Source organism: Thamnophis elegans, chromosome Z, assembly GCF_009769535.1.
Source record: "Thamnophis elegans isolate rThaEle1 chromosome Z, rThaEle1.pri, whole genome shotgun sequence".
In the NCBI taxonomy this organism is placed as follows: Eukaryota; Metazoa; Chordata; class Lepidosauria; order Squamata; family Colubridae; genus Thamnophis; species Thamnophis elegans.
In genome coordinates this window covers 15,868,047-16,156,404 of record NC_045558.1, presented here as the reverse complement: position 1 = coordinate 16,156,404, position 288,358 = coordinate 15,868,047, and the positions used below count along the sequence as shown (strand labels likewise).

At 42.9% G+C, this 288,358-nt stretch overlaps 2 protein-coding genes across 4 annotated transcripts; one reads left to right on the top strand and one right to left on the bottom strand.

The window, feature by feature from the left end:
* The first annotated feature begins 94,426 nt into the window (after positions 1 to 94,426).
* On the top strand, positions 94,427 to 153,888 carry PITRM1 (pitrilysin metallopeptidase 1). Its single transcript, XM_032237077.1, has 27 exons — positions 94,427 to 94,555; positions 95,687 to 95,804; positions 97,097 to 97,203; positions 98,662 to 98,813; positions 101,526 to 101,640; positions 101,734 to 101,830; positions 110,425 to 110,585; positions 112,845 to 112,971; positions 117,153 to 117,241; positions 119,205 to 119,333; positions 120,071 to 120,184; positions 122,098 to 122,194; positions 123,374 to 123,508; positions 124,470 to 124,608; positions 126,022 to 126,138; positions 127,343 to 127,475; positions 129,047 to 129,167; positions 130,945 to 131,021; positions 131,776 to 131,941; positions 133,464 to 133,564; positions 135,873 to 135,993; positions 142,395 to 142,460; positions 145,826 to 145,938; positions 148,447 to 148,572; positions 149,529 to 149,674; positions 151,110 to 151,212; positions 153,532 to 153,888. Exons 1-27 carry the CDS (start codon positions 94,518 to 94,520, stop codon positions 153,623 to 153,625), a joined length of 3,102 nt encoding a protein of 1,033 aa, XP_032092968.1. The 5' UTR covers positions 94,427 to 94,517; the 3' UTR covers positions 153,626 to 153,888.
* Positions 153,889 to 163,755: 9,867 nt separating this feature from the next.
* On the bottom strand, positions 163,756 to 251,405 carry PFKP (phosphofructokinase, platelet). 3 transcript variants are annotated; one of them, XM_032237745.1, is made up of 23 exons: positions 251,002 to 251,402; positions 234,943 to 235,016; positions 220,751 to 220,828; positions 217,267 to 217,456; positions 212,920 to 213,085; positions 210,765 to 210,809; positions 210,566 to 210,674; positions 208,244 to 208,339; positions 204,810 to 204,902; positions 202,801 to 202,926; positions 201,560 to 201,624; positions 200,436 to 200,505; positions 194,375 to 194,521; positions 191,049 to 191,119; positions 190,457 to 190,544; positions 188,995 to 189,147; positions 180,358 to 180,522; positions 177,980 to 178,041; positions 171,174 to 171,285; positions 169,526 to 169,625; positions 166,907 to 166,912; positions 166,484 to 166,589; positions 163,756 to 164,303 (listed from the first exon to the last, which is right to left on the bottom strand). In XM_032237745.1, exons 1-23 carry the CDS (start codon positions 251,081 to 251,083, stop codon positions 164,165 to 164,167), a joined length of 2,343 nt encoding a protein of 780 aa, XP_032093636.1. In that variant the 5' UTR covers positions 251,084 to 251,402; the 3' UTR covers positions 163,756 to 164,164. The 3 variants fall into 3 exon arrangements, with proteins under 3 accessions (XP_032093636.1, XP_032093637.1, XP_032093638.1); XM_032237746.1 differs by lacking the exon at positions 251,002 to 251,402 and adding an exon at positions 250,946 to 250,988; XM_032237747.1 differs by lacking the exons at positions 163,756 to 164,303; positions 171,174 to 171,285 and having other exon boundaries at positions 166,504 to 166,589; positions 251,002 to 251,405.
* Between the last annotated feature and the right edge of the window lie 36,953 nt (positions 251,406 to 288,358).

Here is a 288,358-nt window from a genome sequence, read left to right as displayed (position 1 = left end):
CAGGAGGACTCCCAAGTTGCGGGCCCTTTCTGAGGGGTGTAAGTTTTGTCCCCCCAGCCTGAGTGATGGTATGTTGGTCAAATTTTTGGGAGGAAAACACAACAGCCACTCGGTCTTGTCTGGGTTGAGTATCAGCTTGTTTGCTCTCATCCAGTCTTTAACGGCCTCAAGACCCCGGTTCATCACGTCCACCGCTTCATTGAGTTGGCACGGGGCGGACAGATACAACTGTGTATCGTCCGCATATTGGTGGTATTTTATCCCGTGCCTCCGAATGATCTCGCCCAGCGGTTTCATGTAAATGTTAAATAGTAGGGGGGATAGGACCGAGCCCTGCGGCACCCCATAAGTTAGGGGCCTCAGGGACGATCTCTGCCCTCCCACCAACACCAACTGCGACCTGTCCGAGAGATAGGAGGAGAACCACTGCAAAACAGTGCCGCCCACCCCTATCTCCCGCAGTCGTTGCAGAAGGATACCATGGTCGATGGTATCGAAAGCCGCTGAGAGGTCCAGGAGAACTAGGATGGAAGCATGGCCTCCATCCCTAGCTCTCCAGAGATCATCGGTCAATGCGACCAAAGCGGTTTCTGTGCTGTAACCGGGTCTGAAGCCAGACTGGAAGGGGTCAAGATAGTTAGCTTCCTCCAAGGTACGCTGAAGCTGGAGAGCCACCACCTTCTCAACAACCTTCCCCACAAAGGGGAGGTTGGAGACTGGACGATAGTTATTAAGGACAGCTGGATCCAAGGACGGTTTCTTCAGGAGGGGTCTTACCACCGCTGTCTTAAGCGCGGTGGGGAAGTACCCCTCCCGAAGAGAGGCGGTAACAACCGCCTGGATCCAGCCTCGTGTCACCTCACTGCTGTTGGCAACCAGCCAGGAGGGACACGGGCCCAGTATGCAGGTGGAGGCACTCACAGCTCGCATAGCCTTGTCCACATCCCCAGAGGCAACTTCCTGAAACTCAACCCAGAGATGGTTTGCCAAGTCTTCCCCTTGTGTCTCGGCTGGATCTACTGGGGTGGAGTCCAGGTCCGCTCGAAACCGGGCAACTTTGTTCGCCGAGAACTGGACATACTCCTCAGCCTTACCCTGTAAGGGGTCCCCCGTCTCCCTCCTATTTAGGAGGGAGCGGGTTATCCTAAACAGGGCGGCTGGGCGGGACTCGGCGGACGCTACCAAGGAGGCAATATATGTTCTTTTTGCTGTTCTTAGAGTCCGAATATACTCCTTGGTGCATGCTGTTAAAAGTGCCCGCTTCGACTCGGACCTATCGGACCTCCACGAGTGCTCTAGGCGTCTCCTCCGGCGCTTTACCTCCCGGAGCTCCTCAGTGAACCAAGGAGGCCTCCGGGGGCTGCTGACCCGGAGGGGCCGTAGCGGTGCAATCCGGTCTAGAGACCCCGAAGCTGCCGAGTGCCAGGCAGCGACGAGGGTCTCCGCCGAACTGTGGGCGAGGGTATCAGGAATAACCCCAAGCTCCATCTGGAACCTAACAGGATCCATCAGTCGCTTGGGGCGGAACCAGCTGGTCGGTTCCTCCTCCCTACGGTGGGGGTTTGGCCTCCGGAAGTCTAGCCTCAGTAGGTAATGGTCTGACCACGACAGGGGTATGATCTCATTACCCCTCAGACCAAGATCGTAACTCCACTGCTCCGAGAGGAATACGAGGTCGAGCGTGTGACCCGCTGAGTAAGTTGGGCCTCGGATTACCTGAGTCAAGCCCATGGCTGTCATGGAAGCCATGAACTCCTGCGCTCCATCAGAGTGTTCACCGAGCGAAGGCAAGTTGAAGTCCCCCAGAACTATAAGTCTAGGGAACTCAACTGCTAGCTCGGCTACTGACTCGAGGAGCGAGGGGAGGGCTGCTGCAATGCAGTTGGGAGGCAGGTACGTAAGCAGCAGACCCACTTGACCCTTGAGGTCCAGCTTCACCAGCAGGGACTCACACCCGACAAGCTCCGGAGCAGGGATCCTACGAGGTACTAAAGACTCCCGGACTACAATAGCCACCCCGCCACCCCTTCCCTGGGCTCTCGGCTGATGTAGCACCTGAAATCCGGCTGGGCACATCTCAACGAGGATTGGCCCCTCCCTTAAGACATAAAAGAGGAGCAAATGCACGTGAGCCTTTGCAGAAAGCAATTAGTTCATCTAGTTCGGTTCAAGCTCTGAGAAGTCCTCTTTGACTCTGTGCTACGTTTGGCCTTGAAATTGGCAATTAGGTCTCTGGCAGCATTTCAAGGGAGATAAAGGTGGGTTCTTGTCAACATTACTCTGAGAGACTGCAGCAACTCACTAGACATCTGTCAGACTCTTTAAAAGACTTGTGAATCATTATGGGCTGTGAATAACCATAATTCACAGCCATTTAAATAAAAAAGGATTTTGGGGACTAAGATTGTGATTTATGCTTTCTCGGGAAGCCTAGGTCAGAACAGTTCCTTATAAAATATTCTCCTGATTTCAAGCATTCGGGGTGGGATGGGATGTAATGATCATAATGACAGCATCATGTCAATGACAAGTTATATCCTTTGTGATTAATGCAACGTATGTAATCCATGGCCTTGCTCAAGGACATCATCATTACCATGATATTGTGGCTCATGTCAGATACCTCTGCATTGGCTTGCTTTGAGAATTCTTCCTTACCAGTCTATACCAAAAGTATATTTATCTTGCCCCTGACACTTTTCACTTGAACTACTACAAAACATTATTTTGAACATGAACATTTGAAAATGATCTATAAAGTGCATTTGGTGCAAAATACAACTGTTGTGGTGCTCATCTCCATAAGCATATTAAAACTATGCTGTGGCCATTTTGTTGGTTCCCAACAGAATTCCAAGTTCAACTGAAAGTGATGGTTTTAATTTATAAAACCTGTTATGGCGAAGCATCTTTATACTTGAAGGAATACATTCTCCCACCAGAATGGACCTATCTGATAGGATCATCCTGTAGTGATAGATAGATAGATAGATAGATAGATAGATAGATAGATAGATGGATGGATGGATGGATGGATGGATGGATGGATGGATGGATGGATGGATGGATGGATGGACGGACCGACCGACCGACTAACCAACCAATCAGCTGATTGACACATACATTCATTCATTCATACATACATACATACATACATACATACATACATACATACATACATACATACATTTTTTTGAAGGCTGGGGACTTAAAGTGACATTTTTCCATTGTGGTACCTGTTTTCTCCAGACCAGTATTTCACAACCTTTTGGCAACTTTGAGAAAAGAAGATTTCCATTCTGAGAATTCTCCAACAAGCACTATCTACAATTTTATTTATATTTCTTTGCTGGTCTATTTTAAATTGATTTAAATTACTTCACTGTATCCTATATTATTATTATTACTATGATGGTTTCATTGTTGAGGTTATTCATCATCAGCATCGTTGGCTCCTTTTGCGCATAGGACAACAAGCTTCTTCTGATTTATCCTATCTATGGCAGTATCTTTGACATCTTTCCTTTGATGCTCACCATCCATAAGTCATCTTTTAACATCTGACACAAGTTCTGAGTGATCTACCTCTGCTTTCCTTCTGGCAGCTCCCATTGTGCAGCATTTTTCAGGTATCAATGTACTGGCAAGTGAAGAATATGGCCAGATATGTTATGGCCACAATATAGCAAAATGTATATTGGATTTAAATAATAATAATTTACAATCAGCATTATACAAGCCTTAATATAGTTTATTCGATTTAGTGGATTTTTGTGTCTTTTAATATATATATATATTTTGCTTAACGTATTGTATGAATCCAGATAATTAAAATTTATTCTGCATGGTTATTATCATGGTTAAACAAACTTGCTTAGCCTGCTGGGTGAAATAAGCATGGAAAAGGTCAACCAATCAATACCCTTTATAGAATTTTGTACAGTTTCATGGTAAGAATGGCAAAGTGCAAAGAGAAGCGAAAGAAAAAATACTAAACCATTTTTACACATCAAGATAAAACTAGCAAAATGCAATGTAAGTGCAGATACTAGAATATTAAATATCCTAATAAAAATCTAACACACTTAAAAGCAACATGATTTAAGTAATCTATAAATAAAATACTAGGATACCAAAAGCTTAGGCTACTAACATTCTAAATTACTAAATTAATAATCTACTAAATATTAAAACACTTAAATGTTAAAATACTATCCTATTTGTCAATTGATCAACCTGTCAACTTTGTTGCAATCACAGACCAATATTGGAGATTTAAATTTTCATGAGATCAATATAAAATCCAATATAAGAAAAGGCCACTAATTTCTATCTCCCTTGACTTTGTGTTCCACCTTGTAGCAACACTGTATCTGGCATGCTCTCAGACAAATTGACTGATCAATCGATCAATTGATTGATAGATAGAATAGGGCTCCTATCTTCTTAGTGGCAATTAAAGAGACAGGAAGCTTTTATGTTTTCTATGGCCACCATATCTACAGTGCATACTCAGTGATTCTTGGCTAGGATTGTTCTTTTTAGTCCTTCAAATCCCTAGTTTAAAATCTAAGTTTTCGATGATGATGATGATGATGATGATGATGATGATGATGATGATGATGATGAAGAAGAAGAAGAAGTAACAGTGATACCCATTGCCATTAGGGCACTTGGTACTATGTCCAAGAATTTTACAAAACACATAAAGAAATTGCACCACAGGAACCGGAAAAAACTGCACTACTCGGAACATCTTATATTTTTTAAGAAGGTACTTGTTTGATACCTAGGATGCTGGCAGCAAACTGTATCAACCATTAGCACCAGTCAATGGTATTTGTGGTGCATTTTTGAATGTTCAGTTGGCTGAGTTTCATGTTTAATGAATAAAGAAATAATAATAAGAAAACAACAACAACAACAATAATAATAATAAAGAAAGAAATAATTAAATTAAAGAATAATTATAGAATAGAATATTCTATAATTATATATAGAATAATTAAAGAAATATATAATATAATATATAGTATTATATATGTGTGTGTGTATGTGTGTGTGTGTGTGTGTGTGTGTATATATATATATATATATATATATATATATATATATATATATATATATATATATATATATATATATATATATATATATAAAAAATATAATATATAATATAATATATATTCTATATAATAGATAGAATAATTAAAGAAAGAAAGAGAGTCACTAATCCTGGCTGCGCAAGAACAAGCTATCCACACAAATGCCATTAAGGCCAAAATCGAAAAATCCTCTGATGATGCCAAATGCAGACTTTGCAAAGAAGCTGATGAAACTGTTGATCACATACTCAGCTGCTGTAAAAAAAATCACGCAGACTAATTATAAATTGCGACACAATTCAGTAGCGCAAATGATCCATTGGAATTTGTGCAAAAATTATAATATTAAAACAGCAACAAACTGGTGGGAACATCAGCCTGAAAAAGTCACCGAAAATCAGATGGTCAAGATTTTGTGGGATTTCCGTACACAAACGACAAAATACTGGCGCATAATACACCAGACATCACACTGGTTGAGAAAAATAAGGTCACAATCATAGACATCGCAATACCAGGTGATAACAGGGTCGCTGAGAAGGAACATGAAAAAAATCGCAAAATACCAGGACTTAAAAATCGAAATTCAATGTCTATGACACAAACCAGCAGTGGTAATTCCAGTGGTAATTGGCACACTGGGTGTTATTCCAAAAGCACTGGAATTAAATTTAGAACAGTTAAAAATTGACAAAATCACCATCAGTCAAATGCAAAAAGCCGCACTGCTTGGATCTGCACGCATATTATGAAAATACGTTACGACGTCCTAGGCCCCTGGGTGGGGCCCGACTAGTAACCAATGCCAAATCCGGCAAAACAACTGGCCACTGTGATACAATTGTATAATAATAATAAATAATAATATAAATATTCTGTGCACTTTTGTACAGAGAGTGGGAAAAGGCAACAAGATCCAGGAATGTCAGCCTTGCAAGGTATTCCAGACAGGAAGCACATCCTGAAGCACTGGGTCTAACCTTATTGTAAATTTAGATTAACAGGACATTGCAATTCTCAAAGTGAATCTTTCCCGGCACTTTACAGTCCAGACAACTAGGGAGAGTTTCTACTGAGACATCTGCTATATCCATATTTCTTCTGGAGGCTGAACTGCCTCTTATTTGATCATTTGCCTAGTTTGTAGCTTTTCTGCCTGCCTCTCAAAATCTTTCCCACCAACCAGTACAGAAAGGAAAAGTTAAGAAATGATTTCATTAGAAATATAAATTTAAAAACAACAACATCTTGTTCTACGATATGAACTTTTGGTGATGTGAACTGAGCCTTGATGGCACAGTGGTTAGTATGCAGTACTGCAGGCTACCTCTGCTGACTGTCAGGTGGCTGCAGTTCAGCAGTTCGATTCTCACTAGGCTCAAGGTTGTCTCAGCCTTCCCTCCTTCTGAGGTCAGTAAAATGAGGACCAAGATTCTTGGGGGAAATGAGCCCTTAAACCACTTAGAGAGGTCTGCAAAGCACTGTGAAATGGAATGGAATGGAATGGAATGGAATGGAATGGAATAGAATAGAATAGAATAGAATAGAATAGAATAGAATAGAATAGAATAGAATAGAATAGAATAGAAAGAATTCTTTATTGGCCAAGTATGATCGGACACACAAGGAATGTGTCTTTGGTGCATATGCTCTCAGTGTACATAAAAAAACAAGATACATTTGTCAAGAATCATAAGGTACAGCACTTAATGATAGTCATAGGGTACAAATAAGCAATCAGAAAACAATCTATCAGTATAAATTGTGAGGATATAAGCAACAAAGTTACAGTCTTGCAGTCATAAGTGGGAGGAGATGGGTGATAGGAATGATGAGAAGACTAATAGTAATAGCAATGCAGCCTTAGTGAATGGTTTGAAAGTGGTGAGGGAATTATTTGTTTAGCAGAGTGATGGCATTCGGGAGAAACTGTTCTTGTGTCTAGTTGTCTTGGTGTGCAGTGCTCTAATAATGTCATTTTGAGGGTAGGAGTTGAAAAAATTTATGTCCAGGATGTGAAAATATCTGTAGATATTTTCACGACCCTCTTTTTGACTCGTGTACTATACAGGTCCTCAATGGCAGGCAGGTTGGTAGCAATTTTGGGGGGGGGGAGTTCTAATTATCTGTTGAAGTCTGTGTCTGTCTTGTTAGGTTGCAGAGCCAAACCACCCAGATATGGAGGTGCAGATGATAGATTCAATAATTCCTCTGTAGAACAGAATCAGCAGCTCTTTGGGCTGTTTGAGTTTCGTGAGTTGACGCAGAAAGAACATTCTTTATTGTTCTGTTCTTTATGACATTTTGATGTTAGGTGTCCATTTCAGGTCTTGAGATCTGATAGAACCTAGAAATATATAAGTCTAAGTGCTACTGCTATTTCTCACTTAACTCCTAATCAATTCAAATAAGAAATACTGCTTCATCTTTTATAAGCGCACGCGCGCGCGCGCACACACACACACACACACACACTGAGGGAGGGAGGGAGGGAGGGAGAGAGAAATAGGCTATTTAACCAAAGTGGCAAGTATGCTGTGGATTACAGTGTTTTTGTTGCTCAAGTGGGTGAACAAATGTAATATTTGAAAGAAAATATTTGTATACCCTGTAGAGGTTATCCAGAACTTCAAGGTCCTTTTCTGATTATTTACTTACACAGAAAAAGCTCCTTCTTTCACTACTGACATAATAATGTTTCAAAACTCTGAAACACTTTGGAGCTGTTTATGTAGACAACCAATTGCCCAGAATGATATAAGAACTCCTGCCTTGGATATGAGGTTGGACTTAAAGATCACCCTATAATTCTATGATTCTATATTAAGGTGACCAGACGTCCCGCTTTTGGCGGGACACCCCCGCTTTTTGATGCATTTTCCCGCGTCCCGCCCGCTTTTTAAAAAGGCACGCTTTTTTGGGCGCTTGCAGCTCCCGCCCATCAGCTGCTGGGCTGGCTCATCGTTCTGTTCTATGCTACCACCTACAAATTTAAGCCAGTCCAGCCTGCCGCTCACTGATTTGATTGGCTGGACTTCAGCCAATCAGTGAGCTGGCCAACCAGCTCACTGATTGGCTGGACTCCTTAGCTGAGGACGCATGCGCAAGTCTCCATTTTATTTCGTCTTTGTTTTGGGCAGCTGCGCTTACTCACTGGTGGTGAGTAAATCATGTTTTGTATTAAATTTGGTACCGTGGGAATCGGGAGGCGCTGGGCTGGGGGAAGGAGACAGCCCCATTGCGGAGTTCGCAGCCAGCCCCTGTGCTGAGCTGGAACGGGCGGCAAAACCTCTGGAACCACGTGGAAGTTCTCGGGCGGCTGCTCCCAGCTCTCCTGCCCCGGAGGGAGCAGCCACCGCCGGCGGCGGAGGAGGAAGCAACCCGGCGTTGCTGCTCGCCGCGCGCTCCCTCGCTCGCGGCCAGGCTTTGGTGCTGCCTTTCCCGCTCTGTGCGTGCTGCCCAGACCAGACCTCTCTTCCTTCCGTGGAGTCCGTTCGTGAATCAATGGGATTCGCCGCGGAAGGAAGAGAGGTCGTGGCAGCGGCAGACGCCAGCAGAGAACGTCCCCTCGCTTCTGGGCCTCCCCGCTGCTGTCCCGATCTCTCTTCCTTCCGTGGAGTCCGTTCGTGAATCCATGGGATTCGCCGCGGAAGGAAGAGATGTCGGGGGAGCGGCACCGCCAGCAGAGAATGTCCTCTGGCTTCTGGGCCTCCCCGCTGCTGTCCCGATCTCTCTTCCTTCCGTGGAGTCCGTTCGTGAATCCATGGGATTCGCCGCGGAAGGAAGAGATATCGGGGGAGCGGCGCCGCCAGCAGAGAACGCCCTCTGGCTTCTGGGCCTCCCCGCTGCTGTCCCGATCTCTCTTCCTTCCGTGGAGTCCGTTCGTGAATCCATGGGATTCGCCGCAGAAGGAAGAGATATCGGGGGAGCGGCGGACGCCAGCAGAGAACGTCCTCTGGCTTCTGGGGCTCCCCGCTGCTGTCTGTGGATCAATGGGATTCTGTTAAGGTTACAATTGGATGTGTTGGACGAATCTTAAAAGATGAAACTTTTATTAAAACGTTTGACTTAACTAATAAATAAACTAATCCAACCTAAATGTAGAGGAGGAGAAGAAGGGGGGGGGATTTAAAAAGAGCAGAGGAAAAAGAAAAGAAAGCATGAAGAAAACATAAAGAAAGGGATGGGAGGGAGGGAAGGAAGGAAGGCAGTTTATGTTGAAACAGAAAATATTATATAAGGAAGAAAATGGAAATAACAGGAAGGAAGGAAGGAAGGAAGGAAGGAAGGAAGGAAGGAAGGAAGGAAGGAAGGAAGGAAGGAATTGCACTTAATATTGAAGGAAAAGAGAATGAAGGAAAAAGTATTGGAAGGATTGAAAGAAGGAAGGAGGAACAAAGAATTACACTTAATATTGAAATGGAAAAGAAAATATAATGAATGAAAGAAGAAGTATAGGAAGGAAGGAAGGAAAAAAGGAAGACAATGTTGAAATGGAAAAGAATATAAGGAAGAAAATGGAAAAAATTATAGGAAGAAAGGAAGAAATGTACTTAATATTGAAACAGACAAGGGAATGAAGGAAAAAAATATTGGAAGGATTGAAAGAACAAGGTTTTCCTTGTATGGGATTGATAGTGTCATTCTTAAATTTATTCCCCAAAATTTTTCCCATTTGTCTAGTTCAATGTTATAGCCAAAGTTCTGTGCCCATTTTATCATTGGTTCTTTTACAGTTTCCAATTTCCTCTTCCATTTGATACTTCAAGAGGAATTTGTATATTTTCCCTATCATCTTTCTGTCCAGACTTTGAATAATTTTATTCAATTTGTGTGGTTCTGTTTCAATACCGTATATTTTAGTGTCTTTATTGTATTTAGTTTTAATTTGGAGGTAGGTTAGCCAGTCACCTTTCATATTCTGATCTGCCAATTCTTCAATTGTTTTTAAATTTCCCTGTCTGTCAATTAGATCTCTGTATCTTAGAATTTTGTTCCAATCTGTAAAATTTGGGTGTGTCGTTCTTTCTGTTGGTGATAACCAATTTGGGGTTTTCACATAGTGGATTTTTTTTATTTTGACCCATTGTTGCAGTAAAGTTCTAATTAAATGATTTTGAAAGTATTTGTGCGTTTTATGTTTGTCATTCATTCCATAAGAAATTATGCCAGGCTGCCTGCAGGTCATGGCCTTCTAAGATCAGAATTCTTTTATTCTTTAACTCAATCCAATCCTTCATCATTGTCATTGTTACTGCAGTTGCGTATATATAGGCTCCCTGTGTGCTTCCATCCATCCCTACGAAGATCTGCTGACTCTGCCTGCCTGCTGGTAAGTGAGCTGGGTTTTTTCTTTTATTTTTTTAATGTATTTTAAAATAATATTTTATTTATTGTGCATATGATTTTTAAAAATAGTGTTATTCTGTGTTGATTCTTTTTTTAAATTGTCTTAAACTATTTGAAAAAAGATTCTATCCAAAATAAATTGAAACAAGCCTTTTTTAAAATTTCTATGCACAATACTTTGAAATGGACTCAGGAGTCATGATTGACACTGAGTGAATTTGCACTTTTAATAATCAGGAAGATACAATGGCATTGAAAAAAGTGACTGATGACCATTTTTCACACTTAGCGACCGTTGCGACCATTTTTCACACTTAGCAACCGTTGCAGCATCCTCATGGTCACGTGATCAAAATTTTGTTTGGCAACAGATTCGTATTTATGCTGGTTTCAGTGTCCTGGGGTGACCTTTTGACAAAAAAAAAAATTTTTAATCAAGCCCCCCCCCCCCCCCGGTCAAGGGCGTCCCTCTTTTCCAATCTGAAAATCTGGTCACCTTATTCTATATGGATCTATCATATTGTTGTTCCTAACAGTGAGAAATCAGGTTGTTGCTGTTTTTCATATGTGGCTCTAGGACATGGGTGTTGAACCATCGCTTGCCAGAAGCGGGGGGAACATGGGGGGGTCATGCATGCACATGCTCACACCCATAATTCTATGTGCCCTCCCCCGTGCATGCATGTGACCCCTGTACATGCATGTTAGATCCCCTGCACATGCACACATGACCCCCCCCCCTCGCTCTTTGCCTGCTTTTAGTGCATGATTTTTCATCCTCCCCAGGCTCCAGAGGCTCTTATAAAGCCTCTGTTGCCTGAGGAGTGGGAAAATGGCCTCCCCCGCGCCCCCCGAGGTCTTCCAGAGGCTGGAAACCGCCCATTTTCTGACTTCCGGTTTGCATGTTGGGCCGTTTTTCTCCCTCCGGAGGCTTCAGGAAAGCCTCCTGAAGCCTCTGGAGGGTGAACAACAGCCCGACGCACAAACTGGAAGTTTGAGAATGAACTTCCAGGTTGCCTGTTAGGCCATTTTTCTCAGAGGGAGAAAAAATGGCTGAAAATCAATGCCAAAATCAGCTGGACAGTGCGCGCATGCACGCTGGAGCTCACAAGGCAACGCCTCACATGCCCTCAGAAATGACTCCGTATGCCACCTGTGGCACAAGTGCCATAGATTCGCCATCATGGGTCCAGGAAGGATTGAAAAATTTTCATTGGCCTGTAGTTTTTATTAACACAGAAAGGAAAAAAAAATATTTTAGATGTGAAAAGTTCTCCTGCACTGAACATATTTAATTATGATCTGTTACACAGTCATTCAGATGTTCAGATTGGATTTGGCATTTTTGTCTGCCTATCAAGTCTTTTGTGAGGACCTGTAATAGGCAGATCTGGATGTTTGATGGTATTACAAATATGCCGGCAAGTTCTTCCAAGTAAAGCTGCCTTTTGCAATTGACTAATAGTCAATGTATCAGTGGATTTCAAGTGGTGTTCCAATTGTTTTGGGATTGCACCCAAGTAGCCTATTATTATTTGTACTACCTTTGCTTTCTCTTTTTTCTGGAGTTTGGTCAAGTGACACTTTCAGCCCAAGAAAGATTGTTTGGTACACACCTACCTTAGAAGGATTGAACCAGTCAACAGCCTTTTGTCAAGACTGAGCTTCAGGCTTTGTATCCTTCTCCAGGTTATATTTGAGCTGAACGCTTGGTTACTAAAACACATGCAGATCATTATCCTGAGAACATCTTCTCCTACCTTACAATAATATAACATCCTCATCATGCTGCGGCTTTGCTGCCAGCTGGAATTATTACAGCTATAGACTCAAGGACGAGGTTTGCAGTTCCAATTGGGAAATGGATGGACCAAAAGATTAAGCACTATGATTCAAATCCAAACTTCGTCTTAAGTTGCACATAATGCATTTGCATACCAAAACTTGGCTCAGTTTAAGATGCATAATTAAGTGGGGATGAAAGATAAATACACACTTCTTTTCACTAAGTGTTACCTTAAATAGGAGGGTTTGATGGGTGGTTATAAATTAATCAAAAGTTATATGGGTTCTAGTTATAGGATCTTCCTCCTTACATCTAACCATATTCATGTACAGAGCTGAGCCAATAATAAGATGTGAATGATAATGTCAACAAGCACACACCACAGTTTATGGCCGTGTCTCATACATTATGTCACAAGGACATAATTGAGATAAAATACTCCAGCAACATTTTTCTGCTGTTATCCCATAATCTTGCCTTTCATTCAGCCATGAGACAGGCTTAGGCAGCTCATAACATTCCCAATGTTACAGTAGTGTTTTCCCCACTAAGGCAACAGTGTCCAAAAAGAACAGCAAGGTGTGCAAACTCTATTAAGCTTTGGGTTGGAAGCAAACTCAGTTGACTCAATGTTGGTGGGATCAGAATGAAATGTATCAGCCACTTCATGCTGGCAAAGGCCTGCCCCTTCCCTAGTCAACATCATATATTTCCAGTGGTGGTATGCTGTTGGTCTAACAACTAGTTCAATGAATGCACGCTTTGCACGCATGTGTGGTTTGTGCACATGCGCAGCGCTGAAAATGGAGCATTTAGAACCGAGATGGTAAACATATGGCAGACATGCCACAGATGGCATGTGGAGCTATTTCTTAGGACATGCAAGGCATTGCCTGTCAGCTCCTGCACGCATGCATGCGCTGGCCAGGTGATTTCGCCCTTCATTTTCGGCCCTTTTTCACCCTCCGGAGGCTTCCCCGAAAAACAACCCAAAGCACAAACTGGAAGTCTGTTCCTGAACTTTTAGGTTGCCCATAGGGCCATTTTTCTCCCTCCTGGGGCTTCCCTGGAGCCTCCGGGGGGGGGGGGAATGGTCTTAAGGGCAGTCCAAAAGTCAGAAAATGGGTTGTTTCTGGCCTCCATAGGGCCTGCGGTGGGATGGGGGAGGCCGTTTGCACCCTACCCATGTTCCTAGAAAGCCACTGGAGCCTGGGGAGGGTGAAAAATGAGAATCTGGAAATTATTATTCTGTGTCTATCTAAATATAGGGAAAGGAAGCGGGGAAGGATTCTATGGAAAAATGCTCTTTGTGACTGATCTCCCTTTGTGACTCCAACACATGTTTTATTTGTTTATTTATTCGGTTTAGCTCAGTGATGAAATTCAATCTTTTTTTTACTACTGGTTCTATGGACGTGGCTTTGTGGGTATGGTGTGGCTTGGTGCATGTGGCTTGGTGGCCGTGTCACGGGAAGGATACCGCAAAATATCCATTCCCACCACACTCTGGGGCCAGCCAGAAATGGCAGTTGCTGGTTCGCCAAACTACTCAAAATTTCTACTATTGGTTCTTCAAACTACTCAAAATTTCTGCTATTGGTTCTCTGAACTACTGAAAATTTCCACCACCGATTCTCCGAACTACTCAAAATTTCCGCTACTGGTTCTCCGAACTACTCAAAATTTCCGCTACTGGTTCTCTGAACTACTCAAAATTTCCGTTACTGGTTCTCCGAACTACTCAAAATTTCTGCTACTGGTTCTCTGAACTACTCAAAATTTCCGTTACAGGTTCTCTGAACTACTCAAAATTTCCGCTACTGGTTCTCTGAACTACTCAAAATTTCTGCTACTGGTTCTCCGAACTACTCAAAATTTCCGCTACTGGTTCTCTGAACTACTCAAAATTTCCGTTACTGGTTCTCTGAACTACTCAAAATTTCTGCTACCAGTTCTCCAGAACCTGTCACAACCTGCTGGATTTCACCCTTGGTTTAGCTTCTAAAAGATCTGTGGTAAGAGGAAAAATCCAGAAGGAACCTGGGTATTATCAAGAGAGTTTTGCAGCCAGACGCTCCATTCTTGCTGCAGAATTGTCATTTGCAGACGCTTTTCCAGCTGGCTGATGATGCATAGGAGGGACAGCCAACTCAGAATCAACCCCACTTTGCTTATCGCTCTCACTGCACATGCAAAACCAAGACAGCATTTTGGTAGTGAATCAGAGCAGAAGCAATAGAGGTAGGAGAAGAACTGATAAGAAGGGCAGTAAATTTCATGTCTGTATAATGTTCTACCCACTCAAAAATGGGCGGATATTCTAAATCAATCACATGGAAAGGCTCATCATCTCTCTGTATAAACTGACATGACTTTGGTAAATCTGTGAATACAATGCTTGATGCTCATGTTAGCTGCGATAAAGACAAGAAGATACTTCCCTGATATTTCTCCATACTTTTCTTCCGAAGTTGCCATCAGGTAGTAAAATTCAGATGATTCACTACTTTTCAGCAGAGTCTAACTGCCTAATCTCACCAAGGGCAGGCTTAGCAGAAATAAAAGTTTCATTGCTCAAATCAGATGGGAAATGTCATTCTTCTGTCTTTAGATATATATATATAAAGACAGAAGAATGTTGATTGAACTGGGCATCATAAAAGTACCATAATATAAACCAACTAGAAAAGTAGGTCTTGCTAAATACACTCTCAGAGAATTTTGGGGTACAACAAACAAGGGATCAGACATTTTGTGAAAGACAAAATAGATCCCTAAACTTTCATTCATGCACACCAAGAGATAAGAACAGTTTTTTTCCTGAACTCTGCTAAACAAATAATTCCCTCACCACTGTCAAACTATTCACTAAGGCTGCATTACTATCAGTCTTCTCGTCGTTCCTATCACCCACTTATGACTGCAGGACTGTAACTTTGTTGCTGTATCCTTACAATTTATATTGCTATTGATTGTTTCCTGATTACTTATTTGTACCCTATGACTATCATTAAGTGTTGTACCTTATGATTCTTGACGAATGTATCTTGTATTTTTATGTACAGTGATAGCATATAAATCAAAGACAAATTCCTTGCATGTCCAATCACACTTGGCCAATAAAGATTTCTGTTCTGTTCTGTTCTAAAAACTGCTCACTGAATCTTACTCCAACACTAGTATCTATGGAGATTCTCATTCATGGTTGTCACAAAAGTGCTTTTTCCCAATTGACTTTCAGTTCGGTTCTGAACTGAAGAAGCTTCTTGGATGGGAAGTGAAATGTTTTCAAAGAAAAAACTCCAAAAAGTCCAGTTGCCTTTTGGAAAAGAACCTTTGGTCCAACACTCGTAAGGATAAAAAAAAAATCTCCACTCAGCAGAGAAGAGCAAGAGAGCCCACAGAAAGCTTATGCAAATAGTGCTATAGCGTAATTGTTGACACTTTTTAATTCTCATCATCTTTGCTTGATTGCATCAGAAGTGGATCAAGCATCAAAGAATTAAATTCTGTTACCTAAATGTGTATTAATTCATGGCTACAGATTAACAGGGGTCATTCTGTGTTTCCCAAAGCACAAGAAGGTCAAAAACTCCTTTGAAACGTTTTCCATTCATAAACCTAAGCCTCATTTAAATTCCTCTTAATGATTCTCACCCCAATCTGTTAAAGTGTCAGAGCAGAAGGGCGAACAGTATGACCACACCAAAAGTTCTTTTTAACTTCAAATCTTTTGCTCTGGGCTATGCTTAGACAAAAAGACTACATGAATTTCAAGCCACACTATCGGTCATTATGAATCATATCCTGCTTGCAAGCTGCGTTCTCCACTCAAAAGTAGAAAGCAAAAGGACCACAATGCTTCATAAATGACATTAACTACAGACTTGCAATAAAGATATAGAAACATCAGAGGTAGAGAATTAAGAATATATCTAAAACCAGTTGAACCATAATTCTTGCATTTAAGGTTCATTTTTAAAAGCAGAAGGCAGTGCAAACTAGTCCAAATGTCATCTTCGGAATTAAAGGGGCAATAAATGACACCATGTAGAACTTTTGGGGATGTCCATGGTCAGAATTGCACAAGATACTCCTAGTAAAGTCCTTCTCCTTTATTTGGCATAGAGATTCAGATTTGCATATTTACATAGCTTATGCAAGGTCGGAATGCCTTCCCATCAGCTATATGGGAAAACAGAAACCAAAATACTATTAGTACCAGGTACTAATTATGACCTTTAAAGCGCTCCACGGCTTAGGCCCAGATACCTGCGAGACTACCTACTGCCACCAGTAGTCTCCCATCATCCAGTGCGATCTCACAGAGTTGGCTTCCTCAGGGTGCCATCGGCCAGACAGTATAGGCTAGCGACCCCCATAGGGAGAGACTTCTCTGTGGGAGTTCTCTATGGCCTTCCCTCTGGAATGAGCTGCCCCCGGAGCTTCATATAATCCCCGACCTCCGGTCCTTCTGACGCGCCCTAAAAAGTTGGCTTTTCCAGCAAGCCAGCCTGGCCTGAACAAAACAAAATAAATTATTGATCATTGTTAATTTTAATTGGTTTTTTTAAAAAAATGTCATTGTTATTTCTAATTGGGTTTGTTTGGAATATTCTACTTAATTCTTTTTAACTTTTGTGATATGTTTTTTTTTAATGTTGTATGCCACGCTGAGTCCTTGGGAGAAGGGCGGCATATAAATCTAATAAACCAAACCAAACCAAAATGCACTCAAATTGAGAAACTGTAACTCTTCAGAAGTTACTGGTGAGATCATCAATGGACCACAGATTCCCCAACACTGATCTGATTTCCAGTCACTACAAATTGCATAGTTAATGGTGCAAAGTGTTGGGGGAGAGAATTAGGTTACAGAGGACCACATTTTCCCATTATCCTGTAATCCTCAGGGTTAAGTGTAATCAGCCTGCAATTCTATTAACATATTCTTGAGGAACAGGTGTCATTGAGCAAAGTACTTACTTATTTTACTTAGAATAAATTGAAAATTGAATCGCAATTCTCCCCTGTCTGCTACTCTCCAGGTCCTTCGGTCCTTCTGACGCATCCTAAAAAGTTGGCTTTTCCAGCAAGCCAGCCTGGCCTGAACAAAACAAAATAAATTATCGATCATTGTTAATTTGGTGTATTTGGACTACATATTGGCCGTAAATTCCAATTGTAGTCCTAATGCAACTTAAAGGGACCAAACTAGGCATGTACTGTCTGGGTTCAGTTCAGTGGTAGGTTTCAAAAATTGTTGGAACCTACTCTGTGGGTGTGGCCTCCTTTGTGGGAGTGGCTTGCCAACCATGTGCCTGAATGGGAGTGGCTTGCCGCCCATGTGACCAGATATGAAATTATGAATTAGTACTTAGGTCGGTCCAAGTAGCTATTCAGAAACTCTGGCATTGAAGCATGCAAGTCTTAAAGCTGTCAAGTTACAAGATCCTTGCCAGTGCTGGGTTTCAAAAAATTTTGGAACTTCTTCTGTAGGTGTGGCCTGCTTTCCCGGTCCACTGGTGGAACCCCTTCTAACCGGTTTGGTAGATTTGACGAACTGATTCTACCGAATAGGTGCGAACTTGTAGGAACCCACCTCTGGTTCATTTCCAAGTGAGGGAAAAGACAATGGAAACATGGAGGCTGCTTGGAAAGATGGTTTAATGGTGGACAGGACCACATGATTTGAGTTCCTAGACAGAAAAGGGGAATCACATGCTTTCAGATGTTGGGTGAAGAAGAAAAGAGATTGAGATACTGAAAGTCCCTGGTTTTATGCCCTCTCTGGCCTTGGAACCCGAGCTTGTATTATGATTGGTTGTCAGACTCCCATAGGGCCAGGCAGGGGCAACTTTGTAGGCTGTCTTGAGTCCAAATTTGGTTGAACATTGCTTCTTCCCAGGTCCCCTGTGGTGAGATGGGTAAAGGGCTAATAATATCATGTCTTAATCCCATCACCCTGGAGCTGAGGAGGGAGAGATCTTTGTTATGTAGAATAGACTGGCTTAGGCATTTTAATTGCCCATTGAAAAAGGTGGGGGCAATTAAGAGTAAGTCTGTTTCCCGCCTGAAAGCATGTTTCTCCATTTCTTATCCAGGAAAATATAATATTCTGCCTTTTCAATATTTCCAAGGATATTTCATTTTTCTAGGAGAGGGGTGGATATTAAGTTTTTACAGTAGAAAACTGGATTCAGTTTTGCTTTATTAAAGGAAGGACTAAGAAGATTTAATCTGAGGAACATAGAAATCTATGTTGTGAGAATTGATTCTGTTCCAAAATTTTCTATATGTAAACAGAGGCATCAAGATCACGTGAAGTATTAGTACTACTTTATAAAACCCTAGTAAGACCAGTGGTGGGTTTTAATTTTTTTTTAACCTCTTCTGTAGGTGTGGCCTGCTTTGTGGGAGTAGCTTTCCAGTCATGTGACTGAGTGGGAGTGGCTTGCTGGCCATGTGACCAAGTGGGAGTGGCTTGGCAGTCATGTGACTGGGTGGGAGTGGCTTGGCAGTCATGTGACCAGATGGGAGTGGGCAAGATGATGTCACTGAATTCTTTGCCCCAATAGATGATCTACAAAAAGAAGATATAAAAAAGGAAAATTATTATTTTGTGCACTTACTACTTAAATAAGATTAAAATAAGTACACAAAACAATAAAAGAGCTACTTCAGAAGGTGTTTGCTGGAATTATGTTTGCACAACAGTGGAAAAAACAAAGATATGAAAATGAATAAATATTAGAATGTGCAGGAATGAATAAATTGACAATTAAAATCAAGAAGGCTTCGAATACTTTTTCACATGGGATTTGTTTTATCAATTGCTAACTAAGAGAAACAGGAATTAGAAATCTAAAAGTATGAAAGAAAACACCAATTATGTAAGGAAAGGTCACTAAAATGTATCAGGAAATATTATTACTACTTAATCATTATTAATGTTTATATAACTGTGGGACATTACACACCCACACACACAAACTATGACAGTGCCAGGAAAACACCAAAAAATAACAATTTCCCCCCAAAAGACTGCAGATGAAACCAGTTTTTTTCCCTAACCCTAAGGACAGGAAAGACAAAGTCACTGGAATAAAAACCATCAAGGCATTGTGGGAAATTATAAAGGACAGTGCTAGGAAGCTCACAGAACCAGCAACCACCTCACAATTACCTAAACAACCAGGTATCACACAGAAACACACAAAAACTGGCAAAGCTGCCTTGCACCAACCTGGCCTGCCCATAGAAAAGCAGCCACCTTGAGACACATAAACCATGCACCAACCTGTACACTTAAAAGCAACATATTGCATCACAAATAAAACATTTGCAAAAAGAAATAATATTTCTTGTAATAAACATTATATAAACATTTTTTATTAATTAATTATTAATAAAAAACTCCGCCGTTGCCGGTCCCAAGCCCGGATGAGAAAGGAGGAGGGTTGGGGTCAGGTTGGCATCTGGTCCCGTAAAAAAAAACCCCACCAACCTATACAATATGGTGAAAAAAACAAATAAGAATTCCATACCGCATCGGTCGTCGCGCGGGTTAACAAGGGCCAAGGCGGATGTTGGGTTCCCTGGACATCCGTCGACAAGTGGGCTACAAGTGGACCAGCCAACAAAACGACAAAAATATAGTGCAGATGAAAACCGTGCCATAATGGCCTGTTACTACAACTCAGAGCCAGAAAAAAGAGGCTATTTAAAGCAAATGTATGAATTATGGAAAGAACAATATCCAGATTCAAATGTTAGTGAACAACGACTAGCAGATCAAAGGCGTTTTATTATACGGAATAAAGTGTTTAGTGAAGTTGAACATGAGGAAATTCAGGCAAATTGCAAAACCCAAAAAACAATATCACAAGCGGAAATAACTGATATTCAAGACACAACTAAAGACATTATAGTAGAACTCCCAGAAGAAGCTCTCGGGGAGGAAATAACACCACCACCACTAGAACCAGTTATCACTGAACCAACTGATGAACTAAATCAAAAACAAAAAGAATTGAAGGATAAAATCATGGAGCATTTTCTGCTTAATGAGGAAAGGCAATGTTTACAATCACTAAAAACTGTGCCTAAGAAAATTTTGGCCCCTATCATGAAAATGGTTAATGCAGTGTTTTCAACAATTGAATCGGGATCCATCTTGGAAACAAACCAGTTAATGTACAGCGCAGCTGTAATAGTCACTAATGAACTAGGCATTAAAATCAAAGTACTTAGTCACACAACAGAAAAAGCATCAAAGCCAAAGTGGAAAATCCGATTAGAACAAAAAGTCAAAAAATTAAGGGCAGATAACAGCAACAGCTAGAAAAATTGAAAGATATGAGGCACGAATTATCCAATATAAACAAAATCAGCAATTTCGATCAGACCAACGGCGTTTTTATCAAAGTCTTAATGTGAATGGTGACACCAAAAGTGAAAAACCAGAAAAACAGGCCACAGTTGAATTCTGGAAAAAATTGTGGGAAAATACAAAGGACTACAACAAGGAAGCAAAGTGGATACATGACTTTGAGAAAAGCATTGGCAACAAACAAATGCAAGTATTAGAAATAACAACTGAGATGGTCAAAAATTGAGTTAAAAAGGTAAAGAATTGGACATCAATCAATTACATGGTTTCTGGCTCAAATATCTGACCAGTTTACATGCAATATTGGCCAGGCAACTAAATGAAATTTTACAAAAGGGCCAAATTGATGAATGGTTGACAACTGGAAAAACATACTTGATTCAGAAAGATGCAACTAAAGGAACAACACCTGAAAACTACAGACCAATAACATGCTTGCCAACAACCTTCAAATTACTGACAGGCATTATTGCAGATAATATGATGGATTATTTGGAAACAAACAACATCTTGCCAATAGAGCAAAAAGGCAACAAAAGAAGGAGCAGGGGCACAAAAGATCAGCTTCTAATTGATAAAATGATATTAGAAAATTGTAAGAACAGAAAAACGAACTTGAATATGGTCTGGATTGATTACAAAAAGGCATTTGACTCACTGCCACATAGTTGGATCATAAAATGCTTAGAAACAACTGGCATTAGCAAAAATATTACATCCTTTACTGAAAAGGCGATGAAACAATGGAGAACTGAGTTGGCAGTAGGGAATGAGATCTACAGAATGGTTAATATCAAGCGAGGAATTTTCCAGGGTGATTCACTTACACCTCTTCTCTTCATCATCGCAATGATCCCACTATCAGTAATCTTTAAAAAATGAAATTAGGCTACCAAACAGCCAAAGAAGCTGAAAAAATTTCGCATTTACTATGTATGGATGATTTGAAACTCTATGGAAAGTCAGAAATAGAAATCCAATCATTGACAAACACAGTCCGAGTATTCAGCACCGATATTTCAATGCAGTGTGGCATGGAAAAATGTGCCACTGTATCCATAAAAAGGGGCAAAATCACTGCATGTGAGGGAATTGAAATGCCCAATGGCCAATTAATTAAATGCAAAGAATATGAAGCCTACAAATACTTAGGCATTCTGCAGTTGGATAACATCAAGCATGGAGAAGTAAAAACTGTTGTCAGGCGAGAGTACACCAACAGAGTTAGGAAAATTTTGAAATCTAAGTTGAATGGTGGAAATACAATCAAGGCCATAAATACCTGGGCAATACCAGTTATAAGATACACAGCTGGTATTGTTAACTGGACACAAGCTGATTTGGACCTTTTGGACTGAAAAACCAGGAAACTAATGACAATGCACTACAGTTTACATCCACGTGGTGATACTGATAGATTGTACCTGCCACGAAAATCAGGTGGCGGAGGATTATTACCAGTGAAGCAAACAATTGAAGAAAAAAAACATGCACTGGCTGATTATTTAAAAGAAAGTCAAGAACATCTATTAATCGAAGTAAAGAACAAAAATTTACTGAAGGCCCTACAGACGAAACAAGAATACAGAAAAGATGTGATGAAATCAAGAATGAAGAGTTGGCAGAACAAAGCACTGCATGGCCAATTTCTGGAAAAAATAAAAGATAAAGTGGACAGTGAACAAACCTGATTATGGTTAACAACAGGTACATTAAAGAAAGAAACAGAGTCACTAATCCTGGCTGTGCAAGAACAAGCTATTCCCACAAATGCCATTAAGGCCAAAATCGAAAAATCCTCTGATGATGCCAAATGCAGACTTTGCAAAGAAGCTGATGAAACTGTTGATCACATATTCAGCTGCTGTAAAAAAAATCGCACAGACTGATTATAAATTGCGGCACAATTCAGTAGCACAAATGATCCATTGGAATTTGTGCAAAAATTATAATATTAAAACAGCAACAAACTGGTGGGAACATCAGCCTGAAAAAGTCACCGAAAATCAGATGGTCAAGATCTTGTGGGATTTCCGTATACAAACGGACAAAATACTTGTGCATAATACACCAGACATCACACTGGTTGAGAAAAACAAGGTTACAATCATAGGTATTGCAATACCAGGTGATAGCAGGGTTGCCGAGAAGGAACATGAAAAAATCGCAAAATACCAGGAATTAAAAATCGAAATTCAACGACTATGGCACAAACCAGCAGTGGTAATTCCAGTGGTAATTGGCACACTGGGTGCTATTCCAAAAGCACTGGAATTACATTTAAAACAGTTAAAAATTGACAAAATCACCATCAGTCAAATGCAAAAAGCCGCACTGCTTGGATCTGCACGCATATTACGAAAATACGTTACGACGTCCTAGGCCCCTGGGTGGGGCCCAACTAGTAACCAATGCCAAATCCGGCGAAACAACTGGCCGCTGTGATACAATTGTATAATAATAAATGAATTTCAGCTCCAAATATTCCCTTCCATCATCCAGCCAATCCAAACCACAGTCACCTTTGGTTCCAAACTTTCCACCCCGATCTGTGTTGAGAAGCATTTCTTGTTTGTTTATTAGACTTATCAACTCTCCAAGACACACATTCTATATTGTTCCTTTCGCAGTGCATCACTGGCATGACAGCATATTAAAATAATTAATAAAAAATGACTGGTGAAACCCATTCACCATATTCACATACTCTCTGGCAAGGATGAAGCTGTCACTAACAACTAAGTCAATATAGCAAACCTTTCTTGTCAAGAATTTGCTGCTAAGGGCAGGGAGACAATTGGGAGGCCCAGAATTTCATTAACAAGCTTAAAGCAGAGTGAAGCCTCATTTTTTTAATTCTCCATATGTCCCAGGTCAACATCCATCTTGGTTTACTTGCAAGCTAAAACATATTGAAATTTCACCGGCAAAAAAAAAAAATAATCCTTCACCAGTAACACACTGCATTTAAACCTGAATCTGGAAATGTTGGCAATGTAATAATAATAATAATGTATTCGGAGTGTTTTTCCTTTCTCTGGTTTTATTTGGCACTCTTATTCCCCAGGTGCTATTTCTTTAGCATTTTTTTCTTCTTAAAAAACAAAACCAACAGCCCAGTTCTGACGGCTTCCTTTCTTGAATAAGAAACATGCTCAGTCCTATCCAGTCAGAATCCTGTTTGAACATCTCAAGTTTCAGATTTCGGTAACTAAAATCTTTCAGTCAGAATTACCAATGCAATTATTTCATTGTTAGGGCAAAAGAGGACAAGCGATGCCAAAAGAGAGGAAAAGATGGTTATGCAAAACATTATATTCTACACACACACACAAAAACCCCATAGTATTAACAGTAGAGACCTTCAAATTTCTAGGTTCTATCATATCTCAAGACCTAAATAAAAAAAATGGACACCTAACATCAAAAACTTCATTAAAAAGCACAACAAAGAATGTTCCTTCTGTGCCAACTCTGAAAGCTCAAACTGCCCAAAGAGATGCTGATTCTGTTCTACAGAGGAATTATTGAGTTTGGCTCTGCAACCCAACAATACAGAGACAGACTTCAGAGGATAATCAAAACTGCAGAAGAAACAATTACTGCCAACCTGCCTTCCATTGAGGACCTGTATACAGCACAAGTCAAAAAGAGAGCTGTGAAACTATCTACAAACCAGAGGTGGGTTCCTACCAGTTCGCACCAGTTCGGTAGAACCGGTTCGTCAAATCTACCTAACCGGTTAGAAGAGGTTCCACCAGTGGACCCGGAAAGCAGGCCACACCTACAGAAGAGGTTCCAAAAATTTTTGAAACCACCACTGCTACAAACCCCTCACATCCTGGACATAAATTGTTTCAACTCCTACTCTCAAAACAACGCTATAGAGCTCCGCACACCAGAACAATTAGACACAAGGACAGTTTCCCCTGAATGCCATCACTCTGCTAAACAAATGATTCCCTCAACACTGTCAAACTATTTACTACGTCTGCATTACTATTAATCTTCTCATCATTCCTATCACCCATCTCCTCCCACTTATAACTGTATGACTGTAACTGTGTTGCTTGCATCCTTACAATTTATATTGATTGTTTCCTAGTATGATTTCATTGCTACCCTGTTACTATCATTAAGTGATGGTTCGTAATGAATGTATTTTTTTTCTTTTATGTACAGTGAGAGCATATGCACCAAAGACAAATTCCTTGTGTGTCCAATCACACTTGGCCAATAAAGAATTCTATTCTATTCTATTCTATTTAAAAAATAAAAAGCAAGCAAAATCATGGAAAAATGGCAGATGTTCCAAATGAATTCAAACTAAGTGCATAATTTGTGCAGAGAGAGGGAGAGGGAGAGAGAGAGAGAGAGAGAGAGAGAGAGAGAGAGGGAGAGAGAGAGAGAGAGAGAGAGAGATGGAGGAATTTGAATTATCATCACCCAAATTTTATTATATCCCAGCCCACAAAGTTTTCCTTGACAGCTCAGAACAAAGGGCAGTCTTTTCTAAAATATATTTCAGTATTTATCTAATACTTTCAAGTAGCCTGAATAAAACACCTGCCATATATTGCTAGATGACATCTGCTTTTATTATTTTTAAAGGAATTATAATGCATGTCCTATTATTAAATTTGTTGCCCAGCTATATGTATTTTGAATAAATTGGCTCACCAGCTGGCACACTCTGCCCACTATATTTCTTGGAAACAGATTAATCTGAAATAGCGGTAGGTGAGTAGGATGGGTAGTTTTCACTGATAAAGAAGACTATTTGTAGCTCAAGGTTGAAAAGAGGGGTCCTTGGTGCTCTCTGAGCTTGGCTGTTTTCTTGCAGATGTTTCATTACTCAACCTGGGATATTTATTATTTAAATAATAACTGGCTTGCAAATGGCAAATAATCACTAGATGGCAGCAAAACAGATACACAAAATTCTAATGATCTGCTGCCATCTAGTATTATCCAGCATACTGCGGCCCAGTGATTTATTTATTTATTTATTTATTTATTTATTTATTTATTTATTTATTTATTTATTTATTTATGTTAAATAAATTTAATACATTTTATTACTTATCTACCAGAGTAAACCAAACAAAAGCACAAATTTTGTGCAAAAACTTAAAAAAACAGTTTAAAAAGAAAAGTTGAAGTTCTAATAAAATTCACACTCATTAGTAAATTGTTCCTTGCCAACTCCATTAATCTACTTCCCAGAGTTTGGAGGAAAAGGCAGTGTCCTGTCTTGAAGGCCAACAGTGTCACCACTGCCTTGAAGGTCAATAGTAGTTCCAATGATTTAATTATCTCCCAGTAATTCGTAGTTTTTCCCAGCCTGCCATTAAGTTTTTAATAAATCTAGTTTGCATGTCTTCATAGGATTTGTGTAGTTACTATTCTGATGTACACTGATTAAAATTAATACTGATTTATTGGATGAAGAATCTAAGCAATCCAGATCCTTTAATTTTGTACTTCAATATATATATATATTTATCAGCACAAATATGTGTGTATATATATATATACACACATACACACACACATACATACATACATACATACATACATATATGCATACATACATATATACATACATACATACAGTCAATATTCCATTTCATTCCCACTATACACATATACACAAAAATGTTATTTATTTATTATTAAATTTCTATAGCTTTCTTAATCAATGACTGTGGGAGCCTTACAATTAAAAAATGGAATATAACTACATCAATATCTACATAATCTATCTGTCTGTCTGCCTGCTTGCCTATCTGTCTGCTTGCTTGCCTATCTATCTATCTATCTATCTATCTATCTATCTATCTATCTATCCATCCATCCATCCATCCATCCATTTGTCTGTCTGCCTACCTGCCTACCTACCACCTACCTACCTACCTACCTACCTATCTATCTATCTATCTATCTATCTATCTATCTATCTCAGAAATGTAAAGGTTTCTGCTATCCAGTTGTGACTGAGCAGAGGGGGCAGTGCTTATCTTCAAATCTCAACCAAGAGAACCTACATTCCCTAAGAGATGTTTCCATCATCATGTGACCAGCATGAAAATATGCAATTCAGTAACTTTCCCATCAAAGTGGTACCTATTTATCTCCTCACATTTACATGATTTCAAAGTGCTGGCTTGGCAGGAGCTTGGATGAATAACAGGAACTGACTCTGTCATGTGGCTCTTGGATCTTGAATCTGAGCAGTTAGCTTTCTATCTGACAACTCCAGGGTTCTAACTGCTGAGCCATTTATGCTGCCCTATAAAAACCTTAAAAAGATCCAAATTAAATACACACAGGAGTAATGTCCCATTAGCAACATAGCCAGAAAATTGGGTCCTTGACTCATTCCGCATCCCAGGCTCAGAAACATAGCAAAGTTTTTAATATATCATGAAAGGCTATTGCAGCTGATTTCCAAAGGGAGGATGTTCTATAGATCAGGGACCACTGCAGAGAAAGCTCACTGACATTCTTTGGTTGAAAGGATCTGCAGCATGTCCATTCTGCTCAATCTGTCTGGGCAGGTACAGACTTTTGGAAAAAGACAATCTCATTAAGGCAAACTTTACTGCAGTGAAACTTGTTGCTATAAAGTGTTAATACCACTTTATAATGCCTTGGTAAAGCCACACTTGGAATACTGCATTCAGTTTTGGTCACCACGATATAAAAAAGAGGTTAAGACTCTAGAAAGAGTGCAGAGAAGAGCAACAAAGATGATTAGGGGATTGGAGACTAAAACATATGAAGAACAGTTGCAGGAACTGGGTATGTCTAGTTTAATGAAAAGAAGGACTAGGGGAGACATGATAGCAGTGCTGCAATATCTCAGCGGTTGCCACAAAGAAGAGGGAGTCAAACTATTCTCCAAAGCACCTGAGGGCAGAACAAGAAGCAATGGGTGGAATTAATCAAGGAGAGAAGCAACTTAGAACTAAGGAGAAATTTCCTGACAGTTAGAACAATTAATCAGTGTGACAACTTGCCTCCAGAAGTTGTGAATGCTCCAACACTGGAAGTTTTTAAGAAGATGTTTGATAACCATTTGTCTGAAAGGGTATTTGGGTTTCCTGCCTAAGCAGGGGGTTGGACTAGAAGATCTCCAAGGTTCCTTCCAACTATGTTATTCTATTCTATTCTATTCCATTCTGAAATTTGAGTGTTGGAATAAATTGCAGTTCTTGGTTTATATGAATGGATACAAACAGGGTAGATGAATACAATAAGGGTGCTAGAAATGGGTGAACATGATTATAGTATATGGGAAGAAGTTTCATATAGCTTGATACATAGAGATGGGCAGGCACTACCTCTTGGTTGATGCAATGCAGAATATTTTCATTATCAGAAGAAAAGATAATAGGTTGAGAGATGGAGGTCACTAGGTAACCATTTTTAAAGCTTACTGTTCCCAACAGTTATGAAGACAAGCTATCTGGACGTAAAAATGTGCGTGTTTGAGTATAAGCTGACTTCTCCTCACTACAGGACACTCCCATGTAGCATGCTTGGCAACATTTTTATTGCATACTTAGTGGTTTGATTTGACTTATATGGCTAGATAATTCCAAGAATAGCCCTGGGTGACTTAAAATTTAAAGAAACATGAAAACAAGGAAGTAAGGTTGAACACAGTACAAAATAACATTCCATGTAACCTAAGAACTAAGGAGAAACTTCCTAACAGTGCGGGCAAGTAACCAATTCAATAGCTTGTCTTCAGACGTTGTGGATGCTCCATCACTGGAGGTTTTCAAAAAGAGACTGGACAATTATTTATCTGAAATGACAATCATTTATCTGAAATGGTATAGGGCCATGATGGCAAACCTATGGCATGCATGCCACACGTGGCATGCACAGCCATATTTGTTGGCATGGCAGCCCTCAACTCCGATGCACATGCGGGCGCCAACTAGCTGATTTTTCAGCCTTCTGGAGGGTCAGGGAAGGCCATTTTCACCCTCCCCAGACTTCAGGAAAACCTCTGGAGCCTGTGGAAGGTGAAAAACAGGCCTAACGTGTCAACCAGAAGTTCCAAACTTCTGGTTGGCCCATTGGGCCTGTTTTTCACCCTCCCCAGGCTCCAGACGTTTTCCTGAAGCCTGGGGAGGGTGAAAAATGGGCCCAATGTCCCAAACTGGAGGTTTGGAAATGATCCATTTCCACCTTTCAGAGGGCCTTCGGGGGGCTGGGGGAGGCCATTTTTGCCCTTCCTATGCTACAGGGAAGCCTCTGGAGCACGGGGAGGGCAAAACCTCCCCACCGTGCAAGGGTGTGTCGCATGCGCTTGTGCAGGTGGGAAGGGCGCACAAGCACACATTTTGACACCCCTTTAGAAAAAGGTTAGCCATCACTGGTAATAGAGTCTTCTGTTCAAGCAGAGGGTTGGATTAGAAGACCTCGGAGGTCCCTTCCAACTCTATTATTCTGTGTTAAAGTAATGTAGTGTATTTAAAACTCCTTGGAACATAAAACAACAATAGGATAATGAAATCTAAACTTTTCCCAGGTGGCCAAGACAGGAAACCACAAGGACATCTGGAACTCTATTGTTGTAGAATTTAGTATCAGAATCTGGGAAGCTCTGTTCCATCTTAAATCATACAAAACCAAAGCGAGGCTATATTTTTGTCTTCTTCTCACACTTCTATTTTTCCCAGCACTGAATTTTCATTTGTAGTCTCTTATCTACCAAAGGTTCTTCCATTCTTTTCTCAATATTATGACTGCCTTTTCCCACAAAGAGTAACATCATAACAACAAGAAGAATAGAGATAATTAAGACCAATGAATGCTAACCCATTCAAGGTCTTACCTTTTAGATGTGGCCATCTCGCTATCTTGACCCAGTGCTTAGAGGAACAGAGAGTTCACGAATAAATAAGGCAAATAGAGATAGTATTCTAGCACCCAACAGAAGAACAAAAGAATTGGGGGTGTCAAAACGTGATAACTTTTTTTGTCTCTAAAGGAGAAGGTAAACCTGTCCTGGCAAGTGACATTGTTTTGCTCAAAGGCCCTCTCTGGTGGAGCTCATAAAATGTCAAAAATAGTTGTAAAGAGATGGTTCCATAAATGACCTTATCTGTGCCATGGAAGACTTTATAGGTGATACACTACAAGCTAATGGATGATTAGGGAACCCAAACATGTAAAGAATGGTAGCAGGAACTGGGTATGTCTAGTTTGATGAAAAGAAGGACTAGGGGAGACATGATAGCAGTGTTTCAATATCTCAGGTGCTGTCACAAAGAAGAGGAAGTCAGGCTATTCTCCAAAGCACCTGAGGGACAGAGAAGAAGCAATGAATGGAAACTAATCAAGGAGAGAAACAATTTAGAACTAAGGAGAAATTTCCTGATAGTTAGAACAATTAATCAGTGAAACAACTTGCCTCCAGAAGTTGTAAATGATCCAACACTGAAAGCTTTTAAGAAGATGTTGAATAGCCAGTTGTCCGAAGTGATGTAGGGTATCATGCCTAAGCAGGGGGTTGGACTAGAAGACTTCCAAGGTCCCTTCCAGCTCTGTTATTCTCATTCTGATTAGGAGCTGAAGTCCTGCCCTAGACATGAAAGACAACTGGGGGGCCTTGGGTCAGTCTCTCTCTCTCTTAGCCCAACTTATCACACAAGGTAGTTGTTGTGGGAAAAAATGGGAGGAGGAAGGTGTGTTGGATGTGTTTGTGCTTCCTTGAGTTATTTGTAAAAATAATAAAAGTGGAATATAAATAAATAAAACCTCACCTTCATACACAAAGTCAGCTAGGGAATCTTGAGCCAGGGAAGACAATCCACTTTTAAAAATGTGCCAAGAAAACTGCAGAGACTGTCAAGGCAAGAGTCAGCACTGACTTGAAAGTGTACATACAAAACAGTTCTCAAAGATCTAAACCCATTATTTTGTCTCTGAATCCTACTTCTTTCTTCCATCAAACACATGGCTGGAAAACCTACACCACCACAAATTAGCCTTATGATTTAGAGGCAACTCAAAAAGGAGGTTAACGGTAGCAGGTAACTGGCAAGCTACAGGTTCCTCACCCCTTAACGGACTGTGATGTATGAAGTCCTTTGTGATTCTAGCTTCATCTAGTAGGGCAGAATATTTCAGAGTGCTTTGAGTAGCACGTATCTCACCTAGTGGAAAAGAAAAGTAAGAACCATACTGAAGCCCAGAGCTCCTTTCCTAAACTGCCTGGTGCAATTGCTGTTTGTTTGGAAGATGCTCTCCATCACTACCATTCCGCTTGCTGCATTGTTGAATTGTGGCCAAGATAATGCCTGTCTGGATTTGCTGTAAGATTGCTGAGACTGATCAGACGTTACCTGCTACAATGTCCTTCACTTTGCAGAACTGGCTTTGGTTTTATTTTTTATTTTATTTTAAAGAAAGTTCTTAAGGGAGGAAGTTGGCTGTCTAGCATTCTGTTATTGTAAATCAGCTGAGAATTATGGAAGCAGGAGCATATTTTTCTTGTATCTTCTTTCTTTCCTCTTTTCTCTTTCTTTTCCATTGTATCAATTAACAGCTGCAGTTCTAGAATTTGGAAATGCTATGATTTAAAAGGGAAAATGTGGGTTTGGGGGGAAATTGGAAGTAAGTGAGATTGCAATGATCTGTGCTTTAGAAAGGCATCTTTTGTTGCTCATTATCTCTTCTCTCTCTCTCTCTCTCTCTCTCTCTCTCTCTCTCTCTCTCTCTGTCTCTCTCTCTCTGTCTCTCTCTGTCTCTCTCCTCTGTCTTTGGAATGCTAACGCCTTCAAGGTGTAAATAGCTCTTGCAAGGGAAATAGGCTGAAGAATAACCTGGCGAAGAAAACACCCATCTCTTCCTAATAAGCTCCATCTGAGATTCTACCCTAGTTGGGTTTCACCAGTAAATTAGGCACTCACTGAGACCTTGATGCTCCAAGTAACACTGAGGGCAAGCTAATGTGATATAATGCAGTTGCCATGGAAATAGAGTTCACCAGCAGCATCCCAACAGCGGAGCATCAATCTGGCATCCTGCTTAGATGCAACTTAATCCATCTCCCTAATTGTACTATGGCTAGGATTTGCAAGGAGGCGTTGCCATCTTTTGTGAACTGCAAATGAGATGACCTTGCTGGAAATACAGCCAGACACACCACTTAAACTTTGCAGGACTTATGGGGCAGGGAGTCTGAAATCACATTTGCAAGTTGCCTCTTCTTTGGAATGGTCCTGGTAATGCTAATAGGAAAATGGATGGAATTTGGCATCAGCTCCACACTGCAAGTGAGGGCTTTTGCAAGGGAAAACTCTTCCAAGTCCTTGAAGATGCTGATTGGTTGGGAGTGCAGCTGCAGCTTGGCTAAAACCAGCTCAGGGCTAAAGAGGCCATAAATGCACAAATATATAAATACCTTGATGCTATGCTGGTCTTACGTTTGCAAAACTTCTTTTTCTTTCTTTCTTTTTTTTTTAAAAAGGCCAGAAGGAATAAGATTGAATGTCTAACATTCTCTTTTTGGAAATTAACTGAGGGATATTGGAGAAAGGAATATTTTCCTTGGATTGATTCCATCTCTCCCTCTCTCTCTCACTCTCTCTCTCTCTCTCTCTCTCTCTCTCTCCCTCCCTTCCTTCCTTCCCCCTTCTCTACTCTTTCCCCTCTCCTCTCTGTCTCTCTCCCTTTCTCTTCCTTTCCCCTTCTCTCTTTTCCCTCTCTCCTCTCTGTCTCTCCATCTCTCCCTCTCTCTTTCCCTCTCTCTCCCCTCTCTTTCCCTCTCCCTTTCTTTCCCTTCCTCCTTCTCTCTCTTCTCCCTCTCCTCTCCATCTCTCCTCTCTCCCTCTCTATCTCTCCCCTCCCTCCCCTTCTCCGTCCCTTCTTCTCTCCCTCTCCCCCTGTCTCTCCCCTATTTCTCCCCACCCCATCACCACCCTGCATGGTTCACAACTCACCCAGGCATCCCCATTCCCAGTCAACTTCTTCTGGCTGCAGATAATATTGAATGACTTGGTCCCTCATCCATCAGGCATATTTTTTGCCTACCTGACCACCACGAAAGAAGGTGAGATGGTTGTCACTTTCTTTCCCATTTTTACCATTTTTATTTCCCACTTTGTTCAGATGAAAATTTGATGGTGGCTCAATTTGATCAGATTCTGATTAAACATCACACATTTCTTCCAATTATTACTGTCGTCTTCCCCCATGACACAAAGCTGCAGTGCTACAGAGATGAAAAGACTAGAAAAATAAGAAAACTCTAGGATTTTTACCTCAATAAGGAATGCTGGAAAAGCGAGTTAATCCTTTGGTAGGTCAGCAAGACCGTGTCTTTTGAGACTAAATTAACTCAGTTAGGATTCATTGGATAAGTGTCATCTCAAATTTGGAATTTGCATGACCCCTAAGCCTGGTTAGATATATCGACGGCATTTTGCATAACTATGATATGTAAGAAAAACTAAATAAACGATGAGTGGATGACTTATAAAATGCCGCACCATAGGGTGGGCAGGAACTTTTGAAGTCTTGGAGAACTACTATTAGGGCTTTTGTTTGAGCTACTATCATATCTGGTGTTACAAGACCACCACTTGATGATATCAAAGGCTATGCTTTCTGCCTTTTTTTGCTTCCATCTAAAGTTGAGCCTCGATTTCTGCAGTCCAGAATTGCTCCTGACTCTCTCACTCTGGAAATTCATTTGTGTGTGCCCCCCTCCTGTATTTTATCTACTAATATGGAAGGCGACTCCTGCAAGTCCCTTGGACTGCAAGGCAATCCAAACAGTCAGTCCTAAAGGAGATCAACTCTGACTGCTCTTTAGAAGGCCAGATCCTGAAGATGAAACTCAAATACTTTAGCCACCTAATGAGAAGGAAGGACTCATTGGAGAAGAGCCTCATGCTGGGAAAGATTGAGGGCAAAAGAAGAAAAGGATGACAGAGAATGAGGTGGCTGGATGGAGTCATCAAAGCAGTAGGTATGAGCTTTAGGTAGAGGACAGGAAGGCCTGGAGGAACATTGTCCATGGGTTGTGATGAGTCAGACATGACTTCGCAACTAACAACAACAACATGGAAGACAATAGGCCAGCATCGGTAGAATTAGAATTTTTTTTAAAAAAAAAAAATTAGGGATGTATTTTAAATTCTTGATTTTATTGTTTTGAATGTCTAATATTAATCTGGCTGAACATTTGAAATTCTGATCCATGCTTTGAAGTGGGAGTGTGGGCTTCAAGAGAAAGTTATGGGAAATTGCCCTATTGCATCTTCAAAAGCCCTTGGAATATAGTGTTACAGCAACTGCACAGAGCAAGAAACAGAAAACACAGAAAACTGTCTTGCGTTATTTATACTGAACATGTCTTCTCTTTCCTTCTTTCTTTCTGTTCATCCTTCTCTTCACTGGATTTATTCAGGGATTGTGTCAGTGTATATGTTGCCTAGGCAAATTATTATTGTTGTTCTTGTCTTTGGAAATTCTCAGGCATTCCAGGTCATAATTGTTTCATAAGACAACTGCACTGTTGTTTTTTTCCTTGAGGAAGAAGTTTCATTCCCCACCCAAGAAGCTTCATTGGGTCTGGCAGAATGTCTACAGAGATTCTCAGTCATCCGGGTCATGGTTATCCAAAAGATGCTTTTTTCAAGAGGCCATTGGACTTTCTGGTTTTTCTTTTGAAGACATTTTGCTTCTCATCCAAGAAGTTTCTTCAGCTCTTGGATGGTGAGGAATGGTAGGATTTATAGTCCTTGTAGACAGCTGGTCATTTGCATTGTTTGAGAGAGTCCTTGAGGTCACCTGGAGGTTTATCTGTGTCCTCGGGGGTCATACGAATAATGCAAATGGATGTGAAGTCGTCTGCAGGATGTTTTTCTCTTGCCCTGTTCCTGTGCCTGGACACAGGCACAGGTTGCTGGGTTTGAGCGTGTTGTCTGCATCTCAAACTGAAGCACAATGTTTCCTGTAGTCTGCAATTTTTTTTGGAGGGGGGAAATCTCTTCATACTACCACACCATTTGGAGGGTGTTCATCCCAAAGTGTGTAGCTAAATATCTGTGGAGATTCTCACTCATCCATATCATGCTTGTCCCTGTCAGTGTATTGTGAGTTCCTGACTAGAAGAGACATGGCAATTGGGTCAGCCAATGTGGGCTGTTTGGAAACTGAGACAGTATTTGCTGTGTGAGCAATAAGGAGACAGCAAGGAGCCTGGGCGTGGCTTAGCTTAGCTTCTGTATTAAAGCTCTGTGCTGAGCTCTAAACTAGTCTGCTGCTCCGAACCGAAATGGAAACTCTTCTCTCCTCTGCTTGTGTTTGCTTGTATTTGCTACCACATTAGGAAACCTGCTTTTGGTATTGTATATTTACTTCATGTGTTATATTATATGTAAAGAGAAGTTAATGAATCCTGCTGAATCAGTTACCTGTTTCTAGATGTGATTGCTGCAACAAATTATAACAGTCCCAAAGGTGTTGAATAGTGGAGGTGAGGGAAGAATTAATTCAAGTTAGTTTAGAACTGCTCTTTCTGTCACCCCCACCATTCTGCCAGAACTGATGAAGCTTCTTGGATGGGAAGCAAAATGTCTTCTTTTTCCTCAGTCCAGCTAGTTGCCTTTTGAAAAAAAAAAAAGAAAAAAAAAAACCACTTTTGAGACGTATTGTTTTTTTTTAATGAGTTTAGTTCTGAGTGGAAAAGACCAATGTTAGCAAATAAATAAATCACCAGGACCTAACAACTTAGTGTGTAATTAACTCCTGTATCTTTCAGGAACATTTCACAGATGTTTTTTTTTTAATAGCCTGCACAAAGAGTTTCTGGGTTTTCTTGTTCCTCCAAGAGCCTGAACTTTTAATAAACAGCAAGATGAGGAGATATTATCAAAAAATCAAGATGAGGGTGGCAACAGTGCAATAAAAACCTTCTCCCTTTATTATGTGTGGCAGATGTGCCACTAATAAAAAAAGGTCATATTTCTAAATTACAACTGTGGCCACTTTCTTAATATTTTTTAACCCTCCACAGACCTACCTCAAGTACGATATGCCTAATGGTGAATTAATCTATTTTCTGGCTTTGTATTCATATACTGAATTATACAGAACTAATAGATTGAGCCCACTTACGATGTTAAACTGAAGGGGAGGGAGGGAAGGAACCTTAACCAAATTGAACGCTACCAAATTTAGCATGTGGTGGCTCACCAGATCTAGCAACGTGTGTTCTGTGGCTCCAGCCACAGACAAGATAGATAGATAGATAAGAAAGCAGCTCCCGGAATCCTTGACTAAGTCCTTAAGCCTTTTAGCAGTTCCTTTTCATTACAAATGCAGTGAAGCGGTACAGATTGTTGTAGACATCTTCCTTTAAAAACCCCTGCGAAACAAGACAGGTCAGGCCTAATGAATACAAGCAGTCAAGTCAATTCCATCCTTCCTTTTAAGTGGGATCTTGAAACAGTAAAATGGAAGTTCATCATTTCACAAGGCAGGCGGGGGTGTGTCTTTTTTTTTATTTTAAAGAAACACTTTCCCTTTAAGTCGCAGAGAGACGATGCATGGGTTGAGAAGTTGGGATTAGAACCAATGAAGTCCATTTTCACAATGGAAGATGCTGGGGTGCCTTCGCCACCCACTTTCTCTCTCTCTCTACGTGAGCCTGAAATCCTGGAGAAAAAGGTAGGATAATAACCAAAGGTAGGATATATAATCAAAGCTCATTCTTCTTGGATAAGTCTTCTACTCACCACTCCTTCCTTTTTTGAGTAAAAGTGGCTCCACCATGTGCACTCTCAAACAATATAATTCTGTGATGGTGAACCTATGGCATACCTGCCACACGGAGCCATATCTCTCAGCACATGAGCCATCGCCTCCAGCGCTAGTTTATGAACTTCCAGTTGGCCTCTTTGGCCTATTTTTCATTCTCCCCAGGCTCTGGAGGCTTTCCTGGAGCCTGGGGAGAGCGAAAACGGCCTTCCACAACTCCCTGGAGAAAATACCAAGCTCAGCTTGGAGGCGAGCAGGGCAGTGAGCATGGGGGGAGGGAGTGTGTGTGGGGTTTGCACGCATGCAGAAGTGGGGGCGCTCTTCGCATATGGGTACCAGCACACATGTGCTATCCCACATGCACGATCACAATTTTGGCACCCCCAACAACAAAAAGGTCATCCATCATTGATATAACTTGTTCTACCATATCAGGACATTGTATTTTGGGATTTGGCCCCCATTTTCCAATATGCTGGGATATTGTTATTGCAAAGAGTCTCATGGGGTCATCTAGTCTTTCCCTGCTCAAGCTAAGACATCTAAATCCTCACCAGTGGAAATGCATTCTATTGCTCAATTTTATTGATTGTCTAGATGTTTCTACTGATGCTCAACTCAAGCGTATCTCTCTTGCAACATAAATCCATTGGGTCCAATTTTTGTCTCCTGGATCTTTGAGAATCTTTAATTGCACAGTCTTAGCCTTCTTTGTATAGCAGCAGCCTTTTTCTTCTCCGTGCAAAACATAGAGCCTTATTTTAAATTTTTAAGGCTTTCCTGAAAGGGCCTTTTTTATTATACCCGGTCCTCTTTGTGCCCCTTATCTGAACCTGTTTCACTTGTGCTGGATCAACAATTACTGTGTTCTCATAACTTGCAAAGTAGATAAATAAAGCATGTTATGGCTTAATGCAGCAATCTAGTTCACACCAATATGCTGAATTACAAATTCCCCAACCCCATTTTAGCCTTGTCTTGTACACTCTTTAAACTGAATAAATCTGGCCAGGTGTAATTCTGCCTATCCACTGCAGCAGAAAAAATGTAGGAGTTTTGCAGCACCTTAAATAAAACTAGATTTATTGTAGCCTCAGCTTTCGTGAATTGTAATAAAGTTCCTCAAATGCACAGCATGTTCATACCAAGTTACAATTACAATTGGAACAGAGTTTGTCAACGCTAAGGTCGGAAGGAAACAGAGCATTGAAAGAACATGCACGAAAATTAGATTACTAAGAGCAACCATTCACAAAATAGTAGTGGAATAAATAACAAGACAAACATCTCGGCATATAAAGCTAATTCTCAAATCATAGACTATTTTCCATGCAGCCTTCCCCTATCAGATAGGCAATGTAATTTATATGTGTGTTTTAAAATTTAGTATCCGTTTATTTTAAAATGTTATTTTCTCTGAAGGGTTATAGCATCCCCTTTAAAAAAAAAAGATCAAGAAAAACATTATTATTGTCTTATAGGATACAACAGATTCTGAAGAATATGCTGACATCTAGTGGCTGTAGCAAGTATGAAGGATATAATATATCTTGCTGTGATCTTTTAATTAAGAGACACAAGAATTACATATTTCATGACATTACAGCCAGTTTGGAAGATGTTGATGCTTGAATGAAAATTCAAACAATGCCTAGCTCTTGTAAACAGATATAGGAAATATCTCACAAAAGGGAAGTTTTCTTATTTAACTAAATATTACTGGGAAGAGTCCATAAAGCTCATTATTGAACACACAGAAGATTCCAGTAAGGCCATTTCAATCACCAAAAGTTCTCTTTGGACCAAGACATTGAATGGACTCGCCTGGCTTTCTTCACCAGGAGTTGCCTTCTAGATGCCCACTCTTGTGTACAATCTCTGCCAATGGCTGAGACCAGTGAAAGCTACTGTTAAAACTGACTGCTGCAAAGATTTTGCACATCTCCCCTGTCACTGACCAATGTGACTAGATGCATCTCACTATCTGCTCCAGTGTCCCTTATACATATCTGTACAGAGAGAGAGAGAGAGGAAAAAAACCCGTCAACAAGTTATTGAGCTTTATTTTTGATAAAGCAAAAGTGTTGAATTGTGGTGTCCTTGCTTGCACACACTGAGCTTGTTTGTCTGCTTTTGTCTGCTTTTCTTACCCAAACTGGATAACAATAATGTTGGGTAACAAAACATCCACAAGCAAATAACCAAGTTCAGAGAACCCATAAGGACTCCACAAAAGTGTTTTGTTGTTACTTTGTTCCTGCAGTACAGATAGTTCTCAGGCACAGTTGAGCCCAGAATTTATGCTGCTAAGTGAGACGTTTGTTAAGTGAGTTTTATCCCATTTTGCTACCTTTGTTCCCACACTTATTAAGTGAAGCACTACAGTTGGTTAAGTTAGAAGGCTTTTAAGTGGATCTAGCTTCCCCATTGAATTTGCTTGTCAGAAGATTGCAATAGGCCAGGGATGGCAAACCTTTTCAGCACCGAGTGCCGAAAAGGTTGTGCGGAAACGTCGCATGCGCACTCATTGGTGTGCTCCAGAAAAGCCGAACTTCCGGGTTCTGGCCCACATATGCACCTGACAATCAGCTGGCCAGTGTGCATGCACAGGCCAGTTTTCAGCACTGTCACGCCTGCAAAGGACAGCTTATCATTGCACGCACATGCGCACCAAAACAAGCAAGGCCACACATGCCGGGCAACATGGCTTTGTGTGCCACTTTGGACATGCATGCCATAGGTTTGCCATCACAGCAAAAGGGAAATTACATGAGCCCAGGACACAGCAGTGGTTGTAAGTATGAACCATCTGGCAAACATCTGAATTTTGAATGATTCTGGGAATGCTACAAAAGTCATAAGTGTGAAAAATGGTCTTCTTTCAGTGCCATTGTAATTTTGAACAGTCGCTAAATGAACTGCTGTAAGTCGAGGACTACCTCTATGTAAAAGTAGTCCTCGATTTACAGCCATGATTGAGCCCAAAATTTCTGCTGTTAAATGAGACAATTCGTGAGTTTTGCCCCATTTTACGACTTTTCTTGCCACAGCTGTTAAGTGAATCACTACAGTTGTTAAGTTAGTAACAAGGTTGCTGAATGACCCTGGCTTCCTCATTGAGTTTGCCTGTTAGAAGATTGCAGAAGGACATCAGATGACCTCTAAGATATGCTGCAGCTGTCATCAATACAAATCAGTTGCTAAGAGTCTAAATTTGGATCACATGACCATGGGGATGCCACAAGCATGAAAAACAGCCATAACTCACTTCTTCCGGTATTTTGTAACTTTGAACAGTCACTAAATGAACTGTTGTAAGTCAAGGATTCCCTGTAGTTTATTCTGCTATGGGCAGTCTTAAAGCTAGAAACCAATTATCTGAAGATTCTCTATATAAAGGTGTTATCTAAAAGGTTATCTAAAATATCTAAAAGGTGTTAGAGTATTCATGACTGGGAGAGACATGGTAACAAGATCAGCCAATGAGTAACTAAGCAATTAAGTCAGGAGCTGAAACACATCTGTGCTGAGAATCGAAAGTGAAACCTAAGACTCTGCTCTGAACTCTGAGATGAAACTATTCTGTCCTTCTTGTGTTCTGCTTGCAACTTCTACCACATTGAAAGAATCTATCAGTATTGTTCATTTATTCATCTGTTATTATGTATATAAAGAAGTTAATGAATCCAGCTAAATCAGTTATGTGTCCGTGCTTTCTGGATTTGATTTTTTTGCAATGAACTCTGATAAAAGACATATCCTGTTATGGTAAATATTCATAAATGCTGAGCCATAAATTTAAAGGCCAGCTGATTTGTGTGCATATGTTAAAAGGTGCCCAGGTTGAGGAAAGCTGGATTTTCACCATGTTGAACCTTCTCCAGCACCATAATTCAAAGGCCTCAATTCTTTGGCGCTCAGCCTTTCTTATGGTCCAACCTTCACAGCCATACATTGCAACTGGGAAAACCATAGCCTTAACAATACGCACTTTTGTTGGCAAAGTGATGTCTCTGCTTTTTAATATGCTGTCTAGATTTGTCATAGCTTTCCTCCCCAGGAGCAAGCGTCTTTTAATTTCTTTCCTGCAGTCTCCATCTGCGGTGATTTGTAATATGCCTCCTCTTAAAATCCAGTAAATAGGTGGTGGAGCATCTACTTGAGAGTTTTCCAAATGTTATCTTGTTCCTCTGGACCTTGACATTGATGATGTTATACATTCAGTCATGTCCAACTCTTATATGGTCTCTCCACATCTTCCGATCTTGTACTATTTCCTTGACTTGTTCTACGATCTGACTGGTGTCAACTCTAATGGGCTGGAGCCCATTGGAATATCTGGATGTTCAAAAGGTCCTTTTTTCAGGAGGCAACTGGACTTTCTTGTTTTTCTTTGAAGCTGTTTCATTCCTCATCCAAGAAGCTTCTTCAGCTCTGACAGGATGGTGGGGAATGGGAGGATTTATCTTCCTTGGAGAGAGGTGGCCCTTTTAAAAGGTTTGGATGAGAAGCAAAATGTCTTCAAAGAAAAACAAAAATGTCCAGTTGCCTCCTGAAAAAGCACATTTGGGACAGTTCTAGATGACTGAGAATCTCCACTGACTTCCAGTATCTTGGCCTTTAAAACATGCTTCCCACTTTTTCCTTCCTAGATAACTATTTAGATAGTAATGCATATCTCAAACATTTTCTTTACTCTGTATAGCAGAGGTGTCAAACTCGTATCGTCACAGTGGTGTCACGTGACATATCAGGACTCCCCCCCCCTTTGCTAAACTGGGCACAGGCAAGGCCAGCACATGACACATCCGGCCCGCAGGCCACGGGTTTAACATCTCTGCCCTACATGGATGTATAATGACTTTCTATGCTAGTCCAGAGACTTAAGATTTCCTGTTCATTTCCCATTCATATACTAACTATGTCTGGCACTGCTTACTTGTTGGATAAAGGCTAGGGCAACCAATGACTGTCCTAGGGATCCAGTTGAAGAAAGCTGGCTGGGTATATTATAACTCTTTTTATAGGCTGTAAAAGTTTTTGCAAAGAATGTTAGGCAGAAGAATGACTACCAAAATCTCCAGCTTTTTTTTTTCTTAACAAGCGATTGACACCTTGTCTTTTCCAAAGCATGTTGGGCACCAGTCCAAGAGCAATTGCTAGTGTGGCATCTGCACATTGTGGCTCAGAGGTTTCAAAAATGCAGTGCATTGTTCTGTACGCTGACTCTGCATGAGTGCCACTGCTTTTCATACGACAGAAGCAGCCTGTGGCAAATCATCACATCATGCCCTGCTTAATTTCATTTCATGTTTGATTACACTGGCTTTTACTAAATTACATTTAGCAATACCTGATTTATCACAATCCATTGAGATGCAAGTTCCAGCTCCTTGCAATTTTAAGTAGTACTGGTCTTTATCTTCTTACAGATGGCAGCCCTGTGTCAGATCTAAGATAACTCAGTGGATTTGACTTCATTAACTCTGCTTTAATAAATCCTTACCAACCAACAGGCATATGCCATATTCCAGATTGGATCTTCTGCAGCCAACAATCACCGATGTATTGAAACCACTGGAGAAAGGTTGGATTACATCTATTATTATGCAATATCAATGATATGCTGGTTAGAAATGTCATCATTTCATCTCAGAGCTGAGTAAACCCAAAAATCAAAGAGGATTTTACCTTGCTTAGCAACTTTTCGTTTAAATTATCAGGCAAAAATACCTATTAGTTTAAATTTTTTAAGAGATCGATATACAACTTTATTCAATTGTTGAGGGAAAATGTACTTTACACATAGATGACCTTTGTGTGTGTGTGTGCTCAGAATGAGCTTATTAGCAATTGTAGACTAGGATACCATTTTCAACAATTGATTGTAGCTTTCTGGTTACAGAGATCTCTGTATTTTATATGGAACCTATCCTTCTGTAGAATCTGTTGTGCTCCACATTTCTACCAATCTTCAGAAAGCAAGTAGCATCACGCAATAACATCCTATTAAGCTCTTAAACCAAAGATCTAACTTACTTGCTTTTGCTATTCCACGAAGCAAATCAACAAATTCAGCCCAACTGACTATTTAACAAACTAGAACCATGTGGCAAATTTATAATAACCTATATGAGGGACGGAGTGGCTCGGTGGCTAAGAAGGTGAGCTTGTCGATCAGAAAGGTCAGAAGTTTGGCGGTTCGAATCCCTCACGCCGTGTAATGGAGTGAGCTCCCATTACTTGTCCGAGCTTCTGCCAACCCAGCAGTTCGAAAGCATGTAAAAATGCAAGCAGAATAGAATAGAATTCTTTATTGGCCAAGTGTAATTGGACACACGAGGAATTTGTCTTTGGAGCATATGCTCTCAAAGAAATAGGGACCACCTTTGGTGGGAAGGTAACAGCATTCCGTGCGCCTTCATGTTTAGGCCATATGACCACGGAGACGTCTTCGGACAGCGCTGGCTCTTCAGCTTTGAAATGGAAATGAGCACAGCCCCCTAGAGTTGGGAACGACTAGCACGTATGTGTGAGGGGAACTTTTACCTTTACCGTATATATTTCTTCTATATGGTGCTTTTATAGCCTTGTAAGCTGCCTTGAGTCACCACGTGTGAGAAGGGAACCATATAAATGTTCTAAATAAGTAAACAAATACCTATCACTGAATACAAATTAAAACCACAAAAACATGGTTTAATATAGCCCACCTTCACAACAATGGATTCAGAGTCTATTCCAGTGTCTCCAGTCAGCTTAGTCTCATAAAAACTATTTACAATAATGAAAGTTCCAACTTAAATATAACTTTTATGCAAGGTGTAAAGTTTTTCTCAACTGAATGCATCTGACATTCCAGAAGTGTGCAACTTCACTATTAGCTATTCTTTCTAGTGCAGTATCTGTATACACAAGACATTGTGCTTTCCTGAGTTATTTGTTTTAAGGAACTGCTGACCAAGCAGCAAAGAAACTGCTGAATCTTGATTGATTCTCCTAGCCAGATTGTTCACTGGATGATTGTTAACAAGGAAGGAGATGGGGGTGGGGGGGAGTTCCCTTGCACAAATAGTTAGAATCACCCAAGCTTTAGTTGACTAATGCTTTGTGCTTTTGTCCTTTCTCCTGCCTTATTTTTCAACCCTTTCCTGTAGCTTGCCTCTCATCATGATTTGTCTTCAGGATCTTCAGCAGAAAAAATCAGTTGGCTTAGGCAGACAATGTTAGAACATGAGATGGTTCTGCTTCATGAAAGGGATCCAGAGTGTGTCTTTCTGTCTTGTTCGTTCGTTCGTTCGTTCATTCATTCACTCACTCACTCACTCACTCACTGCCAACCTTTATCATTTTTAAAAATAACTCAAGGTGGTGAACAAATCTAATACTCTTTCCTCCTATTTCCACCTCTACCACAACTCTATGAGATGGGTTCGGCTGAAAGAAAATCACCAGTCAGTCACCCAGCTGGTTTATGGCAGTGGTTTATGGCAACCCCACAAATCATCTGGTTTGAACCACATAGACCTTTACAGGTGACAATCTGCACCTTGAATTCTACTTGGAAGGTCTTATTTCAGCTCTCCTATCTGGAATCAGTTCTCACAATTGGCTGGCATTATGTTCTAACTTAATTTGCTGCCTATTTGTAAGAGGCCAGGGATTGATTTAGCCTTCTGCTATGCTGTAATTTAATTGTTATTGTAGTTGTTTTAATTGTTGTGATGGCTGCTATCTTTGCTGAATGACTGGTAACTATCCAGAGTCATTGCAATGAATTGGGAAGACATATAAAGGGTATAAAAAATACATACTTAGAAGATGGCAAACAGCCAGCCTGACACCAATCAGTTCAATACCAAAAAAGAGACAGATAGAAACCATCATGTCAGCCAAATAGCAATAGCAATAGCAGTAGACTTATATACCGCTTCATAGGGCTTTCAGCCCTCTCTAAGCGGTTTACAGAGAGTCAGCATATTGCCCCCAACAATCTGGGTCCTCATTTTACCCACCTCGGAAGGATGGAAGGCTGAGTCAACCCTGAGCCGGTGGGATTTGAACCGCTGAACTGCTGATCTAGCAGTAGCCTGCAGTGCTGCATTTAACCACTGTGCCACTGAATTTAAGCAAAAAATGGTAACTGTTAGAATATTCGTACAACCTTCTTTTGGCATTGCACATATCATATAGCCTACTTTGATCTCCTCAACTAGCTAAATATACTCAGGTGTGACAGAGGATGCTTTACCATTAAGAATGAACAAACAACAAAAGATCAAGTCTTTGTCACTCCTGACATCTGGCTCCATAGACATCTGTCCATGGTTAACAAAAGGATGCATCATAATTTGGAAGAGGTAAATAAATTAATAATAATAATAATAATAATAATAATAATAATAATAATAATAATAATATAATATTATATCCTATCATGATAGCCCCTATCATGAAAATGGTTAATGCAGTGTTTTCAACAATTGAACCGGGATCCATCTTGGAAACAAACCAGTTAATGTACAGCGCAGCTGTAATAGTCACTAATGAACTAGGCATTAAAATTAAAATACCTAGTCACACAACAGAAAAAGCACCAAAGCCAAAGTGGAAAATCCGTTTAGAACAAAAAATCAAAAAATTAAGGGCAGATGCTAGTAACTTAAAGAACATGCATGAGCAACGACTTAAAAACAACAAAATCATAGATCGGCTAATCAGGAGATATAGATTGGATACAAGAAACATCAATGAAGCTGTAGAGATTGTAAAACAGCAGATAACAGCAACAGCTAGAAAAATTGAAAGATATGAGGCACGAATCATCCAATATAAACAAAATCAGCAATTTCGATCAGACCAACGGCGTTTTTATCAAAGTCTTAATGTGAATGGTGACACCAAAAGTGAAAAACCAGAAAAGCAGGTCACAGTTGAATTCTGGAAAGAATTGTGGGAAAATGCAAAGGACTACAACAAGGAAGCAAAGTGGATACATGACTTTGAGAAAAGCATTGGCAACAAACAAATGCAAGTATTAGAAATAACAACTGAGATGATCAAAAATCGAGTTAAAAAGGTAAAGAATTGGACATCACCTGGAAAGGACCAATTACATGGTTTCTGGCTCAAATATCTGACCAGTTTACATGCAATATTGGCCAGGCAACTGAATGAAATTTTACAAAAGGGCCAAATTGATGAATGGTTGACAACTGGAAAAACATACTTGATTCAGAAAGATCCAACTAAAGGAACAACACCTGAAAACTACAGACCAATAACATGCTTGCCAACAACCTTCAAATTACTCACAGGCATTATTGCAGATAACATGATGGATTATTTGGAAACAAACAACATCTTGCCAGTAGAGCAAAAAGGCAACAAAAGAAGGAGCAGGGGCACAAAAGATCAGCTTCTAATTGATAAAATGATATTAGAAAATTGTAAGAACAGAAAAAAGAACTTGAATATGGTCTGGATTGATTACAAAAAGGCATTTGACTCACTGCCACATAGTTGGATCATAAAATGCTTAGAAACAACTGGCATTAGCAAAAATATTACATCCTTTACTGAAAAGGCAATGAAACGATGGAGAACTGAGTTGGCAGTAGGGAATGAGAGCTACGGAATGGTTAATATCAAGCGAGGAATTTTCCAGGGTGATTCACTTTCACCTCTTCTCTTCATCATCGCAATGATCCCACTATCAGTAATCTTTAAAAAAATGAAATTAGGCTACCAAACAGCCAAAAAAGCTGAAAAAATTTCGCATTTACTATATATGGATGATTTGAAACTCTATGGAAAGTCAGAAATAGAAATCCAATCATTGACAAATACAGTCCGAGTATTCAGCACCGATATTTCAATGCAGTTTGGCATGGAAAAATGCGCCACTGTATCCATAAAAAGGGGCAAAATCACTGCATCTGAAGGAGTTGAAATGCCCAATGGCCAACTAATTAAATGCAAAGAAAATGAAGCCTACAAATACTTAGGCATTCTGCAGTTGGATAACATCAAGCATGGAGAAGTAAAAACTATTGTCAGACGAGAGTACACCAACAGAGTTAGGAAAATTTTGAAATCTAAATTGAATGGTGGAAATACAATCAAAGCCATAAATACCTGGGCAATACCAGTTATAAGATACACAGCTGGCATAGTTAACTGGACACAAGCTGATTTGGACCTTTTGGACCGAAAAACCAGGAAACTAATGACAATGCACTACAGTTTACATCCACGTGGTGATACTGATAGACTATATCTGCCCTGAAAATCAGGTGGCAGAGGATTATTACAAGTGAAGCAAACAGTTGAAGAAGAAAAACATGCACTGGCTGATTATTTAAAAGAAAGTCAAGAACATCTATTAATCGAAGTAAAGAACAAAAATCTACTGAAGGCCCAACAGACAAAACAAGAATACAGAAAAGATGTGATAAAATCAAGAATGGAGAGTTGGCAGAACAAAGCACTGCATGGTCAATTTCTGGAAAAAATAAAAGATAAAGTGGACAGTGAACAAACTTGGTTATGGTTAAAAACAGGTACATTAAAGAAAGAAACAGAGTCACTAATCCTGGCTGCGCAAGAACAAGCTATCCGCACAAATGCCATTAAGGCCAAAATCGAAAAATCCTCTGATGATGCCAAATGCAGACTTTGCAAAGAAGCTGACAAAACTGTTGATCACATACTCAGCTGCTGTAAAAAAATCGCGCAGACTGATTATAAATTGCGGCACAATTCAGTAGCACAAATGATCCATTGGAATTTGTGCAAAAATTATAATATTAAAACAGCAACAAACTGGTGGGAACATCAGCCTGAAAAAGTCACAGAAAATCAGACGGTCAAGATTTTGTGGGATTTCCGTATACAAACCGACAAAATACTGGCGCATAATACACCAGACATCACACTGGTTGAGAAAAATAAGGTCACAATCATAGACATTGCAATACCAGGTGATAGCAGGGTCGCCGAGAAGGAACATGAAAAAATCGCAAGATACCAGGACTTAAAAATCGAAATTCAACGACTATGGCACAAACCAGCAGTGGTAATTCCAGTGGTAATTGGCACACTGGGTGCTATTCCAAAAGCACTGGAATTACATTTAAAACAGTTAAAAATTGACAAAATCACCATCAGTCAAATGCAAAAAGCCGCACTGCTTGGATCTGCACGCATATTACGAAAATACGTTACGACGTCCTAGGCCCCTGGGTGGGGCCCAACTAGTAACCAATGCCAAATCCGGCGAAACAACTGGCCGCTGTGATACAATTGTATAATAATAATAATTTTTGCAGTCTGCAGGCCTCCCAAACCCTCTGCAAGCCTCATTTTTTGCCAACCCCGCCCCCCAAAAAACAGCATGTAAAGCTTTGGGAGGTTTGTAGAGTGCTCCTGGGGGGTTCACCGACAAATGCACGCTCGACAAAAGCGCATGACAAAACCACGGTGAGAAGATAGCGGTTTAAATCATGCCCACAGAAGTGTGCCAATAAATGCACGCCGACGAAAGCGCGCTATCAACAAACCACGCGAAAACAAGGTAATAACCCTAACCCTAACCCTTAGGGTTATTACCTTGTTTTTGCGTGGTTTGTTGATAGCGCGCTTTTGTCGGTGTGCATTTATCGGTGCGCTTCTGTGGGCGTGATTTAGACTTCGCTCTTTTCTCACCGCGGTTTTGTTGGCACGCTTTTGTCAGGCGCGCATTTGACGGGTCACACTCCTGGGAGTGGGGGTGGGGCAAAAACAAGCCAAAAAATGCCTGTTTTCACAAAAATTGGCCAGTTTTTTCAAAAAAGAAGGGAGAGTATACAGAGGCTTTGGGAGGCTTGTAGAGTGCTCCTGGGGGCAGGGAGAGGGGGGGAATGAACAAAAACAGCCAGTTTTTTGCCTGTTTTTCTCCAGCCCCCAGGAGCATTTTGCAAGCCTCCCAAATGCTCTACACATCCATTTTGCAAAGAGGGCAGGTTTTGATACGCCAGAAATGCTGTATTCAGTGTATAAGACGCACCTAGATTTTCACCCTCTTTTTGGGGAAGGGGGAAAGGTGCATCTTATACTCTGAAAAAATATGGTACATGAGACCTCATAGGATATGTGGATCTTAAAATATTGGTGGGTATGTTCTACAAGATCCCACCAGATTTTAATATTCACTTGACAAGAAGACTTCTACACTAGTAATCTATTAAGACATATAGGATGATTGAGGTTCAGGTAAGCCCCAGGTCTTCAATAGGCTCTGCTCATTATAAGAGTATGCCGTAATCATACTATTGTGTAATTAAGTGAACATGATAGTTGTAAAGTGAACACTATAATTGTTAAGTGAAATCCGTGTTTGCTATGGTAGGGTTTTGCTGAAAACTGGAAACAAGCACTGATTTTTTGGTAAAAACAGTCATAAAATGTAGTCATAAGGTGGGAAATCTACAAACTGACGTACATGTGGCTATGATGCGGAACACCTAAGTGATGTCATGTGACAACAAGGAAGGGAAATAGTCAAAACTTCAGATCCAGGTTGTAAGTCCCTTTTGAGGGTCAATGGTAACTTTGAACAGGAGCTAAACAATCAATTGTAAGTCGAGAAATATCTGTAGATTGCCTTCGATTCTTTGCTGGTATGGAGTAATATGCACAACATTACTAGCTACATCCTAGTTTTCAAAACTGTTGAATAAGGATATTGAACTTAAAAAAAGAATTGATGATTAAATAAAACTTCAGAATCATTCTTTGCCAGGAGTAGCAATGCTTTTATTGATGTTGTTAGTTGCAAAGTCATGTCCTACCCACCACGACCACATGGACAACTTCCTCCGGCCCTTCCTGTTCTCTATCATCCTCCGGAGTCATTTAAGTTCATGCCTACTGCTTTGGTGACTCCATCCAGCCACCTCGTTCTCTGTCATCCCGTACTTCTTTTGCCCTCAATCGTTCCCAGAATTAGGCTCTTCTCCAGTGAGTCCTTCCTTCTCATTAGGTGGCCAAAGTATTTGAGTTTCATTTTCAGGATCTGACTTCCTTCTAAAGAGCAGTCAGGGTTGATCGCCTTGCAGTCCAAGGGACTCACATGCTTTAATAACTTATTTTAATCAGCGGGTTACATTGGACTGTTTATGAACTTTGATTAGATGTCTTCCTTATAATTAAGGTTTCTTTTTGAATTATATTTTTTTCTGGGATTGGATTTCTCTCCAAGAAATGTGCTGGGAAACAGGATATTCATAGCATCCAAAGAATTATGACAGCTCTGGAGACACTTTAGGAGTCCCGAGGTGAACTCACAGATGATGTCAAGGTTTATCCATTCTGGCAGAAGCTTATCCAGAGGAAACATTTCCTTTTTACTGACCAATCAAAAAGGAGGGAAAGACAGCTTCAAACTATAAGAATAAGAAACACACAAAGTTTCCAACATGAATCAGAATAGATTGCGCCAGCTGGATATGTTTTGTGGGAAGGGGGAAATGATTTAATTCAACTGTGATAGATGCAGATACTTCATGTACCTGAAGAGGTATCACAAAGAAAGAAAATTAAAATCTGACCTAACACAAAATAATATCCTTAAGATACAGGAAGTTGAATTCCAATAGAATATTAGGGAAAATTCCTATTGTGTGAAGAATCCAGCAACTGACCAGTGATAAGCTGTCAATCAAGTAGAGGTTGAACAGATATTGAATGTCAACATTTTCATTTAGATTCCTGATTTTTACAGGAGACGGTCTTGTTAGAACTCATAATTTGGTACTTTGCTTTACAACTAGTCATTTACTATTATGTTATTTTTTAATGAATTTAAGTGGCTTGTGAGTTCTAATGGGCTTCAAGGAAAATATCAGAAAGGACATTTAACTCTTCAGACATTAATGTGTGGAAGGAATGAGTGTGCTCACTTCTGTGAACCGGTAGTGAAGGTAAGTTGATTTCACCCTGGTTCAAAGGACATTACTTTGTTACCTGATTTTCTTTCCATCTACTCCTCTAGTGAAGCCATTGTTCTTTCATACTTCAACCACTTTTCAACCATTGAAAGGGGCTATGAAACTGGGCATTGCTACCTGTTCTGACCTCCCTCCGTACGGTGAGTCATGTCGACACAAGGTTACTGTTAGCCAATTTATTCACAGTAATTACTCACAGACAAAACTTTGGCAGCAACCCAGACTCCCACAGATAAGAAATACACACAAGAGCTTCTCCAGCTTTAGTAAAACGGTTGTGTCCTGTAAAAGGTCTCCTCCCAAAGTCTCTTCTTATATACTCTCTTGGGAGGAGCCTAATCACAACCACCTGGGCCCAATTATCTTCTGTAATTGCTGCCGGCACTTATCTGCCCGTCTCTGCCTGGCGTCCGGGACCAACTCCCTTAGCTCCTTCCTACTGCTCCAGGGCCTGACGTCAGGGACAAACTCCCTTTGGCTTTCACCGTTGCTCCATGCCTCAGGCACCTCCTGGTGGCCAACCAGCCTCTCTGGTCCCTGCTCAGAGTCTGAACCCTACCCAGGGTCTGAACCCTACCGAATCACTATCCACATCGTCCAGAACCGACTCATAGAATCCCTCGCTATCGGAGTCTGTTGGCAGCTCCTGCTGGACCACAACAGCTACCCTAACAGAAGTTCCCAAATATTCTTCCTGGTAGTTTCAGTTTCAGTCTCTAGAGGACTTTCCCAGACATTGAGAAAATTACAGCGGTGCTTAATATTCCAGAGAAATGAGAAGGAGGTGATAAGTGTCTGAGAAGGGAAAGGCAATTGGGAAGGGAAGGGACAGCAGTAACAGAAGCTGCAAAAACAAAAAATATCATATGGATTAGAAAGACACTGCAGAACAACCCACAGTTCTAGTACAATGCAGTATAAGTAAAAATAATTGTGTTTTCTTTTACAAAACACAAATAGATCTTTGTTTTTCTCCTGCCAGCCCATGTGCTTGTCATACTATATTACAAATAACAAGGCCACAAATCTAACTTGGAAAATGCTATAATGTGATTCTGGATTTTGGTTGCAAGACAAAGTACAGAGTGAGTATGAGATGCTTACAAATGATAGGACCTTCCGTCTAATCACAAGTGACTCTGTCTCTCTGTGGGTGCTGTATAAACAGCAAACTGCAGGCAGGTTATCAGAGCTGCCTATTTTAATAGTGTGTTTTTGGCCATTCCGCCACCCCCCCTCCCCATAACAGATGGAAGCAAAGCCGAGAGGGGTGACGATACTCCTATAAACGCTAATCTCAGATTCAGTTACAATCTTGCAGTACGCCATGTGTCAGAAAAATTTACTAAACCTCTCAAGACTCTTGTTTCCTGGAGTAACACACATACTTACACAGCCTAGCTTTTAAGAAAGATGTCAGACTTCTGTGGTTCTTCACTCTAATGAAATGTGATGAACTGTGTCCTTGACCAGTGATGGGGCAACATCCTAGGTATTTGTTTATTCATTCAGTTTGTATAGCTGCCCATCCTATCAAATCACTCTGAGTAGTAAACATTTGTAAAATCATTGAAAAGCAACGTTTAGACACCCAGAGAAGTTCAAGAATATAGTATAATCCATGGATGTTAATAAAACCAGAAGAAGGAATGCTTCAGACACTCAGGGCTCCAAACCTAGGAACATATTGATTTATTTAAAACATTTATGTAGCCACCCATGAGGGGTCCTTGGCTCTTTAAACAAAATATATTTCAGTTGTTTCTGTTTCCAAAGACTTCCAAAACAGAGCTGTTGGTTGTCTACCTGCAGGTACAATAAAGGCACCACAAAGTAAGTCTTAATATAGGTTTTTACCTATGCTCAATCAGCCTCACTCTTTGTTTTCCTCCAGAGATGCTCTATACGCTCTTTATATAGCTGATGACCTGGCATTGCCTGGGTATTTATAGACATCGAAGCATTTGTCTGACAGTGAGGCATTGAGAGGGGTTTTTCTTCCTCCTACTTCCATGCCCATTATCCCTGCCCTCTTCCTTCCCCCCTCCCATGTGCTCCTCTTTCTCACCCTGTCTACGATCCTGGCACTTCATAGGCCTACTGTGTGAGGGAGGCTTAGGCCTGAAAGGCCCACTGTGTGAGGGAGCATGGTCAACCAAAGGTCTTTGTACTGCCTTAATCAGGCTCCCTTCCGCCTCCCATGACATTACAAACAATTGCTACTCTAGGATGCCACACTTGCTCTCCTTAAAGGTCCAGGCTTTCCAGAGTTTTGCTGGAACACACACACACACACACACACACACACACCAGGGGTGTCTTAGCCCCACAGTGTTTGTCTCCGGAGGGTAAGTTATCTGTGTACCAAGTTTGATCGAAATTGCTTAAGGCATTCCAGAGTTATGCTGGAACAAACATACATACATATACATACAAAATATAGAAGATAACCAGATCTTTAGACCTTACAAAGGGCCAAAAGTGTAGGACTATCCTAATCTCCAGAGGAAGGTGGTCACTATAGCCAAGAAGCCGGACTCTGCCAGCTTAAATTCCCTGGTCAATGGGACTTGGAGTACACCCATCCTTTCAGACCAGATGAGATTGGTAGAAGCAACTGGGAAAAATGGTCCCTGAAAGTATACATGGCCCGGGTCCTAAAGGGCTTTAAAGGTAACAATCAGCTCCTTGAATATACCTTAGAAGCACACTGGCAACCACTGCAGATCACACAGAAGTTTTGTAACATGTATCAAACAACTGACACCATTTACTACCCATTCAGCTGCACGATCTGTAGCTTTGAAAGCTCTTCAAGGACAGTCTCATATATATCACATTGTAGTAATCTAAAAGCTTTCCAAACTAAACACAACATGCTTCAAGTGTTTCTGCTTCCAAATACTTTTTTTTGCACTTTTACAGAGGAAAACTATGGACTATACCTTAATAAATAACTATTTAGAAAAATCTGTGAAAGGTAGCCCAAAATTCACAAATATGTACACTCACAACTTGTTGGAAATATTTTAGCCTATTCTTGATAATTAAAATTTCTTCCTTTTGTTTCTTACATATAGAAACCAATGAAATACAAGAGATAAGTTACTTTGGCCCAAAGGTCTCCTAACATCCATTTTGTCTGAATTTGTACATTTGTAAACTGTAATTTGTGGTGGCTCAGTAGCTAAGACGCTGAGCTTGTCGATCAGAAAGTTTGGCAGTTCGGGGGTTTGAATCCCTAGCGCCGCGTAACAGAGTGAGCTCCCATTATTGTCCCAGCTTCTGCCAATCTAGCAGTTCGAAAACATGTAAAAATGCAAGTAGAGAAATAGGGACCACCTTGGTGGGAAGGTAATAGCGTTCCATGCACCTTTGGCATTTAGTCATGCTGGCCACATGACCATGGAGACATCTTTGGATAACACTGGCTCTTCAGCTTTGAATCGGAAATGAGCACTATTGCCTAGAATCTGGAACAACTTAAACATATGGGAAAGTTTAGCTTTACCTAACTGCAAATTTATATAATCTCACAGTTCCTCTGATGTCTTTTTATAAAACACCAAGGCAAAGTTCCACTCTGTTGCAGGAAATACTTAAATGGCCTCATGTTTGTTGTAGCAGCAGACTAAAAACCAGGAAACTGTAGTTAGCCCAACTCACCTTACAAAGTAGTTGTTTGGTGACCAGACGTCCTGCATCTGGCGGGACAGGCATGACTTTTAATCATTTTTCCCACGTCCCGCCCACTTTATTTTGGGGCTCGCTGGCTCCCCTGCCCATCAGCTGCCGCTAGCTTGCTCGTTAGTTCCCCCATCTATTTCTAAATATCTAAGCCAGCCCAGCCTGCCGCTCACTGATTGGCCTGGACTCCAGCCAATCAGTGAGCTGGCTGGGATGGAAAACGCGGCGTGCTTAAAGTTTTCCATCCCAGCCAGCTCACTGATTGGCTGGAGTCCGCTTAGCACGCCGCATGAGTTGCAGGAGTCTCCATTTCATTTAGCCTTTGTGGTCGTTTGCTTTGTTTTGCTGCTTCACTGGTGAGTAAACCGGGAATTAGTAACCTGCGCGGGGTTAGTGAAACAGCTGCCGCCGCCCTCCTCCCCTTCCCTGTGTGCGAGAAAGGCGCCCGCTTGCCAAGTGCTGCCGCGCTGGTTCCTTCGCGCCCCTCCCACCCCTCTGCCTCCTCAGACCTCCACGCAAGAGCGGCGGAGCGAACGAGCGGCCACAGCCGTCATTTTAAAGGAGGCTCCGCTCGCTGCTCATCCCGCTCCGAGCTGGGAAAGGGGTGCTTTGGTAGGGCTTCCGCAGTGCCCCCAAGGACTGTCACGCGAGGTCGTTGGCGGCGGCGGCCGCTGCTGCCGCTGCTGAGAGCCTTTAGTAACCTGCGCGGGGTTAGTGAAACAGCCACCGCCGCCCTCCCCCCCTTCCCTGTGTGCGAGAAAGGCGCCTGCTCGCCAGCCCGCGCCAGCCCGCTCAGCCTTGGGCTCCGGGGGCAGCACCTTCCCAGCTCCGCCGCTGCCGCGCTGCTTCCTTCGCACCCTGCGGAGTTTTCCCTGTGTCTGCCAGGTCGCGCCCGTCCTGTGTGCGAGAAACTCCGCAGGGCTCAAAGGAAGGCACTGGGGAGGTGCTGCCCCCGGAGCCCAAGGGGGGGCAGGCGGACTGGCGAGCGGGCGCCTTTCCCTGTGTCTCCCAGGTTGCGCCCGTCCTGTGTGTGAGAAAGGCGCCCACTCGCCAGCCCGCGCCAGCCCGCTCACCCTTGGGCTCCGGGGGCAGCACCTTCCCAGCTCCGCCGCTGCCACGCTGCTTCCTTCGTGCCCTGCGGAGTTTTCCCTGTGTCTGCCAGGTCGTGCCCGTCCTGTGTGCGAGAAACTCCGCAGGGCGCGAAGGAAGGCACTGGGGAGGTGCTGCCCCCGGAGCCCAAGGGTGGGCAGGTGGACTGGCGAGCGGGCGCCTTTCCCTGTGTCTCCCAGGTTGCGCCCGTCCTGTGTGCGAGAAAGGCGCCCACTCACCAGCCCGCACCAGCCCGCTCACCCTTGGGCTCCGGGGGCAGCACCTTCCCAGCTCCACCGCTGCCACACTGCTTCCTTCATGCCCTGCGGAGTTTTCCCTGTGTCTGCCAGGTCGCGCCCATCCTGTATGCGAGAAACTCTGCAGGGTGCGAAGGAAGGTGCTGCTCTTCTCCGCCCTCCGCGTGGTGTTGGGCCTTTTTTTCGCCGTCAGCGGGAGATCGCCGGAGATGCCCACTGGCAGATGGTGAGCGGGGCGCCTCTGAGGTGGGAGGGGAAACTAATCCGAGCGCAGAAGTAGGGAAGGGAGGGAGCGCAGCGCTAATGGAGGATGCTCTTTCTCCGTCGCGATCTCCTCTTTTTATCTGTGACCACGAGCCGTTTCTTGTATGCTGCAAGGAGAGGCAGAAGCCAAGAAGAGCCGGGCCTGCCTTCTCGCTACCCTCACTCCGCCCCGGTCACTGGGGATGGGGACAGCTCTCTGCTAGACTCGCTGCCAAACTGGACGGGGAAAGGAGAAAGCTGTTTCCACCAGCCGAAGTCAGAACCATGCTGTGACCAAAGTTTGGAGAAAAATGGTTTTGTGTGTGTGTGTGTGTTTGTGTCTGTGTGTGTGTGTTTGATTGAGCGAGGGATCCGGTAAGGGAACTGCGCCTATTTAGAAAAGGTAAATTATTGCAAACATGATCAGTCGAAGATAAGTATGGGGACAGGTTGGGTGGTAGAGAGAAAGTGATAAAAGAGTGGGAGAGAGGAAGAAAAAAGAGGGGAGAGAGACAGAAAGAGACAGAGAAGGAGAGAGAAAGTGACAGAAGAGTGGGAAAGAAGGAGATAGAAAGAAAGAGAAAGAGAAAGAGGGTAAGAGAGAGAGAGAGAGAAAGAGACAAAGAGGAGAGAGAAGGGAGAAGGAGAGAGAAAGTGATAGAAGAATGGAAAAGGAGGAGAAAGAGAAGAGAGACAAAGAGAAAGGAGAAAGAGAAGAGAGACAAAGAGAAAGAGGATGAGAGAGACAGAGAGAGAAGAGAGGAAGAGGAAAGAGTAGGAGAGAACATCTCATTTCAACCCTAAGGTGCAAATATTCTCTTCGATTGGTAATTTTATTTGCCCATTTACTATCCAATACTTTCATTTCTCAAGGTCATGAAGAATTCCCTTCTTTTTATTGAATTTATCACAATACCTTGAGAACAACTTTTTCAGCATAGCTTTACAGCTATTTAAAATATATAGTAATTTAGGTCAGGTTTTCAGAACATTAGTCTATTTATAAGTCAATGGTTGCAACCATTTTTCACACTTAGTGACCGTTGCAGCATCCTCATGGTCACGTGATCACAATTTTGTTTGGCAACAGATTCGTATTTATGCTGGTTTCAGTGTCCTGGGGTGACCTTTTGACAAAATATAAAAATTTTAATCAACCCCCCCCCCCCCCGGGTCAATGGTGTCCCTCTTTACCAATCTGAAAATCTGGTCACCTTAGGTAAATAGGAGGAAGAATAATTATGCATGCTCACTATCTTGAGTTACTTATAAAATCATAAAGGCTGGGTATTTTAAAAAATCTAAAAAAAAACCACTAGAAGTCATTGTACATATAATACTTGATGGGTTTGCTCAGCTATCAGCCAGTTAAACATTTTGTAGGCCTTATCTGAAAAAGACAGATGAGGTGACTTTTTCCAAGCTTTCTAAATAGAAGAACAAAACCTTAGCAGAGGATTTGAGCCAGAATCAGTAATCAGTCTAGACTCAATAATACAGTAGCCCATGACAACACCACAACTGGTGAGTCAAAAGCAGAGAGGCAGTAAAATGCTTGATTATAAGGGTGAATGCCTCCGAAATAGAAACATATTCAAGAGTAATTCAGTACATCTGAATGACCTTGTAGACAGGTTAAACTTGATGAATACCAGCTGAGTAAGGACAAGTTGCTAGGCCTGTAATCTAAAGTTTTCTGTTGAAGAAACACTAGCTCATTGTTGGATATGACAACACCTATTGGTCATGCTTACAAAATTCAGCACCCTCGAACCTTGATTTTAAGGCACACCTCCTTAGCATATTGACTCATATTGCTGTTAAGCCTCTATTTGTTGTTCTCTTGCTATCATCTGATAGAGCCTCAATTAGGATTTGGGCTAACTTGACACCTGATATGACAACTCTGTCTCTCAGACTACTGATAGTCTTTGACATCTGACCATAGTGAACCTTCCCCATAAGGGTTGTAGGGTATTGTGGTCATAAATCAGGTTGATCGTGTTAAAAAAATGCTGCAATCATTAAGTGAACCCATTTTTTTTCTTTTTTTCCCCCTTTTTTGTTATGGTGTGGTTTTGCCAAAACATGGAAGTCACATCAGGATTTTGGAAAAGCTGCCATAAAAATCGTAAAACATGGTCATATGATGAATTGCCAAGCTCCCAAAATTTAATAATGTGATTGTGGAAGACATCAACCCCATTCATAAACTCCCTGGTTCTCCAGATAGTTTGTAAGCTGAGTTGGCAGCTAAATTGCCAAGCTCCCAAAATTTAATCATGTGATTTTGGAAGACGTCGACCCCAGTCATAAACTCCCTGGTTCTCCAGATAGTTTGTAAGTTGAGAACTATCTAAATTTTGGGCTCTGTCTTTCTCTACATGGACCAGGGCATAGTATATTTCTGATTACCCAACTGTTGCTAATCTCAAGACAATGCTCAGGTCATCTATAAATTTTAGAAGGTCTTAAAGAATGCTCTGAGGTTGTCCAAGGTAGAATAAGGTGGAATAAATAGGCTTTGAACAGCATTCATTCCTCAGAATACTCTGATTTTGATCAAGGCAGGGTGACAGCTATTAAAGTTCTGAGTCTACATTTGTATCTCAGACCTTGAACTGGTTGTTCCTATTGAAGCCGCTATAGGATGTCCTTGAGACTCAGAGGTAAAAGTCCACAGCCAATGCATAAACATGTCAAAAGGAAGCTACATTAAACCTATTTTATTGCATTGGCACTCAAAGCAGTAACTCGGGAACTGGTGCTAAGGCCGAATGTAGTTTCAGGGTAGACAAATGTACATAAATATACAGCTTTCTTTTCTTTTTCTTTTTCTTTTCCATGGCCATTTGCCATTGACTTCATGTCATCTTGACTCTGGCTGGCCTCCTCTTGGTGCAGTGTCTCCAAAATTGGTTGACATCATTCTTTCTAAGACAGCTTTTATTACTACTGTCTGGACTAGATGGGGGTGAGAGCAGTATGGTGCAATTTCAGCTTGGATATAAAATGGAATTGTGTGTGTGTGTGTGTGTGTTAAAACAACAACAAAAATATTATTAGCTACAGAAGCAAGAAGAATTAAAGTTATCAGCCCTAATCTGTTACCCTGAAAATTCAAAGGATTTATCATTAAAGTTTGCAATAGTTGTTTCATTGGGATAGATTACCACATTGGAATGAATTTCTGCCCCTCCCTTTACAGTATTTCTAAGGTGGAAAGATTTTAAAATCTTGCATCACATCCCATTCTGTCCTTTGAGCCGTCTTGCTGAACTTGTTGCACCGTTTTAGCCATTGGGGTATGAATAAGTAAAAATCCAGCATGGAATGTGAAAATCAAGAAAGATACCTCTGCCTTCCTCTTCCCTTCCATTATATTTCACTTTATAGCAATAGCAATAGCAACTTTACCCTTCTGCTTGTGCTGACTCAATAACTGTAGCAAATCATCATGGGTCATTTTAGAGCGAGTTGAATAATAACGTCATTGTGATTTTTAGGCATTCATTTAATTATTTTAATTTAGTGATCCTCTTTAGGAGTCCCAACATTTTTCGAAAGGCTGTAGAATACATTGCAATAAGGATTTGGCAGTCAATGTTAAAGTAAGTTTATAGAACTTATTTCTAAAATAGTCAACTTCATGCCCTCAAGTTGTGTTGACTGGCTACCATTATCCCTATTCTCATCCAATTTGTTCCATTGGATTGGAATGGCTTAGGACAATAACCTCCCCTCCCCTTAAATTGTAAGCAAAAGAAACAAATAATTCCCTCACCACTGTCAAACTATTCACTAAGGCTGCATTACTATTACTATTAGTCTTCTCATCATTCCTATCACCCATCTCTTCCCACTTATGATTGCATGAATATAACTTTGTTGCTTGTATCCTTATGATTTATATTGATATTGTTTCCTGATTGCTTATTTGTACCCTATGACTATCATTAATTGTTGTACCTTATGATTCTTGACAAAGTATCTTGTCTTTTGATGTACACTGAGAGCATCTGCACCAAAGACAAATTCCTTGTGTGTCCAATCACACTTGACCAATAAAGAATTCTATTCTAAAGAAAATAAAAAGGGTAGCCTTGACACTTTGAGAAAGTTCCTCCAAAAAAAACCTTATTGACATGTATACTGTAATTAAGTAAGAATATCTAACACTTCTAAGAGTTTTGGGTTCTCCATCCTGGAGATTTCCTAGAATAAACTGGACAACCATTTGCCTCGATGATATAAGGATTCCTGTCTTGAGCAATGGTTTGAACTAGAAGACCCTCCAATGTCCCTTCCAGCCAAAAGATACTGTGAATTTACCATGGAAAGTAAAGATTGCTGTGTGTATATATAATGGTAGAATCCCACTGAACGATCTTAAATGATCTTTCTTGTGATATAAATCAATATTGTAAGTATCATTTGCATATTATACACAATGAATCAAAGACAAAAGCAATGTTATCTTCCTAGTGTGACCTCTTTCAGACCTGCTGTTATCGCAACTCACAGAATTCCCTACAAAATATACTGCAAGGAAGTCTGGGAATTGTTTTCCCAACCTACAGAGAAAGTGGAATGAAGACCAACTTAATGCATAGCCAAAAAAATTAGATCTAATTCAGAGACTTTCTGGGATTCCTATAGCTGAATAAGAGGCTTGTTTACTCAGAAATTAGTACCTCCCTCAATTAGGGGGGGGGGGAGGTTATGGGAATATGGGCCTCCATTCCCACCCAAATAGTATACAATAAGTCCTAACCTCAGATGTTTCTGAAATATTGAGTCAGAAGTTGATTTCTAAGTCCTTCAAAACACCCTGACAACAGATGTTCTACATCTTACCTTTAAAGAACTTTTTAGAAAATGTCTTCACAGTGTGTTGGTAAGCTTTGTAATTAGCCCTTCATCAACCAAAGTCAGCATCTTTCCTTAAAAGTACTTCTTTTGCATGACATGTGTTGTTTTCATGTTTCTTAGTTGTGTCTTTGGTGAGGCTGACCAACCCTCTCTTACCAAGGCAATAACCATGTGTTCGGAATAAACAATAACAAAGCATCCTTAGTTGTGGCTTTGATTGCTATTTGGTTGTTTCCTTCTAGATGAAAACTATATTTTGGAGGGTAGGAACATTTTGGAAGATATCCTAAATACAGTGGGATTCAAAGCAGGGGGGCAGTGCGTGAAAGCATTTTGCATTGCAACAAAGGCTCAACAAACATATCCACAACAGATACAAAAAAGAGGTGGAGCTTTGATCAGACAGTCACAATTGCTTTTTTTTTTGACCCACACACAGGGGTGGGATTGAAAAATGTTAGCAACCAGTTCTCTGCCCATTTGCTGGGTGGGCATGGCCATGGTGGGTGTGGCCTACTCGGCCTCCTGCACCACAGCAGGGGGAACTTTCCCCAAGCCTCCAGGAGGGTGAAAATGGCCTTCCCCGGGCTCCGAAGGGCCTCCAGAGGCTGAAAATGGGCCCGTTTCTGGATTTCTGGGAGGCCCATTTTTCACCCTCCCAGGGCCTCCGCGTGGGCCCTGCAGTTACCTGGCATGATGAATGGGCCATGTGGAGACTCCTAGGAGGGGTGGGTTGGTGGCACCACCCGGTCCTTGCAACAACTGGGTTCAGCAAACCGAATACAAAATTAACATCTGGTTCACCTGAAACTGTGTGAGCCATCTGAATCCCATCCCTGCCCACATGTAAGCATCATGTGCTTACATGTGGGCAGTAATCAAGGAGAGAAGCAACTTAGAACTGAGGAGAAATTTCCTGACAGTTAGAACAATTAATCAGTGGAACAACTTGCCTCCAGGAGTTGTGAATGCCCAATACTGGAAGTCTTTAAGAATATGTCGGATGGCCATCTGTCCGAAACGGTATAGGGTTTCCTGCCTAGGCAGGGGGTTGGACTAGAAGACCTCCAAGGTCCCTTCCAACTCTGCTATTGTATTGTATGTATGCCCTTGATATAATCCCAGACCAACTTCTGTCAGTGGAGGTTCCTTGTAACTTAATACATCAGTTTGCATTTACAAAATTGCTGACAATTCTAATAAATAGTTGATGCTATTTAAAAAGTAATTTATCTACACCAGGATTCCCAAACACTTCAGCTCATTGTTCCTTCATTCATATTATACACTGACTCCCCCAAACATTTATTATAGAAAAATAATAAATATTTTAACCAATAGTATTACAAGTAATTACAACAATAACCATGGATACAACTCAAAGTTGCTTTCACTGACATGTATTGCCCTGGTTAATGGGATCTCACCATTAGCCACTTCACTCATGAGACTAGGGACTGATAGAGACCTGAAAAGATAAGTTGATCCCAACTGAACTGCCATCATTTATCAATCACCTTCAGACATATACTAACATCTCTTTTGACCTCCAGCAATTCATTGAACCATTGGATACTCCTATTGAACCTGGTGAGGGAGGTTGATAATGATTACTTTGTGGGATCCCAGTCTACACCAAAGGAATGGTGCGGTGGCCTAGAGGTGGAACTCTCACCTCGCAATCAGGAGGCTGTGAGTTCAATCCTAGGTAGAGGAAGATATTTATCTCTCTGGACACAGTGATAATATATCTGCTGAACAAAACTCCACACTATTGACAGGAAGGGCATCTGGCCATTAAAACACTCTGCTAGCTCCATTCAGTTGCCATCTCCACCCCGCAAGGGATTATGTGGTTGTTAAAAGATGACGATGATGATGATGATGATGATGATCCCAGTCTACACCAAAGGTATTCACATAAGTTACCTTTATGGAATGATTTTACCAACAAAAACCATATATCTAATGTTGCTAGCTCAATATTTTGTTTCATTGGAAAATTGCAATACAGGGCTAATTTCTGCAAAACTGAAGGTCCTTTCTGGTTCTTTAAAGCCTCCCCTAATCACAACCAAATCATAGCAGATAAAATCCCATCGGAAGGAGAGATAATAAAGAAAATGTTAAATTGCGCAGAAATGAATAAGTTAACACTGAGAATAAAAGATAAGGAGGAATTGATATACTTCAAGACTTGGGGGCGATTTTATGAATGGTTAGAAAAAGAATATGAATAAAAGAACACAGGTTAAGTTATTCAGATGACATACTGTTAAAGAATGGAGAGGAAAGAAGGATAAAATAAAACAGTATTAATATACAAATATATGTTTAAAATATTTTATATGTGGAATCATTATAATGTAAAATAAGAGGAGGAAGAGGGAATTTAAGAGTGTTATGTAAATATAGAACGGGGTTTGCTCAAATACTACCCTGAAAATACATCAGGAAAAACACAACAATGGAAGGAGGAAATGAGAGAGAAGGAGAGGGAAGAGGAGAGGAGAAAAGAGGAAAGGAGAGGGAAAGAAGAAAGGGTAAAGGAGAGGAAGGTAGGGAGGGTTAGTAGGAGAGAGGGGAGGAAGGAGAGGAAAAGGAGAGGAAGAGGGGAAAGGAAGGTAAAGAAGAAAAGAGAAAGGAGAGGAGGAAAGAAAAAAGTAGAGAAGAAGGGAGGGTAGGAAAAAGAGAGAGGGAAGAAGTAGGATTGTTGTAATATAAGATGAATGTACGGGATGGCAGGAAAGCAATGTTGAAAATACTATTATATCCTTAGGGGAAGAAGAATGGAATCATAAATGTTAAAGGACAATATACAACACTAATAATATCTATGAGTAATGTATATTTGTGAAATGTATGTATGTATGAGTAAGAAAAATAAAAAAAATCTTTTCAAAAAAAGATCACTACTAAATCAAGCTGAACATTTTGACCCCGTCCAAGCTGTGATCCTGAACTATAAAATGTTGCCTTCCTTTCTTAATGTGAATTAAGATCCCAATGAAAGTTCATCATGGTTGTTCAATATTTTTTGCTCAGAAGCTGAAATACACCAAGTGAATTAGAGGAAGAGTGGGAAGCAGAAGAGAGAAGAAAGATAGGAAGAGAGGGATAGGAGAGAGAGGGGAAGGGGGAAGATGAGGTGTATAAGGAGAAGTGGTAAGGGGAGAGAGTAGGAGAAAGGAAGGGGAAGTAGAGTAGAAAATGATGGAGGGAAGACAGGATGTAGAAAGGGGGAGGAGAGGGGGGGAGAAAGTGTCGGATAAGGTATAAATATGGTGTATGAAGAGCAGAAGAGCCAATAACTGGGCTTTTCTTTTTTTCTTCTTTGGTAGTTGATGGTAAGTTGAATTGATGTAAGTACTTAATAATACAACTTGATATTGACTATGTAATAGTATACATGTGATTATATGCTATGAAAATGGAAAATAAAAACTTTTTTTTTATGGTTGTTCAATATTTTACATGCAAGGTACCAGAGCTTTAAAAAGTTAAAGCTTTCTCCTGCCTAGTCAAATCTGACTGCGGCGTGGTGCTCATTTCTGTTTCCTGGTCAAGGGAGCCAGCATTGCCTGAAGGTGCTTCCATGGTAATGTAGCCACTATGGCTATATGTCAAGATGCAAAGAATGCTGTTACCTTCCTATTAAAGTGATACCTATTAATCTATTTGCATTTGCATGCTTTCAAACTGCTAGGTTGGCAGGAGCTGAGGCGAGGACAGGAACTCACACCATCACATGATGCCTGGGTCTTGAATTGCCAACCTTCCACTCAACCAGGAAGGCCCAGTCCAGAATCTTAACATCTTAAGTCACTGTTCACAAAAAGAAAAGCAAGTTAGATCTTGATAGCTGGTGAGAAAACTATGAAAAGCAGTGATGTAAGTTAGTGCCTGGAAGAACAGTAAATCATTTCCATACTGTCGCCAAAAGGGGAAAAAAACTATACGGGTGTGTCCATCTAGAGCAGCAGTTCAAATTACAGGCAGTTTTTATTTTTATTATGCGATGAAATAATTGTTGCTGAGCAGCACATGGAAAGAAAAGCAACGAAAAGTGGTGAGGTGGAACATAAGCTCTTCAATGACTAGACCAGTAAAGGCCCACCAGGAGTTCATAGGCCCATGAAGCACACACAAAGAAAGGGGTGGGGTCAACCTATTCTCCAAAGCACCCAAAGACAGAACAAGAAGCAACAGATGGAAACAAATCAAGGAGAGAGAACCAACCTAGAACTAAGGGGGGAAAATTATGACCGTAAGAACAACTTGCCTCCAGAAGTTGTGGATGTTCCAATGCTGGAAGTTTTTTAAAGACAATCACTTGTCTGAAATCTATATGGTTTTCTGCTTGAGCAGGGGTTGGACTAGAAGACTTCCAAGATCCCTTCCAACTCTAAAACAAATAGCGTATAATAGAATTACAGAGTTAGAAGGGACCTTGGAGGGTTTTCTAGTCCAACCTCCTGCTCAAGCAGAAAGCCCTACATCATTTCAGACAAATGGTTATCCAGTGTTGGAGCATTCACAACTTCTGGAGGCAAGTTGTTCGACTGTTATTCTTCTATTAAGTCTGACAGTAAGGTAAAGGTAAAGGTTCCCCTCATTTCAAAGCTGAAGAACCAGCACTGTCCAAAGATGTCTCCGTGGTCATGTGGCCGGCATAACTAAGGTGACCAGACCATTTTTCACACTTAGCGACCATTTTCACACTTAGCAACCGTTGCAGCATCCTCATGGTCACACGATCAAAATTTTGATGTTTGGCAACAGATTCGTATTTATGATGGTTTCAGTGTCCTGGGGTCATATAATCACCTTTTGGCAAAGTCAAATGGGGAAACCAGATTCACTTATGTTACTAACTTACCAGCTGCAGTTATTCACTTAAGAACTGTGGCAAGAAAGGTGGTATAATGGGCTTAGTGACCAAAGTTACAATGGCATTGAAAAAAGTGACTGATGACCATTTTTCACACTTAGCGACCATTTTCACACCTAGCGACCGTTGCGGCATGGTCACGTGATCAAAATTTTGATGTTTGGCAACAGTTACAATTTATATTTGTAAATTGTAGTTATGTTGAAATAAAAAAAAAAATTACAATACTATTTTTGCGTTGTGTGAAAATTTTTGTTGCTCCGTATAAAATTTTTAATCAAGCCCCCCCACACCCCCCCCGGTCAAAGGTGTCCCTCTTTACCAATCTGAAAATCTGGTCACCTTAGGCATAACTGAATGGCAAAGGTGCACGGAATGCTGTACCTTCCCACGAAAGGTGGTCCCTATTTTTCTACTTGCATTTTTTACATGCTTTCGAATTGCTAGGTTGACAGAAGCTGGGACAAGTAACAGGACTCACTCTGTTATGTGATGCTAGGGATTCGAACCGCTGAACTGACAACCTTTCTGATCGACAAGCTCAGCCTCTTAGCCACTGAGCCACCACTTCCCTTAACAGTCTGACAGTAGATAGGAATATTGCAGAGATTCAATTTTCTGCCAATTTTCCAAAACAAAGACGAAGGGGTGGGGGGACATATTTCTAAGCCTTCAAATTGTGTTTCTTTTTATGAATGAAACCCTTCCCCAAATCATCTGGCCCCACTCATTTGGCAAGACTGAATTTCATCTTTGTCCTGGAGAAGTGATTTTTCTTTTAAGAAAAAAACTAATATCGCCCCCTAACTGCCCTCTGACTCAGAGAAGGCTGGATGTGACTGAGCTTTGACAGGCAGGTTGGGTGAAATCATCTTCACCATGGTGTGGTTTCACAATCAACAGTTCATCTAAACTTGGAACAGTTTCTTGAAGCCTGACAGAACCCTGGGGCATAAGACTGGCCTCCTGACAACCCCAGAAGCTCTTTTTTCTCAGTCCATGCCTTGCCAAAAACCTCCTTGCAATTCCTTAAATGTTTTGTTCTCCTTCAAAAGAGATTTCCGATGGATTCTCAAAGGAGATGGTGTATTTTTTTAAAAATTTTCCTTGGAAGTACTTCTGAGTTGAGGATAGATGGTCCTCGACTTGCAACTACAACTGAACCCAAAATTTCCACTGCTAAGTTGTTGCATGAAGTTTGTCCCATTTTACAATCTTTCTTGCCTCCGTTTTTAAGTAAACCGCTGCCATTGTTATGTTAGCAACATGGTCTTTAAGTCAATCTGGCTTCCCCATTGATTTTAAATAAATGAATGAATGAATGAATGAATGAATGAACAAAACAAAGCCATAAACACATAAAAAGAGAACATATAAATGAGGACAGTAGGACAGGGACAGTAGGCACCAGCGGTGGGTTGCAGGCAGTACGCCCTGCTACGGGCATACCAGAGCCTGCCCAGAGCACCGGATACCGTTCCAGTATGGTGCTCCAGAGGGCCCACCCACCCACCTACATGAGCTCTTTACCAGTCTTTTAAGTCTTTGGTGCTTCCGCACATTAGTACGGCATGTAAAGCGCCTGCGTGACGCTCCACTGAGCAGCTGGAATGTCACGGAGTCTCGCGGAAGTGTTAAGATGCAAGCGTGGGCTGCGCCTGTGTGCACACACGCTGCATACATCCATGTTGATGCCGTCATGCCCGTTCCATACTGGTTGGAACAGGATCTGGAACCCACCACTGGTAGGCATGCTGGTGCGGTGATGCATGCCCCCTTAGGGACCTCTTAAGAAAAGCTAAGGTCCATGGTGGACAGCTTAAGGTAAAAAGGTGTGGGGGATAGAGGAACTAACAACAGGATCAGGTAGAGTGTGCCCCCAGATTTACTATTGCTGAAATCGTTTTTCCTGCAATCAAGATTAGAATAGAATACATTTGGTTTGTGTATATTGATAGTCCTTGTGTTATTGCAGTTGAAGTAAAAGTAGTCATTAACAGGTTGGACATTATGGAAGATTATCTTGTGCACTAAGCTCAGGTCGGTTTAGTGAACTACGTAGACAGCGTAGTTCAAGGTTATCCAGGCCTAACATTTCAAACCTGGTGGTATGTGGAATTTTATTACAAGCAGAGGAGTTGAGTACTCTTCTTGTAAAATACCTGTGGACCAGGGGTGGGTTTCTCACCCCGTTCCAACCGGATCGGTTGGAACGAGGCCGGCGGCGTCCTCACGCACGCACACGGCGCGCGCATGCGTACTAGCATCGGCGCGATGCTCCAGCTGCTCCTGGAGGATCGCGCAGGCGTTCTGCGCATGCGTGGAAAGCGCAAAATTCGAAAAAACCGGGTAAGGAGTGGGCGCGGGTGTGTGGGCGTGCGCGGGCGTGGGAGGGGCTTCGCCGTTCCCGGAAGTTACTTACTTCTGGGTTTGGCGACCAACCGGATCGCAGGGACCGGTGCGAACCGGTCGAAACCCACCCCTGCTGTGGACCCTCTCTAATGTTTTAATATCTGAAAACCAGTGTAGGTTCCAGGCTGTTAGCAGTATTCAATGATAGGTCTGGCAAAGGTTTTGTATGCCCTAGTTAGCAGAATAGCATTACCAGAGAGAAAACTATATAAAATAAGATTGACAACTCTCACCTTTTGCTTGTCACAAAGTCACAAAAGAGGATCATATGCCTTAGGACCCAGCAGCGGTAGTAAATATGAATCAGTTGACAAGCACCTGAAATACAATGCCAGCCACCAAGTGCCCAAATTCTGACCATATGACCATGGGGATACAGCGATGGTTGTAGGTGTGAAAAAAAGATCATAAATTAATTTTTTTCAGTGCTGTTGTTAACATCCAAAGATCACTATATGACTGGCTGTAAGTCAAGGATTATCTGTATTGTGAGAATAGAATAGAATAGAATAGAATAGAATAGAATAGAATAGAATAGGATAGGATAGGATAGGATGGGATGGGATGCAATATAATTCTTTATTGGCCAAATGTGATTGGACACACAAGGAATTTGTCCTTAGTGCATATCATTCCTATGGTGGGGAAGATGTTTTATCTTATGCATCTCTCCATCAGTAAAGCCACCCTACTGCCCAATGCTTTGAGACCTGAAGAAGATCCATGGGGCTAGTGGTGATATTCTAGCCGTTTCGGACTTGTTCAGGTGAACCAGTAGTGGGGAACTGCTCCTGGGCCTGCCCACCTGCCCTGGTATTATGCTGTCCATTTATCCATATTTTCTAAGCCATGTGCATGCATGCAAGCCATGCATGAGAGCAAAGCACATACACAGAAGGCTGCATGCATGCATGGAAGGCGTGCGAGTGAGTGAGCATACACTCACATTTTCGGTGTGCTGCAAACCGGTGGTAGAATTATGTGAAACTCACCTCTTTATGGGGCATCCCTTATAGTTGGAACTGAACTGAAGGGTGAGAACCCAGGATGTTTATAAATAATGGAAGAAAAAATTAGATACCTTGGTTGCTTTTTTATACGAGAATATACATTCTACTTTCTATCTTGAGTAATCTCACTTACCATATTTTTCAGAGTATAAGACACACCTTTTTCCCCCTAAAAGAAAGTGGAAATGTTGGTGCATCTTATGCATTGAATACAGCCATTTTTGGCCTCCTGAAGCCCTGTCCCAACATCCATTTTTTTGTGAAAAAGGGGCAAAAAATGGAGGCATTTTTCCCTTTCCCCAGGAAGGCAAAAATGGGCAGTTTTTTGCAAAAGTGGAGACATTTTTTGCTTCCCCCAGTCCCCAGCAACACGCTCAGGGTTTCATCAGGGCAGAGGGAAGGTAAAAATGCCTCCGTTTTTACAAAAAATGATTCGTTTTCTGCCCATTTTTCACAAAAACGGGGGAGTTTTTTTCCTTCCCCCAGCCCTGCTGAAGCCTGCAGAGTGGGAGCCAGGGAGGACAAAAACTTTTTTCTTACTTACCTCTTCAAAATCTTGGTGCATCTTATACACCGGTGCATTTTATAGTCCAAAAGATATGGTAGTCTTCCGGATGTTTATGAGTGGGTGATAAGGCAGCAGCTATGCCAAATGCTCCTACCTTAAAATTGCACACACTCATTCACCTGTGTTCTAAGCAATGTGTCTATCAAAGAAGTCTGTAAGTATCCCACAACCCTAACCCTAACCCCAACCCTTGCAGAAAAGTTCTTAACTCAAGCTGAAAACTCAGTTGTAGCCCGGCTGTCCATCAAGTGGTGAATGGATGTCTATAGCGCTTTATTGGAAAGGCAGCGAAGAACTTAAAATTAGCACCTGGACCATTGAAAGAGGCTTCCTCTCTTATCTGTCCCTCCACCACTGATCTTTTCCCCTCACTGCTGTGCATATTCAAAAGAGAAAGCGCATGCATGGTAGTTGCCTAGCAACTGATTGATTTCCCATTTGAGGAGACTGATGATTCTTCCTGGGGTCACAAATATAAGCCCTCGGTCCTTATGAGGTGATGGACATTTTGGGAAAGCAACCATATATTTTTAAAAAACCCTCAATAGGTCAGGGCTCGCCTATCTGTGAGGGTTTGGAGGAAAGTCTGAGTGGCAAGAGAGGAAGAGACCTGCATTTTTCCTCCTCTGTTCATCTGATCGTCCCAAAAATCGTCTTCTCTTGTAAAAGCAGTTGCATTGCACAATTGTAACCGTGAAGAGCATCGGGCTCTGTCCTGAGTTTCATTGCCTTTTGATGGTTGCTGTGGGCCTGTGCTCACAGCTTCTCATAATGCACCATTTTTACGATTTGAAGGCAATAATGTGTTGGCCTTTATGGTTGCCTCTTTTACCATAGCAGAGCTGTCCCCAGAGCAGGGGGGGAGGAAGCGGGGCGGGGGAGGGCTGATTCATGATGCTAAGTAACCTTGCCTATTATAAATGACTGCCATCGTGTCTGTAATAGCTCGAAAGTTGTCGCCCAAGGCAGTGAGGGGGGGGGGGTTGAGATCGGCTTTAAGGGATACTGAAGAAGGAGAAGTGGGTGGATGGGAAGAAACAGCAGGGAAACTGTTAGTCCTTCAGAGCGCTGTGTATTTGGCACTGTCGCTTCTCCAGGGGCAAAATTGCCAGCATGGGTTCAAAAGCAACGAGAACAGTTAAAAATATTCGCATCCATGTGCTACGTTTAGGATTGGGCTGGCAACGGTCCACATTTGCATCCTGCAGTCACAGGTCTACAGAGGTCATTGGCCATCATTAAAAAAAAAAATCAATATGATGTCCCACGAAAATAAAGGGAAGGAGATCTAATTTAAATACCAAAACAATTAGCAGTTAAGTAGACCTAAATTGGAGAACCCCTTTGAGATTGGGACCCTTTTGCCAGCCCCACATCCACTTGCAATGCTGAATTATAAAGGTACGAGAGGTTCTAGACCAATCCGCTCTTCAAGCAGGAGACCCTATATCAGAGATGGCGAACCTTTTGTGGCTCGCATGCCAAAAGCATGGGGGCCGTGTGCGGGCATGCCACACCCATAATGCTATGCGCACGACCCTAGAATGCATGCATGCACAACCCCATTTTTGTCATGTTTTTTTTTTGCCCTCCCCGGGCTCCAAAGGCTTTATAGGAGTCCAGAGAGGGCGAAAACAGCCTCTCCCGCCTCCCCGGAGACCCTCTGGAGGCTTCAGGAACTTCCCTGAAGCCTCTGGAGTGTGAAAAACTGGCCCTACAGGCACACTGGAAGTTCAGGAACATACTTTCAGTTTGCTCGTAGGGCCGATTTTAGCCCTCCGGAGCCTTCAGGAGGCTTCTCTGAAGGCTCTGGAGGGCAAAAAACAACCCTATGTGCAAATTGGAAGTCACTTCTGGGTTGCTCTTAGGGCCGGTTTTAGCTTCCAGAACATTCAGGAGCCTTCAGGCAGATTCCCTGAAGGCTCAGGAGTGCAAAAAAAAAGATGCATGCATACTGGCCAGCTGAAAGACAACACCTCGCGTGCCCTGACAAATGGCTCCGGGTGCAACTTGTGGCACGCCTGCCATTGATTCATCATCATGGCCCTATACCATTTCAGACAAATGGCTGTCTACTCTCTTCTTTAAAACCTCCAGTGAGGGGACACCCAGACCTTCTGGAGGCAAGTTGTTCCACTGGTTAGTTGCCCTTACTGTTAACAAATTTCTCCTTCATTCTAAGTTGCCTCTCTCCTTGATTAGTTTCTTGATTAGTTTCTGCATCTTGTCCTGCCTTCAGGTGCTTTCTAGAATAGGTTGACCACCCCTTCTTTGTGGCAACCTTTCAAATATTTGCTGTCGTTATTTGCGAAGTTGTGTCTGACTCATCACAACCATGGATAATATTCCTCCAGGCCTTCCTGCCGTCTACCATCCCCCAGAGTCCATTTAAGCTCACAGCGACCGTTCCATCCAGCCACCTCATTCTCTGTCACCCCTTTTTCTTTTGCCCTCAATCTTTCCCAGTGTCAGGCTCTCCTCCATTGAGTCCTTCCTTCTCATTAGGTAGCCAAAGTACTTGAGTTTCATCTTCAGGATTTGGCCTTCTAAAGAGCAGTCAGAACCCCCTAGGGCTGACTGGTTTGATCACCTCGCAGTCCAAGGGACTCGCAGGAGTCTTCTCCAGCACCATAGTTCAAAGGCCTCAATTCTTTGGCGTTCAGCCTTTCTTATAGTCCAACTTTCACAGCCATCCATTGCAACTGGGAAAATCATAGCCTTGACTATACACACTTTTGTTGGCAGGGTGATGTCTCTGCTTTCTGGTATGCTGTCTAGATTTGACATAGCTTTCCTCCCCAGGAGCAAGTGTCTTTTAATTTCTTGACTGCAATCCCCATCTACGGTGATCTTGGAGCCCAGGAAAATAAAATCTGTCACTACCTCCATTTTTTCCCCATCTATTTGACAGGAATTGAGAGGGCCAGATGTCATGATCTTAGTTTTCTTAATGTTGAGTTTCGGAACACTGCTATTGTTCAAACCTTATCCTTCGTTTGGTCTCTGTATGAAGTCAGCTTCTGCTCTGGCTCTTGTATTCATTTGTATCAGGAAGAAAGTAAGACATGGCTAGCCAGCAAAACAGATGAGCTGAGGGATAAAATAAATTCATAATGATCACTTGAGGGTAAGGCAGGAAAGTGATGGAACTGGAGAAGAGTCAAAAGTTGGATTAATTCTGATAACCTTCCCTCTCACTGTCATTATTCTTTTAGGGGCTCAATTGGAAGGCAGTCAGGAAACCATTCTGGACATAGCCCGTTCTTTAGGACCAAGCACAGAGGAAAAACTATTTTAATCAATTTTGTTGCACTGCCAGATTTTGCAAGGAAAATGGCAATGACACAATGATAGCTCTCGAAAGATGGGGCTTGGATGGTGACTACCGTATTTTTTGGAGTATAAGATGCACCTTCCCCCCCCCCCCCCCCCCCCCCCCCGCCAACACCTAAAAAACAGTGGAAATGTTGATACGTCTTAAACACAGAATACGGTCATTTTTTACCTCCCGAACCCCTGCCCCTGCATCCCATTTTTGTGAAAAATGGGGGCAGTTTTGCTGTCCCCTGCTGAAGCCTGCGAGAGTGCTCCTGGGAGCCGGGGAGGAAAAAAAAACTTTTTTTCTTACTTACCTCTTCGAAATCTGGTACTTAAAAAGAAAAACCCCAAACTGAGATATAAAATAGATATCGGAGTGATCCTCAACTTACAAACATACAAATGACCATTCAAAGTTACCACAGCACTGAAATCAAGTGGTGTAAAACTGGTCCTTGCACTTACAACCATCACAACATATCCACAATCACTTGATTAAAATTTGGGTGATTGGCAACCAGTATATATATAGCAATAGCACTTAGGCTTATATACCGCTTCACGGTGCTTCACAGCCCTCTCTAAGCAGTTTGCAGAGTCAGTGTATTGCCCTCCACAATCTGAGTCCTCATTTTACCCACCTCGGAAGGATGGAAGGCTGAGTCAACTTTGACCCTGGTGGGATTCGATCTGCCAAACAGCTGGCAGCCAGTGAACAGCAGAAGTAGCCTGCAGTACTGCACAATAACCACTGCACCAGGTAGTCCTCGACTTAGGACTACAATTGAGTTCAAAGTTTCTGCTGTTGAGACATTTGTTAATTTCTGCTTGTTAAGTGAGTTTATCTCCATTTTACTACCTTTCTTGCCAGTTGTTAAGGGAATCACTGCAGCTGATAAGTTAGTCACTTGATTATTCAGTGAACCTGGCTTCCCCATTGACTTTGCTTGACAGAAGGTCGCAAAAGGGGCATGACCTTGGGACACAGAAATGGTCATAAGTATGAACCAGTTGCCAAGCATCTGAATTTTGATCACATGACCATGGGGATGCTGCAAAGGTCATGACTGTGAAAAACGGTCACACAATCACACAGAATGCCCCAACACTGGGAGTCTTTAAGAAGTTGCTGGATAGCCATTTGTCTGGAACGGTATAGGGTTTTCTGCCTAGGCAGGGGGTTGGACTAGAAGACCTCCAAGGTCCCTTCCAACTCTGCTATTGTATTATTGTATTTTTCAGTGTCTTTGTGACTTTGAATGATCACTAAGTGAACTCTTTTAAGTTGAGGACTACCTGTTGGGTTGTAGCATTCCAGGACCATTTGCAATTTTCTCAACCAGCTTCCAACGACTAAAGTCAATGAGTGGAGGGAGCTGGATTCACTTAACAACCACATGATTCATTTAACAACTGCAGTGATCTTCTTACCAACCACATGTGGCAAAAAAAAAGATCATAAAATCAGGAACAACTCATTTCACAACTGCCTTGCTTAACACTCTTGCACTCTATACTCTGGTTTCTCTTCAGATCGTGTAAACCTTTCTCCTTGCTTACCAACAGCAGTTCTGATCCCAGTTGTGGTCGTAAATTAAGGACTGCATGTACTTTAAGCCTATTTTGTCTACAAGCCACAGGAATTCTACTGTTAGTCTTTGAAGGTTTTATATTCAGGCGGACACTAAAAAATGACCAAATGATCTCTGTCCTGAAACCACTCCATTCATGTTTAACAGACATAATGATTTTAGCAATATAAAGCAAAACAAAGCAAGAGTTTTATGGAAATACTTACGTTCCAGTAAAAATTTACTCTGTTTTCCAGTAATCAAAATTCCTAGTGAAAAGCATTAGAGTCTTGGATACCAATATCTTGCTGTTCTTACATGCTGGGTTCTTAAACTTCTACTTACATATTTCCTGTCATCTCTGTGAATGTGCTGCTACCTGCTGGTGATAAGACAATAGTGATCAAACCAACTTTCATACGAGTTTAATGTGAACCTAATTTTTGTTTTAAGCTTCCAACAGATTATTATCTGGTCTTTTATTTCATTTTTTAATGTGGTTTCAAAGTGATAGCTACACATCCCACCGTAGTACAGCTTTCTTGTGCTGTAACACATTACATTATTGTTATGGTTCACCGCACAGTCAGTCAAATGTTTGGAGTGGATCAGGGGTGGGTTTCAACCGGTTCTTGGCGGTCCCTGCAAACCGGTTGGTCGGCGAACCGGGAAGTAAGTAACTTCTGGGAACGGCGAAGGACGCACCCGCCCGCCTGCACTCCTTACCCGGTTTTGATGAGTTCTGCGCTTCCATGCATGCGCAGGATGCATACAGCACCTGCGCAATCCTCCAGGAGCAGCTGGAGCATTGCACAGACGCTAGTACGCATGCGTGTACCACGCGCGTGCACGAGGACACCGCCGGCCCCGTTCCAACCGAACCGGTTGGAACGGGGTGAGAAACCCACCCCTGGAGTGGATTCAGCATTTTATTTCACCTATCGGATCCTTTCCAAGGACTGGGATAGGTAGATGTTGAGGTTTGGTGGTGTTAAAGGTGTTTTTGTAGAATATAAGCAGTTCAAAGTAAAAGCTTTTGCAATTGACTGGAGGTGATTTTTGTCAATGCAATGGTGTTTAAGTAGCGCTACAGTTGTTTTGGGATTATACCCAAGACATCTATTATTATTGGTACCACCTTTGCTTTCTTTTGCCACTGTTATTCTATTTCTATTATCAGGTCTTTGCATTTTATTATCTTCTCCAGTTCTTCATCTTCTATTCTGCTGTCTCCAGGTACTGCCACATTCAATATCCAGACTTTTCTGTGGTGCTTATTGGTGCTTATTAAATCTGGGATATTATGTGTTTGAATTCTAAAATCCAAGAACATTTCAGCTTCTTCCATTTTCAATGACTTTCTCCATTTAAAGGTCCCGCCAGTTCTTGCTTACAGCCAAATGGAGTTTTTCTTGCAGATCTCCCAATGAACATTGTTGCTACTTTGTCACGCCGCTGCTTGTAGTCAGCCTGTGCAAATCTTCTTGCAGCAGCTCACAAGACAGTCCACTGTTTCTTCAGCTTCTACGCAGAGACAACACTTTCTGTCTTGTTGTTATCTTGTCAATTCTGGCTTTGTATGCACTTGTTCTTAAGAATTGATCTTCCGCAATAGCCCCTCTGCCTCTTTCCTCAAGTTTCCTTCTCTTAGCCATTGCCAGGTCTTGTTATTATCTGCCTTGCTTGCTATTTTTTTTATACACACTGCAAATACTGGCCATGACTTGCCATGTTTCCTTTCTGTTCCCCATTTGATCTTTCTTATAGGCTAGTTTCTTTCCAGTTCTCAGTAAACCTTTCTGGCATACTAGCTTCAGTGTACTTATGGAAAGACATCTATATAGCTTTTAGATGGAGGTTTCAATCTGTTGTCCACTTTGTCATTCTATGAATTGGAAAACACATCTCCAACCATATTCTAGTTCTGGAGATGTTATGCCCAAGCTTTCAAATTGTTATTTTTCCTTCTAGCCCAAGATTATTATAAATTAAGGAAAAAGAAAGAATGTAGTATAAGTTATACTGCAAGGATCTGAATTCACAGCCTGCATTTCAGAGCAATTATTTGATCCCACCCATTTTTTTTAAAATGTCCTTTGAATGTTTATGGTTAATAGCAATAGCAATAGCAATAGCAGTTAGACTTATATACCGCTTCATAGGGCTTTCAGCCCTCTCTAAGCGGTTTACAGAGTCAGCATATTGCCCCCACAGTCTGGGTCCTCATTTTATCCACCTCGGAAGGATGGAAGGCTGAGTCAACCTTGAGCCGGTGAGATTTGAACCGTTGAACTGCAGATAGCAGTCAGCTGAAGTGGCCTGCAGTACTGCACTCTAACCACTGCGCCACCTCGGCTCCTTAAATGCTTGCTGAAAAATATTTCAAATTGTTGATGAAAATTCTTTTAATGCGGTTTGAAAGTGGTTGGTGTGCATTTCTCAAAATGCAGTTTCATATTGATTTTCTCAATACAGAAGATTTTTAAAAAAAATAAAAAACATGAACTTGATAAGGTAAAGGTTTCCCTCGCATACATGTGCTAGTCTCTAGGAGGTGGTGCTCATCTCCGTTTCAAAGCTGAAGACCCAGTGCTGTCCAAAGATATCTCCATGGTCATGTGGCCAGCATGACTAAATGCCAAAGGCCCATGGAACGCTGTTACCTTCCCACCAAAGGTGGTCCCTATTTTTCTACTTTTCATTTTTTACATGCTTTCGAACTGCTAGGTTGGCAGAAGCTGGGACAAGTAATGGGAGCTAACTCTGTTATGCAGCGCTAGGGATTCAAACCACCGAACTGCCAACCTTTCTGAAAGACAAGCTCAGCGTCTTAGCCACTGGGCCACCACGTCCCTCACGAACTTGATAGATCATAATAAAATTCATCTGTTTCCAATAATGACCAGCCAGAAGTAACAGAAATATGCAGAGGAACTATTCTTCATTTTTCTCCATTTGTCACTTGCTATTTAATATTCAGATGTCCCCAAAGGACCTGAAATTAAATGTTATAACACAAAGTGCTTCAACAGAAAATGCTTCAAAGTTTTCAATGGAAGCAGTATGCTCCATCCTGTATTTGAGCAGATTGCCCCGATAGACCGGTCTCATCGGTAAAATAATCTCCCCGCTGGTACAGTCAACAAAGTGAGGAGAGCCTGTGGCCTAGAGGTTAATACATCTGCCTAATATGCAAGCAGCCCAGGTTTGAATCCCAGAAGGATATGGCCAGCTGATGAGACCTAAACAGCTTGAAACAGCTATACTAGTATCCCTTTATTTCTTTGTTGGTAAATTTAAATTTAACACAAAGTGCTTCAGTTCAGGCTGCTAGTCGTGCCTTCTTGACGTTCTACTCCATTTCAAATCATCTCATTCGCTTCAACATTCTATGCTTGCTGATCATCCTCAGTTCTTCTACAGCTATTTTTGGGATCCATCAAGGTTATTTTTTCCGTGGTAGTTGAGTTAGTGATAGCAATAGCACTTATGTATCGCCCTCCGTAGTGCTTTACAGCCCTCTTTGAGTGGTTTACAGAATCAGATATTATCCCCCAACAGTCTGGGTCCTAATTTTACTGTTCTCTAAAGGATGGAAGGCTGAGTCAACCTTGAGCCAGTGAAGATCAAACCCCTGGCTGTGGGCAGTTAGTCTGCAATTCTTCATTCTAATCACTGTACTTCCAGAGCTCCTCCTAAAGCTGGAGATTTAACACAACCTCCAAAAGTTGTGCAGATTACGGGATGCTGTTACCTTCCTACCAAAGGTGGTCCTATTTTTCTACTTGCATTTTTACATGCTTTTGAACTGCTAGGTTGGCAGAAGCTGGGACAAGTAATGGGAGCTCACTCTGTTATGCAGCACTAGGGATTCAAACCGCTGAACTGCTGACCTTTCTGATTGACAAGCTCAGCATCTTAGCTATTGAGTCACCACATCCCTAATTATAGTCTATAAATATTTAAAAGACTGTCTGGGGAGACTCTCAATGACCCAAGTCATGGTTGTCCCAAAGGTGCTTTTTCAAGAGGCAATTGGTCTTTCTGGTTTTTTCTTTGAAGAAGTTTCACTTCTCAGCCGAGAAGCTGCTTCTTCAGTTGAAGCACAACAATATCTAAAGACTTTTATGTTCAAGAGGAGAAGGGATCTGATCTTGGTTGAAACTGAGAAAAAAAATTAAGAGCAACTGGTTGAAATTAAGCAACCACAACAACAAACAAAGGAGGGAGAAAGGAGAGAGAAAGGAGAAAGGGAAAAGGAGAGGAAGTGTTGGAAGAAATCTCCTTATGGGTTCAGTTCCAAGTGGGGAAAAAAGACACTGGAAAAATTGAGGCTGCTTGGAAAGATGGTTCAATGGTGGAGAGGACCACATGGCTTGAGGTCCTGGGGAAAAAGGTGATCACATGCTTCCAGATGTTGGGTGAAGAAAAAAAGAGACTGAAATGCTGAAAGTCCCTAGTTTTATACTCTCTGTTCAGCCCTACCTCTCTGTTTCCTGTTCCTGTGTAAGAAATGTATTCTGATTGAGTGTCAGACTCCCATGGGGCCATGCAGGAGCAACTCTCTAGGTTGTGTTTTGAGTCCCAAGTTTGGTTGAGTTCCCAGATGCCATGGGGTGAGTAGAAAACTAATCCTATCTTTGTTATGCAGAGTAAACTAGCTCGGGGCCCCTAATGGCCCATTGAGAAAGATGAGGGCTATTAAAAGTGAATCTGTTTCCTGCTTAAAAACATGTCTCTCCATTCCTTATCCAGAGAAATATAATATTCTGCCTTTTCAATATTTTCTAGGATATTTCTTTCTTCTAGGAGAGGTAGTAAGAGTAGGAGAGAGGGTAGGAAGAGGAAGAAGAGAGGAGGAGTGGGGGAGAGGGAGGGGGAGAAGAAAAGAGAAAGGAGAGGAGGAAAGGAGGAGGTTGGGAAGTAGGATTGTTGTAAAATAAGATGGAGGTACAGGGTGGCAGGAAAGCGATCCCGATTATACTTTGAAATGTTTAAATGAATTATGATAAATGTTAAAAGATAGCACATAAATATTAATAGCATTTATGAGAATGTATATTTGTGAATGTACCATATTTTTTGCAGTATAAGACGCACCGGTATAAAACGCATCAAGATTTTGAAGAGGCAATTTTTTTAAAAAAATCATTCTGCAGACCTCCCAAAAACAGCCCATTTTTCGCAAAAACGAGCCCGGTTTATGTCAAAAAAGGGGGCATACATAGCGTTAGGAGGCTTATAGTGTGCTCCTGGGGGCTGAGAGCCCCCAAAACTAGGAACGGCTAGTTTTTCGCACATTTTTGTCCCCCCCCCAGCCCCCAGGAGCACTCCAGAAGCCTCTTAAAGGCTATGCACGGCAATTTTTGCAAAGGGAACAGGGTTTTTGGGGCCCCAAAATGCTGTATTCGGGGGTATATAATGCACCCAGATTTTCACCCTCTTTTTTTGAGGGAAAAGGGTGCATCTTATACTCCGAAAAATACAGTATATATGAGAAAAAACCATGCCTTTTTAAAAACAACAACAATAAACTCCCCAACTTCTGCTTGATTCTTAGATGGGATTTCCTGGCAGAAGAGCTGTTAAGGAAAGGAACAATTTGCTCAAAACAGAGGTGACACCTTCCTGTTTCAATTTTTCAATAGGAGTTGGATCTACAGGGCATTGGTGCCCAAGAAGGGGCCTTTCCATCTCCCCCCAGTCTTTGGAGCTATGAAAACAAATGTCAGTGAGCATAAACAAGAATAGATCAGGGGTTTGATTCATCATTAGGCAGCTTCAGATGTCTCTTTGCCTACTGTGTTCAAGAACCTTGTGATTGCATGGATTGTTGCCTCCTTCAAAAGTGAATAGTGAATGCCTTTGCAAGAAGCCAAGAGAAAAAGTTGGCCATGTACTTGGCCCAAAGAGGTTAGTAATAATTAACCTTCTTTCATTCATGCAAAGCTGTGTCGAGTGAGGCTAATGGGCTGGACACAATACTGCATAGTGTGTAAGAAGTCTCCAATCTCACATTTGCACTTTACTTTGAAGTATTGCCTTTTTTTTTTTTTACACTACTGTTTTGTTGCTCTCTACTGCCACCTAGTGTGGTTGTATCATCTGAACAGGCTTCAAATGTTCAGCTAAATTTTCCTTTCCAGATTTCTGTTAAAAGAGAGGATACCTAGAAGAAAAACGCATGAGAAGGAATTAAATTTGTCCAAGAGTCTTTATAAAGAATGGGTTTTTTGAAAGGCCATCAACTAACTACGATTATTATTGTAATAGTATTGGTAGTCCTTGACTTACAACTGCAGTTGGGACTTTTGCTTCAAAACGTTTAAGTGTTGATTTCATTATTAGTGTTTCTGGGGAACAATCTGATTTTACTTCATCCAACATGCAACTATTGGTTCTTTTTCCTATCCAACAGACTATCCAAACTTTTCCCCAGCAACATAAATCAAAAGCATCCATTTTTCTTTATTCAGATTTTCTGATGGTTTAGATTTCACAAGGTTTTTTTTTGCAGCTGGGAAAACCACAGTCTTGACATGTTTGCTGTTTTTGTAGTCGCTAAATTGTGTCTTACTTTTCACAATCCCATGGACCATAGTGTGCCTGTCCTTCATTGTCTCCCAGAGTTTGCCAAACTTCAGGTTCAGTTTGTCAGTAACATTGCCTAACCATCTCATCCTTTGCCAACATCTTCTTCCTTTGCCTTCAAACTTTCCCAACATCAGGATCTTTTCCAATGATCTCTTCTCATTTGGTATTGTAGGAAGTTAGCATCCACCCACCCCCTCCTAGAAGAATGAAATATTCTGGGAAATATTAAAAAGGCAGAATATGGAACGATCTTCCCGTGGAGATCCGGACCCTTACTACCCTTCCGGCCTTCCACAAAGCGACCAAGACCTGGCTGTTCCAGCAGGCCTGGGGCTGTTGATTTTTCCAGCCCCATCCTAAGCTATGAATGTTGTGGAATTTTAATGGTTTTTTTTTTAAGTTTTTGTATGTTCTCCCCTTCCTTTTTATCTGTAAGCCGCCCTGAGTCTCTCGAGAATGGGCGGCATATAAACCCTATAAATAAATAAAATAAATAAATAAATATTATATTTCCCTGGATGAAAAAAGGAGAAACATTTTTTTTTAAAAAAAAAAGACAAAGCAGCTTCCTGCAGCTCCAGGGTATTGGATTACAACATGGTCCTCCGGACATGATAGGATTAGCCCTCTACCCATCTTACCACATGGCTCCTAGGAAGTTTACATCACCCAGCAAGGCTCAACCAAGCCTGGGACTCAGGACAACCTAGAGTTGCCCCTACAATGCTGAATACAAGCTCAAATTCAAAAAGCCCAGAGGGTATAAAGCTCAGGCACTCTCAGTATCTCTTCCCTTTTGTTTTCCTCCACCCAACATCTTCATGTGATCCTGTCCACCATTAAAACCATGTTTCCAAACAGCCACCATGTTTCCAGTGTCTTTTTCCCCACTCGGAACTGAACCCAGGACATTTCTTCCAAAGGGGTTGAGCTTCAGCTTCAATATCTGTCCTTCCAAAGAACAATCAGAATTGATTTCCTTTGAGATCGACCAATTTCATCTACTTGCAGTTCAAGGAACTCTCAAGAATCTTTTCCAACACCACAATTCAAAAGCGTCAATTCTTCAGCACTCAACCTCCCTTATGGTCCAGCTCTCACAGTCATACATTACTACTGGGAAAAACCAAAACTTTTTAATATGCTGACTTTGCCTGCACATGGTCACATAAGATGATTCCAAGACTCGGGAACACTGCAGCCATCATAAATATGAGCCGGTTGTCAAGCGTTTGAATTTTGATCAAGTGATCATGGCGAAGCTACAATGGTTGTAAGTATGACAACCGGTCTTAAATCACTTTTTTTTTTTTTTGCAACAACCTCAGATATGCAGATGATACCACTCCAATGGCAGAAAGTGAAGAGGAAATAAAGAGCCTCTTGATACGGGTGAAGAAGGAGAATGCAAAAGTTGGCTTGAAACTCAACTAAGAAAACTAAGATAGCAATAGCAGTTAGACTTATATACCGCTTCATAGGGCTTTCAGCCCTCTCTAAGCGGTTTACAGAATCAGCATATTGCCCCCAACAACAATCCGGGTCCTCATTTTACCCACCTCGGAAGGATGGAAGGCTGAGTCAACCCTGAGCCGGTGAGATTTGAACAGCCGAACTGCAGAACTGCAGTCAGCTGAAGTAGCCTGCAGTGCTGCATTTAACCACTGTGCCACCTCGGTGCCCTCATGGCATCTGGTCCTTTCAATTCCTGTAAATAGATGGGGAAGAAATGGAGGTAGTGACAGATTTGACTGCAGCCAATAAATTAAAAGGTGCTTGGTCCTGGGGAGAAACACTATGACAAATCTAGACAGCATACTAAAGAGCAGAGACATTGCCCTGCCAACAAAAGTGTGTGTAGTCAAGGCTATGGTTTTCCCAGTTGCAATGTATGGCTGTGAAGGTTGGACCATAAGAAAGGTTGAGCACCAAAGAATTGAGGCCTTTGAACTCTGGTGCTGGAGAAGACTCCTGCGAATCCCTTGGACTGCAGGGTAATCCAACCGGTCAATCCTAGAGGAGATCAATCCTGACTGCTCTTTAGAAGGCCAGATCCTGAAGAAGAAACTCAAATATTTTGTCCACCTAATGAGAAGGAAGGACTCACTGGAGAAAAGCCTCACTCTGGGAAAGATTGAGGGCAAAAGAAGAAGGGGATGACAGAGAATGGGGTGGCTGGATGGAGTCACTGAAGCAGTAGGCTTGAGCTTGATTGGATTCTGGGGGGGTGATAGAGGACAGGAAGGCTTGGAGGAACATTGTCCATGGGATCGTGATGGGTCAGACATGACTTCGCAGCTAACAAGAACAAAATTTCAAATGGTCACTAAATGAATGGTTGTAAGTTGAGGACTCCCTATATACGTTTTCTAAATAAATGAAGGATCATGTGGCTCATTAACATTCTTAGCAGAGTCAACCAGAAGCAGGTCAGAATGATTCTAATAAATAGCCATCAAAACCTGTGTAAATATTAAACAATATAGAGCAACAACGTTTTAAAATTACATAAAGACAATGGAGTATAGCATTATAGCATCCAACAATAAGTAAAAAGCAACCTACAAGACATAACATCAACACAAAACTCAATAGCTAATGAAAAAGTGATTCAACCTAGAGCTATGCAGAAATTTCCTGGCAGGGAGAAAAATTAATCAGAAAAAAATGATTGGCTTGTCTCCAGATGTTGTTGGTGTTCCAACACTGGAGGTTTTAAGAAAAGTTTGGACAATTTCTTGTGTCTCCTGTTCAAGCAAGATGATGGATTAGAAGACCTCCAAAGTCCCTTCCAGGTCTGTTATTCTATATTCTGTAAATGAGGGATTGCCAAGGATTTTTTTTTTTACAATTCTCTGAAATTCTCTGAGTTTTTGGGTCAGCCAAGAAAGAGTAAAACAAACATTTCTTCGGTTTCACCAAAGTTTTGTCTGTCTTATCTCAAAGGTCCTGATTTCCAAATGCTTTAAAAAAACACAAGGCAGTAAGGCAAATTGAACAAACTCTTGCAATCAATAGGGCATGTTGAATTCAGTGTAACTAAAGCAAAGCTTAGGGAAATCCCATGTAACTAACATGATTTCTGGAGTCAGTCTTTTTTTACTCAAACAAGATTAACTGGGCTCATAATGTCATGATGTTTTGCCTTCCGGGACGTGAGAAGGTAGAATTTTTAGGAGGGCAGTTCCTCTGAGAAATCAAACACTTTGGCTTGCTACCTAGATATATTTGCCACTAATCAAAATAGCTTCCTAATTCTCATAGTATTTGCTAATTGTTTGTTCAGAAGGGAATTGCCCTACAGATTCTCTGTTTGAAGTAAAGGCACTTTGAGTTGATGGGACTTAAGTTTCCCAGAAAATATTCGAAAATATCAGACAGGTCTTATCTGATATAAAGAAATAATTCCAATCAATCAACCCCTGAAACCACTTTTCTACAAAAAAGTGTGTCTCTGTATGTATACACATATTGTATGTTTCTATCAGTGGTGGGGGTGGGTTGCAGCGATATGCCCCAGTACGGGCATGCCAGTGCCTGCCCAGAGCACCGGGTACTTCGGAGGGCCCACCCGTCCCTGTTCCTTACCCGTCTTTATACTCTTTGGCGCATGGGCACTGCACGTACATTCCGCTGAGCAGCTGGAGCATCGCGGAGGCGTTGCTGGAGGGTAAAATGCATGCACGCACTGCACACTTTCATGTGGACAACACTGGGCCCAGTTGCAACCGTACCAGTTGCAATGGGATCCGGAACTCACCACTGGTATGTATATATGCAGGTACATTACTAACACACATTAATAAGGGCCTCTAGAGAAAACTCGGAGTTGATTTGCTTGATGATCTACTGCAGAGGTGTCAAACTTGATTTCATTGAGGGCAACATCAGAATTCTGTTTGACTGGATGGCTGGGGTGGGTGTGGCCAGGATGGGTGTGGTCAGCTTGACGTCACTTGTGTTGGGGGCACCTGTGGCAGTCCGAGTGCTCTGCCAGTGAAAACACGTTCCTAAGTTCCCTTTTTGGCTGTGACAGCCTCCTACAGCCCTCCGACAGTAAAAACAGAGTTCAGGACGGAAGAGTGTGGCCCTTGTGGGCTCTGTTTTCAGCTGCAACAGCCGAAAATGGAGTCCTATTTTTGCTGGCAGAGGCACCACAGGCTGGTCCTTCACAGTGTCTAGTGTCTTCACTTGGTTGCCTAGATACAGGTAGTGTTAGATACCAGAATCAGTTACAATGGTTTACACCAAGGTCCTCTGTTCCGGCGGGAACAGAGATTCGACCTGATTGGTCGAAGGATCTGACAGCTCCCTATAAAAGGGCAGCTGTCAGACTGAACCTTCGCTGGATTCTACATAGTTGCTACTGCATTAATAAAGAGCTGTTGCTGCCTAAGCCTGAGTGTGCCTTTCCTTTACCTGATCTGACAGGCAGTCCTCAGCTTACGACCACAATGATGCCCAAAATTTCAGTTGTTAAGCAGGAACAGTTGTTAAATGAATTTTGCCCCATTTTTACACCTTTTTTTGTCATAGTTGTTAAATTCACTTATTAGATTCACTTAACACTGAACTTGATGTTAGTAACTGCAGTGCATAGTAGCAAAGATGTCAAGTGGGTGTTGTCAGCAGCGGCGGCGGCGGGATGCCCGGCTTGGGATCTCTGTGGCTGCTGCCCCCCGCACCGTGGTGTTATCTTGATTGCTCCCCCCTCCTCCTTGCTTATGGACATGATAAACTGGATCAGAGGGGAGTGGCTGAGGCAGCTGGCATGGATATTGATGCCAATAGAAGATGACTTTGGTAGTTGGCATGGGTGCAGTTGGAGTGAGGGGGGTCCTTCATTCTGGTCCCTCCGGTATCACCACTGTTGCCTAGGCCACCGTACTATGTCATTTGGTCATTTGGCCCCTACTCTTGTGACAATATGGACTGGGTTAACGGAGTGCGGCCCTGGCAATGGATATGAGTGCAGCTGACATGGACGGAGCCTAGCTGCTGGAGTTGTTGAAGTTGGAGTAGCCGCTTCTGCCACTGCTGTTCTCATTGCTGCAATTACTGGCCGCTTTACCACCTTGCAATTCTTCATCTACTGCATTTTTGACATCTGGCTGTTACTCTTACATATTGTCCTTAACACCGACCATTATTATGATGGACATAAGCTTCCCGCTACCCCACTTGAACAATGTTTGCTGCCCCCCCTTCTCCCGGACATGTCATCTCCTTGTTCCATCTCCCGTGATGTCATCCCATTTGGTTGATGCCACACTCTCCTCTATGTTATACTGTGACAGAACTTTATTCCCTTCGGGAACTCCCCCTTTCCCAGGGATGGCCTTCCTGTCTATCAAGACGCTTCCTTAATGATGAATCTTGGGATCCGAGAGGTGGCATGCAAAGAAGAGACTTCTTAGGGGTTTTTTACAGGGGTTTTTAAATCAAATTTTAAGGGGGGCAGGGGTGTGTGATTCAGATGGCTCGGACAGGTTTAGGATGGGGAAATCTGCCAGGGCATAGGCCAGAGCTAACTAATGGGAGTGCTGGGAAGAGTTGGGATTCTGGGGGAGACATTAAGCCATTCCATTGGGGGGTTCACCTTCTCTACTGTTTGTGGGAGAGGCAGATATGGTGGGGGCCGAGGGCCAAATTATGTTTGAGGGATGTAGGTTCGCTGTTTAAGAGCAATCGCATGTTCCGACCCTCATCACCCTTCTCACACCCCTGGGTGCTCGGGATTTACAGGACCCTGGTCTCCGGCTGGTGTCGCTTAACGCCAGGTCTGTGGTACATAAGGCTCCCCTTATTTATGACCTCATACAAGAGGGTAGAGCGGACCTGGTGTGCATTACAGAGACCTGGTTGGGCCATGAGGGGGGTGTTCCCCTTAGTGAGTTATGTCCACCAGGCTTCCGGGTGTTTCATCAGCCGAGAGCCCAGGGCAGGGGCGAGGGGGTGGCGATGGTTCTTAAAGTCTTAAACCTCAGGAGGTCACTGTGCCTCCGATAGGTGGGTGTGAGTCCCTTTTTGTGAAATGGGGCTTTAGAGTTCAGGTGGGCCTTTTTGTTACATACCTGTCTCCCTGCTACGTTTCATCGGCCCTGCCGGAGCTGCTAAATGTGTTAATCGAATTTTTTTTAAAAAAATGTTATTATTAATCCCAATTGGGTTTGTTTTGGATATTCTATTTAATTTTTTTAAACTTTTGTAATATGTGTTTTTTTTAATGTTGTACGCCACCCTGAGTCCTTGGGAGAAGGGCGGCATATAAATCCAATAAACCAAACCAAACCAAACCAAACCAAACCAAGTGAATTTGACTTCCCCCTTGACTTTGCTTGTCCCAAGTTTGCAAAAGCAGATGATCAAATGACTTTAGGACAGGACAACAGACATAAATACATGCCAGTTGCCCAGTGTCTGAATTCTGATCACATGACTATAGGGATGTTACAATGGTCATTAAGTGTGGGAAACGACCATTACTCATTGTTTTCATTGTCATTGTAACTTCAAATGCTTACTGAACAAATGGTTGTAAGTCAAAGGCCATCTGTATTTGCAGGAGTTTCCTCCCACACTAAAGTTCAAAAGAAATACTAAACCCATTTTAAAAATGTGTACATTTGTCCCGGACATTAATGAAACATCTTCTACTGGGATTTTGACACCTAAATAACTATAGTTTGTTATCAAACTTATAAAAATCCTATACTTAGGCTTATAATTGCATAAAGCAAAATTTTATGTCAGTGTGCCTCAGGGGTGGATTCCTGCCAGTTCTAACCTCTACTATAGAAGAGGTTCCACAAATCTACAGTGCCGTTTAGAACCGGTTCCAGCTCCCTTCCCCCACCCGTCCGCAAATCACCAAGATGACGAGCGAGAGGAGGAATTCTGGGAGTTGAAGTCCACAAGTCTTAAAGCTGTCAAGTTTGAACACCTCTGGGTTTTTTCTAAAGGGTTAGGGGTGCAAGGGTCTTGTAAATTGACAGCTTTAAGACTTGCATGCTTCAAATGCCAGAGTTTCTGAGCCAACATTTTGGTTGCTAAGCAAGAGCGTTGTTAAGTGAGTTTCACCACATTTTACAAGTTGGCCATGCCCACACAGTCACATGGCTGGCAAGCCACTCCCACCCGGTCACATGGCCGGCAATCCACTCACACTCGGTCACATGGCTGGCAAGCCACTCCCACAAAGCAGGCCACACCTACAGAAGAGGTTTTTTTAAAAATTGAAACCCATCACTGGTGTGCCTATTCCAACCAAATTATACAGTGTCCTATGCAGAATTTGTAGCTGGAAAATAAATATTATTAATATTATTCCTGTGCATGCTTCCCTATAAAGTTACAGGGACTATGGTTGTTTGCAGACATAAGTAAATCACAGTATTTGAATACAGATAACTAACCTCACAATGCACTAACCTCAGAATCGATACAAAGGCTACAAATGGCATAAAGAGCCATGCTGCCGAGCATAAAAGATACATGCTCGGTGTTACAAGACAAGAAAGATTTTCACATGGGTTAGAGAACAAACAAAAATATATGATATCATCAAGAGAGGGAAAGAATTGCAATGGAAATGGGCTGGTCACAGAGAAAGGAGAACTGATGGCAGGTGGACCAAGGAAGTCATAAAATGGATCCCACTTGATGAAAAGCATGAAATAAACCTAAAACAAGACGGATCTACAATATCAGTAATTATTGTGGGCCCCATTGGCAAAAGAAAGATCAGGACCTTATTAGTTGGAAACATACGGAAGAGGTTTCCAGGCTGCAATGGATAGACAATTTGCTAGAACCGTGATCACGAGCCTATGGCACATGTGCTACAGTGGCACCAGAACCCTCTCTGCGGGCACGCGAGCTGTCGTCCCAGCTCAGCTCCACCACACATGCATGTTCACCTCCTGACAGCCAGCTGACTTTCAGGTCCCTGTCGCACAAGCACGGGGATGGGGTGCATGCGTGAGACACGCTCAAAGGCATAGGGGGCTGGCCTATGTGCTGTTGTGCACATACACACATACTTTCATTACAAGATTGTTGGAAGAAATGTCCCTCTGGGTTCAGTTCCAAGTGGGGAAAAAGACACTGGAAACATGGAGGCTGCTTGGAAAGATGGTTTAATGGTGGACAGGACCACATGGCTTGAGCTCCTGAACAGAAAAGTGGGGTCACATGCTTCAAGACGTTGGATGAAGAAAAAGAGAGCGAAATAATGAAAGTTCCTGGCTTCATGTCATTCTCTGGCCTTTGGTCTTGAGCTTGTATTCTGATTGGTTGTTGGGCCAAGGCAAGTTGGACTGAAGGCAAGTTGTATAAAATTGAGAAAACAATGACATCTTTAAGATGGCATTTAATGTTTTGATTTTATTTTTTTTGGTAAAAATTGAGGTAAAAGCTGCCAATACAAAGGAATCTATCTATCTATCTATCTATCTATCTATCTATCTATCTATCTATCTATCTATCTATCTATCTATCTATCTATCTATCTACCTACCTACCTACCTACCTACCTACCTACCTACCTACCTACCTACCTACCTACCTACCTATCTACATACACACACACACACACGCACACATACATACACATATATATATATATAATTTATATACACACACACACACAAACATACGTGTGTGTGTGTGTGTGTGTGTGTGTGTGTGTGTGTGTGTAATTTATAGAACAGAATAGGCAGGATAACATGTATTCCAAGAAAGCAAATTATGCATTTTCTAAAAGATATGCATTTTAAATTTTATCATTTTCTATATGGGAAGAATACCTTTCACTACAAATTTTCCAGATAAAATGAGCAAAACAAATTTCAGAGATATGCTTCATTTGGAACTTTTTTCCCAAACATTTTTTTTACTAAACTATTAAGTAATATAAAATACAAAATATAAATGTAAATGGAAGGACATTAAGGAAGGAACGGAAAGAGGAAAAGGAAGTGGAGAAGTGTAAGAAAAAGAAAAGAGAAAGAAGTGTTGACTTCCAACTCTCTCTCTTGCAGTAAAATAAAAGTTCCAAGTCACATTTTTTTTGTTTTTCCATAATAATAATATAAACAAGCCATTTCTATAAAGATCTATCAATCTAATCTATAAAAACCAAGCATGAAATTCAGAAGCAGTTTCCTTGTGAAATTTATTTATTAATTTATTTATTTATTCATTCATTATTATTATTATTATTTTAACTTGAACATATCATCTTCCATTAAACAGTGTGCTCTCTGCATACAAATGTCTCTATGATATTTCAATCAAAATTTACAGTATTCATTACATTGATAAAGATTCCCTAATTTTACAATAATTAATAATCAGCATTATAGCTCTATGCATTTCTCCCTCTTAACATATCTTCAAATGACAATACAATATTATATTGGATATAATAATCTTAACAATCGTATTATTAATAATAAGCATATTGTTTACATCTCTATCTTAACATATATTCTTTATTTCACTTGATCTCCATTTGTTTCTCACTCCTGTTTTTATTCTCCAACCATCCATAAAATAGCTCCCATGTCATATAATATTGAGTTTGTTCTTTCTCCTTTATAGCAAGTGTTAATCTGTTCGTTTCTGCACATTCTAATATTTTCCTAATCACATTCTCATCCAGAAACAAAAGTATATTCTTTTCTATTATTAGAATAGTCAGCTTTGCCATTTCAGCCAACTCCATCAACTTCTGCAACCACACTTCTTCTTCTTAAAGTCATCATACCTCTCTTCCTTTTCTTCCCCCCCTATCCCCCAACCTGAATTCCTTATGATTACAAAATGCTTATGCCGCCCCACTTTTCACTAGAATGATATGCTTTTAAATAAGGATAGGCAAAAAAGGCAGGACTCACTGCTGGTGTATAAAGATAAGAAAAGAAGTAGATACTTCCAATCACAAGTTCCTTAAAGCCATCTGTACTTAAAAGGGACCTTAAAATGTTCTTTCTATACTTCTACTAACTCCAATATAGGCATATCAAAACAGTAGAAATGGTGGTGGATTTTAGAAGAAAACCTCCCATACTACCACCTCATGCAATACTAGACAACATAATATCAGAAGTAGAGACCTTCAAGTCTCTAGGTTCTATCATGTCTCAAGACTTAAAATGGACTCCTAACATCAAAAATGTCATCAAAAAAGCAAAACAAAGAACGTTCTTTCTGCACCAACTCAGGAAGCTCAACCTGCGGAAAGAGCTGCTGATACAGTTCTACAGAGGAATTATTGAGCCTGTCATCTGCACCTCCACAATTGTTTGGTTTGGCTCAGGGGTGGGTTTCTCGCCCCGTTCCAACCGGTTCGGTTGGAACGGGGCCGGCGGCGTCCTCGTGCATGCGCGCAGTGCACGCATGCGTACTAGCCCCTGTGCGATGCTCCAGCTGCTCCTGGAGGATCGCGCAGGCACTGTATGCATTCTGCGCATGTGTGGAAGCGCAGAACTCGTCAAAACCGGGTAAGAAACGCGGGTGGGCGGGTGGATCCTTCAGCGTTCCCGGAAGTTACTTACTTCCGGGTTCGCCGACCAACCGGTTCGCGGGGACCACCGCGAAGTGCCTGAAACCCACCCCTGGTTTGGCTGTGCAACCAAACAAGACAGACACAAACTTCAACGTATAATTAGAACTGCAGAAAAAACAATTATTACCAACCTGCCTTTCATTGAGGACCTGTATACTGTAGGAGTCAGAGGGCTGGGAAAATATCTACAAACACATCCTAGACATACATTGTTTCAATTTCTACCCTCAAAACGACACTATAGGGCACTACATACCAGAACAACTAGACACAAGGACAGTTTTTCCCCAAATGCCATCACTCTGTTCAACAACTAATTCCCACAACACTGTCAAATAATTTACTTAGATTATTACTATTATTCTACTCTTCCTTCCTAGTTATCTATCTCTCCCCACTTATGACTATAATCATCTTGCTTGTATCTTTCAATTTATATTGTTTTTGTTTCCTAATATGATTTGATAGCTTATTAGTAACCTTGACTATCACTAAGTGTTGTATTTTTTTTTATTCTTGATGAATGTATTGTTATTCTCCTTATATACACTGAGAGGATATGTACCAAAGACAAATTCCTTGGCCAATAAAGACTTCTATATGCACACAGACAAGCAATGTGTTTGGTTGAAGTGGCCACATTACCATCCTTCAGTTTGAAACACCTTGTTGCTTTCAAAACTTCAGAACAACAACAAAAAAGTACCGATAATCCTTGATTTATAACAGTTCATTTAGTGACCATTCTAAGTTATGATGCCACTGAAAAAAATGACTCCAGTTTTTCACACTTAAGGCCATTGCAACATTCCCACAGTCACGAGATCAAAATTTGGATGATTGTCAACTGGTCCATATTTATGGATGCCTGCAGTGTCCTGGGATCACACAATCCCCTTTTGTGACCTTCTAACAAACCGAGTCAATGGGAAAGCCAGATTCACAATAACAACTGCAGTGATTCACTTAACATATTACTTATTTAACAACTGCAGTGATTCGCTTAACAACTGTGGCAAGAAAGGCTGTAAAAATATTCACTTAACAAATGTCTCGCTGAGGAGCAGAAATTTTGGGCTTGACTGTGGTCGTAATTCAAGGATTATTTCTATTAAGATGAAAGTCCCAAAGGTACTTTTTCAGGAGGTAACTGGATTTCCTTGTTTTTTCTTCTGAAGACATTTTGCTTCTCATTCAAGAAGTTTCTTCACCTCTGACAGGGTTAAGTGGGGAAAGATTTATATTCCTTGCAGACAGCTGGTCATTTGCATCCTTTTAGAGGGTCGCTGAAGCACCTGGTGGTTTATCTCTGTCCTCAGGGTGTGGAATTCTCAAGATGACTGGAAATCTCTACAGAATTTTAGCTATACAATTTGGGACGAACACCCTTTGAATGGTGCGGAAGTAGGAATGGATTTCCAGAAGAGAGAAAAAAAAATCAGTACAGAAACCAGGAACACCACTCAAGTGACCCTAAGGACACACATCCAAATGCTTCAATGACCCTCTAAAGATAAATGTTCCCCTCGCATGTATGTGCTAGTTATTCCTGGTTCTAGGGGGCAGTGCTCATCTCCGTTTCAAAGCCAAAGAGCCAGCGCTGTCTGAAGACATCTCCGTGGTCATGTGGCCGGCATGACTAAACACCGAAGGCGCACGGAATGCTGTTACCTCCCCACCAAAGGTGGTTCCTATTTTTCTACCTGCATTTTTTTTTACGTGCTTTCAAACTGCTAGGTTGGCAGAAGCTACAGGAACTCACCCCATTATACGACACTAGGGATTTAAACCACGGAACCTTTCTGATGCACAAGGGTTGTTGATCAGGGATGTGGTGGCTCAGTGTCTAAGACGCTGAGCTACCACGTTTCTGATCAATGACCCTCTAAAACAGTGGTTGGTTGCAGGCGGTATGTCCCGGTATGGGCGTACCGGTGCCTGCTGGGAGCACCAAGTACTGTTCTGGTATAGTGCTCCAGAGGGCCCACCCGCCCTGTATTTCATCTCTTCAGTGCTTCCTTCACGGAGCGTACGGTGCCTACGGAGCCAAGGTGGCGCAGTGGTTAAATGCAGCACTGCAGGCTACTGCTAGATCAGCAGGTCAGCGGTTCAAATCTCACCGGCTCAGGGTTGACTCAGCCTTCCATCCTTCCAAGGTGGGTAAAATGAGGACCCAGATTGTTGGGGGCAATATGCTGACTCTCTGTAAACCGCTTAGAGAGGCCTGAAAGGCCTATGAAGCGGTATATAAGTCTACTGCTATTGCTATTGCTACGTGATCCTCTGACGAGCAGCTGGAGCAACGCAGAGGCGTCGCGGAGCATCACAGGAGTATGTGCATGCTGCTTGTGTTTATGTGGTGGCCGCCAGGCCCCGTGCACCGTACTGGTTGCAACGGGAATGGGAACCCACCACTGCTCTAAAAGGATGCAAATGACAAGGAATATAAATCCTTCCATTCCCCACCAGCCAGTCAGAGCTGAAGAAGCTTCTTGAGTGAGAAGCGAAAGGTCTTCAAAAGGAAAAACAAGAAAGTCCAACTGCCTTCTGGGGGGTGGGGGGGAACACCTTTGGGGCAGCCGTGACCTGGGATGACTGAGAACGTCTGCAGACATTAAGGCGAAAGCCAGAAGTGCTCCTGAAAATGCAAACGTGAGCGCCCTTGTCTTTTTGCAAGCAAAGCTCAAGGATGCGAGCTTGCACGCTGCAAAAACATTTGCTCCCAACTTGATACTTAGCCCGCGGAAGGCAAGGACGGACGATGCCACCGGCGCTGTTTCAAACACCGGTTTGCAAAGGCTCGTTTTTTGAGAGGGGGGGGGAGGCGGGAAAGACGGAAAGGGGCGGAGCTGCGCGAGCGCGGAACTTTCCGCAACCGCGCTGGAGTAAGCGAGAAGAGGCCCGCGCATGCGCACTCCGGAGGAGGGGGGGGTTCTGTCCAGGGCAAGAGAAGCAAGCAGCAACATCAGCAGCAGAAGCGCCGCAGAAACAGCGTGGCTTTGCTTTCCGCCAGGAAGGTCGCCATGTGGTCCTTGTGGCTGGCTCGGAGGGGCCTCCCCCGGTGAGGACAGGAGTAGGAGGAGGGGGCTGCTGGGCGGGAGGGCGAAGCCTGGCTTCTCCGTGGGAAATCACTTTGCCCATGCTCAGGGGCTCTTCTTCCTTCTTTCCTTCGCACCCGTTTTGCTGCTACCCAGTTGGAAATACCCTCGGTTTGGAAACGCCCGATCGGTCCTGAAAAGGCTGGTGCTTCGCTGTTAAGGAGGGTGCGGGAAGGAAAAGAGGGCTCTGAGCATGTGCAAAGTGCTTTCTTGTGCCTGCCAGATCAACTCTACGATGCGCACATGCTGCTTAGCCCCGGTGGGTGTGGACAAGAGCCTCTCCAATGAATTGTTCCCGTGGGTATGTGTTTAAAGAGCCCGAATCGTAGAAAGAAACTAAAGGGAACTTAAGTTGGAGAACCAAGTTTATAGGCGCTACTTTGTATCTTTCGGCTAACATTGTTTTTAGGCCTTGAAGCATTGGCCATTCAGACGAACTAGCAGGGTGGGATAGCAGGTCAAATATTTATCCCGCACCAAGTCAAATAATAGCCGCCTTGCATGCCTCATTTATCTCTTAAGAAACCTGGATCGGACTTTGGCTGCAGTTTTCCTTATTTTCGGGTTTTTTTTTTTGAGGGGCTACTGGTGATCTCTTAAAATAATGATTTGTAACAAAAATGTTCAGGAGGGACATGGAAATATACAAAACTAGAAGAACGCTCTTATGGATTATGGCAAGGCAGTGTTTCCCTTCTTTTCTTTCTTGGGGAAGGATGAAATGACTTGCTTTCATTTTCTTTGATTTGTTTTGAATTGGCTTTAACATTCCAATGTTTACCTTGCAGCCACCCCCAGGATTATTATAATCAAGGGGCCAAACAGCTTTTGAAAATAGATCCTGCTGTGGTCCAACTCCAGCTCTGTTCTCTTTACAAAGCAAGATACTGCCCTTATTTACAGTATATCTCGTACAACTTCACTTCCAAAATAATATTTCCCAAACATGGCGACTTTAAGACTCATAAAGACTTCAATTCCCAGAATTCTCCAGCCAGGGTTAGGGTCTTATATGTCTTGAAATTGTCAGGGTTGAGAAATACTGTCCTTAAAAACTGGTCTCTGGTTATTCCTTTTTATTTTGTTTTTTAAAGCTTACATAGTTCCGGATTGTTTGGGCCAAGACTGTGGCGATGGACGAGCAGTTCTGCAAATGAAAGGGCAGTGAAATTCAAAAGTGGGGATAAAATCTATGGATTCACTGTAAACCAGGTAAAAGGTTTTGTTTCCAAGTCACCTTCTTTCAGCTTGAATTCAGGATTATGGCTAATTTAGGCTTTTCAGAGCGTATTTCAGTGGAAGTTGGCTAGTTCAGAAGTTAATGGTTTCAGCCTTCCTGTAAGGTTCTCTTCATTTAGAATATACCCAATTAAAGTTGGCTAAAGTCTGTTGGATGGGGGTTGCGACACAAACTGCACATTGAAAAGGAGGCCTTGCACATCTCTGGATTTGCATTGTGGTGCAAAAAAATAGAAGATTAATGGGGTGAGCTAGGAGCCAAGGACAAGGACTAACTGCATGAAAATCCACCAACTTCTCATACTTTTGCAGAAATATAATTTAAGAGAATTTCCATATAAACTGCCTTGAACTCTGAGTCAAATCTAGGAAACTAACAAATACAGGCAGTCATTGTTTAACAACGGCCCACTTGAGAGATGTTCCCACTTATGAATGAACTCTGAGACCAATCCTCCTATTGACTACCTTTGCAGGTCTATAAAGTGACAAGATGATATGCACAATTGTGTTTTTTCTCAGCAACTGCTTTACTTAGTGAAATCTTCAGAATCATAAATTCTACAAACTTGAAATTTGGCACATATGCTCCTCTTGGCTTCTAGGTGCTCACTAAGAAAGGATTTTTTGAAATGACCATCAGATCATTAGTATTTCTTATATAGTAATTAACACGCTCTAATGCTAAAAAGTTCTACTCCCCCTTCCCACCTCTTTTCCAACTGCCAATTGCCTCACATTCTGTTATCTCAGTTCAAACTGGCAGATTTTCCACTCCCCAGCGATCTAGGGCTCCTTATAGTACTAAACATCAGTACCTCACCAAAATATCTACACCTTCCACCTATGGAACTGTTTCCGGGCTCAAGATGGCGGGAGCAATATTCCCTTATGTGTTTCAATTACCGACCACCACTGAGCCAATGGGTTAAACTGGAGTGAACTGGATTTCTCCTGCATTGCCCCATCCCATAGTTTTGTCACAAAGCATGGATATCCAGCTAGTGTAAGGTGGAATATTCCTGAGAAAGTTTAGGAAGCTTGTGAAAAATGGTTGGGAGAACCACCGTCCTGACGTGCTACATACGTTCCAATTTGGGGTACATGGCTGATTTGGAGGTGGTCGGGCAAGCATGACTCCTAGCTGAGCCTTCTGGACAACGTAGTTGGGCATGGTTTGCGAGCTTGAATTTGCAGAAGTGCAGTTAGCTTAATTTGTATTAATTTGTAGAGATGCCTGTATTTTTTATTTTTTTTTAATTCAGGTGACGGTAGTTCCTGAATTTTCCTTGACGGCTGTTAAACTCAACCATGACAAGACTGGAGCCCAGTATTTGCATGTGGCGCGAGAAGACTCCAACAATTTGTTCAGGTCAAGAATGCTGAATAATGGAATTTTTTGTGGATCCTCTGGTCTTCAAAGCGTTTGAAGCCATGCATCATATCAGCCCTTAAAATGTCTGGTATTTTTGTTATTCGCCTTTGGTTCAGAAGTATTAAGTTACAGTACCAAAGCTTTGAAGTCACTGGGGCCTGAGAGTTGTTTTCTATCAGAAATCATGAGTTCAGACTTCCATTCAGTTGGGAAGCTGACTTTAATAGTCCTGGGCATGTTGCTTCTCCAGAGTGTCGATTGAGAGAGATAGGTGAACTTTTCCTTCTGCCTCTGACAGCATGTATAAGTAGCCCTTGATTTACTATTACAATTGAATTGATGTTGCTAAGGGAGAAATTTGTTAAGTGAGTTTTCCCCCATTTTACGACTTTTGCTGCCGCTGCCTCCTCCTCCTCTTCCCCCACCTCTTCCCCCTCCTCTTCCCCCCTCCTCCTCCTCCTCCTCGTCGTCTTCTTCTTCTTCTTCTTCTTCTTCTTCTTCTTCTTCTTCTTCTTCCTTCTATATATGTAAAAATGACTGTGTGTATGTATGTGTTCCAGCATAACTCTGGAATGCCTTGAGCAATTTCAACCAAATTTGGTACTCAGATAACTTACTCTCTGGAAAAAAATACTGTGGGGCAAGACACCCCTAACATCCCTCAGGGTGTGTATTCTGTTAAGATGCAGCCTGTTGTGTCCTAAAATGGCTACGTCTGTAAAATGGCTTCTACTGTACAGCGCAGTGGAATTGCCACGGTAACAGCTTCACAGTACTCCACAAGGGAACTCCTTCTGGTAAGGGGGAAAATCCAACATTAGAAATTATGTTTGGTCTGGACATTTCCCCTCTATAAATAAATACCCGGACAACGCCTGGTTATCAGCTATCAGATTATTTTGTTAAAAAATTAGTGCAGTTGTTAAATCAGTGACATGGTTATTAAGTGAATCTGGCTTGTTCGGAAGGTCCCAAAAGATGATCACAGGACGTGTGGGACACTGCCACCCTCATAAATATGAACCAGTTGTTAAGTATCCAAATGTAAACCATGTTACCATGGAGATGCTTCAATGGTCATAAGTGTGAAAAATGTTCATAATTGGTGCCGTTGTAACTTCGATCGGTCACTAAATGAACTGCTGTAAGGCAAGGACTACCTGTATTATGCTGTTTGCTTATTTTATTAAATTTATATGCTGCTCATCTCACAATGGAGTGACTCTGAGTGGCGTAGAACACTAAACACGAGAAGGAAAACATGATAATGGTAAAAAGAAAAGTTGAGCAAAGCTAAAAAATAGATACCTGGGCAGGAGAAGGCATTGTAGGAGTATTATACTATTGTGTTTTGTTAGTGTTTTGCTATGTTCTTGTTAGTTTCCTTGGGGGAAAAAATGGTGTCTATCTGAAAAAAAACATTAAAACACAAATGTTTCCCTGTCTGTTTTATAGTGTACAGTTCCGGACCACTCCCATGGACAGTACGGGAGTGCCCCACATCCTTGAACATACTGTATTGTGTGGGTCAGAGAGGTATCCTGTCAGGGATCCCTTCTTTAAAATGCTGAATCGGTCGCTCTCTACCTTCATGAATGCATTTACAGGTGAGGAAATGGAAACCGACAGCCTTGTGAATTTCCTGGTGTGTATGCGGTGGCTTATTTGTGCAACAAAATCTGCAGCGTTAATTGCTTTCTTTCTGAGGTGAATTCTGAATCTTGACGATTGGAAATATCAGCATTGCGTAGAGTATGGTGGAGAGAAGGAGGGTAAACAGTGCTGATGTCAACTTGCAGAATAACAGGTGCATTGGAAGGGACTTAGAGTTCTTCTAATCTAGCTCCCAGCTTGAGCAGAAGACCCTATACCATTTCAGATAAATAGCCATCCAATCTCTTCTTGACAACCTCCCGATAAATTTGAACTTTTGACAGCCAGTTCAGCCATTCAGTTCTAGGCAAAAATGTCACCACCTGAATCAAAACAATGATTGCAACTGAGCCCACAATTAGAATAGAACAGAGCAGAGCAGAACAACAACAAGAGTTGGAAGGGACTTTAGAGGTCTTCTAGTCCAACCCCCTGCTTAGGCAGGAAACAGTACACCACTTCAGACAAATGGATATCCAACATCTTCTTAAAAACATCCAGTGTTGGAGCACCCATAACTTCTGGAGGCAAGCTGTTCCACTGATTAGTTGTTCTCATGTAAGGAAATTTCTCCTTAGCTCTAGGTTGTTTCCTTGATTAGTTTCCATCCATTGCTTCTAGTCCTGTTTTCAGATGCTTCGGAGAATAGCCCAATCCCCTCTTCTCTGTGACAGCCTCTCAAATATTGGAAGACTGCTATCATGTCACCCTTAGTCCTTCCCTTTATTAGACACGGCATAACCAATTCTTGACCAGCAATCCTTGAGTGGAAAACTTCTTAGGAGGAAATGAAGTGCTTTAGTGTATCATTTTTCTATCCCCTTTTCTAATTTTCTAATGGCATTTTATGACATAGTGAGCTGGGATCTCAGTTTTATATCCTTTGTCCTACCATCAAGGTTGAATTTGATCCCCGGTAGCCCAAAGCATCATGGGTACAGCTGAGGAATGCTGGAATATCATACTATCCCCTTCCTGCAGTTTTTATGTCTTCTTTTTCTGGCATTTTGTGCAGGTAGTCCTCGACTTGTGACCATAATTGAGCCCAAAACTTATGTTGCTAAGTGAGAAATTGGGTTTTGCCCCATTTTACCACTTTTGTTGCCACAGTTGTTAAATGAATCACTGCAATTGTTACGTTAATAACTGGGTTGTTAAGTGGCTTCCTAATTTATTTATTTGTTTGCTTGTTTTGTTCATTTGTCAAACGTATAAGATAACAAGTATAGGTACGAACATAAAACACAAACAAAGGAAGTAAATACAGATAAATGTGGACAGTAGGACAGGGACGGTAGGCACCCTGGTGCGCTTATGCATGACCCCTTTACGGACCACTTAGAAATGGGGTGAGGTCCACGGTAGACAGCTTGAGGTTGAAGGTGTAGAAGTTTGAGGATATAACAACGGAGTCAGGTAGAGCATTCCAAGCATTGACCATTCTGTTGCTGAAGTCGTATTTTCTTCAATCGAGTTTGGAGCAGTTTGCCTTGAATTTGTATCGATTGTTTGCCCGTGTATTATTGTGGTTGAAGCCGAAGTAGTCATTGACAGGTAGGATGTAGTAGCAGACAATTTTGTGTACTATGCTCAAAAGTCAATGACTGCATGTCAGAACGTCGCAAAAGGTGACCACATGATTCAGAGACAATGTAACTCTCATAAATGTGAACTGGTTGCCAAGCATTCAAATTTTGATCACATGACCATGGGGATGCTGCAGCAACGGTCGTAAGTGTGAAATATTGTCATAAGTCACTTTTTTTTCTCTGCTGTGGTAACTTTGGCAACTAAATGCACTGTTGTAAACCGAGGACTACCTGTACTTGAAGTCTTCTTAAACTTTCCATATAATTGGGTCCCTAAGAAATGGCGTATGTGATAAAAACATTAGAAATAACACAAATAACATTGGAATTAATGAACAGTGAATTAGAAAAGAGACATAGAAGATTTTTTTATACATGATTATTGTTGAAAGACAATTATATGCACAAAGTTGTTATCAACATATATTTAATCTTATAATTTTAATTGTTATTTATTCATAAATATAAATATCTTGTATATTTAATTTTTATATTTATTTATTTTTATCGTGCAAGCCACCCAGAGTCCACTTGGGTAATGAAATGCACAGCATATTAATTTATTAATTAAGGAAAAAAACATGGAGGATAGGTGGGTGAAGATGATGATGTAGGAGACATGGCAAAATTAACTTGTTTGATTAAAGTAAGATCAATAACTACATTTATCAGTGACTAAGAACCAAAAAAACCCTGAAAATTCTTATGGATTTTTTGCTGAAAAAAGAGAAATATGAGCTTGTGATTTATGGGTTTGAGTGTTAGAAAAGTAGTTTAAAGAAAATTATGATGTAACTGTAGAGGGAGAGAGTACAATATAAACATATTTATAATTGCTGTCAAAAATATCAGGAGCCACTGCTTTACAATCTTTTTCTTTCTTTATTTTTCTACTTTCTTTTCTAATATTTGTAGCATCTTTAGTTAAAAATGTCTTCAATAAAAAAATAACACGATAGACGCCTCGGTTTGAAAATGAAATGAAGATTGCAAAGCATTCATCACCCTAAATGAACTGTAAAACTCATGGATTTAATTTTGAACCGTTTCATTTTTAACTTTTGTCATCTTTTGCAGCTAGTGATTACACGCTCTACCCATTTTCTACCCAAAATCCCAAGGACTTCCAGAATCTTCTCTCCGTCTACCTGGATGCTGTGTTTTTCCCTTCTTTGAGGCTTCTGGATTTCTGGTAAGATTTTGTAATCCAGTTGATGGACAGAACCATGATGTATCATCCAGAAGAATTCTTAACTCACGTTTTATGTATTTTAAATTTCTTTAGGCAGGAAGGCTGGAGGTTGGAACACGAGAGCCCATCCGATCCTCAGTCACCATTAACCTTCAAAGGAGTCGTGTTCAATGAAATGAAGGGAGCTTTTGTAAGCCCTGTTTTATTGTTATTGTTTTGGCTTAGTTGAGAATTCCTGGGGAGCTGCTGTGTGTTTGAATGGTGTTTGAGAGGTGACAAACTAAGTTCAGGTGAGGGGTTGATAAGACAATATTTTTGAGGAATTTGTATTGACCTAGGCTTTCCCAGCAACACGAAGCTGAGCTCATCCCGATAAACCCCTGAATTACAGTGAATTCCTCTCCAGCAAAGTCCTGGCCCACATTCTTTCAAGATAGTTCACAATTACCAACCTTTATCAAGCATGGGGAGTGGCCAGGCCGATATCTTTCAGGCGCCACAATACTTGTCAAGAATGCAGGAATAAACTAATTGTCTCCTGCAAACTCCACACCCTTCCGCTCCCCTTTTATTCCCTATGGGAGGGGCCATTCACCATCCACCTGTGGCCTTACTCCTAAGTCGGCCCTTGTTCCTTAGCTGTTCCTTTGTCTGGCGACTATGTGCATGTGCACACTGGGAACAGGCTCCAGCTGTTCTTCTGCCCCATTGATGTCTGACTCCGAAGGTAGCTGATAAGTGTCAGGTGGCTCTGGTCCTATTTCTGCCTCCGACACAGAGCCCTCATCAGAGCCTTCCCCAGACTCCAGGACTGGCCCATGTTCTTCCCCAACCTTCTCACTCTCCCAATCTGCTCCAGCTCTGCTGGCTGCTAGCGGGCTACAACAGAATTATTATGAGACTTACAACTCACTGAGATGGTAAAGGTTGCAGGATTCAAAAAATCTTGCACTGGTTAACATTTATTTTATAAATGGCTTGGTTGGGTGAATTCGTTTTCATCCAGCAATGTGGTTCTTAAGACTCGCTCTTTATTTGGGGGGGTTCAGACTTAGTACCAAACCATGGCTTGTTTTAACTATGGTTTGTCCAACAGGTTTATACATGATTCTGAGTCCAAATCAAATACAGGTAGTCATCAACTTAATGATTTCGACTGAGCCCAAAATTTATGTTGCTAAGTAGCAATAGCAATAGCAGTTAGACTTATATACTGCTTCATAGGGCTTTCAGCCCTCTCTAAGCGGTTTACAGAGTCAGCATATCGCCCCCAACAGTCTGGGTCCTCATTTTACCCACCTCGGAAGGATGGAAGGCTGAGTCAACCCTGAGCCGGTGAGATTTGAACTGCTGAACTGCAGACTAGCAGTCAGCTGAAGTGGCTTGCAGTACTGCATTCTAACCACTGCGCCACCTCGGCTCTTGCCAGGTGGCGCAGTGACCAAGTGAGATGGTCAAGTGAATTTTGTGCCATTTTAGGACCTTTTTTGCCACAGTGGTTGAGCGAATCACTGCGGTTGTTAAATTAATAAGTGAATCTGGTTTCCCCATTGACTTTGCTTGTCAGATGGATGCAAAAGGTAATCACATGACCCAGGGCATTGCAACTAACACAAAGATGAGCCAGTTGCCAGCTGTCCACAAATTCTGGTCATGTGACCATGGGGATGTTGCAATGCAATGATTGCAATTGTGAAAACTTGTCATAAGCAACTTTTTCCGATGCCAGTGTAACTACAGAATGTTATTGTGACTTAGCACTCTGCACAAATTCATCTATTAGTACCAACTGTTGTAGGGGAATCAGGCTGCTGTCACTTCATCTGTAGGTCATGATTAGAATTGTGGCATTTGTGAACTCGGCTCCAATATTTTGGATGGCAAGCATAATTTACTTGGCCATTCGGTGGTAGTTGACTTTCCTAGTTTAGCTTCTCTTGCTTTCAAATAAGGAGCTTGGGCTATATCAAGGATCTACAGACAAATAATGCTTTGCCACATATTATGCCACAGTTGCAATTTGTAAGCCAAATGGAAACCACAATTTCAGACTGGTGCATTCACACATAACACTAAAGCAGAAATGGGCATGCTTTTTCTATGATTTAATATTTCTGAACTAATCCTCAGAAAACAGGTTTTCAGGCGCATTTCAAAGAACGACATTCTGGTTCTGGTGTGTGTGTGAGAATAAAAGCTATTGTTGGCATTATGCCAACCCATAATTGACTTTTCCAAAACTGATTTGGCTTAGTCGAACTATTGTGTGAATTGGCCTTTACCTTTCCACCTTAAAATTCCTATCCCATAATAATTGTATTGCAGTTGTCATGTTAACAAAGGCAAAGACATCAATTCTACAAATGCTACCTAACTTCTAGGTCAGAATTGGGGAAATGGTAGATCTCTCAATAACACAGTTTGCCAGTGCTGGTGGATGTTAGTACATTGCAGTAGAATAAAATCTTGCATAATACAGATAGTCCTTGATTTACACCCAACATTTCCGTTGCTATGCAAAATAGCAGCTAAGTGAATTTTGTCCCATTCTCCTGTGTGCTGCTTCGGGAATCCAATCATGGGTTAACTTAGCCTTCTAGCCTTGAGACTGAGTATGTAAATTTCAAAGTCACGCCTCCTCTGACTGGACTTCCGTTTCCTTTCAGTTCTATTACTCAGTCCAAAGCCTACGAGACCTATTTTCAATTCTCTCTTGACTAATTGATAATTTCTCAGGGTTAATGCTGGATTTACTTGGTTTTTTCACTGTGGATTTCTTGCTGGATTGGAGGTAAGGCGGCAGTTTTTCTGCCAGCCGATTCCTCCCTCGCTATTTCCCTTGTAGGGATATCGGATTACTACAGCTGGAGCGTGGGGCGATCTTGCCGTTTGCAAACGGCTTCTCCGCCTGTCCTCCCTTTAAGTTCAGCGCGCAAGGAAGCTGAGTCTCCCAGCGCTGCTTTCCATGCCGGATAGCACCCGCCTGCGGGCGCGGTCAGATCCGAAGCCGTGGCTTGTCGGAGCTGTTCTCCTCCTCCCCGCCTCCCTCCTTTGTGCTCTCGCTGGAGCGGCTGCCGGAGGATTACATGGATCGGCTGTTTGGGATTTTCCCCTGCTGTTTCTTTGAATTTCGCGCCTTTGATGCCGGTTGCCTTATTTGGAAGCGTTTTCACGCATGCGTGATAATGCCTGGGGATGAGAAGGCAGAATTTGTTCGCGCGCTTGAGTTTGCGCACTGCTTACGCCCCTCCCTTTTCCCTCACTCGAGGTTGCTGACTCAGGAAGGAGGTCGCTTCTCTTTGTCTCTGCTTCCACGTGGCGTTCTTGGCGAGTGCTTTTCAATTGCATTCCTTTGTTTCGCTGATTGGGCTCTTTCAAATTCATACCATGGCTGATCAATCGGTAGTGCAAGGTACTGTCGGGCCAGTTTCTGAGCCCCGCTCCCCTGGCGAGGGGGGGGCTAGCCCTGGGCCTAGTAGGGCCGCGACCAGGGCCTCTAGTAGCAGGCCTCGAGCCTCATCTACTGTTCGGGATAAGTCGCACAAACGCAAAGACAAAGCCAAGGTTCCCCCCAAGGCATCTGGGGCTCCCATTTGTTCCCCTCCGGTTCTGATTCAGCAACCTGTGTCTCCGGTGCGGGTCGTTGAGCAGGGTTGGTCCCCTGATATTCAGCTTCCCCAGGGCCCTATTCCTGAGGTAGGGGTTTTCGGGCCTCGATCCCCCCCAATTATTTCGGAGGCTAGTGGAGCTTCTCTTCGTTCACCTCCACGCGCTGGGCCTTCTGCCACGTTCACCCCCACAGCTGCAGGCCTCAGGCCTCTGGAGGGCCAGGATTTGGGCCTTCCTGCTGATTTTTACAGCATGATCTCAGAGGCTATTTCCAGAGGGGTGGATGCGGAATTAGCGCGTAGATCCCAGGCCTCCAGGCCTACTCTGGCCTACTCAGGCCTGGCTCCTCAAGCAGTGCAAGGGGATTCTTCCATCCTGCAAACGGATCCTCCTTCCCCTTTACACTTTGTGTTTAGCACACAATCTCCCTTAGTGGAGGAAGGTGAAATCCAGGATAGGGAATTCTCTGGTGATGAGGGCCTCCCTATGGATCAGCCTACTGCCCCTGGGCTCTTCAGGCACACTCTTTTCAAGTCTCTGCTGTATAAGGCCAAGACTACCGCCCACATGGGGGAGGCAATTTCTGCAGAAAGTGCTGCTGTGGGCCTGGATGCCACCGAGCGGCTCTTTGCTGAGCAGGTGGCTCTGCAGGATTTTATTCCATCCCCCAAGCTTTTTCTTGATTTAATCCAGAAGCAGTGGGATGAGCCGACCGCAGTTAAGCCCCCTGGGTCTGGTGATAGGAAGCTATTCACATCTTCTCCAGAGTTGGAGGCTCTCCTCCAGTTTCCCACGGTGGATGCTCCCATTGCTGCTTTTGCTTCACCGGCGTTAATTCCTTCTGAAATTTCAGAAGGATTGAAGGCCGAGGACCGCAAGGCCGAATCGGTCATTCGCAAAACTCATCAGGCAGCAGCGTGGGCCTTGCGCTCAGCTACTGCAGCTTCCTTTTTTAATAGGACTTCCTTAGTTTGGCTGAGACAACTACAGGAAAGGCTGGACCTGGAGGAACTGCGCCTTCATCAGGATGTCACCAAGCTGATTGCGGCCCTAGAGTATTCTGCAGATGCCACCCTTAGCGCGGCAAAATTTGCATCCCGAGCCATGGTTTCCAATGTGGCTTCTCGCCGCTTGCTCTGGCTCCGCCACTGGCAAGCTGATGTCAAATCTAAGTGGCGCCTAGCGTCCACGCCCTTTAAGGGCGGGGCTTTGTTTGGTTCAGTGCTGGATCCCATTCTCATTGAGACTCGGGACAAACGCAAGGTGCTTCCCTCCACGAGCGCCCGTGTGACCAGAAGGCCACAGCCTTATAGTAGACGGCAGCCCTTTCGGTCTGGGGACTCGGGGTTTACTTCCGCCCCCTATGTCCCCAGCTACACCAGGGGGTTCTCCCAGGCACAGGATCGTGGCCAGGACCGAGCTGGGGCCAGAGACAGGGGGCGCCAGCAGGGTCAGGTGCCGAGTAGACGGTCTTTCCGAGGAGCGGGCAACCGATCCTTTCGTAGATACCGCTGACTCACAGGAGGTAGGGCCCATAGGAGGACGTCTCTTGGCCTTCGCCCACCAATGGGCGGAGCTCACGTCAGACGCCTGGGCCCTTCAAGTGGTGAGTTTGGGTCTCACGCTAGAATTTCTATCCATCCCCCCGAGAAGGTTCATCAGGTGCCCTGTGCCCAGGTGCCCGTCAAAGCGGCGCCTTATGGACACCGAGATATTCCATCTTCTCACCATCAGGGCCATAGAACAAGTTCCCAAAGGGCAGGAAGGCCTAGGGTTTTATTCCATCTTGTTCCTAGTACCAAAGAACTCCAGGGGATGGAGGGCAATCCTAGATTTGAAACAGCTCAATCAGCATATCAAATACCAAAAATTCAAAATGCAATCTCTAAAGAGCATATTGGCTTCCATCCGCCAAGGCGACATGATGACTTCCATAGACATCAAAGAAACGTACCTCCATGTGCCCATTCATCCGGCACATCGGAAGTTCCTGCGGTTTCACTTCAACGGCCGCCATTATCAATACCGGGCCTTGCCATTCGGCCTCTCCTCGGCCCCGCGCACGTTCACCAAACTTCTGGCAGTATTGGCAGCCTCCCTTCGCTCAATTCCAATACGCATCAATTGTTATTTAGACGACGTGTTGGTGCTGTCGTCCTCTCGAGATCAGGCCCTCCGAGACCTACAGGTCACGATGGACTCATTGCGAAACCATGGATTTGTCCTCAACCTGCCCAAGAGCCATCTGCGTCCAACCACGTCCCTCCTCCATCTGGGAACCACCATCAACTCGATGTCGTGCGAGGTTTTCCTGTCCCCGGAAAGGAGGCAGAGCATATACCACCTGGCGCATCATGTGCTATCTCAACGGCGAGTACCGCTGCTGTCGCTGTCCAAACTGCTAGGGAAGATGATCTCCTGCTTCGGCGTGGTGCCCTGGGCCAGGTTCCATGCGCGTCCTCTCCAGTGGTTTCTACTGCCCTTCCAGAGAGCGCATACCAGTCTTTCCCACATCAAGGTGCAGCTCCCGGGCAAGGCCAGGCGGTCCCTGCGTTGGTGGATGTCGTCCAGGCTCCTCCGGGGATGCCCATTCAAGGAGCCGGACCGCGTTCAAGTTACAACGGACGCCAGTTTATTTGGATGGGGGGCCCATGCCCTGGACAGGGTGGCCCAAGGTCGCTGGTCAGATCAGGAGCTGGCGAACAGCATAAACTGGCTGGAGTTGCGGGCCATCCGTCTAGCTCTCCTGGAGTTTCGGGACATTGTATCTCATTGCCATGTGTTAATTTTGACCGACAATGTGGCCTCCAAGGCCCACATCAACTGCCAAGGGGGAACACAGTCCAGAGCTCTGATGCTGGAAGCGGAAAGGTTGTTCCATTGGGCGGAGCCCAGACTCTCATCGATTCGGGCGGAGCACATCTCGGGCAAAGCCAACACTCAGGCGGACTGGCTGAGCAGAGCGACTGTGGATCAGGGGGAGTGGCAGCTCCACCCCATTCTCTTCCAGGAACTCTCACGCCGCTTCGGCCTACCCGAGGTGGATCTGTTTGCTCACCCGCACAACGCGCAACTTCCCCGGTTTTACTCCCGATACCAGACTCCGGGGGCGGAGGGAGTAGACGCTCTACGCAGTCGTTGGCCGGCCGGCCTTCTTTATGCCTTTCCTCCTCTCACGATCCTTCCGTCGGTCGTTCAGAAGATCTTGGCAGAACAGGCGGAAGTACTGCTGGTCGCTCCGATGTGGCCCAGTCGTCCCTGGTACGCGGACCTCGTCCATCTGTCCGTTTCGCGTCCTTGGAGGATTCCGGACGACCAGATTCAGCTCAACCAAGGAGCTCTCCGGCACCCGGGCCCTCAGCTGTTGCAGTTAGCCGTGTGGCACGTGAGCGGGAGATGCTAGCGGCCCTTCACTATTCGGACGAAGTCATTTCTACAATTCAAGTCGCCCGTCGACTACCCATATTTACGAGGCTACCTGGCAGGCCTTCTGTCGGTGGTGCCGGCGCACCGGGGTCGATCCCATCAAGGCCTCGGTGCCACAAGTTCTGGATTTCTTGCAGTCCGGCCTCAACAAGGGGTTGGCGCCAAACACGCTTCGCCGTCAGGTCACAGCCTTGTCGACGGTGGTCGGGGGTGGCCAAGGCCGCTCCTTATCTCAGCACTCGCGAGTTCGAACCTTCCTTAAGGGTGCTTCCAACTTACGACTGCCGACGGTACACCGTTATCCCACGTGGGATTTGACCTTGGTTCTCAGGGCCCTGACAGCTGCCCCCTTTGAGCCTATCCATTCCATCAGCCTCCGTTTATTGACACTCAAGACAGCCTTCCTGGTGGCCATAACATCGGCCAGGAGGGTGTCGGAGCTAGCAGCCCTTTCTGTTCGTGCGGATCTTTGCATCTTCCACCCGAACAAGGTAGTGCTTCGTTTGGATCCGACCTTTCTTCCAAAGATAAGCTCATTGTTTCACAGGACTCAAGAACTTGTCCTGCCGGACTTTTGTCCTCACCCGTCTCATCCGCAGGAACGCCAGTGGCACCATCTGGATGTTCGCAGAGCTCTTCGTCGCTATGTGAAGCGCACTGCGTCGTTCCGAAGATCGGAAGCTCTGTTCGTTTCCTTCCAGCCGTCTTCAATGGGACAGAAGGTGTCCTCCCACACCATCGGCCGATGGTTGAAAGCTTGCATTGCATTGGCGTATGACACCCACTCCACACCGGTTCCAAGGCGAATCACTCCTCATTCCACCAGGAGTGCGGCCACCACAGCGGCCTGGGCGACGCAAGCGTCTGTAGAAGAGATTTGCAGGGCGGCCACCTGGGCGTCCCCCTCACCTTTTATTCGCCACTACAAGATTGATGTCTTTGCCTCGGCTGAGGCATCCTTTGGGCGGAGAGTGTTGCAAAGGGTCCTTCCGTCTGCGGAGGAGCCTGACCAGCCTAGCTCCCGCCCTGGGACTTAATTGCTTTGGCATATCCCATGATTGGATTCCCGAAGCAGCACACAGGAGAATGACCGTTGTCTTACCTGAACGGTCCTTCTATGGGTGCTGCGTAGGGAATCCAAACCCGCCCGCAGTTTCGGCTGGTCAGGGCTCCGTTTTGATCGTGACTCTGTGACTTCTGGTTGCTGACTGGACTTGACTATGTAGTACCGGATGACTTGCGGCTTGATTGATGTTTGACATAATGCTCCTTCGGTGGACTTCGTAAAGAACTGAAAGGAAACGGAAGTCCAGTCAGAGGAGGCGTGACTTTGAAATTTACATACTCAGTCTCAAGGCTAGAAGGCTAAGTTAACCCATGATTGGATTCCCTACGCAGCACCCATAGAAGGACCGTTCAGGTAAGACAACGGTCATTTTACAACCTTTCTTGTCACAATTGTTAAGTGAATCTTTGCAGTTGTTAAGTTAGTAGCACCGTTCCCAAGTGGCTGAATTTTGATAATGTGCAGTGGTCATAAGCATGAAAAAGGGCCATGTAACTTTTTTCAGTGCCGTCGTAACTTCAAACTATCACTAAGCACATTGTTGTAAGTCAAGGACCACCTGTGACCTTTGCAGCCCTACAGATAATCAGGCACCAATCCTCAGAGGTGTTCTGATATAAGATAGAGTTTGACCATAGATGATCTGTTCATTTATTCTTGTTCAATAAAATATTTATTTTAAGGCAGATAATGAGAGAGTTTTCTCTCAGCACCTTCAAAACAAGATTCTTCCTGATCACACATATGCTGTTGTGTCTGGTGGTGATCCATTGAAGATCCCTGATCTCTCCTGGGAACAACTGAAGCACTTCCATGCTACTCATTATCATCCCAGCAATGCAAGGTATCAGAAAGAAAGAGGAAAGGAAGGGAAAATTGGAAGATTAATAATAATTAATTGCTTGGCCACTCAGCTAATGACGGAACTCAAGATAGCAAATATAGCTTTGATTTTTGTATTCTGTTATCCAAATAATATTTTGGATATGCTGGTTTGCCAGATCCTTTTTCTCTAAATTAAGCTAGGTCTCTTATTAATCATAGCTACCACATTTTTCGGAGTATAAGACGCTCCAAAGTATAAGACACCTAGCTTTTGGGAAGGAAAACAATGGGGGGGGGGATCTGCTTCTGCCTCCCAGCAATTTGCCTCCTTGCAACAAACAGCAAACAGTACAGACAATATACACTGCTTATAGTGTTACATTTCAGACTAGTACAGATGCTGTTAAAATTGATGCGCTTTCTGAAAGTATAGTTATTCTCTGCTATTTAAAAGAAGATACAAGAGCACTGGGCCTCTTCAGATCAAGCATTTTTTTTTTTTAAAAAAAAAGCTTCTTCATTTTGTTAAGCTGTCTAGAACTACAATAAAGCAGTCTTTAAAAAATAAGTCTAATAATTTGAACATTCTATAGGCATTTATAGTTACTGACTTACCTTCTTGCAGCAAACAGCCTGATTAGCACAAGAAAAAAAAATCTGCTTCTGCCTCCCAGTAGTTTGCCTCATGGAGCAAACAGCAAGTTTCACTTTCAGTTTAAGAGAACCTCCCGATCATCAGCTGTTTCAGGCTGCAGGGATTGCTATAGACTATTGCAGCCTCCGCAAGTCCCATTTTCCCTATTTGCTGGAAGGAGGTAAATTGCTGGGAGGCAGAGGCCAAAGGGTAGAGGACGGTGAGTGAGTGGGGCTACATTCAGTGTATAAGACGCACCAAAATTTTCACCCTCTTTTAGTGTGTGTGTGTGGGGGGGGGGGGAATGTGTGTCTTATACTCCAAAAAATACGATAAATCTCTTTGGAACCAACAATGTAGGTCTAGGGTATTAAGAAAAGATGAAGATTGTTTAAAAATTCTGGCCTGGAAGTTAATAAAACTCTTGTTTAGGGAAACTGATTAATTGAAACTGTTTAATTGCAAGGATGTGCATCACATGAGTGGACTATTTGAAGAAATGCCAGTACAGACACAATAAATGGCTTTCTTTAAAAATTTTAGCAATTAATTCTGCTTTCTGCCCTGAGACAAAGGGCCACCAAAGCTGAATTGAGTCTTCTTACTGTCTCAGGGTAGCTCAGAGCATCTTGACTTGCTTCTAATATGTCCATTTCTGCTTTTTATTATTTCATGTTTTCTTCTTTTAACTAGGTTGTGATTATGATTATGTTTATAGTCTCTTTGCAAGCTATCCAGAGCCATTAAGTGAGAGGGAAATATATGCTTATTTCTTTTCCACATGAATAAATAATGAACATATTGATTTGTATATGCAAAGGATGTTCAGGAATGTCTCATCTCTATCCCTTTTACATGTACCTGCAAGGAAAAAAAGGTGCTCTTAAATAGAGGTCATAGCAGAACTGGAAATTTTTGATTGGTGGACCTTAGCTCTCTCATCCCTTCAGCAAGACCTGAAGGCCAAGGTTTTCAGTAGTTCATGTAGAACACTGTTTTAAGATGTGTGAACTTCTAATCCCAGAATTCCTTGCCCCAGCATGCTAGCATGGGAATCTTGGGAACAGAAGTCCACATATCTTAAAGTTGCCAAAGTTGAAAAACACTGCTTTAGGGCAATATTTAACATGATAGTGTAGAATAAGCTATAAGGGACGCGGTGGCTCAGTGGCTAAGATGCTGAGCTTTTCGATCAGAAAAGTTGGTGGTTCAAATCCCTAGCGCCGCATAACGGAGTGAGCTCCCGTTATTTGTCCCAGCTTCTGCCAACCTAGTAGTTTGAAAGCACGTAAAAATGCAAGTAGAAAAATAGGAACCACCTTTGGTGGGAAGATAACAGCGTTCCATGCGCCTTCGGTGTTTAGTCATGCCAGCCACATTACCACAGAGAATGTTTTCGGACAGCTCCGGCTCTTCGGCTTTGAAACGGAGATGAGCACTGCCCTCTAGAGTCAGGAATGACTAGCACATACGGGGGAGGGGAATAGTTACCTTATAGAATAAGCTATCAACTTGGAACACACCTTACCCTGTGTGATAACTGTTTTCTCCTATGTATATAAATAGGAAATTTAGGGTCCCCATCCCTGTTCTCCCCCTGCCCCCCGGGCCTCTAATAATAAATACTTTTATCTTCCACTGTAGATTCTTCACTTACGGGGACTTTCCACTGGAACAACATTTGAAACAAATCCATGAGGAAGCTCTGTGTAAATTCCAGAAAATTGAACCAAACACTACTGTCCCATCCCAGCAAATCTGGGACAAGCCTGTGAGTTTTGATTTCTTTGTGGTATTTGAATGCCCTAGGGATTTCTACTAAATCTGTTGCTTGGGGAAGAGCTGGCTTCATCAGTGGTAGAACCTGTCCAGATGCAAATGTCTTAAGGCAATAATTTCATCCTTTGGGTGTAGGCAGTATTCTTAAGTTCCATATCTGTATGTTCAGTTGAGAAAGGTGAAATAGCAAGAGTTGGAAAAGATGCTTCCTAAAACCATGAGGAGATGCTGCCCAGTCAAAGGAGTTAATAGAGGAATGTGATCTCCTTATCACCTATTTTTTTAAAAAAGTTTATTTTTATTTTCATACAAGTAATCACAATTATACCATTCAGTGGTGGGGTTGCAGGCGGTATGTCCCGGTACAGGCATACCAGAACCTGCCCTGAGCATTGGGTACCATTCTGGTATGGTGCTCCGAAGGGCCCGCCCGCCCGCCCGCCCGAGCTTCTTACCATGTTTTAAAGCTTTGGACACTTCCGCACATGTGCATGGCACGTACAGTACCTGTGTGACGCTCCACCGAGCAGCTGGAGCATCGCAAGGCTTGTGGAAGCGTCATTTGCAGCTACAACGCATGTGCGCACCGCACACATGTTCATGTGGGTGATGCTGGGGCCGTTCCAACCATACCAGTTGAAACGGAATCCGGAACCCACGAGTGATACTATTACATCTTAATCAACACTATTTTGTATTATCCAATATTATGTCAGTTCTTCTTACCATCAACCCACACTACCGTGTTTTCCCGAAAATAAGACAGGGACTTATTTTCTTTTTACCCACAAAATATGGCTTGGGCCTTATGAGCGGAGGGTTTATTGTTTTGGGGTTGCCGGGCGGCTGCTCTCTTGCGAGTGGGCTCCCAAAGAGCCGGGCACAGCCTCATGGGTAAATGGCTGTGTTGCGCTGTCGCACCAGCGCAACAAAACAGCTATAAAGTAGCCACGCTCACAAGCAGCCACCCGGCAAACCCGCTTTCCAGCCGAGCACTACACCATTCACTGACCTGGGAGTATCGCCAAGCTGCATGAGTGCCTGTTCGCCACTGCCCAGTTCCCACAGCTGGGCGCCTTCGAAATACCAGTGAATGACTGCAGAGGGGGTTTGCGCGAGTGGCTGTTCCGCTCTCCGCTCTCTGCTCTGCTGGCAGCTGGCCCACAACCATAGAGCATACGCCCAGAGCAGCCACTGCCGGAAGACTCGGTTTGGAAGCCACCGAAAAAGCCATGTTGGGATGGCGGCAGCAGAAGTGCTCTGGCTCTGTGGGGAGAGCTAAGCCAGGGCATCGTGAGACTGGGAGGAGTGAGAGCGGAACAGCCGCTCACGCAATCCCCCTTTCTAGCCATGCAGAGCGCCTTTCACTGGCATTTTGAATGCACCAAGCTGCGGGAGCTGGGCACCGGCGAACAGGAGCTCACACAACTTGGCGATAACCCTAGGCCAATGAATGCTGCTGTGCCCGGCTGGAAAGGGAGTTTACTGGGTGGCTGCTCGTAAGCGTGTCCACTTCATGGCTGTTGTGTTGCACTGCTGCGACAGCGCAACACAGCCATTCGCCCATGAGGCTGTGCCTGGCTCTTTGGAAGGCCACTCGCAAGAGAGCAGCCACCTAGCAACCCCCCTCTTCAGCTGGGCATAGTGTTGCTCACCAACCTAGCGTTTTCCTGAAAGCGCCACACAATGTGATCACCTTTGCCTCCTCCCCCCAGTTCCCACAGCTTGGCACCTTCGGGATACTGGTAGGTTGGTGAGCGGCACTTTGCTTGGCCGCAGGTGGGGGATTGTCCAGTGGGCTTATTTGCGGGCGAGGGCTTATATTTTTGCTCACCAGAAAAATGTGGCATGGCCTTATTATCAGGACATGTTGTATTTTCGGGGAAACACGGTATCATTTGCTCTCCTTTCCATAATCATATTGTGCCCTATCTACCACCATCTTGCCTCCTCTCCCTCTTTCCTCCCTACCTCCTTTCTTCCCTCTACCACCCCTCTCTTCTCTATTTCCCCTTCCTCTCTCCTTCTCCTCTTTCCTCTCCTTCTCTCTCTCCTCTTTCCTCTCTTTCTCTCCTACTCTTTTCCTCCCTTCTCTTCCCTCTCTCCTAGCCCCTCTCTTCCTCCTTTCCTCTCTCTTTCTCTCTTCCACTCTCTCCACTTTGCTTCAATGGTGTATTTCAGCACCTGAGCAAAATCTATTTAATATTGATGGCATCAATAATTCCATTCCGATAAACATCTGTCATATTAATAATTTTAATATACATCCGCCTTTTACGGGTATACATATATAACAATTCCATTCTTCTTATCACCTGTTTGTAGATCTCAGAACTGTTAGGTGTTTCCACCATCATTTTGGGAAGAGGGTGGTAGAAAAAGAAAAAAGACTACAACATGAACCTTGCTTTACGTATTCCAGTGAACCTCTCCATGTATACTCTGTGGTGGAGGAAAGAGTGGGCTTCTACATTTCTCTAGCTCCAGTTTTAGGAGAAGACATTGCTTCGTCTTACTTGCTGGGGCCTAGCTTCTCATTCATCATAATATTAAATGGAGAACTTTACTGATAAAGAATGTTAGAACTTGGGTACCATTACAGAGAACCCCACCCTTCTGGGCTTGTCTATCTTAACCTACAGGAAATATATGTCAGTTGCAGTTCAGGGATGAAAAAAGACTTGACTACTTGGACTTAGAGGTTGGAAGAGGCCTGGAAATTTTCTGTAGCAATGCAGGAATCCTCGTTTCATTCTGGACAAATGTCAATCCAGTCTTTTTTTGAAAACCTCAAACGATGGAACTCCCATAATTTCACAAGCCAAGATGTTCCATTGTTTTAATAGTCTTAACAATCAAGAAATTCTTCCTTAGTTCAAGTGTGGATATCTCAGTGCAAAGCTTCTGTTAATGTGAATAAATTTTCCGTATTTTTTGAAGTATAAGACGCCCCCCCCTTTCAAAAGTGGGTGGAAAAGTCTGTGTGTCTTATACAGCGAATATTGTCGTGGGGGAGGAGGGTTGGTGCGGCATTAATCAGGGGTTCTAGAATGGGCCGCAGTGGTGAATGGACTGTGGCACCGAATGGGCCACACTGCTGGTGGCCAACAGGCCGCAGTGAAGCAGCGGAGGAGGCAAATGGGATGTGCCAAACAGGCTGTTGTGATGGTGGCGAATGGGCCGCAGCGGCAAACAGGCCATGGCGAATGGGCCAGATGAGTACTGGATGGATGCTAGGAGGCAGAGATAGATTTTTTTTCTTGTTTTCCCATGGTAGGTGCGTCTTATAGTCCAGGGTGTCTTATAGTCTAAGAAATACAGTACTTTTTCTTCCATCTTGTTTTCACTTAGTCTTCTCTTTAAACTCCTTCAAGCACTCTTCATAGGATTCAGCTTCTAAGTCCCTTACTCTTTTTGTTGCTTTTCTGCTGGACTTTTTCCAGTTCCTCAGCATTATCTAGCTTAAGGCTAGCTTACTACCAAAGGCTAGTACCAGACAGGATCATTCCCATACTTTGTGCCTTTTGGCCAGGAGCATACAGCTAGCCCTCTAATTACAACCACAATGAAACCTGCCTATTAGGTTATAAGTCATAGCAGACATAAAATAGATTTGCCGCGGTTTTACTTTTTTTTTTTTTTGCTGTGACTATAAGCTAATGTGGGAGTCATAATTGTGAACTTTACCATTATTAAGTCAACTCGTTGTTTGTTATGGCACAGTTTCCCAGAAAACGGGAAGTACCGTATTTTTCAGACTATAAGACGCACCGGTGTATAAGACGCTTCAAGATTTCAAAGAGGTAAGTCAGGAAAAAAAGTGTTTATCCTCCCTGCCTCCCAGGTCCACTATGCAGGCTTCAGCAGAGGCCGTTTTTCCCTTCCCCCAGCCTTGCTTAAGCCTGCAGAGTACTTCTGGGGGGTTGGGGAAGGCAAAAATTCCCCCGTTTTTCACAAAAATGGGATGCAGGAGCAGGGCTTCGGGAGGCCAAAAATAGCTGTATTTGGTGTATAAGATGCACCAACATTTCCACACTCTTTTAGGCGGCCGGGGGGGGTGCGTCTTATACTCCGAAAAATACGGTAAGTGCCGGATTTTGGCAAAATGATCGTAAAATACTTGGGATAAAGACAATGTCCTCTTTGCTAGTCATTTGTTTGTTTGTTTTGCAGAGGGAACATTCTGTGACATGTGCTGCAGATTCCTTGGCTACTGACTCAAAGAAGCAGACGATGGTCAGCGTCAGCTACCTCCTAGCAGAGTACGTAACTGGGAATAGTAGACTTATTTATCTAAACAGAATCATATTCCTCTATGCAGCTGAGGATTCCATTCAATGTTTTCTGTTATGAAAAAAACTTGGGAAATAATGGTGATAGTTGTTAGGGGTTATCTTCTGGCCTTCAACTGCGTATCGTAACTTTAACCTAACTGAGCCGTGGTGGTGCAGTGGTTAAAATGCAATACTGCAGGCTACTTACGCTGACTGCCAGCAGTTCGATCCTTACCAGCTCAAGGTTGACTCAGCCTTCCAGCCATCCAAGGTCGGTAAAATGAGGACCTAGATTGTTGGGGGGGCGGGGTCAATAGGCTGACTCTGTAAACCACTTACAGGAGTCTGAAAAGCACTGTAAAGTGGTATATAAGTCTTAAGTGGTATTGCTGTTACTATTAATTCAGCCTAAAGTTCTACAGTTGTTCAACAATATAATTGTGCACCATCTCCCAGTCCCTTGTGCTGAGACAACCGTTTCTGCCATGTGCTGAGTTTCGTATGCACCTTATCCATTTGAGTGTTTAGATCTTCTCAAAATGAGCACATTGGATGGGTCAATTCGGCCTTGTCTAGCACCTGAAGGCCGGATAAGGAATAATGGATGGAAACTGATCGAGGAGAGATTCAACCTAGAAATAAGGAGGAACTTTATAACAGTGAGAACAATCGACTGATGGAACAGCTTACCTTCAGAGGCTGTGGCTTCTGAAGTTGTGAATAGCCACTTGTCAGAAATGGTTTAGGTAGGGTCTGTTGCTTGAGCAAGAGGTTGGACTAGATCAGTGATGGTTAACCTTTTCGGCACTGAGTGCCAAAACAGGAGCACCCACTGGAGCACTGAAACCCAGAAGAAAGCAGCTGGCTGGTGTGCAAGCGCGCGGTGGCCAGCTGCACTTCTGGATTCCATTGTATGCTGGGCAGCTGGACCGGTGCGCATGCACGCCTGGCCAGCTGCTGTCTTCTGCTAGCCAGCTGGTCTTTGCACATGTGCACAACAGAACCTAGAAGAGAGCAGCTGGTTGTGTCACATGCATGCCATCACCAGCTGCACCCTTGGGTTCCATCTCGCGCATGCGCGAAGACCAGTTGGCTGGTGTTCATGCATGCAACAGAACCTGGAAGAGAACAGCTGGCCCTGCATGTATGCATACCTGATGTGCAGCTGATGAAGTGCAGCTGATGACCGCGTGCATGCCCTCAGAGGGCTCTGCGTGCCATCTCTGGCATGCATGCCATAGGTTCATCGTCACGGAACTAGATAACCTACAAGGTCCCTTCCAACTCTGTTATTATGTACAATCTAGAAAAGGTCCTGTAAATACCCAGGTGCCAAGCCATGTAGGGCTTTACAGACTAAAATCAGCACCTTGAATTTGACCTAGGAATCCAATGCACTAGGTTCAGTAAAATTGTAACACTATTAAATGTGCTTTCTGTCGTTAACTAAGCCATTCCATTTCAAATTTTGGGAAGAACGTGAAATATATTTGTTCTTCAGGAAGATTGTCTGGCGCTTTTCTAAAACTTCTGTAACAAGAAATGATAGCACTGCTACCTGTACAGGTAGTCTTTGATATATGACCACAATAGAGACAAAATTTTTCATTGCTAAGCAAGGCAATTGTTAAATGAGCTTTGTCCCATTTTATTGCTTGTTAAGCGAATCACTGCAGTTAAGTGAAATATGCAGTAATTAAGGAATTACTGATTTTGCTCGTTGGGATCCAGCTGGGAAGATTACAAATGGTGATTATATGACCTTAGGACAGTGCAATGGTCATAAATACATGCCAGTTGCCAAGTGCCTAATTTTGATCACGTGACATGTAGAAATCAGCCATAAGCTATTTTTTGGCAACTTTGAATGGTCATCGAACAAATGGTTGTAAGTCGAGAACTACCTCTATTGAGTACACAGTGTTCACTTTTTTTTTTCTTTTATGTTTAGTATTACAGATAATTTTGAAACCTTCATGTTGAACTTTCTGTCTTCTCTATTGGTTGGTGGCCCAAATTCTCCATTTTATAAAGCTTTGATCGAAACCGGTCTCGGAACAGATTTTTCACCAGATGTTGGGTAAGTACATTGTTCTTTCTACGCGTCTTAATGATGTAACTGAAATTTTAGTTTGATTTCTTAAATGGGGTGTTTAGAAAAGGAGCCTAACCAAGCTTTGGGGATGTGAAATGCACATGGAATTTTGAATGGGAGTTTAGAAGGATGGCAGTAGTGTGTAGTGCTTTACGGCCCTCTCTGAGTGATTTACAAATGTCAGCATATTGCCTCCAACAATCTGGGTCCTCATTTTATCGACCATAGAAAGATAGAATACTGAGTCAGCCTTGAGCTCATCAGGATCAAACTGCTGGCAGTGGGCAGAGTTAGCCTGCAATACCACATTCTAACCACTGCGCCCCCACAGAATAAGAACATAGATGAACGTAATCTTGTATATAAAATTTCTCTTAAAACTTCATACATCCACACACCCACATTGAATTGGTAGCTGAAAGGAATGTGTTTACTGAAATATGGTTTAATTTTGATTTAAGTTTGTTCCCAGAAAGCTAGTTTCTTTTCTTCCCAATACATATCTGCTGACTGGTCCATATTTGTTTTTTAGCTTGTTGTATACATCTTAGAAGCTTGGCCGTTACATATGGTTTAGTTTACATGACACTAAACCATATTCCCATATTTGTGTCAAACCACAGATAGGTTTATTGCAAAATGTGAAATGGGTTTCTTTTGTCAAAATCCCAATGTTTAAATTCTAATAAGTAAAGATTTTTGTATTATCTCTCTGTTTCTAGGATTAACTCCTCTACACGAGAAGCTTATTTCACTGTAGGCCTTCAAGGGATTTCTGAAGAAAGCATACACACCATAAAGCAAATTATTGCTAAAACTATTGATGAAGTTATTGAGTAAGGACAAGCTTTTATTAACAGAATTTTTTGTACTATATTGGTTTTTTTTATTTTGTAAAAAAAATATTAGCTGCTTACTTTAAAGTTGCAACAGTAGTGGTAAGAGTTCATAATTTCTCTGTTGGTAAAAAGAACCTCTAAATTATACTGCTTTTCCCAACTGGTTTAAAAGATTTGAGATGGTTTTGCTATTTACAAATCTCCTTATAAAAAAGGGCAAAAAGAATATGTAAACTTTGAGTATCCCTTTGATGTACGGTTAATACCTGAAAGCTAAAGAATGGTTCCTGAAAGGAAGAAAAAGAATAAAAACTGAGCTGAAGAAATGCAGATCTTTATGGCTAAAATGTCATAACAGGGAGTTCTCAACTTATGATGGCAGTTGAGACCAAAATATCTATTGCTAACTAAGACAGTTAAGTGCATTCTGTCCCGTTTGATGAGCTTTTTGCCATGGTTAAGTTGGTAACATGACTTGACTTTTTGGATGTTGGTAACATCCTCTACTATCCTCTGGAGTCCATTCAAGCTCACACCGACTGCTTCAGTGACCCCATCCAGTCACCTCATTCTGTTATCCTCTTCTTTTGCCCTCAATCTTTCCCAGCATTAGGCTCTTCTCCAGTAAATCCTTCCTTCTCATTAGGTTGCCAAAGTATTTGAGTTTCATCTTCAGGATCTGGCCTTCTAAAGAGCAGTCAGGGTTTGATTGCCTTGCAGTCCAAGGGACTCACATGAGTCTTCTCCAGCACCATAGTTCAAAGGCTTCAATTCTTTGGCGCTCAGCCTTTCTTATGATCCAACTTTCACAGCCATCCATTACAACTGGGAAAACCATAGCCTTGACTATATGTCATTACTGGTAGTTCTCACTTAACAACCACTCAATTAGCAACTGTGTTGAACAGGCTGGGTTTGATTTAAATCAAGTTGATTTAAACCATAATTTTTAAAGTGCAACTGTCATCTCTGTCTCTTTGCAGCTCCTCGGATCCGCCGTTGACTCACTAACAGTCCCAAAGTTGCAGCATATAGACTCATGCTACATAACTTAGCTCCGTTTCATCCTGAATAAACTAAATTAATAATTTATCTTCAATAGATTGATTTTTACTCCAAAAACATTTTATTAAAATAAATTTGATAAAAATATAAAAAATCTCTCTTAAATTAAAAAAAAATGATTTTTTTTTTAAATTCTTCAATCATCGATTTTTATCCATCCTGGTGTTGAATGAGTGGGACTTACGATCTGTTCTCAAAAGTTCTGGCCATCACAACATCTTTGTCGTAATGTGAACCCAAGTCAATGGGGAAACCTCAGGAGGTTTGAGGTTGAAGTCATGTGACATCTCGCTTAAGGGCTGCATGGAATTTGCTTAACCTCAACTGAAATTGTAGGAACTGCTGTCCTAAGTTGGTGTGGTCATGTGATTTTTATTACCACATTGCTTAGCAATGGATCTACTGGTCAGTTACATTCATAAGATTACCTGTAATTAATTCCTTTGTTTTAAAAACAAAATCGGATCCATCCCCACATGTCGTCCACATATTTCAGTAATAATTGAATAGACCAGTGATGGTTAACCTTTTTGGTACCAAATAGGTTAACTGTCACTGTCCTATAGTGGCTGTCCAGTTTCTTCTTAAAAATCTTAAGTGATGGTCCACTCACAATTTCTCAAGGCAACCTGTTCAGAAGAGAGCAGCTGGCTGACGCCCATGCACACAATGGAATCTGGAAGAGCAGCTGGCAATGGTGTGCCTGTCCACAGCTGCATGCCACCTCTGGCAGGTTCACCATCACGGGAATAGACTGTGCCACATGAATAAATTTCATTCAGAAAATTGAGAATTTCATCCTTGTGATTCTGGAACAAAATTAAATGTCTTCTTTTCAACCTCAGGAATGGATTTGAGAAAGAAAAGATTGATGCTTTACTCCACAAAATTGAGATCCAGATGAAGCATCAGTCAACCCGTTTTGGACTTGCCTTGGCTTCAGTAAGTGATGCTCCTCCTATAAAACCAGCCATAACATCTGCAATCTAGCCTTTTAAACATTGTTTGTATGGGATAGTGCCCACTGCACAATTTTTAAGCATTTGCAAAAGGATTTTAGGATGCGAGTCTAGAGTGTAAATAGTAAAGATGCATCACAGAATCTCTTGTAAGAGATTCAAGATACATTGGAGCCCATGACCTTGAAGTTCTTCTTTGAGGAACTGCAGAAATCCTACTAATAACTTAAGGCTTGAATATGAAGGAGACGCTTCTGAACAAAGTGGAATGGTCCAGTCAAGAAGGAAAAAAAACATTGCTTGATTCCAGCCAATAATAATTATTTCTCCTGGAGCATCTCTAAGTCAAAATTGATTATGGACTCAAGAACTGCACCAGTCCTTGAGATTATGTATTTCTAAAATGGGTTAGGGCAGAGTCTCTTGGTGGATTGGGATGAATTTGAAAAGGGAGAAATGGATGCCTTAGATGTTGGCAAATTGTTTTTGCTCCTTGATTGTCCCACAATTTCACACACTCTGCAGGAGGAATGGCAAGAGAGTCCCTCCATTATGTATCACCTTTCCCATGTGAAGCAGCTTTATATTTTAAAAAAGTGTCCAGTCCTTTTCAGAAGTATCATCAATCTGTAGTCTATCTGCTAAAAACCTGAGTTTCCCTTCGCATTGAAAATAATTGGATGGTCTAGGATGGAAAGACCCAGGGCCTAAGGCTGGGTCCTGCAGTCACACGGCCACAATTTATGACATTGTTGCCAAAACCTCATTGGCTACCGCCTTCCATGACAATTGTTTCACCTCTTGGTTTGGCTGAGCCTTCGTACAAAACTGAACTATCCAGTCAGAGGAGGCGTGGTCAACAATTATGTAGCGCAGTCTCTAGGCTAATGGACAAAGTTAACCCATGCTTGGATTCCCCTCGCAGCGCACATAGAAGGACCGTTCAGTAAGTCAATGGTCGTTTTCTCTGGCAGAGGCACCACAGATGGATATTGCGCTGTTTCCAGGGAAGTCCCATGGGCCAGATCTAAGCACCCTGCAGCCTGCATCCGGCTCATGGGCTTTGAGTTTTACACCCTACTCTAGAGCAACAGTAGTCTTAATGTTCTTCATGTGAAATATTTGCATTCTTTTTTCTAACTTTCCCTTTTTTTCCTTTAAGAATATTGCCTCCTGCTGGAACCACGAAGGGGATCCTGTTGATCTTTTGAAAATAGCAGGAAAAGTAACTCAGCTCAGGCATTGCCTTAAGGAGGACCCCCAGTTCCTGCAGAGAAAAGTAAAACAATACTTCAAGGTATTAAAGTCAGTTGAACCTATTCAAGACCGGTTTTAATACTGTTTCTAAGAGTGAGTAGCCAGGCAATAGGAGGAGCCCAACACTAGCAATAAGTCATGCGAGCTTTCAGCAGATACAGAATGATCTTTGTGCAATGCAAAGCATTGGGGTTTTGCATTGCATAGAGATCATTCTGTATCTTCTGAAAGCTTCCATGACTTCTTGCTAATATTGGGCTATTCTATGCTTTGGTGATATTTGGTGCATCTTCTGATTTTCTTCTCTTTAGTAGAGTTTTCTTCCCTTTAGTAGAGCTACAAAGAGAAGTCCTTAATGTTTTCATATGCCATATATAAGTCTTCAATTTATTGTCATTTGCTTAGCGACTGTTTAAGATTCCAGTGAATCTCCTAAAAGATATTTACAACCCTGGTCCAAAATGTTGATTCTCCGAGTCAGGTGACCCCTATTTATGGCCATTTGCAGAGTCCTGCAGTCACACGGCCACAGTTTATGACATTGTTGCCAAAACCTAGAATGTCCTTCTAGTTTTCGGCAGAGATGCCTTATGGCAAATAATAGATCCACTTAGTGATCATGGCATTCAATTAACAATGATGGACCACCACGAAAAGGTCTTAAAATTGGGTCAATCACATGGTGACATACTTTACAATGAACATGACTTGCAACCTAATTGTGTAGACCAAGGGTGTCAAACTGGCAGCCCATGGACCGCATGCATCATGCGCAGGTGGCACCCCCCCTCCCAACTCCACGTATGGGAAAAACATTGCAAAACATCACGTGATGGCAGCATGACGCGGTGAGTTTGACATCTGTGGTGTGGACTCTATTATGGTAGTAAGTCAAGGACTACCTGAAATTAATAAGTCAATTGATGTCAGTTGTTGATCAGCGTCAGGAACAAAGAGAAATCGTTTTAACACTGATTAGAATTATTCTTTCTTGGCCAAAGGACAACACACACAGATTGACACTCTCTATGAGTCCAGATGCGGCTTTCCATGACAAGCAAGCAGCAATGGAAGCAGACAAATTGAAAGAGAAGGTTGAGGCCCTTTCAGAAGAAGAGAAGAAACAAATCTATGAGAAAGGTGGGTGTCTTCTGAATCATTAAAATGCCCTGTTTGTTTGATTAATACTTGCTTTGCAAGTAGGAAGTGCTCTTCAGTCTCTCTTCTAAGCCTTTTTAAAAAAACTTTTACTGTTTTCCATTCCATTCTCTGGATTCAACACTTGACCTCTTGGTCACTTCACCTAATCTTTAAATGCCTGGTCAGAGAACATAATCATGTTTTTCTTACTCAGCATGATCAAGGACCCACAGAGGGAGGGGGGAGACAATTGAAACTGGACTCCCCAGTCTTGATCTCTTACACCCCTGGCTACTCCATATACCATATTTTTCAAAGTAGAAGACACGCTTTCCTCCCCCCCCCCCAAAAAAAAAAAGTTGGTGAAAATTTTGATGCATCATGTACAGCAAATGTTGCAGCAAGGGGATAGGGAGTTGGTGCGGCGGTGATAAACTGTTCTAGAATTGGCCACCATGGCGGTGGTGGCGGTGGCGAACTGGCCATGCTGGTGGTGAACGGGCCACGGCTCACACTGAATGGACCACGCCAGTGGAAAACAGCAGCAGCAAACGAGTCCTGCCAAAGGGGCGGCAGCGAATAGGCCGTGCCGAATGGGCCATGCCAGTAGTGAAAGGGCCGTGCCAAATGGGTGATGCCAGTGGTGAACAGACAATGCCAAAGGGGCAGCGGCGTCAGTGAATGGGCCAGATGAATACTGGTTGGATGCTGGAAAGCAAAGGCAGATTTTTTTTCTTGTTTTCCTCCCCCCAAAAAGTAGGTGTGTGTTATAGTCCGGAGTGTCTTATTCACCGAAAAATAAGGTATTTATTTTCCCAGTGAGCACAAAAAGTGACAGTAAAATTAAATAGACCTAATTTTTTCAGATGAGTTCCATGTCTGATGAATTATATCTGCAGGGGCTTTTCCCCAACCTGCATCTCCCAGAATGCATTTCTAACAAGCTTCCTGGGAATTCTGGGATTTGCAGAATAATCCAGTTGTTTCTCTGGATAAATCCTTTTGAGCATTCCCGACCCTCAAAACTCTAACCCATTAGCTCTTGATTTTGAAGCAGGTTAAAAGCACCATCATGAAAGAGGCAAAAAGTAACCTTTAAAATTGTTTTACTATTAAAAAGCCATCAGAATTTTAGAAGCCAGCAGGTGCTTGTGTCATGCTGCAAGCCTATGTGTTATTTTCCCTCTCCTCTCCTTTGGGTACTTAGCTGATTCTTGAACACCCCGCAGCTATTATTTTTCACTTTGTCTTTGAAATAATCAGTAGCCTTTTTAAAGACTTGAAATTGGGTCCCTAGGGGACATTATTAGATCCTTGTGCTACAAAGCTTCCTTCCTTCCTTCCTTGTGGGGGAGTTTGAGTAACTTGGATTTGTTAAGAGTTTCTAAATTGATGTTCCCTTTGATCTGCCAGGTTTGGAATTGCTTGATCTGCAAAGCAAGCCTCAAGATACTTCCTGTCTTCCTGCTCTAAAAGTTTCAGATATTGAGCCAAGGATTCCGTTTACTGAACTGGAGATGGCACATGCAGGTGAGGGGAACTGAAGGATGGAGGGTGAGGGATGCAAATAAAATAAATCAAATTCTCTTAAGTACAAAATAGAGAGTCTGAACTTTACAAGCCTCCTGGGTAGACTTCACTGCCACCAATCCCCAGCCCACAATTTTTACATGTGATAGTGCCGTAATGTCAAACCTAGGAGAAGTGTTCCTGAAGTGGCACACAGAGCTTGTTACCTGCATTCACAACTCACTTGCATTCAGCCTGGGCCAATCCTCTCAGGCCCTCATCTCTACTGGGCATACCTGTGTTCCTTACCTGAGACTCTTTTAATAACCCATGAATCTTAGAGTCACAACAGCAGCTGCTGTCACTGAGGGATACAGTAACATGATTTTGCACTTTTAGGTCTGCGTGTTGCACCTTATGCCTGTATCACTGTTCTGACCGAGGCTTCTCTCAGTCAGCACGAAGCAAATTCCTTGTCCCGACAAAATACCCTTTTATTAATTCAGTGTGAATGGTCCTCATTCACATCCAGCAAAGTCTTTCAAGGGAGGATTTAAAGTCACAGACCTTATATGGGTTGGAGTGCTAAAAGGCCAATAACTTGGCAAGAAGTCTCAGGGAGTCACAAACCAATTAAGTGAACTAATTGTCTGCTGCAAACCCCAATCCCCTTTCTCTCCTTTTAAGTCCTCTGGGAGTAGCCATTCATCATCCGCCTGTGGCCTTACTCCCTGTTCTTTAGCTGTTCCCTTTGTCTGCCAACTCTGCGCATGCGCACACTGGGAACAGACTCCAGCTGCTCGTCTGCCTCACCGATGTCTGACTCTGAAGGCAGCTGATAACTGGCATATGGCCCTGGCCCCCTCTCTGCCTCCAACACAAAGCCCTCATCAGAGCCTTCCCCAGACTCCAGGACTGGCCCATGGTCCTCCCCAACCTCCTCACTGTCATAATCTGCTGCCAGTTCCTCTGGCTGCTGGCGGGCCACAACAATTGCTTACCAAGGGCAATCCTGGCCATCATAACCAGGGATTACCTGTACTGGTAGGTTCCATTGCTTTGTGCACCTGTGGTCCTTTCCCTATTGTTGGATGATAGATATGAGGGACAGGAAAAAGAGCAGATCAGTGAGTTTTGGCAAAGCAGCTTAATGTGGACTTAAGTTGAATTGTCTTAGTGTTTCCGACATCATTTGGTAAAGTGATCTCTTCTTGTTTTTCTGTAGCTGAGGATGTTCCTGTCCAGTACTGTGCTCAACCCACAAATGGCATAGTTTATTTCAGAGCCATTTCCAGCCTGAACACACTCCCAGAAGAGCTTCGGCCTTATGTTCCACTTTTTTGTGGTGTCATCACCAAGTAAGAACAAGCTTTTTAAGCAGTCTTTGTCTCTATCTGAGAATTTTCCTGGTCTTCCACCCAAATCATATTCTCCACCAACTTATTTCGTGCCAGAATTGTTATGAGTGGCTTGGTTTGGGAGCCGAGTTGGATTAAGGTCAATTATGGCCACAACTTTGTTCAGAGGGATATTATCAAGATCATGTGACATGTTCGTACCACTTTATAAACCACTTTATAAAGCAGGCTACTTCAGCTGACTGCTATCTGTACTTCAGCAGTTCAGATCTCACCAGGCTCAAGGTTGACTCAGCCTTCCATCCTTCCGAGGTAGGTAAAATGAGGACCCAGATTGTTGGGGGCAGTAGGCTGACTCTGTAATCCGCTTGGAGAGGGCTGTAAAAGCACTATGAAGCGGTATATAACTCTAAATGCTATCGCTATTATAAAGCATTGGTAAGACATCAAAGATGCTGAGACCCTAGAAAAAATTGCATAGAAGAGCAACAAAGATGATTAAAGCATATGATGAATGATTGAGGGGAACTAGGTGTATCAACAAGAAGCGGGGATCAATATATTCTCCAAATTATCTGAAAGCAGCACAAGAAGTAACATATCAAAGCTTATCAAAGAGAGATCCAACCTGGAACTTAGGACAAATTTCCTGACAGTGATAACTATTAACAATTAGTACAATAACTTTCCTCCAGAAGATGTGAGTGTTCCACCACTGCAGGTTTTTGAGAAGAGATTGAACAGTCATTTGTCTGGAGTAGTATAAGGGTTTTCTGCTCAAGGGGAGCTGGACTAGAAGACCTCTGAAGTTCCTTTCAACTCTTATTCTGTATTCTTTAGTACTGCCACATCTGTACCTGTGCACTATAATTGACTTGGCTCGGTCACACTTCACATAAGGAAGCCATAGTGCTCCAAGCATCATCAGTCAAAATCTCTGTGTAACTACGGATTGCTTCCCTTAGCAAAAGCACAAGGCAAGTGGGTGAAGAGGCAGTTGAGATGCCAAGTTCCAGGAAAAACTGGGATTATTCAAGGCCCAAGAATGGCTCCCTTCTTGCAATTAGAATTTGCTGCTACAAATATTAGTCTGGGTAGGAACACAGTGGCTAAGATGCTGAACTTGTCGATTAGAAAGGACAGTAGTTTGGCAGTTTGAATCCCTAGCGCCATGTAATTGAGTGAGCTCCCATTACTTGTCCCAGCTTCTGCCAACCTAGCAATTCGGAAGCATGTAAAAATGCAAGTAGAAAAATAATGACCATCTTTGGTGGGAAAGTAGCAGTGTTCCATGCACCTTTGGCATTTAGTCATGCCGGCCACATGACCACAGAGACGTCTTTGGACAGCGCTGTCTCTTCGGCTTTGAAACGGAGATGAGCATCGCCCCCTAGAGTCGGGAACGACTAGCATATATGTACGAGGGGAACCTTTACCTTTACTTTAAACATTGGGTATAATTATAGAGTTTACCTAGGATGAAAGCCCAAGCATCTAGAGTGAATAATTTGTAGACCCACACAATCTGTATTAGAACCCAGTTTGTTCTTTTCTCCCTATTTTTCCATAAGGATGGGGTGTGGAGCACTCAACTACCGAGAACAGGCTTTGGAAATAGATCTGAAAACAGGTGGCCTTTCTGTTAGTCCACATATCAGTGTAGATGACTCCCATCTGGACATGTATGAACAGGTGAGTCCATTCCCAGTTAAGGTCTGGTCAGTTGCACATGGATAACCACCTAAATTTTGCTGAGACAGAATTGCCAATTAGGAAACCTCAAGATTAAACTCTTACCCTAATTCAATAAGTGGCATCCTTCTCTTATCTAACTAGTTCTTAATTCTTTCACTTGCTTTTTTTTCTCTTTGTTTTCCTAATTCCCTCACTATTTGCAATATGAGGATAATAAGTCGGGTCTACCAGTCAGCAATGTTGTAACAATTGTTTTGCAAATAATATGGGACTAGTGCATTTGGAATAGAAAGTGCAATATCCATGGGGTGTGTTTAAGTTCTTAAGGCTCAGATGCTCTTCCATGCAAAAAACCAAGTCACTCTTCCATCGAAATTCAAGATGTAAAAGAAAATTCAACATTCATCTGGACAATTGGTTCTATTGCCAGTTCACTCTTACAATTAGGAAAGCAAGTAATGTGTGAAATTGCTTGATGATTATAATAGTGATAGAAGAAAATATTTGTAGCTGGGGTAGAAAACAAGGGGTCCTTGCTGCTGTCTGAGCTTGATTGCTTTCTTGCAGATGTTTTATTACCTAAACTAGGTGCACCAATGATGTTGCCTTCTTTGGCTAGTGAAATGTCTGCAAGAAAACAACCAATCTCAGAGAGCATCAAGGATTCCTCATTGATTATACCTTTCTTAAAGCTCATTGATTATACTTTTCTTAAAGCTGCTTTGTGATTTGTAAAGAATGTGATGCACTTGTTTTCCAAAATGCAACCTCTACACTCCAACAGCAAAATGTCAGAAGGACAGCTTAGCCCAGCATGTTCATTTTTCTGTTTTTTCCTAAACAGGGGAAGCAATAACAAGCAGGTAAACTTGGGTCAAAATTGCTTCTCTTCCTCTCCGACTTCTTTTGACTTCTTATGAATCCGATGTCACGCTTGGAGGACATCTTTGTATTGGGCCTCAAGCCTGCCACATACTAAACATTTTCTACTGTGGGAAATTGGAAGGGGTGGTGGTGGTGGTATGGAGCATGGGAGATATGTAGCCATAATAACATTCCTTCTCAGAGTTTCAAGGTCATTTTGTCCCTGCACCTGGACTGACGTGGATGGGAGGAATCTTCCTTCGTGACAGTGGCTGATTGGGCCATGTGATGATGGACATGTGGGTACTGGGGCAGGGTCTTGAACTTCCTTTTGGATGGGGAAAACCTGGAAGCTTTCAGATTCAGGTTTTCCCAGATGTGCCAAAATGGCTTCTTTAATGAATTTGAATTTTGAGGAACCTCTAGCCTCGGATTCTTATTTGATGGAGGATGCTATTTGGAGCCCTGACCTCCGACATGTTTCAAAGTGTGTGCAGTTCAGGGCTTTGGAAGATTGGATTACTGTTTCAGGAGAGGAAGTGACTTACACATGTTGGACAAACTGTTTGTCAGGTTCATTGAGATCTTAAGTTGAATTCCTATTGAAATAATGATCATTAGGATTTGTGAATAGAACTGGGGAAGGCAGGGTTTGGACTTGGTGTAAACAGACTCTTCCAGTTTTGAATGTGGAATAACTTAGAGTAAGCCATTAGTGGGTAGGAGATTTACATCTACAATTTTTTTTTTGTGCTTTAGTAAATTGGATTTCAGTTTTGGATTGTAATTTCACAACTACTATTTGCATTTTTTTAAAATGCAAGAATCCCATGTTTGCCTTCTTAAATAATTTCCCTGGGTATATTTGCTTTATTTTTTCATTTATTCCTAAAATGTATTTCTTCTTTAGGGTGTGATCTTTTCTTCATTGTGCCTGGATAGAAACCTGCCTGACATGATGCATCTCTGGACTGAAATATTCAACAAGTAAGGTCCATTTTAGTGAACAACGTTGTTGTTGTTAGTTGTATGTCTGACCCATCACAATCCCATGGACAACGTTCATCCAGGCCTTCCTGTCCTCTACCATCTTCTGGAGTCTATTTAAAGTCACATCGACTGCTTTGGCGACTCCTTCCAGCCACCTCATTCTCCGTCGTCCCTTTCTTCTTTTGCCCTCAATCTTTCCCAGCATTGGACTCTTCTCCAGTGAGTCCTTCCTTCTCATTAGGTGGCCAAAGTATTTGAGTTTCATCTTTAGGATCTGGCCTTCTAAAGAGCAGTAAAGGTTGATCTCCTCTAGGACTGACCAGGAACAATATTTTTAAGTAATTAAAGTTGTATATTTCCTTGTTTGTGTATTCAAATTTATTATCTGCCCAGCTTCAATGGATAGCTACAGTAGTAATACAAAACACCTTAGTAAATAACTTCATATTGGTGGATACATATTAGTTGATTGATTGAGCAATGCTCCTTTTGGCAGGTGTTTTAATTAAGAGGAAGAGAAGGCCAATAATTGTCTTGGGTGGAGGATTGCTGGTGCTTTGAACCCCTATAAAGAGAGTAAAGATGGAATGAATGGAATTAGATCTCCACTCATATGGTCCCAAACATAATGGCTATTAGTGAGAGAGTTACTGTTAGTAAACCTTTGATGAAACTTGCCAGTTTAGTCTTGCATCTTATTTGTAACAGAACTCCCTTTTGTCCTTTCTCCATTCTTTTTTTTTTTTTGCAGCCCTCATTTTGAAGATGAAGAGCATTTCAAAGTCTTGGTTAAAATGACGGCTCAAGAGCTTTCAAACGGCATCCCTGACTCTGGACATAATTATGCCTTAATTAGAGCAAGCAAGACTCTGAACCTTGCAGGAGAATTGCAAGAAATGTTTTATGGCATGGAGCAGGTGAAATGAGAGGAAAAGGGTTTGATACATCTGGCATTAGAAAATGGGAAGATGCCCTTATGTGTGGCCCAGGTCTGCCCATTAAGTTTGTTCCCAGTGTCTGGTTTGTTTCTTTTCCCACTAGCCGATAACCCGGTGTTGCCCGGGTATTTATTTATAGGGGGAAATGTCCAGACGTAATGCCTAATGTTGGATTTTCCCCTTTACCAGAGGGAGCCCCCTTGTGGAGTACTGTGAAGCTTGCAAGAGCAATTTCTCCCTGAGCCCTGATTTCGGCAACAATTAAATTAGTTGAAAATGTTTTCCCTGTGACCCAAGAAGTAATTTCTAATGTTGGGTTTTCCCCTTTACCAGAGAAAGCCCCCTTGTGGAGTACTGTGAAGCCGATACCACGGCAACTTCACTGCACTGAACAGTAGAAGCCATTTAAGGCAGTACAGTAGAACCCATTTTAAGGCACAACACGCTGTATCTTAACCGAACAGGATGTTAGGGTTGTCTTACCCCCACAGTATTTGTTTCCAGAGAGTAAGTCATCTGTGTACCAAGTTTGGTTGAAATTGCTTGAGAGTTATGCTGGAATACACACACACGCACACAAACATCCATTTTTAAATATATAGATTGAATTGGAGATGCTCAAGACTGAATGGACATTCTGCATATGAAGAGGGTCTTCTGTCTTAGTCGAAGCATCATCAAAGACTCCAGGTGTCCTCATGGAGGACCAGTCTCCTTTACAGTATAATTTTTCTTTCTAGTAAGGGATGAATTGCTGATCTTTTCAGGGGAAACCCAGAATCTCAGCTGCTAGCTAGTCAGTCCAGTGTAGGCACATAATTAGTGATTAAGGCCCTCAAAGCATTTAAGTACTCATTATAAACAATCTTCCTGTGATATTTTTAGTTGCATTAATGAAACATAGGGATTAATCCAGGGGTGAAAGCTACTGGTTTGGACTGGTTCATCTGAACCGGTAGTAAAAAATGCTACTGGTTCAGGCGAAGCAGTATTTCTGACGATCAGCTGTGATGCACGATTTATATTAGCTGGAATCGTTGGATTTTCTGCTTTCTAGCTAATTTAAATTACGTGGCACAGAGGATTTCCCCCTCCCTCTCGCTGTTCTACTTACCTTTGCAGAGTTGGAAGCCTTCAAAATGTTCTTTTTTTAGTGCTGCGTGGGTGCACCTCAGGCATGTATGCTCGGTAGCAGACTCACCGAACCAGTAGCAGACTTCAGAGGATTTCACCGCTGCCTTAACCTACAATCATTCAGTCAAAGTTACAATGGCACTGAAAAAAGCAACTTGAAACTAGTTCTTAAATTTAACAATTGTTACATCCCCACAGAATTCAGTTACTTGGCAATCAATGTGTATTTATGATGCTTTCAGCATCCTGGAGATCCAGTGATTACCATTTTTTTCCAATCTCAGTTGGCTTCCAAAATGCAAAGTCAGTGGAGAAGCTTATCTATGCTTTTGTTCTTAATTCTCTTTTCCATCCTTTTTCTATTCAGGTGAAACTGATGAAGCGAATTGCAGAAATGGCAGACATTAAGTCTGTGCTCCGAAAATTGCCACGCATCAAGAAATACCTTTTAAATAGTGACAACCTGCGGTGAGTTGGGATTCATCCTTGTAATCCTTGCAGGTACCACTGAATATGCCATGATGTCAAAGTTCAGCCAATCATGATTTCTAACTGAATCCTAAAAACTTCAGTTTTAAAAGAACTATAATAAAATTTACCCTCTGGTTAGGTTAATATAGCACAAATTTGGAGTCATCCATCATCGTTGGAGTCCGTCCCTAGATGATGACCTGGTTCCTAGCCTCACAAGTTTGAAAAACTGCTAATTGATTGTAGACCTCAATTGTATAGTTGCTTTGTGCCCAGATATTTCCATTGGTGAAAATCTAATATCTAAATAACATTATGAGCAGCTGTGGCACAGTGGTTAGAGTGCAGTGCTACAGGCTACTCCTGCTAACTGCAATTTGGCAGTTCAAGTCTCACTGGCTCAAGGTTGACTCAGCCTCTTCCATCCTATTGAAGTGGGTAAAATGAGGACCAGATTGTTGGGGGCAATAGGCTGACTCTGTAAACCACTTAGAGAGGGCTGTAAAACACTGCAAAGTGGTATATAAGTGCTATTGCTATTGGTTGACTAAAGCAAGGAAGTTCTGAAGAAGTTTCTTGAATTGTTATGTGTAGGACTTCAAACTGAAGAGAAAATAAATGTTGTGGCCTGCCAGTGGCCAGCAGAGCTGGGAGCAGATTTGGACAGTGAGGAGGTTGAGGAGGATCATGGACCAGTCCTGGAGTCTGGGGAAAGGCTCTGTGTTGGAGGCAGAGAGGGTCCCAGGGCCATATGCCAGTAATGCCATCGGAATCAGACATCAGTGAGGCAGACGAACAGCTGGAGCCTGTTCCCAGTGTGCACATGGACAGAGTTGCCCATGCGCACGAAGGGAACAGCTAAAGAACAGGGGTCGACCTGGGAGAAAAGCCACAAATGGCTGATGAATGGCTCCTCCCAGAGGAAATAAAAGAGGAGTGAAAGGGGAGCGGCATTTTCAGAAGACAATTAGTTCATTTAATTGGTTTTGAGACTCCTTGCCACGTTTTGCAGATATTGGACTGTCAGCTCCAAACCAGATAAGCTCTGTGACTATAAATCCTTCCTTGAAAGATTTTGCTGGCTGTGAATGAGCAGAATTCACAGTAAATTAATATAAGGGGTTTTTCTCGGGACAAGGAGTTTGTGTCATGCCTTGGTTAGAACAATAAGTTCAGATTCCATTTTAAGATTATTGCCTTGAGAATGCAAATGCCAGGAGTCTACATTTCTAGGAAGACCTTTCTAACTAAATTTGAATTTCATGACTTCTAATTCTGCCAGCTTTCTCAAAAAAAATAATCATTTAGGAGATGAAATTTTAGGACTTGAGTACCATCAACAACAGCATTAGCCTGCCTGCCATTCAGTCCACTGGCATCTGTTGTTTCCTGGAAGCAGTATTTTTGTGAGATTGTTGGCTTTGAATATGTTGGTCTGTATACTCAATATTTTTTTTAAGTTTGACCTTGAAACTGACAAACAATCCAAACATTTGCTTCTCCTTTGGAGCTTAAAGATAACAGAAGTCTCATTCACTCAATCATCCTTGTTCTCTGCAGCTTTCAAGCTGGGAAGAAAATTGGTTTCTCGTTATATTCATTAGAGGCCATGTTGTACTCACTATAGCCGCTGTGCAATAAGGAATAGTTTAAGCTTCCTCAAGTTTTGAAACATCCATCATTCTTACTAAGAATCCATAATTTAATTTGGACAAAGGGATTGGGAGAAGCATAGATGGCCTCCATAAGGTGACCATGCTCTCTGCCTCCTGCCCCTCAAAAATAATAAGACCTCCCTGAAAATAAGGCTAAGTGCTTATCTCAGAGGACAAAAGAAAAGACCCTGTCTTGGTTTCAGGGAAACACAGCAGACATTAAAATACAAACTAATAAAGAAAAAAGATGAGGGGAATAACAGGACAAGTTAAAAAGTGGGAGGGAATACATCAGATATCAAACAAAAATGATCTCCAACTTTTTTTAGTACAGAAATATTAGGATATGATAGTTTTAAGATTAAATGATTAATCAATATTAAAATACTCTTAAAATACTAATAATACATTAGTATATTAATACTAATAAATATTAGATAATGGCGTTAAATAATGCTGTTATTATTGTTAATAGATTAAATTCTAGTAACATTCTAAAAGACCAATATTCATAATGCATTTCTCTTCATTTTTAATCTAACACATAATGAATTGTCAAATATGAATAATTGTTTATTTGAATATTTCTCTAATCAAATCAGATGGCTGAATTTCTTTGGGTGAAAATAACACACATTCCTCCCACGCAGATGTGCAGTGAATGCTACACCTCAGCAGATGCCAGTTGTCACAAAAGCTGTGGAAAATTTTGTCCTGGGAATTGCCAGAAGTAAAAAGGAACGGAAGCCTGTCCGTCCTCACATAATTGAGGTAATGGAGGAAACTAAATTAAAATAAAAAGGTAAAGATTTTCCTGTACGCTGCGAGGAGAATCCAAACATGGGTTAAATTCTGTCTGACTGCCCTGGACTGAATTGAAAGATCTTTAACCACGCCTCCTCTTCCATCTACTCAGATTTTTCAATTCAGTTCTAGCCCAATGGACATGTTTTCAGTGGTTCCAGAATATCAACAGAAATTTAACCTTAACTTGGACTTTCCACCCAAATTCTTCTTCATTCTGCAAAGAAATAAGGTCTGCCTTTCAGTTTTGTGTTTGAGTCTATTGCTGCTATTTGTTGCCGCGCTTGTCCCGGGCTTCTCTGAGCGCACGTTGTCCCTTTAAATTGCTGGGCGATGCGAGCCAGCTTGCCGCGATCAGAGGTCAGTGGCGTGAGGGCCCAGCCATTTGCGATATACCTGAGCGTTTGGCGCGACGGTCAGTGGTGCTAGGACCCAGCCATTCGCGCCATCGCTTTGCAAATTTGAATTTTGCCGCCGTTTTTCCAGCAGTTAGTCATCACGGTGGCCATTTTGGTTAAGGGACAAACTTTAAGTGACCATTTTGTTTGCAGTTTTGCCGCGTTAGTGAGTCAGCATTGGAGAGTGGTGGCAGTGCGACTTGTTCTGTCTGGCAATCAGGCGGTCAGTCACTTCCCCCCTCCCACTGATTGTTAATCATTAACAGTGAGGTGTTGGTCCTTGCCTTAGGCCTCCCTCCCTCCAGCTGTTAACCCTGCAGGTGCTGAGAGATTGGATCTCGCCCCAGAGGTTTCCTCGTGGCAGCACCAGCTTTATTACTCATTTCAGCCATCAATCTTCACGACTCTGAATCAGCAGCTGCAGCTACCCTCACATCCCCAACTGTGTTCCAGATGGTGAGTGGTGACCAGACAACTTTTCTTCACAACATAATGGCAGACAACGCTAATCAAGGCAACCAGGGCCTTCTAGCATCAGGAGCCTTACCAGACAGGCAGAGCAAAGCAGCCTCAGAGGCCCTCAGCAGACACAGCCAGGCTGGGGGAAAGAAAGGAACAAAGCACCAAGACCAAGTTGCCCCCAGGCGCCAAAAAGCACCAGAGAAACAACCTGAACAAGCCCAGCAACAACCGGTGGCTAGTTTTCCAATTCCTGCAGTGGGATTACCAGAGGCCCCAGCTCCTACTAATCAGGACACACCACGGTTGGATAGTGAGGACGAGGGCCAGGAATTTTCATCAGATGACTACTCTGAGTCACTTAACTCCCCTAGACCATCCATGGGTGAGAATGCTGACTTGTTTCAGTGCTCCTTGGAAGGAGAGGATTCTCCTCCAGTTTTATCACTGGCTCAACATCCTCTGCCCCACCGGGCCACTAAGCATAGGCAGCCTGTAGAAGATCAAGGGCCAGCCCTCTCCTCGGAAATGCAGGAGGTTATCACCAAGGACATATCCCAGGGTATTGCAGAGGGTCTCAAGCAATGTGCCAAGCGACGTTGCAGGGTCAGGTCTTCTTCCTCTAAGGCCGTTCCTTCAGATGCTCCCCAGAGATCCGTCTCTCTCCATTTCTCGCTGGACAGCGAGAATTCAGCTGTGGATGAGAAAATCTTTCCAGAACAGGAGTTCTCCGGGGACAAGGAAGCTGTCATGCATAAACCAGCCTTCACTGGTTTGTTTAAACATGCTTTGTTCAAGACAATCTTGAAGAAGGCCAAAGCAGCCACCTGTAAGGGAGTAACTGCCACGGACCTGGCGAGAGTAGACCCATCACACCCTAGCGAAGGACTCTTTGAGGAACTGGTTGTTCCCCAGGAGATTGTGCCAGTTCCTAAATTATTTCTGAACGTAGTGCAGTGCCAGTGAACCCAGTGGGTTCAACCGGACACTCTAGCCACGCCTGGTAGCAGTGATAAAAAGCTCTATATGATGGATGCCTTCCTGGAGGATTCATTAAAATTGCCTCAGGTGGATCCTCCGGTACAAGCCCTTACATCCTCCTCAGTCTTGCCTCCTGACCTATTAAAGGGCTTGAAAGTGGAGGATAAGAGATCTGAAAAGGCTTGTCACAAGACCCATCAGCCGGCTGCCTAAGCCATCAAGACAGCCACTTCAGTGTCCTTTATGTCCAGGGCCTCTCTCCTTTTGCTCAGACAAGCTCTGCTAAGCTTCTAGCAGGGGATACCAAATTGAGGCTGCTTTGCTAGCCTGTCTGGTGTCTGAAAACACCAGGTGAGGGTTTTTTTTCCAATCCCTTTTCAGACCCTTTTCAGTCTGGTTTCAGGCCTGGATACTGCACCGAAACCGCCTTGGTTGCACTGACCGATGATCTCTGGCGGGCCAGGGATAGAGGACATTCCTCTATCCTAGTGCTCCTTGACCTCTCAGCGGCCTTCGATACCATCGACCATGGTATCCTGCGACGGTTGGAAGAGGTGGGAGTGGGAGGCACTGTTTTACAGTGGTTCTCCTCTTACCTATCCGACAGGTCGCAGTCGGTATTGGTTGGAGGGCAAAGGTCGATCCCTAGGCCCCTTAAATATGGGGTGCTGCACGGCTCGGTCTTGTCCCCCCTCCTATTCAATATCTACATGAGATCATTCATCGGCACAGGATTAAATACCATCAATATGCGGATGATACACAGCTGTATCTCTCCACCCTGTGTCAGCTTAACGTAGCGGTGGAAGTGATGTGCCAGTGCCTGGAAGCTGTCAGGGTCTGGATGGGAGTGAACAAACTTGCACTCAATCCTGACAAGACCGAGTGGCTGTGGATGTTGCCCCCCAAGGACAGCCCAGATAGTCCATCCCTAAGCCTGGGGGGTGAAAATTTACACCCCTCAGAGAGGGTCCGCAACTTGGAGGTCCTGCTGGATCCGCAGCTGATGTTAGAACATCACTTGTCGGCTGTGACCAGGGGGGCCTTTGCCCAGGTTCGCCTGGTGCACCAGTTGCGGCCCTATTTGGATGGGGAGGCACTTCAAACAGTCACTCATGCCCTCGTCACCTCAAGGCTTGACTACTGTAATACGCTCTACATGGGGCTGCCCCTGAAAAGTGTTTGGAGACTACAACTAGTCCAAAATGCAGCCGTGCGAGCGATACTGGGTGTACCAAAATACACCCGCATTACACCTATCCTCCGCGAGCTGCACTGGCTCTCTATCGGTCTCCGAGCGCGATTCAGGGTGCTGGTTATTGCCCTACATGGCCTGGGACCCGGATATATGCGAGACCGTCTTCTGCCACATACCTCCCAAAGGCTGATAAGATCGCACAGGGTGGGCCTTCTCCAGGTGCCGTCAGCCAGACATTGTCGGCTGGCGGCTCCCAGGGGAGGGCCTTCTCTGTAGCCACTCTGACCCTATGAAATGAACTACCCCCAGAGATCCGGACCCTACCCATTCTCATGGCCTTCCGAAAGGCTATCAAAACCTGGCTATTCCGGCAGGCCTGGGGCGGTTGACCTCATGACTGAGGTCCAGCCCCGACTAGATTGGGTTCATGATGTGGTTTTTTTAATCTGTTTTCCTCCGGTTTTTTTTTAATTCTTTACTTTTCTAAAATTTATTTTCTGTAAAGCCGCCCAGAGTCCTTCAGGCTTGGGCGGCCCATAAATTTATTAAATCAAATCAAATCAATGTCTGAAATGAATAATTAAGCCAGGGCTGCCACAAGGAAACCTCTCGGGCGATATTCCAACCTCCCAGCGCCTGCAGGGTAAACAGCTGGAGAGAGGGAGGCCTAAGACAAGGACCAACACATCGCTGTTAGTGATCAATTAACAATCAGTGGAGGGGAGCGACTGACTGCCGGATTGCCGGACAGAACAATCCGCACTGCCACCACTCTCCAATGCTGACTCACTAATGAAAGGGAAAAACACGGCAAAACTGCAAACAAAATGGTCGCTGGAAGTTTTTCCCTTAACCAAAACGGCCACCGTGATGACTAACTGCTTGAAAAATGGTGCCAAAATTCAAATCTGCAAAGCCATGCCGTGAACAGTTGGGTCCTCGCACCATTGACCGTCGCACCAAACACTCAAGTATATCGCAAGTGGCTGGGCCCTCACGCTGCTGACCGCTGCGCGAAGATAAAGAGCGATTGCGGGGGCTCCCAAGCCGGCTCGCATCACCCAGCAATTTAAAGGGACAGCACGCACCCGGAGAAGTCTGGGACAAGCTCCGGCAGCAAATAGCAGCAATAGACTCAAATACAAGAACTGAAAGGAGACCTTATTTCTTTGCAGAATGAAGAAGAATTTGGTTGGAAAGTCCAAGTTAAGGTTAAATTTCTGTTGATATTCTGGAACCACTGAAAACGTGTCCATTGGGCTAGAACTGAATTGAAAAATCTGAGGAGCCGGAAGAGGAGACGTGGCTAAAGATCTTTCAATTCAGTCCAGGGCAATCAGACAGAATTTAACCCATGCTTTGATTCTCCTCGCAGCGTACAAAAAAGGACCCTTCAGGTAAGCCAGTGGTCATTCCCCTCGGACATATGTGCTAGTCGTTCCCGACGCTAGGGGGTGGTGCTCATCTATGTTTCAAAGCCGAAGATCCACACAAAGAATTTGTCTTTGAATGAATTAGAAGATACAAGAACATGCTTCTCATTTCCTTTCCCTACATCAGCCTACTCCAGTTTAACACCTGTGGCCTGTTGCTTAAGAGTCTAGGACAATTCATCATGGCCAACTCACCTTGACTGTTTTGCCATGGCCATCTTGCCGTTGTCAACTCATCACAGCCACTCTGTTACGCAAGAACTCCACTCGGGATAAGTCAATGCAATAAACATTATCTACCACTGTTGTTGTTTTTTTTACATTATTTCCATTCACAAACATGGAAATTATGTTAAAGAAACAGTGGTTGATAACATTTTGTTGAATTGTTTCCCATAGAATTTTCCATGGTGAATTGTTCTGTGCCAAGTTGATTACAGTGAGCTGTCCTGTAATGAGTTGACTACATTGAAATCTCTATGCCAAATTGAATATGACGAGATGGCCATGGTGAAATCACTGTGTTGAGTTGGCCATGGCGAATTGTACCATTCCACTGCTTGGGAATACGTCCAGATAGTCCTTGACTTATGACAACAACTGAGCCCAAAATTTCTATTGCGAAGCAATTGTTGGGTAAGTTTTGCCTTATTTTTACATTTTTTTTGCCACAATTGTTAAGGAATCACTGCTGTTTTCATGTAGTCATTAAGCAAATCTGGGTTCCCTCATTCACTTTGCTGGTTGGAAGCCAGTTGAGAAGGATACAAATAATGCTCAGATGACCCAGGACACTACAACTGCTATAAATACATTTGCAGTTGCCAAATACATGGATTTTGATCATGTGACCATGGGGATGCTGCAAAAGTCATGAGTGTGAAAACCATAAGTCACTTTTTGTAGTGCCCATTGTAACTTCGGTCATTAAACGAATGCTAATCAAGGATTACCTGTACAAATTCCTGTACCTGTACCTCTCATGGAGAGTCTTTATCTTTAATACCAGCTATTAAGGATCTCCAGATCTTGGAAGACTAATCAAGGTTGCACCTGGTTAGTATTTTAGTTTGAAGTCACTAGGCCAGGGGTCAGCAACCCATGGCTCTGGAGCAGTGGTGGGTTGCAGACGGTACGTCCCGGTACGGGCGTACTGGTGTCTGCCTGGAGCACCGAGTACTGTTCCGGTACAGTGCTTTGGAGGGCCCGCCTGCCCGCACAAGCTCCTTACCTGTCTTTAAAGTCTTTGGTGCTTCAGCGCAGGTGCAAAGTGTGTACAGCGCCTGCATGACGCTCCGCCGAGCAGCTGGAGTGTCGCAGAGGCGTCTCTGGAAAGTAAGACGCATCCGCACGCTGCATGCGTTCATGTGGAGGACGCCAGGCTGGAACCCACCACTGCTCTGGAGCTGCATGTGGCTCTTTCATCCCTCTGCTGTGGATCCCTGTTGCCAGTCGGCTCCACAATAGATAGAGCTTTTGGTTAGGACAGGTAGAGGACCAAGGACAGTGGGCTAGAAGGAGACACTATGGTGGGGGAACCAGACTTGCAGTTGGCAGAGGAAAAAGAACCGTGCGCTAGGAGGAGACTCTATTATGGGAGAATCGAACACCCAGTTAGCTCCAGAATTGAATGGGGGCTTTTGGTTAGGACCTTTGTGACTCTTTGAGTGTTTAAGGTTGCTGACCCCTACACCAGACAGTCTCACAGCTGTAAGTTAGGCTGGGAAGTTAAAAAGCCAAACAATAACCAGAATAACTGTGGTAATTCAGTTCTCTACTGGCTTTGTGATGTGTTGATGTAAGAAACTGAGCTTTGATTGCTAGATAATATGCTTTCCTACAGATCTCAGTAAGACTGCATTATAACTGTACCTTTTCAACCGAATCTTGTATTTCTAGAAACCTTCAGATTCCAAGACGGCTAGCAGTGAGGCCGGTTCCCAGATCACAAGGAAGCTAATTACGGTGAGCCCGTTTTCTGTGACCTAAGTTATAATTACCGGATTCTTTTGGGGAAATAAGTAAGGCTTTGAAGAGAGAATATGAAGCTGGTCTTGCAACAATATCTTGATCAGTAGTTTCTAAAACAATTTCTTTTATTATATTTCTTTTTTATTTTATTTTTTATTTTTAATTTTCAAAACAAACACAACATATAAAAAATTTCCTTCTTTACATACTGTAGAAAGTGTATCAGTTGGTTACAAAAGACTTTCGTGCATCTCTTCCACAGTCATCAAGCATAATTCATATTAACTCAAGTATTTTAACTCAGATATTTATACATGTTACCGTCATCATACCTCCATTTTCATTTGACTATAATTGTTTAAATGTCCATCATAAAATATACCAAGATTTAATACATAACCACATACTGGCATTTCATTTACTATTTCTAAAATCCTCCAATAATACTGAATCCTCATGTCCTGTTCTAGCTAAGCATCCATAATATTTAATAACAAAGTTTTCTAATCCTCCTTTCCAAATCACTGTTTACAATTTACATCCAGTTTCCTTTTTTTGTACACACACACACACACACACTCATATGTTGTTATCATTATCCCTCCTTTATTTGACTATATCCTGTATTGTAACATTTCCCCCCTAATAATCAAGACTTAACTGAATCTAACTTGGTTCTTTTTTATTAGCCTTTATATATAATCCAAAAGGCTTTCTAATTTTCCTTTCATGGGTACCATTCAATATTCATATCCAATTATTACTTATCATAACACTACATATTGTATTCATTATTATCATTATCAATTATTTATTTAACTATCTATTGTCACTAAATTCCACTAGGTTTAACTAGTTTTAAATTATACACTTCCATCTATCAACCTGTATCTTTCCAGTAGCAAAACAGTCTCATGTCTTCTGCCATTTGTGGTGTCAGTCCTCTAATCATCTCCTTAATCAAATTTGTATGGACTCCTCTTAGCAACTCCTTGCTTATAAAATATCTCATGTAATTTTGATGCCCTTCTTCTGTTTCTTTAATAAGCTTATCTTTAATTGTCAGTAGTGTTATCAATGATATTGCTAATAAAATTTCTCTTAAATCCATAAATTCTTTTGTTTTTTCTTCTTCTGTGTCTTGTCATCTGGGGTAGAGTTCCCCTCCATTTAATTCCTCTTTCAGTATTCCAATCACCATAAATATCAGCACATTTAATTTCTTTATGGTCATTGTCCTCTTCAGTTTTTAGGATTCTAACCTCCACTTTTTCCACTTGTTAAACTTCTCCAACTTCTTCATCATATTTTACTGTTAGATGCTCTAAGTCTTCCAACTTCTCCGTCCTCTCAAATGTGTTTGATAATTTCTGAATTTCTAAGAATATCTTTTGCAGGCTTAAAGTTTCTTTCTGCTGTTGAAATTGTGCTATTATCTCCAGCTAACAAACACTGCTGCTCTAGCTTGGAAGGTTTTTACAAGATTAAGCATCGATTCACAATAAAGTTTTATTTTCACTTTTCTCTGGTTGAAGATATACTTCAAAGAGACATCTGTATGCTTTTCTTTTTATAACTCTCTATAAACAAGCAGTGAGATCTTGGAGTGCCAAGCCAGAATAAGGTGAGAAAAATAAGAGTCATTTGTTTCCAATACACAAACCTTCCAGCCTCCAAGTAGCAGTGTTATTGTTGCAATTTTCTTTGTTTCTTTTTGTATCTTTTTTGTATTTCAAGTTTTAAAAAGGTCTGATTCTTGAATGAGTTAGAAAAACACCCACGGTAATGAAAGAGGAGAATTTTAGTCCCTAGGTTACCAAGAATAATAAAAGAAAAAAAAATAGAAGAAGAAAACTTAATCCATTCATTTTAAAAGGCTTGCATAAATTCCATCCATGAACATAGTATTTAAAAAGTAAGATAACCCACTGTCCAAAACCATTCCAAACTTAATTCCGTCGCTTATTTCTTCTGTTTTCCAATTTAAATTAATATTAAGTTTTTTATAGGCAATCTCTTTTAAAACGGTAAAAATTCCTCACCAGCTGGGAACACTTTCTCTTTCCATATCCTTCCATTTTGGAGCCGCCCCAACTTCATCAGCCTTGGCTAGATTTTTTGTCGCCGGCTTGAAGAACTTCTCTTGCATCAATCAGGGACTTTGCAATGTCCCTGAGATCAGTAAGATATATTCTTCCTGTTCACCATATCTGTGGGACGGTTTAGGTCCGATTGGACCACCCAGTGACAAAAGGATTGGCTGTGGTCTCGGAGTATTGAGACTGCACGTCCGTATCGTCGTGACGTTGGCGCCTCCTCCTTTTATTATATTTCTGTATTTCTTTCTTATCCTGTAGAGGGCCTTCAAAGTGATATGCATAACAATTTAAGGGCTCACAAGTCTGATGGATGGTATAGAAATTGGATAAATTTTAAAATATTTATATGTTTATAAATGCGGGCAGGAAAAGGTAAAGGTATCTATTTAGAAGTGTCTGCTGTGCTTACCATCAGCATGGGCAAAATCAATATACGTATTCAAGAACAAAGCAAGGAAAAAGCTTCTAAAATTACTGCAAATCTAACAGTGTACAACTATCATATTTTTCGGACTGCAAGACGCTCCGGACTATAAAATCCATCTAACTTTTTTGGGGAGGAAAAGAAGAACAAAATATCTGCCTTGGCCTCCCACTATTCATCTGGCCCGTTCATCGCACCCTGTTCACTGCCCATTCACCGCGGCCCGTTCGCCACCACCCATTCGTTGCCACCGCAGCCTGGTCACTACCACTGCGGCCTGCTTGACATGGCCCATTCGCCGCGGCCCGTTTGCCACAGCCTGTTCGCTGCCGCAGCCCATTTAGCATGGCCCATTTGCCACCGCCGATCCCTGCTGCCTGGAACTGGCCAAAAATGTGACATGTGGAGGCCAAAAGCACGTGGTGCGGAGGCCAAAATTGCGACAAGCAGAAGCCAAAAAACGGCCAAAGGGTGGGGGCCGGCAAGTGGGCAGTGCTTCAGCAACATTCAGTGTATAAGACGCACCACAATTTTCACCCACTTTTTTTGAGGGGGAATGCGCCTTATACTACAAAAAGTATGATAATAATATTCATTAGGATCTGCTTGATAACTCCTCAGTTTTTAAGGTGACTACACGAATTTTAAAGTCCAGGCTCAAGACAGCTACTGAAAGAAAGATTTTTTTTTTTTTTTTAAAATTACAACTAAATTCTTTCTCTCAAGGGGAGGTGAGAGATTTTAGCCAAGAAGAGTCAGATTCTGGCAAGGACCCCTGATCCTAATTTCTTTTGTTCTTTGTTCTTTTGTTTCTCCTCTTCCTACTTCTCTTTTAGGATCCCACTTTTCAACCGTGTCAGATGAAGACCCATTTTTTGCTTCCCTTCCCTGTAAATTATGTGGGTGCTTGTGTTCGCACTGTGCCTTTCACGGCCCCAGACTATGCGAGGTAGGCAGAGAGATGTGCTATCCAGTCATACATGTGCAAATTAAGTTCATGTTGGAATGTAAAACATCACTTTTTGTGACTCTGGTGAGAATATAAATATAGATTTAAATGACGATGCTCTCTTGATTTATACTGCACAGTTGCAGACTCTGGACTCTTTTGAGATGCAAAGAGCATCATTATGTAGCAGATATATGCATCGATTTAAAGCCAGTTTGGTTCCAAACTACTTAAGGGTATAAACTGAATTCACGCAGAGTAAAATTTTACATGAGGCATCATGGAGATCCTTATCTATTGATTTCAGCATTCCATTTCCTGGTTATCACGTAGAGAGATTTGGGGGCATAATTTGTCTCTTGAGCTAAGACATAACAGAAATTCCTTGAATTTAGTTTATTGTGTGAAGTCAATTTTGTTAGAAAATCATGAGAGGGATCTTGGAGGCCTGGTGTACAATCACTTAAATATGAGCCAGCAGGGTGCAGCAGCTGCCATTAAATCCAACACGGTTCTAGGCTGCATAAACAGAGGGATAGAATCAAGATAACGTTAAATGTTAATACCACTTTATAATGCCTTGGTAAGGCCACCCTTGGAATACTGCATTCAGTTTTGGTCTCCATGATGTAAAAAAGATGTGGAGATTCTAGAAAGAGTGCAGAGAAGAGCAACAAAGATGATTAGGGGACTGGAGACTAAAACATATGAAGAACAGTTGCAGGAACTGGGTATGTCCAGTTTAATGAAACAAAGGACCAGGGGAGATGTGACAGTGGTGTTCCAATATCTTACTTGTATGTTGCTTATTCCAAAGTAATTAGAAACTTTCAACAAAGAATTACCCAAAATTGAAGGAAGGAAACGAGCCATTGCATGGCCTCCTACTCTTGATGGAACAACCAACCTTAACTCAAGGGAGCAGACTGGATCTTCATGAGGAGATATTCCATAATATAAGAGCGGTAGCTGAAAATATCTCCCAAGGCCTTGTCAGATAGCATTTTTGTATTGATGAGATCAGGAGATTGTTGGCCCTGCTTGATCTCATTGGGTAGATAACCCAATAAGGGGAAAGATGGCATCATGGATAACCTGGTCCAAGCTACGTAAGGCCCCGATTGTGACCACCAGCACTCTGAATCACACCCAAAAGCCAAGCAGCAACCAATGCAGTGCCCAAAGCTTTGGGGTCATATATTATAGCAGGATATACCCATCAAGAGTCTGGGTCAGTGGTTTCCGTTTATTTTTAGCCCTTAAACTTGTACAGATATCCTTGAATTATAACTGTTTAGTTTAAAATTACAACAGCACTGAAAAAAGTGACATGGCCATTTTTCACACTTAGAAATGTTGCAGCATCCCCCTGGCCCCCCAAAATCAGACATTTGGCAATTGACTCATATTTATGATGATTGCAATGTCCCGAGCTTGTATGATCATCTTTTGCAACCTTCTGGCAAGCAAAGGCAATGGGGAAGCCACTCATGTAATAACAACTGCAGTGATTCATTTAACAACGGTGGCAGGAAAGGTTGTAAAATGGGGCAAAACTCAACAACTGTCTCATTTAGAAACAGAAATTTTGGACTCAATTGTGGTTGTAATTCAAGGACTAAAAATTCTTTCACTAAGGATTGGAAAAAAAACCCTCACCTGGTGTTTTCAGACACCAGATATCAATCCAAAATTCCTAATAGCTGAAAACCAGGAAGCAATTTTCAGAAAGTGATCAGAAAAGGAATCGTGTAAACAATTTTTTTGGTTTGAGCCAAGTAGCTTTCCCTCCTCTCCCAGAGCTCTACAGCTGCTGGGGACTTGCACTTTTCTTGTGAGGAGAAAATATCTGGAGTCTGTGTGGTCAATCTCAAGTCCTCCACTTTTCCGAAGAGGAACTATAAAGAGCTGGTCAACTTGCCAAGTTTTCATTCTGCTATAGCAGTGATGGCTAATCTTTTTGTCCACACGTGCTGAAAATGCATGCACAAGTGCCTATATACTCATGCACTCAAAATGCAATGCACGCGCAACCCCCACACACTCTCTCACCTGTACATGCATACATGACCTCCCATGCTCCCCCCGTATGTCTGCACGACCCCCCTGTACCTTGTTTTGGATCTAGTAGGTCTCCATGCAGCCTCCTGGGAGCAAAAACAGGTTGCAGGGGGGGATGCACAGCACCTCTCACTGCTCCACGCACATGTGTGCATGACCTTCCCATGTATGCAACATGCATCTCCCGCGTGACCCCATGCATGCGCGGCAGACCTGAAAATCAGCTGGCCAGCGGGAGGCATGCGCGCATGTGTGGTGGAGCCAAGCTGGGACGACGGCTCAGGTGCCCGCAGAGAGGGCTCTGCGTGCTACAGGTTCGCCATCACGGTGCTACAGTTATTGGCTCTGCTTTTCTCTTCGCCTACCATTTTTCCCCCAGAGGTCAATTGAGGCTGAACTTTTGACAAAGATTTATCTGATGTTCCCTCCTAATATCTCTCCTTTCAGCCTTCGACTCCTGGCCCGTTTAATGACGGCAAAATTCCTGCATACGGAAATCAGGGAGAAAGGAGGTGCTTACGGCGGTGGTGCTCATATCTCTCAGAACGGGATATTCAATTTCTACTCCTATAGGTAACCCCCTGAGCTGGGTTGGGGTGGTGGAAGGGTTTAGAATGGCATGGGCCCATATTTCTTTCCCCAACTTTCTAGGTTTATTGTGGTGGTTCTTCTCAGGTGATCAAAGAAAAGGGCTCAGAAATGGAAAAGCTGACGAAGAAATTTTAAAAAACAACAACAAGGATATCCCAAAAATGCTTTTTTTCAGGAGGCATCCAAGAAGCTTCTTCAGTTCTGACAGGATAGTGGGGGAATTGGAGGGTTTATACTTCTTGCAGACAGCTGGTCATTTGCATCCTTTTAGAGGGTCATTGAATCACTTGGAGGTTTATCTCTGTCTTCAGGATCACCTGAGTGGTGCTCTTGGGTATTGCAATTTTTTTCTCTGGAAATCCATTCCTACTCCCCATCATCCATTCTCCACTATCCTGTCAGAGCTAAAGAAGCTTTTTGGATAAGAAGTGAAACGTCTTCAAAGAAAAAAAAGTCCAGTTGCCTCCTGAAAAAAGCACCTTTGGGACAACCATGACTTGGATGACAGAATTTCTGCAGACCTTTAGCAAAAACAAGGATAGTTTATGGTTGCTTTCACATTGTAGATGTTCCCTTTCCCATCCCACAACTCACTGTTTTCAACTGCTGAAAGTAGTTTAATTCAATAATTGGCTCCCAGATTAAATAAATCTGGAAGAAACCCTCATCTAGACACGTACAATAAAAGTTCCCAGCATACTGTATTCATTCAATGCATGTGCGGAATCAATAAACCAAGGGCGACTCCTCCTATTGGTCACACAACCGCATAAATGCAGATAATGAATAATTGTTTCGCTAAGGCCATGCAGAAAATGTATCCATTGTGTGAGCAAGGTAGTTAAATTTATGATGGTGTTTTGGGTTGATCCAACACAAGTAAAAGAAGAAGTGTTATTTGATTGTAAACTTAAACTACAATGACTTTGATGTTACAGGGATCCAAACTCCATGAATACTATGGCAGCTTTTGAAAAGGCTGCAGAATGGGCCAAGACAGGGTCGTTTACTCAGCAAGACATTGATGAAGCCAAACTTGCTGTGTTTGCATCAGTAGATTCTCCAATTGCCCCGTCTGACAAAGGTAGGTAAACTTGTCTTGTTGGTCTGAGCTCATGAATTCAAGTAGCTTCCCCTGAAATTTAGCTGCCAAGTTTTTGCATTGGAAGCGTTTTGATGGTTGGCTCAGCCATAGTTTCCCTACTTAGCTTCTGAAGAACTATTTCCTTAAAGGTTGCACTATGTGGTAGAGACTAGAGAGAAACATTCACCTTTGTGGAAGTGCTCTGTTGGATCAGACCCCTGATCCATCTAGCCCAACAGTCTCTCCTTGTAGTGGCCAACCATCGCACAAGGAAGCCCATTAGTCTTCCAGCAGATGACATTCAGATATGGTCATGCTGGTAATAGCCTTGATCCCCATAACTTCCTTGTGTTAGTGAAGGTTCCATGAATTAGTTCAATCCTTTTTTAAACCAAGATGGAAGCCAGAACTACACGGGAAAGTAGCAAATTTCAATACATGTTGTGTAAAAAAATCATTTTGTCCTGATTCTTCCAGGATTCAGCTTCATTGAGTAAACTCTTATGCTAGTATTTTGGGAAGGTGAAATAGATTCTGCTCATCCATCTTGTCCCCATCATTTATAATTTTTACAGCTTATTCATGCCCTCTTTCAAATGCTTCATTTTTAGGCAAAAGAGCTCCAAATTTTCAGCCTTTCTTCAGCCCCTTCATTATCCAGCCCCTTCATTATCTTAGTCACTCTACTCTACATCTTCTTTTCAAATGCAATTCACCCCACAGACACAACCAATATGTCCTCATCTTCATTGAACTGTTTGCCATTACACCAAGATTGCTTATCATTCATTGCTAACTCTGATTCCATTAGTTTGTATAAGTAATTAGGATTTTTGGCACCACATTAGGACACCGAGATGAAGTGCAGATAAGTAACATAATTCTCATAAAGTAAGAATCTGGCAGCTTCAGGGTTTAGCATGCTAATCTATTTATTAAGCTTCTTCCAAGCATGACAAAATGCTTGGTAGCTTTGAAACTAAAATGAACTTCAATTAAGCAGAGATTGAGTGCAACCATTTAAAAACCCATAGAAGCTCTAAATAACTTTATATGGTTGATAGTAAATAAACCAGAATTCTGAAAATTGTGCTATTACTTTGCAAGTGAACACACTTATCTCTATTATGTTTTTCAGAAGAGAAATCCATTTATTGTTTCAGTTAAGGCAAACAATCGTTCTCTGCGTTGACATATTGAGCTGTTTGTTTGATAGAATGCAAATGCATCAGTAATGGGAGAAATTACTTAGAACTGATTTGCATAATGTTTGGATATGCATATTGTTCCAGACAAATAAATTAAAGAGGAATGCATGTTAACAAATGGATCCATTTAGTTTATGAACTGAGGAATCTGAGTGTAAGATTACCATCTGGTGCTGCTATACTTAAGACCGATATGAATTATTAGCATTTGTGATTTCTGCTTTTAGGGATGAATAATTTCATATATGGAATCTCTGATGAGATGAAGCAGAGGCACAGGGAGCATCTTTTTGCTGTCTCCAGGGAAAGCCTGATAGATGCAGCTAACAAGTGAGTTTGAGTTCCTGTTGAGAAGTGCTGGGATTTTGAAATCCGTGCCAGATGCAATGATGGGAGACCGAGGCATCTGCTATATGGCCCACTTAATTTGGCATCTATTTTGGTGGGCCCATGAACATTTCTCTCCCCCTCTGAATTTGAAAACTGATTTAATGACCTGGGTACTTGAGAGACTGCCTGCTGCCAATTACCTCCCATAGACCCGTTAGATCGCACAGGGTCGGCCTCCTCCGGGTTCCGTCTACCAGCCAATGCCATCTGGCTACCACCCGGGGGAGGACCTTCTCTGTAGCAGCTCCGGCCCTTTGGAATGAACTCCCCGCGGAGATTCGGACCCTCACCTCTCTCCAGGCCTTCCGGAAAGCCGTCAAAACCTGGCTGTGCCAGTAGGCCTGGGGTTGATGAGTTCCCCTCCCCTCTCGACTTGTATGGCTGTATGACTCTTGTGTATTTTAATTACGTGTATTGTGTTTGTATCCCCTTTTCCCCTTTTGAGTTGTTCGCCGCCCTGAGTCCCTCCCGGAGAAGGGCGGCATACAAATAAACTTAATCTTAATTCAGGCCCACATCAGATTTCAGCCTTGGTGGTTGCGTTTTGCCAAGTGTCAGGGCAGTGAGAAAATGGACACTCCAATGAATAAAGAGATTTTAAGTTTTGTCATTAGCTCAAGCAAACGGAGTTAAAAGCATAACATAAAAAGCATCCATAACTAGCAAGATGGTACCCAAGCTGCCAGGAGCTCCTTAATAGCAAAGAATGTATGGCGATTCTCAATCGTCCCAAGTCAAGATTATCCAAAAGGTGAGTAAACACTAATTAGAGAAGTGTTTAGTCAACTCCCAGAATAATTCAGCCAGCATGCCCTGCACTCTCTGGCTGAGGTATTCTGGGAGTTGAAGTCCACACGTCTTAAAATGGCTAGGGTTGGGGAACACTGCCTAAGAAGCAGGGAAAATTGAGTTGTGTGTTAAACAGTCTGATCAGGGAGCAGCAGCAAGAGCTGTGGAGTAGAACTATCTGAGGTTTCAAGTCAGTTAGGATGGAGATATGAATGATATGGCCAAGGTGCTTTTTGTTAATTTGTTCTCTATACATGTCAATACATCCAAAAGAGCATCATTTAAACTTGTGCGTTTGAACTGTCATAATCCCCTATTAAGAACTATATATAATGTATCTTTCGGAGTGTAAAACTCACCGGAGTATAAGATGCAACTTAGTTTTTGGAGAGGAAAAAAAGAGAAAAAAAATCTGCCTCTGCCTATCAGCATCCATGGTATTCAGCTGGCTAGCTTCCTGACTTGGACCACATGGTCACAAGGTCAGCCAATGAATAGGCATAGCAACTAAGTCAGCGGGTTATTTAGACTCTGAAACAGTATTTGCTGTTTGAGCAACAAGGAGAGAGGAAGGAGCCTGGGTTAGCTGAGAACTGAAAGTGAAACTCCTTGTGTTTTGCTTGTATTTACTGCTACCTTGGAAAACCTGCTTTTGGTATTATATTGTATATTATTATTATTATGAATCCTACTGAATCAGTTACTTGTATGTGCTTTCTGAATGTGATTGCTGCTGCAAACTCTGACCAGCCAGGTCAGCTTCAGCACTTATTGCACCCTGATTCAGCACAGCTGATTGGCGGGTGGATCAATTGCTGGAATACCCCCAATCAGCTCTTCCAGGCTGCAGGGATTTCCACAGACCCATCGCTGCCTCCATGCCTTGCATTTTTGGCCTCTGGTGGGTGTGGGTGGGGCTACATTTGGAGTATCAGATGCACCCAAATTTTCACCCCTCTTTTTGAGGGGAAAATGGCCCGTCTTATACTCCGAAAAATACAATATATTTAATAAGTTTGGATAATTTATAGGAGAGTTCAAAACAGTGGTGAAATTCAATTTTTTTTCTACCAGTTCTGTGGACGTGGCTTGGTGGGCATGGTGTGGCTTGGTGGGCATGGCAGGGGAAGGATACTGCAAAATATCCATTCCCACCCCACTCGGGGGTCAACCAGAGGTGGCATTTGCTGGACTACTCAAAATGTCTACTACAGGTTCCCCAAACTACTCAACATTTCTGCTACCGGTTCTCCAGAACCTGTCAGAACCTGCTGGATTTCACTCTTGGTTCAAAAGTTCAGTGATGGCCTCCCTTTTTAAAAATTTTTGCCTGTCAAAGGAGAGGAAATTTCCTCCTACATGTCATGAAGATTGTTCTGTTCCACCATGATCAGATGAGACATGACTCCCAAAAGAAGACTAGTCTTCAAGGATTACCAGTTGAAATAACAGATGTCTTTCTGCTTTCAGGTTCCTCATTGCTGGGAAGAGCACAAGAGGATTGGCTATTCTTGGGCCAGAGAACGTAGAAACAGCCAAGGATCCGTCCTGGATTATACGATAAAACAGCAAGGCCATAGAAGCCATCTAAAGCAAGCCATAGAAGGAAATTCAACAGGGGAAACTCATGCCATAGTTATCAAAGTAGATTTTGTGAAAAAGGATTTTAAAAGAATTATTAAGGCAAAACATTACTCGCATCATGTCGTCCCAAAAGAGCCTGATACTGCATTGGTGGTTTATTTTGAAAAAGTAAGTGGATTTGAAGTCTGTCACAAGTCCACATTCCCTTGGCCCCAACAATCTTTGTCTTAACTGCAGCAATTATGAAACAAATATATACTATACAAAGCTAAGGTTACCCCTATGTTCTTATATGGAGCAGAAGCGAGCGAGGTTCGAACAACTCAACACAATGGTCAGATATGGGAGATTCTATTCTATACCCTACAATGAACGTCTCTGCATTTGTGGAGTGGCAGAAGTAGAAGACCTGGCTCACATCCTCTTTGATCATGGCCTGTATAAGGGGATGAGAGACAGGTGCCTCGGTTTATAAAGCAAATGAAGGACCCATTGGGATCCCCATGTCAAAACAACTTACTTTATGTGTGGCCAGAATCTGAAAATAATATTTAACGCAGCACACAGTACTTAAGCAAAATGGTTCAGTTGAGTTCTCTATACATGGGACTGATTGGGGTAGATTACAGGGGTGGCACTGAAATATAATTTTATCATATTTTATCTATATCTTAAATTATTGTGTCTTACTCCAATTTCATTTTAGACTCTATTTTATTCCAGTTTCATTTTAAAATTGTATTTTATTGCAGTTTCATTTTAAATTGCATTTTATCCCAATTTCATTTTAAATTGTATTTTATCCCAATTTCATTTTAAATTGTATTTTATCCCAATATCATTTTAAATTGCTTTTATCAAATTTTAGTAATTTGTTTCTGGAATTCTGCACTTTGATACGGCCCAAGGGCCAATCAATAAAGATTGAATTGAATGAAACAAATACGAGTCAAGCCATTCCTGGCTGTGAATGTCAGATGGTCTTAATTTCAGTCGGAGCTCTCCAAAAATGCTGCAGTAGTATTCATCTATATAGAAAATTATAGAAATTTTTTCAGTCTATTTTCTTTAGAAAATAATAATATATTCTTGAAAATGATACATAATTGATTTTAACTTTGTTTCCTGTTTCAATTTTGGGCAAATTAGTGCCTTATGTTAAGGATATCCTGCCTTATTGAGGCTGTTATCCTCTATTAAATTAAATCTATTAAAGTTAAATCCTCTATGATTTAAAGGCTCAGTGGCTAAGATGCTGAGCTTGCCAACCAGAAAGGTCAGAAGTTTGGCGGTTCGAATTCCTAGTGCCGTATAATGGAGTGAGCTCCCAGCTTATCTGTCCCAGCTTCTGCCAACCTAGCAGTTCAAAAGCACTTAAAAGTGGAAGTAGAAAAATACAGACCATCAAGGTAACAGCGTTCCATGTCAGCCACATGACCACGGAGACGTCTTCAGACAGTGCTGCCTCTTTGGCTTTGAAACGGAGATGGGCACCGCCCCCTAGAGGAACCTAGCACATATGTGCAAGGAGAACCTTTACCTTTTATAGAGGATTTTAAATAGCTCTCACTTTAGAGAAGAGAGGACTCAGAATTGGGGTTCTCCCGCTGATGGCGCAGGAGGGTCCAGAAGTGGGAGTTCAATCCTTATTTGCCCAAGAGACTGAGTCAGAATTGAAGCCACGCCTCAAGCTTCCCCTGCTGACTTCCAATTCCGACTCAGTCTTGCCCAAGAAGAGATGCATTTTTTCATTGCTGTGAGTTAGTATTTTAGTTTTAGTGTTATTTTCCTTTAAGTTACCTTTTTTCTGTTGCTTTGACTGATGGATGGTGGGGGACTTGGCTCACAAGTTCTTTTTCACCATATTCGGCTTGTGTCTGAGACAATTAGAGCCGGGGCCTATTGGAGGCTTTTACCGGAGGTTTCTTACTAAGGTGCTGCTGGCTGCACCACCTATCGGGGCTTTGCTGCTGTGTCCTCTTACATTTTCCCATTGTGGTTGCCTATTTGTGAGCTCCCTCAGAGGCTCTGACTTGCCGCTGGCTCTCAGAGGCAATAGCGGGCTGCCAGCAATGCGACAGGCGAGGGGGAGTGCGGTCAGAGCACTGGTACATCTGCAGGGCTTGTGGCGAAGCTGCACGGCCGATCCAGAGCTCTTGGGGCCGTTTTCTCCTCTCCGGGAACACCAGACTTGGTTGCATGGCTTTCCACATGAGTATAGAACCTCATGGTGGTGGCCATTTTGGGGAGGACCTCATGGTGGTGGCCACGAGGCAGTGGCCATTTTGGGAAGTCCTCTACTGAGTCACAAGGGCGGTGGCCATTTTGTTTGCACCTTTTTCAGCCACGAGGCTAATTGCGATTACTGGTATCTGTCGAGAAGGTTGCAGATTGAGCAGCAGTTGCAGGGCCTGATTCTAGTGTGTTTGTTTTTTCCACATTTATGATGTCCGATTCCCCTGGGGAATGCCCCTGTGGAGTGATGCAGAAGGAAAAGGAACATGCTGCTCCTTCCAAAAGCTCCAGAAAGAGGAAGGTCTTCTCATCAGATCCTCCAACCCTGACAAAGCAATCTACCTCCAAGCAGGGAGGTAAAGGGGCTGGGGAGAAGCCCCCTTACCTTCTGGAAGTTCCCCCCCTTCTAAGGGTGGCACCACTCTCTCTCTCTCCTCCCCCCCCCCCCCTCGAAGCTCTCTGGGTCCCCAAGGGTCAGCTCTATTTCACCATCCCTTTTAGAGGTGGAGGGCATGGATGATGAGTGTCAACCATTTGCTTGATTTATTTATTTATTTATTTATTACATTTATATGCTGCCCTTTTCCCCGAAGGGGACTCAGGGCGGCTCACAATTCAATCAGGGAAGGAGGTACAGACAGGGGGATAAAAAAGACAAGACATAACAATACAAAATTTTAAAACACACAACAACCATACCATTCGAGAAGGGGGGCAAAAACTCTTTAGCCCCAGGCCCGTCAGAACAGCCAGGTTTTAAGGGCTTTGCGGAAGGCCTGGAGGGTGGTGAGGGTGTGAATCTCCACGGGGAGCTCGTTCCAGAGGGTCGGAGCAGCCACAGAGAAGGCACTCCTCCGGGTAGTCGCCAGTCGGCATTGGCCGGCGGATGGAATTCGGAGGAGGCCGAATCTGTGGGATCTGATCGGTCTATTGGAGGTAATTGGCAGCAGGCGGTCTCTCAAGTACCCAGGTCCAATACCATGAAGGGCTTTATAAGTGACGACTAGCGCCTTGAAGCGTATCCGAAGACCAATAGGCAGCCAGTGCAGCTCGCGGAGGATAGGTGTTACGTGGGTGAACCGAGGTGCACCCACAATCGCTCGCGCGGCTACATTCTGGACAAGCTGAAGTCTCCGAATGCTCTTCAAGGGCTGCCCCATGTAGAGCACGTTGCAGTAGTCCAGTCTAGAGGTCACAAGGGCACGAGTGATTGTTGTGAGGGCCTCCCGGTTCAGGTAGGGACGCAACTGATGCACCAGGCGAACTTGGGCAAATGCCCCCCTGGTCACAGCCGACAAGTGGTGTTCGAAAGTCAGCTGTGGGTCCAGGAGGACTCCCAAATTGCGAACCCTGTCTGAGGAGCGTACTGTTTGACCCCCCCAGCCTGAGAGATGGAAAACTTGGCCAATTAGTGGGAAGGAAACACACCAGCCACTCGGTCTTATCCGGATTGAGTGCAAGCTTGTTATCCCCCATCCAGACCCTAACAGCCTCAAGGCACTGGCACATCACGTCAACCGCTTCACTGAGTTGGCACGGGGCGGACAGATACAACTGTGTATCGTCCGCATACTGAAGGTATTTTATCCCGTGCCGTCGAATGATCTCACCCAGCGGCTTCATGTAAATATTAAACAGGAGGGGGGACAGGACCGAACCCTGCGGCACCCCATAATTCAGGGGCCTAGGGGTCGATCTCTGCCCTCCGACCAACACCGACTGCGACCTGTCCGAGAGGTAAGAGGAGAACCACCGTAGGACAGTGCCTCCCACCCCCACCTCCCGCAGTCGTCGCAGAAGGATACCATAGTCGATGGTATCGAAGGCCGCTGAGAGGTCAAGGAGCACTAGGACGGAGGCATGACCTCCATCCCTGGCTCTCCAGAGATCATCGGTCAGCGGGACTAAAGCGGTTTCCGTGCTTGCTTGGATGCTGCTCCCAGATCGGATCACAGGCATAAGTTGGCGCCCAGGCCTGGGCCTAGTAATACTGTGGGTGAATTTAATGACCTACCTAATAATATCCAATCTCTTATTCATTGAGCCATTGCGCATGGCATAGCCCTTCAGGGTCGTTCCTCTGTCCAGGCAGACGTGGAGCTGGTGGGGGCCAAGCACAGACACATACAGGATCCGGTTGCTCGCTCGGACAGAGTGCAGAGAGAGGTATCCCCCTCCTTGAGGAGTGAGGTTTTGATCCAGGAAGATGAGGAAAAAAAGACTGAACTCTCTGATGACGAAGGTTTGGCACCTGATGTCCCAGCTTTTGCCGGTTTGTTTCCTCCTAGTTTGTTTTGTTCCTTGCTATTCAAGAACAGAGGTACTGCAGCTGTCGAGACTGAGGCTGACAAACAGAAGGAGAAAGAGAAGGGTGCAGAGGCCGATGCTTCAACCTCAAAGATGGCGCTCAAGAAGAAATGTTTCTTTGTGGAGCCCGCAGCTCAGAAGGAGGAAATTCCTGTGCCAAAGCTATTTCTGGACCAGGTACCTTCCCCACCCCGGGTGAGAATGACAGGCATTTCTATAATATGGAGCCTGATTTTTCTCAAGCATTGCAGGTGATGGAGGTAGATGCCCCTGTGGCTGCCTTGGCATCCCCTATGCCTTTGGTGGCGAGTGATGTGGCGGACAACTTGAAGGCTGAGGATAAGAGGACTGAATTGCCGTTATGTAAGACTTTCCTAGCTGCAACTTGGGCGATAAAGGCTGTCTCTTTGGCTTCTTTCTTCAACCGAGCCACACTGATGTGGCTTGAACAGATACAAGAGCGTGTGCCAACACACGACATACGATTTCTCCAGGACATTGGCAAGGTCATGGTTGCGATCCAGTTTTCGGCTGATGCGACCTTGAACAACACTAAGTTTGCTTGCAGGGCCTTTCCTCCTCTGTTTCAGCTAGGTGGATGGTGTGGCTCCAGAATTGGCAGATGGATGCCAAGGCAAAGTGGAAGCTGGCGGCGGGCCCATATGCTGGGAAGAAGCTGTTTGGCAAGTCTTGGACCATATTCTTATTGAAGATAAGAACAAACGTAAGGTTTTGCCTGCCACAACTAAGAGCAGGAACACAAGTATAAATCTTACACACGTAGGCCACCTTACAGGTGTTCTGACACTGATTATCATTACCAGACTATGAATTTTCAGCCACGTCAGGATAAGGGACAGGATAGGTCTTCCTACAGGGATAGGTCCCATTTTCAGTCCCAGGGTAAACGGCTCTTTTGCCAGGGGGAGGGGGAGGGGGGCAGGCTCCCGCAGAAAGAAATGAATGGACTTTGGGGGCTCCCATAGGTGGCAGGTTGGTGTTGTTTGCCGACCGTTGGGAAAGTATTACATCGGACTTATGGGTCGAGAATACAGTGATTTTCCCGAATTCTTTTCGAACTTTCACGTCCTCCAAAAGTGAAGGCTGCTTATGCGCCAGGCCATCAACCATTTGGTGGAGATCCAGGCGGTTGAATTGATTCCAAGGGAGGACTGGGGCAAGGGGTTCTATTCGAACCTTTTTGTGGTTCCAAAGTCATCTGGGGGGGATGGAGGGTGATTCTTGACCTTAAAAGACTGAACTGTTTCCTAATTTACAAATAGTTTAAGATGGCTTCCCTTCAATCCATCCTGGAGGGTGTCCGGGAAGGCGATTATTTGATGTCTATTGATGTAATGGAAGCCTACCTTTACATATTAATTTTTTCCCAAACACACAAAGTTCCTTCGGTTTTCCTATCCTAGTACCCATTACCAGTACAGGGATCTTCCTTTTGGGCTGTCTTCAGCTCCCAGGACCTTTATGAAGGTCCTGGCGGCTCTGGCTGCTCATCTAAGAACAGTTCCCATCAGGCTTCATTGTTATTTAGATGACATCCTCCTCCAGGCGGAGTCCCAGAATGGTCCTTTCAGGATCTGGGCCTGACGGTGGAAACCCTGCAGAGGCATGGGTTTTCCGTGAATTTCCAGAAAAGCCATATGCGGCCTTCTACCAGGCTGTTGCATTTGGAGGCGGTCATTGATTCCACAGCTGGCATGGTTTTCCTCTCCCAGGATTGCAAGGCTAGTCTAGTCAAACTGATTCAGCAGGTACAAAAAGAGGCAGGTGCCTATCGTCACCTTGTCCCAGCTGTTAGGGAAGATAATATCTTGTATTGATCTAGTCCCCTGGGGAGGCTCCATGCTAGGCCCCTCCAATGGTTCCTCCTCCTATACCAAAGGAGTAAACGCAGCGCCTCCCCTTTTTGGGTTCAAGTACCCTCTCAGTTGCAGCTTTCCTTAAAATGGTGGGTTTCTTCTGTCCTGACTAGGGGTGTGTGTTCAGGGAGCCGGAAAGGCTCACACTGACCACAGATGCAAGCCTTTATGGTTGGGGGGCATTGCTGGGTGCACAATTGACACAGGGCTGCTGGTCCCCTTCAGACCTTACTCATAACATAAATTGGCTGGAGTTGTGGGCGGCTCATCTGGTCCTCTGATGCTTTCAGGCTCTTGTAGAGCATCCTGCTATTGACAGGCAACGTAGCTGCAAAGGCACATGTAAACAGGCAGGGAGGCATGCATTCCAGGGCCCTCTGGGCAGAGTCTCAACATCTCGGATTGTGGGCAGAGAGACACCTGCTGTCCATTCAAGGTGTAACACATCTCTGGGGAAGCAAATCACCAAGCAGATTGGCTGAGCAAGGCCATGGTGGATCAGACGGAGTGGCAGCTGGACCTGGAGCTGTTTGAGGAGATCTGCCGGATGTTCGGACGGCCAGAGGTAGACCTCTTCGTATCTCCAGAAAACGCCCAACTCCCCAGGTTTTTTATGAGGTTCCCAACTTGGGGAGTGGAGGGGAGCAGTGCCCTGCGCAGCAAGTGGCCCCAGGAGTTGCTTTATGCTTTCCTCCCACTCCCATTGATTCTGGGGTGCTGGGGAAAATTGTGGCAGAAGGAACGGAGGTAATCATGGTCGCCCCATATTGGCCACGCAGACCGTGGTTCACGAACCTCGTAGGTTTAGCCATTGCCAAACTCTGGATGATCCCGCAAGAATAGATCTCCCTTCGCCAGGGTTCATCTGGAGCTGCAGCAGCTCTGGTTGACTGCCTGGTATTTAAAAGGGAGATCCTGAAGGAGGCGAAGTTCTCCTCACTGGTGATTCAAACCATCATAGCCTCTAGACGCCCTTCCACGACCAGAATTTACAACACCACGTGGTCTACCTTTTGTGGTTCGTTCCGTTCGGCACGGGTGGATCCCAAGCGCCCATCTCTGTATGTTATCCTGGAATTTCTCCAGGATGGGCTGGAGAGGGGCCTGGTGCTGGACGGTCGGGAGGATCTGAGCTGCCATCCTGTGGTGAAGAGGTTTTTGAAGAGGGTGGTAAATCTTCGTCCCCAGGTAGTTCACAGGTTCCCGTCGTGGGAGTTAGTTCTCCCGGATTTTTGTCCCAATCCCACACATAAAAAGGAGAAAACTTGGCACAACTTGGATGTACGGAGGGCTCTCCGGATTTATATTAAGATGACAGAGCCTTCCAGGAAGACTGAGGCCTTGTTTGTCTCGTTCCAGCCGTCAGCAGTAGAATCTAGGGTGTCCCCTTCTACCAGTGCAAGGCCATAATGGGCTTGCATTGCCCGGGCATATGAGGCCCAGGGTAAGCCGGTGCCTCAAGGGATAACAGCCCATTCCACTAGGAGCGCGGCCACCACGGCTGCATGGAACACTCAGGCTCCGATTGGGGATATTGTAGGGCAGTGACGTGGGCTTCCCCATCACTATTTGTCAAGCACTATCGGCTCGATGCATTTGCGTCTGCCGAAGTGTCGTTCGATCATAGGGTGCTTCAGGAGGTTCTACGCTCTGGCACCACGGACCAATGAGTTCTCGCCCTAGGGACTATCTCTTTGGTATGTCCCACTTCTGGACCCTCCTGTGCCATCAGCTGGAGAAGGAACATTGGTCCTACCTGAACGTTCTTCCCAGCGTGGTGCATGACGGTCCAGATTCCCCTCCCCCTTGTTTGATGTGTTAAGTCCATGTCCACAAGGCTATTAATGCTGTGGGCAGGGCCTGTTCTTGTATTTCCCTAGTTGGAGCTGCGTCTCGTCAGAATTGGAAGTCAGCAGAGGAAGCTGGGGGCGTGGTTTCAATTCTGACTCAGTCTCTTGCGCAAATAAGGATTGAACTCCCACTTCTGGACCGTCCTGTGCCACACTTAGATAGAACGTTCAGGTAGCACCAACATTCCTTTTCTGTATCCCAGTGAACATGATGTGATTTATTCAGCTTATCTCTTGTGTGAGCAATCAGTGTGGCAGGAGTGAGCATTGAGCATTCTAATTGTGGCGATACTGCTCATTCTACTACTTGAGTGCTGTAGAACCCTGCAAAGAATGACGCCTGAAGAGCTAGGAGTCACTATTAGTTAAAACTTCCCTCATGCTTGGATTTCAAAGCAAGTCTAATTGTAGTAAAATAATGTAAACTGCCAATAGTGACAATGGTTCGTGGCAGTGCTTTTCCACCTTGGCAGCTTTACAACTCCCAGAATTCCTCTGTTTCATCAGAATTAGGATTTGGGGAATTGAAGTCCATGTATCTCAAAGTTGTCAAGGTGAGAAATGCCCGTTTTTGGTACGTAGTATGGAAGAAGCCTAAGGTTTACCTCAAAGCCTCCAGCAGAAATGAGCAGCAAGAGGATTTGGCCCATCTCCAAAAATCTCTTTCGGCTCTAAAATCTGAGGCAGCAGAACTCATGAAGGAACCTTGCCAATTTGGAGGAAAGGTAGTCCACATTCAGTGACCATTCAAGGTTACAGTATTGAAGGAGGGGATTTTAGCCATCACAGTAGTTCCAGCCATCACAGTGATTTAGGAGTTTGGTAATTGGCTTGCAGCCACCGTTCCATAGCATCTTCGCTGCCAGTGTATGGCCGTGTAACTTAGCAACAAGCCTACCAGTTCCAATTGTCACCATTAAGCAAGGATTATTTGTATTGCTTCCTGAAGCAATTATGTAGCAGTGCCTCAAGCATCAAGACACTCTGATAGTCTACAGGTCTCTAAAGTTAATTGTTTACTAACAAGGTGGCTTTTAAACATTCATTTTTACTAGAGCTGCCTTAGTCCTCGGCCTGAAAATGATTGCAATAGGTAAGTGGAAGAACAACTTGCCTTGTGCATAAACTCCATCCCTGTTGTGGGCCACCAGCGGCCAACGGAGCTGGCAGCAGATTCGGACAGTGAGGAGGTTGGGGAGGAACATGGGCCAGTCCTGAAGGCTCTGTTGAGGGCTCTGTGTCAGAGGCAGAGAGGAGGCCAGAGCCATATGTCAGTTACCAGCTGCCTTCAGAGTCAGACATCAGTGAGGCTGACAAACAGCTGTTCCTAGTGTGCTCATGCACAGACTTGCAGACAAAGGGAATGGAGGTTGACTAGGGAGGACGGCCACAGGTGGACGATGAATGGCCCTCCCAGAGGAAATAAGAGCAAAAGGGGAGTGGAGTTTGCAGGAGACAATTAATTCACTTAATTGGTTTGAGATTCTCCAAGACTCCTAGCCAGGTTTTGCAGATATATGGGCCTGGTAGCTCTCCAAGCCAGATAAGGTCTGTGACTGTAAATCCCCCCTTGAAAGACTTTGCTGGATGTGAATGAGAAGATTTCACAGTAAATTAATAAAATGGGTTTTTGTTGGCACAAGGAATTCGCTTCATGCTCTCCAGAAGCCTCGGCCAGAACAATTCCAAAATGACTTTACTAAACACCTACATAAGAGCCTCCAAGCAACAATGGCTTTGAATGACCTGGACATTTTGTCCTATGAAGAGTCAATTCAACTCGAAAACAAAGGTAGAAAAAGATTGGGTGTAAACCGCAGGAGAACAAAGGACACCAAACCTTAAGATAATGCAGTATTTATTCTGGCTAGATCACATATATGTCTCTCAGTATTTATTACACAAAACTATGCTTCTGAGTGTAAACACTATCTGGTAAAAGTGCAAAAGACAAACAGCATCACACTGAGTGCATAGAACAGGTTTTGGACAGATTCATAAGGAGCACATTGGTAACTGGGTTTTGTTTTTTTTTTTTTGTTAAGTTGGGAGTTGGAGTGTCCCACTCTGTAGATGAAGCCTAAAAATAACCAGGAACAGATAATAATGTGAACGTTTTTGCTTCCCACATAAAGTGCTGGTACAATAACTTACATGTTACAAAAAGAAGCTGTAACACATACTCTAAAGCACTGTTGATGCACAATGGAGACAAGAGTCCCACTTAGGGGACATCCTGGCATTGGACGCTCAGGCTTCAGGTGCATTTGGTCTCACCACATGCTCTAGCTGGCCTGAATCAGAAATATCGTAGCTGGCCTTGTATTTGGCCAGGATCTTCATCAGGGCACGCATTTTTAGCCACCACTGTTCCTTAGGAATCCGGTGCCTGTAGATCAAAAGAGAGAAATTGTCGTTAAAAGTTTCTACTAGGACCATCTATGAGCAACTGAGGTTCCTGCACAAGCTGGAACCAAGAAATTTCATTTATTCATTTGACTTTCATGGTGGCGCTTCTTACATACCACAATCCAAAATAGGCTTGAAACAAAGCCAATTAAAAATAATAAGAACCATTGTGCCATCCCATTCACAATGAGCAGGGCATGTGGCAATGTCCAGCTAGTGAGATGGTTTCTTAAGCAGCGGATGGTTTGCAGAGTAGCAGAGCTGAAGCAGACCTTAAAGGTCTGCTAGTCCAACTCCCTGTTCAAGTAGGAGACCCTATAGCAGTGATGACTAAGCTTTTTGTTGTCACGTGCGAAAGCACGCGCAAGAGAGAGTGCCCACACCCATAATACAATCGCGCCTGCCCCGCAATGAGTGCATTATGGATGTGGGCACTTTATCTTGTGCATGCATTTGTGTCCCTGTGCTTGCCCACCCCTCCGCGTATGCATTCCCCTCACCCATTTTTGTCTTCCAGGTTGGTGCATGAGGACTTCCAGGCCCAAAATGGGGCATGGGGGATACACACACACACACATGGGCCCCATTTTGGCTTCTAGGTTATTGCAGGAGACATTCCAGGACCAAAACGGGGCACAGAGATGCCACACGAGGCCCCAAAATGCAATGCGAGCACCCCGTGGATGCCCCTCCATGCGTATGGGCACATGTCCACCGCATGCACGGCAGAGACCCAAAGACACATGCACAGTGGAGCTGGGCTGGGGAGACGGCTTACATGCCCGCAGAGAGGGCTCTGCGTGCCACTTGTGGCATGCGTGCCATAGCTTCACCATCACCACACACCCACAACCAGGGGTGGGTTTTCTGCTGGCATTGCTGCCGGCTCGCTTTGTGTGTGCTTTGTCTGTGTTTCGCACGTGCTCCACTTCTTTCTGCTTCCCCAGGGGTTATCATTTCAAAATCCCATTCAACCATTTGTTAGGATGGGTCAGTGTAAAAACCACCGTGACAAATGAATGGCTCCCTTCTGTGCTTTCTGAGATTGGAATTAGGCTCCTTCAGTAGACGGCAATTCCGTTTCTTGCATTCCAACAGCACTGGCGAATGAGAAGTGCAGCCTCTAAGAAGCATGAATTAACAAGGATGTTGCGTGGACAACTTGGGCTGGTAGCATAAGTGACACACTTTGCCTATGCAAAGTTGATGCTGCTGAAAAACATCCCCAAATTCAATCTAGAAGCCATTTGTGCTATGGGGAAATCAGCTCCAGCTAAATCTCAGCTCTTCTGCCATGGGTACTTCATCTCGAAATCTGAACTGGTTTTATAACACAAGGCACGTGCAGCAGCCTCTGAAGCCAACTGAGGAATGCTGCTGAGTACCAGGTGGTCCTCAAGTTACAACCACAATGGAGCCCGAAATTTAATGTTGCTAAGTGAAACAATTGTTAAGTGAATTTGTCCCATTTTTTACTTTTCTTGCCTCATTTGTTAAGTGAATCACTGGAGGTGTTAAATTAGTTACACGGTTGTTAAGTGAATCTGGTTTCCTTATTGTCAGAAGGTCGCAAAAGGGGATAACATTGCAACCATCATAACTGTGAATCAGTTGTCAAGCATCTGAATGCAAATCAGGTGACCATGGGGATAGCAATAGCAGTTAGACTTATATACCGCTTCATAGGGCTTTCAGCCCTCTCTAAGCGGTTTACAGAGTCAGCATATTGCCCCCAACAACAATCCTCATTTTACCCACCTCGGAAGGATGGAAGGCTGAGTCAACCCTGAGCCGGTGAGATTTGAACAGCCGAACTGCAGAACTGCAGTCAGCTGAAGTAGCCTGCAGTGTTGCATTTAACCACTGCGCCACCTCGGCTCTAATGCTGCAAACAGATTTTGCAAACAGATTTTGAAAAATGGTCATAAGTCGCTTTTTTTTCAGTGCCATTGTAACTTTGAATGGTCATTAAGTGAATTTTGTAACTCAAGGATGACCTGCATATGCTGCTTTATCTTCTTTTCCATCTCTATGATCTTTCTTACCTAAGATCTGCAGACACATAACACTTCAATCTTGCTAACTGGGAATTAAAGAGCCTGATGGGGGCATCAGATGTGGATTGGCTGTTCTACAATTATAAAAAGATGTTAGACCTACACAAAGTCAGTTTCATCTTGTAGCGTGACCACAGGCTGGAAGTCCAGGTTTCTCTTACGCATTCCTAGAAGGCACACAGTTTCCGGAATATTGGTAAACACCTTTCCTATAAAGGGGGGAAAATAGTTTTAACCACAGGAAGTGTGTCAAAATAGTACACATTAACTTCAAAAGACTACATAGGAAGGGGGGAAGTGTTAGAGGGGCCCTCACGGTGTGTTTAATCTGGGTTAGTTATTAAAACAATACAACAAGGAGAATGTAAATGGGAATTATGAAAACTTGGAAATTAGGATGAGGATGGTAATAATTAATAACGAATGAATGTTCAAAATTAGTATTTAAAAAAACCAAGAACTTTTTCAGCACTACGGTCTGCTTTTTTTCATTGCTAATAAAATTGAAAATACATAAAAATGTTACCTTCTTCTGTGTTCCATGAAGCCATTGGAAGCAGGGAGAAAAAGAAAGAATATTTGTGACTAAAAAATGTGGTTGCCTGTTATTTATAAGACATATCGCGGAACGTAAAACCTAGGAAGAAGGAGAGTCCTGGGCAAGGAGCATCTTGGTACCACAGATAGGAGGACTTTGGAAGGATAGTAATTTTCATTCCACTCTTAAAGCTGGAGCAGACTTCTCCAGCATTGCACGTGAGAGAACGTAAACATCTGTCATGAGGGGATGGTTGCATAAGTTGGTTGTTGCTGTTGTTTTTTTATACATAAGCTCATTTTAAAGTTTTGGTTAGGGGGCGCAGCAAACCACAGAACAGGAACTCAGATCAGCCAAAAAGCACACAGGATGTGAACTACCACAAAACGCACCAGGTTGGGATCTGTCAGGAGTTTTTATGTTATCTTCTCTGCAGTCCTCTGCAGCCTCCAATTACTCATTAACCCTTTTGCAGCATATACATTGATAGATATTGTCAGTTATATGCAACTCTAAATGGGACTTAACTCAGGGTTGTTGAGGGAGGGAGAGGAGGGGGACTTTATATGCCACTTTGAGCTCCTGAATGGAAGGCAGGACATAAATCCAACAAACAAATGTGCAATTTTATAGAATTCCATAACATTTTATAAGAGTAAAAGCTCCAGTTACATAAAAGGGCATTCTATGGACTAATATTTTTCAAACTTGACAACTTGAAGATATATGTAAAACAATGCTGAGACTCCAGGAAAAGTGGAGAGAAGAGCACCAAAGTTGATTAGAGGACTGGAGGCTAAAACATATAAAGCATGGTTGTTGGAATTGGGTATGTCTAGTTTAATGAGAAAAAAAAAGAACTGGGGGGAGATGGGAGGTGATGGCAGTCTTCCAATATCTCAGGGGTTGCCACAAAGAAGAGGGAGTCAAGCTATTCTCCAAATCACCTGAGGGCAGGACAAGAAGCTAATGGAAACTAATCAAGGAGAGAAACAACCTATAACTAAGGAGAAATTTTGGACAGTTAGAATAATCAAACAATGAAACAGCTTCACTCCAGAAGTTGTGAGAAGTCCATCATTGGAGGTTTTTAAGAAGAGATTGGACAACCATTTATTTGAAATGGTACAGGGTTTCCTTCCTGGGCAGGGGGTTGGACTAGAAGACCTCCAAGGTCCTTCCAACTCTGTTATTATGTTAAGCATGCTACTGGAAGTTGAAGTCACACATCTTAAAGTTGCCAAGCTTGAAAAACACTGCTCTAGATAACACAAGTAATTCAGATCTGGCTGTTCCAGAAGCCTCTGATGTACACGAAGATTCTTCCTACGGTGGACTTCTTTTTTTTTTTTTTTTATGGCCAGTCTTCATATTATTACTCCTCCGTTGCACCTCAATAGTTCCTTTTTAAATTTTAAACTTTATTAGAGTGCAAATCTCTCAACTGAAGTAATATCCTATAAGTCAGTAAGGAAATAATTCTTTGGTACAGGCACAGCAGTTTTCCATATCTGCTGGCTAACCAGTTCCACCCCTCCAATCATCATAGTTGTTGACCACATCAGTGATTATAGTGGTGAGATTCAATTTTTTTTACTACTGATTCTGTGGGCGTGGCTTGGTGGATGTGACCTGATGGGCGTGGCAGGGGAAGTATACTGTAAAATCTCCATTTCCTCCCAATCAGCTGGGACTTAGAAGGCTGAGAATAGATGGGGGCGGAACCAGTCAGAGGCGGTATTTACCGGTTCTCTGAACCATTCAAAATGTCCGCTACTGGTTCTCCAGAATTGGTCAGAATCTGCTGAATACCACCTCTGGTTGCAAAGGTTGATCCAGATTATCAGCTACAAAAACCAGCATTGTTGCAAGCAACAGCAACCTTGAATTCAGCTATACAAAATAGACAGCCTGTTTGGTGAATGTTAACTGGAGATCAATCAAGCCAAAGTTGAAGACAATCCTCCTCTTATTCCTACCTCTCCACTGCCCAGGATTCTTGCCAGGATGGCTGACTTGGATTTCCTGAGCTAGTGAAAGGTTAGCTAACTGAATCCGATACCACTCAAACATAATTTAACTCATTTGTGGCTGCTTTAAAGAAGCATATGTTGATGTTTTAGACCTTGTACATGCAAGCAACTACTCTTTATGTACCCTGAAGATTAAATTATCCCTCACAACTATTCTCAACAGCACTGTAAAGCAATAACAATAGCACTTAGACCGCTTTATAGTGCTTTTACAATCCTCTCTAAGTGGTTTACAGAGTCAACATATTGCCCCCAACAATCTGGCTCCTCATTTTATCAACCTCGGAAGGATGAAAGTCTGAATCAACCTTGAGCCAGTGAGATTTGAACTGCTGAACTGCAGCTAGCAGTCAGCTGAAGTAGCCTGCAGTACTGCACTCTAACCACTGTGCCACCTTGGCTTTCTAAAGAAACCCCTGTTATCAATGAAATGGGTGGAATATAAATTTAATAATAAAATAATTTTAAAAGTCCATTTAATTTCTAACCATAGTCCCCCTGCTTCCAAGGTCTAGTGAGAATTTACTGCTGGTTCACTAAACCATGCCATGAAAGGCATCTAACATTTCCTTACCTCTTCGGTAGCTTGCTTTCAGTTGCTTCGAGATCCACAGCATAGCTTTTGCTGATATTTTTGTCCCAAAGTTTCTATCAAAGGGAGAAGGAGCGCCACCCTGTGAAAATCAACACAATTTAACAATGAAGTTGTATTTCAGATTTTTTTTGAAGGGTGGGGTAGGAAAATGAGGAGGAAGAGGTGTTTATGAGTTAGAAAAATGCACAACTGTAGGAAAAGAACCACATTTGCCTAAGTGTACCTGGTAGCACACTTGTAAGTTTGAGCAGTTGCTAAACAAATGGCTATAACTAAGGACTCCCTGTAATTTAAAAAAAAATGATTTGTTTGTAAATAAAGTGATTTAATATGTGAAGGTGCTACGAGACTCTTTCTGATTTTATACTTGCACAAGATTCATTGTCTCACATTTAGGCACAGAACAAGGCATAGCCCAATGCAGGGGTGAAATCCAGCAGATTCTGACAGGTTCCGGAGAACCAGTAGCTGAAATTTTGAGTAGTTTGGAGAAGCAGAGCAAATACCACCTCTGGCTGGCCCCACAGTGGGGTGGGAATGAGGAGATTGCAATATCCTTCCCCTGCCATGTCTATAGAACCAGTAGTAAAAAAAATTAATAATTTCACCACTGGCCCAGTGCATTTGTATTTTCCACCAGAGGATGATGCATTTGCGTTCTTCATTCCTCATTCCAACTTGGTGCGCATCCCCAGTCATCCTAGAAACTTCAACTCTTGCAATTCCCAGCAGCACTGGCTGTTGATAACTTTGGAGATCAGTAAGCAATAGCAATAGCAATTAGGCTACCGAACGCTTCATAGAACTTTACTGCCCTCTGCAAGCAGTTTACAGAGTCAGGATATTGCCCCCAACAATCTGAGTCCTCATTTTACTGATCTCGAAAGTCATATGAGTCAACCTTGAGCCCCCCAGGATGGAACTGCAGGCTGTGGGCTGTGTTAGCCTGCAATACTGCATTCTAACCATTGGGCCACCATGGCTCTCTCGAAGAAATAAATTATCGGGCTCCACTAGTGTTTTAACTTTTAATGTCTTTTCCAGAGTTTGTTAGCCACCTTGAGTATCAGTGCTAGAATTGAAAGGACATAATTAAATTAGTCAATCAACATATACAGCCTAGAGAAATATGTTACTTCAGTGAGAATCACGGTCAGATCATCACTGTGGCTACAGTATATGAGTCATAGAATATTTACCATGCATACAGTGATAACTTTAATTTCTTCTGATTTATTTTCTTAATAAATATTGGCATCTGGTCTCTTAAGAGTTACATCTTTTGGGTTGCCTATGTCAGCTAGGACCTGAATAAAGTCACAGAAGCTTAGTAGAATGCCTTCTGTTCAATGATGAAATCCTTACATCTACTTAACAACTGTACTCAAAAAAAAAGGACTGAAATTACTGGATATTAAACTTCTCTCATGCTAAATTAAGCAGCAGCAGCAACTAACAGCGATCTACTCTGCAGACTGGAAATGGACACTCTGCTTGCTGTTAAGAGTTAGAGAAAGCGTAGCTGCTTTTGTACATGGCTCCAACCTACAAGGGCCATTTGTATTGCTATTATTGGTTTAAAAGAAGCATTCCCACAAACCCCCTCTGGAGTACTTAACTTGCTCACCTGCTGCATATGACCCAGCACATTCTTTCGACAATCAAAGACCCCTTTGCCTTCTTCCGAATAGAGCTGATAAATGAAGTCAGTTGTGTAGTTCTCGCTACTATTTTCATTCCTGTATAATCCCCAAAAAGCATGGCTTATTTATTTGACACAGTTTTTTTTCCTATACTACTGTATATCTGCACAAGTGAAATGGGGTTCCTGGTTTGCCTCTGTAATGGTAGGAGAGAAAGACCTTGGAGAGACAGGACAACCAGAAAGAGACTCAGAAAGGACCTCCAATTATAAAGCAGATGGTGGGAGATTTGTGTTTTCAAACTTGCAAAATCCAGTTAATGTAATGTAATAAAGCTGCCAGCCTTATTATTTAAGTATAGTTAGCTCATCTAGTCTTATTGCCTGCCTCATCTACCTGTGAAGGCTGACATCAATCTTGCAAGTATGAAATTATAATTCCCCCATTCCCCATTACGGCTTAAGAAGCTTGGGAAGGTTCCCTCTGAAACTCTTTCTCCATCCATTATTCAACTGAGGGATATGCCCTCTCTGATTTGACCATCCTTTAGGTAGCAATTTTCGTCTCGTTTCTTAAGGTCTTTCTTACATGCCATTACTGTTTCCCATTCAAACTGCCTAACTTGAAAGAGAAAAAAAAAAGCAGAGCAAATATCAGTTTACAAGGTAATCGCTCTTCAGAATAAATAATTGATTCGGGTGTATTCTTCACTCTTGCTGAAGACATTATCAACTTCTACATCTACATCCTCTCTTCAAGAGATAAGTTTATCTCTTTGCGTATGAGAAGACTGGCCACAAGATGAGCATGAGTCAAAGTAGAAAAAAACAACAACTAGGTATCAGAATGTGACCAATCTGGGCTATTGCCAAGGGAGCACAGGGGCAACCCTTGTGATTGAAAGAAGTCAACCTGCCCACCGTACAGTCTTGTTTTCTTTTTACACTGTGTACCATGCATCATTGAACAACATCTAAAATAGTGTTTCTCAACCTTTAGCAGCCTTACGATGAGTGGTCTTCAACTCCCAAAATTCAATTTGAAGTCCACATCTTCTGGGAGTTGAAGTCCACACATCTTAAAGCCGAGGGTGAGAAAAACTTGTTCTGAAATAAAAGGAAACAAGAAAAGAGAGAGAGAGAGAGATCTCACCTCCACCGGTTATAAATGGCAATACTTCAGCTACAATTTTCTGATGTTAAGGAAAGTAATTGGGATTAAGAGCAAGTTCTGTCTTCCCTGATGTGGAATTACTTAATGATCCAGTCAGATATTGTCTCCTCTGCCAGCCAGGAACCGTTGAAGCATCAATTATATGTAGAGCTAGCTAATAACTCTAGATCACGAGTATGCAACTTTTCCAGAGCAAAAGGTGGGCTTTGTTTCTGATTTATTGTGGACTGTACTTCAAAAATAATGGGTTGGGCTAACAGAAAAACTCAACCTGCATACAGGTAATTTTCGACTTACGACCACAATTGAACTACATTGCTAAGCAAGATTGTGGTTAAGGGAGTTGTTAATGGGGAGTTTGCCCCATTTTACAATCTTTCTTTGTCACAGTTGTTAAGAGAATCCCTGCAATTGTTAAGTTGGAAACATGGTTGTTAAGTGAACCTGGCTTCCCCATTGACTTAGCTTGCCAAATACACATGAGCCTGGGACACTGCAAACATCATAAACTCATGCCATTGCCAAGCATTTAAATTCGGATAACACGGGGATGTTGCCATGCTCATAAATATGAAAACGGTCAACAGTCACTTTTTTGCAGCACCATTGTAACTTCAACAAACGGTCATTAAATGAATGGTTGTAAGTCAAGGATTACCTGTAGTTTCATTGACAATTTTATTAAACTAAAATTGAATATTGGGTTTGTGCAAAAAAATAAATAAATAAATTAGCCTGAAATGTTATTCTGAGTGCAGTTCAACCTAACCTGTGAAACGATTTAAATTTTGCTTTTGAGCAGGTACTTTCCCCCCAAAGAATCTGAGGGTGCAAACCAGTGGTGGGATTCAAATAATTGAACAACTGGTTCTCTGCCCTCATGACCAGCTGGGTAGGCATGGCTCGGTGGTCATGTGACCAAGTGGGTGTGGCAAACTCAACATCACTCACATCGATGGGTGCTTTGCTTTAGCTGTTACAATGTAATAGGGGTTAAGTGGGGAGGCAGTTTCTGTAAGCAGGACAGTAAAGATTAGGCTAGAAACAACACCAGAATGTTTCCTTCCTGCCTTCCTTACAGGATTCGCCCAGTCAAGTGGGAAAAAACCAAAAGGAGATTTCTTTCAACAATCAGTTCTCTGAACTGCTTAAAAAGTTAACAACCGGTTCTCCCAAATAGGTTTAGATTTAGATTTAGATTTTATTAACATTTGTAGGCCGCCCTTTTCCCTGAGGGGACTCAGGGCGGCTCACATAAAATCAGGGAGGGGGAACACAAACAATGACATAGACACATATAATAAAAGTAATAAGCAACATACATTCATCATTCGGGAGGGGCGGCTATCCTTATCCCCAGGCCTGACGGGCTAGCCAGTTCTTAAGGGCTGTGCAGAAGGCCTGGACGGTGGAGAGGGTACGAATCTCCACGGGGAGCTCGTTCCAAAGGGTCGGGGCTACTACTGAGAAGGCCCTCCTCCTTGTAGTTGCCAGCCGGCACTGGCTGGCTGATGGAATACGGAGGAGGCCCAATCTATGAGATCGAATTGGTCGCAGGGAGGTAATAGTTTGTAGTTTATTGGGATTTATATGCCGCCCTTTTCCCTGAGGGGACTCAGGGCGGCTTACAACCACAGGGGGGGGGGGAGGGGGGTGCAAGGTCAAAAGCAAAACAATATGTGAACAAAGAAAAAATAGTAAAACACAACTTTCATTCAACAATCAAACACTCGGGCGGGCGAATTGGAAGCCTATCCCCAGGCCTGCTGGGAGAGCCAGATCTTGAGGGCTGCGCGGAAGGTCTGGATAGTGGTGAGGGTACGGATCTCCATGGGGAGCTCGTTCCACAGGGTCGGAGCAGCAACAGAAAAGGCTCTCCTCCGTGTGGTCGCCAGTCGGCATTGACTGGCAGATGGGATTCGGAGGAGGCCCAGTCTGTGCGATCTAATTGGTCGATTTAGGGAAGTAATCGGCAGAAGGCGGTCTCTCAAGTACCCAGATCCACTACCATGCAGGGCTTTATGGGTGACTAATAGCACCTTGAAGCGCATCCGGAGATCGACAGGTAGCCAGCGCAGCTCGCGGAGGATAGGTGTTATGTGGGTGAACCGAGGTGCACCCACAATCGCTCGCGCGGCCGCGTTCTGTACTAGCTGAAGTCGCCGGATGCTCTTCAAGGGCAGCCCCATGTAGAGCACATTGCAGTATTCCAGCCTAGAGGTCACAAGGGCCCGAGTGACTGTTGTGAGAGCCTCCCAATTCAGGTAGGGTCGCAACTGGCGCACCAGGCAAACCTGGGCGAATGCCCCCCTGGTCACAGCCGTCAGGTGGTGGTCAAACGATAGCTGTGGATCCAGGAGGACTCCCAAGTTGCGAACCCTCTCTGAGGGGTATAGAATTTGACCCCCCAGCCTGAGTGATGGAATATTGATCGAATCTTTGGGAGGGAAGCACAACAGCCACTCGGTCTTTTCTGGGTTGAGCACAAGCTTGTTTACCCTCATCCAGTCCATAACGGCCTCAAGGCCTCGGTTCATCACGTCTGCCGCTTCATTGAGTTGGCACGGGGCGGACAGATACAACTGGGTATCGTCCGCATATTGATGGTATCTGATCCCGTGCCTGCGGATGATCTCTCCCAGCGGTTTCATGTAGATGTTGAATAGTAGGGGGGATAAGACCGAGCCCTGAGGCACCCCATATGTTAGGGGCCTAGGGGACGATCTCTGCCCCCCCACTAACATCGACTGCGACCTGTCCGAGAGGTAGGAGGAGAACCACCGCAACACGGTGCCTCCCACTCCCACCTCCCGCAGTCGTCGCAGAAGGATACCATGGTCGATGGTATCGAAAGCCGCTGAGAGGTCAAGGAGGACCAGGATGGAGGAATGTCCTCCATCTCTGGCTCTCCAGAGATCATCGGTCAATGCGACCAAAGCGGTTTCTGTGCTGTAACCAGGTCTGAAGCCTGACTGGAAGGGGTCGAGATAGTTTGCTTCCTCCAAGGACCGTTGTAGCTGGAAGGCCACCACCTTCTCAACAACCTTCCCAAGGAAGGGAAGGTTGGAGACTGGGCGATAGTTATTAAGAACAGCTGGATCCAGAGATGGCTTCTTTAGGAGGGGTCTCACCACCGCCGCTTTCAGTGCGGCGGGGAAGTTCCCCTCCCGAAGAGAGGCGGTAACAACCGCCTGGATCCAGCCTCGTGTCACCTCACTGCTGTTAGTAACCAGCCATGAGGGACACGGGTCCAGTACGCAGGTGGAGGCACTTACAGCCCTCATGGCCTTGTCCACATCCCCGGGGGTAACATCCTGAAACTCAACCCAGAGATGTTCTACTTGATCCTCCTGTGCCTCGGCTGGAACTGCGGGGATGGAGTCCAAGTCCGACCGAAACCGAGCAATTTTGTCCGCTAAGAATTGGGCATAGTCCTCAGCTCTGCCCTGCAAGGGTTCCCCCGCTTCCCTTTTATTCAATAGGGAGCGGGTTATCTTAAACAGGGCGGCTGGGCGAGACTCAGCGGACGCAACCAAGGTGGCTATGTGAGATCTTTTCGCTGCCCTAAGTGCCCTGGTGTATTCCTTGGTGCAGGTGGTTACCATTGCTCGGTTCGATTTGGACTTATCGGACCTCCATCGGTGCTCTAGGCATCTCCTCTGGCGCTTCATCTCCCGGAGTTCCTCGGTGAACCAAGGAGGTCTCCGGGATCCACCGCCTCGGAGGGGCCGTAGTGGCGCAATCCGGTCGAGGGCCTCCGATGCTGCCGAGTGCCAAGCAGCAACCAGAGTCTCTACCGGACTGTGGGCGAAAGTATCAGGAATGACCCCAAGCTCCGTCTGGAACCTTAACGGTTCCATAAGTCGCCTGGGGCGGAACCACCTGGTCGGTTCCTCCTCCCTACAGTGGGGGTTTGGTCTCCGGAAGTCGAGCCTCAGTAGGCAGTGGTCTGACCACGACAGGGGTATGATGTCGTTACCCCTCAGACCAAGATCACAAATCCACTGCTCCGAGAGGAATACGAGGTCGAGCATGTGACCCGCCGAATGGGTTGGGCCCCGAATTACTTGGGTCAAGCCCATGGCTGTCATGGAAGCCATGAACTCCTGCGCCCCATCAGAGTTTTCACCGAGCGACGGCAAATTAAAGTCCCCCAGGACCATCAACCTAGGGAACTCAATTGCCAGCTCGGCTACCGACTCGAGGAGCGAGGGGAGGGCTGCTGCAACGCTGTTGGGAGGCAGGTACATTAACAGCAGACCCACTTGACCCTTGAGGTCCAACTTTATCAGCAGAGACTCACACCCGACAAGTTCCGGAGCAGGGACCCTACGAGGAACTAACGACTCCCGGATAACAATGGCCACACCCCCACCCCTTCCCTGGGCTCTCGGCTGGTGTAGCACCTGAAATCCTTCTGGGCACAGCTCTACAAGGGGGACTCCTCCCTCTGGGCCCAGCCAGGTTTCAGTAATACATGCCAGGTCTGCCCTCTCGTCTAAAATTAAGTCCCGGACGAGAGGAGCTTTGTGTACAACAGACCTGGCATTTAGCGACAACAGCCTGAGACCAGGGTCCTGATTACTTGTGCCATCTGGTCTCGGAGTGGGACTCATAGGGCCGGAAGGAGGGATCTCTGTAATGTAGCGAACCCTCCTTCTCCGGTAATGGCCTGCCCTAAAGTCCCCGCCGTATCTGCCCCTCCCTGTTACGACCGTAATACCCCGACCCTCTCCCGTGTCTCTGGTCCCCTCAACCACCCCCATGGCCCCCGCATCTCCCGGCACACATACTCATGCACTCCCCCAAACAGTCCCCACGTAAGAGTTAAAAACACAAAAATTTACAACAATATGATAATAAAAAGTGGGACATTCATTCATCTCATACGTATCTCATGCATATCCCATACAAAGAGAGAAGAGAAAGATGAAAGAAAAGAAAGAAACTAAAAATAGTTGCGCAGTTGATTAAAATTTAAGGTGCGAGTTCAGATGGCAAAATTGGCTCTTAATGTTTGGAGTTAAAGTGGCTAGGGACCAGTTATAGTTCAGATGGAATATACGGGGGAGTGTCTTGTTGCCCCTCTCTTCTTTTACAAATTTGCTGGTCAAAAGGTCCTGCGGGGGTTCAAACCGGCTGAATCCCACCACTGGTGCAAATTAATAAACTGGTGCAAACCGGCTGAATCCCACCACTGGTGCAAATTAATAAACTCAGATTGTCCTGAACAAGAATACCCTGTTGAATGAAAGCCATTTAAATATTTTGAACTGAATCAATGAACTGGGTTGGATTATGAGGATATCCATCACACTTATTAATTATAAAAGATGGATCTTGTTTTTTCCTTCTGTCTTTCTGAAAATTATATTCTGATAGTAATTTTGGGAAATGCTTAGCTTTAGATTTATGGATGTTCTAAAGTCTGATTTGGATGTGCTTGTGCCCACATCCTTTATTACGAAATGCCAAAGGCTAAGCTTGTAGTTTTTCATGATTTTTAGAAGAAATCTATTCCTTTATATTGGAAAAGTATTTGCCTCTCTTGTCCCTACAACATGTTGGGTATCACTTTTGTTTGACCTGAAAGTTATGCCTTTGAATGTTCACTTACCTGAGTACCAAGCCTCGCTGAATGTTGGTTTTCATCTTTTCGGTCAGATGTTCCACATTGGCCTGCAAAATAAAGACAAAACTGAATCTTTATTTCTTCCAAACTGAGAAAATTCTTCCAAACTGAGAAAAACATGTCTTCCTTTTGAACCCAAAGAAGGAATAAATCGTCCTGTTTACTATTTTTTTTAAATCTTTCACTGGCTGTGCATTAACCAACTCAAAATTTTATAAGCTCTCCAAACAATATTTAAAGAGTAAATGAGAAACTTCAACTTTAGGTTCCTGGTTCATCTAGAGATCTAAAGGAGGTTGGCTGTGGATCTTCTTATGGACTTTTAAATTTGGTATACTATAGTGATGGAGTCACTGAAGCAGTCGGCGTGGTCTCCAGAGGATGGCAGAGGACAGGAAAGCTGAGAGACAAGTGGGTTTTGCCCCATTTTATGCCTTTTCTTAGCCCAGTTGTTAAGCTACAGCTGTTAAATTAGCTACACGGCTGTTAAATGAATCTGACTTCCCCATTAACTTTGCTTGTCAGAAGGCCACAAAAGATGATCACATGAAGAAGGAAGGGAAAGGAGAGGAGGAAGAAAGTAGAGAAGGGTGGGAGGGAGAGAAAGGAAGAGAGGAGAGGAGACGAGAGGAAGAGGAGGGAAGGAAGATAGAGAAGAGGAGAGGAGGATGGGAGAAAGAGAGACGGTAGGAAGGGGAAGAGGAAGAGAGGAGGAGGGGAGCGGTAAGGGAAGAAGGAAAGAAAGGAGGAAGGAAAGAAGTAGAGAAGGGAGGGAGGGAGAAAAGAAAGAGAGAAGAAGGTGGTGTCAAAGTAGGCGAGGGATGGTAAACAAAGCAACCCAAATGGAATATTATAATTCTATAAATGGAATGACAAATGTATAAGAACCATGAATGTAAAAAAAGAATAATTATTATGTGAATGTTTACCTATAATTGTATATAGAGAACAAAAAATAAAAAAAAACATTTTTTTTTAAAAAAGATGATCACATGATCCCAGGACAATGCAACCCTCATAAATATGTGTCAGTTGTCAGGTGTCTGAATTCTGATCATGGGAATGCTGCAATGGACATAAGCCTGAAAAATGTTTATACTGGTGTTTTCCTGAAAATAAGACCCTGTCTTATATTTCTTTTTGGTTTTGCCATCAAAAAAAGGCACCAGGTCTGATTTGTGTGTGTGTGTGTGTGTGTGTGTGTGTTGTCATCCACCGACTGACCTCACTTGCACACGTTGCCCCCACCCACCTTTTTGCTGTCAGAGGCTTTCAAGAAAAAACATCTGTAGCCGGCAAAGCTTTCCTGAAGGCCTCTGCAGCCAATAACAGAACTCTGGATTAATCCTATAATACCTGTATCACCACCTAATTCTGGACCAATTAAAATTCATATACTGTATTTTTTGGAGTATTAGATGCACCTTTTTCTCTCAAAAAAGAGGTTGAAAATTTGGATGCGTCTTATACACTGAACACAGCATTTTTTGCCTCCCAAAAACCCGTCCCCTTAAATGGCCATGCATAGCCTTTAGGAGGCTTCCAGAGTGCTCCTGGTGTCTGGGGAGGGCAAAATTAGCGAAAAATGAGCTGTTTTCTGCTTGATTTTGCCCCCCAGCCCCTAGGAGCACTCTATAAGCCTCCTAAAGGCTATGCATGCCCTTTTTGACAAAAAATGGGCCCATTTTCGTAAATGTGCTGTTTTTGGGAGGTCTGTAGAGTGGAAAAACTTTTTTTTTAACTTGCCTTTCCAAAATCTTGGTGCGTCTTATACTCTGAAAAAATACGGTACCATTTTAAAAGATCATCTGAATAGAAAGTTTCCAGTAGTCATCACATAACACTTACCATATACACAACCCTTAGCACTTGATGGGTATTTTATGAACTGAAGAGTTGTAGATGCAGATCAGCTCCAATATAACCAAAGAAGTAGATATTGCAGATTAATGTAACTGTCAACACCCAAATAATAATATACTACAGGTAGTCCTCGAGTTACAACAGTTCACTGAAAAAAGTGAATTTATAATCTTATAAAACTTATAATCATTGCAGCATCCTCCATGGTCATGTGTTCAAAATTCAGATGCTTGGCAACTGACTCATATTTATGACGGCTGCAGTGTCCCAGGGCCACCTATTGCGACCTTCTGACAAGCAAAGTCAATGGGGAAGTCAGATTCGCTTAACAACTGTGTTAACATCTGCAGAGGTTGTAAAAACTAGGTTAACAACTGTCTGTTAGCAACATAACTTTTGGGCTCAACTGCGTAAGTTGAGGACCACTTGGGTAGAGTAGTAAGTGAAAGTAGGACTCAGCCCACCTGTGTGAATAAAGAGGAGATGGAGGCATTGCCTACCTGTAGCTCCCGAATGTCGAATTTTTCTTCAAAGATATAAGCAGCGTCTGCACCTGCAGCCAAAGCTCCCATGTTAGCCAAGTAGCCACAGTAGCCTCCCATGGTCTCGATGATGAACACACGTCGTTTCGTCCCACTTGCCGACAGTTTGATTCGGTCACAGGTCTAACGAAAAAAGATCTGTTAGCGACTGACATAAAAACATGCTTGCAATTGTTGGGAATTCCAAGTGGGGAAAAAGACACTGGGAAAAATGGAGGCTGCTTGGAAAGATGGTTTTAATGGGGGGACAGGACCACATGATTTGATCACATGCTTCAAGATGTTGAGTAAAGAAGAAAAAGAGAGGGAGATGCTGAAAGTCCCTGGTTTTATGCCCTCTCTGCCCTTTGATCTTGCATTCTGATTGGTTGTCAGACTCCCAGGGGGACATGCAGGGGCAACTCTCTAGGCTGTGTTTTGAGTCCAAGTTTGGTTGAGCATTGCTTCTTCCCAGGTGCCCTATGGTGAGATAGGTAAAGGGCGAATGCTACCATGTCTCCCATCACCCTGGAGCTGAAGGGTGTCTTTGTTATGTAGAATAGACTGGCTTAGGCATTTTAATGGCTCATTGACAAAGGTGGGGGCTATTAAGAGTGAGTCTGTTTCCTGCCTAAAAACATGTTTCTCCATTTCTTATCCAGGGAAGTGTAATATTCTGCCTTTTCAATATTTCCTACGATATTCCATTCTTCTAAGAGAGGGTTGAGCGCTAACTTCCTACACCGTCTTTGAAAGTTGTTTTATAGTATCATGTAAACCACACACAATTCCATTTAGGGACAGGTTATAAAAACATAAAGAAGCAGACATTTATTTTAAAAGTGCTTAACTTTCACTTCCTGGCCCTTTACAGTCCAACTACTTTAAAAAAAAAAAAAAACACCCCATAATGTTAACTATGAAATTCTTGGCACAAAATGGCTTTTTCTAAAAAAAGAAAAAGAAACCATCTAAATGACCAAACTCTGACTTTTTTTCTAAGATAGCTAGACAAAAATCTTGTCCTCTAACACAGGATGATTAATCACACTCTGTAAAACAGAAACAAACAAGCCACTGAAATATTCAAAAGGGAATGAAAGGGCAGCAATTCTGGCTCAGTTTCAAACTCCAAAAAGCATCCTGAACAAACAAAATAAAAATATGTCTTGCTCTTGAACAATGTTTGGGGGAAAATTAATGGCCTGGTGTGGGAGTCCGGCATTTCATCCTTGGAAATGGCTGCACTCTAAATAGCAGTCAAGATCTAAATCTTTAGAAGTGAAGTCTGGAATAGAACGTCTGTTCATCCTGGGAAGTTTTGGAATAATTATCCAGGTGTTATGAAACTAAACTCCCTTTCTGCAAACTAAGTAGAGCACAGCCAAGAAGGTCTACAGCACTTTTGAATGCTGGAAGAAAAAGCTGCTCAAGGAAATCAGCCGGGCATCCAGTTGAGCAATTGAAATCCAGCTGCAAATTCAATTCAAGTAGGCCTACATCAACCACATGTCAAATTCATACTTATTCTTCATATCCCGAATAACAGAGTTGGCAGGGACCTTGGAAGATTTCTAGATTTAAGCAGGCGATGTCATTCCAGAAAAATGGTTGTCCAATCTGAGAGTCTAAATGAGGAACTGGTGGGAACTCTTGTCCCTTTAGAAACAAATGAAGCTCCAACAGATCAGGGAAGGACCTTCTGTGAACATGCTCACACTGGTATTTTTCATTCCAAAGGCATGTGCTTAAGCATCTGTTTAACAATGGAGAACTAAAAGGACATGCAGAATTGCACATGTTATCTGCTTCAGGTTTCATATATCTTCTAAGCCAGTCTTTCTCAAACTGGGCAACATTCAGATGTGTGAACTTTAAGTTCCAGAATTCCCCAGCCAGCAAGTCCACACCTAATGCATCTTCTGACACTTGAAGTCCATATATCTTAATGAGCCATGGTGGTGAAGTGGCTAGAGTGCAGTACTGCAGGCTGCTTCTGCTGACTGCCTGCAATTTGGCAGTTGAAATCTCACCAGGCTCAAGTCTTCCATCCTTCCGAGGTGGGTAAAATGAGGACACAAATTGTTGGGGGAAATATGCTGACTCTGTAAAAACCACTTAGAGAGGACTATAAAGCACTGTAAAGTAGTATATAAATCTAAGTGCTATTGCCATTGCTATACATATTCTGGAAGTTGAAATCGATATATTTTAAAATATCTCCTAGGATTGAAGTCCATGCATCTTAAAACTGCCAAGTTTAAGAAATATTGTTCTAAGCCCCACCCTATGGACATAGCGCCTCAGCAATGGATTCTGCAAGCTAATCTTTCTGGAAAAGCCAACATGGGGGAATCTTGGGATCTTACCTCCATACCACAAAGCATAAATTGCTTCCGAACATGTGTCCTCCATATAAGCATTCTGGCTTGTTGTCCCAGATCTGTGCCAAAATACTTGCTCTCTTACCTCAAACAATGGCATTCAAGAACATGTCAGCACCAATACTTAAGTCAGTGCCTGGGATGTTATTGCTAATAGTTGCAGGCAAGATACAAATCAGGATGCAAAATCCCTCATCGCGGCTCCAGGCTTCAGCTAGCATCAAGCAGCTGTCAAAGGCCTGAAGCAGTGGGACAAGGCATGGTAAGTAATATATTACAGCTAAATCTGGATAGGTATAAGATGTTCTAAGGGTGGCTCCTTGTGTGTGGCAATGAAAAATTTGGCCAGCCAGGGCTGCAAATCCCTCAGCACTGCTGAATAAAGAATGTGGCTTGTTGACTTTGTTTGCTGTCCTTTGTTGTTGTTGTTAGTTGCAAAGTCGTGTCTGACCCATCATGACCCCATGGACAACGTTCCTCCAGGTCTTTCTGTCCTCTACCATCATCTAGAGTCCATTTAAGCTCGCTCCTACTGCTTCAGTGTCTCCAACCAGCCACCTCATTCTCTGTCATCCTGTTCTTCTTTTGCCCTCCATATTTCCCAGCACAAGGCTCTTCTCCAGTGAGTCCTTCTTACTCATTAGGTGGCCAAAGTATTTGAGTTTCATCTTCAGGATCTGACTTCTTTCAAAAGAGCAGTCAGAGTTGATTGAGGAGCCGAGGTGGCGCAGTGGTTAAATGCAGCACTGCAGGCTACTGCTAGATCAGCAGTTCAGCGGTTCAAATCTCACCGGCTCAGGGTTGACTCAGCCTTCCATCCTTCCGAGGTGGGTAAAATGAGGACCTGGATTGTTGGGGGCAATATGCTGACTCTCTGTAAACCGCTTAGAGAGGGCTGAAAGCCCTATGAAGCGGTATATAAGTCTACTGCTATTGCTATTGCTATCTCTTCTAGGACTGACCAGTTTGATCACCTTGATGTACAAAGGACTCGCAGGAGTCTTCTCCAGCACCATAGTTCAAAGGCCTCAATTCTTTGGTGCTCAGCCTTTCTTATGGTCCAACTTTCACAGCCATACGCTGCAACTGGGAAAACCATAGCCTTGACTTTAAGCATTTTTTTTTGTCCTTGCAGCAACTCAAATACAGGGTGCTGGATTTGCATCAGCACAGAAGATGATCTGAAGGAATTAGTAGGAAGTTAATACCAACAAGAGAGAGATTAAAGTAACAGAGGACAGAGCCCTTGTGATTAAAATCCATTTTTGCATTCTAAACATCAGAAAGAAATGAACTTATTTATACTTTGCTTTTCTCCTAAACTGAATTAGGATTAGGCCAATAATTCAGAGAAGATGCTTGAAGCCAAGAACAGCTCAACTAGCCATTCATGGTCATCACCAATATTATCCTACACCACTCATATTTATGGATGCCAAAGATGACAAAAAGAGATCCATCATTTTATTTTGAGGTTGGGAGGAAGCAGAACAACGCCAAAGATAAGCATTAATAAAAGAAAAACATTCTTCTTTCACTTCTGGTCAGGCAATGAGAGGGTAGTTTCTCGTATTTGGGAAAGCAAAATAATAGCAATATTGAGCATAATACATTTGCCACTAATGCTTAGTCTTTGGGTTTATGTAAAGTTGAATACATGCTGTCCATATCAATGTGGCTTTTACTGCATTTCAACCTGAACCTTAAGGGTTAATGCAGATTGTACATTAAGGAAAGTTACATTTCCACTGCAGTATTGAAGTGAGGCCCTGCTAATTTTGTGCGGCAAATGCTTTCGGTCTCTTCTCATAGGAAGACCTCAATCTTTCTTATTTCTCCATCACTCTGCGGGGAGAGACCATTTCATCCTTCCTGAGTAATAGTTATAACTGAACACTAGCAACAGCCAATGCTATCTGTACATTCCAGCCATCTCATAAGACTGTCACTTCAATTCTTATCCTTTTTTTTCCAGCCAGTTTGTCTGGCCTCAATAAAAGGTATTGCCAAATTAAAATGGCATTTTTCAAGATTGTGTGTGTTACTGCTTTATTTCTTTCACTCCATTCAAAACCCTTTAGTCTGAAAAAAAATAAAGGTTTGCTATTCCCTTGTACATTAAAAGCATTAACTAACATATTTAGCTTCTTGGAGAGCACTAGTGACTATCTCCCATTCATTCATCAGTCATGGCAGCTATAAACAAGGGGCTCTCAAGCCATAGCCTTCTGAGTAGATAAAAAAACCTCAGGTGCATTGAAGGAAAGAGCTCAGCTTTTTATGTTTGAAAACCATTTGCGTTCAGATAAAGAAAGAGAAAGGAACAGCTTAGCCATCTTCCTGAATATATTCTTTTTCCAATGACAGTGACTTGCTCATCATGCAGGATTACTTATTAAAATTCAAGGTGTCTTTGTGGGGAAAAAAATATTTAGTCACCCCAGGCAAAAGCAGCAGCAAACTCAGTGCAGCTCATGTTTGTTCGGTTGGATTTCAGGAACTGCCATATTATGGACACCCAACAATGATATTGAGGTTGATAGTCTTTGATTGCACAATATGAAGGTTTCTCTGCATTAATCCAGAGGTAGTCCTCATTTAAAGTCCACTGGTTCAGATCCTATTAAAAATTTGGATGGGAGTTTCTCAGTCATCCAGGTCATTGTTGTCCTAAAAGTGGTTTTTTCTTTTGTTCAAAAGGCAACTGGCCTTTCTGACATTTTGCTTCTCATCCAAGAAGCTTCTTCAGCTCTGATTGGATGGGGGGAAATGGGAAGATTTATATTTCTTGCAGACAGCAGGTCATTTGCATTCCTTTAGAATTTATTCACACTTGAATTAATCATATAATATATTTTACAATCTAACAAGCTTCCTCCCTTTCAATGTAAGATCAGCCACCAAAATGTTTTACTTGCCCTGATATCTGTTTGCATCTCATACAAGTAAAATGACTTTCTTCATCCAGGTGTACCTGAATTGAAACTCTCAGGAGAATGACTGCTGGTGAAAACTGGTGGGAGTTTTGTCTATGGAGATTCTAAGTCATCGAAGTCATGGTTGTCCCAAAGGTGCTTTTTCCAAGAGGCAACTGGAATTCCTGGTTTTGCTTTGAAGATGTTTTGCTTCTCATTCAAAAAGCTTCTTCAGCTCTGGGTGGATGGTGGGGAATGTAAGGCTCCATACCCATTTGTGCTATTCAGGCAGCGCATGAGGACATGGATAAACTTTCAAGTGGACTCAATGACTTTTTAAAAGAACGCAAATGACCAGCTGTCTGCAAGGACTATAAATTCTTCCATTCCCCATCATCCAGCCAGAGCTGAAGCTTCTTGGATGAGAAGCAAAACATCTTCACAGAAAAAACTAGAAAGTCTAGTTGTTTCTTGAAAAATGCATCTTTGGGAAATTAGGATGTGATGAACAGGGGGGGAGGGGTTATGATGGGTCCTCACAGTTGCAGCCATAGCAGCGTCCTCCTCATGGTTATGTGATCATGATTTGGACATTTGGCAAACTGGTTCACAGTCATGATGTGGCAGCATCCTGGGGTCACATGAACACAATTTGCAAACCTCACTTCCAACTTCCAATAAGCAAAGTCAATGGGCAACTGGGATAGCTGGAACTGCCATTGTTAAGTCAAGATGGTCATATGGCATCAAAACTTATGACCATATCTCTTAGCATGTTGAGCAAGGACTTACCCAAATAGCTAATTTCAGAAAATAGTGAAATTAGAAGCATGCCTGGCTGATCTTCAGAACAGAGAATTTTTAAAAGTTCTTTTCTAAAAGTTTTTAAAAAGTTCATCTTTTCTAGCTACAATCTAGTCAGTAGAATTAAAGGAAAATCCAGAAGTGTAATAATGACTAGTTAAGACAGACAAGAAAATTGGTGAGAGAAAGAAGGACAGTAAGAAGCATGTAGGCAGTATTCATTTTTGGCTTTCATGAAAATGGCAATGGAGAATCTTTTATACCAGAACTGGAATCAAAGTTCCCCACAATTATTTACTATAATTAACAGGGGTGGATAAAAAAAATCAAGATGGCAGTCACAGTAATATTTTAAGCTCTGCCCCTAAAAGGGGCCTGACCTTAATTGTATGGTTGTGGCCACCTTTTTCATATTTTTGACCCATCTTAACTTTTTTTTTATTCCTCTCCCTGTAAATACACTGACAACGGGTTATTTAAACAGCTGTTAGGTGTTTTGCTTCAGGCAATGAAAAATATCTCTCTGAGTTCTTGTTTCTCCTTGTCAGCTACAGCCTAAAAAAGCTTAAATCACAACTGATCTTTCAAACGTCATGAGATTCTTTTTTTTAAAAAAAAAATTCACATTGTGTAAAATGCACTGTCTCTAAAATAGAGAAGAATCAACAGAAACTGTGGCCTGAGGCTTAAATGCCAAATGGAATTATTGTCTTCTAGAACGTTTGTCTCCAAATGTCTGTGCTAAATCATGCCCAAAATATTCCATGCAAAGAATTGCTTGGTGCATAACAGCTGGTTTCAGGAGAGCTGCGGCCAGACCAAAAAACAGATGAGAACAAACATCTGTTTTGATCCAGGAAGGACAGGCCAGAGGGTAGAGAAAATAAAAAAAACATTGGCTAAGCCAATTTGATCTAATGGTAAAGGCACAAGGCTGGAAACTGGGAGACTTAGTTTTAGTTACACTTTAAGCAGAAAAGTTAATTTGGTGACCTTGTACAAATCAGGGTGTGTGTTTTGTTAAGATACAGTCTGTTGTGCCTTTAATGGATTCTACTGTACTGCCATAAAATAGCTTCTACTGTACAGTGCAATGGAGTTGCCATCGTAATGGTTTCACAGTACTCCACAAGGGGGCTCCCTCTGGTAAGGGAGAAAATCTAACATTAGAAATTACATTTGGTCCGGACATTTTACCCTTATAAATAAATACCTCGAAAATGCTGGGTTATCAGCTAGTTAGTTATAAAACAGAGAAATTTCTTGTTAGGATGCAAAAAAATAATAATTATGGAGTTGTCTTTCATCAATGTTGTGCTTTACATCTGACAAGTCTGGGGGGGAAAAGTGTTAAAAACTCACATTGGTTTTGAATTGTCTATAATAGTGAAAATGTAGAAGCCTTGCACTACATTATTGAAATACCCATCTGAATAGATTTGCTATTCATTTAATATTTTATTAAGTTTATAGGATTGTTTAGGATGTAACAATCTTCAAAGCTGCATTGGAAACTTAAGGAAAGCAAACCAGAGCCTTTCGATCATCATACAGAACAAGCTAGAGATTTTGGTACACTAAAACCATTTTAGATGACATAGTGATCATTCATTTTTAGATACTGAACCATCTCCTTCCTAGGATTTAATCATCTTCCAGTTTTTGGAGATCTCAGAAGGTGGCAGCACCTAGCCAGCCTTTGCTCAACCCCAAAAATGTATTAGGGTTATACTTGAGTTAACATCAATGGGAGACTCCCAGGACAATTCAGGGCTAGAGATTAGACTTGGAACATAGAAATATTAGAAAGCAGCAAAGGGAAACCAATTCTACATTGCTGGGGGGAGGGGGAGACAGAAATGTTTGTATAACCCCTGAAAAATTATGTTTTTGTAAGTTATCTTTAAAAAAAACAAACCTTATCTGTATTGATGCATATTTCAGTATTGTTTTAATATCAGAGGTAGATTCACTGAAATCAAATATTGAATCAAACACTGGGGCGTGCATTTCTTATGAACAAATAAATAAAATGTTAATTTTCACATTTTCTGAATCTGGTCAAACTACCTGTGTGTGTGCATGTATAGATGTGTACATCATGCTTTTGTATGGATGTATAGATATGCGTTGCTTGCCTGTGATTTTAAGTGTAGGTCTGGTTTATGATGCAATCTTAAGTGTTCTGGTCTAAGAGGATCTACAGTGCCAGCTGCGTTGAGTAGCATGCAGGGATGTTCAGCAGTAGGTTTCACATTTTGTTACCACCGGTTCATGGGCACATGCACCCCTTCCACGCATGCACCTGGCCTTCCACGCATGCAGTTTGCTCATGCATGCGCCTTCCGCTCATGTGCCCAGCCTCAAAAACGTGCCTAAATAGGATGGCATACAGCCAGAGCAGGTCCACCTTCAATTTCTGCTATTGCTTCAGGTGAGCCAGTCCAAACCGGCTGAATACCATCTCTGGTTATGTTAGTGAACCACATAGGCAGAAGTAAAGAGAAACTTACATCAGTGATAGTGTTCAGAGCAGTATCTGCGCCAATGCTGAAATCAGAACCAGGTACATTGTTGGATACAGTCGCGGGAACCATAACCATGGGAATACAGAATGCTTCGTATTTCTCCCGGGCTGAAGACAATTCCAATAGTCCCAGGTATGCCTGATGGGCACATATAGACATTATGTAAAATTAAAGGGAAAGAAAAACAAAACTTGGGTTGAAAGAAGTAGATGGTGCAACAGAGGTGGGGATTTACAGCCAGTCTGGCTCTCTATGGACACACATAGATGCTGGTGACAGATGGTACAGTAATGATTTCTTTCAGGGAATCAGAAGTGATTTCAAAGAGGGATCACGGTTCATGAGTATAAGCTTTCCTGCCTTTTATTTCTGGTAATCAGCTATTTTGGCACAAAATTCTGTTTCACTTCAGGCAGGCACAAAATTCTGTTTCATTTCAGGCAGGCATTCATTGTAAAAGGAAAACAGGGCTGTGCCCCATTTTGGCACAAAATTCTGTTTCACTTCAGGCAGGCACAAAATTCTGTTTCATTTCAGGCAGGCATTCATTGTAAAAGGAAAACAGGGCTGTGCCCCATGAGAAGGGATTCCTTTTTCAATCTTTTCCCCCTCTCTTAATATTTACTGTCCATCTGCAGTAGAGTCACTATGAAGACCTCAGCAATATATAAAGAATTCTATGGGTGAGCAATGGCTAACCTTTTTGTAAAGGTGTACCAAAATTCTGTGTGTGCACGCTATTGTGTGCCCGTGCCTAGACCCACAATGGAATGCGCCCCACCCACCTGCGCATGTGTGCATGCCCCTCCCAGGTGATGGGGGGGTGTTTTAGCCTCCCCAGGCTCCAGAGGCTTTCCTGAAGCCCATGGAGGGCGAAAATGGCTTCCCCTGGGCCCCCAGAGGGCCTCCCAAAGGCGGAAACGGATCATTTCTAAACTTCCAGTTGGCCTGTTGAGCCTGCTTTTCACCCTCCCCAGGCTCTGGAGGTTTTCCTGAAGCCCAGGGAGGGTGAAAAACAGCCCAATTTTCTATTCAATCATGGATTCAGTTAACCACCTAAATAAAAGAGTATTTTAAAAACAGGGCTTCCAGAGTTATGTATTAACTTTTAAAAATGGAGTGTGTACTCCTGAGCAGGCATACAGTTTAATCGGTGGCTTAATGCAGTGAGATCAAATGGGCCAAATTTAGTTAACGTAATGATTTTTTTTTTAATTGATGCTACCGTAACATGAGGCTGCCAATGAAACTCAAGGCCATTTCGCCACTTCTGTATCAGTGCTTCTACATCATGCCACAATGTGTAACACCAAATATAGAATACAGTATTTTTCCAAAGCCCATTCAACAGATGGATTCAGACTGCCTTAAGCCATGGTTTGTTAAATGTAATGCCTAATTGCCAGCAAGAATTTAGAAGAGAGGGGAGGAAAGCAAAATTATATACCTCAAAGCCACCAATGACAAGGAGAGCGTTGATGTTATGGGCCCGCACGTGTTCTGCAATTTTCTCCAGAACCTTTCCAGGGAGTGTACTAAAATAATTAAAAAAAAAAAAAGAACAAGACAATCAGGAATATCTACAGGGTAAAATTAAATATACATTTGATTTCTCATCTCACTTGAGGCATAACTATATATTGAAAAGGATATAAATCATTTTAAAATGACCCTGAAATGTTTTTATAGTTTTAACTGTGGTAATTTTTTAAAATTGTAAGTTACTCAGTCATTGATTGAAATTGACAGATACAAAAAAGAAAGATGAAAGAAAGAAAGGAAGAAAGGAAGGAAAAAGAAAGAAAGAAAGAAAGAGAGGGAGGAAGGAAGGAAGAAAGGAAGGGAGGGAGGGAGGAGGGGGAGGGAGGAAAGAAAGAGAGAGAGAAACAAACAAACAAACAAACCAAGCTTATATCTTCATTTCCCCTTGATCAGCCAATGGTTAAATCTGTTCTGTTCAACTGTTTGGTAATTTCGGGGTATGTCTACTATTGCCTTTTTAATTTCTAGATAGATAATATATAATACTGTTGAATTACCGTTTGGTGCCAAGAATTGACCCTCCTTGGCCAGTCCAACCTCCAACGTCTCCCCACTTGATTTCTTTAATCTATGAGTCAGAACAACAAAAAAATATGTGCTGATTAAATTATAATTATATTGCTGACATAACTGAAGATATATGTGTTTCTGCAATGGATGACAAAAATCCAATTTAAGCCTGGAAGCTATGTCATTTGAGCCAAAGATATCATGAAGTGCAATGCAAACACATTATGACACAGTTGCCATAATTTGACTCAAATGCAATTCTAATATGTTCATGGTGCAACTGTATATGCAGTTTCCAGTATATGCTAAACTCCTCTTTCCAACTATCAAATCTAAAAAAAATCATTAACTCAGTGACAGCTTACACAAAGCATGAGGGAAGGCTGTAAAGCCGCTTAGTTTATGGGATTCTAAATCAAACAGTAGCTTTTAATTAAATTGGAGCAAGTAAAAAAGCTAAGAAGTCCAGATCAATTGCACAAAAGCTTATATGCCTTTATTCTGAAAAGCAGAGCAAAATGGAGACAAATCAGACAGTCTTGTGAGTGATTCTGCCACTTCCTTGGGTAATTTTAAGTAATTTGGTTAAAAACAATCATATCTACAGGAGTGCTTTTCAGATTAGCTGGAATAAACTAGACTCTTTTAGGCTTCCTGATCATCAATAGCAGTAGACTTATATACCGCTTCATTGGGCTTTCAGCCCTCTCTAAGCGGTTTACAGAGAGTCAGCATATTGCCCCCAACAATCCGGGTCCTCATTTTACCCACCTCGGAAGGATGGAAGGCTGAGTCAACCCTGAGCCGGTGAGATTTGAACTGCTGAACTGCTGATCTAGCAGTAGCCTGCAGTGCTGCATTTAACCACTGCGCCACCTCGGCTCTTCACCATTTGCAGTGCTGCATTTAACCACTGCGCCACCTCGGCTCTTCACCATCAATCACCATTTGTGCCCAAAAGAAGACTGGGCAAGACATGAGCCTGCTTGCAATTTGGCAGCTCAAATCTCACCCGGCTCAAGGTTGATTCAGTCTTCCATCGGTCGGTAAAATGAGGACCCAAATTGTTGGATGCAATAAGCTGATGATGTAAACTGCGTAAAAGGGCTGTAAACAGTGGTGGGATTCAAATAATTTAACAACCAGTTCTCTGCCCTAATGACCAGCTGGGTAGGCGGGGCTCAGTGGTCATGTGATTGGGTGGGCGTGGCCAACATCACTCACATCAACGGGCGCTTCGCCTTCGCTGTTACAATGTAATAAGGGTTAACTGGAGAGGCAGTTTCTGTAAGCAGGGCAATAAAGATTAGGCTAGAAACACCAGAATGTTTCCTTCCTGCCTTCCTTACAGGATTTGCCCAGTCATGGGAAAAAACAAAAACAAATGGAGATTTCTTCCAACAACCAGTTCTCCGAACTGCTTAGAAAGTTAACAATCAGGTCTCCCGAATAGGTGAGAACTGGCTAGATCCCACCACTGGCTGTAAAGCACTGTAAAGCAGTATGTAAGTCTAAATGCCTTTTCTATTGCTATCTTTGGAATTTGGAACTTTGGAATTAAATCCTGCAGTTTCTAGCCATTATCACAATGTGATAAAGGGATGGAGAAATGTTGCAATGAAACAACTAAACAATTATAATAGTTAACTGACTTAGCAATCAACTTTCTTTTAAATTGAAGGTATTTTAAGGCTCTGTAAATCTGCTGGATTGGAAGTCTTAGACTTGAATCCGCCCTATGCATTTCATGTCATAAACACCTTCTCGGTGGAAAATACTAAAACCCAATGTGACGACAGATACTGTGATAGAATTGGCTTTTGTCTGTAGCTACTCAGCTAGGGTTCTTATCTCCATGTAATACAATCAGCCTTCATGTGGCAGCTGAACAATATACGCAATCTGATACCAAAGATTTCTCACCAAGCATTCACGAAGCAAACACTTTTTCAAAAGCAAGGAAAACCATAATATTAGAAGAGAGTTCTTTAAAAGCTAAATGAAAATGGGATATATCCCTTTACATGTCATATCTTCCAACCTCATTGTTCTTATGTTTCAGCTTTTCCCAACTTAAGGTATTCCAGATATTGGATTCACACTCCCAAAATGATAGCAGATATTATCATAGGCATTCAGTAGAAGCTTTGATGATGCCATGGTGCATTGGGCCTTAGTTTCCCAACCCATGTATATTAATATCCTGAATATCTGTCATGGAAAAGGTGATAAAGGCCATAAAATATCCATCTCTAAAACGTGTTGTTACATTCTCTTAATATATCAATTCTGTCCAATGAGGAATACTGCTACCTCTTGCTCTTCTGCAAAGGACTATGTCAGAGTAGATATATTTATGAACTGGAATAGGGCTTAGTAACAAGGTCAGCCAATAAGAGCTGAAACACTTTAGAGCCTGGGCGTGGCTTAGCTATTTAGCTTTGAGTCTGTACTGAAAGCTAAAACTAGTCCGCTGAACTAAAACCAATCCCTCCTCTCTACCATATTAGAAGAACCACACTTGGTATTGTATATATGTCTCATGTGTTGTTATGTATGTAAAAAGAAGTTAATGAATCCTGCTGAATCAGTTACCTGTGTGTGCTTTCTGGGTTTGATTTCTGCAACAAACTCTTACAGACTATTAGCTATCCAGGAATTCAATCCTGAGTGGCTCAAGGTTGACTCAGCCTTCCATCCTTCTGAGTTGGGTAAAATGAGGGTCCAGATTGTTGGGGGCAATTGGGCTGACTCTGTGCCCACTTAGAGAGGGCTGTAAAGCACAGTGAAGTCGTACATAGGTCTATTGCTATAATGGGAACTCTTATGATTTCTATCTAAAAGGTAAAGGTGAAGGCTGCCTTCACTCCTCCTTATGACTGTGTAGATACAGCCATCCAGTTTTCTTGGCAACAATATGGAAATGCCTTTGCCACCTTTCCCAAAACATGGCTGGACCAATTCATGGAACTCATGGAGATCAATGGCTATTGACCTTGGTGGCAGCGTGACTGTCCCTAGAGATCTTTTGCTGGGAGACCAATTGGCTTCCTTGAACAACTGGTTGGTCACTGCCAGAAGAGACTGGTCAACTAGATGGGCCAAAAGGTCCAGACCAGGAACAAGATGCTGCTTATATTCCTATGAGTTTTCATCTACCTTTCAACTCTGTGCTAACCTGAGAAAGAGGGTTTACTATCCCACGTTCTAATGTGGTAAGTTCTGAGTCTAGTCGAGGCTGGCCAGGTATATCTTCCTGTTGAGACTACTTCCCATAAAACTGTGACATCAGACAAACTTAGGAAATACCAACCTGCCCTCTAGAAAAGCCTTCAAAGCCATCAGTGACAGCTAACATTTTGTGTCCTTCGGTGATCCCAAGTCTCACTGCGGAACGGACAGCAGCATTCATCCCAGCTGCTGGGGCACCCACATTCAGCACAGCGACAGTGAAATTGCTCTGCAGAAGAAGTGGCAAGGTTTTTGAAATGAAACAGAATTCACAAGGCACAGTGGGATAACTCAAAATTTTTTAAAAAATGAAGTTTTTTTATGTTTGAATTCAGACACTTAAAACAATTCTGGGTGTAAGCAATTAGAATGTTTGGAATGTTTATTATAATTTATAGGCCGCCCTTTTCCCTGAGGGGACTCAGGGCGGCTTACAAAACACGGGAAAGGGGGTACAAAGACAAAAGACATAAGACAATACATAATATTAAAAATAGAGCACAACATTCATTCATCATTCGGGAGGGGACAAACTAAGATTTTTCATCCCCAGGCCTGACGGGATAGCCAGATCTTAAGGGCCGTGCGGAAGGCCTGGGCGGTGGTGAGGGTGCGAATCTCCACAGGGAGATTGTTCCATAGCGTCGGAGCTGCAACTGAGAAGGCTCTCCTCCGAGTAGTCGCCAGTCGGCACTGACTGGCGGATGGGATTCGGAGGAGGCCTACCCTGTGCGATCTGATGGGACGCAGGGAGGTAATTGGCAGAAGGCGGTCTCTCAAATAGCCAGATCCACTACCATGGAGCGCTTTGTGAGTGGTAAGTAGGACCTTGAAGTGCACCCGGAGATCAACAGGTAGCCAGCGCAGCTCACGGAGGATCGGTGTTATGTGGGCGAACCGTGGTGCGCCCACAATCACTCGCGCGGCCGCATTCTGGACTAGCTGAAGTCTCCGGGTGCTCTTCAAGGGCAGCCCCATGTAGAGCACGTTGCAGTATTCCAGCCTAGAGGTCACAAGGGCTCGAGTGACTGTTGTGAGAGCCTCCTGGTTCAGGTAGGGCCGCAACTGGCGCATCAGGCGAACCTGAGCAAATGCCCCCCTGGTCACAGCTGACAAATGATGGTCGAAACTCAGCTGTGGGTCCAGGAGGACTCCCAAGTTGCGGACCCTGTCTGAGGGGTATAAATTTTGTCCCCCCAGCCTGATTGATGGAACATTAACCAAATTTTTGGGAGGAAAACACAACAGCCACTCGGTCTTTTCCAGGTTGAGCACCAGTTTGTTAGCTCTCATCCAGTCTTTAACAGCCTCAAGGCCCCGGTTCATCACTTCCACCGCTTCATTGAGTTGGCACGGGGCAGACAGATACAACTGTGTATCGTCCGCATATTGGTGGTATTTTATCCCGTGCCTCTGAATGATCTCACCCAGCGGTTTCATGTATATGTTAAATAGTAGGGGGGATAAGACCGAACCCTGCGGCACCCCACAAGTAAGGGGCCTCGGGGACGATCTCTGCCCCCCCACCAACACCGACTGCGACCTGTCCGAGAGGTAGGAGGAGAACCACTGCAGAACAGTGCCTCCCACTCCCACCTCCCGCAGTCGTTGCAGAAGGATACCATGGTCGATGGTATCGAAAGCCGCTGAGAGGTCAAGGAGAACCAGGATGGACGCATGGCCTCCATCTCTGGCTCTCCAGAGATCATCGGTCAATGCGACCAAAGCGGTTTCTGTGCTGTAACCGGGCCTGAAGCCAGACTGGAAGGGGTCAAGATAGTTAGCTTCCTCCAAGGTACGCTGAAGCTGGAAGGCCACCACCTTCTCAACAACCTTCCCCACAAAGGGGAGGTTGGAGACTGGACGGTAGTTGTTAAGAATTGCTGGATCCAAGGACGGTTTCTTCAGGAGGGGTCTCACCACCGCCGCCTTCAGCGCGGTGGGGAGGTGTCCCTCCCGAAGAGAGGTGGTAACAACCGCCTGGATCCAGCCTCGTGTCACCTCACTGCTGTTGGCAACCAGCCAGGAGGGACACGGGTCCAGTATACAGGTGGAGGCGCTCACAGCTCGCATAGCCTTGTCCACATCCCCGGAGGCAACATCCTGAAACTCAACCCAGAGATGGTCTGCCAGATCATTCCCTTGTGTCTCGGCTGGATCTGCAAGAGTGGAGTCCAGGTCCGATCGAAACCGAGCAACTTTGTCCGCCAAGAACTGTACATATTCCTCAGCCTTACCCTGTAAAGGGTTCTCCGTCTCCCTCCTATTTAGGAGGGAGCGGGTTATCCTAAACAGGGCGGCTGGGCGGGACTCGGCGGACGCTACCAAGGAGGCAATGTGTGATCTTTTGGCTGTTCTTAGAGCCCGAATATACTCCTTGGTGCAAGCTGTCAACAGTGCCCGGCTCGACTCGGACCTATCAGACCTCCACAGGTGCTCTAGGCGTCTCCTCCGGCGCTTTGTCACACGGAGCTCCTCGGTGAACCAAGGAGGCCTCCGTGGGCCGCTGACCCGGAGGGGCCGTAGTGGCGCAATCCGGTTAAGAGACTCTGATGCTGCCGAGTGCCAGGCAGCAGCAAGAGTCTCCGCCGAACTGTGGGCGAGAGCATCTGGAATAACCCCAAGCTCCGTCTGGAACCTTACTGGGTCCATAAGTCGCCTGGGGCGGAACCACCTGGTCGGTTCCTCCTCCCTACGGTGGGGGTTTGGCCTCCGGAAGTCTAGCCTCAGTAGGCAGTGGTCTGACCACGACAGGGGAATGGTCTCATTTCCCCTCAGACCAAGATCATAACTCCACTGCTCCGAGAGGAATACGAGGTCGAGCGTGTGACCCGCTGAGTGGGTTGGGCCTCGAATTACTTGGGTCAAGCCCATGGCTGTCATGGAAGCCATGAACTCCTGCGCTCCGTCAGAGTGTTCACCGAGCGAAGGCAAATTGAAGTCCCCCAGAACCATAAGCCTAGGGAACTCAACTGCCAGCTCGGCTACTGACTCGAGGAGCGAGGGGAGGGCTGCTGCAACGCAGTTGGGAGGCAGGTACGTGAGCAGCAAACCCACTTGACCCTTGAGGTCCAGCGTCACCAGTAGGGACTCACACCTGACAAGCTCCGGAGCAGGGATCCTACGAGGTACTAAAGACTCCCGGATTACAATAGCCACACCGCCACCCCTTCCCTGGGCTCTCGGCTGATGAAGCACCTGAAATCCGTCTGGGCACATCTCTACGAGGGGACTCCTCCTTCTGTGCCCAGCCAGGTCTCAGTAATACATGCCAGGTCTGCGCCCTCGTCTGTTATCAAGTCCCGGACGAGGGGAGCCTTGTGAACAACAGACCTGGCATTTAGCGACAGCAGCCTGAGACCAGGGTCCTGACTGCTCGCGCCATCTGACCTTGGAGTGGGACTCATAGGGCCGGAAGGAGGGATCTCTGTGATATAGCGAACCCTCCTTCCCCGGTAATGGCCAGCCCTAAAGTCCCCGCCGTATCTGCCCCTCCCTGTTATCACCGCAATGCTCCGACCCTCTCCCGTGGATGTAGTTCCCCCAACCACCCCGGTGGCCCCCGCAAATCCCACCAGGTCCTCCGAATCATACATACTCATTCACTCACTCAAACAGTCCCCACATAGTAATTAAAACACAAAAAATACAACAGTAATAATGATAAAAGTGGGATCATTCATTCAATCTCATACATACTCCTAACATATCCCAAACACAGTAAGAAAAAAAAAGAGAAGATAGAAAGATAGAAAAAGGGAGAGAAAAAAAAAATAGAATTGCGCACTTATTACGTTGTTAAAAAGCGAGTCCAGATAGAGCCAAATGGCTCTCCATAATTAAAGTAAGTAAAATAGGTGGTGTGATTAGCGTCCAGTTATAGTCCGAAGAAGGTATACGGTGGGGTAGATCGTATTCCCCTCTTCTATTGGTCTGGATAAATCCAAAGAGTCCGGAATAAATAAAGGGGATAGGAGGTAGTCTTCCACCAGTGCTGCTCCAAATAGAGTTCCCAGGATAATAGTGGTGAGTGATGTTACTGATGGTAATTAAAAGCAGTCTCCAAATTTTAGAAAACCTGAGAGTTTTTTTTTTACATCCGAGTTGTTATAATAATCCCATTAGCCCTACACTCATTTCTGCTTCAAGAAGACTCTAACTACCTAAGCTTTATTTTAGAAAAACAGAAAAGCAAGTAATGTAACACAACTGATGTGAATGCCAGTGTTGATTTTAATGTAGCTAATACAAAGGAAGAAATATTTTCTTAAAATAAAGTAAACATCAAAAAGCAAGCACCACACCTGTCCTCCTAAAAGCGACTGCATCCTTTCACATGCAATCACTATATTGTGCTGAAAAATAGCAGATAACCAAACATTATAAAACAGCAAATCATTAAATGCTGCCTACAAACCTGTCAATCAATCCACATCCATAAAGCTTTTTTGCCTGGCAATAAACCAAGTTTTACTATCAGCAATATATCCAATGAAAAATATCACATTGTGCTCTGGAGACTTTTTATCCAATGTAAAAAGTCAACCTATCATTATTTGCTGTAATGTATTTATTCAGAGATATTGCTGTATGTGCACCTCAATCCTTATTTCCATTGAAAACACAATTCTTGAAAGATTGTTTCCTAAATGTTAGTGGCCAAATCTACAAAGTTCTAAAAAAAACCCAAGGTGATCTCTGAATATTTAGTTTAAAAACCTCCAGATACAAGATTAAAAGCTTGTAAAGATACTTGATTTTTTTAATACCAACTTGTTAAAGAGAACAGAAAAATTTTACACCAAACTCCACCCACTAGTACAGTGGGTCTCAACCTTCCTAATACCGTGACCCTTTAATACAGTGCCTCATGTTGTGGTGACCCCCAACCATAACATTATTTTATGTTTTCCGTATATTTTTTTTAAGTTTGTGTTTTCCAATGGTCTTAGGCAACCCGTGAAAGGGTCGTTCGGCCCCCAAAGGGGTCTCAACCCACAGGTTGAGAACCACTGCACTAGTATTTCCTACTTACCTAGACTATAAACAAAAATAGTTTGCTGTAACCAGATGTACTTTGAACTGACTAGCATCTTATTTTAAATTGCTATTTAACAACACAACCAATTAAATTAGTGGATTAATCAGGATGCTGCTTTTAAGGCCTATAACATTTTACTCCAATCCACCATGGGAAAATTTGCATATAAAGCTTCAACATTAACCTTATTTAGAAGGTTGCAGGTTCACAGATGTGAACATTCATTTACCCTAAGAGGTAAAATTCATACCGCTTAATACAGCTAAAGTTTTTTTTTAATTATCATCCAAAAACTTTCAAAAAGAATCCCATGATCATTTTTAAGATGCAGTCTCATTTCCAAAATTGATAGCTGGTCTAAAGGGTTAATTAAATTATACAGTAATTTCTAAATCTACAAAATTCTACAGTATTTATTTATCTAATTTCCAATACTTAAACACTATATCTGTCAAAGTCTGGGACTAGGTGGTGCATAATACTAAGAACAGAAAATATTTATGTCAGCCTTAGAAGATAGACCAGATAATAAGCCAACGCCCTGCAAATCAAGATTATTTTTGTTGTAACAGTTATAACCTTGCAGATCTGAATGTGCTTCCCCTTTCCTATCTTCTCCTTTATGGGAAACAGAGAAGAGCTTGTCTAAGACATTATCTCAAGCTACTTTCTGGGGCACAGGCCTCTTATCTTACCACCGAGGGTCTATAGGGACTTTTCCCCCCAAAGCCTTTCCCTCTGTCCTCTATCATTTACAAGAACTCTTGAAATCTCATTTTACCAGATTTCAGTACAATGAAGTAGCAACCCAAATTCCATTGTAATCAATGTCTTTTGCATTATGCATGTTATTGCATTTACATGATACCTACCAAATTAAGTCTATTTCAGCAATATCCTCACTTTGATTCAGTGGACTTTCTTAAATATGGGAAGGTACACCCTAACCCTGCAATTAGTCTGTCAAAACAATGTTTTGCTGTTGTTTTTTTCTTTTGCTAAACTCTTAATTTGTTTCCTTTTCTAATATAATTGCAAACAATTAGCAAGCAACCCAAAATGAGAAATAACACAACGAAGGCAAGGACTTTATGAATTGTACCTTAGGCAGTTCGTCTTCTGGTTTTTTGTTAGACAAGAGTTTGTAGGTATTCAAGTTGTTGGTAAAACTCCTATAAAAAACAAAATTCTCATTTTGTTATTCTTTTCATAACATTACTGGGAAATATAGTGGCATTGCATTTTTATGTGGCGCAGTGGTTAAATGCAGCACTGCAGGCTACTTCAGCTGACTGCAGTTCTGCAGTTTGGCTGTTCAAATCTCACTGGCTCAGGGTTGACTCAGCCTTCCATCCTTCCGAGGTGGGTAAAATGAGGACCCGGATTGTTGTTGGGGGCGATATGCTGACTCTGTAAACCGCTTAGAGAGGGCTGAAAGCCCTATGAAGCGGTATATAAGTCTAACTGCTATTGCTATTGCTATAACATAAAATAACTTAAGTTGATATAGCTATGATAAATAATTAAATAGATAAATAAATAAACTATGAACAAATGCAATGATTAGTCAGGCCATTATTATATATAAGTTTGTCATCCTTCCTATGTCTGGTATTCTAAAAATGCATTAAGTCTCAACTCCTTAAAATGATGTCCCTCCCTCAGAAGACAATGGTTTCTGCAGGGGATAAATGCCATTATACAATTTCCCATGATTTTTTTAAAAAGAAATCTTTATATTCACACCTGCAAACAATTAATGAAAAGTAAATGAAATGTCCCAAATCTTCTGATATTGCAAATGCACAGATCACACTTAGCCTATTTCGTTCGGTATCCCACCCATATAATATAAGAGAATTTATTTCTTTAAAATAAAAGTGGGAGGAGGGAATAGGCACTGCAGAGAGAATTTATTATCTTGCCCATACAGATTGTTAGATTGGAAGAACAGTAATCTGCCCCTATGACAGACAGCTATAATTATATAACATTTTGAAACCTGGCAATAGCAATTTCACATCATATGCTTTCAAAAAAGAAAGCCTCTAGGCATCCTTGGTGCATTCTGGGTGTCAATCTGGAGACTCTTAACTAGCAGCAGTCATGCTGTCTCTACTATCTCTTATTTTGGTGGAGGCCTTTGATATAATTAGCCAACACTATACATTGGAAAGCAACCCAACAATTTCTGCCAGAAGATTAAAAAAAATAACAATGTCGCACCTTCCACGGAGTTCTACTGCATCTTGGAATCTCCTTTCATCCATAGCTTTCTGTACATCTTGAGTCTTGGGAATTAGGGAAAACAAAAACGAATCACACGTAAGGTAAGAATAACATTCCTCAAAGTAAGGTCCAAGAATAGAAAGTGAGTTGGCTGTCGCTGCCGTTCCACAAATGGGATTAAGCAATTGAATTTTAAACAATTTTGATGGATTACAATGCAATTTTCTCATACGTTTATCCCAACGTGTAAGACTCTTATAATACTGTAGACCTATTCAAAAGGCTGTACATAACATTATAGTTAATCCTTGATTCATGACCACAACTGAACCCAAACATTTCTGTTGCTAAGTGAGAGATTTATTAAGTGAATTTTGCCCCATTTTATGACCTCCCTTGCCACAGTTGTTAAGTGAATCACTGAAGTGAGTAACACGGACGTTAAGTGAATCTGGCTTCCCCATTAACTTTGCTTGTCACAAGGTCGCATATTTCTGAACAGTTGCAATGTGCCATGCGATTCTAGCACACTGCAGCTGTCATAAATATGAAACAGTTGTCAAGTGTTTGGATTTTGATCATATGACCTTGGGATGATGCAACAGTTGTAAATGTGAAAAACAGAACTCAGTTTAACAACGACATTGTGCATTTGAATAGTCACTAAACAAATGGTTACAAGTTGAGGACTACCTGTAGTACAAATGTTGTCTTATTAGCAATCTACATGGTCTTACACATGTAGCTGTTTATTTGACTCATTCTTTTGTGGACAAACTAGACTTGGTTCAATAGTTGTGTAAATTAGGGCTGATATTTAAAATACAAAAGCAAACAAGTGAAGGCAGATTCTTTGAAATCGTGTATTAATATATTGCATCCCAAGGAATGCTCCTGATTCAGTTTACTGTGGAAGCTTGGAGCACCAAGAATGATTTTAGCCACTCTATATAACCATGATATAATACATGCTCACGTGAGTGTACAAATACTCTGGTATGCCAAAACAAACAAGAAGAACAAGGCCTCTGGGATATCACAATCCAACACCCGTTTGCTATCAAACTTCCATCAGCAATTCAGCCCATTTACTTATTTCTATTGTAAGACTGACTGGAGTTGATTGTCCGCAGTGCTGATAAGCATTTCTCTTATGTCGTTGCTAGTGCTCCAAGCAGGCTACTGATTGCTAGATCATACTAACAAATTAATGCAGCCACTTCCTTGCAGAAACTCACCATTTGAACACACTCCATTAAAGGCAGGCGGACAGCCAGGTTCCCAGAGAGGGTCACCACACATCCAGGTGTTTCGGGTGTCGCTTCCAGAAGAGCAAGGACAGCCTCCACACCCATGCGGCTGGCCTGTAAAAAACCAAACCAATGAATGGTTCTTTTATAGGTATTAGAACACCTGGTGGTGGATAATTTTTAAGCATGCCAACAGTCCCCTATGAAGCCCATCTTAAAAATGATCAAATTAAGAAGACAGGGATATCAATTATTATCAGCACATAATCCAGTGGGTCCTTTAAAGGCTAGGAAACCTTCAAGATAACAAAGTATGATACTAGAGTTGACCAAGGGGTTGTCTATTTAATTATGTGGGTCCCCATCTGTTATGGCCCAGCAGGAGCTGTTGGAGCTGCCTACAGACTCCGATAGCGAGGGACCCTATGAGTCGGCTCTGGAAGATGTGGAGGACCCTGGACAGGGTTCAGACTCTGAGCAGGAACCAGAGAGGCTGGTTGACCACCAGGAGGTGCCTGAGGCATGGAGCAGCGGTGAAAGCCAAGGGAGTTTGTCCCTGATGTCAGGCCCTAGACCAGTGGTGAAGGCCCTGGAGCAGTGGGGAGGAGCTAAGGGAATTGGTCCCGGATGCCAGGCAAAGACGGGCAGATAAGCGCCGGCAGCAACTACGGAGATAGAGAAGATAATTGGGACCAGATGGTTGTGATTAGGCTCCTCCCAAGAGAGTATATAAGAAGAGACTTTGGGAGGAGACCTTTTGCAGGATACAACCGTTATACTAAAGCTGGAGAAGCTCTTGTGTGTATTTCTTATCTGTGGAAGTCTGGGTTGCTGCCAAAGCCTTGTCGGTGTGTTAATTTACTGTGAATAAATTGGCTAGCAGTAATCTTCTGTCGGCGTGGTTCACCGTACGGAGGGGGTGTCAGAACACCCATCTATATTAAATATCTCTTTGAAAGAACCTAGATTTGCTCAAGGCTCATATCTAGTAGGGAGATAACCCCAAATCTTCTAATACTATTCCAAGTATTGACCTATTTTGTAACTCATCCAATTTCTTGAAGCTCTCAGCCTTACCCAATTCTGGGGATTCACTCTAATTTCCTAGGTCATTGTATGAGACTCTATGTATGCATATTAGAGTCAAGTAAAGATGGAACAGATGGTTCTAACCCTAACCCTAATCCCAAATTGCAGCCAAACCCTCTACTTTGGGGTCTGCCTCTACTTCTCTCCCCTTTTGACTCCAAGGAGACTTTTTCATGAATGAGCCACTTATGGACCTCTTTAGACTGACCATTCTCGTGTTATGACTACAAAAATATGAATACGTTTGAAAGTATAATTTGCCTAAGAGAGTTTTTAATATTTCCATTTTCTTTACTTTTAAACTGAGCATATCTAACTTTTATAGGATAATTATCTAACTATAGAACTTGGAAAGACTCCCCATAGCTTCATTTCTCCAAAAGAAGACAATTTTCCTAATTTCACATACCAAAGGTAGTAGAAATTATTTCTTTATTCTGTTTTTAGGGATGGATTTTTCCCTTCTATTTTTCATTATTTTCATTATTAAAAATTATTTTTAATAATTATCATTAATAATTAGTATAATATAATTATAATTATTAATAATGGAGATTTTGCTTTTATGTTCAAAATTAAGCAAGGGAAGGAGGGAGAGAGGGGCTGGAAGGGAAAAAGGAAGGAAGGAAGGAAGGAAGGAGGAAGGAAGGAAGGAAGGAAGGAAGGAAGGAAGGAAGGAAGGAAGGAAGGAAGGAAGGATCTTTCCAACTGAATAGAAATAGCTGAATGGAAATTTAACCATAGCCCTTAGGTTATGACCTAAGTTCTAACATTTTTCAATTAATTTCTACCATGGCTCAAAATATAGAGCAAGGGGGAAAATCAAGTAATGCCACCTAAAACTGGGTTGGGGTAGATACTCTATTCTTCTCTGGATACTTAGAAACAAATTGGTTATATTCACTCACCAAAATCCGATCAAAAGCAGAGGGTGTGCCTCCTCGTTGCACATGCCCAAGAATGGTCACCCGTGTGTCAAACCCTAACCGCTTCACCACAAGCTGCAAAAGAATACCAAGGTGAACCCAAAGAAGAAGATGGATTAGGAGCTCAGAAACTGTGCAGATATCTTCCTTACATGAGCACTGAGTAGAAGATTTAAGCCTCGAAAAATGCTTCTTGCAAATTCAGTTCTAATTCTTCCACCATCAAATTTAAATGTCTGAGACTCTTCTCTGTCCATTAGGACCCCAGAACTGGACCTTTTTGGTTGCAACAATCTGGAACACCATCCCCTCTCTTCCACAAATCCAGTTACCCCAACTTTAATACCACTCTAGAAAGCCTTATGCACATGCCTGTTTACCCATGTGTGGGGATCAGGGAACTAAGGAGAACTCATGGGATGGTTGATAGGAATGTAACTGTTGTTTTTTATCAGCTATCTCCAGATCAAAGTTCTCTAAAATGGTCAATGTTGATCCCCAAGGGTTGATGGGCCATCCAAGGGGATTATTGTTTTTATTTATTTTCTATTAGTTAGAATAATATTTATTAAATTATTTGCATATAATAAACACTTGGGAGTCAAACAATCTGAAACTTTGTGAAGGAGTTAATGAGCTAAAAAAAATTGTGGGGGGTGTCTCTGCTCTATATGCACTATTACTTGTTGCTTTTTTACTTATTTTTAATTTTTTGCAATTTTCTCAGACTTGCTGAGTGGTGACATAAATAATGTTGCATAAAATAAGTAGTGGTGATTGAAATTATGATAAATAAATAAGCTATCCAAAATAATTTATATCCTTTTATAGAAGTTCTGATTCTCCGCATGGCTGTAGTCCACAAATTCAGTATAAAAGTTTGTTTTGGCAAGAGGTGCTGATAGCTTTCAAGTTTGTAAAAATTATGTACAATTTTTTTGTAATGAGCTTTTAATTAAATGTTTATTAACAAACCACAAAATAGAAAACAAATTGAGAATGATATGTTTAAAGCAGAGGAAAAGAGTCAAATATTTTCCAGGCAGATTTTAATGTCACTCACAAAAAAATAAAAAACAGGAGGAGTCAGCATGGAACAGCTGAAAATGAACCATGCTGCCTTAAAAAATAAGGGCAAATTGCACAATATTTTAATCATATCCTTTAAAGAATAACTAGTTGGTAAAATAAATTTCCATGAATGTCTAGTTAAGAAAGGAGAGAAAAGGCTCCTACATCAATACCTGTTAAACCAAATGTAGCATTGTTTAGTGTGTTTAGTGTTTAGTGTTTATTATAATTTATAGGCCGTCCTTTTCCCTGAGGGGACTCAGGGCGGCTTACAAAACACGGGGAGGGGGGTACAAAGACAAAAGACATAAGACAATACATAATATTAAAAATAAAGCACAACATTCATTCATCATTCGGGAGGGGACGAACTAAGATTTTTCATCCCCAGGCCTGACGGGATAGCCAGATCTTAAGGGCCGTGCGGAAGGCCTGGGCGGTGGTGAGGGTACGGATCTCCACGGGGAGATTGTTCCATAGCGTCGGAGCTGCAACTGAGAAGGCTCTCCTCCGAGTAGTCGCCAGTCGGCACTGACTGGCGGATGGAATTCGGAGGAGGCCTACCCTGTGCGATCTGATGGGACGCAGGGAGGTAATTGGCAGAAGGCAGTCTCTCAAATAGCCAGATCCACTACCATGGAGCGCTTTGTGAGTGGTAAGTAGGACCTTGAAGTGCACCCGGAGATCAACAGGTAGCCAGCGCAGCTACCTGTTGATCTTAAACATTTTAAAATGTTTAAAACATTTTAAGTAAGGCATAGTGACTTATTTAAGACAAAGAAAAGAGGAAGCTTATAGAACTGGGTATCCAATCTGTGTAGATGGCTATCACAGGCTGAATTTTCTAAGAGTTGGTAATTTCACTATTTGAATAAATACATATGACTATGAATCAAGGAGCAACTTGCTACTATAAAAATTGAGGCATTATCTGCCTTAATTTGTGTTTTTTTATCAACACTGTAGTAAAATAAAAGTTTATTTGTTCATTATCCATTATCTTTATATAATAAATTTACAAATCTCATTCAGAATGACTCATTCCACATTGATCACAATCTACTAAGATTCCCCATCAGACAGGGAAAAATGGAGATTCTCAGTCATCCAGGTCATGGTTGTCCTGAAGGTGCTTTTTCAAGAGGCAGGTAGACTTTCTTGTTTTTTTATGAAGACATTTCACTTCTCATCCAAGAAGCTTCTTCAGCTCTGACTGGATGGTGGGAGAATGGAAGGAGTTATACTCCTTGCACCCAGCTAGTCATTTGCATTTTTAGTGAGTTGTTGAGGCCACCTGGAGTTTGAGCTGTGTCCTCAAGGTCACCTGAGTGGTACAAATGGATGCGGAGCCTTCTTGGAACTATTGATAAGACTGTGTTGTAAACAGATGGTGTCTTCAAAGAAAAACCAGGAAGTCCAGTTGCATCTCGAAAAAGCACCTTTGGGACAAATGTGTTTTCTTGGGCTTCCAACAAAAACAGAAAAAACAGGCAGTTTTTTAGAAAGCTGGAACTCTTTTTTAATTGACTATCCCATGCCTGAAACTGAAATGGGATTAAGACCTCTAAGTTAAACCCCGAGTTTCAAATATTGTCCTGACTCCTGCGAGTCCCTTGATCTATGATCGATCGGTGATCAAACTGGTCAGTCATAGAGGAGATCAATCCTGACTGTTCTTTAGAAGGCCAGATCCTGAAGATGAAATTCAAGTACTTTGGCCACCAAATAAGAAGGAAGGATTCACTGGAGAAGAGCCTAATGCTGGGAATGATTGAGGGCAAAAGAAGAAGGGGACAACAGAGAATGAGATGGCTGGATGGAGTCACTGAAGCAATTGGTGTGCACTTAAATGGACTCCATGGGGTGGTAGAGGAAAAGAAGGCCTGGAGGAACGTTGTCCATGGGGTCATGATGGGTCAAACATGACTTCACAACTAACAACAACATCGATAAAAGCTCTACCAAATACTGCTTTGACCACACTGACACATAGGAACATTTCCAGCATAGCAGACACAGGGGAATCTATACTGAAACTCAAACTAAAGCATTTGCAGAACCAAGCTTTATCAATATTGCCAGAACACTCTGCACAGCAGATATGCATTATTTAGTGTAACACAGAAGCCAATAACAGGAAAGTGAATTTTCTACAGTAAAGATATTTTTTTAAAAAATCTACGTGTGATTTTCAAAAGCAATCTTGAATGTAACTATACTTAACTAAGACTGCATTTCAATTACAGGACACAATACAAAAAAAAAATCCCAATATTTATAAACAACTTACATGAGAAGTCACATATATATTCAGCAGAAGTCATGATGTACATCTATGTACTTACATCCTTAACTTGTTCAGAAGTGATAGGCTTGTTGAAGGAATCAATTGCTCCTTCGGACACAATTATTATGTTCAACCTTTTCTTTCGGGCACGGTTCTAAGGTGAAAGAAATTTAAGACAGATCAGTAAAGCTAACAAAGCTAGAATAAGCTGAATTCTGAACATAGCTAGGAAACTTTTCATCTACTACAGGGGTGTCAAACCCAATCTTATTGTGGGCTGTATCGTGACGTATTGGGGTGTTTTTTGCCTTTGTGAAGCCAGACTGGGTTTGGCCTGTGTGGACCATATCCAGCCCTCAGGCCACCAGTTTGACAGGCCTGGTCTACTACATGATACACAAATATTCAGAAAATTCATGTAAGACATCTAATGAAACTATGCCTGTTGTAGCCCAGCAGTGGTCAGCGGATCTGGCAGCAGATTCAGACAGTGAGGAGGTTGGGGAGGAACATGGGCCAGTCCTGGAGTCTGGGGAAGACTCTGATGAGGGCTCTGTGTCAGAGGCAGAAATAGGGCCAGGGCCATCTGACATTTATCAGCTGCCGTCAGACATCGATGGGGCAGAAGAACATCTGGAGCCTGTCCCCAGTGTGTGCATGCCAGGAGAAGGGAACAGCTAAGGAACAAGGGTCGACTCGGGAGTAAAGCTACAGGTGGAAGGTGAACGGCCCCTCCAATCAGGAATAAAGAGGAGCGAAAGGGAGTAGAGTTTGTAGGAGACAATTAGTTCAATTCATTAGAGTGAAGATCTGTTCCTGACTTCTTGCCAAGTATTGTCTGCTACAGAGTAGTGTTTGGAAGATATCAGCCTGGCAGTTCTCCAAGCCTAATAAAGGTCTGTAGTTGTGAAATCTCTTGAAAGACTATTGCTGGAGAGGAACTCCCTAAACTAAATAAAAGGAGTTTTATCAGGATGACATGACGGCTTTGTCCTATTGGGAAGCCTAGGTCAGAATAATACCCTATTGTTATTCTCCGCCCCCCACCCCAGCTGCCAATGTTACTGAATGTATCTACTTCAACTTCACACATTGTACATGTAGTAGGTCTTTCAGTTCCAGAATTTTTAGTCAGAATGACTAAAAAAAGGAACTACATTTGTTACCGATCAGGAAGCGTACTAGATTGCGGAAAGCTTATATATACATTTGACCACAACCATTTCCACCCTGGACAAAAATGGGTCTCTGCTCAGGAGTATAAATACTCAGTAGGATAAAGTGAACCAAAAGGTCTCAAGCATTTTTGTTTCAGGAACCTTTTCAAATCAGCTGACAAACATATGAATGCTGCAGAGGATGCTGGAACATGCTGTAAGGTAAGGATGAGGAACCATCCTTCCTTTAGACCAAGGTTAGGAAATGATAGCCCCAATGGTGGGTTGCTAACTGGTTTACTACCAGTTTGCTCGTGCTCACGCGCATGTGCAGAAACATCTGGGCAGGTGGGTGAAGCCTACCTCTGCCACCACTACCAGTTCGGCCAAACCGGGCCAAACCAGCACCAACCCATCTTTGGATGGCCCTTATATGACTTGTGGACATCAACTCCCAGAATTCCTGAACCAGTCTGACTGAGGAATTCTGGGAGTTGAAGTCCACAAGTCATAAAAGGGCCCTCGTTCCCCACCACTGGTCTAGAAATTGTTGGAATTCAAGGCCCATGCAGACCGAGGCTGGACATTCTGGGAGCTGTAGCAAACCATGCTTCTCCAAATCCATTCTTAGTCACAATTCCTGAAGGTTGTTGAGAGTTCTTATTGTCTCATGCTGAAGTTGAGCATGAGATTTAAGGTAGACAACTCTCCTGAGATGACAAGTTAAAAGAGAACAGCCCAATATCTCCAAGAAATAAATTCTGCCACTAAAATGAACTTTTGACTCCTTATTCTGCAGGGAAAGATGTCAACAAGCCCAGTACACTATAGGTTTAGTGACATTTTTGTGCATATGTGCCGTTTGAGCAAACCTACTCCTGCTTTCAACATTAACTTAACCAAACTGTTTTGCAAGCTTGCCGAGAGCCATTAAGGAAATGGCCACATGGATATTTTCTTAGTGAAAAATAAATGTATTGTACCATGGGGCTACCTTCACTACAGTGCTCCATTTTTAGAAGAAGAAGGGGGAAAAAAACACCAGAAAAATAATCCAAGAACGCCAAAAAAGGAGATCTTCACATGTCATCTTTACCATTTTGGCACAATTGTCTTTTGGAGACTGGAAATTTGGGCTATTCTTGTACAATTTTCACCAGGGAGCTAATAATCTTCTAAGGAAGCCCAAGGCATTATATAAACCAAAGCTGAAAAGGGATTACCTCAGAAAGCCTGCCACACATGTGATCTTCCCATCCTTCCTCAGGTGGATATTCAGGGATAAATACATAGTCTGCACCACAGGCTAAAGCGCTAACAAGTGCCAGATACCTATGGCAAAGAAGGAAATTACCAATCAGTATCTGAAGTGTACACCACAACAATGCTTTACTAAAAGTGGTTTATCTTGGAGATACGTACCCACAGTGCCTTCCCATCACTTCCAGGACGAAGGTTCTCTGATGGCTACAGAAATCACAAGATAAATCAACAAACAAAACAAACAGTGAGATACTATTCAAACATAGAAATTGTGGGTTTAGCATTAAGTGGATGACTCCAGTGCTTATTTTTTGTTTGTTTGTTTATTTTTTTTATTCTTTTTCATCTTCCTTCAGATGATCTTTCCTTAATTCATAATCTAGCTGCCAGCAAAGTATATACAGGTAGCACTTGACTTACGACCACAATTGAGTGCCAAATTTATGTTGTTAAGTGAGACATTGGTTAAGTGAGTCTTGCCTCATTTTATTACCTTTCTTGCCACCATTGTTAATTGAATCATTACAGTTGTTCAGTTGTTAGTGTGGTTGTTAAGTGAATCTGGCTTCCCCATTGACTTTTCTTAAGAGGTCGCAAAAGCTGATCACATGCCACTGGGACATTGCAACCGTCATAGTGCCAAGTGTCTGAATTTTGATTACATGGCCATGGGGATACTGTGGTCGTAAGTGTGAAAGTGGTCATAAGTCACTTTATTCAGCGCCGTTGTAACATTGAACAGTCACTAAATGAACTGCTGTAAATCAAGGATTACTTGCATTGCAACATTTTATTTAGAAATACCCAGGTTTTTTTCCCTCTCATTTCTCCATAATTATGGAGTTTAAAGAAAATACATCATTTACAAATTATCCTTCACATTTGCTACTACCCTCTTTCCCCGAAAATAAGACCAGGTCTTATATTAATTTTTTGCTCCAAAAGATGCATTAGGGTTTATTTTCTGTAGCAATGTTGGGTTTCTATTGGTTCGGACCAGTTTGGCCAAACCAGTAGTGGTCTGGCAGCCTGGGTCACTGGAACCAGCAGTGACCCAGGCCTGCCATGCCCCCGAACCAGTTCTCCTATGGCGGCACCATTCTCCGCGTGCACAGAATAATTTTCATTGAAGAAATTTAATTGTCTAATTCAGTTAGACAAAAAGGGATAGTTGCCTTTAAAATTCCTTTCGAAGAAGGCAGCATGGAAGGCATATTAAAGTCTTGGTCTTATATTAAAGTCATGGTAAAATTCTCAGGGGATGTTTATGATTAATTAGCTGATAACCCGGCATTGCCTGGGTATTTATTTATGTTAATCCTGTGTTAGACAGGAAAAGGAATGAATTATATCTATAGTGTTAAGTCAAAGTAATGCTGGAATACACACACACACACACACACACACACACACACAAACATACACACACACTCATGAACCAAAATTTTCTTAACCATGGAAAATGGTTAACAGGCTGAAGGCTGTTCACACCTAACTACATACTATGGTTTATAAACCAAAATGAATTGATTCCTACAAGTTGTTATACTAAATCGGAAAATTATATTTTGGCTTAGTGCAATCTACGAATACAACTTTTATGTATAACTTGTCTGTGGCAAGTTAAGTTTTGATGGCCACTGAAGGCAGGAAAAGACTCAAAGCCATAGTTTCACAGTTTTCTAAAGTATGAAGCAGGAATATTATTTTCAGGAACAAGTCCATCTTGACATTGAAATTACGGTATTTTTCGGAGTATAAGATGCACCGATGGAAAAGACACACCAATATTTTGAAGAAATAAGTAAGAAAAAAAGTTTTTGTCCTCCCTGGCCCCCCAGGAGCACTCTGCAGGCTTCAGCAGGGCTGGGGAAAGGCAAAAAGGGGGGCATTTTTGACTCCCTCCAGCTCTGATGAAGCCTGCAGAATGCTTCTGGGGGCTGAGGGGAGGCAAAAATACCTAATTTTCCTCCCATTTTTCGTAAAAATGTGATGCAGAGGTGGGGCTTCAGGAGGCCAAAAATGGCTGCATTTGGTGTATAAGACACACCAACATTTCCACCCTATTTTAAGGGGGAAAAGGTGCATCTTATACTCTGAAAAATACATTCGTTCTTCTCTTAGCCATAAAATATAACACAGACAATGTGATATATGATTATTATTACCTCCCTACCTTGGAATTTTAGCAGAAGATTGATGAGGTTTGGGTGTATTTCAATGTAATTCTTAAAACTGTGGACATTTAGCTTTTACTTAAATTTTCTATAGGTCATCCCAAACTTTCTGACATTTTTTTTAGTGAATCAAATACCTTTGAGCAGTAGTCATGATGGCATCCACCACTTCAATGATTCTATGTAGGGCAGAATCTGTGCCTATGGTCATGTCTGTCCCACAGAAATCATTGTCAATGGAACCAACCATTCCCACAATGTTGAGGGAAGCATAGCTCTTCATAGCATCTTCTTCAATCTCACCTGATCAAAAAGAAAAGACAAAAAGACAAAGAAAGAAAAAGAAGTAATAATACGTCCAGAAATACCCAAGAAACATCCCTTCCCTTTCAGCCTTATTAGGACGATCTTACAGTCTCAAGGTATACATAAATATCACTTTAGTATTGCATAATGGTATAAAGACATGATATGAAAAGAGTTAAGTAAATTAGAACTTTCATTAAGAATATAAACTACATGCTGTGCATAGTAATTTCCTTTTGGCTGTTTTAGGAAGGATGAAAAAAAATAGACTGGACGCCATGAATATTAACCTCATTAGGTACTTTCTGTAATGTCTGAGAAGCCGTATTTCCCACCCACCCCCCCCCACACACATGGGTGTGGAAAATTTCAGGTAGCAGATTTGAATAAGACCTCTCTTCGACTATGGACAACTGAGGGTAAAATTCAGCAGGTCCTGATAGGTTCTGGAGAATTGGTAGCAGAAATTTTGAGTACTTTGACGAACCTGCAAATACTACCTCTGGGTGGTCCCAGAGTGGGGTGTGAATTGAGATTTTGCAATATTCTTCCTCCAAAAATGAGAAGAGAATAGAGATTTTGCAGTATCCATCCCCTGGAGTGGGGTGGGGATGGAGATTTCACAATATCTTTCCACTGGAGTGGGGAGGGAATGGGGATTTTGCAGTATCCTTACCCTGGAGTGGGGAGGGAATGGGGATTTTGCAGTATCCTTGCCCTGGAGGGGGGTAGGAATGCAGATTTTGCAGGATCCTTGCCCTGCCTTGTCCACCAAGCCAACCCACAGAACCAGTAATAAAAAAAATGAATTTCACCACTGTGGACAACCATTGCCTATTAGGAGGAGGAGGAGGAGGAGGAGGAGGAGGAGGAGGAGGAGGAGGAGGAGGAGGAGGAGGAGGAGGAGGAGGAGGAGGAGGAGGAGGAGAACGACGACGACAAGGACAAGGAGAATTGGTGTAGATGGACCAATGGACTGACTGTATGAAAGATGCTTTCATATGGATTCACATCCATAAGGATAAGTTTTTATGCTGTGATGGTCAGTAAAAAGCCATTTTAGACTTACCGGTAGGACTCTGCACATTTTACCCTATTATTCAAGTTTAAATGAAAGTAGTTAAGCTTTTACCAAGAATGGCCCAGATGGTGGATCTGAGCCACTTCTACATGCCCCCTCTCCCTTGCAATGTTAACCAAGAAATGGAAAATCATGGATATTTCTCACGGTTCCATTCACAAGGAAATATTTTTATGAAGTCTATAGGTGACAACAAGTTCTTTCAGTTCTGAATGCCAGCTTCACCAAAAGGAGCACAGTTTTCAAAGAGGAAAAATACTCCTGTAAGCTGAAGATCTGAAGGACAAGAGAGCGTGTGCAATCAGTAGTGTAAAGCTGGTTCAGAATTCATCTTCATAGTCATTTTTCTTACCACAAATAGAGGGCGTTTTCAGAACTGCCATTTTCATAACTGACAGGCAAACAGGAAGCTTAGCAAAGAGAGAGAGAGAGAGAGAGAGAAAAGGAAAGAAAAACTTTCTGTCAACTTTACTTTCCCTTTTCACGGGGTGAGATCTTGCACATGCCTTGTTTGGAACTCAACTACTGCAATAGATTTCTTGGTGTGGGATATCACAGCTTACAGAAATAAGAAATAAAATGGGAAAATACGAAAGGGAAAAAAAGTCCCTAGCATCTGGACAATATCAAGCTTTGAGACATTTTGCTGGCTGTGAATGTTAGATATGTTTGTGATGGTTCCAGTATCAGAGTTCAGCTTCCTCATTTCTTAACATTCATCCTAAAAATAGAAGTCAGCTAAAAATAACAAGAAATGTAGCATGTACGTGGCGTGCTCTCCATCCTTCTCCAAACTGAAGAGTTCTGACACTCATGAGGCCCAGCAAATCTTCCAAAGGATAACAGTGCCACCCCTAATTCATCTTCTTGGGCTATTTATATTTTTCCCTGTTCTCCTAGCAAGTGATTATTTTCTCTCAAGAAAAAGGAATTCGTTCATAAAATATATGAAACGAAAAGGGTCCTTTAGGTCCACCTACCTATATCAGTGAAGCAATCTAAATTAATCTGTCTTTGTGCAGCTTCAATTTGTTATTGGTATAAAATGAGGGCATCTGTAACAGGAAACTTAATAGTCATCCAGATCTCACATGGGAACAAAAGAGCACCAAAAAAAAAGGGGGGGGGAAGTGAAGGATAAATGGAACAGGTGCACTGACTTTATTTGCCTAACAAATGAAGGGTGGAGGAGATCCGTTCAGCCAAAGACTTCACAGATAAGATGTTAGGGATGAACTACATGAAATAAAGCGGTTGACACAAGTAATCAGAAGGACAAGAAGAATGGAACAGAGGGGAATTAGAAACCAATGACAACAGAAGCCAAGGGAGAAGAAGACCACAACAAATGAGAAAAACATGGACCGGTGAAGGATAGAGAAGGTGTATTTGTGCAATGTTGGGTGTGATCAGACTTGGCAATCGACTGAAAAGCAATAATGGGGTAAGGGAGAGTGAAAAGGGGGAGAGAGAACAAAGTCAAAGCTCTGTATCTATTCGCCAGGGTGAGTGATAGATTGCTTATCAGTGGATGAAGAAAATATTGCAGGGAGATACATGAAAAACGTAAATAAAAGAAATTTGAAGTGACTGTGAAGTTCCTAAGTAGCAATATCAGAAAAGCAAATAATAGGAACTGAGTAAATAAAAGTGGCCATGTGACGAGCACAATACACAGTATTTTACCACAATGTTGGGAACTTGTTTTCTTGCTTCATTTGCAAGGTGTGCTTCATTATCAATGAGTCTATTCATTCATAAAAGCAAACAAAAGCAAGACATCAAGACAATGCTGGCAGAGTTCACTGCATATGCCTTCTGTCAGGCAATTCAGGGACAAATAGCATGCTGTTCTGACATTTGAAGGACCTATGTCTGTGGTTCCTACTGGAGTTACGGTTTATAAACTACATACATTAATTTAATGAACATTTAAAAGCACAGAATCCCTCTGTGAGGGAGATGGGAAGTTCTAAAATATGATAGAGACAAACAGACAGACAGACAGATGACAATGACAGATAGCTAGATAGCTAGATAGCTAGATACAGACAGACAGACAGACAGACAGATAGATAGGTGCAGATAGAGACAGACAGACAGACAGACAAACAGACAGACAGAGCAACCACTAATTATTTCCAGTGCAATTGAAATGCTACAAAGCATTTCAGCACATGCATGGAGGGTGAGAGGAAAAATTAATAGGACGTATAATTAAAGACCAGAATGAACTCATAATGTTGCAGACAAGGAACTATGTAGAGAAATGAGGTTAGTAAGATAGCTGAAACTCAGAACTAATAAAACTGATAAAAATACCCAAGCAGGAGATAATCTCTGGAAATGTGGTTGTGGCCTGTAAACTAAACAACTAAAAGACCAAAAGAAAATTGATGTAATAAAAATTACCAACACTATAAAACACATAAGGGTGCATATGAATCACATCTCCAACCACCAAGGATGGCACCTACTTAGGATATCTGAGCTTGTTCTAATCTACACTAACTAGATATTGCAGCTGCCATTAGTTTAAATTGCTTTTTGTCACAACTTGGGTTGAAAATGTGGAGTTTAGAAACAATTGCTTACATTCTCATGATTGGACAATGCCAGCACTTTGGGAAATGAAGTAATAGTACGGAAAATACAGGTAGTCTTTTAATTGCAACCATAAAGGAACCATCACAATCATGACTCATGATGGCTACAGAGCCAATCTGATTTCACAATCTTTTTTTGTAGTGATGGTTAAGCAATGGATGCAAGGGTTGCTAAGCAGACCAATGGCTTGTTATAGGTGTGGTTTTGCCAAAAACCTAAAGTAAATGCCAGTTTTCAGGAAAGCCACCATAAAATGGGGTCAGGACACAGCAAATGGCTGCAGCCCAGTTGCCAAGCAACTAGTCATATGATCAGGGGGTGGGGCATGAGACCATCAGAATTTCAAATCCAGGTCGTAAGTGCCTCCTCCCCAGGTAAGTCCGTTATAATCCCAAACAGTTGCTAAACAACTAGTTGTAAGTTGAGCCATACCTAGTTCTTGTGGCATGCAATGGTGATTCAGTGCTTTGACAGCAAGCAGATAACTTACCATTTCTTGCCAACTCCTCTAACAGGCCACTCCACTCTTCCCGAAAGATATTAGCGCCGGTTAAGCTGCCATCTCCCCCAATCACACAAAGGTTTGTGATTCCACGCTTCACTAGATTGCAGGCCGCTTTCAAGCGACCTTCGCGAGTCCGGAAAGCTTTACAGCGAGCACTGCCAATAACAGTCCCCCCCTAAAAAAACAGAAGGAAAAGTTCAACTGAGAAAAAATTGATCTCATTTCAATGGCCATAAATCATCCATAAGCAATATTCAGGGCCCATTGGAATAGGGGGGGAAAATCCCTTTATGTTAGTAATGATAGACAAAGGTAAAGGTTCCCCTCGCACATATGTGCTAGTCATTCCTGACTCTAGGGGGCGGTACTAATCTCTGCTGCAAAGCCGAAGAGCCAGCGCTGTCCAAAGACGTCTCCATGGTCATGTAGCTGACATGACTGAACCCTGAAGATTCATGGAATGCTGTTACCTTCCCACCAAAAGTGGTTCCTATTTTTTCTATTTGCATTTTTACATGCTTTCGAACTGCTAGGTTGACAGAAGCTGGGACAAGTAACAGGAGCTCACTCCGTTACGTGGCAATAGGGATTCGCACTGCCGAACTGCTAACCTTTCTGATCGACAAGTTCACCGTCTTAGCCACTGAGCCACTGTCTCCCTTGATTGCTAATGATAGGCAAATAATAAAAGTTGCTTACAACTTTTGTGTGACAGCCTTTCACAACTAGCTTCCTTTCTCCAAAGATGCAGAAATTACAACTCTTACAAATGCCAGGCATGGCACTCATCTTAATCTATATCACATGTATCTTACAAAGCTACATGGTATTCCTATTTTCAAAAATGAAAATATCTGCCGCTTCCACTTTCCCAACTTTGTTGAATTTATTGTTCTCTTCCTCCACACCCTGAGAATGCCCTGTAGATGTGTAAACACAGTAAGATTATAATAGGAGGCAGGAGGAAATTTGGGTGCTGGCCAAATCTTGTGAAACAGAGAATCTGTGTTGTGTATGATTGCAATATTCCATTTCCTTTTATCAAATGCTTAAACACAGGTATTGTGCTGTTACCTATCCATAGAGGCAAAATAAAATTTCTTTGCACTGTTGGAAGACCGGAGGGACAAATCATCATGGAGAAAAGCCGAGAGCCGAGGTGGCGCAGTGGTTAGGGTGCAGTATTTCAGCTGACTGTTATCTGCAGTTCGGCGGTTCAAATCTGACTGGCTCAAGGTTGACTCAGCCTTCCAACCTTCCGAGGTGGGTGAAATGAGGACCCAGACTGTGGGGGCAATATGCTGACTCTGTAAACCGCTTAGAGAGGGCTGAAAGCCCTGTGAAGTGGTATATAAGTCTAACTGCTATAGAAAAACTATCCATGTGGTTCGGGGTGGGTTCCAGTAGGCACTACTGCTGGTTTTTCACTGGTGTGTTGCGTGCGCACTTGATGCGCACTGCATGCGCAGTGCAATAAAATTGTTCTGCACCTGTGCAGAAGTGAAAAACAAGATGGCAGCACTTAAGGCTCCACCCAGAGGACCAGTTTGGGTGCGTGGCAGGCCTTGGTCGCTACCGGTTCCAGTGACCCAGGCCACCAAACCACTACTGGTATGGCCAAACTGGTCCAAATTGATAGGAACCCACCACTGATGTGGTCACTAAGAGTCAACACCAATTTGATGGTCTTAATTACTTGAACACTATTCCAGCACAAAATTGTTATGTAAGTTGAAAATGTTGCCGCTTCTCATGATGTCGTACTGATTCCTCAGCAGGTAGAAAAGGACCATGGAACTGATGCTGAAGAGCAGCATCCTTAACCCAACAGCAATTCATAAAGAACTCCCAGCATAACAAAGTTTTGTAAAAGGTCTGATAATCAGACAAATGAAAAGCAGAATGAAAACACACCAGACTCTATACTTGTTGTATAGCTTCTGTTGCAAGGGCACTGGAAAAATTGGAGAGCAACAGAAAACAATAGTGTCAGAAAGCCTTAATGTCTATGATCATAGTTGTTTTAAAGGTGCGTTTCCAAAAGGTAACTGGACTGGTTTATTGGAGGAGGAGGGGGGAGGAAAAGCCGGAGGAGGAGAAGGGGAGGAGGAAAAGGGGGAGGAGGAGGAGGAGGGAGAGGAGGAGAAGGGAAAGGAGAAGTAGGAGTGGGTGGAGGGGAGAAGGGGGAGGAGGAGGAGGAGGTGGTGGAGGAGGGGAGAAGGTTAAGGGGGGAGGAGGGGAGGAAGGAGAAGGAGATGGGGGAAGAAGGGTAAGCGGGAGAAGGAGGAAGAGGAAAAGGGGAAGAAGGAGGAGGGAAGAGGAGAAGGAGAAGCGGGAGGAGGAGAAGGAGGAAGAGGAGAAGGGGAAAGAGAAAGATGAGGGGAGGGGAGGGGGAGGAAGAGAAGGGTAATGGGGAGGAGAAGAAGGAGGAAGAGGAGAAGGAGAGGAGGGGAGGAAGGAGGAGAAGGGTAAGGGAGAGGAGGAGGAAAAGGGGAAGGAAAAGAAGGAGGGGGAGGAGAGTAAGGGGAAGGAGGAGGAAGAGGAGGAGAAGAGGAAGGAGAAGGAGGAGGGGAAGAAGGGGAAGGAGAAGAGGAGGGAAGGGGGAGGAAGGGGTTAAGAGGAAGAGAAGGAGGAGGAAGAGGAGGAGGAGGGGAAGGAGAAGGAGAGGGGAGTAAGGAGGAGGAGAAGGGTAAGGGGGAGGAAGAGGAGGAGGAAGAGGAGGAAAAGGGGAAGGAGAAGGAGGGGAGGGGAGGAGGGGAAGGGGAAGGAGGAGGGGGGGAGAAGAGGAAGGAGGAGGAAGGGAGGGGAGTAAGAAGAAGGGGAGGAGGGTTAGGGGGAGGAGGAGGGGAGGAAGGAGAAGGAGGAGAAGGGGAGGAGGGTTAGGGGAGGAGGAGGAGGAGGGGAAGGAGAAGGAGGAGGAGAAGGAGGGGGAGATGTATTTTTGAAGCTTCCTGAATGGGAAGTGAAACGTCTTCTCCTTCTACCTCAAGGAAAAAACAGTCCAGTTGCCTTTTGAAAAACACCTTTGAATCAATAAGTGTTCTTGATCATTCAAATATGTACATTATTTGAGCTCTAGCTTCAGTCTTTTACTGATGATTTAGTACAGTGATAGTTAACCTTTTCGGCACCATGTGCCAAAACTAGAGTGTGCAGGCATGCACTGTAGTGCCAGAACCTGAAAGAGAGTAGCTGGTCAGTGCGTATGCACTGGGTTCTGTTGTATGCATGTACACCAGCCAGATCCTCTCTTTCAGGTTCCAGCATGCAAATGCCAGCTGGTCTTGGCATGAAGACCAGCTGTTCAGCATGCAGGAAAGAAGCTGGAAGGGCAGCTGGCAACGGCGCACATGCCCACAGAGGGCTCTATGTGCCATCTCTGGCACACATGCCTTAGGTTCACCATCACGGATTTAATATATTATCAGGTAAACATCTGTATTAACATTCCCCTTAATTTGGTACCTACCACTTGGAGGATACTTGAAACACTCTCCCATGTAACTTCAGCAATATTTTCACCCCCATCAACCATACCTTGGTATCCCTGTAGGGCAAAAAAAAAGTAACAGTTTATATGAGAGAGAGGGAGGGAAGGAAGGAAGGAGAAAGAGGGAGAGAATATATAACACATATTTGGAGATGTTATTTTTTCAGATAATGAAATTTTAAGCTAACACACTAAAAATACAAGCAAGTACATTAACAGGAAAAATCTCAGGAAACTGGTGAATTTCCCTTGTTGCAAAATCACTGCGATTTCGGTTTATTTAGATTAAGGTCAGATACATATAGAGTTTTGATGCCATCTTTGACTCATCTTGAAAAACACTAAGCAGGAGCAGACTGCTATTGCTTTGATGAATTTGACATCAGAAGGAACCCCACGGCTATAGGTTAAATGTCTTGGGAAGAGGAAGATGTGATTCATTTCTGAATCATTACCCAAAAATCTACATGGACCGATCCATTGCTGTCTGCAGGGTGAAGCCTGACATTTTTGGTTTCCTTTTATTAAAAAAGCTAACATAAACAGTGCAGAAGTTGATAAAATCTTCAGTGTTAATATTGAAGTCCCGGTCACTGAAGCTATTAATTTAACTGTACAACTGCAGCTTATTAGAAGAGCTTTTATCCCGTTACTAGGAGACAAAATGCCAACATTAAGATTATATCCAGGGCTCTCAGTAGTAAAGGCAGGCCGCTACATGCTCTGTTACATAAAATATTTGAAACGTGTTGGTGTGTGCGTGCATGTTTCCACTTCACCAAAATTTTAAATTAAATGTCAACTATCTACCAATATTGATTGAACCTCATGTAAACCAGGAAATGTTGCAATGAGTTTCCCATTTTAGCGGTATGCCTATAACTACTAAGCAGGAATTCATAAAACTCAACAGAGAAAGATGGAATAGAGGAAGATTAGGTCAAGTGTAATAATGGAGGAAAAAGGGTACGACTTATTATTGAACCTGTATTTGCAAATCAGACAGCCAGCATGTATCCCTTACCTATTCTGGGTAACCCAAGGCTGCCTAATTTCAGGGCAAGATAGACGGATAATCTCCATTCCCACCACACTCCAGGGAAAGGATACTGCAAAATCCCCATTCCCTCCCCACTCTGGGGCCAGCCAGAGGTAGTATTTGCCGGTTCTCTGAACTACTCAAAATTTCCACTACCAATTCTCCAGAACCTGTCAGAACCTGCTGAATTTCACCCCTGGATCCCATCCTATCCCACCGTCATTGTACTCAAGATTTAGATGGTGGAAGGGGGAATCAATTGTCCTTTGTTGAAAAGCTTCCATAATACAATAACAATATGTCCAATTATGTCCCAGTATGTAAAACTGATTCTCCGTGGCAGCAAAAATCATGCATTACATGGCACAATATCTCTTATTCATTTTTTTCCAGTTTACAAAATAGTCCAGGTAAGTCAAAATCACTAGAGCCTGTTCCTCAAATGGCATTGGCTTTTTTGATCTCTACCTTATATTTTGAAATGAAAGAAAGGATATTTTAACATCTGCACTTATCTGTTAGTCCTTCATTTTCAGCTCCTTTCCCCAAAAGCTATAGCATTAAAACCTCTTTAGCATTTAATAAAGTACAGGTTGACTTACAACCATTTCTTAAGTGACCATTTAGAGTTACAACAGAACTGAAAAAAGTGACTTATGACTGTTTGTCACTCTTAGTGACTGTTGCAATATTCCCATGTCACATGATTAAAAATTTGGCTTTTGACAACTGGCTCATATTTACGACAGTTGTCCTGGAGTCATGTGGTCACCTTTTGCGAGCTTCTGACAAGCAAACTCAATTGGGGGGGGGGGCAGATTCACTTAACAACCATGGTTGCTATCTTAAAAATTACAGTGATTCACTTACCAACTGTGGCAAGAAATAAAATGGGGGCAAAACTCACTTAATAACTGTTTCACTTAGCAACGTAAATTTTGGGCTTAACTGTGGTTCTAAGCCGAGGACTGCTTGATGCATATAGTTTTTACAGCATAGGTTTAACTGTTTTATTGGACTTTCCTTGCCAAATCACTTATTTTCATATCATGAAATGGTTTTTTAAAACTATAAATAAATCAACATTCCTTACTTTCCCTGGGGAAAAGAGGCAAGGGAAATATGGGATCTATCCAGAAGAAAGACAGATACATTATATTGCCAAAAGTATTCGCTCACCCATCCAAATAATCAGAATCAGGTGTTCCAATCACTTCCATGGCCACAGGTGTATAAAATCAAGTACCTAGGCATGCAGACTGTTTTGACAAACATTTGTGAAAGAATGGGTCAGTCTCGGGAGCTCAGTGAATTCCAGTGTGGAACTGTGATAGGATGCCACCTGTGCAACAAATCCAGTCGTGAAATTTCCTCGCTCCTAAATATTTCACAGTCAACGGTCAGCTGTATTATAAGAACGTGGAAGTGTTTGGGAATGACAGCAACTCAGCCATGAAGTGGTAGGCCATGTAAACTCGTCTAACATCAGTATGTGACCTCACAAATGCGCTTCTGGAAGAATGGTCAAAAATTCCCATAAACACATTCCTGAACCTTGTGGACAGCCTTCCCAGGAGAGTTGAAGCTGTTATAGCTGCAAAGGGTGGACCGATGTCATATTGAACCCTTTGGATTAGGAATGGGATGTCACTTACAGTAAGTTCATGTGCGAGTAAAGGCAGGTGAGCGAATACTTTTGGCAATATAGTGTAGTAAGAACTGCAAGTAGACTTTTTTAAGGTTCAAGGTCAACAATTTACTAACTCATTAATCATATTTAATGCAACCTAAGTACTGTTGCCTAAAATAACCATGGTAAATCAGCTTTGGGACATAGCAATATGGTTGGGAAATTACCATAGAAAATCAGATACTGAGTCACTGAGAACAGGGATTTTTAAACGAGGTGTGATTAAAACGAAGAATAAGTTTTCAGCCTTGCATTTTCCTGAGATGCTTTTTTAAAAAACAAATATTTTTATTGTTTTATATCATATATTTCCTTTCTACGGTGAGCAGTGTGCTCTCTAGATGCCCAAGATGTTAACCCTACATACAAGCATACAAACATCGTCATTATAATCCTATATTTATATATATAAACAAATATGCAGTAATATATAGGCAAATATGCGAAAACATCAATCTTATTATAACATATATTATGTAACATTCATCATATTATAACATATATTAACTTCCATTGTGATATATGTGGATATATGACCATCAACTAAGAAAAAAAATAATGAAAAAAATGTTTTCCTTTCTCATATACACCATATTTTACCCCATTTTACGATGGTCCATCTCTTTCTGTATCTTCCCTTCTCCTTCCCTCTCTTCCCTTCTCCCCCTACTTCCCTTTTTCCTTCTCCTCTCCTCCCCTCCACTTCCCTTTCCTTCTCCTCTCCCTTCTCTACTTCCCTTCCCTCTCCTCCCTTTTTCTCTCCTCCTCTCTCTTCTTCTCCATTTTCCTCTTCTTCCCTTTCTCCTACTCCTCTCCTCCTGAGATGACCACAGAGAGCTAGACCAGAGGGGTTAACTATCACTTCAAAAGCCTTCCTTTTTCTCATGTGAAGCAGACATGGTATCAGAAATAGTATAGGTCTCCTACAAGCGCAAGGGGTTGGACCAGGTGACTTCCAAGGTCCCTTCCAACACTATTACTATTACTTCCACCTATTTACAGCAGAAAAGTACCATTTCAGTTGACTTCTAGCCATTGTCCTCCAATCCCATCGCTTCCAAATGAGCTGGGCTTCCAGGCTTTCCTGTCAAAAAATCCAGCTCTCAATTCTAGGAACCAGCGTTCCTACCGTCCCTGTTCTACTTATTTATTTATCTGTATTTACTTCCTTTGTTTATGTTAATGCTTATACCTGTCACTTTGTACATGTTTAACAAACAAACAAATAAATAAAATAAAAAAGGGTGGACTTGGTCTTCCAAATATTAGAAATTATTGGGTAGCTAATCAATTAAAGGTGGTCCCAAATATTATAGTAGCAACTAGCGATTTAATATGGAGGGATATGGAGTTGAAAGAATTAAGGGAAATAGGTGATCCCATAGAAACGAATTGGTTTAAAAAGGATATTTTAAAAATTGCTAGGAGGATTCAAAATTCCTTTTTAAATTTTTTTGGTAGAATTATGGAATAAAGGAAGATACCGACTAATGCCAGGAATTTCTCCTTTAACACCGGTAGTGGAAATGGAGAAATTCCCTAAGATTAGATTGAAATAATGGATTAGTAAACTAAAAGAAAATCAGATATATAAATGGGAAGATTGGAAGAACAAGCTAAAGAATAACTCCAGTCTCGGGCTACAAACTAGGCAAGTCTGTTGGGAATAAAGGTCTGTTTTCTATGAAACACTTTGGTATCTTAAAGCAGATTGCACTGGAATCAAGAGTGATAACACAATCTTTTGCTGGAAGAAATGTATCCAGGCTGAATCCTGTTTGTTGAATACCAAACTTAGCATGCCTTGCTTGCACTGACCAAGAGCCGACACAAAAGAGCTATCAGAACAGCAGTTCGGCTGACAAGGGGGTTCCTTTTTCCCACAACCTCAGAGCACTTATAATTGCTTGGCAAAACATGTCAAACTCTAGCAGAGGGGTGAGGGTGGGAGAAGAGTGGGAGAAGCCATTAGCTGAATAAAGATGAAGGACTTGGAACTCACTCAATTTCCAAAGAATTCCAGCACGATTATTTCTCCAATGTGGCACAAAATAGAAGCAACAGTGAACGTGAATTAGACTGCACCGCATTGCATAGTAAACCTAAGTTGGAGATTTTAGTGGACAATCACGTCAACTTCCTTCAAACTGATGTTCTCTAAGTAGGTTTAGATGAGTTTATCACATATCCTATGATTCTCAGCCAACAGTGAGAATTTTACAGCATAAATAGCCCTTGACTTAAAACCATTTGTTTAGTGATTGTTTAGAGTTACAACAGCACTGGGAAAAGATGACTTATGACCAATTTTCACAGTTACGACCAGGGGTGAAATCAACTTACCTTTGCTACGGGTTTGGTAGCAATGTGAGCATGCGCATGCAGGAAATCTTGCTTTCTAGCTAATATAAATCACGCACCACAGCTGATCATCAGAAAAGCATTCTTTTTACTACTGATTTGGGTGAACCGCTAGTATTTCTGCTACTAGTTTAGCCAAACTGGTCTGAACCAGTAGCATTTCACCTCTGGTTATGACCTTTGCAGAATTTCCATGCCATGGGATCAAAATTCAGATGCATGGTTCATATCTTTAACTGTTGCTGGGGTCATGTGATTGTTTTTTGCGATAAGCAAAATCAATGGGGAAACTAGATTCACTTAACAAATATGTTATTAATTTAACAACTGAAGTGATACTCCTAACAATGGTGACAAGAAGGGTCATAAATGGAGCAAAATGTGTGCAACAGATGTTTCAGTTAACAACAGAAATTGCAGTTTGAAGTCAAGGACTGCCTGTCTAACATGAAATTCTCCACCATCGAGTCAGGATTAACTATGAAATTGTGAGGTGCAGTAGTGAGTATAGACACATGCAAATCAAACAAGTTTCTGATATGTTTTGGGTCACTTTGAAGCAAAAGAATACAAAGGGGATGAAATGACTTCAGCCACAGAATAACATTTTGGACAGATAAAGTGATGGCCTCAATTTTGCTAAAACCATGATCAGCTGATTTTTCAATACAACCAAGGGGGGAAACATTAAACACTGTGAGGTCCTTGTTTATCTCTGAGCATGGTGGTTTTCTTGCAGAATTTCATTTCCAGACTAGTAACCCCACTAACATTGATATTAGCTAGAGTTTGACAATAAAATATCTGCAAGAAAACCACAAATCTCAGAGAGCATCAAGAATCACATAGTTTAACGCTGAGCTACAAAATGAACTTCAATGGTGAAAAAAATTAAGATTTTACATTTAGGCAAGAAAAACAAAAAGCACAGGTACACTATATGTGGTACCTTGCTCAATAGTAATAACTATGAGAGGATCTTGGAGTCCTAGTGAACAACCATTTAAATATGAGCCAGCAGTATGCAGCAGGTGCCAAAAAAGCCAACACAGTTCTAGGCTACATAAACAGAGGGATAGAATCAAGATCACATGGAGTGTTAATACCACTTTATAATGCCTTGGTAAGGTCACTCTTGGTATACTGCATTCAGTTTTGGTTGCCACAATATAAAAAAGTTGTGGAGACTCCTCAAAGAGTGCAGAGAAGAGCAACAACGATGATTACTGGACTGGGGGCTAAAACATATGAAGAACGGTTGCAGGAACTGGGTATGTTTAGTTTAATGAAAAGGAGGACTAGGGGAGACATGATAGCAGTGTTCCAATATCTCAGGGGTTGCCACAAAGAAGAGTGAGTCAAACTATTCTCCAAGGCACCTGAGGGTGGAACAAGAAGCAATGGGTGGAAACTAATCAAGGAGAGAAGCAACTTAGAACTGAGGAGAAATTTCCTGACAGTTAGAACAATTAATCAGTGGAACAACTTGCCTCCAGAAGTTGTGAATGCTCCAATACTGCAAGTTTTAAAGATGTTGAATAACCATTCTAAATATATTCCTCTATCAACTTAAACACTATTCACTAGTAGACACTTTAATGAATCTCCTCCTTTCTTCAATTCTATGCTATCTCAACAGCGAAATGACCATTGACTTACCTGAAGGGTTCTTTTCTGGGTGCTGTGAAGGAGAGTCCAAGCATGAATTAAATACAGCCAATCTGCCCAGGACTGAATTGAAACTTTAAGTCACGCCTCTGGTGCTGACCATCTTCAGTTTTTTTCAATGAAGGCATGGAACTGTTGTCCACTGAGAAGTCCAATAAGAAATCCAATAACAATTCCAAACAAGTATATCCAAATGGACAGTCCATAAAGTCTGCACGGAACAGTGGAGACAGACCCCAGGGTGGGGATGGACTCTCCTTCACAGGGCCTAGACCCTTCAGGTAAGTCAACTGTCATTTTCCTGGGCGCTGCTCTGGAGAGTTTAAGCCAGTGGTTGGTTGCAGGTGGTACGCCCCAGTATGGGTGTACCAGAGCCAGCCTGGAGCACTGGATACTGTTCCGGTACGGTGCTCCGGAGGGCCCACCCACCCGCCCGAGCTCCTTACCTGTCTTTTAAAGCTCCCACGCTTCTATGCACATGAATGACGCATACAGCACCTGCACGACACTCCGCTGAGCAGCTGGAGCATCGCGAAGGCTTGCAGAAGCCTTGCTGTCAGGTAGGACGCGTACGCACATCACACATGTGTATGCACGCACCACATGCATGCATGTGGGTGACGCTGGGGCCGTTCCAACTGTATTGATTGAACAGAATCCGGAACCCACCACTGGTCCAAGCATGGGATATACCCAAACTAAATGTCACTAGAGCGGGAAACAATTGAATTCAGGGTCTCTCTGCTGGTATGAATGCCCTGAAGGACTTGTCTCCCAAAAGCCCCCTCCGCAGAAGCAAATTTGTCCAATTTATAGTTCCGAACAAATGGAGACAAGGAAGTCCAAATGACTACTCTTCAAATCTCTTGTATCGGCACTTGAGTCGCCCAGGCCGCCATAGTGGTGGCACTTCTCATAGAATGTGCGGTGATATGGCTTGGTACTGGTTTGGACTAGATAACATGGGCAAATATAGTGCATTCCCGCAACCACCGTCCAGTGGTAGATAAGGAAACTTTGCGGCCTTGGGATGCAGGTTGAAATGAAATGAAAAGTGATTTGGAATGCCGGAGCGCTGTGCACTTAATGTACTTGCAGAGTATTCTACGGACATCAAGCATGTGCCATCTTTTCTCCTTAGGGAGTTTGGGACGTGGACAAAAATCCGGAAGAATGACCTCCTGGGCCCAGTGGAACCAGGATTTGATTTTAGGAATAAATGTTGGATCCAGTCGGAGAACCACCCTGTCCAGTTGTATCAAGCACAAGTCCTCCCAAACTGAAAGAGCTGCCAACTCCTAAATACGCTGCGCAGAAGTTATGGCAATCAAAACGACGGTTTTAAACATCAAATGCTTAAGGCTGGTGGAACGAAGCGGTTCGAATGGTGGGCCAATCAGGGCCCGTAAGACTATATTGAGTTCCCATGATGGATATCTGTTGACCACCAGAGGCCTTAGGTTGGTTGCACCCCTCAGGAAACTACGGATAGTGGGATGATGCCCAAGGGATGAATGTTCATCTGGGGCAAGTATCATGGATAACGTGGCCACCTGACGCCTGAGTGTGTTAGGTGACAGGCTTTTGTCTAGTCCATCTTGCAAATAGTCCAATATTTGTGGAATCATAGCCGAGGTTGCCGTCACACCATGAGATGTACACCAGGTGTCGAATGACCTCTAGGTGGTGTCGTAGATCCTGGTCATGGAGGGCTATCTGGAAACTTGAATGGTGTGGATGACCTTGGTGGAGAGGCTGCCCCTGCTCAGGAGGTCCCTCTCAAGTGCCAGACAGCAAGTTGTAGCCACTGGTGATCCGGATGTTGAGGCGCCCCCTGGCTGAGAAAGACCTCATCTTGGGAAATCCGCCAAGGAGGATTGATGGAGAGACTTATAAGGTCGGTGAACTAGGTTCTTCTGGGCCAGAACGGGGCTACGACAGGACCTCCAGGATCCTTCGGATGACTCTGGGAAGAAGAGGCAATGGCGGAAACGCTTATAGCAGACCCGACGGCCACAGACAGTGAAGGGCATTGACCCCTTCAGCTTGCGGAGTGTGAAATCTGGCAAAGAAGCTGGGAAGGTGCGTGTTCTCCGGGATGATGAATAGATCGACCAGCGGGTGGCTGAACTTCTGAGACAGACGGTGGAACATGTCTGGATGTAGTCGCCACTCCCTGCTCAACCATTATGCCTGGATGTTGTTGACTCCAGATATGAGCTCTTCCTGTATTGAAGAGCTGGGTGGCAGCCAAGGAATAAACCTCTACTCACCACCTTCACAGTTATAGTCAGTGGGCCAAAGCGCTCTGAAGAGAGACACATAAGATAACTGAGAGCAAGTCCAGCCAAAGTATGTGTTCTGGTGCGAGCTCTAACGGCTCCGTGCACAGCACAGGTCAGAAAGAAGTGGAGAGCGACCCAGGGAAGCCACGATCTCCTTGCCACACACACACACCCCACTGGTTACTAGCCGAAAGGGAACAGGGAGAGCCAATCCGCCGGTAATCCAGACAAAGAGTCTCCATGCGGCAACCTGCAGGGAGCCAGGTCACCAGGCAGATGTGGCAATGTGCTCGAGAAATCGAAAGGGGCAAACAAAATGGCGGCCAAAACTTATGACCTCCTCAAAATGGCTGCCGCAACAGTGAGGCAACCAAAATGGCCACCGGAACTTGCTGGAAGCCCTGAAGCCCTGCGCCGATCGCCGGCTCTCTTAAGAAGTGTGGACAGTGGCATCAGAGACCTCAGCAGGGAGCCTGATTGCAGCAGAGCAGCTGCAATCGCACTGGTGTTGGCACTCTGACCACATGCCTCCCTCAACAGCTGCCTGTAGCCCTGCAGCGCCCGGGTGAGCCCAGGACACCGGTAGGGCTGAGAGGGTTTTTTTGCCAATTAAAGGGGAAGGAAACAATTTGCTCACCAAGCCTGCTCACCGACTAAAGTTTAAAAGATATAATTTAAATAGGAGAGTCCAAGCAATCTGTAGGAAGGACGAGAAACTTGAAGCGCATCCACTGGGCTGACTGAATTGAAAAAAACTGAAGATGGTCAGCACCAGAGGCGTGGGTTAAAGTTTCAATTCAATTCTGGGCAGATTGGCTGTATTTAACCATGCTTGGACACTCCAGAGTAGTGCCCAGGAAAACAGCAAATGTCACCCAAATGATCTACTGTTGACCAGGGGAGAAGTAGCTCCCTCAATTCTTAAATTAGGGCTGACAACAAACTGATTTAGATCCATTAAGTTCTTCAACTTGGTGTAACTGAGGAGAAAATGGAAAATAAATCAATAAATATGTTCCTCTTAAACAAAAACTGCAAGAGATGTGAACTGAAGAAAAACATTCAGCTCTGTCATGCTGTGCTGAAAAAAATAGTGCTCTGGCAATAGGTCAAAGGATTGAGAAAGCCAGCAAGTATTTGCAGAGCTGTTTTTAGACAAAAGAGTTATAGTATTAGGCAGGCAAGAAGGAGCAAAGGACTAGATCAGGAGTGTCAAAACTCAATTTCATTGAGGGCCACATTGGGGTTATGTTTGACCTTGGAGTGGTGGCGTGTGGGAGTGTATTGTCAGGATGGGCATGGCTAGCTCGACATCATTCGTGTTGGGGGAAGGGCACCTGTGGTGGCCAAATGCTGGCAGGACTCCCCTCAGATCCTCCCTCCTTCTCATTATAATGTCCTTCTTTCCTTTTCCTTCATTTTCCTTTCTTCTTCGTTCCGCTCTTTCCTTCTTTTTCCTTCCTTGCTCTCTTTCTATCTTCCCTTCTTTTTCTTTGTCTTTCCTCTTTCCCATTCTCCTTTCTTCTCCCTTTTTGCATGCTCAAATGCAAAAGGGGAAACATTTCTCCTCTTCTTTTGTTTTGCTAGCCCTCTGCCAGCAAAAACAGGAATGGTTCAGGAATGGTGTATGCAGTCCTACCAAGTTCCGTTTTCAGTGGTAGAAGCACCATTTGCTGTTTCCAGGACAGCCCTGTGGGCTAGATCTAAGCACCCTGTGGGCCGAATCCAGCCTTGATTTTGACATCCCTGGACTAGATGGACAATGAATGGACATGGGCAGGGCCATTGCTCACCTTTCTGATAAAAATATGACAATGAAATATTTTCTTAGCTCAAAAACCTTTCAAGAAGGGTGGGGAGTGGCTCTTAATTTAATTTTCAGATGCACTGGGCACACAAGAGATCTCTTTTAGCCTGCAGAGTTTTATGGAGAGTCCTACATACAGGCATTTAGTTAAGCCAATTATTTCCAATAACACGCCTAAAGATAACACACTGCATACAGGCCATTTGGCAGTCTACGTCCTAAGGGTGCATGAATCAACAAAACTCCAACTTGATTCAAAGAAGGCAAGATTTGATTTCACATATGTTAAGAGTCAATTAAAAATTCAACAGCCGACTATAAAAGGAAAGCCTCAAAAATGCCCGCAGTGCTTCATTTGGGAGCAGAATAAAGGGAGGGAGAACACAGTAGTGAGGTAGAACTTTAAGAGGGCATTAACTCTGGGAAGTATCCACTGAATACTTTCAGGCTTTTCAATGCAATAATTTTAAATATTTTTTCCTACACACGTTTTAAGACAGAGAGAGGAAGGATGAGGAAAAGACAGCATAGGAACATTCAAAATATCTTGAAAAAATATTTTGGGAGAAGCTGTGCTAACTAATACTAGGTAAAGGTAAAAGTTCCCCTCACACATATGTGTTAGTCATTCCCAACTCTAGGGGGTGGTGTTCATCTCTGTTTCAAAGCCGAAAAACCAGCGCTGTCCAAAGACATCTCCGTGGTCATGTGGCCCGAATGACTAAGCGCCGAAGGTGCACGGAACGCTGTTACCTTCCCACCAAAGTGGTCCCTATTTTTCTACTTGCACTTTTACATGCTTTCAAACTGCTAGGTTGGCAGAAGTTGTGACGAGTAATGGGAGGTCACTCCATTACGCGGCACTAGGGATTTGAACTGCCAAACTGCTGATCTTTCTAATCAACAAGCTCAGCGTCTTAGCCACTGAGCCATGTGTCCCTTAACCAATACTGAAAATGTCCAATTTCTACTTAAGAGCTCTCAAAGGTTCTTCAGAAATCTCTTATTAAAGATCGAATGATTCACTGCCTTCATTAGAAAGCCGATTCATTGGCAAAGTCAGGGAACACCCAACTGGAAAACTACCCCATAACAATAAAAATAAAGAGATTTGAGAAGTGAGAGTGGTTATCACTTATGCATAGAATATATAATGATATATGGAAATGTTCTGCATGATTCCCAATATTCTAATAGGAGGCTTACTGAGGCAAATCTACCTGCAATGAAGAAGTCCTAGCATAAAGCGGAACAGAGAGTAGTTGAAAATAAAACAGAGGAATCTAATTATTCTTATGTGAAGAGGATAGGGACAATAAAAGGAAATGAAAAAAGGAAGTGCAAAAAATTAAAAAGGTGCAAACCACAGAGATTGCATTACAGATGAGAGAAATAGACTTTAAGGAATGATAAAAAATAAAATAAAGAGGTATTGATTGGGGAAAAGGTAAAATATCACAAAAAAGAGCAAACCAAATAAAATAAAAGCAACAGAGTAAATACAGTTCCTTCTGTTTTTCTTCCATCATTTGAACCTCCTTAAAATACTCTAGCAGAAGAGTTAAGTGCAGATAATAGTACAGCATTCTTCCAGGCACTTGAGAGGCAGAGTTGACAGCGGTGAAGAAACATATCAACCATTCGCTCATATCAACGTGTCAGAAAATGAATCAGTCAACCTTCATTCAAGTTTTCCTTTTCCCTATCTGGAAGCAAAGTGGAAAGAAAGCTGAGATTTTGCAAAGCCCGAAGATATCAGAAATGTGTGAATCATCAATGAATCTGTCCAAAGATATTCAAAGGCCCGACTGAATTGATAGAACTGAATAGAGAATAAATTAAATAGACCCAGTTCAAGCATAGTGGTTAAGGTGCTATTTTAAAAACCAAGCGACTGGGAGTTCTAGTCCCACCTTAGGCACAAAAGCCAGTTGGATGACTTTGGGCCTCTCACTTTCTGACAGAGTTGTTGTTGTTGTAGGGGAAATAGGAGGAAAGGCTATTTAACTTTATTTGCCACCTTATTTATAAAAATAATGAAGGTGGGAAGAAAACCAAATAAATAAAATTAATAAATAGATGCCTCAGATAGGTTGTGGGGGATTACTGAAGGAAATATCTTTGGAATCCCATTCAAGATCATATGCATTTTTTTCCAAGTTTCTTCCAAATATCTGGAAAATGTTCTGGCTATGTTAAGATTCATATCAACTTTAATGGATCAGCTAAACAAGATTTGCTTCGATTTTATGACAGGCTGTCTGATGTGTAAAATATGGGGAGGAAATCTTTGAATAAATAAAGAGAGGAAATGGTTACCTATGAGCATTAGAAAATGTTCTTCCTGGGAGTTGTCCTTTCTAAGATGGGAAGATGGCTTTTCTTCCTTTCTATCTTATGATGGCTTTCAAATGAGATGAATTAGTTGCTGCTGTCAATATCTACTTCCAGTGCTTATATATGCCAATGAGTTTGGGCTAAAAACACGAATACAGTCCAGGGTCATCATCGCAGCAAATGCATTACTGTAACCTGACTCTGCTCACTGTCAAGAGTTCAATCCTAATCAGCTCAAAGTTGACATCCATCCTTCCAAGATTGATAAAATGAAGATCCAATTGTTGGGGGAAATATGCTGGCTCTGTAAACTGCTTAGAGATTGCTGTAAAGCACTATAAAGTGATATATAAGTCTAAGTGCTATTGCTAAGGGAAACCAGTACAGTGAATTTGACAGTGAAGTCCAGTTGAGCTGGAAACCATAAAGGATAGACTTAAAAAAAAATAAACTCTGGAAGAGGAGCAATATTATGGGAGAAGCTGCAGCTAGGTTAAAAACTGGTACCTCCAGGTAGGGCTGGAAAACACTCATACTTGTCACCCTGGGTACCTTTGCGATAGAGCTGAGAAAGTAGAAAAGATTTCCATATGTTCCTAATGTTTTGGAGGAAAGTTTATACTTTTTAAAATGTTATTTTTAAATAATTTATAACTAATGATTTTAGATGTTTATATTTCTGTTGCTGATGTATCACCCCAGAGTCCGTTGCCGGTGAGGTGGGAAGCTTTAGAAGTTGGATGAACAAGCAAACAAACAAAAAATCAAGTAATTAAATAAATAAATATATTGCTTTTTTATTTCTCTGGGCGCTATTTAATTTTTCCTTTTTTTCATACATTAATATTAAAGATCTGTGGAGCTGCAACTCAGATAGACAGTAAGATTATTTCCCAGTTTATTCTCTCCCATGCTGCATTTTGATTTTTCTCTCCAGGTTCTGGTGATTATTAGAGCTTCTGCAGAATAATAGTAGACACTAACCTCGTAGATAAAATACACTTTCGCTTCAACATAGATCCCCATGCGCACCACGGCACGGACTGCGGCATTCATACCTGGAAGAAAAGAACACGGAAAGGCATGGTTAACATCTGGCATCACCTGGAAATGTATGTGACAGTGCATTAAAACTATAGCCATCGCATAATCAAACTAATTAAATAATAAGTATAAATGAATAATGATCAAGGTTTAATCCATTTAATTATTAATTAATTAACAAATATTATCAATTCAAGAAGAATAAATAATTAGATAAAGCTAATAAAACCCATTAGCAATCTTAACAGAAAAGTCAAGTTCAAAAATGCCAGAAAAAAATTACCATCTCGAACCACTAAGTAATTGGGGGTCCAGATAGTTCGGGATGGGACAAATTTAAAAAAATATATAAAAGTGTTTCAAATCACCATTCACCCATCAATTCATTGGATGACCCTGCACCAAAAGCTATTCCTTGTCCTAGACTTGATTTCTTCCATTGTATGTACTTCTACACAGGCAGGGGTGGGCTGCTACAGGTTTGCCTGGGTTAGAGAGAACCTCTAGCTAATGTTATGGCCAGTTCGGAGAACCTCCAAATCCCAACCCTGGTTGGCCCCTCCCACCCCCACCCCTCCCAGGAGTCTCCACACAGCCGTTTTGGATGTGAAGTAGCAGGGCTCACCAGAGGCTCAGGGATTGGGAAAAATGGGCTTCCCGAGCCTGGGGGAGGCAGTTTTCACCCTCCCAGAGGCTCCAGGAAAGCCTTCAGAGTCTGGGGAAGGTGAAAACGCCTCCCCCCCCTCCACAGTGTTGCAGGAGGCTGACTAGGCCACGCCCACTATGGCCACGCCTAACCAGGCAGACAACCCATTCCTGAATTTTTTGAAGCCCACCTCTGTATACAGGTAGCCCTCAACTTACTATAATGGAGCCTGCTTATTACAGACAGAGAGATCATTTCTCAGTTCAGACCTATATTTTATCTATTTCTATGGGAAGGTATGGCTGGTTTTGAACATTTTTGGGTTGGATACCAAAGTAGGTATGAACCGAGGAAGACGCAGCATAATCACAATTAATTATTACTGAAATCCCAATGTTCATTGTTTCTGAGATTCTTCCCAGACTATCCACCGTGAACTAAAGTAGAACAAGGACATTCCATGGAATCAATTCATTTTGAGGAAACTTTATGATCCTTCAATCTCTCCCCCCATTCTCATGGTGTTGCTTAGTTTAAATATCAGCAAGGGAAGATTACATATTAGTGAAGATTAGCTATTTTGGTAAGTGTCCGGTAGGCATTGGGCACCTAGTTAAGACAAAAGTAATAAATAATTATCTAATTGTGCTTAGAGCAGATCTGTTTCCTTGCAAGCCACAGGGACATAAATAAGAAGAGCTAGCTTGTCTAAGCAGTCCCTCTTCCTAGTTAAATAAAAAATGTAGGTCAATCACAGGAAGGAAGGAAAGAATGTAGGGAATGTAAAAAGTCTCCGATGGGTGGAGAAACACTCTCAGGAAAATACAAGACGCATAGTAGTGGATTTGAATCAGCTAATTCATTAGGGGTTCTCCGTTGTCAAGTGTTGATCATTTGTCTTAAAGGTAAAGGTTCCCCTCTCACATCTGTGTTGTTCCTGACTCTAGGAGGCAGTGTTCATCTCCATTTTAAACCTGAAAAGCCAGCGCTGTCCGAAGACGTCTCCGTGGTCATGTGGTCGGCATGACTAAACGCCAAAGGAGCAAGGAGCACTGTTACCTTCCCACCAAAGGTGGTCCCTATTTTTCTACTTGCATTTTTTACGTGCTTTCAGACTGCTAAGTTGGCAGAAGCTAGGACAAGTAATAGGAGCTCACTCCCTTATGTGGCGCTAGGCATTCGAACCGCTGAACTGCCGACCTTTCTGATCGACAAGCTCAGAGTCTTAGCCACTTAGCTACCACATCTCTCATTCCTTTGTCTTAATAGGCCCCTAATCTGCTTGTGATATGTAAAATACAATCCTCAGATGTATTGTGCAATTCTCTGAAAAGTTCCTGAATTCGTGACACAACAATTCACATCAAAAAGAATGCTGTTGGATGTTTTCTGGTAGAAGTGGCTTTTTTTAAAAAAAAGTATACCTTTTTAAAAAATAATTCATGTACTTTTTATTCTTTAAGCTTGTTAAGACTTGGTTGATTTAAGAGAAAACAGGCTTTTCGATGAGTCTTGAAGGATTAAAAGAAATAATCAAGTGAGGGGCATTATATAATATTATGTACTCAGCTGAAGGAAGATCAAACGGAGGCGATCTAGTCAGGAACAACAACTTTATTAGTTAACAACAACTCACTAGTCAGAACAGAACAAAGAACTCTGGTTTGACAGCTATTTATAGTGCAGCTGTCAAACCGGCAACCAATTAGAACGCCAGCTACTACGGACAACGCCTGCACGTCTTAGCCAATCCTGGCAATCACTGGTGATGATTGACATTCAGCGGTTGCCATGGTTTGGACACAACATATAAGATGTCAGATAACAATGAATTGTGTGTTAATAATTTGCTGACATTAGGGATAATCAATCTGTATGTTCCCCTATAGATTGCATGAAAACTCCAATCCCATTTCAGTAGCCATGCAAATTTTGCTCCGCTATAATTCAGCAACCAATTGCCTGTTTTCACTGGCACATTTCTTGGTCCACATTATTTTAAATTTATTTCTAAACTTTTAACTGAAGACCAAATCAAACAAAACAATGTGAAAATTTAGCCCCCTCGTTCAGGTGCACAGGTGATCTTTGATTTACAACTGGTTATTCAACTGGCCGTTCAAAGTATGTAGGTACCCCAAAGTTATGTAGGACAATTAACCAGTGTAACCAGAAATCATGAGCACTCCATCACTGGATGTTTTTAAGAAGAGTCTAGACAGTGAATTATCCGAAATAGTTTAAGTTCTCCAGCTTGAGCAGAGGCCTGGAGTAGAAAATCTCCAAGGTTCCTTCTAGCTCATTCATTCTATTCTAACCCAAAGTTATGTATGTATTGATGGCTGTCCTTCAATTGTCACATGACCACATTTTATAATGTTTTGCTGAAAAGCAGCATTTACTTCCAATTTTTGGCGAAAATGCAATGGATTCACTTACGGACCACATATTCGCTTAATGATCATGGTGATTCATTTAATGACCACTGCCAAAATGTTATAAAATTGGTCAGCCATGTGATGATTCACTTTACAACCATCACTGCTTATGATCAAATGGACAAGCTGTATCATGATCCTAAGGACTACCTATATCATTGTTGCATTGCTATAACTTCAGCTGTCATCAGAGGCTTGTAGAGCTGTGCCCAGAGGGATTTCAGGTGCTTCATCAGCCGAGAGCCCAGGGAAGGGGTGGCGGTGTGGCTATTGTAATCCGGGAGTCTCTGTTACCTCGTAGGGTCCCTGCTCCGGAGCTTGTCGGGTGTGAGTCCCTGCTGATAAAGTTGGACCTCAAGGGTCAAGTGGGTTTGCTGCTAACGTACCTGCCTCCCAACTGCGTTGCAGCATCCCTCCCCTCGCTCCTCGAGTCAGTAGCCGAGCTGGCAGTTGAGTTCCCCAGGCTTATAGTTCTGGGGGATTTCAATTTGCCATCGCTCGGTGAACGCTCTGATGGGGCGCAGGAGTTCATGGCTTCCATGACAGCCATGGGCTTGACCCAAGTAATTCGGGGCCCAACCCATGCAGCGGGTCACATGCTCGACCTCGTATTCCTCTCGGAGCAGTGGATGTGTGATCTTGGTCTGAGGGGTAATGAGATCATACCCCTGTCGTGGTCAGACCACTGCCTACTGAGGCTTGACTTCCGGAGGCCAAACCCCCACCGTAGGGAGGAGGAACCGACCAGGTGGTTCCGCCCCAGGCGACTTATGGACCCGTTGAGGTTCCAGACGGAGCTTGGGGTTATTCCTGATACTCTCGCCCACAGTTCGGCGGAGACTCTGGCCGCCGCTTGGTATTCGGCGGCGTCGGAGTCTCTTGACCGGATTGCGCCACTACGGCCCCTCCGGGTCAGTGGATCCCGGAGGCCTCCTTGGTTTACCGAGGAGCTCCGGGAGAAGAAACGCCGGAGGAGATGCCTAGAGCACCTGTGGAGGTCCGATAAGTCCGAGTCGAACCGAGCACTTTTAACTATCTGCACCAAGGACTATGTCCGAGCACTAAGAACTGCAAAAAGATCATACATCTCTGCCTTGGTTGCGTCCGCCGAGTCACGCCCAGCCGCCCTGTTTAGGATAACCCGCTCCCTCCTTAATAGGAGGGATGCGGGAGACCCCTTGCAGGGTAGAGCTGAGGACTATGCTCAATTCTTGGCGGACAAAGTAGCTCGGCTTCGATCGGACTTGGACTCCACCGCAGTAGATCCAGCCGAGACACAGGAGGACCACTTGCCACACCATCTCTGGGTTGAGTTCCAGGATGTTGCCTCTGGGGATGTGGACAAGGCCATTCGAGCTGTAAGTGCCTCCACTTGTATTCTGGACCCGTGTCCCTCCTGGCTGGTTGCCAACAGCAGGGAGGTGACACATGGCTGGATCCAGGCGGTTGTGACCACCTCCCTTCGGGAGGGGCACTTCCCCGCCGTACTTAAAACGGCGGTGGTGAGACCCCTCCTGAAGAAACCATCTTTAGATCCAGCCATTTTAAACAACTTTCGTCCTGTCTCCAACCTCCCCTTTATCGGGAAGGTTGTTGAGAAGGTGGTGGCCTTCCAGCTTCAACGGGCCTTGGAGGAAGCTAGTTATCTTGACCCCTTCCAGTCCGGCTTCAGACCTGGTTACAGCACAGAAACCGCTTTGGTCGCATTGACCGATGATCTCTGGAGGGCCAGAGATGGAGGCTATGCGTCCATCCTGGTTCTCCTTGACCTCTCAGCGGCTTTCGATACCATCGACCATGGTATCCTTCTGCGACGTCTGCGGGAGGTGGGAGTGGGAGGCACTGTTTTACGGTGGTTCTCCTCCTACCTCTCGGACAGGTCGCAGTCGGTGTTGGTCGGGGGGCAGAGATCGTCCCTGAGGCCCCTAACATGTGGGGTGCCGCAGGGTTCGGTCTTATCCCCCCTACTATTTAACATATACATGAAACCGCTGGGTGAGATCATTCGGAGGCACGGGATAAAATACCACCAATATGCGGACGATACGCAACTGTATCTGTCCGCCCCGTGCCAACTCAATGAAGCGGTGGACGTGATGAACCAGGGTCTGGAGGCCGTTAGGAACTGGATGAGTGCTAACAAACTGGTACTCAACCCAGACAAGACCGAGTGGCTGTTGTGCTTCCCTCCCAATAATTTGGCTAATACACCAACGCTTAGGCTGGGGGGTCAAATTTTATACCCCTCAGACAGGGTCCGCAACTTAGGAGTCCTCCTGGACTCACAGCTGACTTTTGACCACCAGCTGTCAGCTGTGACCAGGGGGGCATTTGCCCAGGTTTGCCTGGTCCGCCAGTTGCGGCCCTACCTAGACCGGGAGGCTCTCACAACAGTCACTCGAGCCCTTGTGATCTCTAGGCTGGAATACTGCAATGGGCTCTACATGGGGTTGCCCTTGAAGTGCATCCGGCGGCTACAGCTAGTCCAGAATGCAGCCGCGCGAGTGATAGTGGGCGCACCGCGGTTCGCCCACGTTACACCTGTCCTCCGCGAGCTGCACTGGCTACCTGTTGGTCTCCGGGTGCGCTTCAGGGTACTGATGACCATCTTTAAAGCACTCCATGGTAGTGGATCTGGGTACTTGAGAGACCGCCTTCTGCCGATTACCTCCCTAAATCGACCAATTAGATCGCACAGACTGGGCCTCCTCCGAATTCCATCTGCCAGTCAATGCCGACTGGCAACCACACGGAGGAGAGCCTTTTCTGTTGCAGCTCCGACCCTGTGGAACGACCTCCCCGTTGAGATCCGTACCCTCACCACTATCCAGACCTTCCGCGCAGCCCTCAAGATCTGGCTCTCCCAGCAGGCCTGGGATAGGTTCCCAATTTACCCGCCCGAGTGTTTGATTGCTGAATGAAAGTTGTGTTTTTACTATGTTTTCTTTGTTCACATACTGTTCTGTTTTTGACACTGCACCCCCCTCCCTTGTGGTTGTAAGCCGCCCTGAGTCCCCTCAGGGAAAAGGGCGGCATATAAATCCCAATAAAACTCTAAAAACTCTAAAAGCTTAATTTTTTTTTAAAAAAACTTGATGTTTCTCTCAAGACATTTTCTCATCCCTGATTTATAATTTGCATTTGATTTAAACTGCCTGAATGATGCCACACTCATTCTGAATAGCAGATGGGTTTTGAATATGTATCTTCCCCCCCCCAATTATAAAACCAAACATAAAGTACTGAATTCGAAGATGGCTATTCTTATTATCTCCCAATCAATTTCAACCTGTCAATATCAACTGTTTGAATTGTATCTCTTTTTTTCCCCAGGCAAAATTCTACCCAGCTTGTTGTTCTATGTTCACAAGGCTGAAAAAAATCACAGGTTATCCATAGTGGCCATTATTGATTGATAATGACTGCACAGAAAAAAAACAGAGCGGCACCTGGAAACCCTGCATGCTATTATTCCATTAAATGAATCCAAAAATGTATTGATTAGATGTGAAGAAAACAGCTTAGCAGCTTGAATCATAGATCTATTCTATCAAAAACAGCACCAAACCGGTTCCACCACAAATGCGCGAACGACAAAAGCGCGCCTCACTAAACCACGGTGACAAAACCACGCCGACAAAGGAGCGAAGGAGCCCTGAAGTGCGCCGACAACAGCGCGCCGACAGAAGCGCGCTGTAACCTAACCCAAAACCTAACCCTAAACCTAACCCTAAACCTAACCCTAACCCTAAACCTAACCCTAAACCTTACCTTAACTTAAATCGGGCTTCTGTCGGCGCGCTGTTGTCGACGCGCTTTTGACATCACGGTTTTAGCACCGCGGTTTTGTCGGCGCGCTTATGACGTTTGCGCTTTTGTCGGGTCACGCACCAAACCTCTTTGCAGATAAGATAATCTCCTAAATCACTAGTGCAGGTGCTTAATTTACAACTCCCACATGGAATTCAAAATGCATGAGCAATGTTCTTGCTCTCTAATACATTTGTCCTAGAATCCGTTGTTATTGTTTTAAAAAAACAACAGCAACATCTCTTCCCACACAGTGGGGAAAAAAAGAAGAAATTGCTTGTTAGGATTATGGTGTTCATTTTTTAGTATTCTCGCTCTGCTTAATGAATATCTGCTATTGTTTTAGATTTTGGTCTTGATTGCCTGTTCTAATCATCAATTAAAATGAGCATCTATCTTGGAGGTACCGTTATTTTTCGGCCTATAAGACACACCAGTATATAAGATGCACCAAGATTTTGAAGAGGTAAGTAAGAAAAAACAGTTTTTTGTCCTCTCTGGCCCCCAGGAGCACTCTGCAGGCTTCAGCAGGATTTCACCAAAACAGGGGCATTTTTCTCTTCCCCCAGCCCCACTGAAGCCTGCAGAGTGCTTCTGGGGGTGAGAGAAGGAAAAAATCTCCCCCGTTTTTGCAAAAAAAAAAAAATGGTCTCCCATTTTTCACAAAAATGGGACCCGTGGGCAGGGTTTCAGGAGGCCAAAAATGGCTGTATTCGGTGTATAAGACACACCAACATTTCCACACTCTTTTGGGGTGGAGGTGTGCCTTATCCTCTGAAAAATACGGTACCTTTATTTTCATGGAGCCCCATCTCTGACCAATTTTATTAAAGCTGCCAACACATCCACCCAGCTGCCCACCCAGCAGTAGATTAATAGGTACATTTTCATTGGGAAGACAACAACATTCTGTGCACCCTTGTCATTCAGCCATGCTGGCCACATGACCACAGGAACTGTTTTCGGACAATGCTGGCTCCCTCAGTCATGAAACTGAGATTAGCGCCATCTCCCAGAGTTGGACAGGACTGACAGGGAAACCTTGATCTTTTGCAGGTCCAATTTTCTGAATCATTTCCCAAGATGAGTGTTTCTTGAACGACGAGGCCCTACGTGTCTAATCACCTCATTTGGATTACTGAATGTGTTCTATATGGGGGTGACCCTTCAAGAGTATTTGCAAGCTACTACTAGTTCAGAATGCAGCTGCATGAACAGTTCTGAAGGTTTCTAAGATGTATCACCACTTTTATGCCACCAACCTGATTCCAATCCAATTGAAGAAGTTGTCATCATTTCATGGCAGAGACCCAGGATGTCTGAGGAACTGTCTTGCTCCAATGGGATCAGCCCACCACACACATCCTATCATAAAGCCCTATTGTAGTCCCCGTCAGCCAAGACTGGTGGGATCTAGAAGAATATTCTTTGGAACAGCTTGCCCTGGGACATGAGATCTGTCCCTACCCTTCTTGCTCTTAAGAAAAGCCTTAAAATCTGGCTTTTGGGCCCTTAAGAAGTTGTAGGCTAAGAAGTGGTTGATGGCAATGACAGACATCACAGCTGCTCCATTCTAATTTCTGGATAAAAAAAATGCTGATTTTCTTTTTTAAAAAGTATAAGATTTTTTTTTATTTAAATCTGATTTTTTTATTTAAATCAGATTTTTTTAATTTAAATTGGTTTTCTAAAAAATTTAAATCAGATTTTTTTTATTTTTATCAAATTTATTTTAATAAAATATTTTTGGAGTAAAAACCTATCCAAAGGTAGTTTTCTATTTAAGATACATAAATAATTTAGCTTATTCAGCATGAAATGGAGCTTACTTATGTCGCATGAGCCTGTATATTCTGCAACATTGGGACTGTCGGTGAGTCAACAGCGAGTCAGAGGAGCAGCAGTGATGACAGCTGCTTTTTAAAAATTATGATTTAAATCGAGTTGATTTAAATCAAGCCTTTTTACTAGTGATTTAAATCGTGATTTAAGTTGGCTTGACTTAAATCAAATCTACCTGGATTCCAAACTAGTCTTTTACTCTGTATTTAATCTTTTGTGATTTTAATTGGTTTTTATATTTATAATAGGTTTTATAGCTCTATTTTTATTATCTTGTCAGGCTATCTAGCATTGCCCCAATGAGGGGGTGGTATATAAAGGAAGGAAGGAAGGAAGGAAGGAAGGAAGGAAGGAAGGAAGGAAGGAAGGAAGGGCAAAATCATGCACATCCTTGCCATACAATAACTGAGACAGAATCTTCAATAATTCTTAACTAGAAATAGGTTTGAAACCTGCTACTTCCCAGCTTACAATGGTCACAATGTTACATACAGAGAACCTACAGCTAGTATCTATAGTGCCTTCTGATGGACCAGAGTCCAATGCTTTTCAACCTTGGCAACTTTAAAATGTGTGGACTCCAATTCTGAGAATTCAAGTTGCCAAGGTTAAAAAAATAACAACACTGGATCAGTTCAACTACATCTATTCCTGCTCCTTTTGTCCTGTCTATCAAGAGATTCCTGAAAATACAATTGGAGCAGAACTAACAGCCTTTGCTTATTAACTTTTCTCACCATCTTCTTGAAAAGCTCAAGTAGGATCTCCACTGAAGTACGATTATCTTAAAGTCTCACCCCGTACATGACCTGATCTGACAGAAGTCTTTGCTATCAAGCATCTAATTGCACTACAGATAGTTCTCAACTTATGACTGTGTAGTGTCCAAAGTTACGACAGATTCCCCCAAAGCTACTTACGATGCAGTTTCAAAGTCCCGATGGCCACTCAACTATGGTCACATGATTCATTCAGAGCACTCAGCAACTGGCCATTTGAAGCATCCCACGGTCATGTGATCAAGATTTAAAATGGTTTTTAGCCAGCTTTTACTTCCAGTTTCCAGTTTAAAAAAAAATCCATTATTTAAGTGGATTTGCTTGACAACCATGGTGTTCACATGACCACAGCAAAAAAAATGGTCATAAAATTGGGTACGATCATATAAGTGACCCACTTCACAACTGGAACAACTTACAGCCATAATTCTGGGCTCAAGTAAAGTCAGAAATTGAGAACTACCTGTCTTACAACTGTAGGATCATATGGCATATATAATAGGTAGTTCAACTTACAATTAAACAGAATGTTCAGAGTTATGACAGGCATAAAAGTTACTTATGACCTGGCTTCAAAGTTAGGACCACCCTCAGCATCCCTGTGGTTTGTGGCTGAGCAGCAGGATTGCAGAATTACCGGCTTGAAAGATAAACACATGCTTGTGAGTTCCAAGTAATGTTGGATCTCTGCTTTACTTTGTGAAAAAAAAGTCAAGCTCTCCATAAGCGGAAAGGTTTGATGTGATCAGCACCCCAAGGAGCAGGAAGCAGATCACAGAGTATCTTGGGGTGAGGAGGACTCTGGGAGGTCTGGAATAGGTGGGCTTGCACTAGGCCTCCCCCAACCAAGAGACCCTTGATCCACTTAACGACTTGCATATTCACTTAATGAATGTAATGGAAAGAGCAGGGATAGCTGGCTGTTACCTGAGGCAGTTATCTAACAGCTATCTCAATTTCCAACCGTTATGGGGTAGGTCCCATTACAGTCATAACTTGAGGACTGTCTGAATAACCAAAATTTTGGAGAACGCTTGGTTAAGACTACAATCTATCTGAAGGCCAACTATTCAACAGAGTAACCAAGGCTGGAAAGGATTTGTTTTGGGTTTCAGTGAATAAATCTGATATTGTTTGAACTATTATTTGAGCATAGCTTTGTAGGAAGTCATCCACACACCCCAGAAAGAAGGCTTTCCTAGGATCAAATCATTCACTTCTCTCCACTACCATGAAAACACTCCAGACAGTTACTCCAACTATTCAATTTTATGAATGAGATGCTTTTGCATCTATTGAGAAAACTGAAGCATTATATTTGGTATCTATTTACAGAAATCCAGGCCAGCCTATTCACAAACAAAACGCCTCCAGCCACAGTTCCCAGGCTAGAGTTGATGGGATTAAGAATCTACATTCCCCCAACCAAATTCTAAGGACAGGACAATGCCTTTAGGACATAATACAATTAACTGACTACCACTAAAATAGTGAAAAACACAAGGCTCACTACATTGCACAACTTCCCTGGAACATCTCAATCACCAAATCCCAGAACCCTAAAAAGAAAGGGGAAAAAAAAAAACCATCCACTCACTCAGCCATTTTCTCAGCCACTCCAGAAACATGCTGCTGTCACTGAAGTTTCTGGAAACCAAATAAACAGAGATTTTATTTCCTTGTAGCCAGCCTCCATTTTATTTCTAGCAATTTTAATCCGGCTTGGAACCGGGCTGGATTTTTCTTCCCGTAGCTTGTTACATTAATACAGCAATTATGTTTCCCTAATTCAGATTTGCCTTTAAAAAGCATGCGTGAACCAAATCTAAACTTGTTGAGACCTATCACCAAATTGTAGGGATTATGTACACGTGCATCCTCATGAATGCATGCATGTACACATATATGTCAATTGTATGCTGCAATGAGTCCAAAAACTATTGGCTGCAGCCAAAAAAACCTTGAATTTCATTTCATTTTCATACTTTGCTTTCCCATCAAAATTGCAATTTGTGGAACAAACAAGGCCAACTTTCTTTAGTTGTAAACAATCTTGGCTGCAATGTATGGCTGTGAAAGTAGGACCATAAGAAAGGCTGAGCACCAAAGAATTAAGGCCTTTGAACTCTGGTGCTGGAGAAGACTCCTGCGAGTCCCTTGAACTGCAAGGCAATCAAACTGGTCAGTTCTAAAAGAGATCAACTCTGACTGCTCTTTAGAAATTCAGATCCTGAAGATGAAACTCAAATACTTTGGCCACCTAATGAGAAGGAAGGACTCACTGGAGAAGACCCTGATGCTAGGAAAGATGAAGGGCAAAAGAAGAAGGGGATGACAGAGAATGAGGTGGCTGGATGGAGTCACCGAAGCAGTAGGTGGGAGCTTAAATGGATTCCAGAGGATGATAGAGGACAGGAAGGCCTGGAGGAAAGTTGTCCATGGGGTCGCAATGGGTCAGATACGACTTTGCAACTAACAACAAACAATTGGGGGGGGGGGGAAGGGAGGGAGTGAAACAAAGTTGAAGCGTTTCTACCCCCACCCCCAAATAATGTGGTTGGCCAATGTCCAGAAAAGGAAATCTGGTGGTTCAGCTAAGCAGCTTGACACAATTTCCTTTCACCTTTTTTTAAACCTTCACTCAGACATTTCCACACTTCAGAATCTCTCCGGGCACCACCTTGTCTCTCTGACCTTTTAACTGGGATTCAAAAAGCAAGCCCTGAAGATACACATTCCTTGTGAAGTATTAATAGAAAAGAGTTATTATTTTCCCAGGGTTGGCTTCTGCATGGAATAATAAACCAGGATGCCTTCTCCCCATGGGCCTTTTACCCAGAGGAATACCTTTGATGGCCCTCCAGACAGAGGCAACCTTCAAAGCCTTTAAAAGGGATCAAGAGCTTTTCCTCTCCCCGCCCACCAAGGGAATAAAGCAGGCTGAAGTCCAACTTTCAGCTCTGCATGCATAACTGATGCAAACTTTCTTTTTGCCTCTCCTTCTGACTCATGGTTATAAGGTAAATGCAGCCATTTGCAAACGGTTGTTTAGGCAAGCCGAGTGTAGTAGAAGGAAGTTGGGGTGTTTGACTGCAGTAATGTATCAGGCTATGGCCCTGATTAATTATTATTATTATTATTATTATTATTATTGATGATGATGATGATGATGATGATGATGATGAAGTAAATAAAGGAGGCCTTTTGAAGACAACTAAGTCAAAAGCTGAATATAAGAAAGAAGTAATTGAGAAGCGAGCTGAAAAGTGGAAAAACAAAGCTATGCATAGCCAATACTTGAAAAGTATTGAAGGCAAAGCTGACTAAAAGCTAACTTGGAACTGGTTAAGATCAGGAGTACTGAAAAAGAAACAGAAGCCTTTATTTTGGCAGCTCAAGAACAAGCCTTAGCCACAAACTACATGAAGGCAAAAATTCAACCAACAGCAAATGTCGCCTCTGTAATGAGAAAGACGAGACAGTCAACCACTTGATCAGTGAGTGCAGCAAAATTTCACAAACTGACTACCTACAACACCATGACCGCATTGCTAACATCATTCACTGGAAATTGTGCCAAAAGTTTGGATTTGAGTACAGCAAAAACCACTGGGAACATCAGGTTGAGAAGGTTTTAGAGAATGAGAAAGTCAAGATCTTGTGGGACTTCAGAATCCAGACTGACAGGCATTTGACCCACAACACACCTGACATAATAGTTGAAAAGAAAAAAGTATGGTTCATTGACATTGCAATACCTGGTGATGCGCGAATTGAAGATAAGCAGCAAGAAAAAATCACAAAGTACTGGGACTTTCAAATAGAAGTTGAGCGACTGGAAAAAGAAATCGTCCGTTGTTCTGATTGTAATTGGAGCCCTTGGAGCAATACCTAAAGGGCTACCTCGCTATTTCGAAAATTTAAATTTATCAGACTTGAACATTCTGATTCTACAAAAAAACACCCTACTTGGAACAGCTTATATCCTCTGGAGTTACCTTAACAGTTCCTAGGTCCTTGGTTAGGACTCGAGCTGTTGAGCTACAAACCAGCCCCAAAGGCTGTGAATCTCACCAAAGATTATGCAATAATAATAATGGTTTTCATTTGTTCTCACAGACACAGGACTGTTTTGGCCTTGCTTATTCAAGACCAAGGTAGAACTGTGCCAAGGTTTACTCTCTGGATAATTAGAGCTACTTCCTGAAGAAAATTAAAAAGTTTTACAGAGATTTTCTTTGCACAACAATGGGAAAAGGACAGAGGAAGGACTAAACCCACTATCTGCCAGCAGAACCTCCTGCATCCTAAACCGGGGCTCAGAAGTTAGATCCAGTCAAACTCCTTTCTCATAGCTGCCACATCAGAACTGCAGAATTAGGTGTGGCAAACCTCATCTGCTTCCATCCTATGAATGATGCCTGGCGTGCACTCTGCACTCCCTCAGAGAAATGATTTTCTTCCTGCAAGATTAAGAGCAAAGCTACCAAAGAGAGGGGGGGGGGGAAAGAGCATCCAGTTTAAACACAGCCTCGAAATAAAACACGATTCTTATCAATGATATTCACCCTTTCTGGGTTATTTGTTCCAACCCCAAACCAAATAGCTCAAGGGGAAAAAATATTAATCAGAGCTTTAAAAAAAAAATAGCGTAGGAAAGCAGACCCAGCCTGCGGCTAGCGTGACGTCACAGCTGCACACTCGGCCGCCTCGTCACTGGAACCTATATGCCTACTAGCGCCCCCCAGCGGCAAGCAAGGACGCGCTTAGTCTTCGCACCTGGGCACGATGCCCGGGGCGGCGAATTGCTGTTTCAGAATCCTTTTGGATCCCGGCAATGTAAGAATTCGGAGATTGCCGTTGCTACTGAAGCCATCTCCACTAATCGTAGCAGTCAGCCCGTGTCGCTTCCTGAAAGCAGCGCACACGTGCTTAAGCACCGCTGGCGGTTTCCTTCCTCTTGGGGCGCTTAAGCTAGAGGCGAAGGGAGCGATCTGTGGTCCTCCGGGGGCACATCTCGAACGCAGGAACAGTCACTACCCTGCTTTCCCGTCCTATCAGGCTTCTTTCCATGCGCCATCATTAAACGTCCAGAAAGATAAAGCGGCTGAGGACGCAACCAGTCTTTAACATAGCATATCTAAAGGCGAGCATCTAAATAGGCCTCCCTGTTGAGTGGCGCTAACTTCATCCGTGGGAATAGGCCAACGCACGGCATGCTAGCGTAGCGCATGGAAGGATGACCCGGTGGGAATTGGCGATCTGTTTAGAAATTCAGGCCAGCCAAAAATAGTCAAAAGCACAATTCCCGGAAGAAATTGTGCTTGACTGAACTGAATGTGTCTCATACAGTAGACACGTGGGGGACTTCAGGGCATGGATTTCTTCGCGATTCACTTTTGCTTCGCTGGATTATCCTACTTTGATTCGACATCACGTATAGGATAGGGCGCCGAAGCCTTATCATGAAAAATTGCAATCGGGCCATAATTCGGATTATTTCAGTGTTGCAGGGTAAAACGGTCTACGTGAAAACACTCTCCACGCGCCCGTTAGTGACGAAGCATTCCTCCTTGAGGACGTGATCGGTTCAATTGGTTTTATAGTTACGACCCGCATCCCGAATGCCTCCGGGCGCTCATCATCCTTTTCAAAAACGTTGTCATAAAACGAAGGAAAAGGATAAAGGCTATCAGGCCCAGTCCATTTTTTTTCCTCCTATATCCGTTGTGCAGAAACCCTGCCGGTTATTTTACCCCCCCCCCTTCCCGTCACTCGCAGGACAAGGGCAAAAGGGCCCTGGGAGGGGGAAGGTCACCCTTTGGGGCAAGGGCGAGGAAGCGCTCTGCCGCCCAGCACGTTTGCGCCTCGAAGTCCATTCGTGCGCGGCGGCTTTCAGCTTCCTTTTGGCAAACTTTGGCCGCCTGTTGCAAATAGCAGCCGAGAAGGAGCTGTACCCTCGCCCATCACTTACTCCGCGTGCTGGACCTGTGCGCAGCCCCGGAAACCTTTTTTTTAAAAAAAAGATTCAGAGAGCAAATCAAAGCTGGATTAGCCATGACTCAGTGCATCGTGTCTTTTATTTTCCCCGCTCCCGTTTCTGCAGCCGCCTCTGCCCCCCTCCCGATGCTCCGGTCTGAAGGAACCCCTTTCCTCAGACAAATGTCCGCGCGCTGCAGGCGAGGATTAGTCCCCTCTCTTGTCCCCCCCCTCCCCGCATGCCCAATTGGGAATCACAAGGACCGTGGATGCGAAGCAGATCTGAGATAAAGCGGATCTTCCGTGCTACCTCCAGGAAAGCTTACAGCCCCTGCTTTGACTGAGTCTAGACTTCCCAGGGCAACCCGTTCCCACCCCGTCGGAAAATCAGGTCTGCCTAGCCTGCAACACCAGCATCCCCGACCGCAAGGCACCCGCGATTTCCCTACCTTTTCGCCCCGAAACCCAACGCCCCCCACAAGCCTTCCGCCTGGTTGCTCGTTACCCTGAGCATCGCCGCCGCTGGTCAGGACTCCGATGGCTTTGCCTCTGCCCGAGAGGTCCTCGAACAGCTTCTTGTGCGACATAGTTGCGGGGACTTCGGGTGTGGGAGAGGTTGCCGATTTCCGCGGGGAAGAAGGAGAAGGCGGCGGCGAGGTCTCCTGCTGCGGCTGGAAGGCGCCCTGAGCTGCGGGGCTGTGCGTGGTGCGGACGCTGACGCTCTGGATCTTCACCTTGCACACGATTTGGTTCTTGCCTGTATCGTGGAAGAGAGGAGGGGAGAAATCATGCAAGCCACCCGAGAGATGCGAGGCAAGGCTCCAGCTCCCTCTGCGCAATCCTCCTAACTGCTGCAGCGAAACCTTCTAGCTGCCCGCTGACAGCGCTAAGTCAAGCCGCTTTGGCTCCGCCTTCCCCCCCCCTTTTTTTTGAGAAAGTGTCCGTCGGCAATTCTTACAGGCAGGAGAGGCGGCCAATAATGAAGCGCGGTCAGGGCGGGACGAGGGGGGTTGCAAGCCTTCGGTAGGTTGCGAGTGATTCTAAGGGAGGAGTGGACAAGGTTTCCGTAAGAAGGGACGCGAAGGGAGAGTGGGAGAGAGAGAGAGAGAATTAACTCGGAGGAATGCCCTCCCCTCGGTTACAATTGAAGTTCCTGGGTGTAGGGAATTCAGCCGGTACGTGGGTAAAAGCACGCCTTCTTTACGTCTGGATCAGCTGCTCAGCCACCGCAGTTGATTACATAACGACGGATTCTTACTTTGCACAGAATACTCGACGTTGGTAAGACTACAACCCCCAGGGTTAATATTAGCAGCCTTATTATCTAGGCATTCTGGGAGTTGAAGTCAATGCATCTGGAAGGAGGAGTGGAGGGGGCGATCATAAGCCAAATTTAGAAGGTATATTTTGTAGACTACGAATCCAGCTCTGTACAAATAAACCGTAGTGCACCGCGATGTGTTTACCTAGAACAATTACTAAAATTGTTCATTGTTTTATTCAGTGCACAAAATTATTACTTTTATGGATGATTTAACCTCCAACCTCCAACCAGCTTTTAGAAATCAGGTGGATTCAGAACCTCCAAAAACCTAAGACAAACAGATTACATTTCTAATTGGATTAGTATCATTTTTGTATTACATTCTTTCCATAACTTATTGAAAATGGAAGAGTATTCTCTCCTTATTGGGTGGTGATTATAGATCAGTGGTTGTTCTTTTTTAAATGGGGACTTTAAGATAATAGCATTCTGGTAGTTGAAGCCCACACATCTTACAGTTATGAAATTTGAAAAAAACAACAACATGTTTTATACCCTTCATTCATAAAGATCTCTACTTAACCTAGAAAAATGGATCTATAAATTCAGATTCAAATAGATCTATAAATTCAAATTCAGATTCACATCATTCCAATATCTCTGACTTACATCAGTAGTTTGCTAAAGGTAAAGGTTTCTCTTGTACATATGTGCTAGTCCTTCCCGACTCTAGGGGGCGGTGCTCATCTTCATTTCAAAGCCGAAGAGCCAGTGCTGTGCGAAGATGTCTCTGTGGTCATGCAGACAGAATGACTTAAACACCAAAGGTGCACAGAACACCTTCCCATCAAGTGGTCCCTATTTTTCCACTTGCATTTTTACATGCTTTCTAACTGCTAGGTTGGCAGAAGCTGGGACAAGTAACGGGAGCTCACTCCATTACACGGCACTAGGGATTCGAACTGCCGGCCTTTCTGATTGGCACATTCAGTGTCTTAGCTACTGAGCTACCGTGGCCCTACAGTTTAGGTTGCTAAACTGATATACAAAACATGCCTCAAAAACTAACAATTTGGGACTACCAAATCTGAGTTGCAACAACATGGAATAACTCCTAGATAGTAATCAAGACGCCAACTTCATTAAACCTTTGCTGCCATATGTTAGTTTTCTGGAAACTTGCAGTCCAATATAGTCCAATTTAGATGAAACCTAAAGGTAGTACGTAATTTAAGTACATCAAATGTGTGCTAAATAGTAAGATTTGAGGACGTTATGTGATCCCTGACTCCATATAGACACAAAGCAGTCATTTTCTTCCCGATTTCCATGAAACTATCAGATCTGGAAGAGCTTTCGATCCATTGAATTAAACCTTATTCTTATTATGCAATTATAATTTTTTTTTTAAAAAAATGGTTTATTTGCTTATTTATTTCTATTCTGCTTTATTATTTTTACAAATAACCCAAGGCAGTAAACATATCCAACACATCTTTCTCCTCTTTTCCCTACAACAACAACAACCCTGTTAGGTGGGACTGAGAAAGAGTGATTGTCCCAAGGTCACCCAGCTAGTTTTCGTGGCTAAAACAGGACTTGAACCTTAGGAAGGAATGCTTTGCTTGCCTTTAAAAGCAAGCATCCAGGCTACTACATGTTTAGAATTACTTAATTGTACTGACCGACCCATAGGACGTGGTGGCTCAGTGGCTAAAATGCTGAAATCCCTAGTGCTGCATAACGGAGTGAGCTCCCATTACTTGTCCCAGATTCTGCCAACCCTAGCAGTTTGAAAGCATGTAGAAATGCAGGTAGAAAAAATAGGGACTACTTTTGTAGGAATGTAATAACGTTCTGTACGCCTTCGGCATTTAGTCATGCTAGCACATCCCTTCTGCTGCAGTTGTTAAACAAGTCACCGTAAGTAAATAAGACATGTAATCATGCAGTTGCAGTTTTCCTATCAGCTTTTCCAATGACTTTGCATGCCGGAAGCCAGCTACAAAACACCTAAATCATTGCTGCAAACATACCATTTTGACATAAATGTGAGCGCTGGTCATAAAGTTACTTTTCAGTGACATCATAACTTTGAATAGTAGCTAAATAAGACTGTTCATAAGTGAGGTCTACCAGTACTGGTCCTTCTACATAGTATTTTTTTATATTTACATACACACACGGAGATGCACATGTATACCTATGCATACACACCTAGTTCATACTTTGAATATTTCCTGTCTAAATATTTTTCATTTTTTTAAAAATTATGAGTCTATCCTTTTCAGAGAGGGAATACAATACAATAGCAGTTGATTCAGGGTTAACTTCTCCTTTTCTGTTGCAGACAAATTAGCTAGAATGCTTTGCATACTTAATTGCCAGCCTTATCAGTTAGGAATAGAAAGGCAATTAGTAATTAACCCACCTTATAGATTATCCTCTATTAGGGGTGTGAATACTTCCGTCTCCTTATGATTTATTGCTTGCTAATGATCACAGATCTTTGGTTTGTAAAAGTGTATAAAATCTACGCCAACTTATGTATTGGGAGCTCTAGATTTGTGATGTCTTCTCAAAAGCACACCTCTTTGTGCTGTACAGAATTAACAGGTTACAATTTCCCATATGATCATTGGCTACTTTGCACCAGGAAAAATAAATTCAACATTTGGGTGGGTCAATTAACAATTTGGCCATCAGTGCTATTGATCTATGAGGCATTTTGGAATTTCCATGTTGTCTCCTTTCAAACTAGGTCCCCCCTCCTTGCCACTTCCAAGTCTAAAGATGATTGGGCAGGTACTGTTGAACTGAGATAGAGCAAGTATAAATGGTAAAACGGACGACACAGACAATAAACAAACCAGTAAACTAGCAGTAAATCCTAGTTAGTCCAGTAGGAATGAACTACTCCTAATCATTCTGGTTTTTAAAAAGCATCAGGTACAAAATATTTAATCAAGGTTACTTGTGGGAGATTTTCTAACATAGGTAGCCCTTGCTTATGTGTACTATGAGATAACTTTCTGACTTCTGTATTTGTTCATTCATTTTCTTTCTTTTATATGATATTTCTTTATTTTTCCCCTTGTGGACTTACGTTCCGTCATTTTCTTGCCGGTTTTGTTGGGTTTTGGCATAAAGTTTGGACTCTGGTTCTTTGTATTTTTGTTCTCGTCTCTTTCAAAAAGCTGGAACCTGGTTTTTGTCTACAACCTTGTCCTCCATCACAATACTCTGACTTTGGAAGTGCTTCTTTTTTCTCCCCTCTTTCTCTCTCTGTCAGATCAACTGTCCTCAACTGCCATTTGGAACTGGAACTGGAATATTCTTTATTGGCAACACACAGCAAAGTGATGTCATAGACCCTTAATCATAAGATACAGTCATAAATCATAAAACACAAACAATAAGTCATAAATCATAAGATACCACAGTGGCGGGTTGCAATTAATTTTACTACTGGTTTGCTCATGTGCAGAAGTGTCCGGGCGGGTGGGCAGAGCATCCCGCTGCTGCTACTACTGGTTCATCTACTCCGGGGCAAACCAGTAGCAACCCACATGTGAGATACCAGTAAGATAGGAAAGATGAGAAGATGAGAAAGAGATGGGTAATAACAATACAGATCTACTACATGGATAGATATTCTTTAAGCATAAGACAGTGCTCAGTAGAGTTATGGCATGGGGGGAAACTATCTTTGTGTCTAATTGTTTTGGTATGCAATGCCCTATTGTGGTGTCCTGAGGGGAGAAGTTGAAACAGTTTATGTCCAGGATATGAGGGGTATATAAATATTTTCTCAGTCCTCATTCTGTCTCCTGCAGTATACACATCTTTAATGGAAGGCAGGCTGGTTGTAAAATGGCTTTAATTATTTAATAATTTCTCTGTAGAACTGTATCAGCAGATCCTTGGGCCACCTGAGCTTTCTGATTTGACTCAGGAAGAACATTCTTTGATGTGCCTTTTTAATGAAGGTTCCAAGGATAGTTGACCATTTCACGTTCTGGCAGATTATAGAACCCAGAAATGTGAAGGTCTCCACTCTTGATAACTGTGTTGTCTAATATCATAAGAGGTGATAAAATAGGAGAGCTTCTCCTAAAATCGCTCCAGTTTTAGGAGGCTTCAGCTTCAGATTGTTCCCACTGCACCTCAATTGTTCCACCTGCCATCTGTATGCAGATTCATCATCATCTGGAATGGGACTGATGACTGTTGTATCATCTACAAACTTCAGTACTTTAGCAGAGGGATCCTTTGAGATGCAGTCATTGGTATATAGCCGTGATGGCAAATCTTTTCGGCACTGAGTGCCCAAACCGGAATGCACATGTGCATGCATATGTGCACCGGAGCACCAGAAACCCGAAGACCAGCTGGTCAAGAGCAATTGGCAATGGCGCACGTGCCCACAGAGGGCTCTGTGTGCTACCTCTGGCACAGGTGCCATAGATTTGTCATCACGGGTATATAGAAATAAAAGCCTAATGGAGAGAGCATACAGCCCTGGGGAGCTCCCGTGCTAACTGAACGGGTGTTCAATGTGATTTTCCCTAGCTTCACCACCACCTTCCTATCTGTTTGATAATCCACCTTCAATTGTGGTTGGGAAAACCTAGCTGAGTCAGTTTAGAGAGAAGGATTTCTCCCTCCTTCTATATATTTTCAGGTTGTTGTTGTTTTTTTTACTGTTTGAGGTGCTCTTTTCTTATCAAAGACATGTGTCTGTCTATGCTTTACCTTCAAAGCATTTTGTTGTCCCCCCCCAAAAATGTCGAAGTTATTTTTAAAGACTTGTTTTTCTGATTGCAAAAGAAAGGAGCAGGTCCCTTATTTATAAGAAGTTCAGTTTCCCTGTTCTGATGGCTAATTTTTTTTTGGGGGGGGGAATCTCCATGTGGAGGTTGTTTTCCTTTAAAATTGAGATTATTAAATATATATCTGATGGATTTGTTTTCAAATAATATTGTACATTAATTGTGTATAGTGAAGCAATTTGTTACTTTAAATTAGATTATAATATATTATATTAATTAAATTATATGAAAGGAATTTTGCTTGCAGTCATTTTCTGTAGTGTAGATTGATGGTGTTTATTATCATGTGTGAAAGTATAAAGACATATATAACTGGCTTTTGTATTTTGCCTTTAAAACTTCAGGCAAGTTGCGTTTGGTGGATGTAATATAAGCATAATCCCTAAATTTGAGAGAGAGACTGAATAATTTGGCAAATTGAGCTTTTTTGCTCCTCCCAACAGTATGTACAAATCACATGTTCTTCAGGCAAAGAGAATAAGTGTTTACCATTTATTAGAGAGTAATCTTTTTATAGCAGTGACGTGCAGTGAGGTTTATGGCTGGTGGGGCACTGACACACTGGTGGTTTTCAAATTTTTTTTAGACTTGTGGACTTCAACTCCCAGAATTCCACAGCCAGGCATGCTCAGTTCCGATTGAAAACGACAGCATTTTTTTTTCTCCTTTGCGAAAAAGTTTTCTTCATTCTTTTTCTTCTCCGTGCCCCTACTTCCTCCCTCTCTCCCTCCCTCCCCCCTCTCTCAAACAGTCACACGCACACAGAGAAGTTGGATTGGACTATTTCTCCTACCCCCTTCCCTCTCTCACTCACTCTCTCTCAAACAAACACAAGCACAGAAGTTGGATTGGATATATTTTCCAATGGCTTGAAAGCAGCTCCTCTGCCATACCCCCCATTGCAAATGCAGCCTGCTGTCTGGGTGGGAAATGCCTAAAATGTAATAAAGCCCACCCACCCACTCACCTCCTGCTTGCAGGCTGGGGTGAGAGAAGAGGCAAAGAAGCCAAAGGGGAGCCAATCTGAGCCTAGATGAGGCACATCGTTCTCCTGCTTCCCCCTGTAGAGGACGCTTTTTAGAGGCTTTTTTAAACAGTTAAGCAGAGTCATCCACGGTGACTCTGGCAGCAACTAGCTCAGCCTGACCTCAGCTCTTGCCTCTTTCCTTTTACATTTTTTTTTCTTTTCATGATGACAGTGGTGAGGCTCTGCCTCCCCTGCCTCCCCTGACTGCACGCCCCTGTTTTATAGTGGATTTTGTATTACAGAAATAAATGATACATATATTCAGTATATATGATGCATCAGAAAGCAACAAATCAAGTATCAAAAATACACCAATGAGATATGAAAATTCAATAGAAAACATTGATCCTGGATAACATTCCACAAGTGGTGAATTTATAGTGTTGGAAGAAATGTCCATCTGGGTTTAGTTCCAAGTGGGGAAAAAGAAAATGGATTCATGGAAGTTGCTTAGAAAGAAGGTTTATTGGTGGTGGACAAGATCACATGGTTTGAGGTCCTGGTGGGGGCGGGAGGGAAGAGATGCTGACTGTGCTCTGGTTTTATGCCCTCTCTGGGCTTTTGAATTTGAGTTTGTATTCTGATTGGTTGTCAGACTCCCATGGGGCCATGCGGGGGCAACTCTGTAGGCTGTTCTGTGTCTCAGGCTTGGTTGAGCCTTGCTGGGTGATGTAAACTTCCCAGGTGCCAGGTGGTGAGATGGGTAGAGGGCTAATCCTATCATGTCCTGAGGACCATGTCTTAATCCCATCACCCTGGAGCTGAAGAGGGTGGGGGAGGAAGCTGCAGGGAGCTGCTTTGCCTTTAAAAACACATTTCTTCTTTTCTCATCCAGGGAAATATAATATTCTGCCTTTTTAATATTTCCTAGAATGTTTCATTTTTCTAGGAGAGGAGTATATTTTAACTTCCTACAATGGTTACAATCATTCCCTGTTCCCAGATATTTTATCTTTCTTAATACTTGCAAGTGTATTCAAGGACTTCCAAAAAACACTCTCTATTGTTTAGTTGCTGAAAAGAGTTGGTGTCATATACTAAAAGAAAACACTAAAAGCTAAAGAGAAAACACAGTTTCTGAACTTCTAAAGGAGGCATGGATTCCTTGCTAAAATGCTAGCTTCAGCTTTTTTGAAAAGCCAATAATTATCCATAAAATTCCAGGTAACATGTATATACTTAGGATTTAGGATTTTTTTAGGATTTTAACTTTATTTATATGCCGCCCTTTTCCTTGAGGGGACTCAGGGCGGCTCACAATCCAGGGGGAGGGAAAAACAAAACAAGATACACACATAAAGACAATACATCATTAAAAAGCACAACAGTCATACTATTCGGGTGGGGTTGAAGTCGGGACAGCCAGGTTTTTAAGGCTATGCGGAAGGTCTGGAGGGTGGTGAGGGTACGAATCTCCATGGGGAGTTCGTTCCATAGGGTCGGAGCAGCCACCGAGAAGGCTCTCCTCCGGGTAGTTGCCAGTCGACATTGACCGGCTGATGGAATTCGGAGGAGGCCTAATCTATGGGATCTTATTGGCCTAGTGGAGGTAATTGGCAGTAGGCGGTCTCTCAAGTACCCAGATCCAATACCATGAAGGGCTTTAAAGGTGACAACAAGCACCTTGAAGCACACCCGGAGATCAACAGGTAGCCAGTGCAGCTCGCAGAGGATAGGTGTTACGTGGGTGAAACGAGGTGCACCCACGATCGCTCGCGCGGCTGCGTTCTGGACCAACTGAAGTCGCCGAATGCTCTTCAAGGGTAGCCCCATGTAGAGCACATTGCAGTACTCCAGCCTAGAAGTCACAAGGGCACGAGTGACTGTTGTGAGAGCCTCCCGGTTCAGGTAGGGGCGCAGCTGGTGCACCAGGCGAACCTGGGCAAATGCCCCCCTGGTCACAGCTGACAAATGGTGTTCAAAAGTCAGCTGTGGGTCCAGGAGGACTCTCAAGTTGCGGACCCTATCCCTACCCTTATATTTACTAAGCCATAAACAATGAAAGTGAATTATGGTCCAACACATTGTGTGTACCCAACCATAAACAATTGCCAACCTTGTCAGCATGTTGTGTAAATGCAGTCAATATTGGTTTATTGAACAAACAACAATTAAAGCAAATGGTGTATAGTACACAATTCAGGTCTTAAGAGTAGCTTAAGGGACACATCACACTAAGCATGATTTGTTTTAAATATAGGTGTTGAATAAAACCACATTGCAGCAAACCAATACTAAATTATCAATGTTATAATTCAGCATCATGGGTTAAATTCACCAATGAATATATGTGTCTATCAGCTTAAAAACATTGCTATTTTGGATTAACTTGTGTATTATTTTTATTTGTTTTCAATTCAACGGATTTTGAATCCATAAAATGTTTTTGGGATGATTTTTGTTCCATAGTATTAAAATGCTGCTAATAAACAAAGTAGTATTCTACATGAAATACGTTCCTTAGGGTAGTTGAGATCCAGTTCAAGGCTATTTTAATAGTGTACTCAACAGACTAGGAAGAAAGAGAGAAAAACAATTGCCATCTTTCTCTTTTATCTATTATAGGTAGTCCTCAACTTATCACCATAATTGAACCTTGTAATGATGGTAATACATTGTGACAGTGGTAAAACAGCTCATCACATTAGCAGAAATGAATTTACAACCTTTTTTGCAGTGTTGTTACCTAAACACAGACTTTGTTAACTGAATGATATGATCCTTAAGCAAACATGGTAGTCATTAAGTGAATACTACAGTCGTTAAGGAAATGCCACTGTCATTAAGTGAAGCCATTTTTGCTATGGGGTGGTTTTTCGCCAGAAATGGGAAATAAATGTTTTTCAACTATTTGAAGATGACTATTATATTACATCACTTCTATTTGATGGGCTAACCATACCTAATTAAGGAGAGGAGAGGAGAGAATTTTATTGTCATTTACTGTGAGCATACCGGCCTACATTAAAAATGAGATTCTGTTGCCTGCTCTCAGGCGAGAGTGTATATCTACCCAAACACATACATAACATATGTATGCTATATACATACATAAATATATACCTGCACCATACATACATACACCAAAAGGTTGCCAAGACAATCTCAATCTTACATGGGAAAATACCCGAATATAACAAGACCAGCATGCATATATATACACATATATACATGCGCGCGTGCACGCACGCACACACACACACACACACACTTTTTAGAAGCTTCAGTATCTTTTTTGTATATTGGTGATCAGAATTTGACAGTTTTCCAAGTGTGGGCTCTCTAGTAAGATTAGATGGCAATAATGCAACAAAAGAGTTAAAATTATGAATTCAGTTGCTACATGGTTACAATGACTTACAGTTGAAGAGAATCAGAAAACCATCAGAAAACTGTGTTTGATGTTATAGGTATCAAAATCTGATAAACGATTAACATATCCTGCTTGTATTAGAATTTCATACAGACAGACAGACAGACAGACAGACAGATAGATGATAGATAGATAGATAGATAGATAGATAGATAGATAGATAGATAGATAGATAGATAGATAGAATTTTTTGCTGATAAATAAATGAAGGGAGACTAGTATAGATCTATTTCAATCTATTTAGCTCTCGTCAGCTAGCCATACCCTTACTGGGATTTGGACTTGGGCTATTTTACATGTTAGGCAGTTATAATAACCTCTCAGCCACAAGCTGTCCTCCTTTATCAGCTGAGCCAGGGGAAAGATTAGATGTTTGTCAAAGCACCTGGTATTTGGGGATACTAGGTGCCTTGACAAAATATACATACATACATGCATGCATGCATACATACATACATACATATATACATACATGAATGAATGAATGAATGAAAGCAATAATGCATATTCATACTGTCAGCAGTAAAAGTGAAAGATTAAAATACATTGATTAAATGTATTAAATGCCTATTGATTAAACTAAATTAAAATAAATTGGTTTACATCTAAAAACTAAAAAAAAAATTTTTTTTTACAATATTCTATACGGAGGGCTGTGTTTATACTGATAAAAATACCTCTTGGAAGAATAGTCAGTGATAAAATGTTTATGTGGAAAGTTTCATATTCTCAAAACAATATGGTATCTTGTAGATATGGGCATTTCCATAATTTAGCTAAAGACATGCTTATCAGTGGTGAGTTCCAGTTCCCGTTGCAACAGGTATGCTGTGACAGGGCCAGACATCCACCTCAGGCACACGCACTGTGCACACATGCACATACAACCATCGTGCAATGCCCCAGCTGCTTGGTGAGGTTGCGCAGGTGCTGTATGCTATGCGCATGTGCGCAATTAGCCCGTTTCCCTCAAAAAAAGGTAAGGAACGCAGGCGGTTGGGTGGGCCCACTGAAACACCATTCCAGTATGGTGGCTGCTGCTCCCAGCTGCCACCGGTACACTCGTACCGGGCCATACCGCCCGGAACCCACCACTGGTCCTTATATAAAACACGTTGGGCCTGATAAACAAATCTTCTTTTCCCCATTGTCACTTGAATTTTTCTGTCTGTCTCTATTTTTACTCCATAGGTTTAAACATCCCACAGTTGGCAGACAGCCTATTTGTAAGGACAACCAACTATAGCTGGGTAGTAGTCTTCAAATCTCTCATCACAACTCACCATCTCATGGTTCATGGAAATGAGCATTTTACCCAGTACTTGGCTTCCAGAAACACATTGTTTAACTTGAGCAATTTCTTAGGTTTCAATGCATGTCTTCTCCATACATATTTAATACCACTTACAAATGTGGCAAGAAAAGTCATAAATTAGGGCCAAACTCACTTAACAAATTTCTCATTTTGCAACATAAATTTTGGGCTCAATTGTGGTCATAAGTTGAGGATCCCATTTTATAAACCCCTTTCTGTCCTTGGGACTTTTGTTTATCCCCAGATCTTAATTCCCAACTCTTACTAAGTTTTAAGCATTTTTACTACTATTTTTTCTTCCTTTCCTTTTGTTGGAAAACGTAACACAAAGGAGTGAAGAATAATTGGTGTGATTCCCTCTTGGGCAAGTATTGAACTTCTAAATGTGTATATATATAATATATATATAATATATCTTTATTGGCCAAGTGTGATTGGACAAACAAGGAATTTGTCTTGGTGCATGTACGCTCAGTGTACATAAAGAAAAATAAAATAGAATACATTCATCAAGAATCATAAGATACAACACTTAGTGAAAGTCATAGGTCACAATAAGCAATCAAATTATACTAGGAAGCAAATAAAACAACATAAATTTTAAAGGTACAAGGAATGGTTATAGACATAAGTGGAAAGAGATAGGTACTAGGAAGAAAGAGAACAATAACAGTACAGTTATAGTAGGTAATATGACAGTGTTGTGGGAATCAGTTGCTTAGCAAAGTAATGGCATTTGGGGAAAAACTGTCCTTGTGTCTAGTTGTTCTGGTGTGCAATGCCCTATAGCATCATTTTGAGGGTAGAAATTGAAATAATTTATTCTCAGGATGTGAGGGGTCTATACTTATTTTTACAGCCCTCTTTTTGACTCGTGCAGTATACAGGTCTTAGATGGAAGCTAGTTTGGGAGCAATTGTTTTTTCTGCAGTTCTAATTATTCATTGAAGTTTGTCTTGTTGGGTTGCGGAGCCGAACCAGGCAGTTGTAGAGGTGCAGATAACAGACTCAATAATTCCTCTGTAGAACAGAATCAGCAGCTCTTTGGGAAGTTTGAGCTTCCTGAGTTGGCGCAGAAAGAACATTCTTTGTTCTGCTTTTTTTATTACCTTTTGAACTTTGGTGTCCATTTTAAATCTTGAAATACGATAGAACCTAGAAATGTGAAGGTCTCTACTGTTGATACTGTGTTGTCTAGTATTGTAAAAGGTGGTAGTATGGGAGGCTTTCTCCTAAAATTTTCCACCATTTCTATGGTTTAGAGTCTATTTAATTCAAGATTGCACCACAAGGCTAGTTGTTCAATCTCCCATCTGCATGTAGAGTCATTGCTGTCTCGAATGAGACCAATTAATGTTGGGTCTGGGATACAGCAATGGTCATAACTATGAGCCAATTGCCAAGCACCCAATCACATGGTCATCAGGATGCTGCAATGCTTTTAAGTGTGCAAAACGGTCATAAGTCACCATTTTTGTGTGATTGCAACTTCAAACAGTCACTACATCAAAGGTGGGTTGCACCCAGTTCAGCCCAATTCTGTCGGACCAGTAGTGCAGTGGTGGGTTACAGGCAGTATGGCCTGGTACGGGCATACCAGTGCCTACTGGGAGCACCGGGTACTGTTCCGGTACGGTGCTCTGGAGGGCCCATCCGCCCGCCTTTGTTCCTTACCTGTATTTGAAGGAAACGGGCCATCTGCACACACATGTGCAGTGTATGGCGCCTGCACGATGCTCCGCCGAGCAGCTGGAGCATTGCAGAGGCATCACAGGAGGTAAGGACGCATGCGTGCACTGCGCACATGTGCCGTGCACGTTCTTGTGGTGGCCGCTGGGCCCTGTTGCATTGTACCGGTTGCAACAGGATCCGGAACCCACCACTACAGTAATAGTGGTGGCGGGAGGCACCGCCCACCTTCCCAGACTCTTCTGTGTATGTGCAGAAGCATTGTGCGCATGCGCGCGAGAGAAAAAGCATGCATGAGCGAAACGGTGGTAAAACCGGTACAAACACACCACTGCATTAAATGAATGGTTGTAAGTCAAGGACTAACTGTACTGAGAATGGGTTTGTTTGAGCACAATGCAACAATTCTCTCTAGAGGAGTGGAAGGTACCAGATCATCAGAGGAAAATCTCCACAAATCAGGAATCAAGTACTTAAGCAATATTTTCATTTTAGAGGAAGAGTGATACTTGGGGGAGGAGGGGGACACTTGCAGTCAACACATGGAAGTGAGAAAATCACATTGGCTTTCATTTTTAGAAGCACGTCAGCCCGAGACAGTGCAAATTCACATTTAAAATACAGGAAGGAGAAAGCTCTTTATGCAAGGCTTTCTGAGTGAAGTGTATGTTGCTTTAAACACACCAAGCCATAGTGTTGGACGGGACCCAACAACCAATTTAGTATTCCTTGGGAACCTTCAAGAAGAAAAGGTTCCCAAGCATGTACTTAACAGGGTTTAGTTCTCTCTAAATTGTCCTCTGCTTTGAAAATCCTTTCTGATGCTTAAGAAAGAAAACGCAGAATGGATCATTTCAAAAGCATGTATCCCGAACACTGGTGCCCTGTAACTGTTTGTTTTTATTGATCAGGGATGTTTTTGCACAAGAGTGGTGTGTGTTGTACTACAATTTTCATAATGGTACTTCAAAGCCATTATTTGATGTTAATATGGCATTGTTTTGACAGAGTGAGGTTTGAATTTAAAGGCTCCTCCCTCCCTCCTTCCGTCCCTTCTTTCTTTCCTTCCTTCCTCCCTCCTTCCCTCCCTTCTTTCTTTCCTTCTTTCCTCCCTCCCTCCATTAGCTCCACAACTAGAGAAAAATCAGAATTATCTTGTTGAAGGTATCATTTAGCAAAGTGCCATCATTTTTCCCCTACTTAGGGAAGCAGGGCAAGCTGAAGAAGACCAGCCCTAACCCAATTTGAGTGGCATCACATTGCAAATGGCAGCTCTCAGTTGCCTTTGGAGCTAGATAGCAGTGAGGCAGAGGAACAGCTGGAGCCTCTTCCCGGTGTGCGCATATGCAGAGCTGCCAGAAAATAAGAACAGCTAAGAAATCAGGATCGACTTGGGAGTAAATCCAAAGGTGGATGGTGAATGCCCCCCCCACCCATAGGAAATAAAAGAGGCACGAAAGGGGAGTGGTCTCTTGCGGGAAACCATTCATTCATTCATTTGTTCATTCATTCATTTCAAGAGTGTGAAGATCTGTCCATGAATCTCAGAGACTCTGTGCCAAGTCTTTCCTTGCACAGCACTGCTTTTGATAAATATTTACATGGCAGCTTTCCAGCTAGATAAGGTCTTTGAAAGTCTGTTTACCAGGACTTTGCTAAATGTAACTGAGAGGAAGTCACATTTGTTTAATAAAAGGGATTTCGTCAGGACCAGGAATCTGCCTCGTGCTTTTGGGGGAAACCTAGATCAGTTTGACACTCCTGATCTATATACACCTCCTTTGCAGGAAGAAAATAATGAGACCAGACAGTTGGGTGATGGGAGACATGAGACCAGTTTTCACATATCCTGATTGAATGTCTGAGTTCTGTGTATTGGAGAAAGAAGGACGATAAGTGGAAAAGATCTACTACTTGTCCAATGCTAGACAAATAGAAGAAGTATCACAACAGGAAAGAAGCAGGAAATTCCACCATCCCCCAAGTGAGATGCCTTCCCCCTCTCTCCTGGTCTTTCAAAAGACTTTGAAGAGTTGCTCTTCCAGCTGGCATGGGATTTGCAAAATGACCTGCAGCCCTGAGATCGTTAATGCTTTGAATCTCCTCCTCCTGTCTTTTAACTGGATCTTATCTCTGTTTTTACCTGGCTCTTTTTATTGATGTATTATATTTTTATATGGGTTTTGTTATGCTTTGGACTATACATCGTCTGGAGTTGGTGTATATGGGGGCTCGTTAAATTTGAGAAATGGGGGCTTGCTAAATTTGATAAATATATAAATAAATTTAAAAAAACAGCCCCAATGGAAAAATAGCTTTGTTAGAACATGGTTGAGGCTACGATTTCTATTATTAGTTACTATACAATATTAAAATAAATAAGGTCATGAAATATTGATCTAAACATGGATCAATACTTGGTTGTGTTATCTGGATTTATAGCTCAACAAATGAACTCCTCAGTATGATTTTCCAGCCTAGAGATTATACTATACAAGAAGATCCAGTTGAGCTTATTTCCCCTTGAGCTCAGAATGTTTTCACATCATTGTACCTAATAACAGGGTGTAAAAAATGACAATTAACCTACAGTAAATGTAATAATTAATATAGGACTCAAGCCATTGAAATTTAGGTTATTCTCAGTCATTGAAACCCACTGGGGGATTTTGGACAACTCATCTCTTTTATCCCATTGTACTTTATGAAGTGGTTATCATGAGGAAAAAATGCCAATCATGCTTTCCTAATTCTTATTTTCACCACCATCATTAATAAACAAATATCCAAGATACAACTAATGCAACATTTTGAATGCCACCCCGCAGTCTTTAAAACCATAAGACAATGAGATTGGGTGCAAAAGGCCCTGCTCCCAGTCCCTAAACTATGGGATGCCATAGGGTTTGGGTCTACTCCTGTTTATCTACAGTATATGAAACATCATCCCTAGACAATTGCCAGTAAGCTAATGATAGGTAAGGGTAAAGGTTCCCCTCACACATATGTGCTAGTTATTCCTGACTCTAGGGGGTGGTGCTCATCTCCGTTTCAAAGCTGAAGAGCCAGCACTGTCCGAAGACGTCTCCGTAGTCATGTGGCCTGCATGACTAAATGCTGAAGGTACATGGAACACTGTTACCTTCCCATCAAAGTAGTACCTATTTTTTCTACCTGCATTTCTACATGCTTTCGAACTGCTAGGTTGACAGAAGCTGGGACAAGTAACGGGAGCTCACCCCATTATGCGGGGCTAGGGATTCGAAACACTGAACTGCCGACCTTTCTCATCGACAAGCTCAGCGTCTCAGCCACTGAGGCACCCTGTCCCTTAAGCTAATGATACCCAGCTACGCATCTGCTGCCCTTGGTGAAAGTAATACTACCAATGTTGTGTCTTTTGCTCTATAGGGATGTCTCAACCCTGGCAAGATTCAGTAATTTGGAATATTGGGGCCATCTGGATCTAGGAATTCACCATCTTTTGTATGGGGTTGTGCTTGCCCAGACTGATCCTATGTACAATCTGGAGGTCCTTCTAGACTCAAAAAGGAGATTGCAGTTGTGGCCAGGTGGTCTGGCTGGCTCAACTTCAAGTTGTGTGGCTAGTTGTGCTTATTCCTGGCTCAAAAAGCCCTACAATCAATCATTTACGCCCTGGCTACTTCCTGTATGAATAATTGTAATATGGTCTACATGGGGCTATCCTTGAGCAGTATCCAAAAGTTTCAGTTGATGCGAAATGCAGCAAGGCAGGCAATTATGTATACACCTACACCTGCACATATTATACCTTTGCTCTGTGGTTGCCACTTGGTTGCCAATTTGCTTCCCAGTTCAATTCATGATATTAGTGCTGACCTATAAGGCCCTAACATGACATTGGGCTAAGTTATTTGTGGCAAAATACCTCATTGCCATCTGACAGGTCTTTTCTATTACTCTAACTATCTTATGGAACTTCAATCTCCCATCCCAAGGTAAGGCTGAACCCAATATTGATGGTTTTCTGAACAATGTCCCAAAGGTGCTTTTTTTCAGGAGGCAACTGGACTTGTAAGCTGCCCATCACAAATATGAAATTGGTTTTCTCTTTGGAGTTCTAGCAGCAAGACTGATGCCTCCAAGGAAAGATTGAAGGCAAATGTGGTCCAGACAGAAGAAAAACATCATGGCTTCAAATCTAAGGGAATGGTTTGGACTTTTTTGTGTGGCTGTTGATAAAAATAGGATTGCCAACATGCTTGCCAATGTCCAATGATGGCTATGGAGGAGGAGGAGGAAGAAGAAGAAGAAGAAGAAGACGACGACAACGAAGAAGAAGAAGAAGAAGAAGAGTTGCCTGATATTTGCGAATATTTACATAAACACACCTTAAAGTGGTTTTCATGTATTATTTGGAAACAATTTGTCACTGCCTTCTTCCTGGCTGTTTAAAGCAATGGCAAAAAGAACAGTTCTTATATAGGTATGCCTTGGATAAATATGTCAGGTTTCCATTTGATGCATGGATATATTCAATACCTTAATTAGAATTAATTAACCATTTATTTTCCCATACTCATTTGTACTTCAGTTCTCCTTGTGTTGAACTCTCAGTAATATTAGAGGAAGCAGCTGTTCCAATTGATGAAGAACTCCCAAGTTCTTCACAGCATGACCACTGATAAACAACGTTGTCCATTTCTACAAAGCCAGATGCTTAATTTGAGTCAAGAGTCTGGGGGGAAGCTTTGTTTTCTTTTGCCTGACTTCCTGCCACACTTTTGAAGGTATTGTCCTTATCCTACTTCCTATTAAAAGCTTCCAAGAAAATCCTATAAGCACCATGAGCTGGTCAGATATACAGCTCCATAATTAAAGAATATCTAAAACCTAACTCAACTTTACAAGGGGTAGACTTCTTGATTGAGTTTTGGACACATCTAATGATTGTTGATTTTTTTTTTACTAATATTTGTGGAGTCAGTGCAAACATTAGAAAGTAAATTCTTGCCATGGGAATATAAGTTGTTTTAGTGTCATACTTAAAAACTAACCTTTAATTTTTTTGTCATATTCTTGAGGAAACAAAGGCAAAATATGTATGCAATATAAAGAGTTTTTGAGAATATATTTTCAGTTCCTATTAGTAAGAGGTGGAAGTGGAATGAGACAAATAGGTATTTACACGGATGGAAGGAAGGCAGAAAAATACAAATAACAGCTTGAAAATGATAACAACCATATGCACATCTCATTTCAAAATAAACATTGAATGCCTTGAAATATCTTACTAGACTGGAGATCCTCCAAGTCAAAGTATGTGGGGCTCTTTGGAGTTAATTTTGATGAAAGAAGTAATTACTTCTAAGGTTAAGGACAATCAAAACAATGACTTCTACCAGCAAATGAGTCCAGAATTGATTATGAAGGGTCCTTGGTGCTCTCTGACCTTGGCTGTTTTTCTGCAGATGTTTCATTACCCAAACTAAGTAACATCAGTGCACTGATGATGTTACCTAGTTTAGGTAATGAAATGTCTGCAAGAAAACAAGATCAGAGGCCACCGAGGACCCCTCATTTCAACCATGAGCTACAAATAATCTCCTTTATTAGAATTGTTTCCAGAGAGGAAGTTGTGGGTTCATTTGCATTTGGGCATGATCACAGAAACTGATATGACAATTATATTACTTAGGCTTTACAGTATCATGTAATTCTCCCTCCCCTACACCCCTGCTGCCATTTGCCAAATCTAAAAAGGATTTTGGAGATTATCTAATCCAGAATCATGCTCAATGTGTGTTCTCTCAATGTGAAATCTGATGTTTAGATTCCTCAAATATGGCTCTGCTTAAATCCACAGTTTCTCAAGACAGCCTATTCAAGTGACGAACAATTCCAGATGTTCAGCTGGAATCTGCTACCTTTCATATTTTCCTGGGTGCTGCTCTGGAGAGTCCAAGCATGGATTAAATTCAGCCAATCTGCCCAGGACTGAATTGAAACTTTAAGCCATGCCTCTGGTGCCGGCTATTCCCCAAATTTTTTCAATTCAGCTAAGCCCAGTGGACGCGCTTCCAGTTTCTCTTCATTCCTAATTGACTGCTTGGACTCTGTATTTACTTCAAAAAGATTCTATTCTACTTCCTGATTATTGGAGCAGGCTTGGTGAGTCTCCCTTGAATTTAAATCCCTGGTTATCACCAATTTCAGCCTCTCCGGTGTCCTGGGTCCGCTTGGGTGCTGTGAGGCTGCAGGCAGCTATTGGGGAAGGTGCATGGGTCGGAGTGCCGATGCCAGCGCGATCACAGTGATCCCACTGCAATTATATCCCCACTGAGCCCTCCGTTGCTGCTGACCGTGCTTCTGAGTGAGCTGGCTGTTGGCGCAGAGCATCAGAGCTCTCCAGTGTATGCGGGCGGCCATTTTAGGTGGGTCCCATCTGGTGGCGGCCGTTTTGAGAGTGTCACACATGGCAGCGGCCATTTTGAGAGCATCACACATGGCGGCAGCCATTTAGAGAGGGTCGCACATGGCGATGGCCATTTTGAGAGGGTAAAAGTTTCAGCCGCCATTTTGCTGACCTACTTTTGCCGCAAAAAGCAGCTACAGCAGCCTGATTGCCTGTCTCTTGCAGGTCGCCACTAGAAGCCTTCCTGTCCAGACTTCCAGCAGGTTTGCTTATTCACAGCTCCTCCATCACACTGAGGGCGGCAGCAGAGGTTGGTGGCCCACATGACCGTGCCCCACATTAATTGACCTGCATGAGTGCTGGGAGCTTGGAGCTCGCACCATTCTCCTTCAGAATCAAGGGACTGCTGAGCTTTGCTTGCCCTTGCCTTCAGTGCCTCTGCACCAGAGCCCTAAGGCTGTTTGTCTGAGGTAGTGAGTGGGGGAAATTTTCCTTTCAGGCCTGCGCATGTGCGAGCTCGGAATGGCTGCTCCGTTTCTTGCTCCATTTCAAGCTGACGGAGAAAATGCTGGGAAACCTTACAAACAGGCAGTATAATCCTTTGGATAGGTCCCCGGGGATGACTGAGATCCAGGGGACCCGAAGAGGCCAGTTTGCTGGGGAGGTCATCACTCCCGGACGATCTCAGGCCTTCACAACGATCTCTGCCGCTTAATGGCGGCGGCGGCGTATGGATGATGGCGGCGTTTCCTACCAGCCCTCAGTGCTTGCGACATCTCCTGACTTCGCCTGCCCGGCCTGTTGAGCCCCTGGAGACCCTTTTGCACAGCCATCACCCTGAAGGGGGGGAGAACGACCTGTGCGCCCACCGAGCGAATTCGGTGGCTGGCTGCATTTGCCGCCGCCATAGCCCTTTCAGACGCCCCTTCCCCCCCTCGCTGTTTGATTCAACCTTTACATCAACGCTGCCACCTTTTCCTTTTCCTTCCGTTTGTTGCTTAACTGGACCTCTTCATTGGGTGAGTTTCTCCTTCAGCCCATCATCGCTGCTGTGGAGCCTTTTTCTACCCCCCCCCCCCCGCTTGCCATATGGCTTGCCATCTGGCTCCTTTCCATCTGGGCTTCGGAACATTCAGTCTCCTTTAACTGTAATCCCAGGGCTTCGGGACTTGCTGCCTCAGCCCCAGTCGCTTTGACTATCATTATTTGCTACTGCCTCTGGAATATTATCTCGGACAGCACTTGTTTAATTCCATTCATTACAGTGCTTTGGACCCTGGACGATTGGAGGTGCTCACAGTGTGGAGGAAGGCCCTCTGCTCCCCTCAACCGCCCTGGTTATTTGGACCTTCCCAGACTTACAGAAGAGGGGGATACGAGACACCCCCTGTATGCCTCCTTTGGACCATTGCTGGGTTTCAATCACTTTAACCATCTTGAACATTAAGAGCTATTTGCACTACTTGAACTTGCACTTTTTTTAACAGCTGCACAATCTTCCTTTTCCTTTCTTTCTTTCTTTCTTTCTTTCTTTCTTTCTTTCTTTCTTTCTTTCTTTCTTTCTTTCTTTTGTATGGGATATGTATGTGTGATGTTTGCGCCCACTTTTATCTTTTATTGTCATTGTATTTTATAATTTTTAATTGATTCATGGGGACTGGATGAGTGATTGACTGTGTATGCATGAGGAGACTGGGAGAGCAACCGGGTGCCTCTTCCACTGAGTGTCATTGCAGAAGTGGTAGGGGGTCCAGGCCTATCTCCCATCCTAGAATGTTTGAAATTAATGGCCTGCCGGAGAGAGCGGAGGCTATGGGGGGCGGGGAACAGGGTCTACGGGTGTGGGAGTGTGCTGGAACATTCCGGTCACGATGGGGAGGGGCAGGTATGGCAGGAACTTCAGGGCTAGCCATTACCAGTGAAGGAGGGTTCGCTACGTCACAGAGATCCCTCCTTCTGGCCCTGCTAGTTCCACTCCAGGGCCAGATGGCGAGAATTGTCAGGGGCGTGGTCTCCGGCTGTTGTTGCTAAATGCCAGGTCTGTGGTTCACAAAGCTCCCCTCGTCCAGGACCTAATTTTAGATGAGGGGGCAGACCTGGCATGTATTACTGAAACCTGACTGGGCCCGGAGGGAGGAGTCCCCCTCACTGAAATGTGCCCAGAAGGATTTCAGGTGCTTCATCAGCCGCGACCCCAGAGAAGGGGTGGGGGAGTGGTTGTCATCATCCGAAGGTCTTTAGATCCTCGTAGGATCCCTGCTCCAGAGCTTGTCGGGTGTGAGTCCCTGTTGATGAAGTTGGACCTTGGAGGTCAAGTGGGTTTGTTGCTAACGTACCTACCTCCCAACAGCATTGCAACAGCCCTCCCCTTGCTCCTCGAGTCAATAGCCGAGTTGGCGGTAGAGTTCCCCAGGCTTATAGTGCTGGGGGATTTCAACTTGCCTACACTTGGTGAACGCTGTGACGGGGTGCAGGAGTTCATGGCTTCCATGGCAGCCATGGACGTGACCCAAGTAATTCGGGGTTCAACTCATTCAGCGGGTCCCACGCTCGACCTCGTATTCCTCTCAGAGCAGTGGAGACATGATCTAGAGTTGATGGGCATCAAGACCAGCATGGAGGTGACACATGGCTGGATCCGGACGATTGTTAACACCTCTCTCCAGGAGGGAATTTTCCCGCTCCTCCTAAAGGATGCAGTAGTGAGACCCCTTCTGAAGAAACCTTCTCTGGACCCAGCCATTTTGAGCAACTATCGTCCAGTCTCCAACCTGCCCTTTGTAGGGAAGGTTGTTGAGAAAGTGGTGGCCTCTCAACTCCAACGGTCCTTGGATGAAACCGATTATCTGGATTCCTTTCAGTTGGGTTTCAGGCCTGGTTACAGCACGGAAACTGCTTTGGTCGCGCTGATCTATGATCTCTGGCGAGCCAGAGATAGGGGTCACCCCTCTATCCTTGTGCTCCTTGACCTCTCAGCGGCCTTTGATACCATCGACCATGGTATCCTTCTGCGATGGTTGCGAGAGGTGGGAGTGGGAACACCGTTCTTCGGTGGTTCTCCTCCTACCTCTCGGACAGGTCGCAGTCGGTGTTGGTTGGAGGGCAGAGATTGACCCCTAGGCCCCTTAACTATGAGGTACCACAGGGTTCAGTCCTGTCCCCCCTCATATTTAACATCTACATGAAGCCGCTGGGTGAGATCATACGCCGGCACGGGATTAAATACCACCAATATGCGGCGATACGCAGTTGTATCTGTCTGCCCCGTGCCAACTCAGTGAAGCGGTAGAAATGATGTGCCAGTGCCTGGAGGCTGTCAGGATCTGGATGGGCATGAACAAGCTTGCACTCAATCCCGACAAGACCGAGTGGCTATTGATGTTCCCTCCCAAAGATTGGCCAACTATTCCATCTCAGGCTGGGGGGTGAAATTATACGCCCCTCAGAGAGGGTTCGCAATTTGGGAGTCCTCCTGGATCCACAGCTGACTTTAGAACATCATTTGTCGGCTGTGACCAGGGGGACATTTGCCCAGGTTCTCCTGGTGCACCAATTGCGACCCTACCTGGATCGGGAGGCCCTTCAGATAGTCACTCATGCCCTTGTGACCTCAAGACTGGATTACTGTAATGGGGCTGCCCTTGAAGAGTGTTCGAAGACTTCAGCTAGTCCAAAACGCAGCCGCGTGAGCGATTGTGGGTGCACCCAGGTACACCCACGTTACACCTGTCCTCCGCAAGCTGCACTGGCTACCCATTAGTCTCCGGACCCGCTTCAAGGTGCTAGTTGTTACTTATAAAGCCCTACATGGCATCAGACCTGGGTACCTGAGAGACCGCCTCCTGCCAATTACCTCCCATAGACCAATAAGATCTCACAGACTAGCCTTCTCCGGATTCCATCTGCCAGCCAATGTCGGCTGGCGACACTCCGGGGAAGAGCCTTCTCTGTTGCAGCTCCAGCCCTTTGGAACAACTTCCCTGTGGAGATCCAGACCCTTACTACTCTCCCGGCCTTCCGCAAAGCCACTTAGTCCTGGCTGCTCCAGCAGGCTGGGGGGCTGTTGAAGTACCCAGCCCCATGGTAACTATGAATGTTGTATATTTTAAAGTGTTGTTTTGTCTATTTATCCCCCTTCCCTTGTTTATTGTAAGCCACTCGGAGTCCTTCGGGAGTGGGCGGCATACAAGACCAATAAACTACTACTACTACTACTAGTAGTAGTAGTAGTAGTAGTAGTAGTACTACTACTTACATCCCCACCCTTATCATGGCAGACGGGGCCCCTGAGCAGCAGCAGGTTGGTCCTTCCACCAGCAGGGCCGATACCAGATAGGCTGGCAAGGCAGCCAGGGAGGCCATCAGAGCAAGCAAGCCTTACTCTAGGCAGAGTTCAGGCCTAGACAGAGATGCCATCAGACACCAGAAGGCCTTAGAGAAGCAATTTTCTAGGGCTCAACTACAGGCCCTGAGAGCAGGGCCTGCTTCCCATGGGGATCACTTGCCTGGGGTTCAACCTGGTCAGGATCTTCCAATGTTAGAGAGTAAGGATGAAGGCCAGGAATTCTCCTCTGCTGATTCCATTGCAATGGCAGGCTCCACTGGGCCTTTTAGGGCAGACCTATTTTCATGTCAATCAGATCTGGAGGAGGAGCTGGTCACAGCGGGGACCCTTGCACTCCAACAACCGGTTATTCAGCCCCCACTCGGAGCTCGCCCACCGGATGATAGGGGACCCAATCTTTCCGTAGAAATGCAGGATGTCATTGCCAGAGCCATTTCCCAAGGGATAGTGGCCATCATGTTGCAACAGGCCAAGCGCCCACAAAAATCACACCCACTCCTGACACCGGGACCTTCACAAGAAGTGACTCAGGCCCAGCCCCCTCAGTCATCACATTCCTTGGCCAGTGAGGGTTCTGACTGGGAGGAGAACCTTGGTCCAGGGGTAGAACCAGAATTCTCAGGGGATAAGGCTGCTGTTCCTGACAAGCCGGCCCTTTCTGGCTTGTTCAAGTATATTAATTTCAAAACTATTCTGAACAAGGCCAAAGCCTCGACCCGCTTGGGTACCAGCACCCCAGCTCCGACTGTTCCTGCCCCGGAGGACCTCACCAAGGGATTCTTTGAGGAGCCAGAACCTATTCAGGAAATTGTGCCAGTTCCAAAGTTATTTCTTAACGTGGCGCAAAAGCAATGGATGCACCCAGGCACCCTTGCCACCCCTAGTAGTCATGACAAGAAATTGTACACGGTTGACCCAAGTCTAGATGACTTACTGAAATTGCCTTCCGTGGATGCACCTGTGGCGGTGCTCATTTCCAACTCAGTGCTCCCCCCTGAACTATTGGAAGGGCTCAAGACGGAGGACAAAAGGGCCCAGAACGCCTGCCACAAGACTCATCAGGTGGCGGCTAGGGCCATTAAAGCTTCCGCTTCTGCGTCCTTCCTGTCCAGGGCGGTGCTTCTCTGGCTGAGACAGCTCCTAGCCAAACTTCTGGCGGGGGATATCAAATTGAGACAGGATGTCAACAAAATTATCGCAGCAACAGAGTATGCAGCTGATGCTACCCTGAACGCTCCCAAATTTGCTTCTAGATCCCTGGCTTCTAATGTCACCACCAGGTGCCTCTTATGGCTCAGACATTGGAATGCGGATATGTGATCCATGTGGAAGATTGCCTTGGCTCCCTTTAAGGGCAGCAAGCTTTTTGCAGAGGCCCTAGACCCCGTCCTGTTTGAAAACAAGGACAAAAAGGTCATGCCTTCAGTCAACAAAAAATCTGACCATAACGGTTCACAGACCTATACGAGGCAGCCCTTTCAGAATTTGGAGCAGCCATCTACCTCCAGTTCCTTCCAACGTCCATATTCTCAGGGCATGGATAGGTCTCAGGACCGTCAGCCTTTTCGTGACAGGAACTGTCAACGGTCCTTCTCCCAATGTCCCTATCATGGAGGGTCCAATTCCAGACCCTTCAGATGCTATAAGTGACCACCAGTGGATGGTTCCAATGGGAGGGCATCTACAGCTGTTCCATGCCCAATGGGAGCAGATCACTCGGACCAGTGGGTCCTTCAGACGATACACATAAGTCTAACATTAGAATTCATTTCTCCACCTCCCCAACACTTCATTCAGTGTCCAACCCACTCCTTCCAGTCAAGAAGGTTCTCATGGAACAGGAGACCCTCCACCTCAGAGACATAGATGCCATAGAACCGATTCCACCAGGTCAGGAAGGGACAGGGTTTTATCCAATACTCTTCCTTGTCCGAAAGAACTCCGGGGGGTGGAGGGGGATCCTCGACCTTAAAAAGTTAAATCATCACATAGCATACCGGAGGTTCAAGATGCAGTCCCTTCAGTCAATTCTGGGTTGCATCAGGCCAGGAGATCTCTTAACATTCATAGATCTCAAGGTGGCCTACCTCCACATCCCCATTCGCAAAGCTCACCGCAGGTTCCTGAGATTCTTTTATGCAGATCTTAGCCACGGTGGTGGCTTTCCTGAGATCTCGCCAAGTGAGCCTGCATTGCTACCTGGACAATGTCCTCATTCAATCATCGTCATGGCAACAAGTGGTACAAGACATGCAGCACAGTCTGCGAACCCTCCAACATCACAGGTTCTCCATCAACAGAGAAAAGAGTCACCTGCATCCGACCACCAGACTGCAGCACCTGGGCGCCATCATTGACAGCACCAGCTGCTTGGCACGCATCAGAAGCCAGGTGTTGCAAGTACTACACTCATCACAGGCATCGGTGGTGCAGCTGTCACAACTCCTTGGCAAGATGATTTCATGCCAGTCAATAGTTCCTTGGGCATGCCTTCATTCGCGACACCTACAATGGCTCCTCCTGCCCTACCAGAGGGCCAACATGAGCAACTCTCAACAGCTGGTTCGAGCCTCTCCGAAGGTACATCAGTCTCTCCAGTCGTGGTTGTCCCCAGCGCTGGCAAAGGGCAGCCTCTTCAAAGAGCCAGACCGTCTCACCATCATGACAGATGCCAGTCTATTTGGCTGGGGCGCTCATCTCCACAACCAGATTGCACAGGGCAGATGGTCACTGCCCGAAGCGTCCCACAGCATCAACTGGTTAGAATTGAAAGCAGTGCGGCTCGCACTCGTTCACTTTCGAGACTACATCAGGGGGCGTCACATGAGAACCCTAATGGACAATGTGGCCACAAAGGTGCATATAAACCTCCAAGGGGGCACCCACTCCAGGTCCCTGATGGAGAAATCAGAGCGCCTGGGAAGGTGGGCAGAAAAACACCTGTGCTCAATCCAAGCGGAGCATATCTCTGGGATCCACAACATCCAGGCAGACTGTCTGAGCAGGACCATGGTGGATCACTCAGAGTGGCACCTGCACCTGGACCTATTCCACCAGTTGTCCCAGAGATTCGACCGTCCTCTGGTCAACCTGTTCGCTTCCCTGGAGAACACACACCTCCCCAGGTTCTTCTCCAGGTTCCACAGCCCACAAGCCGAGGGGGTCAATGCTCTCCACTCTCCGTGGCCACCGGGTCTGATGTATGCCTTCCCCCCATTGCCTCTTCTTCCCAGGGTAATTTGGAAAATTCTGTTAGAGGAGGTGGAAATTCTGCTCGTGGCTTCCTACTGGCCCAGAAGGACCTGGTTCGCTGACCTGGTGAGTGTCTCCATCAATCCTCCTTGGCGGATTCACCGGCACAAGTTCTCTCTCAGCCAGGGAGCGCTACAACATCCAGAGCCCCAGTGGCTACAAATAGTCATCTGGCACTTGAGAGGGACCTCCTAAGTAGTGGTAGCCTTTCCACCAAGGTCATTCACACCATTCAGGCATCCAGGTGGCCTTCTACAACCAGAATATACGACGACACGTGGAAGGCCTTCGACAACTGGTGCAGCAAGCATGAGGCTGAGGCTACTACGGCTACGATCTCCCAGATCTTGCACTTCTTACAAGATGGACTTGACCAGGGCCTAGCCCCTAACACTCTTAGATGGCAGGTGGTGGCCTTGTCCATGATTTTGATGGTAGATGCCCACTCTTCCCTTGGGCGTCCTCCCAACTGCAGTTTCCTATGGGGCGCAACCAACTTGAGGCCTCCGGTTGATCACAGGTACCCTTCATGGGATCTCAATGAAGTGTTACGGGCTCTCATTGCCCCACCCTTTGAGCCCACTCCGTTCAGCCAGCCTCAAACATCTCACATTTAAGACAGCCTTTTTGATTGCCATCACATCTGCACAGCGAATTTCCGAATTGGCAGCTCTGTCAATTCATGAGGACTTGTGCTTGATTCAACCTGGCAGTGATCCTTTGTTTGGACCGAACATTTATACCCAAAATCAACTCTTGGTTTCACCGGGCCCAGGAGGTCATACTTCCGGATTTTTGTCCACACCTCAAACATCCCAAGGAGAAAAACTGGCATATGCTTGATGTTCGTAGAGTGATACGTAAGTTCATTAAACATACAGCTGCCTTCCGTCACTCTGAATCACTTTTTATTGCATTTCAACTGGCCTCCCAGGGCCGCAAAGTTTCTTCTCAGACCATCGGTCGCTGGCTACGGGCATGCATCACCTCGGCCCACATTCTTCAATCTATCCCGGTGCCACGCCATATCACCACTCATTCTACGTTAAGCGCCACCACCACAGTGGCCTGGGCTACCCAGGAACCAATAGAGGAGATTTGCAAGGCTGCAAACTGGACTTCCTTATCTCCCTACAGACTGGACAAATTCACCTCTGTGGAGGGGGCATTTGGGAGGTGAGTTCTCCAGGGCATTCATACCAGCGGAGAGACCCTGGACGCTTCCGCTTCCCGCCCTAGTGGCATTTAGCTTGGGTATGTCCCATGCTTGGACTCTCCAGAGCAGCACCCAGGAAAATGACCATTGGCTTACCTGAAGGGTCCTTTTCTGGATGCTGTGAAGGAGAGTCCAACCCCACCCTGGGGTCTGCTCCGCCAGTTGTCATATGGTTCTGCGGAACTATGGATACTTGTTTTGACTTTCCTTGACTTTGTTCCTGAACTTCTCAGCGTGCATTGTCCACGCCTTCATTGAAGAAAATCTGAAGAATAGCAATAGCAATAGCAGTTAGACTTATATACCGCTTCATAGGGCTTTCAGCCCTCTCTAAGCAGTTTACAGGGTCAGCATTTTGCCCCCAACAATCCGGGTTCTCATTTTACCCACCTCGGAAGGATGGAAGGCTGAGTCAACCCTGAGCCGGTGAGATTTGAACAGCCGAACTGCAGAACTGCAGTCAGCTGAAGTAGCCTGCAGTGCTGTATTTAACCACTGCGCCACCTCGGCACCAGAGGCGTGGCTTAAAGTTTCAATTCAGTCCTGGGCAGATTGGCTGTATTTAACTCATGCTTGGACTCTCCTTCGCAGCACCCAGAAAAGGACCCTTCAGGTAAGCCAATGGTCATTCTCACCAATGCTTCCATTTCTGCCATAATGTATTATCCATCAGTTATGATAACATCATATGCAGGGCAAATGCTAAGATTTATTTAATGCTGCAATCCATCAGTATAATTGCTGTTATGGTGACTCACTCTACAAGTGATTATATATTTATGTAGATTCCCAAGGGCTATTTGGACAGTGTATAAATGAATCAATCTGAGGCTGAATTCAGTCTGCCTTATTTTCCTTTCCATCACTTCCTTGTGGAATCATAAATTGGAAGGGGCCACTTAGTTCTTCATGGTGTTTGTTTCATGCTGTGATTTGTACCTTTTAATTTCCCAGAAATAAAAAAAAAAGAATAATGTGAAAGAATAATGTGTAGCTCTTTCTTTTTGGATTAACAGTCCTTATGGCTGCCAAGACTTATTGGACAACGTAGGCAGGGAAGTAAGATTATTCAATTATAATGTATCATGGCTATTCTCAGGGTAGAATTTAGATTGCTTCTGCAAAAGATGATTTGCAGACAATTTGTACACAATAGTACTAAGAGATTTTAGAAGTATAGCAGACTTTTGCCTTGTATGACATTTCCTTATATTTAAAGCAGATCTCAGAATAATGTCTTTTTTTAAACCAAACAATTTATGTTTGGTTTTCATATCAATATTATTATCAAATACTTCATTTCTAATCAGAATATTTCATACCCATACAGTTCTACATAAGAAAGATCTATCTCCTTCAGGCAGAGCCATAGTATGAATTGCCAAAAGCCCTTTCATTACATCATCACCCAGCAAGAGTCAACCAAACTTGGAACTCAGGACAGCCTACAGAGTTGCCCCTGCATTGCCCCATGGGAGATTGACAACCAATCAGAATACAAGCTCAAATTCGGACCCCAACAGAGGGTATAAATCTCTCTCTCTCTCTCTCACTCTCTCTCTCTCTCTCTCTCTCTCCCTCCCTCCCTCCCTCCCTATCTATCTCTCTATCTCTATCTTTATATCTATCTATCTATCTCTATCTCTATCTCTATCTCTATCTATCTTTATCTCTCTATCTCTATCTCTCTATCTATCTATCTCTATCTCATGTGCCTTTATGCCCAGGACTCAAGCCATGTGGTCCTGTCCACTATTAAAACCATCTTTCCAAACAGACAACATTGTTTCCAGTGCCTTTCTCCCCCACTTGGAACTGAAGCCAGATGGACATTTCTTCCAACAATGACATGCTTGGCTTTCATTTAAAGTGTAGCCATTCTTAAACTAAGGGAGACCCGAATAATTTCCACATTTTCCCCACTGACTATTTATTTTTCCCATTCAGTCCACCCTTTTGGCTAACAATGTGGCAGCACCAGCCCACTGTGTCTGATCTTGACAAATTAAGAAGGGTTGGACTTGGTTTCCTTCTGGTCAAGAAATCACCCGAAAACATTTTTCTGGATATTCTTTCAACTCAAAGTTGAACACACAGCAACAGACCACTTTCATAATGTCAAGGCGGCCTCCCTCAGTAACCAAGAAAGAAACCACTCAACTCCATTTTGCAGAATTAAGAGTACTTTTACTGGTTATGAGTAGATAGCAGCTAAGCAAAGCAAGATCTGAGGCAAAAACGTGCGTAATCATAGATATCAATATGTGACCCAACCCTCTCCCCCTGGTAACCCCATCCCATAGTCCAATCCGCACACCCCTCAGGTGTCATGTGGGTGTCATCTTCAAAAAGCATGATCAGGTTGGTATGCTGGACAGTTGGCCTTGGCGGCAAATCCATTATCTGCAGCATGTGCAGTAGATGGTGAGAACAACTCCCTTTTTACAATCACTCCTGTACTGAAGACGTCTCCTCCCAAATACCATGCCTTCCCCTCCCCATTTCAATGGCAGCCGAAAGCAAGTAGCAAAGCAGAGGCTGACAACTTTCCCACTCCAAAATAGATGGATATGCCCCAAGTAGGTATAAGAGTTGGGCTCATTATAAAGGAAACTTTTATCCTCTATCTCTTTGATTCCTCCCATCCATCCATCCATCCATCCATCCATCCATCCATCCGCCCATTCATTCAACTAATCCTTTCTTTCTTTAGTCCCCATCTTGTCATCTTGAGTTTTTTTCCCTTCTTTCCACTTCTTCCTCTTTCTGAGAGGGGGTGAGATATTACATCCAATTATATTTGGAGCACTTCCAAACCTGAGGTCTCATTTGCACCCTGGTTTCACTCAATTTATCAACATAGCCCACCATAATCATAATTATCAACCCCTTTCATTTTTATTGAAGAATTTTTCTTTATAAAGTTAAAAGCTACAAAATAGACCATAAAGTGAACAAAGAAAAAGAAAGGATATTTGAAGTGACTTTCAATCTTCTTTGCAGTAGTTAGAAATGTAGTTCTATTTCCACCCCCCCCAAAATTACACAATTCCTTTCTTACCATATACATCCTTTTTAATTAATAAATCCAGAAATTGCCATTTCATTTTTATCCATTCTCAGCAAAAAAAAAAAAAAAAATCAATGAAGGGTTTCCAGTTCTTCATAAAAATGATTTTATTGGTCCCTCCTTGCTGAAATAAGTCAATTTAGACATTTCCATAAGGTCTGCTACCTTGATGATTTATTCTTCCATTAGGTATTTCTGTATTCTTCTGCCTTTATACTTAGAGTATCCTTACTGCTGTTACCATATATAAAATCCATTTCCCATTAGTCCTGGTGAGACAAATCCCAGTTTCATAATTATCCTAGGTTAATGTTGATCAGTTCTGCTTTCAGTACATTGAAAAACATCAGCCTCAATCCACTAGTGACCATACAAAGGTGTGTAACACAATGCATTGGCATTTAGGGCATCTTTGGCTGTGTTTCTGAAGATTACTTTAGTCATTTCTCTATATACTGAGCCATTAATGCCAGTTCAAATGAGGATCAACGTGACTCAGCTTGAATAGAGTCATATTGACTCCAAAATGCTCGGAGAATAAGACAAACAAGCACAGACAGTGCTTTGCTTGTAGCTAAGTATCCTACTTGTGGAAATTTTGCTGGGCGTTGGGCTGGCATAACTGTCAGAATATATTCTTGCTTATGAAAACCTCAGGGTAATACAAAGGCACTTTTGTGCTATGGTAACTGTTAGAAATTAAATTGTAATGCAGAATAGCCTTGTGTCTCCAGTTCCCAGACACTTGGACAAGGATAAATGTCAAAAATAGATGCATGCCAACAAGATTTAGATGCATGTCAACAGGAGTTTGGTTGCATTTTAACACCTGGACTACAAGCCAATGCAGCATTGAGAGAAAGTACACTCCTGGCCATGGAAGACCAAATGTTTACATGGACCAAGCTCAGAGTCTGAGACCACTTCATGTCCTGTTACACTAAAGATAAGCACACTCATGCTCTAGCTTTTAATTCTAAGTCTCTTTATATTACTACTAGGTTTATCTAACAACTGGGATTGCACCTACCCTTTCTTGTTAGCAATTTTTAGGGATACCAAACCAGCAAAGGTTGCTGTAGATCAATGGTGGGATTCAGCTAGTTCGCACCTATTCAGGAGAATCGGTTGTTAACTTCCTAAGCAGTTTGGAGAACCAGTTGTTGGAAGAAATCTCGTTTTGTTTTTTCCCCCACTTTACAGGGCTAATCCTGTAAGGAAGGCAGGAAGTAAACATTCTGATGTTGCTTTTAGCCTAATCTTTATTACCCTACTTACAGAAACTGCCTCTCCAGTTAACCCTTATTACATTGTAACACCTAAGGTGAAGCACCCATCGATGTGAGTGATGTTGAGTTGGCCATGCTCACCCAGTCACATGACCACCAAACCTCGCCTACCCAGCTGGTCATTAAGGCAGAGAACCGGTTGTTAAATTATTTGAATCCCACCACTGCTGTAGATCACAGGTGTCAAACGTGCGGCATCACATTGCTGTCATGTGATGTTTTGCAAACAAATTTTCCCTTTGTGGAGCTGGGGTGGGCATGGTCTGCCCCAGAGGTGTGTTCCTACCTATTTGGTCTGGATCAGCTGAATAAGTAGTAACCTCAGCAGACATGTGACTGTACCGGTTCTATCCTCAGTGGCGCCACCTTGATTTTCTGTTCTGCACATGCTGCGCAGAACAATCTTCATTGAAAAAAATGTAATTTTTACAGCTTGTCTTCTGAATCCATTGCATAAAAGACAATCTGTATGTTGTACAAGAACTTCCAGTGTAGGTAGCCATCATGAATCAGTCCTTCCTGTGTTTCTAAGAGCTGCTTATGGTCATATCTAACCATTTTTGTGAAAGGACATGACCAAAACACTCCTCTCTAGGTCACCAACTTTGGCAAAGGGCTCAGACCTTCTTGGCGCTCAGATGCCAAAGAACCTTGGTCTTTTAGCTGGTGGGAAAAATGGAAAAAAAGCTTCTCTGTGAATCTTGGATCACTCCCCTATGAAATAAAAGATATACAATATGTAAATTTTTTAAAGAACATAATGTTCTGATTTTTCTGTTACTTTATGTAAAGCTCTTCAGCAGGAAGCAACACTTCTGTTTCCAGCCAGCCAGCTTTCTTTTTCTAATCATATAATTCATGCCCCAGATAATTCGTGACAATAATTTCAACCTTGTTTCTATTGGCTTTGCAGCACAAACTTTATTCACTTTCCCTTTTCTTAAATGCCATTGTTTCATTCAAGCAACTCCTTCGGATGATTTCTAATTGAGGCTTAAAATTGGTGGCTCATAGAATGGATCGAGGCCTAATTGTTTCAGTTCTAGATTGTTTTGTTTGTTTCTCTTTTAGAGGTTTCTATTTATTTCGTGCATATGTTCTCTAAAGTTCTCTTTAACTTTGCTAGTTGTGTGCTTCTGATCTGCTGGGAGAGATTTTGATTGCTTGAGAAAGTCAGTGAGCTTAGTAGGCAGCAAGGCCATTAGCAACACAGATCTCAATATTGCCTTCCAGGTTTAGGAGATCACAATTCAGATCAAATAAGCAACTTTACTAAGTGCAGTAAGAGAGATCAACTGCAAGAGGAACAATGTTAACAATTCTACAATAGGGAATTGGCTATTTTTAAGGGCCAAATCCTTACAAGTCAGCAAAATCTTTCAAGTCCTTTTATTAATTTGACAATCTATAACAAATATGTCAAACTCAAGGCCCGTGGGCCGGATCCAGCCTGTAGGAACCCAGGGCCCAAGAAGCTACCCAGGAAACAGTGAAGGATCAGCCCACAGTGCCTCTGCCAGCATAAACGGAGCTAAGGGAGGCCACCCTAGCTCCATTTTCACTAGCAGGAAGCTGTCACACATCCAGAGATGGGTTCCTACCAGTTTGGACTGATTCGGCCAAATAGGTAGTAACTCAACTGACAATGCCCCCGAACTGATTCTATCGGCGATGCCATAGGTGCCATCATCAAGCCAGAACCCACCCCTGCACATATCCCTCCCAAACTCTGTTTTCACTGGCAGAGCGCTGCAGAAGTCCATTGCAGCCGAAGACAGAGCTTGGGAGGTCTGTAAGTGGTCCTTGGCATCCTGGCTACACCCACCTTGGCCACACCAGGGGTGGGTTTCGACCGGTTCGCACCGGTCCCTGCGATCCGGTTGGTCGCCAAACCCGGAAGTAAGTAACTTCCGGGAACGGCGACGCCCCCCCCCCCCGCGCCCGCGCGCGCCCGCACACCTGCGCCCGCTCCTTACCCGGTTTTTACTAATTCTGCGCTTTCCACGCATGCGCAGAACGCATACAGCGCCTGCGCGATCCTCCAGGAGCAGCTGGAGCATTGCGCAGACGCTAGTACGCATGCGTGTGCCGCATGCGTGCACGCGTGCGCCGCGTGCGTGCGCGAGGACGCCGCCGGCCTCGTTCCAACCGATCCGGTTGGAACGGGGCGAGAAACCCACCCCTGGGCCACACCCACTCAGCCCCCAAGGTCAAACACAACCCTGATGCATCCCTTAATGAAATTGAGTTTGACATCCCTGATCTACAACTACAACAAATAATAAAGACACGTGTTCATATAAAATATCTCCAGACTTTATTATGAACACTTTTTTTTAAAAAAATGCATCCATAGCAGAGTACGAAATTTTGCAAAAAAATAGGCATCATCTGACAATAGGAAGTGTCTAAGGCTGATGCCAGGAAGACTGAAACCACCATATTCCAGACTAAAGAAACCTGCCATAAGTCAAATGACCAAGATCAGCCAGTTCTCCATTGGTCTGAAAGCCTAAATTTAAATTCCTGGAGAATGGATGTATAATTTCCCCCAACTTTTTTGTACTGTGATGGGGCAGTCAGTTGTATTTGAGGCTTCATTTTTGTCTGCCATAAAGATTCTAATCTAGCTGAGTTTTATCAGAGATTCTTTTGCCATGCTGGCCAAATGGCAAAGGTTAAGTGTCTGGCATCTAGTGGTTTACTGCTGAACTTAAAAATGCAGACAGATACCTGGAATGGACCTTTAGGGGTAGTTTCAGTTACGAAAGGTTTTTATGACTTCTTTGTCAGGGTGTAATGGGCGATCCAATTTAATAAAACATAAGCTAGTAAGAAATTTAGCATAATAAGAAATTAAGCAAATGGGCACATTTTGCAATAATATATTGGGGGGGGGGACCAGGAAAATGTCTTCTCTTTTTGGGGAATTAAGCAATGAACAGATTGAGTGGGTAATTTGATTAGAGCTACTGTCTGTGCTACAAAAAAAAATATTGATAATCTTGAAGCAGTAGCAGAGCTTTCTAACCACAATGCTATTATTAAATGTAATTTATCTGTAACAAGAGCAGAAATCTGACTTGCCAAAGAAAGCCATAAGAATCACATTTGACAAAAATAGAAGCTTCTTAGATTTAAAAAGAAAGGTCAGGAGCTAAAGCTTGTAAGGAGACCTTTGTACTTTCCAAAATGCAACTTGAGGAGATGTTATCTGCCAATAGTATCAGAAATATTAAAGCTGAACCGGCAGTTTTTTTCTCAAACAAGGGGTATTTTAAAAGCAAAATGTTAATTTTTAAGTAGGAAATTTTAAAAATTCATCTAGGGGAGAGCTATCATGCTTGAGATGCAAAATAACCACTAGATGGCAGAAAATTAGTTTTCAAATCTCTTTGCTGCCACCTACTGGTTATCCAAAGTTTTGGAATACAGTCTTATGAGAATGTTATTCCTCCTTTCGAAGAAACCAACACCATTACAGCGAATGAAAATAGACAATTTTTTGTTTGAAGGTTGTAAGGATAAATGTTTCCATTTTGTAAAATAGATAGTCTGTGCTGTACCTTGATGGCAAAGTTCCTTTGCTTGCTTTCTGATTATATGATTTTAGGATAGAAATGGAAGTAAACAAGGTGCATTATTATTATACTGGGATGAGAAGGTAATAGCCGCTTTCGCTTGCAACAGTCTTCACTATTCCCTACTCTTGTTCCTGAGAACTATATGATTACATTGTGTTGCATTGCAGCATAGACATAAAAATAAGAGGAATGAAAGGGACCCTGGAGCTCTTCTAATCAACCTCCCTGTCCATGGCAGCAGATGCTGTGCCATTCTGGATGCTCTTTGGACTTGATGAGATGGATCCTGATAATCACAGAAAGAGTAACAGAATAACAGAACAACAGAACAAAATAATAGAATAGGAAAGAATCCCAGACACCCTCCAGTCCAACTCCCCCAATCAAGCAAGAAATCCTACACCATTTCAGACAAATGGTTGTTCAATCTCTCCTTAAAAACCTCCAGTGATGGAGCACTTCCGAAGGAAAGTTCTTCTGCTGATTAATTGTTCTATCTGTTAGGAAATTTAGATTAGTTCTCTCCTTGATTAGTTTCCATCCATTGCTTCTTGTCCTGCGTTCAGGTTTTGTTCTGTTTTTGATAATCGGTTGACCCCCTCTTCTTTGTGGCAGCCCCTCAAATACTGGAATATCATGTCACCCCTAGCCCTTCTTTTCATTAGATTAGATATGCCCAATGCCTGCAACTGTTCTTCATTTGTTTTAGCCTCCACCGCCTAATCATTTTTGTTGCTTTTCTCTGCACTCTTTACAGAGTCTCAACATCTTTTTTAATATTGTGGTGACCAAAACTGGATGCAATATTCCTCGTTTGGTCTTACCAAGGTGTTATAAAGTGATACTAACACTTCACATGATCTTGATTCCATCCCTTATTAATGCAACCTAGGACTGCATTGGCTTTTTTGGCAGCTGCTGCACACTGCTGGCTCATATTCAAGTGATTGTCTACTAGGACGCTTTGATCCCTCTCACAGTTGCTATTATTGAGCCAAGTTCCACCTATTTTGTATTTGTGTACTTGCATAAGTTACTTTTCTCACCATTGAATTTCATTTTGTAAAATAGGTCCCATTGTTCAAGTCTATTGACATCCTTTTACATCTTCTGGAGTATTGGCTACTTCTGCCAGCTTGATGTCATCTACAAATTTGATGAGTTTCCCCTTCTATCCTGTCTTTTAAATCATTTATGAAGAGAACCAGG

Coding starts and splice junctions, on each gene's coding strand:
- PITRM1 (XM_032237077.1), top strand. CDS start 94,518: ATGTGGTCCTTGTGGCTGGCTCGGAGGGGCCTCCCCCG. Junction 94,556..95,686: donor GCTCGGAGGGGCCTCCCCCG/GTGAGGACAGGA, acceptor TGTTTTTTAAAG/CTTACATAGTTCCGGATTGT. Junction 148,573..149,528: donor TTCAATTTCTACTCCTATAG/GTAACCCCCTGA, acceptor TTGATGTTACAG/GGATCCAAACTCCATGAATA.
- PFKP (XM_032237745.1), bottom strand. CDS start 251,083: ATGTCGCACAAGAAGCTGTTCGAGGACCTCTCGGGCAGAGGCAAAGCC. Junction 210,810..212,919: donor ATCATGACTACTGCTCAAAG/GTATTTGATTCA, acceptor TGATTTCTGTAG/CCATCAGAGAACCTTCGTCC. Junction 202,927..204,809: donor CTGCTTTTGATCGGATTTTG/GTGAGTGAATAT, acceptor GGTTTTTTACAG/GCCAGCCGCATGGGTGTGGA.